Source organism: Lutjanus erythropterus, chromosome 2 (genome assembly GCF_056507025.1).
Source record: "Lutjanus erythropterus isolate fLutEry1 chromosome 2, fLutEry1.hap2, whole genome shotgun sequence".
Taxonomy (NCBI): Eukaryota; Metazoa; Chordata; class Actinopteri; order Lutjaniformes; family Lutjanidae; genus Lutjanus; species Lutjanus erythropterus.
In genome coordinates, this window is record NC_139318.1 from 25094693 (window position 1) to 25343590 (window position 248898).

The 248898-nt window shown below is 38.9% G+C and overlaps 26 protein-coding genes across 38 annotated transcripts; 14 read left to right on the forward strand and 12 right to left on the reverse strand.

Annotated features, from left to right (window-relative positions):
• Positions 1–1456: 1456 nt before the first annotated feature.
• Positions 1457–8068, reverse strand: necap2 (NECAP endocytosis associated 2). Of its 2 annotated transcripts, none has more exons than XM_084734315.1 (8): positions 7890–8068; positions 5874–5974; positions 4752–4856; positions 4270–4351; positions 3899–4007; positions 2638–2782; positions 2448–2532; positions 1457–2321 (listed from the first exon to the last, which is right to left on the reverse strand). In XM_084734315.1, exons 1-8 carry the CDS (start codon positions 7982–7984, stop codon positions 2276–2278), a joined length of 768 nt encoding a protein of 255 aa, XP_084590441.1. In that variant the 5' UTR covers positions 7985–8068; the 3' UTR covers positions 1457–2275. The 2 variants fall into 2 exon arrangements, with proteins under 2 accessions (XP_084590441.1, XP_084590448.1); XM_084734322.1 differs by lacking the exon at positions 7890–8068 and adding an exon at positions 7593–7717.
• A 2661-nt stretch (positions 8069–10729) lies between these two features.
• On the reverse strand, positions 10730–15398 carry LOC146331681 (SUZ RNA-binding domain-containing-like). Its single transcript, XM_084734333.1, has 4 exons — positions 14507–15398; positions 12801–12850; positions 12416–12685; positions 10730–11958 (listed from the first exon to the last, which is right to left on the reverse strand). The coding sequence occupies exons 1-4, from the start codon at positions 14555–14557 to the stop codon at positions 11847–11849; spliced, it is 483 nt and encodes a 160-aa protein (XP_084590459.1). The 5' UTR covers positions 14558–15398; the 3' UTR covers positions 10730–11846.
• A 1053-nt stretch (positions 15399–16451) lies between these two features.
• On the forward strand, positions 16452–26841 carry fbxo42 (F-box protein 42). Its single transcript, XM_084734345.1, has 10 exons — positions 16452–16692; positions 17694–17973; positions 19887–20003; positions 21691–21825; positions 22458–22611; positions 22737–22847; positions 23434–23530; positions 23767–23823; positions 23927–24043; positions 25135–26841. Exons 2-10 carry the CDS (start codon positions 17700–17702, stop codon positions 26197–26199), a joined length of 2127 nt encoding a protein of 708 aa, XP_084590471.1. The 5' UTR covers positions 16452–16692; positions 17694–17699; the 3' UTR covers positions 26200–26841.
• A 2646-nt stretch (positions 26842–29487) lies between these two features.
• Positions 29488–40073, forward strand: slc25a34 (solute carrier family 25 member 34). Its single transcript, XM_084734357.1, has 6 exons — positions 29488–29629; positions 31624–32361; positions 36689–36754; positions 38474–38626; positions 38742–38876; positions 39473–40073. Exons 2-6 carry the CDS (start codon positions 31861–31863, stop codon positions 39659–39661), a joined length of 1044 nt encoding a protein of 347 aa, XP_084590483.1. The 5' UTR covers positions 29488–29629; positions 31624–31860; the 3' UTR covers positions 39662–40073.
• A 2108-nt stretch (positions 40074–42181) lies between these two features.
• Positions 42182–46203, forward strand: LOC146331684 (transmembrane protein 82-like). 2 transcript variants are annotated; one of them, XM_084734368.1, is made up of 6 exons: positions 42182–42941; positions 43054–43126; positions 43642–43837; positions 44333–44750; positions 45656–45840; positions 46014–46203. In XM_084734368.1, the coding sequence occupies exons 1-6, from the start codon at positions 42875–42877 to the stop codon at positions 46095–46097; spliced, it is 1023 nt and encodes a 340-aa protein (XP_084590494.1). In that variant the 5' UTR covers positions 42182–42874; the 3' UTR covers positions 46098–46203. The 2 variants fall into 2 exon arrangements, with proteins under 2 accessions (XP_084590494.1, XP_084590502.1); XM_084734376.1 differs by having other exon boundaries at positions 42183–42941; positions 43054–43122.
• Positions 46204–49507: 3304 nt separating this feature from the next.
• Positions 49508–58255, forward strand: fblim1 (filamin binding LIM protein 1). 3 transcript variants are annotated; one of them, XM_084734396.1, is made up of 8 exons: positions 49508–49674; positions 50884–51234; positions 52266–52432; positions 54177–54270; positions 54377–54546; positions 55431–55609; positions 57029–57149; positions 57261–58255. In XM_084734396.1, exons 2-8 carry the CDS (start codon positions 50886–50888, stop codon positions 57369–57371), a joined length of 1191 nt encoding a protein of 396 aa, XP_084590522.1. In that variant the 5' UTR covers positions 49508–49674; positions 50884–50885; the 3' UTR covers positions 57372–58255. The 3 variants fall into 3 exon arrangements, with proteins under 3 accessions (XP_084590522.1, XP_084590531.1, XP_084590515.1); XM_084734405.1 differs by having other exon boundaries at positions 49509–49674; positions 50850–51225; XM_084734389.1 differs by having other exon boundaries at positions 49514–49674; positions 50850–51234.
• Positions 58256–60276: 2021 nt separating this feature from the next.
• LOC146331686 (msx2-interacting protein) lies at positions 60277–80285 on the forward strand. The gene is made up of 15 exons (XM_084734416.1): positions 60277–60541; positions 62519–62833; positions 65733–66209; positions 66396–66550; positions 67516–67716; positions 67879–68030; positions 68115–68240; positions 68339–68452; positions 68542–68655; positions 68745–68845; positions 69031–76423; positions 77582–77650; positions 77756–77950; positions 78035–78193; positions 79263–80285. The coding sequence occupies exons 1-15, from the start codon at positions 60459–60461 to the stop codon at positions 79392–79394; spliced, it is 9786 nt and encodes a 3261-aa protein (XP_084590542.1). The 5' UTR covers positions 60277–60458; the 3' UTR covers positions 79395–80285.
• Positions 80286–81509: 1224 nt separating this feature from the next.
• prkar2ab (protein kinase, cAMP-dependent, regulatory, type II, alpha, B) lies at positions 81510–89358 on the reverse strand. 2 transcript variants are annotated; one of them, XM_084734435.1, is made up of 10 exons: positions 87974–89358; positions 86735–86770; positions 86511–86650; positions 85160–85266; positions 84906–85059; positions 84703–84804; positions 84514–84588; positions 84345–84410; positions 84006–84144; positions 81510–82424 (listed from the first exon to the last, which is right to left on the reverse strand). In XM_084734435.1, the coding sequence occupies exons 1-10, from the start codon at positions 88224–88226 to the stop codon at positions 82300–82302; spliced, it is 1197 nt and encodes a 398-aa protein (XP_084590561.1). In that variant the 5' UTR covers positions 88227–89358; the 3' UTR covers positions 81510–82299. The 2 variants fall into 2 exon arrangements, with proteins under 2 accessions (XP_084590561.1, XP_084590554.1); XM_084734428.1 differs by having other exon boundaries at positions 84514–84804.
• A 411-nt stretch (positions 89359–89769) lies between these two features.
• On the reverse strand, positions 89770–96657 carry slc25a20 (solute carrier family 25 member 20). The gene is made up of 9 exons (XM_084734446.1): positions 96503–96657; positions 95127–95219; positions 94891–95018; positions 94712–94802; positions 94458–94575; positions 93140–93212; positions 92941–93050; positions 91703–91827; positions 89770–90461 (listed from the first exon to the last, which is right to left on the reverse strand). The coding sequence occupies exons 1-9, from the start codon at positions 96605–96607 to the stop codon at positions 90399–90401; spliced, it is 906 nt and encodes a 301-aa protein (XP_084590572.1). The 5' UTR covers positions 96608–96657; the 3' UTR covers positions 89770–90398.
• A 3922-nt stretch (positions 96658–100579) lies between these two features.
• Positions 100580–115779, reverse strand: nckipsd (NCK interacting protein with SH3 domain). Of its 2 annotated transcripts, none has more exons than XM_084734466.1 (13): positions 115208–115779; positions 112369–112481; positions 111626–111836; positions 109961–110036; positions 109235–109773; positions 106743–106913; positions 104995–105081; positions 104362–104500; positions 104168–104248; positions 103747–103875; positions 102623–102712; positions 102364–102536; positions 100580–101148 (listed from the first exon to the last, which is right to left on the reverse strand). In XM_084734466.1, the coding sequence occupies exons 1-13, from the start codon at positions 115376–115378 to the stop codon at positions 100924–100926; spliced, it is 2205 nt and encodes a 734-aa protein (XP_084590592.1). In that variant the 5' UTR covers positions 115379–115779; the 3' UTR covers positions 100580–100923. The 2 variants fall into 2 exon arrangements, with proteins under 2 accessions (XP_084590592.1, XP_084590584.1); XM_084734458.1 differs by having other exon boundaries at positions 109235–109776.
• A 1399-nt stretch (positions 115780–117178) lies between these two features.
• ndufaf3 (NADH:ubiquinone oxidoreductase complex assembly factor) lies at positions 117179–121530 on the forward strand. The gene is made up of 5 exons (XM_084734478.1): positions 117179–117320; positions 118482–118677; positions 118792–118858; positions 119799–119899; positions 120059–121530. Exons 1-5 carry the CDS (start codon positions 117232–117234, stop codon positions 120164–120166), a joined length of 561 nt encoding a protein of 186 aa, XP_084590604.1. The 5' UTR covers positions 117179–117231; the 3' UTR covers positions 120167–121530.
• A 987-nt stretch (positions 121531–122517) lies between these two features.
• LOC146331691 (rab GDP dissociation inhibitor beta) lies at positions 122518–127030 on the reverse strand. Its single transcript, XM_084734490.1, has 10 exons — positions 126944–127030; positions 126191–126298; positions 125963–126059; positions 125264–125398; positions 124978–125176; positions 124742–124873; positions 124261–124637; positions 122941–123085; positions 122778–122832; positions 122518–122673 (listed from the first exon to the last, which is right to left on the reverse strand). Exons 1-10 carry the CDS (start codon positions 126986–126988, stop codon positions 122530–122532), a joined length of 1437 nt encoding a protein of 478 aa, XP_084590616.1. The 5' UTR covers positions 126989–127030; the 3' UTR covers positions 122518–122529.
• Positions 127031–128952: 1922 nt separating this feature from the next.
• On the forward strand, positions 128953–133505 carry tmem43 (transmembrane protein 43). Its single transcript, XM_084734501.1, has 12 exons — positions 128953–129053; positions 130090–130230; positions 130342–130476; positions 131009–131103; positions 131221–131270; positions 131541–131610; positions 132005–132075; positions 132192–132319; positions 132415–132489; positions 132732–132833; positions 133000–133117; positions 133213–133505. Exons 1-12 carry the CDS (start codon positions 129036–129038, stop codon positions 133413–133415), a joined length of 1206 nt encoding a protein of 401 aa, XP_084590627.1. The 5' UTR covers positions 128953–129035; the 3' UTR covers positions 133416–133505.
• Positions 133506–136127: 2622 nt separating this feature from the next.
• On the reverse strand, positions 136128–144683 carry LOC146331693 (transforming protein RhoA). Its single transcript, XM_084734524.1, has 5 exons — positions 144570–144683; positions 142047–142204; positions 140347–140467; positions 138244–138374; positions 136128–136892 (listed from the first exon to the last, which is right to left on the reverse strand). The coding sequence occupies exons 2-5, from the start codon at positions 142200–142202 to the stop codon at positions 136719–136721; spliced, it is 582 nt and encodes a 193-aa protein (XP_084590650.1). The 5' UTR covers positions 142203–142204; positions 144570–144683; the 3' UTR covers positions 136128–136718.
• Positions 144684–149775: 5092 nt separating this feature from the next.
• Positions 149776–153194, reverse strand: cishb (cytokine inducible SH2-containing protein b). Its single transcript, XM_084734512.1, has 3 exons — positions 152867–153194; positions 151799–151955; positions 149776–150899 (listed from the first exon to the last, which is right to left on the reverse strand). Exons 2-3 carry the CDS (start codon positions 151935–151937, stop codon positions 150394–150396), a joined length of 645 nt encoding a protein of 214 aa, XP_084590638.1. The 5' UTR covers positions 151938–151955; positions 152867–153194; the 3' UTR covers positions 149776–150393.
• A 3420-nt stretch (positions 153195–156614) lies between these two features.
• twf2b (twinfilin actin-binding protein 2b) lies at positions 156615–164036 on the reverse strand. Its single transcript, XM_084734536.1, has 11 exons — positions 163129–164036; positions 162238–162315; positions 161972–162150; positions 160575–160670; positions 160176–160280; positions 159633–159647; positions 159500–159541; positions 159278–159403; positions 158940–159090; positions 157235–157356; positions 156615–157133 (listed from the first exon to the last, which is right to left on the reverse strand). Exons 1-11 carry the CDS (start codon positions 163151–163153, stop codon positions 156966–156968), a joined length of 1107 nt encoding a protein of 368 aa, XP_084590662.1. The 5' UTR covers positions 163154–164036; the 3' UTR covers positions 156615–156965.
• Positions 164037–165757: 1721 nt separating this feature from the next.
• Positions 165758–170451, reverse strand: LOC146331696 (WD repeat-containing protein 82-like). Its single transcript, XM_084734548.1, has 9 exons — positions 170243–170451; positions 169442–169542; positions 169250–169316; positions 168164–168263; positions 167554–167670; positions 167311–167466; positions 167137–167206; positions 166396–166538; positions 165758–166305 (listed from the first exon to the last, which is right to left on the reverse strand). The coding sequence occupies exons 1-9, from the start codon at positions 170401–170403 to the stop codon at positions 166273–166275; spliced, it is 948 nt and encodes a 315-aa protein (XP_084590674.1). The 5' UTR covers positions 170404–170451; the 3' UTR covers positions 165758–166272.
• A 1702-nt stretch (positions 170452–172153) lies between these two features.
• Positions 172154–175254, forward strand: rpusd4 (RNA pseudouridine synthase D4). The gene is made up of 6 exons (XM_084734560.1): positions 172154–172664; positions 173179–173386; positions 173496–173589; positions 173797–173947; positions 174089–174186; positions 174885–175254. Exons 1-6 carry the CDS (start codon positions 172259–172261, stop codon positions 175086–175088), a joined length of 1161 nt encoding a protein of 386 aa, XP_084590686.1. The 5' UTR covers positions 172154–172258; the 3' UTR covers positions 175089–175254.
• Positions 175255–175473: 219 nt separating this feature from the next.
• Positions 175474–183388, reverse strand: qrich1 (glutamine-rich 1). Its single transcript, XM_084734571.1, has 11 exons — positions 183120–183388; positions 182862–182936; positions 181862–181999; positions 179464–180417; positions 178844–179003; positions 178093–178247; positions 177893–178007; positions 177708–177816; positions 177468–177613; positions 177254–177344; positions 175474–176413 (listed from the first exon to the last, which is right to left on the reverse strand). The coding sequence occupies exons 1-11, from the start codon at positions 183375–183377 to the stop codon at positions 176224–176226; spliced, it is 2391 nt and encodes a 796-aa protein (XP_084590697.1). The 5' UTR covers positions 183378–183388; the 3' UTR covers positions 175474–176223.
• Positions 183389–187751: 4363 nt separating this feature from the next.
• LOC146331699 (proline-rich transmembrane protein 3) lies at positions 187752–192095 on the forward strand. The gene is made up of 2 exons (XM_084744975.1): positions 187752–188910; positions 189984–192095. The coding sequence occupies exons 1-2, from the start codon at positions 188409–188411 to the stop codon at positions 191648–191650; spliced, it is 2169 nt and encodes a 722-aa protein (XP_084601101.1). The 5' UTR covers positions 187752–188408; the 3' UTR covers positions 191651–192095.
• Positions 192096–194125: 2030 nt separating this feature from the next.
• Positions 194126–200642, forward strand: LOC146331700 (uncharacterized). Its single transcript, XM_084743089.1, is given in 8 exon segments — positions 194126–194350; positions 195648–195767; positions 195848–195966; positions 196828–196978; positions 197064–197185; positions 197259–197772; positions 198058–200315; positions 200317–200642. Coding segments are annotated over 8 exon segments (3606 nt in total). The 5' UTR covers positions 194126–194127; the 3' UTR covers positions 200416–200642.
• Positions 200643–202588: 1946 nt separating this feature from the next.
• Positions 202589–222986, forward strand: tmcc1b (transmembrane and coiled-coil domain family 1b). Of its 7 annotated transcripts, none has more exons than XM_084734583.1 (8): positions 202589–202733; positions 208446–208618; positions 211677–211720; positions 212514–213292; positions 217967–218386; positions 220301–220785; positions 221353–221488; positions 221582–222986. In XM_084734583.1, exons 4-8 carry the CDS (start codon positions 212690–212692, stop codon positions 221894–221896), a joined length of 1959 nt encoding a protein of 652 aa, XP_084590709.1. In that variant the 5' UTR covers positions 202589–202733; positions 208446–208618; positions 211677–211720; positions 212514–212689; the 3' UTR covers positions 221897–222986. The 7 variants fall into 7 exon arrangements, with proteins under 7 accessions (XP_084590709.1, XP_084590743.1, XP_084590751.1 ...); XM_084734617.1 differs by having other exon boundaries at positions 202590–202733; positions 212916–213292; XM_084734625.1 differs by having other exon boundaries at positions 202590–202733; positions 213027–213292.
• Positions 222987–225030: 2044 nt separating this feature from the next.
• On the forward strand, positions 225031–227492 carry LOC146331702 (transmembrane and coiled-coil domains protein 1-like). Its single transcript, XM_084743098.1, has 3 exons — positions 225031–225353; positions 225863–225998; positions 226092–227492. The coding sequence occupies exons 1-3, from the start codon at positions 225031–225033 to the stop codon at positions 226404–226406; spliced, it is 774 nt and encodes a 257-aa protein (XP_084599224.1). The 3' UTR covers positions 226407–227492.
• A 3893-nt stretch (positions 227493–231385) lies between these two features.
• h1m (linker histone H1M) lies at positions 231386–234165 on the reverse strand. Its single transcript, XM_084734645.1, has 5 exons — positions 234019–234165; positions 233661–233917; positions 233469–233580; positions 233353–233390; positions 231386–231701 (listed from the first exon to the last, which is right to left on the reverse strand). Exons 1-5 carry the CDS (start codon positions 234101–234103, stop codon positions 231441–231443), a joined length of 753 nt encoding a protein of 250 aa, XP_084590771.1. The 5' UTR covers positions 234104–234165; the 3' UTR covers positions 231386–231440.
• Positions 234166–241453: 7288 nt separating this feature from the next.
• LOC146331704 (uncharacterized) lies at positions 241454–246449 on the forward strand. The gene is made up of 9 exons (XM_084743111.1): positions 241454–241733; positions 241949–242242; positions 242669–242974; positions 243831–243890; positions 243984–244049; positions 244174–244221; positions 244329–244379; positions 244481–244555; positions 246343–246449. The coding sequence occupies exons 1-9, from the start codon at positions 241532–241534 to the stop codon at positions 246447–246449; spliced, it is 1209 nt and encodes a 402-aa protein (XP_084599237.1). The 5' UTR covers positions 241454–241531.
• An 86-nt stretch (positions 246450–246535) lies between these two features.
• LOC146331705 (uncharacterized) lies at positions 246536–248288 on the forward strand. The gene is made up of 6 exons (XM_084743123.1): positions 246536–246622; positions 246724–246742; positions 247214–247254; positions 247413–247479; positions 248012–248052; positions 248132–248288. Exons 1-6 carry the CDS (start codon positions 246536–246538, stop codon positions 248222–248224), a joined length of 348 nt encoding a protein of 115 aa, XP_084599249.1. The 3' UTR covers positions 248225–248288.
• The last annotated feature ends 610 nt before the right edge of the window (positions 248289–248898 follow it).

Below are 248898 nucleotides of genomic sequence, written 5' to 3' on the forward strand. Positions count from 1 at the left end.
AACCTACAGTGGATGCAAAACTCAAGATTGTATCTAGTGCCAGTGTTTGGTTTGTCTGTTCTGAGCTACTGTAGAAACATGGCAGTTCACCATGTTCACCATCTCATTCTAAGGTAAAGAAAATACAATGATACATATTTTCAGGCAGTTATACACTAATTAAAACTTTGTCAACTATTTATTAATATCATATTCTATTTCTGCCATATTCTGCCAGTAATTCCCCATAAATCTTACATACCAGACCTTTAAAGGTAAAAAATAATTATTTCAGGAACTGGGTCTGATAGAAAGTCACCACACTGGCTTGTAGTCTGGTAAACAGTGATCTAATCAAGTTCGGTTTGAAATAAAATTATTAAACAGTCAGAAAAATCAGAGAAATCCTGTTTTGCCTGTATTGCTACAGAAGGATTTGAAATACTGTTTGCTAGATCAATAAAGCCTGACCTACACATAACTACACGCATGTACAACTCATCTGTCATTTGCACAAACTTTTGTTTTTCTTTTTTGAGCAGCTGTGACCACCTTGTCTACCTCAGTCACTTTATCATTATCTTCTCTTATATATTAGTTTGTAGTATATTTTAAAATAGAATAACTTAGTGAAATTGCATTGATAACCTGTCAGTGACATTTGAATTGGATTTATTATTGGAATAGACAAACTGCAGTTTACATCAATGTCTGTCTATAATATACGTAGTGGAAGAATTTCGTTAAAAGTATTAAGTGTAATTTTTATCACAATATTGGCATTTGTGATTCCAGTGAGAAATAGAGGACTGATAGGGAGGTGAACATTATCATGTCACAGTGATGTCAACTTTTCTCTTATGGATATAAAATGTAATCACATTTTATTTTACTAGACATTTGTGTGGAATTTTGTCATAATTAATGTGTGAATTCTTGAGTTATGGGCAAAATAAAATTAATGAAAATGTTTTTCAAAAATTCTGAGTACTAAAGGTCCTCCAGGATCATGACTGTGCACAAAAAAAGTTAAGCTGACCCTGGTGTTGCCTGGTGTTGGCTGGTCCAGTAGTATTTGAGATTAGCTGCGGACAAGCTGCAGATCCAGTGATCATGCACACACTGACAGAAGTAATTATATATTTACAAAAAAAAAAAAGTTGATCCATTTGTCTTTGTACTGTATTTCAAAAATAATTTGTTTTTTTATTTACATTTTACACAACATCCCAGCTTTTTTGGAATTTGAGTTGTAAAAAAAGTGAAGTTGACAGTTATCACTATCAGCCACGAGAAGCAGGTAATTATCAGCAATCGGTATCAGCTGAAAAAATCCACATCATCCATTCTTACTGCTGACTACACTGAGGAGGAGGAGGTAACTGGTAACTCCATGTTCTGATGTCTAAGAGCAAACCACTGCTGTAAAGAACAATCTGACAAACAGGGTAGTTCACTAATAAAGATCCAAACAAGAGCCAATGAAATATATTGTTTATTTACAAGAAGACATAAATTTATACATTTTAGATCTTTTTTCAGGAAGGCACTTGATCAAATATCCGATGCAAATTAGCGAAAAGATTAAGGAAAATTCAATTTTGTAAAAGGCACATTTTAAAAAGCAACAACACATGAGGCAAAGACATATGAAGAGTGTACACAAGGACAAACATGAACACGCCAACGAAGCATGTTCAAACTTTTAACGACAGACAAAATGGTAATCATGACTTATTTCCAATGCTGTGATTTTAAAAATCTGTGTATTTTTTTCATTAAACTAAAACTAATCAAATATCAATATAGCTTTGCAAGATCTCCAAAAAAAATACTAGGAAACAGGAAAAAAACCCAAACATACTGGTATACAACTAAACAAAACATGGATACTTCAATAGGTAAACCATTTCCCAAATGGTACAAACAACCTTGAGATGAGTGGTGCTGGTGTGATGAGATAACTATATCACAGGAGGAGGAAAACATATGCTTGATGCTGTAAGGACAAGAACCAGAGGGACAATCAAATCTGGTTTCTGGACAGATGAAAAGGACAGAGAGACTGCATGAGGAGAGTGTGAAAAAAGGAGTATGATTGTAAAAAATATGTACAGTTGACTGTTTGTTCCTCCAGAGTGTGTTGGTCAGCGGGCTACGGTTTATGTGAAGAGTTGAAAGTGAATGAGCCAGCCATGTTTACTAACAGTTTCTCTCTTTTAGTTTCTCTTTTTGCCACAATCGTCCTGTCCATGGAATGTATGGAACCTGAGTGTGTGCAAGGTGTTCTCACGACTCAACTAAACTGCACCCATCCTGATTTGACAGCATCTTTACTGGAGCTGTGGAGGAGAGGGGGATGAAGACGATGATGGAGAGTGACAGAATCCAAAAACAATAATGATTATGACGGATGAACACGATGGGTCACTACAGACATAAATGCATGTGACAGTTTCTGAACTTACTTGGAGCCTGCAGATGTGAAATCTCCCCACAAGTCGGAGCTGGGCTGGGCTGCAGGGACCGGGGAGCCAAAGTCTAAAAGAGGGGCTGCACACAGAGAAAAAAAACACAATTATGGAAAACATAAATACTGTTTGAAATATGTGTGGATGTTTTAAATAATGCGATTTGAAACAAAATCACGGTGATCACCAGTGTTAGTCTGTACAGCTGGGACTGTCTGTGGTCCCCCAGGAGGTGGCATCAAACCACCAGCCTTTGCACCTGGTGGAGGTGGGAGCAGACCTCCACCCATGGGCTTCGCTTTGGCAGCACCTGCTTCCTTCTTCTTGATGTTCTGTGATAGACAGTCATGACAGTTTCTGAACGTCTTTATCGACTAATTAGTGATTCTTTTCTTAATACAAACAAACGAGTTGCAGATAGGGTCTGGCCTGGTCACTTATTCTGACACTAACAAAAATTCACTGACATCTGAAAAATGTATGAATTATTATTATTGGAAATTATCATATTATTGTAAGCTGTACAAAGTCACAATTAAAGTAATCAGTGATCAAAAAAAGTAGCGCTTAACAAAAATATGACCACACAGCTCACTCAACAGGCGCTCATATTAACTAAATATCCCTGCTCATATGTGACCCACTATCTCCTTAATTAACATGATCACAATACAAATGATAATATCATAAACATGAACAAAAAAATACCAAAATATGAATTACTACACACACCTTAATATTACTACAAAAATATATTCTTTTCTAAATTTATTCATGGCTCCCCCAATATGTGTCATTGTTCAATTTACTAATTTATCCTAGTTTTTTTTTCTTACCTCTGTGTCTATTAAGCAAACAAATACACATTCCAGTTATTACAAAATTCCTCTTTAAAAAAAAAAAAATCAAATCAACAATAGCTTTCTAACTATGTATTTTAGAGTCTTATGTATATATTAATAAGCAACATCTAAAAAATATTAGACAATAGTTTGAATCCAAATTTGAAATATTGTAGTTTAAGTTTAGCAGTTTTTTTTTTACAATTTCCTGATATTAGGTTTGAATTGGGCTTGATTATGCTTGGAGATTTATTACAAAAACATTACAAAAAAAACAATTATTTAAAAAAATCATCCACATCCACATCAGTTGTGTCACTCAAACAGGTGCAACAAAACTCCTGCGTTATCCACTCTGAGCCAACTCAACAACAGGGAACAGACTCCACTGACAAAAACAGTCATTTTACCTTGAAGAACACAGAGATTGGCTGCTGCCTCAATCTAAAGCTAGTAACATTAGTTCAGATCCAAACCAACCTTAATGAGATACTCAACTTTGATATCATGTATACATTTTTACTATTTAAAGTCACATTTCCAGAGGCTTTAGATTCTGCTAAATAGAAACTGAAAACATCTCTAATGCTGGCGCTAAATGCTCACCCCAATGCTGATCTTGATAGTTTGTCCCTCTTTGAAGCTGAGGTCCAACTTAGGTGCTGCACTCTGAGAAGCTTCCAGTTTTGCGAGTTCACCTTCTTGCTTCACCCACCTTTAGAAACAGAGTTTGAAAGCATAATTATTGTCAGATTTGTCAGTTTCATTCCTGTGGAACGACTGTGAATGTCTTTTACGATTGAACATTCAGAATTAGAACAAATGATTTGAATGAATATGCATGGCTTAGAAATGTGCACCATTGTCTACCCATAAAGCCAAACATAAATGTACCAGGATGTGTGTTGAAATATGTACCAGGTCATTAAAAACAGAGATCAGATAGTAAAAAGGCTTCATGAGAGAAGTTTACTTACTTAAAGTGATCTTGTAAAGCTACGTTGAAGTCAAATGAGTCTCCACGATCAGCAAAACCCACGCCAATAAAAGCATGACGTCCTTTATTGAAGAAATTTCAAAGATAAAAACAATTTAGGGAACCTTTTGCATCACATGACAAAACATAAAACATACATATTCCTGCAGTAAGACATATTGTATATAGTAATGGATAGTATAGCCCTATGTTAAATGAAAACTGTGGATCAATCCTACACCATATTAGACAGAATACAGGACTTTTACAAGACAATTACAAGAGTAGAGTTGTTTATAGCATTTATGTAGTCCTTAAAGAGACAGCAATAGATGGCATCTGTGTGTAAAAAAGTCCCTTTGACTTTAAAATAAATAAAATAAATCCCTAGCGCAGTATATCTGCCTACCTTCTTTTATTATAAGTGTTTCTTATTGTCAAAAAGTTTGAAGAAAAGCACAGTCTCCAATGAAAGTGTCTTACCATTTCCATCTTCTATCCGGATCACAAAATACCTGCTGGAGTCTGTGACTGCTTCAACTGCACAACCTGGATACTGTTCAACTGGAGCCTGAGCAAACAACTCTCCTGCAAAGAACAAATTTGCACCAAACGGTGCCTAAGGGTTATTTTCTGAGAGTAATACAGTAAAACGGTTGGTTGAAAAGGACAAAGAAAGATAGGAAGTTTGTTGTCAGGTGTTTTGATCACACTGTGACACAAAGGTTCTCTGTGATAAATGTGACTGGAATTGTAGAATTGGCAAACTTTTATTTGAGTTGGCTGTGCTCAGAAGGTCAGCAGGTCAGGAGAAGTATTAATGTGAAACAAGCAAGGTCAAGACTCTCCTGTGTAATTACAGATTACCATTAAAAATAATGACAACTGTAATGTAAATCTGTTGCACACTGTGTGTTTCCTCCCATAACTATTTCCATGAATCAGTGATACTGTGGGTACAGCAAGGTGCTTAATGTAATCCATCTTTGTTTTTTGGTAAAAATATGATCCTCCATTTCAATGGAAAAAACAAACCAGTATCCTTTTTTGCCTGTAAACAGTGAGATAGCGGCTTTCATTCCTGTTCATCAAGTGTCAGTGTACACTACTACAGTACCCAGTTTCTCTCAGGTTGTGAACCATATATTTCAAGTCTCAAGCACTTCTGAACCTCCATTGTGTGCTGCCTGAATGTGAAGACATTTGATCCATGTAACAATAACACATCTAACCATGGCAACTTACTACTACAGGATCTATGTACAATGCTTCTAAACAGAGCAGACAAGACAACAGAGGAAGCCTCAGTTTGTTTCATGACCAAACTGGTCAGGATTTCTTGCAGTCTTTGAACTGGTGCCTCACTTTTAACACTCAGTGCTTTATTAATACTTGGTGCTTATTTATCGTGCTTATGGGAAGTTAAGAGACTCAAATAAATGAATTAAGTCCTTATCTTGCGCAATTAGTTGCAGAGGTAAAAGAAAATAATTGTAAAGCAATTTATCTCGGTGGCATGAGTTGAGAGACAAAAAATCCATGTGGTGAATTGAGAAAACTCTGACAGACAAATACAGAAAACAGCAGAGATGCCAGTTTGTTTACCTGTGTTTTTGTCCTCTAACTTAATGAAGGCCATCTTTCCTTTAGCTGTGATTTTCATCCTGCCACTCCATGCAGGTTCATCTAGCTTCCAGTCAGCAGCACTAGAAAAAACAGGAAACACACTGAATCTCAATATGAAAGTGGTTTGCCTAATCCTCGTGCACTGGAATGGCTGACACCGTTTTAACACACGCAGCTGTAGTTTTTCACAGCAGGAGGAAGTGAAATCAAAACTTTTCAGGAAGACTAAAATGTGACCCTTGTGCCTGCAGTTATCTCTGCTATTCTGCTGCTAACTGAAGAAAAACAAATCTAAACAGCCAAAAAACTGTATTTAGTGCATTACTCTGAATAATCTGTTGGTTCCAGCCATTCGGATTTACAGTAGAGATTAGGCTCATTCAAAACATGACTACAATATAACATCTGTGGATCCTATAAAGATACAACTCACCCCTGAGATGAAACGAAGCTTCACAGACCTCAACATCAGTATTAAAATAAAAATATAGAATTTTCACCCTGCAGCAAGCAAAATAACCCAATACAATTCTATAATATTAAACAACCAAAATAGGACAAGAAAAAAAAAAATCCTCAAGGCCTACTTTTTCCAGAGCTTTCAACTGCATCTCACAATTTTCTGTTTTCTTGAAGACATCCGATCAATGAAGAAAGCCCATAGGATACAGTTGAAAGCTCCTGACAGCTAGTATCAGACCTTGAGGTTTCTTTTTGTTTTGCCTTTTTGTGGTCCAGCTGCTACTCTCAAGGTGAAGAATAAACTTCCACGATAGTTTCTTTAAACAGAAACACAATTTCTTCAACGGGCTGCTTAGGCGGCAGTGTGTACAGTCAAGCCTAGCCAATGTCAGATGTCATAAAGTTCTTCTACTCTTTTGTGTTCAAAACAAGCACATAATATACTGTACTTGCTACAGTCCATGCATTTATTGCATTTATCACACTGTTGAAAAATAAATATGTTTTGTCAAGTACTGTACTTCAATAAAAATTTTGACACCCTTGTACTGAGTATTTCCATTTTATGCTACTTTTATATTGTCACTGACTACATTTCAGAGACAAATATTGTACTTTTAGTTCCACTACATTAATTTAATACTATATGATAGTTACTCATTACTTTTCACATTTAAGGGATTATATGCAGAACTATACTAATAGTCTACCCAGTACCAGCCTATATAAAGCATCTAAACTTGTTTTTTCATTAACTACAACTTTAAAATACTCTTACATGTATCTGTGAGTGATGGAAACAGAATATTATAATATTCCAACACAGTGTGAAAGAGGCCATTCTGCATAATTAATACTTTTACTTCTGATACTTTAAGTACATTTTGTTCTGTATTTTCACCTCAGTAAAATTTGGAATTCAGGACCTTTGCTTGTAACAGAGTACTTTTCGACTACAGTATTTCTACTTTTATTCAAGTAAAAGATCTTCGCACTTCTACAACTGATAAAATCATCGAGCAAATTTACTGGCTCTTTGTGGACACTTGGTCCACGGCTAGCACCAAGTCTGGACAAGTAATGTGCACCCATTATCGGACAGATATTAGCGCTGCTGTTAAAAACTTTCCAGCGTCAGCAATGTCACCATGTCGCTGGTCTTTCACAACGAAAGTTATCTTTTTATAATGACAACAGATGGAAGCCACGAGTAACACAGAATAAATGTTAATTTACAAAGTCAGGATGATGGTGTCAGATTTCTGTGAGCTGGTACAGCAGGGAATGTGTGTTTGTACATAAAGCTGACTCCAGATGTTTCACTTAGCTTATGTCTCTTTATCTGACAGCTAACTGTCTGTCGTCGTCGACTACATTCAGCGGAGAAACAGAGAAAAGTGATAAGCACCCATAATAACAACTAGTTGTCCGATAATGGATGTGTTGCTATTACATTAGCTTTGGTAGTCGACACTTGACTCCTCACTCGTCAGTTACAGACGTTACCGTAACTTCTCTGTGACGTCTTCTTACCGATATCCACGGTTAGAAGCGCGCGGGGGGATCCGGTAAACATGGACCTCGGGCTTTACGCAGAGCATCGACTCATAACTGCTGTCTTCTGCCATTTTGTCAAGTTTCACCAACTATCAAACCCAACTTCCGACTTTCAATGGACACCTCTGGAGTTCAACCCCATCCCAGATGATCCGCCGAGCGGCTTTCAAACAGCGCCGCGTCTGGTCAGGATGGTTCACACACCTGACAGATGAAGGTACAACAGTCTCTAAAGCAGAGAGCAGTACAAGAAGTATTCAGATCCTTTAGGCTATTCTTCTCAACCAGTGTGGCAGGGCCCAACGATGGGCCTTGGGGTACCAAACTATTATTATTTTTTTTATTTTGCCTTGTTTTGTTTTGCTTTCTATTTTTTTTTTTAAACTTTATTTTACTCTCCACATGTAGAATGTAGCTAGTTATTGAAATACTTAACTTTTTGCAGTTAGTTTTATACATACTGTTAACAGGTTACCATTCACATTGTGTGTACTAGTGTGTTGTTAGTATTTTTGATAATTTACATAACATGTTCACTTTTTGAATTACCCTCGTATAAAGGCATTTATAAAATAATCATTATTCCCACTGTGACCAAGTATTTGCCGCAAAAATTACTTAGATTATTAATTACTTTTAACAGTTATCACAGTCACTTCTCCAAATGCAATGGTGGACAGTAGTGAAGTACTTGAGTACTGTACTTAAGTACATTTTTTGAGTATCTGTACTTTACTTGAGTATTTGTTTTTTTGGAAACTTATTACTTTCACTCCACTACATTTCAAAGACAAATACGAGGGTAATTCAAAAAGTTCTGATACAAATTGAAAAAAAAACTTTATTTATGAAAGATACAAAATTATTTTTCAACATAAGATCCACCTAACTCAGTACACTTCTGCAAGCGATGTTTCCACCGAGAAATTCCTTCTTGATAGAATTCTGGAGCTTGTCTAGTCAACCAGGTCACAACCTCCCTCTTTGGTTCAAGTATGGACTGAAATCTTGTTCCTTTCAAACGTTCCTTCAACTTTGGAAATACGGCTCTAGAAGGTGAGGTCTCCATAAACATTTTGCAAAGCTTCAATGATTTCTGTAGGTTTCCATTGAAGTTTTGTTAGAAATTTGATGTTTGCTCGAACTTCAAATTGGCTCATTTTGGACGGTCAAAAAAGTTGGTTTTGTAATATGTAACCTGGAACATTGAATAACAAAGTTAGAATGCTGTAACTTGTCAAATTTGTTTATAAGTCATCAGTGGTACGATTCAAGGTCATTTTGTTACACTATTTTGACTCAGTTTGAATTTATGTCATTTGTCTTAGAACTTTTTGAATGCCCCTCGTATAAGCCATGATGAGTTTTTGCCAATCTGTATCACATTAAATAGAAAAAACTGCTTCATATTCATTCAATTTTCACAAAATAAAAAGCAATACTCCAAGTTCTTTGTTTGAACTGTGTTTATTAAAGGGTATTCAAATGTCAACTGTGTTTTTCAAGTTTCAAAATAACACTGACATCAAAACTGGACAGGTGGCTGTGAATGGCTGAAACAAAGCTTTCTGGGTAGATCACATAGGTACAAGATGGGTATTTGCTTTTAATTATCAGTTTTAAAGGATTACATTTACTTCATCAAATGAACTGAACCTGATCCCTGGGAACAGTGTTGTTATCAGTATTATGGGCACACATCCTCGATGTTGCAGGTCCAAATCCAGTTTACAACCTTGCATGCTGTGATCAGTGTATACATTCTCATACAACAAAACTACTGAGATGTTAGAGCTGTAATCGACAACTTATATTGCTGTCATCATACAACAACAAAAGGTACTGTAACTTCATTTCCCAGACATTAGTGAATGATACACTCACTTTTTTTTTGCAGCAAGTGACGTTTGAATGAGTGGTGCAAATGCAGCAGTCTTGACCACACTGATAAATTTACTGCTGTGTAGAAGAGAGCTGTTCAATTTACTGTTAACCACTCTTTTAATTCATTGCAGGTCATAATCTTTCTAATCAATGGTTTCACTGACACCGGAAACTATTTGGATTAATCATAATCAAAGCACAGTCATGGAACACTTCTGTAATAAAAGCATTGTTACACCCTCACTTAGTGTGGTTTTGTATTTGCCTAAAACATTTGCTGAGTGCAGCTATAAACTGTGGATTTACAGTATTCAATGAAAGAATTAACCTCTCACAAGTGCACAAAAAAGCACAAGATTAACAAGCACTACCTACTGGAAAGTTTCTGTACGTAGCCAGGGATCATGTGTTGTTTAAGGCATACAAATGTTAAAAGGTTCAAAAATTTCTGCAGGTCCAATTTCTGTGAAACTGTCAGTATTTCTAACTCATCCGTATTTGATGAGATTTTATAATGATTTCTTTTCATTTCAATGGCAAACAATGGTGTAAAATCCTTTTGTGCGAGGAACACCACTGGAAAGACATCCATTAAAACCAGGCAGTGGGATTTGGCTTCATTCTTCTGATTAAAAAAGAGATTTCTAATATTTTTTAGATGATTTTTGTAGTTTTCATCACAAATTTCCCTGACATATTTTTCCCAAAATGAAGCTGCTGTCATGTGGGTGTATCATCCTCCACACAGGCATCAAATAGCTATTTCTGAAGAAATGGCAACCCATAATTTTAATAGCACAATCCGTCAGTGTACTACAGCCAATGCAAGTCTTCTTTTCTGGAGAGACGCAGTGCAATTGGCTGTAAGAGAAGTTCCAACATTGCTATTCTGATTAGAAACAGCGAAGCAACACACATGGACATTTATGCACAATAACTTTGGATTTTCAACTCATGAACAGGACTGACTTTTTCCATTTTGATAAATTTAATGACACTACCAATACAGTTTCCTATGCAGGCTACGTCATCTAATCTCTGGTAAACTACTGAACTCCAGGCCTAAACATATTATGTCTCAAAAAAAAGAAAGAAAAACATGAAACAATGTAAACTGTTTAAAATAAAAGATAAATTTGAAACGAAACACAGCACAGGTAATTAGGCAACATGTAAACAATAATCCAGGGAGTAGATTCATTATTATTGCTTGAATAAGCCTAGATTTTGTGACATTCTGTCCTTCTGATCTATAATCTTTGGCCACACACTGTGTGCCCACCGGGCGTTTCTTTCAGAGCCACCAGTGCCAACCAAGAGGCCTGTGGACTGTGGAAAGTTCTGGTCTTGGTCTGCCATTTCTACACCACTATAGTATTAAAACACACTCCTGTGCACTTTTACTCAAAGGCTTGGACCAGTTTGACTCTCCATCAACTTGCACTTAAGCTGCTGAACACACAGTAAACTCTCTGCACTGTCAAGCACTTGATTTCCACTGAACCCGACAAACTGGGGCCAGCCGCCCGGTGGACACCCAGACATGATCCACGCTCCATCAGTGGAAAGGCCAGCTTGCTCGTTTGCGCGTCTCCGGGGGAATGCCCACAGATTCACAAGCTCTCCTTATTCTCCCTGATGAGACAAGACACCTGATGCCCTGGCGCTCGGCCGGCCAATCATACTTAAAATCATAGGGCACCTCATGGTACATCAAAGTATCACAGTGTGTAGGGATGTGAGGCGGACGCCTGTTCACAGTGTGGAACAGAAGGGGTTTCAGATCTCTGGCTGATCTCTGCCAGGCCCTTGCAACGTTCCACAGTGGGAAAAGACAAGGTGAAAGGCAAAGACCAGGCCAGTACGCAGATTAGAGAGAGGGTGGAGCAGTTCATTTCAATCCATGCTACGTCTTCATATTTCTAATGTCTGTCAAATATATTTCTCATCCCACCACTCTGCTCTTCATACCACACAGATCCCCTTTAACTGTCGCCCTTCATGCCCTCTCAGGGAGACAGCCGAATCCTTGCAGCAGGTAGCTCTTGTTTATCTGCAGAGTCGGAAGCCTGAGGTGCCATCTGGGCCAGTGGGCTGGCGGATCACGTGATTGTTTGGACGAACTGGTTCTGATGCTTGCTGTGTGCTCATACGAGCTGGCCTAAAGATATGTGGAGAAATGAGAATTAATTACAAAACAGTGTTAAACTTATTTTTTGCTCTCAATTTTGCTACTGTTTGTAGTTACTACAAGGAGTTTTTAAATGGATATGAAAAAGTCTCCGTTCTGATGCCACTATATGACCTACATAAGCAAACAAGACCATCTGCAAGAAGACCGGCAATTTCTCTATTGTTATTCTTAATGCCTGCCACCACGTCAAATTCTCCTTGAAATCAGATGAAGCGATCCTGTGTTTGTTTTCCCAAGCAAAGTTACAGTGAATAGTACATTAGCCAGCTAAAAAGAAGCAGGAGGAGATCATTATATAGATAATTTTGTTTTTGACATTATATTTTGTGATTATTACAGTGGAAACAAGGAGGCTCCAAAACGAATAAAATTGTTAAGTTCCTTGTAGCTTCAAATGTTGTTCTTCACTGTTGTAATGTCTTACCTGTCCTGGCAGGGATTGTCCTGAGGCATGTCGTCTGAAGAAGCACTACCCAAAATCCTACGTCTGGCTTCAGCGTATTCTGCCTCTCGCTGGGCCAAAGACTTCATCTGCTGTGAGGGACGAGACGAGGACGCAGGGTTTCCAGCGGTACCATTGTTTGAAGGACGTTTCAAAATTCGAATTTGTGGTGGGGGTGCAGCAGGCAGAGAGTCATCCTGGATAACAACTGCAGTTCGAACAGGTGAGCCACCTGAACCCACACTGGATTTCCTGTACCAGGAAAAACATCACAGGAATAAAATTAAACAAAACTTTTCTTGCCATATTTTTAGCTGAATATCTCTCGCCAATTTTTAAAATTTTAATAGTTTTTGTCTTTACTTACTTTGCCTCCTGATTTATTTTCAGCTTAGCCTCAAGCCTTCTCTCAATTTCCTGAAGAGAAAGACATATTTGTTACACTTGTAGTGTCCAACAGGTTCATTATGTGCTTCACTGACCTATATAGCAAACTTGTAGCGAGATCTGGATTTATATATTGATGACTGGTTATTGGAATGTAAGAAGCCCTACTTTTGAAAATTATTGTGACATACTCTAGTTCAAGGTACAATATGTAGGATTTGTCAGGTTGTTGTTTGTAAACACACCACAATGATAGTTGAATGTCCAGTCTCATTCCCAGGACATCAAATACAGGTGTTTTGGGTTGGTAAAGATTGGTGGACGGGGTCTCTGCAGATGCAGGAACCACTGCACACTTCTAGTGGGTGATGATTGAGAGGGATTGTTTTTGTATGAGTCTATGCATTATTTTGGTGGAAGTCCTACATAGCTTGCCTTTAAGAAACTGATTTGTGTTTCATAGCAACTGTGTACTTATTTAGGCTTTTTGTTGACAGTGACTCTATGAAAAATAAAAAACAACAAACACACAATCCTGAATCCAATATTAATACTGATTAAGATCAAAATATATGAGTACAGGGAAAAAATATATAATTTATTACATGATTTTCGCATTTATACTTAGTGTTAAGCAAAGACACAGTTGACAGGGTTAGCTGTATACATGTATCAGTATCAGATAATATCAATACATTTTCAGTGGTTGTATTTCAGATCAATCATGAGTTACAAAATAACTAGAGATACACAATTATTTTATCAGCTGATAGTGGGAATGTGTTATTATTATTTATTATTCTGAATATGAAAATAAAACGGTAAATAAATAATAAATATTTATAATGATATATTAGGCTTTTAATTTAAATTTGTCAAAATGCACTATAATAGTCAAGGAATATTTGTCAAGTTTTTCCATGCACTACTAGAAAATATAAATGAACATTTGCAGAGTCGAAACAGTTTTTTGTTATTGTTGTGATGTCAGTTTTCGTTAGGTCAGAACTATGGACGGGGTGAAGAAAAAAAAAAACAGCATCAGCCACCAGCTGGCTGGCAGATTTGTTTCAATCACAAGCCCAATCATCATCAATCAACCATCATCTATCTTTGCTCAGTGCATCTTAACCGTTCTTACCTTCAACAGATAATTAAACAAAAATGTGAACTTTTCTGTTATCGAACATAGTTTGCCATAAACAAATCAGACTGGTCTAATCTACCAATACACTCTAAAGCATCTGCTAAATCTATCTGAGAAAAACCCTGAACATACCAAACTGTTATGGCAGAGTAATGATTCACCTCAGTGCAACCTGTCATTTCCGCAATGGGCGGACCTAAACAATGAAGGAAATGCGGGGGAAAAGTCGACTTTGTGTAAATGTAGGTTTTCTTTGTGGATGTTTCTCAGGTTTTCCACATATAATAAAATCATTCTGTGCTGCAAATATAATGACACGAAGCCAGACTCAGTCTCATGTCGTTGTGGGACAGCGAGGCCTGCATGACTGAGCCAGGAAACCAGGCTGCTTTCGTTGATATGAAAATAAGCCGAAATTAATAATATGTTTATGTACTCAACCACCACACACATCCAGGTGATCATGGATCTTTGCACTGTGACTTGCCGACCACCATACTAACATCTTGTCGAGCAGAATATGTTGTAATGTTTCTCACCCCGCTGTCCGCTGCCTCTTCCCAGCTCTCTGCAACCTCTTCATCCTCCATGTTTAGCTAACAGACTGCTGGCTGGTTACCTCTTCGGCTCCGCTGGCTAACTGTTTCCCATCCACGCAGAGAGCATGTGGCGGTGGGCAGCGCTCACACAGACCCGCGGGGACTTCAATATAACCAGTTTTTGTGATCAGATGAAGGCTGAATAGGAAAAGTCACAACCCTTTCCCCAGCCGCGTGTTAGCCTGCTAGCTTAATGCTCAACTAAGGGCAATCCCCCTGGCTGCTGGGCTGCCTGTTACTTTAAATTTGGCGTCACGTCCACCTCAGTAAATTAACCGGCCACTGGTGTCGTTCACACGCCGCACAGACGGAAAAAACCACCTGGCTGTAAACACAATATAGTTTGGAGTATCGATAGATATGAGCTACGGTTTAACACTCAAGCAATGCCTCTCAAGTTTAAGCGTTAAAACAGGAAGTGAACTGACGGTTTATTAACGTTTGCTCAGGTAGCGTAAACTTGCTAAGGGTTAGCCTCCAAGTAACCGGCAAAATAAAATAATTTAAACGCGGACCCTGACAAAACTAAATTAATGTTATAACGCGTTACATAACTCGGTAAGTAGTAAAAGAGGCACTCACTAACATCATTCCACCACACTGTCCTTGTTTTTTGGGGGGATATTTGTGTTTAGCATGACATGAAGGTAACTGCTGCGTTCAAGTGTTGTGTGAAGTACAGAAGCGTTCGCGTGTTCTCTGGAAAAAAAGTTATGATTTACAAAGGCACAACGTGAGAAAAGCTCATAAAATAAAATATCAACAAAGAATAATTAAATAATGCTCAAAATATGATTATATATTCTTTAACACAAATTATAAAATGTTGCTATGAAATGGTATAAATGGTCTTTAGCAGTTGAATGTGGAAATGAACGGTGGTGACATGAACGCAGCATGGCAGCCAATCATCATTTCAACTCAAAATCTTTTTTTAATATTTTTTTTTTCGGATTTTAATCATATATGGATCAGAATAGGAGTCCAGAGTACAGCAGATATAATGGGTTGCGCAGCGCTTAAAACTGAATGACTGATTAAGTTTGTGGCTTGTTTGTCAGATTTATAGATTTCCAACATCTAACTACAATATTTACAAAATCAGGACCTTCACTATCATACAAGTCTGCATCATTGGTACTTGTCAGTAAAATCGCTAATTTATTACCTGTTTTGAACAGAATATCGTGACTGCACTTGTAGTTCAAATTCATTGTTATATTGCTAATTCTCTTGTGTTGAATCACAGCCCCCTAGTTTTATGCTTACTTTTTCCTACTCCCCGTACAAACCAGGAGGAAAGTCCTGGAGGACAGAGGACACACAGTGACACTCACCTGAATAAATTCTTCACAATATTCAGCAATTATCAGTTTAAAAAAAAAGTCTTATTTTGCAGGTTTTAATAGACCATTTTCACAGCAGACATTTTGACATGTCACGGTGGGAAAACCACAGATGACTGAATTCCATTTAGTTGCTTCACTTTCAGGGCGGTGGTAGTGTGCATGCTGACTCACTGTCACACTGTCATTCACATGTAATAAATTAGTACAAGAACAAGAGAGAATAAAACAATAAGAATATTATAAACAAGAAATAGATCAGTAGTCGAGTTAACACTATTGCACATAGTTTTGAAATTTATTTAGGCCCATTGTACAGTTTAGTATGCACTGATATTGCACCTAAGAGACATATTGCACAGTACGGTAATAAACACTTATATGTCTCTTTAATTCTTTGAATGGAATGTTCATATTATACGTTGTTTTTCATTAATTATTTCATTAATATTGAAGTGTTATGTTATTATTTTTTTTATTTTATTTTATTTTATTTTTTTTTAAGTGGTCAGATGGGATAATTCCAACGTTCCCCCCGGCAACACATTTGCCCAGAGCAGCTGGGGGCGCAGTGTTTGGTCCATGGGACCCACCCTGGTACCACAGACAGACAGTGAGTGAGCGGCTGCTGGAGCGGCGCTGAGCTGCGGAGGACGCTGTTCACTGAGTGGAAGATGGCGACTGTTTGGAGGCTGCAGAGGAACCTCCGGAGCTGATACCGGGGGAAGGAGAGGAGAGATACACACTCAGAGCCCACAAAAGACCACGTCTAAAACAACGGTATTACTGATCCTGCAACAGTTTACGAGTTAAATTGACAACACGTCAGGGAGAAAGTATCTGACATCAGAGGAGCTAGCGCTAGTCAATTACAGCAGCGGCACAGAGCCTCTGCTGAAGCTAACGATAGTTAGCGAAGATTATCAGCAGCAGACAAGACTGAAGATCCTAGCTAGCTCCTTAGCTAGCTGGATATAACGTTAGCTTAGAGTGTGGGAGAGGATGTTGTGCCATTGAAATAATTCAGAAGTGGTTTGTCTAGCAGAGGTATTTAAAAGAAAACGCATTCTCTGGCGATATGCCGCTAGCTAAAGATTCATTGATGTTAGCTAACGAAAGCTCGTGATCAGTTAGCTAGCGTTAGCCAGTGCTAGCTCGTAGAATCAAACGTTAAATTCTATAACATGTAAGCTAGCTGTTACATACCGGTTTGTCAGTGAAATAGTGGTGTTTAGCATAAGTCACCCCTCGTTTATCTGTATGATATATGACACGTTTCATGTTTTTTTGTAGCTGGTTAGCTTTAAGTGGTCTAACATTAGCAATCCAGCATTTCATTTATTATGTGATGGCTAACGACAGCTAGTTGGATGTAGCTAACGATATAAGAAAGACGTGCTATGTAGAGGGGCCAGCTGCTCAAGCAAAAGAAATGGCACCACCCGTTTCAGACAATGGATTTGACAGTAAAGATTGCTGAGTACTAAATGCCACAGAAATGTAATGGTGGTTTCAGCTTTGCAGTGTCATTGGGTTTCCTGGGCAGGACCAGATCTCGTCCAGTTTCGTTGAAGGCTTCATCCAATAAATTTGAGTTGCAGAAATCAAATAAAGAATATGTAGGGCAGATGTAAAATGGACGAGTGTACAAGAAAAAAATTGGCAATTTTAATTGCTTTCATAGTGCTGATGATAAACATGCTTCTGATCATCATATCATCATAAACATTAGTTCACATTAGTGCATACATCACTAGCATGTCTGCCCCATGTCTCAACAGACAATAATGTCCCGCTCTCCTGACAATGAGGATGGATGCTTTGTTGCCATGGATACGGAGGACGATGGTGCAGAGCCTGCTGGGATAACAGAGGAGGTGGAGGCAAAGATGGGGTCTTGCCGACAAGAAGGGAACATGGACAGTGGTGCCAAAGCAGGGGGGAGAACAATGGTGGAGCTGCCAGAAGAAGTTCTCGAATACATTCTGTCCTTTCTCTCACCTTACCAGGAGCACAAGACCGCTGCACTTGTATGTAAGCAGTGGTATCGCCTCATTAAAGGTATGCCACGCATATTTATAGAAAACTGAATAAGAAGGTGGACTGTTACAGTGGGTGTGAGTGGGCATTACACTATGAGCAGAGCAGTGAAAAATGGCATAAAGATCCAGTGTGTGAGGTTTATAGGTGTTTTCTTTTTTTCAGAAATGTAATATAATGTTCATTCAGTACTCTTTCATCAGGGTATAATCACTTGAAAACAGGATAGAGGTGTTTTTGTTTCCTTCAACCTGTTTATGTCAACAGAAGGCACGGGTCCCACCATGTTGCACTGCCATGTTTCTACAGTAGCCCAGAACAGGCAAATAGTGGCTCTAGACATGGCCTTTTGTGTTTAATGCAAGTTTTGTGGCCCACTGTAGGTTCTCCTACATCAGAGATACTCAACCTGCCTTGCCTGGGGGCCACTTTTGTAAGATAACAGTAGGCCAGGGGCCAGTTTATAAACAGACAGTAATAATAATTAGGTCTGGGCAGAACGGCCTAAAATATCTGTCATGGTATTATTTAAAGCATGGATGGTAGTGGTATACATCACGATATATTTGTTTGTCTTTAAATTTCAATCTAAATTCTTTTGCAGTAAACTGTACTTTACTTTTGGGGTAAAGTTGCACAGCAGCTATTGCTGTACTCTTAACTGTATTACTAGGACATGCTTCACACAGTACAGAGGTATTTTAACAACATTTATCATGCAAAACTGGAATAATAAATTGAAAAAAAGACAAACTTTTCTCAAGTATATCAAGTATTACCACCACTTATAACCATTGTTGTTTGACATGATTTGCAGATTATCATTTTCTGCGTGTTGTCTGACTTTTTAAACCTGAGTCATGTCTATATAAAGGCAGTTGCAAAGATCTTTTTTACAACTCTTCCCCCTCTTCATTGTGTTCACTAAAGTGAGTTGTTAGAAACAAGCTAAAACCAAAGCTGTCTGCATGCAGTCTGTTTAGCTTAGTTTGCCTTATATTTTCAAATCTGGCAAAGCTGTGTATTGGTTCTTTAATCTGTGCTTTTAACATTTTGTTGTAATTGTTGTTAAGTATCATGTTTGGTTTTGGTCAAGCAAAGTGAGGGCTCTATCACGATATCACAGTATTGTGTATAGTATTTGTAATGTAGGGCAAATTCATACTTGTGTACTCTCTAAACCATTTATATCTTCCAGCCCTAATAATAACTTTATTTATCATATAAAAAGAACAAACATCAAAAAGACTATAACTGATCTTTCTTTGTAATTATTTTTTTTGTAATTTAAGTGACTTAATAACTAACTTACTTATTACTACTTACTTATTACTAACTTCATTAACTCAGGATTTAAGGATTGACAGATAAATCAGTTGTTTTTTTTTTATTATTGAATAACTGCAATTGCATTTTAGTTGTAAATTCTTAAGTAACATTTGACAGAGCTTATACAACATTTAACATAGACAAAACATAAACATAATTTTCTCCAAGTAGGGAGTATGACATACACATTAGTATGACATACACATTTATGGGATCAGAATTATCCCAAATTCTGTGTAACTTCCACTCAACTAATAGTAAATAGGACTTGCCGTCTGATCCTGCTGCCCTCTGCACAGCCTGAAAGGCCGTCACATAGAGATCAGCTTCTTTTGCCAGCTACCTTATTTATTCCATCACACAAAACCGTAATATCTGTACCTGCTTACTGGGCTGCAAGTTGAGTATCGCTGTCCTACACACTTGGAAGGGGAGAGTGAGAGGAGATGTTTGCAATCTGCAAGCTCACTGCTGGATACCACTAAATCCTACACACTGGTCCTTTAAACACCTCAAGGGGAATGATTTAAAAGTAATGACATCATCATGTCATCATTGTCCACTTAAAATTTTTTGTGTTCCTGTTGCTCATTAATATTTTATAGGTGTTGCTTATCAGTGCTACCACGGTTTCCTGAGAGCTGTCCAGGAGGGAAATATCCAGTGGGAAAGTCGCACATACCCATATCCAGGAACCCCTATTACTCAGCGCTTCTCACACAGTCAGTATCTGCTGCTTCACAACATTATGTATACAGTGTTGACCAAAGCCACTTTTTTCCAGAAGTCAAAAACACAGAATTTCAGGTTATGTATCTAACATCTCAAAATATTACAGATTATGAGTTCAGTATGCAGCAGATAAAATGGTGTCTGTCATGTGAAAGATCAGTGACTCATGAAAAGAGCAACATCAGACACTTAATCCATTTTGTCATCTGATTGACTTCAACAACACTTAAAATAGATTTGGTTTTATGGAGGCAGCACATATTCTAGTTTTCAGTTTCAAGCTCATGCAAACCTCTTATCAACAGCATAATGTTTTTTAGCAGTAAAAACAGTGATTTGTGATAAACTGCTGTAGCTACATTCACTGATATAAACGGAAACTAACCTCTATGTTTGCCTTCATATTTATGTAGAATAAAGCACCATTTTAATGATGTATGTAATAATTTGATTGTAGTGTCAGACAAGTATAACTGCGGCTTTTTAAAGGGATAGTTTGGATTATTTTAAGTATTATCTGCAGTAGATGTAGGCTGACATGCCCCTAGTTTGGGGAAGCAGAGAGGAGTACCAGCACAGAAGCTAAACCACTGTACTGCTGTAGACAGGATCAGTAGCAAAATTTTAGCTATTAAAAAAAACAAAAAATATCAATATCATTTTAAGTGTATGCCATATTGAGAATATTTTCCCTTCACCTTGATGTCAGACAGCCTTTTATAATGGGAAACTGCTTTTAATGTAAACCAGATATCACTTTCTCTCCTCAACCAAACTCCTTTGTCAAAAATGGTTATTTTACTATATAGAAGATGTGTGATGCTGGTCTAGGGCTGCCTCATTGGTTAGTTTGTTTATGTTATCAAGTGACTTTGGTGAATCCAAACTCCTTTGAAAACACCAAATTCACACAATAGCACAATAACTAACTAACAGATCAAGGCAGTGGTAGACGAGCAACTCAGGTGTTCTACAAGGTAAAATTACTTATTTTGACCATGGTGTGTGGTTGGTTTGAAGAGACTGTTATTTGATTTGTACATAATGGCATTTTCTTGTCAGAACAGTCTGTTTGACAGCAAGGTAAAGTGGTGAAAATATGCTAAATATAGCATACACTTTAACTGGTATTTGTTTGGTTTTGTTTTGATTTTTTTAAGTGGCTGAAATACATTTTGCTGTTGACCGTATCCAAAGCAGTACATTGCTTAACTTTGTGCTGGTGCTCCTTTCTGCTTCTCCAAACTGAGGGCATGTGCACTGTCATCTACTGTAGGTAATACACTGACTGTGGATAAGTACCTCATACAACCCCACATCAAATAATCCAGACTATCCCTTTAAGGTCCTCTGATCGTGAAAACTAGGCCATCTAAAAAATGGGTATTTTAAATCATGCTGTAATCTCTCAGTGCAGCTGTATACACCTATGTACAAAGATTTGGAGACATCTTCCACTTTACTGGAAACACTAGGCACTGATTTTACCATTCTTCACAGACTATATATATACATATATACATATATATATATATATATATATATATATATATATATATATATATATATATATATATATATATATATATATATATATACACACATGACACTCTTGAGCTCACTATTTGCACTCTCTATTAAGTTGTGGTTAAATTTTCTTTATTTCTTTGGTTGCAGGTGCATGTTATTATGACTCAAATCAGTCCATGTATGTGTTTGGGGGTTGTACTCAGAGTAGCTGCAATGCTGCCTTCAATGATCTATGGAGACTTGACCTCAACAGCAAGGAGTGGATCCGCCCTTTAGCCTCAGGTACGAGTCTGTTACCACAATAAAGGCCAACAGGAACCAGAGCTGTTTTTACAATATATAGCCCTGATAAAAAAGTAACTTCACATGGTGCTTATGTAAGGGGAACTGTGGGAGGGAGAACCACATTAGCGAATATAGTAGTCAGATGCTCAGCGGCTGAGTACACAGTGTTTGAGGAGATGGTGATAAAAAATAATAAAGAAGCATCGATGAAATGAGACTGTAGTGGAATTATTTTACTAGTGCACTTAACATTTTATTGCTGTAAACTTTAGTGCTCACTGTGCCTTTTATGAAACTGCATGCTAAGGATTAAGAGGCAGAGCTGTACCTGTTTAAAGAACATGTACTGAGAGATTTGGTCTATTACATCATAAAATTAATGCTCATGTGTTTTTAAACACTATTTGTTACCTTAAGGTGACGTGAAAAGAGTTACATAGTCTCACTGTGTGAGATGTTTTCAGCCATTTTCACTGAAGACATTAAGTAGGAGTGAACTTAAGTGTTATTTTCTCTCCACTAAAATATTGTTTGGTATATATGAACTTGATTATTGATCTACACATGCGTGCAACATCATGCTTATTTAGCTACATTGTAAAGCATAGCTTTGCTCTGTTCTGTTACAGGCTCTTATCCATCTCCTAAAGCTGGAGCGACTCTAGTGATGCACAAAGATCTTTTAGTATTGTTTGGGGGTTGGACTCGCCCCAGCCCTTATCCACTGCACCAACCAGAGAGGTTTTTTGATGAAATTCACACCTACTCCCCGTCAAAGAACTGGTGAGAGACCCCTCAGTATTAGGATTTAAAGGATGTAGATGTAACAAGTTGAAAGTTGGGACAGTTTTTCATCATTATTGTTTTTCTCCCTTTTTGCAATTCATTTTTTTCTTCTGTGGTCTCAGGTGGAACTGTATAGTAACAACACATGGACCTCCACCTATGGCTGGCCACTCCTCCTCTGTAATTGGAAACACCATGGTGGTGTTTGGGGGATCACTAGGAGCACGTCAAATGTATGAATGTATTCCTTATTTTTAATTACACATTATCCAAAACCAAGCTGCATAAATTAAATCTGTTACTAAATCTGTAATACAACAACGATCGGACGTTTAGTGTTCTGTTTGCAAAGCTGTTTCACCTCCTTGTCTGCAGACAATAAAAATATTATTGACTTTTAAGTGTCAGGTGACTGTGAGTATATAATTTACTGAGGTGATGGAGTTACATCACCTACAGCCCAATATACAGTCAGTGGAGTTCTGCACAAAAAACTAAGAAAAAATAGACTTATGGAAAGCACATGTGACTCAGGAGCTGTTACACAGGCTGTGTAGATGAGTTAGCTGTGTAGAAGACCTGAGCCATCTAATTTGACAAGTCTTATCGTTAGACATATACTGGCTTTCTCAGCATGTAATAAAGTCCCTAATCAATTGTAGTATTTTACTACTGTCCACCACAGACATTGATGTAACAATATTTTAATGTGAAACACATTTTTCGGCTTTAAATCTCAAACTTTATTAGTTGGAGTGTATTAGTGAATAAAATCTTTGGCTGTCTCTCACATCTGATGTCTCTGATGGTTCTGATCAGGAGTAATGAAGTCTGGGTTCTGGATCTGGAGCAGTGGTCTTGGTCCAAACCACCCATATCTGGGCCATCACCTCACCCCCGAGGAGGCCAATCACAAGTAAGAAGGCCTCAACATTAAAACTATACAAAATAATCCTTTCTTTTTTCTGACAATATTAGATAGTATTATTGCTCTTTTAAACTTTATTTACTTTATTTATTTAAGTTGCTACCTAGGTCTGACAATAAATGTGTTATTTAAATAAAGTGTTGGTTGAGTTTTAACTCTTTTAACTTAACTTCCAACTTTTTCATATGAAATGAAATGATACCTTTTAAATGTTTTCCTGTTAGATTGTGATTGACGATCAGACGTTGCTCATCTTGGGAGGCTGTGGCGGCCCTAATGCAGTAAGTTCTTTTTGTAACTTCATCCTAGTATCGGAACAACATCTATATCTCTTAAAAGTGAGTACAGTTTTGACTCATTATCCTCTTGTCTTATGTGTTAAAGCTCCTTAAAGATGCCTGGCTCCTGCACATGGATTCCCCACCATGGAGGTGGCAGCAGCTGCAGGTGGAAAATGAGGACCACGGGGCCCCAGAGCTGTGGTGTCACCCGGCATGTAGAGTGAGTGTCTGTCTTTGCTGTCAGCCTTAAAGAGCAACTCCGTCATTTTCCGATTTTTCAAATGGAAATTCCCTCTCAGCTGTTACAGAAAGCAGTGATGTAGGTTACAATGGTGCTCCCTATATGTTTGCAGTTACCTTCAACAGGTGTCCATATTTTACATGTTGCTCTGTCAACCGCTGGCGTTTACATAGCAGTGTTACCATGCAGAAACCTACGTCAGGTCAGGTGGGAAGAAGTTTGTAGAAGGGCTCAGGAAAATATTAAGTCAGCATTGACTTTGAAAGACAGACTTAAGTAACTGATATAAAAAAAAGTAACCTACATTAACACCGTCACTAGCCTCTGCTGTGCTGTTGTCTATTGTTTACAATCTAGGGCTGCCCCCTGCAAGTTGAAGATTGTTTGAAGCTGTGCTGGTGGTTAATTGATGGGAGAAGTTGAAACGAGAAGTTTTTTTACATTGTACTCAGAGCAATGAAACAGAATGTCAGGCTGTAATCTTTACAGTCTCTCTAAATAACCACAAATCCAACTGTGATGAAAGTGGAGAAGAGTGATAGAAACGGAGGGCAGATGAGACACTGCGGTGGCTGATAGCGCCGTCAGAGAGAGAGAGAGACAGACACTCTGTAATGCACTGGGATTTTTTACCCTTGTGAAAGGGAAGATGGACACTTTTCCTTTCTCTGTTGCGAACTGATGATATTTTCACATCACAGATGACTAAGAAAGCCATTAAAACATGCATTTTAATTGTAAAACCTACTCATGCAGTGTGATAAAGGGGTTTAGTGTGGTGCTGAACTGAATTGAAAAATAGAAAAAACATCAAATCTTCATATTAAACAGCCGTATTCGATTTGACTGACAAACTTCTTAATCGGATTAGAAAAAAACAGAAAGATCAACCCATCTATTGACAGTGAGAAAGGAATCGATTCACCTGCGTTTAAAAATGAAAACCTGCACATAGATGCTATTTTGGTATATATATTTGGTATGAAAACAGTATTATTCTGCATGTCTACATGTGTAATGAGGAGATTGATCAGTAATATATTTTCCTCATCTTATTTATTCACCTGTAGGTGGGCCAGTGTGTGGTGGTTTTCTCACAGGCTCCATCTGGCCGAGCACCACTCAGCCCAAGTCTTAACTCTCGGCCGTCCCCCATAAGTGCCACACCTGCCCCTCTGGGCCCCGAACCGCCTTCCCTGCGCTCTCAGTCTCCTGTGCGGAGCGGCGCTGCTGGCGTTGTCCTGGGAGCTGTTGAAGAGGCTCCTTGCGTAAACGGTCGATGGGGTACACTGAGACCTCGGCCTTCAGCGAGAGGAGGTGCCAGAGACGGGAGCCCATCCTCGTCCCAACAACAGTCTCCTTCACAAGGCCCGGACAGTCCTCCTCTCCCTCCTCTTCCCCCATTATTAAATGGATCCTCCCCGTCACCCCGGACCAGCCCTGCGCAGGCTGCGTCCCCTCCCTCTCGCCCCCACCTGCCCGCCTCCACAGACTATGACTGGGAGTCTCCCCCTTCTGCTGCGCACCACCCTGAGGTGCCCAGCACTAATGGTCTGCACACACCTCCTGCAGGCTCCCCACGCACTCCCCCAGGAGCAGTGTCCCCTGCTGCCTTACGACGAGGTCTGGAGGCAGTGAAAAACAAATCTTCCTCATCTTTGCCGTCTTCATCATCGTCGTCTTCCCTTCAGACACAGGGGGCTTCTCCTGGAGGAGGCGGAGGTGGTGGTGGAGGAGGAGCAGGTCCTCCTGGAACCCCTCCGTCATCGTCCTCCAGCCCTCCACAGGCTGCTGGAGCTGATGGACATGCTATCCCACCCATTGCACGGCGTCTGGGCCATCACCCGCCTCAGAGCCTGAACGTAGGCAAACCTCTATACCAGTCGCTCAACTGCAAGCCCATGCAGATGTACGTGTTGGATGTGTCCCGGGCCAAATCTGCCGGGGTGGTGTCCTGGAGAGTTTACGGGAACGGGACTCCTGCCGCGGTCACGGGGCCTCCTGAGACCAGCCTTCACACAGTGGTACAGGGACGGGGAGAGCTCATCATTTTCGGGGGCCTCATGGACAAAAAACAGAATGTGAAGTACTACCCTAAAACCAACGCCTTGTACTTTGTACGCGCTAAAAGGTAATGCAGCTCCAGGCCGGATTGGGAAGACAGATGCTCCGCCCTGTGAACACACAAGGGAATTGACACACAAGGCCTTTTTCCTATAGAGAGGATTATGGGAAAAGAACATAATCATTGTTAGATGTTCCACTTCAGATTCACTATTCTCCCTTCTGCCTACTGCAAGCATTCAAAGTAAAACACTTTAACTACACTTTGATAAAAACATTTGTTTGAATGAGAATCCTGATTGTGTGTGAGTGTGAGTGTGCAGTGATTAGAGAGAACAGGACATTTGTTGTTGTTCCCTAAAAGGTGATCAACCAAACAATAATATTTCTGTTTTTTCTGTGTCACCCTCCTCTGAACTCTTGACAGAGAGGAACTCTGGAAGAACGGAAGCTTTTAACAGAAATGGTTGATGACTACCTTGCTTTTTGTATCACTCTTTAAGCCTGCAATGTTTACATTGAAAACCGTGTGTGTGTGTTTGTGTGTGTGTGAGAGAGAGAGCATGTGTTATGTTTGTGTGTATGTGTGTAATGTGTGCACGGTGGCGGTTAAAAGTTGTTGACTAATGTGTGTCGGGGGCCATGGTGGGTGAGAGATGTGGCACTGTACTATAAACATAGTTAAACAATAAAGGCCTCCATGTCTGCTCTGTCATAGTCTTACAATTCCTGCTTTGTGTTTGAGTGTGTGTGATGTCTATCAAAAATTACTGCATTGACAAAGAGATGTCACCATAACAAATTGCCCTTTTTTTCTGATCATGAACTGACATTCTCAACTTGTTAGGCAAATTAATGTTAGTTTTCTAAGCAACTGAAAACCTAGATTTAATTGCTACTTAGTGCCGCAACTAATGATTATTTTCAAAATTAATCATTTGGTCTATGTAATGTCAAAAATTGTGAACAATTTCCATCTGTTTCCCAGAGCCCAAAGTGATGTTTTTGAATTGCTTCTTTTGTCCAACCAGTATCCAAAACCAAAAATCCAGAGTCCAAAGAGACTCCTCATTTACTGTTTACTGTCATTTTTAAAGAAAAGCAGTAAACCTTCACAATTGTGAGGCTGGAGTCAGCATTTTTTTTTTTTTTTTTTTGACATTTTTGCTTGAAAAATGACTGAAATGATTATCAAACTAGTTGGCAATATACTCAATATTTAGTATTACATTTAAATGCTACTGAATTCATATCATTTTAATATTTTACCTCGAAAAACCATCTCTCGATTAGTTTGGTCCATATTCCTTGTTTGACATTTTTGATTAGTTACTTCACGTGATGCAATTTAAAAAAAAAAAAAAAAAAAAAAGATATTATGTTTCTTGGCTTGTTTCTCACATATTCAGACATAAAATTAAAGAGCCCAATATAAGAACTGTATTCAAGTTCAAAGTTAATTTTCTGGATCCAGAAAATGAAGTTGAGACAAAAAATTTCTGTCTTTGAAACGGTGTCATGTTGTCACGTCAAATTCCAAATCGTGATTGACTGAGAATCTTGTTAAAAACTGATACATCTTGACACCAACACAGAGGTGCCTGAAAACCAAACAAATATGGAGGCTTTACATCAACTGAAGACTGTCACTGACTGCTACTGTCACTGCACAGTGCTTTAATGTTCACACGACCAGCTCTGTAATCAACTGTTTCTGTGACGTGAAGGCTCAAAGGTTTGCGTGGGAATCTCTCCCATTTCTACCCTCCATCCCATCCAACACGAAGGAAGTGATTTAGTCACTCATTCGAACTCTTTTTGGATCTTGTGACATACTCTGATCCATGAACTATTGTCAGTTGCCAGGATGTTCAAGTTTACTTAAATTTTTAGATCCAAAAAAGACTTTCTTTGAATTTTCAACATCTAAATTTTCTGTCTGAATATGCAATAGCAAACCAACAAACAGAAAAACTGGTTTTGCAATTTCAAATTGCAGCTCTTGAAATGAGCTGAAAATTTTTAAATATTCAGGGAAATTCAAACCATGCAAATGCAGACAGATGGTTCACATTAGTCAGGGCATTTTTAAAGTCTGAGACTGTGGGCCTGCCCTACAAAGCCTGGAAAATAAGTGACCCTCCTTAGTTTACTTGCTTAGTTTCACACTGTTCCTTGTCTATAGGATCATAATTATGTCATTTGATCCTACAGACACTCAACAATTGAGCCAAGATGGCCTAATATTGCTGTTATATGTAACTTCACACAGAAAACGTCCAAAGGCATTTATTAGTTTCTGACTCTTGGAAAAACTACTGTATCTCTGATCGATCTCTTATCAGATCACACACATTAAGGCTATTCTACGTGCTCTCCTTCGGATAACTAATGCAACAACTAGTAGTATAATATTTTCTTTTACTCCCATACTGTCTGGAGCCCCCTGGGGAGCCACAGCTCCCACTTTGGAAACCTCTGATGTAGTATTTCAAAGTTTAAAAAAAACCCTGTCTTTTACCATTTAACTTGAAGTATTCTGTGATTCTTAGATTTGACAATCAGGTACTGGGTAAATATTAAAAGATTCAAATTATTGCAACCTTTCTTTGCTTCCACAAAAAGTCTTTAAAGCGCTCAACAAAATGGAAAACTGAACATCTACAGTGACCGCTGGGCAAACTATACCTGCAGAAGAAGATCATGTAAAATGATTGAAAGGTTCTGGACAACCATTTATTGGTCTTCAGTGGTGAGCTTTTGTCCCCAGCTGTTTCTCAGATTAAGAATGAACTTTCACCCTCAGTTTTTGCACTTCATTTATTCAATCAGCAGCAGTGGAAGTCAAATCTGATGGCTTTTTGAGTACTTGTACTTTATAGAGCTGTAGAAGAGCGCCATCTAGTGGCTCTTTGACATACAGCACAAAAAGAAAAGGGCACAGATGAGTCATCTGCATCTGCAAGCAGCATCATTTGTTCCAAGTGTAATTCACAGTCAACACATTTAATAACAAATGCTCCAGAAGTAACTGATCTACCACATTGTTCTCCCTTGTTTACTAAATTATTTGTGTTAAAAATGTCTCTAAAACGACCATTCGTCTAAGAGCTAGTTTATTTACCTGACATCGTGCATTAGTAAAGCAGAGCGCGTGTTTGTTTTGTTTTGTTTGTAGGATTATCCATACTATCTTTGGCAGATTAACCTTGTTTCAGTCACCTAGCTCAGCTCCTCAGACACTCCACCCCCCCTCTCTTTGACCAACAATAACCTTTTACCCAGAGAACTCCTATAGGACCAGAGCAGGGGCAGTTTACAGCCCAGCCATCCGATTGGTGCCCACTCAGGGACATGGTGATGTGGCAGACAGGACTGGGTGATGATTGGCTCTGACTTGAGCCAGTGGGAGGAGCCTGTGACAATGAATGTGCTGAGGACACATGTTTACAATGATGGGGGAGAGAGGAAGAATGGAGCTGCATGGACGCACCAAACACTGTGAGTTTCTCAATGAAGTCACCTAATTCAAGAGATATTTTTGTAACTTTTTAAAACGCACGTGAGAGGAGTTTTATATTAGCGTGTTTGTCTCTGTTGTTTGTTGCTGTGCCTGCTTGTGTAGTTGTGTTTTGGTTTGAATGAATTTAACTGGAGTAGTTTGCCTTCATGTCAGGTGATCTTGTGTGAGTGACTGTCTGCTCTGAAGGATGCATCATTCACTGTTTGATTCAGTGTTGAATTAAGATTATCTGTGTTTGCATTTTCAGGTGCAGTATTGTTGAATTACATGCTGCAAGTTTACAGAGTTAAACAGCATGAAATATTTTCTGACAGGTTTTTAAAAAGTGTCATGTGAGCAGCTCAAACCTGAATGTCTCCATTCCAGCTGCACTCCTCCCAGTCTTTCTTTTGACTCCCATGATCTCTGATATGTCCTGATTTATATGGCTGTGTCTTTGTAAACTCACCTGAACTTTACAATTCAACAGTGGTGGAAAGTAACTGAGGATATGTACTCAAGTACAGTATAGAGGTACTTGTAATTTGCTTGAGTATTTCCATTTTATGCAGCTTTGTACTCCTGCTTCTCTACACGTTAGTGGAAAACATTTAGGACTGCAACCAAAGATTACTTTCATTGTTCATTAATCAGTCAGTTTCCTTGATGAATCGATTAGTTTTTTCCGTTGTTTCTGAGACAACAGGGACAGGGTGTTGTTTCTTTAAGTCACAGAGGACTAAAGAAACCATTAACGTTTTTTTCTTATAATTGACTCAAAATGATTGATTATCTAAATAGTCGGAGATTCATTTATCAGTTGACAATTAATCGATTTATGAATTACGTAATTTTTACTCTGCTTCATTTATTTGACAGCTTTAGTTAGCGATTACTTTTCAAATTAATATTTGACACAATGGATAATCTAATGAGTGTTTAAAATACAACACATTGTTAAAGATGAAACCAGCTGTTTCTAACCTGTCTGGGTTTGGACATCTAATGAAAAGCAGTGTGTAACTGGGTTAGGGCTCACATTTCAGGTGTCTAAGCCATGTTCATGCTCCAGGCAAAAGTGGCCCAAATCTGATCTTGTGTTGTTTTTTTTTTTGGCAGTATGATCTCAGTGTGACCATTCATATCAGATTTCATTCATTCTTTAACATCACCCACTTTCCTGAAGTGATTTGCTGAGAGACTCTTGTGGACAGACGCTGACAGATGTAGTTACACATCCTGAAATTTTGGGTGAAATCTGTTTCTGTGAATCCATTCACATCACAGTTGCACCACTCCTGGCTCGTCCACAGGAACTTCTGTACCAAAGTAGGAGCCATTGCTCCACAATGAGGCATAATTAAACATTTGTACTGTATCTCATGAGGGTCAGTTCAGGACTGTGACCAGTTCACACTGGAATCTGGTGTTGGCTGCATTTAAAAAATAATGTCAACAGCCAGCCAAACAAACAAACAAACAAACAAACAAAAGATCTGAGCAATAAATAATAATTAGACACTAAGGCTTGCATTGTGAATGAAGCCTATGAGTTGTTCACAGCTCCACCAGATCCCCTTCTAAACTTCTCACATGGTTTCATTTCTATAAATGTTTAGATTATCCATTATCTCTCCAAAAATCAATTGGTTATTTAGCTACAACAGTAAAATGCTGTTCTAACATTGATGCATCAGTATTAACACTCTAATGATGTTATATCTTACAACGATTAGTCAATTAATTAGTCAAACAAAACAAACAAAAAAATATTTTGATAATTAATTAAATATTTCAGTAATTTTCTCAAAAAATCAAACCTTGACTGGTTTCATCTTTTTTTTTACTGCTTGTCTTTGTCATGTATGATTTTAAATGAAGAGTATTTTTACATTATTGTATCTGTACTTTTACTTTAGTAATGTATTTGAATACTTCTCCCACCACTGCAGTTAAAAAGTGTTGACTTCAACCTGATTACACTCTGTTGCAGGTGGTGTCTCCTCTGAACAGCCTGGCAGTCAAGGAAGATAACAAAAGTCATCGGAGAAGGACAGCACCATCGACCCGCAGTGTCAGAGGAGAAATATGCAAACCAGATATTAAATGAGTTATCACAGAGGCTGATAACAGTTTCTGACTTGATGTTCTGTTCCCTGACAAACTGAGACACGAGGCACAGATCGTCAGGAGGACAAACAGGACGAACTGTGAGGTTCACCTCTCAGGGATGACCAGTGCTCGGCTGCTGAAAGCTTCACCAGAAGACTCTGTGTTTGGTGCCCAGCCTTCTCACAGGATGCCATCCACTGTCACCGCCGTACCCCGTGGGGTCTTTGGACCCTCGCCGCCCCCTCCAGCCGTCTGGCCTCCTCTGGACTTCGCCATGGGTGCTCTCGCATGCTGCGCTGCCTGTGTGTTCACCAACCCCCTGGAGGTAGTGAAGACCCGCCTGCAGCTTCAAGGAGAGCTGCGTGCACGGGGGTCCTACCAGAGACACTACCGAGGAGTCCTGCAGGCCCTCTGGTTGGTGGGCCGCACAGATGGACTGCGGGGCCTCCAGAAGGGGCTCTCAGTGGGGCTGATCTACCAGGGTGTGATGAACGGAGTAAGGCTGGGGTCCTACTCTTACTGTGAAGCTCTGGGGATCACCTCCTACCATGGGGGCAGTCTGCTGTCAGGGGCTGGGGCCGGGGCACTGGGTGCCTTCATTGCTTCTCCTGCTTACCTGGTGAGTTGATTTTTTTCTTGAAAGAGCAGATAACATCAACAACAACATAACAGGAATAATTTACTTTATTCATAAAGCACATTTCATACAAAACATGCAGCTCAAAGTGCTTTACATTTGAGAAGGACCAATAATGAGAAATACAGTAATTAAAAATCAGGCAAATAAATTAAAATCAGGCTGAAGAAATAGATTTGAAGGCATAATAACTGCTGAAAAGAGGAAAAAACAATAAAGGAACTAAACATCATTTAAAGTAAAAATGGCACATAAGGTCATTTAAAAGACGTAGACGGCCATTTGAAAACAGTTCAAGGGGCATTTAAAAACAGCCAGTGAAACACCAAGTAATGCCCACGCATCGTAGTGAGTAGTGCTATAGAAAGGCAAGGTTAAAAATATGTATTTTTAAGTGCTGTTAAGAGTTTTCAACAGAGACCGCCTCTCTGATATCTTTGGGTAGGCTGCTCCATACCTTGGGAGCATGACTGAAAAAAGATGCATCTCTTTTTTTTTGGGTATCTAGAAACGCAGCATTAAAGGATCTAAGAGTGTGTGAGGAAATATAAAACAACAGGAAATCTGTGATATAGGATAGTCCTAAACAGTTTTCAGTTTTGCATACACATAGAAGGACTCAAAAAAAAGGCTCTTACCTTTTGTGTTTTTTTCCCATCTAGACTGTTTTGGTGTGAGTTGCAGAGTTTTCGAGAGATTGGCTGTACTCTCTCAAATATAAGGGAACAAGGTGGCACTCGGCTTGTGGTGCTCAAAGGGTGAAAAAATGCATTGTGGGTTATCTTGAGAAACTGGGTCAGTATTTCTGGAAAGAGACTTTGCTGCTCAGTTTTTCAAATGTATTTTTGGCACTTTTGGCACCAAAAGCCGAGTGCCATCTAGTTCCAACATATTTGAGAGAAGGCAGCCAATATCTCCAAAACCACAACACTCACAACAAAACAATCTAGATGGATAAGCAGTTCCACGGGTAAGAGGACAGGTATGTATTTTGGATTTTGGGATGAAGCGATCTCTGTTTGTGACCCCTCATCAAAGGGTGGCCGTCTGTGAGCTGTGTGCAGTTCATGTAGAAAGAGATTTTTAACTTCGTTTTTTTTTTTTTTTTTTAGGCCTGAAGAAGTAAAACTATACTGCATTTGGCAAGAAAAGAGCAAAAATTAGAGAAAAGTTGGAAAAATAAACAGTTTTCTTTAGTGCAGTTTTTTATTTCTCATTTTCATTTCCTATTATCTTTTGACCTCATACATTCATCCTATGACCCCCTGAGGGAAGTATTGCTCTATAGGTCATTATAGGTCAGCAGCTCTACAGTTTTTTTTTTAATTAAATCAATATGTGTTAAAAGACATTTGTAGGTCAATTTATATTGCATCCAGTTACTGTATATAAAAAGATGAACTACATGATTTTTGTAGTTTGTTTCATAACTTAATGTGACATTAAGATAAACTGATGTTACTGAGAATAATGTTGAATTTTCCTTTCAAACATTTGACATATGTCCCTCAGATGTTGTACAAGATTTCAGCCATTATGTCCTTTTGGTGTTATCTGTTGTGTCTGTTTGTGGTCTAAAAACTAAGGTTAATAGGAAACTGAAACCCCTTGGACCTTTGAGAGTGGATCGTCCTATCAGCTTACAATCAACACACTCAGCCTCACACACACATGTTAAAGAAAACCACATAAGTTAATTAACAGTCAAACAACTGACATAAGCAAAAACAGGACAAGAGAGCTAATGTGGAAAGAGGATATGGGTAATTGTGTTTCTCCAGCGACATAATGCATATGTCAGCTTTGTTAACGGATCAGCAGGCGGGTTTGTAACGTTAGATTATATTGTTAAGCTCACTGTAAAGCATGAGGTGTTCATAGTTCACTTATGTCAGCCACTACAGGACACACTTACTTACCTTTATGTACTTCACTGAAAAAGATCCTTTTCTTTTTAAAGTTTCACCACAGCAAACACAAATGAATGAATTTTCATGGATTCGTTTATCTAAATTCTGCACCACAGATGCAACTTACATTAAAAATCACAGAGGACGCAAACACAATAAAGGCAGAGGACTTATTTCCATTGTGGTCCTCTGGTAAAACATTTAACACATCACAAAAACAACAACAGTACAGCAAGTGAACACAATACAATCAGCATTATATAGCAGGCAGTGTGTTAGCTACGTCGACATGCTCTTGATTTCTTGGCCATTCAAAGCTAAGAATTGAAATTGTCTACGTACCAGTTGAAGATTTAATAACGTTGTTATTTATTAAATCTTTTATTGCAAGTGCTGAAAACTGTGTGCAAAAGTCTCTTTTTTTTTTTAAAGAAACTAAAATAGAAAACATGTTTTCACATTTAATTTTTTATATCTGCAGTATTAATCTACAATATACAAAAATAATTAAAAAATAAAGAAAAATCACTGAATGTGAAGATGTGTCTGAACTTTTTACTGGTACTGTACGTTACATTGTGCTTTGTAACCATTTCTTTAAGGCCACTTTAGGCTATGTGAGGTACTTGGCTTCAGATTTGTGGGCAGATTATTCCACAGTACTGCTGCACTGAAATGTGTTTTTGCTCATTAGGTAATTGAATCGGAAAGGTATGAAGTCTGTCAAGCTGCCTCTTGTAAAGTAGCTTTGATTGTCTTTTAAAAGTGAGACATAATTAAGAACTTTGGTACCATATTATTAACTGTTTTCTGAGTGAGCGGCATCTAAATACAAATGATTCATTTTTCTTTTTTTGTTTCCTCAGACTGCTTCCTTTCTTAACTTTGGGAAAATAAAACAAAAATGGATTTTTGTTCTAAATATGCTGTAAATATGGATATAATTTGTGAAGTGGAATCTTTTCAAAAGCTAATATGAACAGCAACCAGTAACTCTTTTAATGTACATACAGACACATTATGGCCGGGCATGAGAAAAAAAAATAAATCAGAAGAGGAAGATTTTTTGAAAATTCTGCACTTTGAGAATAACATTGAAATGTTGAGAATAAAATCAAAATATTTAGAATAAAGTTAAATTACCATTTTTTATTCTTGAAATGGTATTTCAACTTTGTTCTTGACATTTCGAGTTAATTCTCCAAATGCAAAATAAAAAATCTTTTCCTCTGATTTCATTTTTTCATCTGCCTGGCACAAAATGTGACTCTATCCTTTGAACAATGCCTTTTTTGAGCCACTAAAGCTAAAGGTAAAGTGAAGATTACTAGAAGAAGTTTAAAGAGAAAATGATGGAAAACAACAGCAGCTTCCTAACTGTGTGAAATAAATTATGGATGTCACACACGTGGAAAAAAACATGCGAACCATCTGGGATTTGGCCTGAACAACAGTAGCATAAGTCATTACAAACAGACACATGGAAGCACACCAGCTCAGTTTCAAAGACGTCTCAAGTGTCCTCAATCTATTTTTATTCAGCACGAGTCCTTCTGAGGTGAACATGTATGGTCGAGTCAGGTTGGTCACATCATCTACTTTGAAAGAATGCGAGATAAGACAAGATGACTTAACCATATATTGATGAGTAATATATGTTTTCATTACCCATCTGTCCACACGCAGGACGCACTCAGCTTCGTTTGTGAAAATAGACACAGATTTAATGCGCATCTATAAAACCAGACAAGACTCATAAATGCTTATCTTTTTAACACATGTTTTGAATTCACACCAGTTTCAAATGTCACTTTCTCTTATTGATTTACGGCGCAATTTATGAACATCCTCTGCACGTCCTCTGTAGTGTGAGAGTAGTGGTGTTGCTTTTCTGCCCCGGCCGTCCATCAATATATTTGAAACACTCTAACCTTTGGCTCCGTCATGGAAAGACAATATTGTTAGATGACACGTTTGTCCATATCTAGGTCACTAAATATACCCTGCGCTTTGCTTCAACCTGCCCACTGGTGCCAAAAATATACAGTATCGTGTGGCTCCTTGCTGTTGGCATGAATGAAGGAAGGAGAAGTGAAGGTTATTTTATTTACTCCGTGCAGGAGTTCGACTGCTGCACAGTATGATCATCACAGTTTGGTACACATGAATCACTGAGAGATTTGTTAATCAAGTTCCGGGCAAAGAGTGTGTTATGAAACAGTTACCTGGAGACCATTGGTTACCTGTAATTGTTACATAACTCATCCTGGCATGTGACTCAGACTTTATCCAACTTAGTGACAAGACTAGTTTTGTCTGTACTCAGATTATTTTTTTGGCACAGTGTCTGGAACAGTCTGACTGCACATTAAACCTTGTGTGCTGCTCTTTCATCACAGGTGAAGACCCATCTGCAGGCTCAGGCTATGGAAACCATTGCAGTAGGCCACCAGCACAACCATCTGGTAAGACTCATAAGACACTGGAATACATTATGAGTTTATTTAAGTTCAAGTTCAATGTTAAGCTGACTTTATTTTGACAAAAAAAGGACATTTGAGTGGTGAGAAAAGCAGATAAAAAGTGTACAGTACACAGAGAAGAAAGAGGTTCCTTCCCTATTTTATCTGGAATTACCTTATTGTTTACTTAAGTAAAAATAGCACTATCACTGTGTAAATGCACATCAATATAAGTAAAAACAATCATGAAAAACTCAAAGTACATGTATGCCATAACTATGCGCAAACTATGCGGGACTTTCCCCCAAAAAACAATGCATAGACTCATAAAAACAATAATCCCTCTCAATCATTATCCACAACCTACCAGAAGTGTTGGCAGTACCTGCATCCACCTCTACCTTCTTACTTTCTTCTTACTTTCCTATGCTCTGGATGCTTTACCAACTCAAACCTTTAAAGTGTTTAAAGGGACAGTTCACCCCAGAATCAAAAACACACATTTTGCCACTGGCCTGTAGTTCTATTTATCCATCCAGATTTATTTGGTCTGAGTTGCTGAGTTTTTGAGATATCTGCCCAAGTGATGTCTGCCTTCAATCGACACTTGTGGTGTTCAATGCATAGATTAAAAATTCAAAACCAGTCTCTCTTTCCAAAAATCATGACCTGGTTACTCAAGTTAATCTACACAACTCGTTATGAGCAGTTTCATGTAGGAGCTACTTTCTTGCTAGTGGAAAGAAAGTAGTTCCGGTAGATTCTACTGCAAAAGTACTTCCTACATGAAACTGCTCACAAGAAGGTCTGTGGAGTAACAAGGTCATAATTTTTTGGAAAGAGACACTGTAATTAAGTTTTTCAGTTATATTTTTGGCGCTTTGAACCCTACAAGCTGAGTGCAATTTATTGCCATTATATTGGAGAGAAGGCAGAAGGCGATTACTCCAAAACTCAGCACTTGCACCAAACAATCTAAACAGACATATATATATATATTTAGTACTACAGGTCGGGAGCAAAATATGTATTTTTGATTTTGGGGTGAACTGTCCCTTTAACATCCTGGGCTTGAAACTCAGCAATCAATTCTCTTTTGGGAACTTGAGTAAATGGAGTTCATTACATTCCATCACTGATAGATACTGTATTTTGGAGTTAAATATTTGTACTGATGTGACGTAAACAAAAAGTTAAAGTACCACAATAAAAACTAATAAAAAAGCAAACATGTGTACAGCATTTTTTGTTCATAAAAAAGCTTTTCCTTTTAGTCACATCTATAAAATTTGACTTCATAAAATAATTAAAACAAAACGTAATCATGCAATTTTATGGTAGATTTTGTCACAGTCCAGTAAGGTATAGACATTTTTTCTCATGATATCACAATATTTGATATAATGTTACATCCCTAGTCACAGTCAGGTCAAATAGTTGTATTTAGACATTTGTGCAGGCAGTCAGCATTTACACAATGAGACTTTTCTAAAGGGGGATAAATACTGCATTGATTACAACACCCAGTGGTGATGATGCCATCATTACATGTTTTTCCACAGAGCATTAAACTTCTGTTGTAGGCTGGCTGCTTAGCACTGTTACGGTTCAAAGTTATATACATGAAAAAGGCTTTTTAATACGTCAGACACACAAGGTATCATAAAGTACTATTATCTGCTACTTCCAACACACCAGTGCCTTTGTTTTCTTCTGTTTCAGGGAGTGTCAGATGCCTTTATTACCATCTATAGAAAAGAAGGTTTAATTGGTCTGTGGAGGGGTGTGAACGGGGCCGTACCTCGAGTCATGGTGGGATCAGCTGCTCAACTGGCAACCTTCACCTCGGCCAAGGACTGGGTGTCACATTCCCAGGTAGACGTGAGAAACAGCTGACAATGTTACAGCACATGCAACCAGACAGCTGCTGTCACGCCACCAGCCAGAAGTCAGCCCTCAGTTAATAATCAATTTATTTCTTTCTTTGCAGTGGTTTAGTCCAAACAGCTGGCTCACAGCTCTGATAGCTGCTATGATTAGTGGAGTCGCCGTGGCGATCACCATGACACCATTTGACGTCATCAGCACACGGCTCTACAACCAGCCGGTGGATGAGTGTCATAGGGTGAGCTGTTTATACAACTTCTTTTCATCAAATTGGACACAGCCACAAACATTTTTCACTTAACAAAGCTGCTACAATAATCCTATATTGTATTTAGTATCACTCCATCAGAAATAGAGAAGACAGGACATAAATATTTGTATACAACAATATGCATAACTGCATGAAACCAAATCACACAGACTTAGATGGATGTTAAATCATCATCTGTAAGCACATGGAAAATAATAGTCAAAGAGATTCAAGAAAGAATCACTCATAAGTTGAGAAACAGAAAAGATGATTTCATAAGAAACTTGAGTAAATGGGTCAAGGAAACAGATGGAGTGTAATAGTAAAATTAAGAAAGTACAACAGGATTAAGCCCCCTGTTTTTTCTGTCCTTCCTTTTATTTTCTTTCTTTCTTTATATTTCTTTCATTTCTTTTGTCCTGTATGCAGTAAAACTGTATGAATGTGAAAACATGCATAATAATAAAAAAACATTCATGCACCAATAATGACAGAAAAGACAACTGTAAGATCAGACATTGTAGCTGAATGCAAACAAAAATAAAACCTCTGGAGACTTATAATTTTCCTTGTTTGTCTTTCAGGGCCGTCTGTACCATGGATTTTTAGATTGTATGCTGAAGGTGTGCCAAGCTGAGGGCCTGCTCGGGTTGTATAAAGGCATGGGCCCCGTCTTCCTGCGTTTGGCCCCACACACGGTGCTCAGCATGCTGTTCTGGGATCTGATGAGGCAGCAGGCATTGAAGAACAACTACAGTCAAGGAAGGAGCTAAAACAGCACAAACACCTGTGTATGATTGACTGGACTCTGTTACAGCTACTGAAGTGGGCCATCAATGTACGAAACACAACTTTAACCAGAAGTTCCTCATTTTGGTAAATGTGTTTGTTCACTTTCTAGCAAGGAGCTAGAAAAGGAGATTGATACCGTTTTAATGTTTGTACAATAAATATAAAGCTACAGAGAGCAACTGGTTAGTTTAGCTTAGCATAAAAACTGCAAAAAACAGGGGGAAACAGCTAGCCTAGCTCTGTCCAATCATTACACAATCCACCTAGCAGCACCTCTAAAGCTCACTGATTTACCTTTCCTAGGTCCTGACCCTTTACTCTTTGTTTCCTGTGCTTACATATGTCGCTGGTTGATAGGCTCATTTATTATAAAAAAGAAAAAAAAAAAAAGAAAATGGGTTGAAAGATGTTGCTGTAAAAGTGACCTTCATATCTTAAATTAGCTAATGTTAGTGTAGTACTTGCTCACTCCAAGCTAATCCACATCAATCATTAGCTAGCTAGTTAGCAAGCATTTTGCTAACTTAAGCTAACTTGAGAAGTGACCCTATATGGTGCTTTTACAGGAAAAGAAGAAAATTGACTGTGTACCAAGTTTGCTCAACTGTTATTGGAGCACAGAGCAAAAAGAGGCGGGACTTAGAGGGGTCAATTAACACATCTTATACCATGGTCTGAGTGAATACTCTTTTTAATGCACATGTAGTTTGGCTCAGTTTAATCACTGTTCAAAATTAATCTGCTACCCAACTTATAACCATAGCAACATTAAAGAGCACAGCTGTCAAAGCTTAATTACTCATCATCAACTGTGGCAAGCCAGCTGAGTTAGAAACTTCTTTTAATCTGTTTGGAGAGTACAGCACTTTTGAAGAGTGGGATGCAACAGAGGAGAGAGAAACAGAGAAGAAAAAAACTAAACAACTGAAAAATGGCGCAAGGAACTGACAACCGAAGAGCTTAAAATGGCAACGGAGGAGAAGGATGAAAGTAAGACGAAAAAGGCAACAAAATGGGCAGTTAGTATACTGCCCATTTGCTAAACCAAAAACAAAAGAACACAGATTTGGAAACTCTGGAAACTCATACTTAATGACACCTTACATGGATGTTATGCCTCGGTTCAGTCCATTTCAATGTAATAAGTGATGTGGAGTTCAAGTCAAGCGGTGCTGTCTTTAAAGTCCTCTCAAAACGCTATTGAATTACAGGTGTCAGTTCCTTCTGCTGTTTTTCAGTTGTTGTTTTTTTTTTCTTTCTATTTCTCTAATGTAAGGTAAGGTCTTGCTTCACAACTTCTAAAAAGTTCTGTGAATGCTTGTAACACACATTTTCTATCTCATGGTACATTTAATGCAGACCTACTTGTTGATTATCCCTTACATATCTATGTACCAAAAAAACAACCGTATTTCTTGGCCACAACAGTAATTTCATTGAGTTTCAGCTAGTTGCCAGCAAGTAGTGATTTCACGCTTAGGTTTCTGTACAAACTAAACAACATGCAACATGTTCATTAGTGAGCTTTACAGGTGCTGGTAGGTGGATTTTGTTGCCCTCTGACACCCCAAGGCTAGCTGTTTCCCCTATTTCCAGTCTTCTTGCTAAACTAAGCTGACGACTACTTGATGTAGCTTCATATTTACCATACAGACAACAGAGTGGCGTCTAAAGCTATGTATATGTCGATGCCACGTTCACCCTTGGATCATATGTCAACGTCTCTGCCATATTGGACAGGGCAAGACTGACTTGTAAACAGTGGAGCTGCGTTTTTTTCTGGATAAAAATAACTAACATTTACATTCCTCAACTGATTTCAATGAGTTGATTTTATATCCGATCTTCTCATCAACTCTGCCAAAAAGCAAATAAGTGATTTTTTTTCCAAAAATGTCAAACTATTCCTTTAAGTGAGACTTGTTTTGACTGAAGATGGACGATTTAAATACTTGATAAAGATGGACACATGTTGCACAGAATCCTATCAGATTTCTCAGATATATGAGGTTGCTGATGAACTCTCAGGTTTTACCTTAAAACCTCGTATGCATATGACTTGACATGCAGTGTCTCTGACTTTCAAAGCACAGCTGAAATGAAAGAGGTGAGAGTGCCGATGACCTGGAGAAACAGGTCTGGATTATTAGAAAATAAGCTCTGTATTCCGTGTTTATAGTCCAGTGTGGCTGCTGTAATTGATCACAGTTTGTTTTAATGGATAATTCTAGTTGCCTTGTCTGCTGTATGTAAAGAAAGACATCTGATGAGAATGTTTTTGTTTACTGACTACTCATAACTAAAGCCAAGAATGCCGTTTGATTTGAGGTTTTTATTTACAGAAATGTAACCTACGGTTACTTCAAGCCTTTGAACAGCAGTTAATAATAATAATAGTTATAATAAAAACATTTTTTTCTATGAAATGTATGGAATATATTTTGTCTTTGTATCCTGTTAAAAAGACAAATGCTGCAAGTTTTGAAATAGATGATATCTCACACCCCATTTACACCTGGTCTGTATACTGATAAGTTATCCAGATAAGCAAAAACTCATGTTCATGCAAGCTGTAAGTGCTACTTGATCTGAGTGTGATCAGATCTGCCTCACTACATCTGGAAGTAGTCTGACTTGCATTGTGTTCAGATTTTATATAGGTGTACACCCAGTCTGTATGACAATCTGGATAATATATCCAGATGCAGATCACATTTTAATATCAGGTGTAAATGGGGTTTTAGGAGCGTAGCTGGAAAAAAGTAAATTCAGTTCATCCATGTCTTTGAGATGAGGCCGAGAGTTTACTCATGTATTTTCAGATCAACTGCATTGATCAATGAGATGAAACAAGGGTTACCCACCTCTGTATTTATCGCCACACCCCTGATTGTAAGCAAAGTGTTATTTTACTTTGACCCAGTGAAAAGGCGCCTGATTGCTCTGTGAGCCTAATCATCTTTTTGAGAGGATTTTCAGTCTGTTTCATCAGGAAATGATTAAACTGACAAACACACTCATATCACATTTGACCTTTGGAACAAGCATGGAGAGCACTCGGACCTGCAGCAGGAAGAAATACAGGAAACGTGACAGTTTGGCTCACAGGACTAGTAGTTTCTGATCAGGTTCTTAAATAGAGCAATATGAGTGAGAGATCATAGCGCCCTTAATGAGCCGAGGAAAACATAAAAATGTTTTTCCCCTTTTCCTGGATCCTGGGAATTTCTGAATCAAGCCCAGTAGACGGTTTTCTTCAAGGTGAGTTGATATGTTTTTCTCCCTCATGACAATAAAATCCTAATGTACTTCTGTTTAAAGTAATTTCTTTACGTACTTGTGTTGTAGTAGTGGTGTTATTCATGTTTTAAAGGTATCGTGGGAGCATGTGGAATATCAGTGCTGTGCAATTTGACGAGAGTCCACCATTTCATTCAAACATGCAAGTGAGTTTATTCTGTAAAAAAGGAGTGAATATTTGACATACAGTGCAAAGAAAAGTGACAAAAACTTATAATTTGAAGTCGACAGTCCTCCCCAGATTTTTTAACTTTGTATTAAACTCAAACTCTTGTTTTAAGATAAACAACAACAACAAAAATTGTTGATGATTTATTTTTTCTTCTTAAAAAGACTTTCAGTTTTGGAAGCAAACAAACAAAAACATATTTCAAAAATTTGAGTAAATTAATTAAAGTAAGAAGTGAATAATGGTTAATAATTTAAATAATGACAAATTGGGTTCACATGTCATTGGGGAAATGTTTGAAATAGCCACCAGAAACCGTCCAAGATTCAAGGTTATCTATAGAAGAAAAAAATTATCTTAACAAAAGTTTACAGGTCAGCATTACGTGTTTTTGTTTATCTTTAGTTTCTTTCGATATATAAGAGTTGGAGTTTGATTCAAAACTCAAACATCTAGTGAAGGCTGTTGTCTTAAAGTTGTCTCTCCACACAGTGATTCTGAATCTGAAACTGAAAGCAAACAGAAGTCATCCTCTCCTCCTGTCAGTCTTCGGAGATGGAACTGGAGAACATCTGTCCAGTTCTGGCTCCTGGTGGTCCTCTTGTCTCTGGTGGGCTCGAGGGTCTCTGCTCTGATAGTGCTGGAGTTTTCTCTCAGAGCAGTTTCTGCCTGGATGTCAGCAGGACAGGTGAGTTCCTCAAACACACCAACATTATATCATAGCTGATAAGAGATGATCACAATTAGATTCTGATTAAATTACTAAACTAACAGTTTATTGATACACAAAGTATCATATCAAAATATGATATTTTTCTATCCTACCCAAGTAGTTTTTTGTGCCCGTACAGTTGAAAGTATAAAACAGAAAAACAAAAAAAATGTTGCCTATAAACATCACCTGGATGATTATTGTAGAGTTGCAACTGATGTTTACAATAAATGGTTCAAAAATACTGTGTAGTGCATCTATAAACATCTGGAAGACCATTATAAAGTTGCAGCTGATGTTTGCAAAACGTTTGAATTGTTTAAATGGTTATTATATTATAATATATATATATATATATATATATATATATATATATATATATATATATATATGTATTATAAAGTCTTACTGATCTCTCTAATACTAATCTGACCCATTTTCCTCCTTGCTTCTGCATCTATCTGATGTCAGGATGCTAATGGCAGAGGTCTGGACCTGCTCCTCATCCAGTGTCAGTTCTCCCTGGGCTGCGGCCTCACCTGTACTCTGGGCTTCCTCCATCAGGGGGCTCCACACAGCTCTATCAGCTTGTTCCTAGCAGCTGCTCTCAGCTGGGCACTGGCAGGCGTCAGCCACAGTCTGTGGAGCCATGTGGCCAGATTCTACCCACTACACAGCACAGAGCGTTACTGTGGGAAGTGCATCACCCTCCTGACCTCTGGACACGCCATCCTGGCTTCACTGCAAAGAGCGGTTGTCTTGGCCTTCGCTGTAGCAACTGTGGCTTCCACCACTACGGTTTATGACCACTTCCTGTCCCAGAAGGATGCTCTCAAGTTCTGGACTCCCTTGACACTCTGCTACACGATGCTGGTGGTCTATATTCAAGGTGACAGAACTGAAAAGACTAGTTTGGTTACCTTTGCACAGTGACAAATAACATAAGAGACACAAGTCAGTCAGTTCACAGCAGACGACAAATGAAAGAACACAAACTAACACGTTTTTGTTTTTTTGCAATTTTTATTTAGAGAATAATTGAAAACATTTCATCAACTACAAAGAAATAGTCTTGCAGTTACAGAGAGCAGCAGAAGTCTGCGTCAAATGAGCATTTTTAAATTGTGGGAAAAAGCCACCAACCATGTTCTTTATTCCGACAAATATTTGATCCGTTTTGTCCAGCTTACGATGTATGTGTCATTTCTTTATCTCAGAAACAAGGTCAGTCTTTCCATCTCATAAATCTCTTTGATGATTTCAAGCCAGTCATCTGTGGGTGGGTCGGTTTGTAACCATTTATGAGTAATAGCTTTTTTTTGCTGCACCAGTCAATATTTTCTGAAGGTGTTTGTTGTCTCATATTATTGCTACTGGCAGATTACACAGGTAAAGTGACGCACAAATCAGTGGGATCTGCTGCCCAAGAATACATTGTATGATTCTCCAACTACTTTCCCAAAATAGTTGTGAGATGGTTTCAAAGAGTTAAATAAATAAGTTTTAAAACAAAAATTGGTTAGGAGACCAGGCAATCTTTTCCTCAGAAAGTAGAGAAAAAAGAGGGATTGTAAAAAACAAAAACAAAAACACAAACAACATAGGATCTACCACTTTAACTCCATAAAGTTTGACCACTTTTTTCATTATGTGGACTTCATTAACTGTATCTCACAATCTAACATGTCTTAAGAAGAGATTAGTTTGATTTAGGCAGTTAATAATACACCTGAAACCAGAAGCAATAAAACATGCAATAACGCTGTTGGTAAGTTTTTGTTTTATTTTTCACAGAGGACCAGAATCGTCAGACTGGTACGGAGGCCTTGATGCACACAGTAGTTCTGAGACTGGGAGCCTTACTGGTGCTCATGCTGACTGTGGGTGACTGGTCTGATGTCCTCCACATCCTCATCACGTTCCTGGGTGAAGCCGTCTGCCTGCTGCCCTCTCAGGACTTGCTTCAAGCCGTGTTACAGGTCTGTGTCAATCATCTCTTCTGCTCACAGTGATGTTACCAAAATATCTTACAGTTCACTTTTTTTGCATTTATGCCATCACTTCTGGCACATGACTGTTTCTGTTACTTGTTTGTAATGCTGAGAACTGTGACATTGACAGGTTACATGAAATTTTCATGCTTCCTCTTTAGGGAGAAGAAGAAGACATGAGCTTGAGAAAATCCAGTAACAAATCAAGGGGAGGAACACGGACAACACAATCAGACAACAGTTGATTGATGGCGTACCTGAAATCTACCTCAAATACAAGTGTCTACCTCCAGTGTCAAGATGTGCTAATACTTGATATTAATAAGAAAATAATAAAAGGATTATTGTGCACTTACTGTTGTTAAGTCTTGTTTAACTAGAAGGAAAGCATGAGAAGTTTGCAATTTTGCACCTGCTGGATCAGGATCTTAAACTAATTTTATTATTGTGGGAAATGATGTTGCTGTAATGTTACACTTTTTCCATGCTTTATGTAATGGAAGGAAAATATGTGAAAAGGGGTTGTTAAGCTGCATCATAAATATTCTGTATTCCTGTTGATGTTTTTGTGTAGTAATACAGCATAATTTTGCCAGGCCCAAGTAATTCAGTAAAGTGATAGAGTGGATAGAAACGAGCAGAAGCTGATGAAAGTGTAAACAGATGACATTTCCACCAGCAGAGGATGAAGGTTTGTTAAATGATTCACTCAACAATATATAAAACCACCTCCTATATGGTGAGGGACCGAAAGCATCTAATTGTTCATTGTGCTTGAGAAGCATTTTGATGCACTTTTTATACATTAATTCCACAAGTTTCTGTGGCTCAGATATTCTACACAACTATTCTTGGACAAACACTTCCTTTATGAATAACATATGAAAAGGTATTGATGGATAGCAGATGAACTGGTCAGGAGGGTGTGTACATTTTACACACACAGGACACACAGGACACAAACCTTGGCCTCCTGGGTGAATGTCCTGTGTTTGTATGACCCATCCACCCCAACTCCTCCATATATATGGACTTTCTCACTTTTTATACAAAGTCACCTGACATAGATGGGTTTACATTGAAGTTAGTAGATAAGTCACTTGTGCAACTGTATTGAGCGCCGTGAGGCATGACGAAGTATTGTTAGTTGATGACCTATATCTGAAAAAACAGTTACGTATACATATTAATTATATAACTGTCATTCTGAAGGCACAAAGTTTTAAAGAAGTGGGCATGTAGGATGCAGTGAAGTTGGACATTATCCTGTTGCATTATAGAAAATGTAGGATCCAGCCTTTTTAACCTTTGACCCTTACTAAAGACCAGTGGTGCATTCCATTTGAATTGAAAAGTCAGACTTTCTGAGTTCCCAGTTGGAAATTTCATTTGGAACACCCCAGAATTCAGATTTCCAAAACTGAAAGTCAGAGGAGCCATACCGACCTCAAGATCCAAGATGGCTGCTCAATGGTTTGTGAAAGCTACAGTAATATTACCACTTCTGTCTTTTGTGTCTCATTCAGTCTGTCTGTGAAGATTCTCCAGGTCATGGTATCTCTCTGGTATCTCTATGGTATCTTTCCAGGTCACTGGACTTGTTTGAGGTTCTTGAAGATGTTTCACCTCTCATTCAAAAGAGTTCCAGGTATTTCACCTCTGATCTGGTCATTACTTTTGTTACTCTAAAGGCAAGTAGGGGGACAAATACCTGGAACTCCCCACTATTCAGAACTGAAGAAGCTTTTCAGGTGAGAGGTGAAACGTCTTCAATAACCTCAAGAAAGTCCAGTTGCCTTCAGAGCTCCCTGACATTAAATCAGTACACAGAGTGCTGTCCAACTTCTCTCTGACATGTTGCTACAGTGTTTGTTTGTGCAAAATACCACGTAAGAGCGACAGAACAAGCAAAACAAAGTTTTCCTGGAGGCGTCTATAATGGTTTTGCAACTTAAAAGAGGTTACCTCAGGTGTGACTCACTGGGTCATTCCCAGCTCCAACGTCTGACGTAAATGGAGCGCAGCATAAAACTAAGGACATCTCAACCACTGCTGCTTTGATTTTCATCCTTTTCTTTTTGATCTGTCTCTCACAGTTCTCCCAACTTCATTGCAGAACTAGTCCTTCATTCAAAGCAGTCAAGTAATCTTAACTCCCACTAGGGGAACATTTTGGTAAAATAACAGTAATTTTCCCTGGGAAGTAGTTTTTCCACCCATTCTGATGTTTACAGTTAGGAAGTCAACATTGGCTGTGATTGTGAACATGCAATTGTCACTGTTTTCCCTCTCTGCTGTGTTTCATCCTGTTCCTTTCCCTCCATTTCCCTCCATTCTCTTCCCATTGTTGCCCTGCTCGCCCAAATGAAGGATTACGGTAAAATAAATTACACTGTGATGTTGGTGAGTAAATTGAAAAGTCATGCCGCAGAGAAGCAGCAAAGAGGTTCAGAGGGTTTAATGAGGATTTTGGCTGTTCAGGGGGCGGAGCGTGGAGGTCTGCATGGGGATTGTGTCATCAGTAGGCATGCTCTCTCCTGCAACTCTGACATCACTGCAGCATTCCTTTCCATGGAGCTGGAACAACAGAGACCCCCATCACTCTCCTCATCTCCGTCTCTCGTTCACCCTTTTTCTCTCACACATTCCTGCCTCACTTTTCTTTCAGTCAGGAAAGTTTTATCCAACATTTAGCTTCTCCTCTTCTTTTACATCCTGCCTTTTAGGAGGAGGGGAGTAGACCTCACAAGGATTGGCTCCCGGAAACTAACCACAATATTTTTGCTGATCGGCAGCCCTGATATTGCTTAGACTCACTCTGGTGGAGCAAACACAACAAAGCAGCTTGTTCATGGCTCTCTCTCAGACATCAGTCACTGTTGCCCCCTCCTCCTCTCCCCCTCTTTCTCCTAAAACACCAATATCTCCTCTTGCACAATGCCCTGATTCATTGCACTGTAATGCTCCTTTGCAGCCGCTCTCAACGCAAAAAAAAAAAAAAAAAAGCCCCATCAGGAGAGTCTGACGATGACATATCATCAGATGTTGGTGAGGCACAAATGGAAGCCTTGGGACACTGATAGTGAGTCAAGGCTAAAAGTGATATAATGTAGTGGGGGGAAGGGAAGAAGGAAAGAGGGAGAAGAAAAAAGGAGGCAGACTCAATGAGGGAGGTAGGGAAAATAAAGCTGACAGAACAATGAGGCAGAGCTGCACAGGAGAGAGAAACAGGACAGTTTGAGATGAAGAGTTTGTTGGAAAAGGCAGGTACAGTCACATCCTGCTGGCATGCAAAAAAGATAAAGAAGTGGGAGGTGGCTGAGTGTCTCTGCTTGTCTATTTAAGGGCGAAAACCCTTGTGAAATACTTTATGATACTGTATATTGCTGCAAAAAATCTGCCTCTGTGCTTTTTGGTTAGATTGCACAACATGTTGCATGCCTTTCTTTGTGTGTGTGTGTGTGTGTGTGTGTGTGTGTGTGTGCGCGTCTACGTGCATGCATCCCCCTGCCAAGTTTTCATAGTGGATGAATGTGTCATGTTTTTTACTGCACTTTGCCCGAGATTAACTGTTCACCTTTTACGGTTTGGGAGGGAGGTGGTATTGTCATTCAGCCAGAGAAGGAGGAGGAGGGGTCGACGGACAAGAGAGTTTTGGGGAGGGAGGTACAGAAGGAAAAGGAGTGGCCTTCTGCTGATAGTCGCCCTCTCCACCGGAGTAAAGTCTTCTCTCAGTGGCAGCTTACAGGAGGGAAAACAAACCAGAAGTTTTGAGAGACAGAACAGGGAAGGAGAAAGAAGAAAAGACAGAGTTTCTCTCAGGTATGTAATGGCAGCTCACAGCCACAGTGAGTAGGTTTTAAAGGAAAACAGATGATTCAGATTTGGGCTTTCTGCCTCTAAAACCATTCATTATGGGTAATGAGAGCTGTGAGTGTGTGAATTTACCTCTCTGAAGTGAGAGTGAGCGCTCCCACGGAGTTGACTGAGAGGGCGTAGACACTTAGATTAAATGTGATTGAGATGATAGGGATGAAATGTTCACTGGCAGTGTGTTTTATTCTTATATTCCAGTGTTGCTTAAAAAGATAAAGTATGTTGAGCCTATGACATGTTTTTATGTTTCTTTTCTATGATTACGCAGTAAAGGTGTAGACTTGAGTAAAATGACTTGGACTTGAGTCAGACTCTAGTCAGACTTGCAACACAAATTTGATGACTTAAGACTTGACTTGACTTAGACCAACACCAATGACTCATGACTTCACTTGGACTTGCCTCTTGACTTGAAAATGCTTGGTACACTCTCAAGGGCTAAAGATTTAAAAGTATTTTTATTAGTTAGTCATTTAAAAAGAGTAACATCGATCAGTTCATTTCCTGAATCAACTAATGTTACTGCTCTTCATTCCCAGCAAGTTTACTCTTAAATCAACTTTGTTTGAACCAATCAGCATCTAACCATGTCGCAGGAGAGAACCATGAAGACTTAAGTTACCTTACTAAACTACAGCTGGAAAAATGATACCAAAGATAATTTAATTTACATATAAAAACTACATGGTGGTCAACAAAAAAGGAATTACAGTACGCAGAACGTGTGGATGGAAATTACATATGAAATGGGAAATGGAAAATTCCAACTTCTTTCTGCATTTGAAGTTGCACAAAGAACAGAAAGTCGAGTCTCTGTTGTTGAAATGGTGTTACATTTGGTGAAAAGCAGATTATGACCTGTTAAGGGCTTGAAACTCAAAGTCTGAGACTTGGGATTTGACTTGGGACTTGGCAGTCCTTACTTAGGACTTGCCTGCCTTTTGACTAAGGACTTTTCAGTCTAGGCTTGGGACTTGACTTGGGACATGTCAGTCTTGATCTAGGACTTGAGTGCAAAGATGTGAAACTTGTAAAACAGTGAGTTGGTCCCTTGTCTTTCAGCTATAAACCATTAAATGCAGTCTTGAGTCTGTGTAATGACTCTTCTGTTTTCCTGTTAGGCTGTATCACGTTGTACATGTGGGTCTTCTACAGTCATGGCATCAGCAGCTCCACCAAAAAGGATGGTGTCTTCCTTCTTCATCACTCTGGCATCTCCTCATCGAGCCACTCTGACACAGCAGCAGCCCGCCCTCCAGGCCCACAGTACCCCAGCTCGAGACAAGCAGCACACTGCTGTACGAGTCAGCCCGAGTGACAACATCCCCTCCCTCAGACAGAAGAAAGATGACCACCACTCACAGCCTGAGTCTTATGGTGGTGCAGACAGCAAAGGAAGGACTCACACAGGGGCCTTGGCCGGCGCCTCAGACCCTCAAAGCCCGAAACCTGCTCAGCCTGGACCCAACAGAGGAAAACTTCAAGAAGACAACAGAGGTGCTGCAGGTACTTGTGACAAAATATATTCAGAAACTGATCTTACATGTAACTGATGCCATCAGAGCTGGTTGACATTTGTGATGTGTTTTGGACACGTCCTTCTATAACTGCATTCGACATACTAAAACTTTTTCTGAATAGTGTGGTAGAAGGGCTATTGGAATGCATCCAGTATCTCTGGTTCTGCTGCATCAGCATTAATATATTTTTAAACTGTTCATTATGACAGTGACGGAGTTAAGACTTTCTGGATTCTGGATGTATCAGGTTGGGAGCGATAAAGTATTATCTGCGAGGAGCAGCTGCTACATTTGATCACATTTGGCTTCCTTTTTTAGGAACATGCAGAAAAGTTGTCACTTAAGTTTGACAACATGAGGAGCAAAATTTGTGCTTACAGGACATGACTGCATAATTTCTTCCCTTATTTTATTTTTGATTTTTTGGAGTCACAGTATCGGTATGTGTATGTATCAGTTTGTATGCATATGTATTTACACTGAACTAAAATATAAATACAACATTTCTGCTCCCATTTTTCAGTTGATACAAAAAACTCTAATACTTCTTGTACACAAAGGTTTTCGATCAAATCTTTTTCACAGCTTTGTTAAAATCCAGGTTAGTGAGCGCACTGGCAAGATAATCCTTTCACCTGAGAGGTGTGGGATACGGAGCAGCTGATTAAACAGCATGATTATTGCTCAGGTGTGCCTCAGACTGGTCACAATAAAAGGGCACTCATTAAAAGGTGAGCAGACCGAGGCACACCTGTGCAATAATCATGCTGTTTAATCAGCAGCAGCCAGGTGGACTGCAAAGGAGGAATGCTCATCAACATGGATTTTTACAAATTTGTGAATAAAATTTGAGAGAAATACAGCTATTGTGAGCATCGAAGAAGTCTTGTGGAATGTATTTTGTTTGATTTCATATTAATCTTACCCTGAATTTCAGGAAAATTCAGTACTTACTGGAAACATTCTGTGTGAGTTACTACAAAGTGACTTGACATAAGTCTTTTTCTTGCCAAACAGAGCTCTTCCCTCCTCCTCCTCCTCCTCCTCCTCTTGCTGCTGCTGCAGAGCCTTCATCTCTGGGAACATCGCTCTCTGAAGAACCAGCACTTCCACCACCTCCTCCTGCACAGACGCCTCTCTCCCACCCTCTGACCCCAGGCCAGCAGCCAGTTTACAATAGAGAGGTATGCAGACTTGTGTTGCTCAAAGTCACATTTGCACCACTCAAATCTTCATGTGTCATTTACCATTTTAAACACTTGATCACAATTTTCCTCAGTAAATTTGTTATGAAGCAGACAAGTCATTTTTTCCCACAGTGAAGGATTACAACTTTCCACAACTTTAACAGATAGGGTATTATGTTGTGCAGTGGTTGTAAAGAATCATCTGCAAAATGCATTATGAAGGAAAAACAGCTGTCTCTTAAATATGCCTAAATGATCAAACACACTTTATGAACTGTATATTTTTCCTTAAAAAAAAAAAAGAACAAAAAAAAGATTATTTTCCCAAACTGTTAATTCCATGTAAGAAACTTTTAGTTCCCATCATCATTACCCATCTCTTTGCAGAAATGATGAAAGTGCAAATCAGGAGAGTCTCTGATAATAAACAGACGTTCCCTTTCTCATTCATATTTTTTTTATTACAGTATGAACCCATATATATGTTATATACCTATTACATTGTTATTATAATAACATAAGAGTTTTAATGAAAATTACTTTTGTACCCATTATCTCTTAGTTACGTAATTCCCTATATATTTTTTTAAAGTTTATTTTAGGCTCAACATTGTTTTCCACTTCCTTTCCATTTTAGGAAAATGTCACATATTTTGAGCCTCAAGGGTTCAAGTCTTGCTCTGGTTTTAATTCTGACCTTGAATACAGAGAATGTAAAGATTGACATGACACTGCTTCAGCCGTGGAAATGCCTTAAGAGTTAGAAAAGCTTGAAATGCTTTTGATGTGACTTTAACAAATGTTTTAGAGGAAATAATGCCTCTGATTCCATTTTTTTTAACCTGTGACAGAAATTCAAGAACCTGCTTTAAGGTTCTCTTAAAGGTATCGTCTGCAACATTTTTCTAAAAAAACAAAATATAGACTCACGTTACATAATTCCTTTGAGTTATCACTTATGACCAAGTGAGACCAAGCTCTCTGCTTGTATTTCCTTATTTTTTCTCATTGTTTTGCTGCGCTCGGGATGTTTCACCAACCCAAAACGTTGGTATTTGACGCCAAAGCTTGGACAAATTCTACTGACCCTACCTTTAATTAAAATTAATAGAAGGATGTTGAAAAGTATAATGAGATGTAAAAAGACAACAAAAGCAGAATTTTCATTTAACAACATTTCAACCCCCTGGACACTGCGATTTACTTTTATATGAACTGTGTTTCCACTATTGCACTTGTTTTGATGCTTTTATATGCACAAAGTATAATTTAATCAAAGGCAAAAAGCACTTTAATATATTCATGCCTCAGTTTCTCTGAAGCAGGGTTTTTTGAGCCTCCAAATGGCCTTTTTTAAGAAAACACCTAGATATACCATTATAGAAATGTGTAAATGTTCATTTTCTGTGGTTTTGCTATCACATATTAACTTGGGATGAGTAAGGCTATATGCTGTATTCCCACTGTGCACAGTTAGAGTTTATCCCCAGGCATATTTTTGTGCAAAAAAATATATAAAGATGAAAATATGCTGAAATAAAAACCTCCTGCTTCAGTGTGTTCAAACTTGTATTACTCAACGTCAAACACTTACCGTGATTCTGACAACTGGGGAAAAACATCAGCATTACCTTTCAAAGTCTGTAACCTTTTACAGCTATTCTTCTCTCTTTCTCCTTCTAGTCTCTAACATGTCAGTTTAAAGTTTAGTTTTACATTAACACTGTGCTTTACATTTAAGGTGGAAACAAGCACACCATCTAGTGGGTTAAAACAAGATGAACAATCCCACGGGATCCATAAAAATGGCCAAGACGCGAGCATGGAGAGTAAAGGTAACATGATCTCTGTTTACACGTGCACCCCTCAGGCTTTAAACAGCTCCACCTTGACAACACACATATTATTATAACCCTGCTTTGATGTTTGTGTACAATGCAGAGGTGTGTGGCTTCTGTCGGAAACCTGTGGCTCTTTCTGAACCTGCAATAGAGGCCTTAAACAGGACGTACCATGACGGCTGCTTCCAGTGTAGATCTTGTCATGTTCCCCTGGCTGGGAAACATTACTACAACAAGGCAGGGATCCCGCTCTGTGAAGACTGCTACCAGGTAACTCCACTACAGGGTGTTATCAAAGCTGCAAATACAAATGGAAATCTTTGTAAAGGGCCATAAAATGTTTTTGCATGCTCTTGTGAAATCACACAGTATATGCCTTACATTAAAGCTAACTATTTCTTCCAAAGACTACTGTAACGTTTTATATTGGCAGTTCGCCTTACTTTTACTCCAGCATGGATATCAACTTGCACAGACCTTAAAACTTGATTGAAATTCATCCATCACAGTTAACACTGAGTCAGCTGTTTTTACTGTCAATGTTATGTTTTAGTTTCATGGTGTGCTCGCAACTAGAGATCAAATTCCACTCTGACTGCAAAGTAAAAATAAAGGAAGTAATGTCCATTGCAGTGGATTACCTACTGTATATCAGCCACGTTTCAGGGTTCTGTGAGTTGACACTGATGTTTTTAATGTTTCTTTTTTATTTTAATTGCCTGCTGTATGCCTTGTCCTATGTATTGGCTTTAGTTGTAAAGTGTATTGGGACCATGCCACATGGTGATTCTACACTTTAAATAAAACTGATTGATTGATTTTTATTCTTCGGAAAAATGAATGGAAGCCAATTATGTCTGACACAAACAATGACATGGGCGGTACAGTGGCTAAGTGGTTAGCACTTTGGTTTCCCCCACCATCAAAAAGATGTATGCAGTCACTAAATCTCACTGCATGTTGTACTCTCTATAATTGTATATGTGACAGTAAAGTAGACCTGACTAATGGCTGCTTGGAAAGAGGGAAAAACACCATCAAACTGAAACTACTATGCTATGTTCTGGAAAATAGCCTGCTGAGGTGTAACTGTGGTATAATGTTGGTACTGTCTTTTAATACAGCATATTTTCCTGTGTATTTCTGTCTCTCAGGCCAGTCTGGAACTTTGCTGGGCATGTGGGGAGGCTATCACAGATCACGTGATCCGTGCACTGGAGCGAGCGTACCATCCTTCCTGTTTCACGTGTACAACATGTAAACAGCAAATCGGAGAGCAAGCTTTTGCTCAGGGAGAAGTTGGTGAAGTTTATTGCCTCCAGGATTATTACAGGTATGAGAGTTAAAAATGATGGTGGACACTGCAAGAAAAACAGCTATTACACAATCCACCAAAGAGGTTTTCTTTTTTATAGTACATTTAAAAGACCAGTGTGTAGAATTCAGTGGCATCGAGCAGTGAGCTTGCAGATTGCAAATCCCTCACCTCACTCTCCCCTTCCAAGTAAGGATTCATATTTTTCCTGAAAATAAGACATTTTCTATCACAGGAAAAACACAAATTTTTAGGGTATAATTTTGGCTAGTGTGTTGCCATATTTCAGGCAACACGATAACAAGGAGAGATGTGGGTTTCAAACCTGACTGTTCTGATGTATTATCTGGTGTCAATAATAATTACTGAGGCAGAAGAACACAACACAACATGAATCATCATTGTAATGAACATAATATAAACTGAGCTTTCTGCATGCAGCTTGATCTTCACTACAGCTTTGTGGATAAAATGCCACATTTATTACCTGTGATCTGTCACTCACTGAACAGCCTCAGGGAAGTGATAATTTACAGTTCTTCATATTATAGCTAACATAATTTGTTAAAACAAGTAGTTTGGTGTTTTCCAAGTCATTCTATTTAGCTGAGACAGATTCTATATTCTGTTTGTGTTCAGATGCTACTGGTATATCTCCAGCAGAAGGCTGGCAGGGTGTGTGACGCAGTTCAGTTATACTTGGCCTCATAAAGTCAGTGATCAATCAAAGTTAGAAAGCAGCGCTCTAAAAATGCTCTCACTCACTTGGTGTGAGATTTCAGACACATTCTTCAGGAGATTTTAACCATCTTTCTTCAGTGAGAGGTGTGTTTCACCACAGCCAACTGTTGAGGGAAAATCCATCAAATGCTGCCATCTCTGCCAGTTTCTGCACACCAAAGTGTTTTGGATAAAATATAAATCCAGTGTTCTTGGATGCTTTGGTCTTTTACTGGGGAATAGGAAATGATTAGGATGCATTCCCAGGAATCCCATTTCCTGGGATTAATCCCTAGTTCCAAGCCTGAAGAAGAAACTAAGGTGGCTGCGAAAAATGTGCAAGGCCTCTTTTTAGAGTGAGTGTTTGGTTTGTCCATTCTGGGCTTCTGTATAAACATGGAGGTTTAACATGGCGGCCTCCATGGAAAAGGACCTGCACCCTCTGTATATATAAACAACTCATTCTAAGGTAAATAAAATACAATGACTCTAATTTTTTACACCAATGAAAACATACATTTGAATATTATATTCCCTTTCTGCTATATTCTGCCATAGATTCCCATAGATCTTACACACTGGACCTTTAAATGTCATTTTAATGTATGTCTTCACCTTATGTGTGTGGCTTTGACTGTCTGTTTGAAAGGTACTAAAGAAATGAAGTTATCATGCCTTGTCTATTATTTTCTTTTCTCTAAAATGTTGTCCATAAAGGAAGTATGCTCCAAAGTGTAATGCCTGCCACCAGCTAATCATTCCAAAAGAAGACGGTACTGATAGCTATAACGTTGAATGCCTGGGACGCTCCTTTCATGAGAACTGCTACAGATGTGAGGTGGGTGTTCTGTGAGCAAACAGTGAACTGTACAGACACACTGACACATATGCAAACACACAGACACGTGTTAATCACCACCAGTCAATAAGTCTTTCATACCATCTGCAGGTCTGTGCCATCCAGCTCTCTCCTGAACCAAATGAGCACGGCTGCTATCCTTTGGACGGGAAGATGCTTTGCAAATCTTGCCATCTGAGCCTGGTGTCTGGCCAGCTCTAGCACTGGACTTACAGCCCAGGATAAACTGCAGCTGAGGGAAAGGTGCCACGAGTCCAGCTTCAAACACGTGGGGGACTTTGCATGTGCATTTAAGACTCTGGATTACACATCTTTTTCCAATAGAACAATAATGAAATATGGCTTTTTTTTTTTTTTTTTTTTTTTTTACAATATATCATGCTTTCTGAAGATCCTTCTATTCTTCTTTTATACTTGATAATTTTGCACTCATAAACTCTAAAAAATGCACCAAATATATTTATGCAAGACTTTGCAAATGTGTACGCCAAACATTATTTGAATATTTGTAAATCTTAATCAGTATACTGTTTCTCAATCACATTAACCTTTTATATAAAAAAAAAAAACTCTATGTAAAAAAAAAAGTTTATATAAAAGTAAACTAATATATTTTATCTCCAACATACATAACATTTGTTAAATCTTGCATACAGGTAACAACCTTCAGCCAAACGATTCAGCTCAGCAACCAAACTTGCTCTGCTCTGTCAGTAAACCCCCACAGCTAGTGTAAAAGTGCATTTTTAGCAAAATACATAAACATTAATAACGATTACAGACATTAGAACTTTTATAAAATAGTGTGTAACGGAGCACAATAACACATCCTAAAGCACGTATTATGGACCAAAACTTGAAGGTGCTTTTGACGTGAATGTGATTACATCCATAAGATCTTCACTGGACTGCAGGGCCCATCTTGTCTTTTGCCTTTACAATAGAAATATTCATGTTGATTTGACGTTACATAATTTAGATCCCAGCTGAATTATTTTGTTATTTATGTTCTGTATTTCAGTGTTTGTGGAATTATATTTCTTTGTATCAAAAACATTTATTAAAACATTTTCTGTAAAAAGTAATTTTGTCATTTATGCTGTTATTCACCACACTATTTCTTTTATTTTACTAGGTAAATATTACAGTGGTAGTTTGCTGTTATCTGTTCTGTCTGGCAAGACTTTTGAGAGAAATGATAAGTTGAAGTCATAAAATAAATCACGGACCCTTGCTCATTTAAGACACAGTCTTACTTGGTCTAGACTATGAGTGAATGTTATCAAAGTTTAGGCAGATTATTCTGGTAACTGACATTTCACAGTAATAAGAATAATAAGGCAATATTTTTTTTTAGTGGTCAGTCTGATTCCAAGGTTGATCAGCATTTGTCCAACACTGACACATTAAAGGACCAGAGTGTAGGATTCATTGGCAACTACTGGTGAGCTTGCAGATTGCAAATGCCTTGTCTCACTCTCCCCTTTGTAGGAGAACATATGGTAACTACAACTTGAGAAAAACTAGAGCCTCGCTGATGTAATATACAGTATGAACCTATACAGGGCTTGCTGCTCAGCTTTGCTCACAATTTTTCCCAGTGGCCATCTGCTGTATTACAGCGAAAAATTCCCTTTTAGTCCAGAAACAAATTTCCCATAAGCCCTCCATAAAATTTTCCCACAGCCAAGAAAGGCAATTTATCTGCGATGTCATCACATTGTGAAGTCTATGGGCCTAGGAGCAACTCATGAGCAGGGCCAGCAGGAGAAACAGCACATCTTCATTGACCTGCATACTGCAGAAGTAAACCCAGAAGATTTTGGACTTTGCACCAGGCAAGCAATTCTCATGGGACTAAACGGGTACCATCTGTGCATCGGGTAGGCTGTCTAGTTCACTATCACACTATCATGTGTGGACCCCACGGAAAAGGACCTGTGCCCTCTGTGGATGCAGATGCAGCTCTCTGCATCAAGAGCCACTCGAGCTCGACATTATTTAGTGGTAAACCTGTATTGATTAACGACGTCAGCATCCAGGTAACATTTTGTTTTAGCTCATCTAAAACAACTGGTTCCGCATGATTTATCTTACAAAATAACATGTTAACTGATGCCGTTTTAAGCTCACTTAACAATTTAAATACTACTTTGCAGTGATGGAGTTTCATTTCAAAACTTCACATGAGTTGAGTGCAGCTTGACCTTCGCTGAGGCTGCATGCGAGCAGAAATTACCAGTTCAGCGTGTGATCTCTCACCGTTTGACTGAACATAAGTGACACTGAATTGGATATATGGAGATGGCAGGACGTCTCCAAAGCAGCTTCATGTGGAAATTTATTTTACATGAAAGTAACACAATACATGAACCACAAATGCAGATATGTAACTGGTTATGTCTTACACTGAAACACCATGAAAACTGGGGAAAAGATTGAACATAAATGTGTGCTTGGGCCACACGCCCACACCCCGATGGTAGCCAGTTAAAAACCAGAAAACTAGAAGGGATACAACACTGACATGACATGATGACCACATCCAGTCTCAGGAAAAGAAAAAATGGGAGTTTTTTTTTTTGTTTTTTTTTGTTATTCGAAATAGAAAATGAAAATCAAAGCATTTTTAAAATCTTGCTTATTCCCTTTTGACCATGACAAAGAAAAACACCTTGTATTTCAATTTAATTTTTTGTATTTTAAAACAAAAATCAAATAACCACTCGATTTTTGGTTTTGTTTCTGAATGCAAAATCCAGTTACCAAAAGATACACGAACCTTACAGACAGTCCTCAGTTTCTAGTTTTAATCTTGTCAGTTTAAACTTGAGGAATAGTTCAGCTTTTATTAAAGAATTTACTTCATTATCTATAAAATACTGGTACACTAAAAGATGATGGGATCTACTTTAATGCTACTGTAATGTTTTCCAATCAATAATCTTGATTACCTTGCAGACAACACCGCTGTAACTCTTGTATGGGCTGCACTTCGATCCGCTTGAGGAAATCGCGTGCTCATATAAAAAATACTGTCGAGCACGCGCAGCACAGGATGCCCAGGAGCGCGCAGCTCGCACCCAAGAGCAGCAGGAGCGCGGATCAAGCGCGTCCCCGTGCACGGATCGAGGACGCAGCAGCTAAAGCTAAACGGCCAGCAGGCTACCAGGCCCAGATTATTCACGGAATCTACCGTCGTTCATTTTGTTCAGGCGGACCTCCGACCGGCAGGGATTAGAAACGTGCCCGATCATATGTGTGTGAAGGGGGGAATAAGAACGCACGATGGTTCGGGAAACCAGACACCTTTGGGTGGGAAATTTACCCGAACATGTCCGAGAGGAGAAAATAGTGGAGCATTTTAAACGGTAGGTTACGCAAGAGAGGGAGCCTGTGTTGGCGAAGCAGCGCGGGCTAAGTGCTGTTCTACGTTAGCTAGCTAGCTACGTTAGCGCTGCTAGCCTGCGACTGATGCTAATGAAGCTAATGTTAGCATTTTTAAGTTTTACAAGTCAGGAGGTTTCATGTTTGCTGCAAGGCTATACTGCAGCACAGCGATACATGTTAATGTGAAATGTTCGGGATATAACCACTTGAGTGTAAATGTTAACGATTTAAGATATTTGGCTAACTTTTGCTAATGGCAGGACCCAAGTAGCTAGGTGTGCTAGCCACCGAGCTACCACCCAACCAACCAAGCAACCAACCATTTTGTGGGAAGTCAAGACGTTTTCATAATCAGTACAAGCCAAACGGCAGCTAACGTTAGCTGGACAGCGGGTCAAATAACATTACATCCCCTGTGTTATTTATAATGTTGTTTCTCTGGTCAACGGTGATGTTAGAGACATATTTAAATGAAAATAATCCAAAATCTGTGACCGATCAGTGCTCCCACCGGACTCATAATCAAATGTAAGCAAGTTGTTGAGCTGCTTGAGGTCGGTAGCCATCACTATGCTTAAACTCGGATAACATTCTCAGTGTTGCTGTCTAATTTGGCCAAGTTGCAAGTAAATTTCAAATCCGGGTTTTCTCCCGCTAACAAGCAAGAGAGCTAACAGCACAAACCTGTATGATTTCCCGTGCTCCCACAAATATTCTAAAGCCATGTAACGTTATATGTCTTTATAGTCTGCTACGTAGGTTAAGGCTACTTATCAACAAACTCATCTGCAACACAACAAACATTACATCCACTCACAGTGACTGGGAGCTATTGCGGTACCACATTACTAGAAGTCTGGTGACAGTTATGTGTTTTGAGGATATGCTTTTTATGGGTGTTAACTTGACATTTGTAATGCGTTAGGTCTTAGAAAGATGTTTGGCTAACATTAGGACTTTGAGGTTGTTTAGAAACGTCAGCACTCCCAACTAGAGTTGTCAGGATACCCGAATTTTAAACTTTCATATAATACTAGTATAAAATAATATTTGATACCTCTTTCGATGCCACAGCAAAAAGAAAATAAATTCCCAGGCACTCAAAGTAGAGTTTGCACACAATGCTGATACACTCACTGGTTGTGCTTCAAGTGAAATTTCAGGCGGGTCAATAAAACAGAACTGAGCTGAGATCTTGAATAAGCAGTGGAATAATTTTTTAATTGCTTCAATACTTTTGATACTATAATTAATGGATATTGTATTGTTTTACGCATGGTATCGAAAACAAGTATCTTAAGTATCAAATACTTTTGACAGCCTTACTCCCAATAATATTTGTAACACCAAGCTAAGTCAGCTTAATGATTACAGTGTTTAAGACAGTTCAGAAAGTTCATTATGTTGTGGTGGCCTGAAAGGAAACCTTATTGGAAACTTGTTTTAGTTTATAATTGGAGGGGAATCATCACTGTTTGTTAGTATTGGTGCCTCTTCTGTTTTATTTGCCTCACTCTGATATAGGGAGAAACATATACACTTACCTGTCATTAGCTGGTGTATATGTATGGATGAAACAGTAATGTGTATTATGATAAATTCCTAACAAGTAGTATTACCTCTTGACAGTTCAGTCATTGTTTACTGTACTGTTTTATTACCACTCTTTAAAAAAACTCACACTAAATGCTGTCCGGTATCAACCAAAGTTAACAATAGTCTCCCAGACACAGAAACAATATGCAACCTCTGTTTTTCTTTTGTTTTGTTTTGTTTTTTGTGTCAGTGAAAACATGGCAGAGGAAATGATGCTATTTCAAATCATTGAGAGATTTTCCAATGTAGGAGTTGGTGAAATGATTTCAGTGTGTGTGTCAGTACTTTCTTTTACATTTTCAGACTGTTTAATCTATGTATATGTAATTTTTTCCTCTTTTTGCATTGTAATTCCCTCTCAGGTATGGGCGTGTGGAAAGTGTTAAGGTGCTGCGGAAGCGAGGGTCAGAGGGTGGTGTTGCAGCCTTTGTGGATTTTGTGGATATCAAAAGTGCGCAGAAGGCTCACAATGCTGTCAACAAGATGGGAGACAGGGACCTTCGGACTGACTACAATGAACCAGGGTCAGTGCCTAGTGCTGTTCGGGGCCTTGAAGACAGCTCCCCCTCGAGCAGTCGAGACGTTACAGGATTCTCTAGGGGAACAGTTGGTCCAGTGTTTGGCCCACCTGTGTCCCTTCACACCAGAGAGGGACGTTATGAACGGAGAATAGATGGGTAAGTGGACACGGCCTCCCCGTAAAATCCAGAGGAATCTAGGTATTGGATAGGTGTAAAACCTAAACACATAGTGGGGTTATTCATGAGGGATATATGCCTCAAGGGGGTTACACAAAGGTAATTAGGGATCGTTCCACTTTTCATCATAATTGACTCGCCTTTCCCACGGGATCTAAGTAAATTAACTACACATTATCATTTGGTAAGGTAACTATAATTCAAGGTTTGACATCTGGTTTGGATATTACATCTGTGAGGAATATCCTGGTGAGTTTTGGATTTATTACATTTTGTGGGAAACTACCTTGGGGAGCTTTTGGATATTTTTTAATACATTTTTCTCCAAAATAACGGATCTAACCTTGATTTTTACTTGGAATCACCTGAAGCTGGAAGTAAATCCCATTATGAAGGATGTACTTTTCTTTGAAGATTATATTCAGGTAATATTTAATTACTTCATGGATCCCCCATCTCGGGTTGTCAATTGTTTTTTTTTTTTACTCTTGGCAACAGCTGATGGTTGGACTACTTTTACCATTTTTTTGCATCCATGGATACGGCCCATTCTGGAATTAAAGTTTTGAACAAGCGGATGGAAGAACTTTATATTTGTTACACATCACAGGAAAGACAGATGTAGTATATATTTCAGTCACTTTAGGATGAGATTATCTATGTATACTAAACACTTTTTGTCACAAATATGGAAGCTATACCAAGAAGACTTTGCAAGAACACTGAGGATCCAAACAACCAACAAGCAAAGTTTGTGGAGCTATTCTTGTTTTGGATTGATGGCCATGAAGACACAGGAAGACCGCATAGTTGGGATGTACCCTCCTGGATGTACACAATACCGATACACCATGTTGGATGTACTGATGTGGACCCTAGTGTGGATAGGTGTAGCTGCCATTCATTTGGATTACTCAAGAGTGGATTTAGCTGCGCGAGGTGTCAGTAAGGAGAAGAACACTCCAACTATGCTACAGAGAGCTGAAGACGACTTTCTCAAAGGAACTTGAAATGCTACTGCAGAAAGATGAAGCCTTCCCACATGTGTGCCTGATAAGATCCATGGATTGTGGAATTATGTCATGCCTGTGAGCTCATGAGGATCTTACGTGCTGTGTTCATAGTGTCTGCGAGTCTACAAGCTTGTGTGACCTTAAGCTACTTGACATTAGTGGAATAAATTTTTGGCCTTTTTTTTTTTTAAATTTACATTCAGCCTAACTTTTGGAGCATACTACTTCATACTACAGGACTGATCCAGTTGGATGTATTTTCCATTCAGGCGCCAGCTTCCTTGTATAGACCACCTGGAATGCGCTGAATTACCCTGAAGTTCATCATCTTTTTTTTTTTTTAATCCATATTTATTCATTAAAGTCTTATGTTTCTATATTTTTTAACCACATCTGAAATCCATAAAGTGGTCCATTTCTGTGATTGTTTTGTTTTTCCCTTTTTCCATCCAGTGAAGAGAATTAAGTAGCCTAACTGTGGATTATACATCAACACTCTACTGGCCTGGTGCTCCACAGTATTTGAAGATATCGTGCAGTGCGAGTCAAGAGAACCGTTTTTGCCTAATTAGATCAATTGATTTTTCCCCTTGGTTTTTCATTCGGGCTCTCACATTCTGACCACCTAGATTTTATTTGGATTAGTTTCGGTAACTTCTTTTCCAAAAGGTTGGTATTGCTCTGCCCTCTGCATATTTTCTTTCTCTAACCTTCCTTAGTGCTTTGTCTAATATTAGGTTTTGCACTGCTTTTATGGAGAAGATTAATTTGAAAAAAAAAATATTTTATAAAATGCATATATAATTTATATATGTATTATTTATTTCTTTATCTAAGTGCCTCTTTTACCAGCATCACCTAAGTACTACAAAGTATTGTATTCACATTTAATAAATTGATCAGAACTCTGCATGGCATTTTAAGTTTCAGTATCACTGAGCTTCTTGATAGGAGACTTGTCCAGTTGAATATTTAAGAGAAGTGTTTTCATTTTCTTATTTTCTGTTTCTTACCAGCAATAGTTCATGAACAGTCAGCCTCTGAAATCAGCTCCCCTGGACACCCAGAGGAGCCAAAGTGTTCAATGCTTTTGTTTTTGCAAATGAAAGTCATTGAAGACTATGAACAGCCTTACTAAATTGTGTTTGTATGAATAGTTCTACAAAATAAAACACAGAGGTTTGTAGCGACTATCAACGTCTGGGGTGGCTTTGTTTCATGTGACTGTTTATGAATTTACAGTTATAGAACATTGTGCTTGTTAGTAGTTTTGTTGCTCTCAGAAAATGAAATGTCATTACAGGTTACTGACAGTGTAGAGATCCAAGCAGCGTTCACATTAGTATTTACAGACAGTGCCAGCATTTGATAGGTTGACCCCATTATGTCATGTCCTGAAAAGTCAAATTATTTGCCTTATTTGTCCAGTTGTGAGCAATTTGGTACTGTTTTTCTAATCATTTTTAAATTGCTTCACCTTGTGAACTCCCAAATGTCACTCAGCATCTCATTATTCTTAGTTGACAAACTGGAACTCCATAGAAGAGACCAGTGTTTGATTTTGATTATAAAAAAAACTGACAGAGACAGGCAAATTAATTGTGCCAATGTAAGAATGACAAGATCTCTACATTTAAAAATGCTGGCACTGCTCTTAATACCAGTAATAAGCTACTTTAATTGACCCCACATCTTATCTGGCCTGCTGTCAGCTGTGCCTCAGCTGTGACCTTGCTGTACCAGCCATTGGGATTTTCATCTATGAATTTAGATACCAGAATAGCTTGAACAGTATTTTTTTCTGCCTTTTTTGTTTAAAACCATAGTAATTATTTGTCCTTCTCTACCCTGTTCTTATTTTACAGTAGCTCAGAAAGCCGTGAACGTGCATATGATCACAGCCCATATGGACACCATGAACGCAGCGGCACTTTCGACAGACAGCGTCACTACAACGCTGATTATTACAGAGATCGTTCTATGTTTGCTGCTGCTGGCCCAGGGAGCAGTGCTATTGGGGGAAGCTTTGAGGCATCAGACCCACATTTTGACTCTAGAATTCGAGACCCCTTTACTCTTACTAATTCTACACGACGTGACCTATACAGAGATGACAGAGGACGACGTGTTGATAGAACGTACCATCACCGTCGGAGTAGATCATCTCATTCCTCACAGTCAAGACACCCTTCCCCACAACGGACCACAGGACAAACCCCCAAAACTCCTCATTCCCCTAAAAGAGCCCCTTTGTCCCCTGGGAGAGGCCCACGATCTCGATCCCGGAGCAGATCTTCAAGCTCGGATTCTGTCAGCAGTACCAGCAGCACGGGCAGTGGCAGGTGTGACATTTGTTTTGTGGTATTAACATGGATTTGTTGACTGGAGGAATACTTTTTGTCAGTGCACAAATCATCTGTGGGTATAAGAAAGCCCTTTATTGATTCACACTGACAAGTGCCTAACCTTTTTTCTCTGGTTTTCTGTTTTTTCTTCTTTTTTGTTTATCTCTAATTTTGTGAAAACAGTGATTCCAACAGCAGCTCGAGTGATGGGTCTCGAGCACGCTCTGTTCAGTCGTCAGCAACACATGCACCAACTCAGTCTTCTATGGTGCTTGACTCAGATGAACCACGTAGGAGCTTTGGAATTAAAGTGCAAAACCTACCAGTCCGCTCCACAGGTGAGTTTCAGCATGGTTTACAGGTGTTAAGTCAGCCTCTTAAAGACTTAAATGGTTGCCAGAGGGTATTATCTAAAAGTAAGCATACAGATTCTTTATCTGGACTACTGTCGTTGTCATTTCTAATGCAGATTATACTGTATACACCAATAGTCTTCAATCTGTGTTCAAGCAGTTGATTTTAATGCAGTTTTATATTCCAGTATCATAACTTATCTATCGGGCACTTTTTCACATGCAAAGACCTGGTAAACAAAATTATACACACCAAGGATATTTTACCTGCTCAGGTAATAAATATACACACTATCAAAGTGTATTTTCCCACTCCTTTTCAATTTTATACATGCTTGGAAATGGGGACTGTATAAAATAGCAATAAAAAGGCAAAATGTGAAATGAAATGCAACTAATTATTCAGTTTTAATCAGCTTTCACTCATGATTTTTGTTTTGATCTTTACTTTGTCTTCTTGTTTCCCTTATTCTATAATCTTTACTGTTGTACTATTTGGTGGTTGGTTGCAATTCATTTTGGATGTGAGCCTACTGGTATACAGGTCACTCTGCTTCTAATATTTCCACTGATGTGCTATTGCCAGTTTACTCAAGTAATTATAGAGTATGTTCCCAGACCTCACTCTTACATTCTGTAACTTTTAGAGCATGAAACTTAAAACATCAAGATCAGGCTTGATTCACTGCTTAAAAAAAAGAAGAAAATAGTATGTTGTATAACAATTTCAATGTAAAATCAGAAATCTAGAAAAGTGGAAGTGGTGAAAGAAAACTAAGAGAGGAGAATTAAGAGAGTCAGCAATATAGAAAACATAATTTCCTTGTCCACTGGTTTATTTATGAAGTCTTACTGAAAGATACACTTAGACAGAGAGAAAACTTGTTCATTATTATGACTTTTGGTACGCTTCTGAAGACGGACATTTGTTTTTGTTTTTCTTTCAACAGACACAAGTTTAAAAGATGGACTTTTCCATGAATTCAAGAAACATGGGAAAGTGACCTCAGTGCAGATCCACGGAGCATCAGAAGACCGTTATGGTTTGGTGTTCTTTAGACAGCAAGAGGATCAAGAGAAAGCTCTCACAGTGTCCAAAGGAAAGCTGTTCTTTGGCATGCTTATTGAAGTCACTGCCTGGAATGGTCCTGGTAAGTGATGACATATATACAGAACAGTAATGTGATAAACACTTGGACACTTTAACATTATTTTCATAAAACTACATCTTTTTGTGCTGATGGTGGAGAATGTGAGCTTGACATTCCATAGTATGTCAGTAACATTAATTAAAAACCTCTCCCTTCCCTCAGAAACAGAGAGCGAAAATGAGTTCAGGCCGTTGGATGGGCGGATAGATGAGTTTCACCCAAAGGCCACAAGGACACTGTTTATAGGCAACCTTGAGAAGACCACCAGTTACCAACAACTCCTGGACATTTTTCAGCGCTTTGGAGAAATTGTGGTATGCTACCATTTGACTAGACTGCACATTGGTATATTTTACATTTCATATGAGTTTCTAATTGTTTTGTCTTTTCTCCTCAAGGACATTGACATCAAGAAAGTAAATGGAGTTCCCCAGTATGCCTTTGTGCAGTATTCTGATATTGCCAGTGTCTGTAAGGCCATTAAGAAGATGGATGGAGAATATCTGGGGAGCAACAGACTTAAGGTAGTGTTTTAACAGTAAACAAAAGAAACATCTATGATCAGATTTTCAATTTAATGTATTCTGTTTCTATAAAATGCATATTCTGTTTCTCCTTGAAGCTTGGGTTTGGGAAGAGTATGCCCACAACGTGTGTTTGGCTTGATGGTTTGGCAACCAGTATTACAGAGCAATACCTCACTCGGCACTTCTGCCGCTATGGGCATGTAGTTAAGGTAAGGCATTTCTGTTGCTTCATTAGCAGCTTTAGATTTTATTGCAGTGTAGTCTCCAACATTCTTAATGTTTTTATTTTCTTTTTTAGGTTGTGTTTGATAGGTTGAAAGGGATGGCCCTCATCTTGTATAACAACACAGATTTTGCTCAGGCAGCTGTAAGGGAGACTAAAGGCTGGAAGATTGGTGGCAATAAAATAAAGGTAAGCTAACATTTATTGGAATGATTTGTGAAAAGTGTTTTTCATGTGTGTATGTATTTGTGCTTTAACAACTTATTTATTTATGAAAGGTGGATTTTGCAAGCCAAGAGAGCCAGATGGCATTCTACCGATCTATGCAGGCATCTGGTCAAGACATTAGAGACTTCTATGAAATTCCTCCTGAACGACGGTGAGTTGCCTCTATTGTTTTTTTTGCATGCAACTGATAATGTTAACAACTAAGTATAATATTAATTTAAAATGATACAAATTTATCAGTACATGTAATTTGTAAGATGGATCTTTTGAACAGTTCTTTCTAATGACACAGAATTCATTGCTTTTCTCTAACTTCTCTCTCCATTCACTCTACAGAGAGGATCGCAGACCTCCATACCATGAATTTACAGCAGAAAGGGCTTACTATGAGAATATACGAACCCCTGGCCTCTATCCAGAGGATGCTCGAAGAGACTATGCTGCTCGCAGCAGAGACCGTTTTCCTGAACTGGAACACTATCAGGGGGACCACTTTGACCCACGATATCATGAAGACCCAAGAGACTATAGGGACTACAGAGACCCCTTTGAGCAAGACATCCGAAAATACACATATATTCAAAGGGAGCGGGAAAGGGAGCGAGAACGGTTTGAGGCTGACCGCAGCAGGTGGAGCCCTTCACATCCAAGGCGACCTGTTACTCCCACAGTATCGCCTTCACCTTCTGAACGTGCTCCCAGAGAATCTGAACGACGAGTGTACAGCCAGTCTTCAGAGCGCAGTGGCAGTGTGAGTTCAATGTCACCACCGCACTTTGACAAATCAGAAAAGACTCTGCTGGAACATGCCTCAAAGAGTGACAAGAGTGAAAAGAGCAGTCAGCCAGATCGTGTGGCAGGTGCTGAGAAAACCAAACGTGCAAAACGCAAGGAGAAAGGTGAGAAAGACAAGGCTGAGAAGATTAAATCAAGGAAAGCAAAGGGGCAGTCCCCATCCAACCCACTACCTGAATCAGAGCTTGAGACTGGTTTTGATGGAGGGTCTGGAAGAGGAAGGGGATCAGACCAAGATGCTCATGAGAGGCAGAAATGTAAGGGGGATAGTGACTCTCTTACTGGAAATCAGTTGTCAGCTGCTCATCATGATTCAGTAAAAACTGAAAGATCTGAAATGAGTAAAGGCGAGAATTCAGACTTGGATGGAAAAACTCGACTCAAGAAACATTTGAAGTCCGATACTGGAAGTGATGGGAAAGATTCATCAGTGGATTCGGATCGCCTTCTTGCAAGAAAAAGGCGTTTTGCTGATTCTGGTGGAAGGACTATTCGTCAGAAAAGAAGTAGACACGAAGAGGAGGATGGTATTCAGTCATCTGACTTTGCTAGTGCCACATATTTAAAAGAGTCAGACACTGACAAACACAAAGACTCACAACGAAGAGACTCAAGACTGAAAACTGATAAAAGTGGCACTCAGAGGGATGGTCAAGAGGACCTTAGAGGACAAAGAGAGAAGTCAGAGGGATCTTTGGACCCACTGGAGTCAAAACGACATCCAGGCCACACTTCATCCAGAAGGTTTTCACATGAGGGAATTACAGAGCAAAGCAGTATCAGAGAACAAGAACACCATGCTGCTTTCAAATTTGGTACTCAGAATGCTGACACCGACAAAAATGCGAAGAACAAGGAAGACCACGTTGACATTGATCTTTCTCAGAGTTATCGAAAGCAAATGGAGCAAAATAGGAGGTTGCACCAGCAGCAACAGCAGCGGGAGTCTGACAAACTTGACAAACCAGGAAGTCCCCAAGGAAGTGAAACGGAAGACTTGGAACATCGTAGTCTCGTGCATGAGGTTGGTAAACCACCTGAGGATGTCACTGATAATTTCCCATCTCACAAACTAAAGAAACTAGACCAATTTGACACTGACTCTGGGATTAAGAGGGAGCGTGTCTACAGGAGCTTCAGACAAAAAAGTGAAGATCCTGACTGGAACAACACCACCTCTCCAGGACATCAGCACTTCTCTCACCATGCAGATGAGGACTTTGTGGATCCTTCTCATAAGGAGTTAAGTAGAATTGAGGAAAAAATTCACCCAGATTTGGAGCTATTGGTCAAAAGAACACATAACACACAGGTTAACAAGCCAAACACTCCGTTACTCAGTGTGGAAGAAGAGCGACAAAAGAGATGGGAGAGCAGAGTTAAACAAGATTTGCTACCTGACCTGAACTTTTCTAGAAGTCTTAGTAAAAACATTCACAATCGCAAGCGTTTGGAATATGGCATTTGGCATGACTTGGAGCCTGGGGAAGTACGATCCGACCCTGAGGAGGAGAGAGAGCCCAAACCCCACTCTCCTGTCCCTTCAACATCTATGCCTTTTTCAGAGAGACCAAGGGTGGACAGGTTCTCCCAAGATCCCAAGCTAGCACACCTCGAAAGGAACAAATTCTACTCCTTTGCACTTGACCAGACCATCACACCTGATACAAAGGCTCTGCTTGAACGTGCAAAATCTCTCTCGTCTTCCAGAGAAGATAACTGGTCATTTTTAGACTATGATTCTCACTTTGCAAGTTTCCGCAACAGGAAGGATACTGAGAAGGTAGAATCGACACCTCGACCTACACCCCCCTGGTACATGAAAAAGAAAAAGATTCGAAGTGGATCTGAAGACAAACTTGATGACAGGAAGGAGGAGCCTAAGCCAGAGGAACAGGAACGCCGGGAACTATTTGCATCCCGCTTCCTTCACAGCCCTGTCTTTGAGCTAGACTCCAGACGACTTCAGCACTTGGAACGCAAACATGAAGAACCTGAGCATGCACAAAATCAACAACCTGGTCAGCAAGGGACGGTAGACGGTGAACTTGATTCAGGGCCAGTTGTCCTTTTCCATAGTCGTTTTTTGGAACTTACACGACTACAACAACAGAAGAACAAAACCCAACAGCTGCAAGAGGCAAAAGGAGACACAATGCTCATGGAAGAGAATAAAGTGGAAAAGGCACCTGTTCAAGAGCCACAACCCTCACAGTCACCTGAAACAACAGAATCTATTAGTGAGCCAGAAATTAAACCCATTAGTCCTGCTGAGGAGGTGATTTCTGAACCCAGACTCACACCTTCTTCTGTTACCCAATCTGTGGTCAAGGACTTTGCTCCACCAGAAGAGAAATCTGTTGCGTCAAATCCAGCCCCTGATCCATATTCACAGGTGTCTCTCATAAAGGAAGAGGTAAAGGAAGAGGTAAAAGATAATGAAACTGTTGTACCCGTACGCCACCCACCAATTGAGACATCATCTGATTCTGAAACTGCACCAATAGCAGCACCTGAACCCAGTTACTCGGTGGATAGATGTAAACTTTCTCCAACTGAAGGGAAACTGGATATTGTTACTGAGGATGTAAAACCTCCATCTCCAGAAAAGCCACCTCGTCGGGATTCTCATGATGAATTTGTAAGCAGTTCAGAGGCAGAGTTGGATCCTGAGAGCACACAACCAGAAGTGCCTGAAGCCACTAGCCCCGTACCACTCAGTCTTCCAGAGGAAATGGATATAGTCAAGAAAGAGACCCATTCTACTTGCAAGGCAGTAGCAGAGCCCGAGGGAGAGAAGCTTGTACAGACGCCTATTGATAATGACACAGATAATGAGCCAATCTCACCTCAGAAAGAGCATAAACCAAAAGAAATTAAAAATAAAAAGTCCAAACAATCCCCTGCTCAAGTTACTCCAGTTGCCCCCATACCTACCACTGGTTCTGAGAAACAAGCAACACGCAAGAGTGAGCGCATTGACAAAGAGAAGCTGAAACGGGGGTCATCCCCAAGAGCTGAACCCAAGTCCACAGGAAAATCTCCTATTCATGGATCAGATCCTGATCCAATGGAGCAGAGCATACCATTAAGCAGAGCAAGACGAAGAAATGTTAAATCTGTATATGCTACCCCAGTTGAAGATGATGCGCCAGTTCGTTCGGGGAAGGAAATAACAGAGTCACCACGCTCTGCACGAAAGCGAGGTACAGACAAAGATGCAACACAACAGCAAAATATCGAACATGATCCACCTGCTCCAACCCCTGCAACTAAACGGGGTCGCCCTCCCAAGAATCGCAGACAAGGTGAAGAGAATACAACAGTAAAAGTAGAAAAGTCAAAAATGGATAATAAAGACACAGATTCAAATGAATCAGAGAGTGGTGAACGAATTCCAAGAGTGTCAAAAGGTAAAACATCCCCTCATGGCACAAAGAGTTCATCAAATCAGACGTCTACAGTAATAGGATCTGGATCAACTAAGAAGGGGGAAAAAACTGAGGTGACTGAGAATGATGATCAGGAAATGGATTTAACAGATGAAGATTCTTTGGCTTTGCAAGACCCATCAAATTCATGTAAAGAAGATCCATCAATAAAAGCTGACCAGGAGAAAGACAAACAAGGAAGAGAACTTGGCAGAGATAAAGATGTTCTCCAAGAAAAGGCTTGTGAGGGTAAATCAAATGGGAAAGAGACCGATTCCCCAGTCTTAGAGGAGAAACCCACATTGGAAAAAGAAAGGATTGGTAGAGGAAAAACCAAGCTGACAAGGACTCCTAAATCTCCTGTCCTCAAGAACCTCAAAATCCGACTAAATGTCACAGAGGTGAAAGATCTCCTCCAGTTAGGGGATGATGAGCTGGGGAATCAAGAGGAATCTTCAAAAAAGTTGAGACCTGGTGAGCACAGTGAGCATGTTTCAAAGTGCACTAATGCTAACAGAGGAGGCTCCAACAATGAGGAAAAGGAAAATGACACTTTGGAAAAAAAGGAGCTCCTGGAAACACCAAAAAGCTTAATTTCACAGGAGCTGGAATTGGAGCAGGCTGTGAAGAACATTGCTGAACTTACAGATCCAGCTTTTCCAACAGAACCTCCACCGCCACCTGTTGCGCCTACAGAAGTAAAAAGTGACCCAGAGGAAGAAAAACCTTCTAACCCTGCTAGCGAGACAGAACTTATGGCGGCTATTTACTCAATAACTGCTAAGGAAGCAGCTGTACCCTTACCTCAGGCTCCTCCACCAAGTGCAGATGTAGGTTCAGAACCTGAGATGCAAGACTTCATTCAGCCTGCAAAAGAAGATGAACCTGAAACAAATACCCCTGCTATGCAGGAGGAGCCGGTCTTCCCAACCACCCCTAAAAAGGGCGCTAAGGGAAGACCTAAACGTGCAAAAGCCCAAAAGCAAGTAAGAAAAGATTCAAAGGAAGGACCTTCAATAACTGAGGAGGCAACTCCTTTAACAGATAACACAGCTTCCAGTGTAAAGATTGTTCCTGAAACAACTCCATCAGCAGCAACTGCTGCAGTCATTACTCCTACTACTTGGAAGTCAGAACCTGAGACTTCAGTTGTCAAGGCAACAGATATAAATGCAGAGTCAGAGTCATCTTCTGAAGAACACATTCAGCATCTTAAATCCGTTAACCCCCAGTCTAAAAGTCCCATATGCCAAAAGCCTCAACAGGTGCCACCTGAGTGCGCCTCCCCTTCCCTGTCTCCATTAGCCAACAGGCCTAATATCAGACCTATTCAACCGACACATCAAACAACTAGAACTCCTGTTTCTCCACCAGATTGGCGCCACCAGACTAAAGATGCAGGAGCCTCCTCTTCACCAGTCATGCCATTGGCATCCAAGGAAAACCAGCCTTTACCCTCTGAGTCTGAAAACATGGATATCGATCATGGCACAAGTGATTTGAGACAGATTCTTATGAAACACAAAAATATGTCACTGCAAGGCAGTAGTTCAGTTGCTAATAATCTGCTCACCCTGCGAGATCAGAATCCATCTGAAAGTAATACTCCATCAGCTGTTGTGCCAAATAAGTCACCACTACCTGATAGCAGAATGCCAGCTCATCCAGCTCCATCTATTGTTCGACCACCAGCCTCCCTACCATCTCCTGAGACAAAGTCTGTAATCTCTGTTATTGCCTCCACTGCAACCTCTGTCATCAGTCGTGTTTGCAACCCTCCTGAGCCTGAGGACAAAGTAAGCATTAACATTGCAAATCCCTGTGTGGACATGGCTCTGCCTAAACCACCCTATAGGCCGAGTAAAGATGACACAGGATCATACCATGGTCCACCTGTTGGTGATGAGGTGGGAAGTGCTGCACGATTCATTGTTGAAAGTCCCACTCTTGGTACAGGATCTTGCCCAGGTCTGAGAGTAAATACATCTGAAGGAGTGGTAGTATTGAGTCACTCAGGCCAGAAAACAGAGGGACCACAGAGGATTAGTGCAAAAATAAGTCAGATCCCACAAGCAACAGCAGGTGACATGGAATCCCAGCAGCTGGTATCCATGCCCCAGATAAAACAGGAAATGTATGGTCATTCCCATTCAGGACTTCAAAAGGGACCTTCATCGCAGACAGATCATGGGCATCCTGGTAAGATGCAGTCAACTTTGTCTTCTATGAAACAAGAAGGAGCTGGTTTGGAAAAGATGGAATCTCCTTACCAATCTGGACCTCAAGGTGTAGTGAAGCGTATCACACAGGGTAATCCACAAGTAATGAGTTACCATCAAGAGTACTTGCCAATAAAGAAGAAAATGGATGGTGCTGATCCTCACAGTGCAGATGGAGCTAAACCACCTTGGACCTCTACAATAAGTCCTGCAATAAGCCCCCATTTGCCTTCTCCACCTGGCAACCATGTAGGTTTTGTTACAACGGCTGGTGACAGAGCTCCATCCCATATAAGTGGAGTGAAACAAGAACCACGATCCCCTCGCAAGTCAGGTCACCCACACTCTCCATTTACTAAAGTGTCCTCACCCATAGGCTCCTCATCACCCAAGGGCATACCAGTGATGTTGCCCACTGGCCTTCCTGCCATGCAGCAGTTTATTTCTGGTGTACACCATCCAGAGCAGTCAGTTATCATGCCACCTCACAGTGTGCCTGGAGGCTTAGGACGGATGTCTCCTCACCGTGTTACCCCATCAATTCCAGTGGGTCATCTTGTCCAAGGAGATGTTCGGGTCAATACTCCACCTCTTTCTGTGATGAGCTATGGGATGCATAGTGAGCCTCTTGCCTCTCCCTGGTCTGGTCCCATGCAGCCTCGTCCCACCTCACCCCAGGCTGTTGGCAGAGACAAGGTTCTCAAGGTAAACCCTGGTTCTTTGAGGAGTCTTGAGGGGGAACAGGAAGACACTAGGCGCTTCCACCAGGCTCCAGGAAGACAATCTGCCACACAGCTAAAACCGGAGACTATGCAGTCAGATCCTCGGGGGCCATTGCGAAGCAGTGTTCCATTGGAAACATACATGGCACAAAGAGATATGCGTGTGCTCTTGCACCAACAGGGAGAGCGTTTGGCCACAGACCCTCATTCTGGACACATTCAAGAGACTCTTCCCCCATCTTCAGCACCTTCTAGTCTACCCTTATCCTTGTCTCCAAGAGCACACGTTTTGCCTAAAAGTGTGTCTGAGAAGGATCTAACAAAGCCATTAGAGGCAAAGAGGCCACACTCCCCGCTACCTAAAGATGGAATGATGGGGATCCGACAATCTGGGCAAGCAGTGGCATCTCCCCAGAGAGTTCAGCTAATAACACCAGGATCCAGTGGTTCATTCCCAGAGTACTCAGGGATGTACTCTAACCCAAGAGGCATCCATTCTCAGATACCAGAGTCATCTCCTGTTGGACTGAACCAGCCACCGCTGAGTGTCACACCAACCATGGTGAGTTCATTGCACTTGACACTAGTTCGTTAGGTACGCTTTGCCAAAACTAATGACGTCTATAAAACATTAGTCTTGCAATGAATCCTACCTTCATGAAGTTTATAATGTTCAGGTGTTTTTAAAAATTACTGTTTAAAGGAACAGTCTACCCCCAAATCAAATAAATATATTTTCCTTTCACCTGAAGTGTTGTTAATTCAACTAATAGAATTGCTGAATTTTGGAGATACCTGTCTGCATTCTCTCAAATATAATGAAAGCTGATGGATACTTCTGGTGCTCAAAATGCAAAAAAAATAAATTTTAGAAACTCAAAAGCAATCTCTCTTTCCAAAAATCATGACCTGGTTACTCGCAGACCTTGTTGTGAGTAGTTTCATGTAGGAACTATTTTCTTTCTCCCAAACAACACCTATGAACTGTATCACCATGCAGAAGGTGGTGTACATCTACTAATGGATGAGAGGTTACAGTTCAGCCAGTGAGAATGCTATTAATGTTTACAGCCTGTGCTGTCACAGACGCAAGCCTTTAATACATGAGTAGATGCACACTTCTTTCTGTGCAGTGATTTGGTTGGTGGATGGTAGAAGGAAAGTTGTTCCTACGTGAAACTGCTCACAACAAGGTCTGTGGATTATCTGGATTTCTGGAAAGAGACATTGCTGTTGAGTTTTTTTAAATGCATTTTTGGTAATTCAAGCACTACAAGCTGAGTTTGATCAAAGTTTATTTATTAGGATAAACCCCTTGAGATGTATCATCTTGTTTTCGAGGCGGCCCCAAAGTGCCATGTAGTTTCATTGTATTTAAGCAAAAGCACACATTTCTATGGCTGATATCTCCAAAGCTCAGCAACTCACCAAAAAGATCCAGATGGATAAGTGACACTAAAGGTAAGAGGAAATATGTGTAGTTTTGATTTGGGGGTGAGCTGTTCCTAAAATAGGGGTGTTGCTTTAACTTTCTGGTAATTTTAAAGGCCGTGATTTGTGATGGTGTTTAATTGTTTGGCATATAGTGAGAGGGTTTTCTAATATTCAGTCTAATCCTAACTTTCTGTAATATAAATGGGGCATTTCCTGCCCACTGGCCACTATCTTCATGTTACAGAAACTGTTCCTGACACATTACACTACTTTGTCAAATCCTTAGGGTGCAGACCTCCAGGCAAAACCAGATGGCAAGATGACGCAGCCAGTTAATATGGTGCAGTTGCTCCAGGTAAGACAAACTAATCACAACAGTTTAAATTGTCCACACCATTCTTTGAACAAGAGCTGGTTTTGTCTGACATACTTGTCTTTGTTTTGTCTCACGTTTGAACAGAAATACCCCATTGTGTGGCAAGGCCTGCTGGCACTGAAGAATGACACAGCTGCAGTCCAGTTGCACTTCGTCTGTGGCAACAAAGCTTTGGCTCATCGATCACTGCCGCTACAAGAAGGAGGCGCATTGCTTCGGATTGTCCAGAGAATGAGACTAGAGGCTTCACAATTGGAAAGTGTAGCACGAAGAATGACAGTACGTGTCTTTGGTCATAGCCCTCTGAATTATTTTGCATTGAATGCAGTTTGGTAACTACATTTGCCTTTTTTCTGTCTACAGGGGGACAGTGACTTCTGTCTTCTTCTTGCTCTGCCATGTGGACGTGATCAGGATGATGTCCTAAACCAAACTCAAGCTCTTAAGGCCGCTTTCATCAACTATTTGCAGACTAAATTGGCTGCTGGTATCATCAATATTCCCAACCCAGGTTCCAATCAGGTGAGACATGATTGATATGTGTAAAGGTGTCTCTCTGTAGGCTAATCTTTTTTTTTTTTTAATCTTTTATAATTTAAATCTTTAAACTGTTATAACTTGTATGTATCCTTCATGTGTGACCTTTACATTCTCCTTAAAACTAATATCTTGCTGTGTCATTGCACAAACAATGCGCATGAGCAGAGGATGGCTTATTGAATTAGCTTATGAAACAGAACCAGATTTAATCTGTTTCAAAAAGTGAAGTCAGAGCTGATACAAGTCAAGATGGGGTTTATTTTCATGATTTTGAAACACAGACCCGAGAATCAATTCACGGTGATTGACAGAGTGGAACAAGAGTAGTATATTTAAGTATGGATGTAGATGTAAGAAGCAACATGCCAACTTTGATGCATCGGAATTTGTCATGTATCAAGCTAAAATGTCAAACATACTGGTTCGAACTTCTCAAATGTCAGGATCTGACACTTTTCTTTGGCACATATGATAAAAACCTGCACATTTAAATTGAACATTTTTGGATTTTTGAGTATTAGCTGTATAAAACAAGCTATCAAAATAGATAAGTTTGTCATGTGGGAAATTTTAACTTGCATGTTTTGCATTTAATTGTCTGAATGTGTAATCAAGAAAATAATCGGCAGATTAATAGATAATGAATATATAAAGAGAGCGATTTATGATAAAAAGAAGTCTGCATATCATTTCATATTTTGCTCGATCATTTATTTCAATCGCCCTAGAATATATACAGTGTATCTTCATACTGCACAGCCCTATCAAGTTTGACATGAACTGTAACTGACCTAATTTTCACAGTGTAGCAGTAAGGGGAAACCTTCGAGGATGAACTTGTAACACTTGTAACACAGGTTAAGCCTGAAATGAAGCTAAAAGCTGAAATCTAACCTGACCAGTACCCGGCTAGTCTTGATGGAGAAGTTTCCATGATACTATTAAAAGTCAGACTAACTGTAATCTTGCTTTATGAAACACTCTCTGGCATCAACTCTGTTGGTTTTCTGGCACTTCTCATGACTAATTGAGGTTGTCTCTGTTTTCCCAGCCTGCCTATGTGCTACAGATTTTCCCACCGTGTGAATTTTCCGAGAGCCACTTATCCCAGCTTGCCCCCGACCTCCTCAACAGGATCTCCAGCATCTCACCACACCTCATGATTGTCATCACCTCTGTGTAACCTTCACTGCTGGGAACTGTCCAATCTATGGATGTTCTCACTGATGAGCCTCAGGAAACCAGAGGATTATGAGAATATGTTTTTTTTTTCCTGGACACAATGGGAATGTGTAGGATGTACCCTATCGACTTTTTGCTTCTTTTTTTTTCCTCCCATCAAGTCTTTTTTTTTCCTTTCGTCACTCTGGTATTTTTGTCCTTCTCAAAAGAACTCAGGGATGGACCAAACCAGAATCAGTCTTATTTGACCATTTCTCTGCTGTATTTCTATTTATTGGAGTTTTATTTTAATCTTCGGAGATGCTCGATGAACAAGAATGAGTGACTATTTGGGTGGCCTTTTTTCTTTTGTCTTTTATTGATTGTCATATTCATTTCTCCACAAGAGAGGATCATAGAAGCTGTTGTGCCACAATGGCTAAAAAAGACATTTCAACATATAATTTTAAATAATTATGTACAGACTTCCTCGCCCAGGCTTTCTTTAGACGAGGAAGAATTAACTTGTAAAACTATGGAGACCCTGTAGAGGACCACGTTCGTTTAACAGCTCCTTTAATTCCACCAGCTCTGCTCATTTTCTCACACTACTGAAGCAGTTACACCTGCCTTTGCATTGAACAAGCTACAGTATGATTTGGGAGTTTTTGAATACAGGACTTTGTAAATATTTTAAATATTTAAACTTTGACAATGGAACTCGGGACACCTCGACAGAGGCTTGAACTCTGGGACATGCCAGGACGCAGAGTGTGGAAATTTAGATGGATATCCTTGATTTTTGGGTGTAAATACTTGTAACACAAGAAGGTTGGCAAACTCTCCTGTGGAGTCTGCTGATGGCACTTCATATTTTGTAACTCCAAATAAAACAAACTCCAGAAAACTTGAATACTTAAGATATAGTCCTTTTTTTAATTTTTTTAATGATGTGTTATTTGGCAAGAATGTTCATTTTTAATGAGTTAAACTTCTGATTTCACTCACTTTTATACTCAAGACACGCCTTTAACAAACAATTTTAAACTTAAATTCCATACCATACAACAAAGGTTTTAAAAGTCCAGTGTGTCAGATTTACAGCGGTTTATTGTCAGAAATGTAATCTAATATACATAAGTATGTTTTCATTAATTTATAATCACCTGAAAATAAGAATTGTGTTTTTGTTACCATAGAGTGAGTCGTATATATCTATAGAGGGTGCAGGTTTTCTCCTGCAGAGTCTGCAAATCAAACACTGAATCTATAGAGGGCCTTTTGTGAGTTTCATGGGCACTGCAGGTTTTCCTTCACATTTGGAAAAGGAGGCTAAGGTGAGTTGGTTGCAGTCTGAAACCTCACTGCTAGATGCCACTAAATCCCACACACTGGTTCTTTATACAGGGTTCTTAAAGGGACAGTTCAGCCCCAAATCAAAAATACATATTTTTTCTTTACCTGTAGAGCTATATATCTATTTAGATTGTTTTGATGTTAGTTGTGGAGATGTGGGCCATTGAGATTTCTCCCTTCTCTCCAATAAAGAAATCAGGACTCGGTAACTCAAGATAATCCACAGACTTTGTTGTGATCTGTTTCATTTAGGAGCAATTTTCTTTTTAAAAAAATTACATTTACCAACTGTAACACTGCACAGAAAGAAGTGGGCATCTACTCATAGATGCGAAGCGCGTGCTTGTGACAGCACGGGACGTAAACGTTAATGGTGACCTCCTTGGCTGAGCTGAAATGTCATCACCACTGAGCAACATAGTGCTGTGATACAATTGGCAGATGTTATTCAGTAGAAAGAAAACAGTTCCTACATGAAACATGATTATCTTGAGTAATATATCATTTATATCATTTTCATGCCATATACCTGAAGAGAGGCCAGACGTATCTGGGACTGGTATCTCCAAAACTCAGCAACTCACACTAAAGTAATCTAGATGGATAAATAGCACTACATTGAAGTATTTTTGATTTTGGGATGAACTGTCCCGTTAACGCCAGTGTAAGACCAGACAAGCAAACACTTTGACTTGTCATAGTAAGAAAAGCATAGGTGTTACGAATAACATTATTGATGCCTCTGTTCAAGTGTCGCAGTAAGTGATGACATGACTGTTTACATGCACAATATATTCTGGGTTTTGCCCTTATTCTGAAAAAAGCCCATATTCATACTAAGGTGTTTACATGGCTAAAGAAAATGAAGATTGTTTTAATATTCCTCAGTGCATGGGGCGCACACTCCAACAACTGAGCTACAGGAGTGTCCCACCAGTGATAGACTTGTTTGACTTTGAAAACACAGCGTCTTGCTTTCATTCATTTGACCACATTATTGAAAAGGTCAGCATAGCAATATTTTTGCAAATCAAAAAATATGTTGCATGTTATGTGTGCATGTAAACAGCCAGAATGCATCAGGCACAATACCAGGACCTTGAAACTGAAGCAAAATTACGCCATTATTAATTTCATTATTTACCCCTGTGATTTCCCTACTGTGGCATGTCAAAGTATCCTGTCACACTTACAGTATAGAGAAAAGGAACAACACATGAAATTATAAATCAGAAGCTGTATAAAAGGAGACTTGACGAGTTATAGTTACAGTGGATCAAGTGAACCTCATTGGCTGTTATTTGACTGTTTTTTATCAATGAGATATTTACTGCTGTCCATATTTCCTTTGAGTCATCAGGATTGTCACGTGACATATAATGCAAATTATTATATAATGTTAATGTTAACATTTTTAAGTCATTGCAGAGTTGTACAAAGAATAGTACATTTACTATCAAATAAAAAACAGACAGCTGTGTGTTACATTTACTTCAAAGGGGAGATAATCATGTGTTACATGCACTCTCTATGTTTAACTTAAATACTACTTTATTTTAAAACTACATGCCTTAGTGTTTTAAATCAACACTGGAGCCAAACAGTGCCACCAGCTGGTCTTCATACTGGGAAATGTTCCTCTTCATGATGTCCATACAAGGTCCCAGCAAACGCTCAAAGGCCTGGATGTCAATTACTGAAAGAAAGAGAAGGTAAACTTGGATTAACATTAAAGTTCTGCCATTATTAAGGTCTTCTATAGACTCAGCAGAGGGGGTATGTTGGAGGATCAGTGAACACAACTGTATTAAATTACACTGAAATACAGGTTAATTGTATCAATTTGTCCAATGTGACCCATCACAACTTGCTCTGTAATCCTCTACAAACTTAAACAAACAGCTTTAGTCTTTGAAATTGGAAATCAAAGAAACCATCATGTTCTTCAAACTTCACTATTAATTCTCTGTGTGACAGCTTATTCTAGCTAGTTAAGATAAAAGTTTGAGTGGCCAAGTCAAAAGTCGCATTTCTATAACTGTCTACTGAGTACGAGTCCTTGGAAACATTTATGGATTTTAGTTCATGCTGACTCAACAGCATCATGTGGCTCCTACAGATTATTTTTGCAAGCATTCATGCAGTTTCTGCCAAAGAAACATCAGAGGCCTGCTTGGATGCAAAAAAGGGCAGATCCATGAACTCATGGGTCTCACTTGTTATTTGCATACTGCAACAAAAACTAAGGTTTGCAGGAAGAGTCAATGTTTGTTTACTCGTTCATTGTTCAGTTTTAGTGAATTTATATAGCACAGAGGCCTGCGACCTGAGATTTTTTTTTTTTTTTTATTTTGGCAAAGAAATGCTAATTTGAGAGTAAAAGTTGCGACCCCTGATATAGCACCAAATGATAAGTTTTCTCAAGGCACTTTTCATATAGAGCAGGTCAGACCATATTCTTTATAATATTATTTAGTGAGACCCAACAGTTGCATCTAAAGACAAACACTATGGTGACAGTATTGAAGAAAAACTTCTTTTTAACAGTGAGAAACCTCGAGCAGGAACTAGACTCTGTGGTGGGCAGCCGTCTGCACACTGTAGTGTCATCGCTCTGCTCTTGGTTAGCAGACAGCCCCTCGTATAGACAAACTCTGGACACAGTGGTGCGTGAAATTTTGTGTGACACCGACTATCAGACCACATTTGAAGTCACACACGGGTTAAATTGGAATGTGCGAGAAGGGGGGGACCTTGTTTAATGAGGTTGGACACCGTCAACTGTTTTCACAGGGAATATTTCTCCAGTAGAAAGTAGTTCCAATGAAAACTGTCGACATTGTGTTCTGTCCATGTGGATTTTCCAGAATAACAACAACACTGTTTCTGGGAAGAGACTCAGACTTTTATAAATTAGATTTTTTTTATGCTGTACCACAAACACATTTCCAGAGACTCCAGTGACAGAGTCTCTTTAGAAATGAGGTTGTGATGATGAGTGGGTTAATCACAGGATCTTCCCCTGGGAGACACAAGTTTGACTCTTGTGTGAGACTATAGCTCAACATTGACTTTTTATTTTTAAACTTAGTTTTCTTACTGTTTTCATTTTTTAAGTACTATTTTTAATTTCATGTGATATTTGGTCAGGTACTGTGTGTCTTGCATCCACATGATGAACTGGCTGTTTAAGTTAACGATGAGGTGCAGAAAGTTAAAATGACTGTGCTGTTACTCTTGAAACAAAGAAAGACAAACACTGCTGACTTTAACATACCTAATAATTTAGTTACTCCCACAGCGTAAACTGATGCAGCACGAGGTTTGTTGGTGACCAGTGCCAGCTCCCCAAAATACTGTCCTCGAGAGCAACGAGCCACTTCAACCTCTGTGTTGTCCTGCTGCCCCACCTTCGTCTGAAACACACAAATCAACTTGGGAGTCCTGCTGCTATTTAGCACATTAACAGACATTGCAAACTAAAATATAGAATTTTTCTAATAGCAAAAACTAGCAATCAAAACAAGATATAAAAGAGGAGGACTAAAAAGTTTCATTTTCTTTGTGAAGAAGCAACTAAAATAGATTGAGTGAAAATATTGGACTCTATACTTACTTTGCTTTTTATCATTATCTTCACCTCTCCTGATTCTACGATGTAGAAACAGTCGGCCTCGTCGCCCTGCAGGCACAGAGAGCAGCAGAACCACCACATTTATTAAGTCTGATTTGTTATTGATTCTTACAAAAATTCAGGCAGAGATACAAATGTCTCAGCAGTGTACCTGTGTTATTATACGCTCTCCATCTTTGAACACTCGGGCTCCCAAAACATCAACAATCTTCATCCTTTCAGAGAGCTGTGAAAAAAAAATGAGGCATGATGACACAACAAATACGAGATACAATAATGTGATTAAATATCCACCTATTCTATGATAATTTTGTTTGTATAGTTTGTTGCTAATACAAACCTCAAGAGACTTGAGAAGAGGAACACACTCAATGAAGGCCTCATACATCTTCCTCTTCTTCGCATTATTTTTAACAATCAGCCTGTGAAATGTGGCTCGATCCTGAAAGAGAAAAAAAGATTTAGCTTGTTTGTATTAAGCACGATATTTCAAACACTCCGTCAGACACTGTACTGTAGATCATCATCCTCTGTCAGACTCACCAGGCCCCACAGGGCGCCCTCCTCTGTTGCAATGATTGTGGCAGCTCGCGGCGTGTTGTACATGAGAGCCAGCTCACCAAAACTACCCTTATTGTCGTACTTTCCAACACAAATATTCACTCCATCCTTCTGCACGAGAATATCATACACACCCCTGGAAATGAAAGGACACACAGGCAGAGAGTAGAGGTCACTGTAAGACTGAGACAATGTCAGCTAGTTTAAACATAAACATTTAGAAATCTGTCATTTACTTCTCTATGACGTAGAAATTGTCTCCATCATCTCCTTGGTCTATGATGTGTTCCTGAGGTTTGACCAACACCTCGAACATGCCGTCCAACACCTCAGAGAACTGTTCCTGGAGGACATCAGGTGAGGAAAGTTTACTTGTAGAGCACAGCGCAACAAAGTACTTCACATAGAAAAACAAAGCTTTTATAACATGATTTCACAGAGATACAAGGCGATATAAAAATACACATAAATAGGTCTTTAAAAAGTGTGCGGTGAAATAGAAGATTTTTGTGTAGATGTCCAGTCAGTGTTTATAAATATAGCTGAAGCTAATACATTCCTTAGTGCTGACCAAGAAATCTGAGTTCATCTGTTCACAGAGGGACGCTGTCAGCGCCTACATGTACCAGGATGCATCCATATCCACACTCCAGCCAGTAGCTGTTACTTTGTTGAGCAAAATATAGCATTAGATGACAAAAATACTCATCGAGCACACCCCCTGGGTACCCAGAGGTGGAGTCTAGAAATGCAAGCTGAAACTCAAGCCCATAGTTCTTCTTTACATCCAATGGCATCACTGTGACATCACTGGTGCAGGAAGAACAAAAGATTTTGCAGGAGCAGCTTTTTCAGTCAATATAGCACACACTGAGGAACTTATTGCTGCAACTGACCACATGTACCATCAACACTGACTGGACATCCACATAAAAAGTGGTCAATCTTCCTTTTTAAGTAGCATAAAACCAAGTAAACAGAAGAATAAAAGTTTTAGTGCAGCTACAGTAAAGTGTAAGATGTTTCATTTAATACAAGGCAGTAGCAAACAGAATAGTCTTCAGCCTCAATTTTAAAAGAACTGAGAGCTGGAACAGATCTCAACTTTCTAATCTATGTGTTCCAGATATGTGGAGCATAAAAACTGAATGCTGCTTCCCCATGTTTTAGTTTGGAGACAGTAAGGAGAGCAACAGACCAGAAATGTATTTTGGCCTTAAATCACTCAGTGCCATGTGACAAGCCATACTTCCTCCACAAATCCCCCGAACTCTAAGTCCCAGGAACTTCTCTTCTCTTGCTGTCTGCATTTCCATCACAGTCTCCCTTGGATATTAGGTAAATGAGTTTTTACATGCCATTTTTGAGCAGGATTATACAACAACACAGATGCCATATAAAGTGATGGAGAGGCAAAGACTAATGCTCAGTACAGCCCTGGACTTTGTCATCAGTCCATCTATCATATGCTTTCTTCTGTAACTCCATGCTACCTAGAATTCATGTTCAAATTTAGTCTGAAAAAGAAAAATATCATCAAAAGGACAAACAGTTCTTTCCATTCCTGCTGTAGAAGTTCATCAGTACCTGGTCCAGAGTTTTAAACAGTAAAATGTCTCTGCAGGCGTCCTGAAGTCTGCGACGCTGTTCGTCTGTTTTGGGATGCACAACCCGAGGCTCTGAGTCATCGTCCTCATCGTCATCGGGGTTGTAGGCCTCTGCACAAACTGCAGCAGGACAAACATATTCAAATACTGAACCAAGGTAAACGTGTATTAATAATCATGACACATATTGTTCCTGTTACTGACCTGAAACTCTGCGGTTGTATTTACCAGTGGTGGACTCTGCAGAGAAAAACAGACAGCGACAAATGTATTAGAATAGATTTCATCGGCCTATTAAAGCCATAGATGCAATTAGTTGTATTCAAAACAGGTATCTAATTACTTTCAAGCATTTTGTAATTTGAACTGGACAACAATTAGTCCAATCACAGTCTGTGGTTACATTCTAGTGGATGATGTGTCACGCTAACTTGATGAAAGAATCTGATTTAGTGTTCAGTGTACATTTCTCCTCAGATAAACTAAAAGTATAAGTAATAAGGATATGATGAGATATTGCAGCTATGTTAAACTTAGTGAATGACGCTAAAATATAAGAGAAGAAAAGAAACACATGCTAATATACAAGAAACCACCCAACACGCACCACTGAACTTGTGGCCTCCACCAATCCTGATTAGCCATTTCAAATCTAAATTGTGGATGTGCCAGACACTGACACCAAATTGACATTGTGGCCAGATCGTGTAATTACAACTAATGTGATGCACGGGGCAAAAAAAAAAATTTCCTAATAAGCTTACAACGTGAATAACGCAGCTGTAAGATGGTAGATAAACCATTTTTAGTGTCACAATCCCTGCAAAAGGACTTGTTTCACTATCAGAATCTGATATTTGGAAAGTGTAGAAGAGTGACACCATTAAATCATTTTATCCCCTTTCAAGCTGTTGTTTTAACTGAATATATTTTCCACAACAGTATTTTGTATTTGTATTTTGATATGTTTGATGAGCAAGTAGTTCTAATTTGTAACAAGATCATTTTTGATGCAGTTGAGCCCATCTCTGATTAACACATAAGGAGGTCACATATGTGTGTGTTGTTCCTTCTTCTCATCTCTACTGTGCACAGTTTTTTACATGCATAGTTAATTGTTTGGGTTAATAGTGTGTGTGTTATCAGTGGGATTTTGTGTCATGTGACCTGCTAGTTATAGGTGAAGCTGTCAGTTTTTGTTGGCCTGTAAACAGTATCTAGTCTGTTTTTTTTTCCCACATGGATGTTTGCCTCACTATGACCTTGAACTTTGCATCAATAAGATATTTTTGCGAGCATGTAAATTGCAGTCAGTGCTCAGTTTCTCCTTTTTCTTTGTGAGGTGTTGAAACCATGAAGCTTTGATGTTTGAAACGTCTACAGTACAGCATTTTCTTTTAACATTTGGAGCAGAAAACAAACAGAGCAATGTTAAACACTCACTAACAGTGTCTTCTTCCTCCTCTTCTTCGTCTTTGTTGGGCTTATTTGATTTTGTTTCAAAGGTCACTCCTTTCCGTGCAGGTCTGGCACTGCGTTTCTTGGCTGTTTGCTCATTTCTTTGGTTCTCCAGAACTTTTGTGAAATGCTGCACTGCAAACTCAATCAGGTCTGGTGGCCTGTGGCGAAGCACCTCCACTGTATATCCCTGCAGCAGCTCTTTCAAACCAGCCGGTATCTCAACAGCGCTCATCATGCAGGTCAGAGGTCAAAGGTTAGCCTCAGATAGTTCACCACAAAACCCAATCTAAAAAATATAAAATATTTAGATCTGAAATGTCAAATCTCAGCATCAGCCTGTTCCATAGATTTGATGAACATAGTTCTGTCTGGACCGTCATCACAAGAGCAACCTGACTCCTCCTCCTCTCGGTCCACTCTGCGTAACATTCAGCAGCTTATTGATTTCTTCATGTAGCCCGGCCTGTCGGAAAGTATTGACCAGGACTTTTCACATCACATGTAATTAAAGGCTGTCCGATGGATTACGCCTCAGAACTTGATGATTTGGCAAAGCAACAACAAACAGATAGAGATGACAGATGTACAGAGAACCGGAGTTAGGCTGGTGTTTGTTCGACCGCTGCAGGAACAGATGGCATCTGATAGACATGTTTTAAAAAGTGTGCGGAAGACTTCTTATACGTGTGTATGTTTGTAATTTCAAACTATAAAACCATCTCTAAAACTTTATATGTGTAAAAAGAGCCAAAAATTAACTTCATGTGTATAAAACTGAAATAGGAAAGCGAGGGCAATTTAAAGGGAAAATTCAGCACTTTTCATGTCCAGTATGTGTTGGTGGTAAATCCGTCATCCAGTGATGTCACAGAACTGTAGTTGGATGCAGGAAGAACTAAAGGCTATTTCAGCTCAGATCTCTAGTCTCCTCTGGGTAACCAGGGGCCATGCTAGTATTTTTACTAGTACTGTAAAAATACTAGCATAGAAAAAATACTACCGTCATGTTCTGGCCAACAAAGTAATAGCTTTAGGCTGGGTGGGGGTACATGGTAACATGAGTATGCGTGTCAGAAGCTCATGTGCATGGCGTCCTGGAACATGTAGATGCTGCCAGCACAGCTCATGTTGACATGTCTTCACCTGGAGAGGTTGATAAATATTGTTAAAAGTAAAGACTCTGCTTATATTTGGAATTTATTCATGTCTTACTTCAAAAACAAAAGATGTATTATGGACTGAAAAGAAAATACATGTATAGATGACATATGAAAGTAAAAAATCTGCCTTTTATTTTGATATTACTTTATTCTATTTTTTTTATTCTGTGTGAATGTCTGAAGGGGACATTGTTTGTATACTGGTGTGTTTTTTTTTTTTTGGAGGGGGGTTAAGATTGCAGTGTCAATAAAAATACTGCTAAAATATAATGAATGAAGTGACATTATTTATTAAATCTTTATAATGGAAGGAATAATAACTTCATTTATATAGCACCTTTAAAAACAGAGTTTATGAGGCGGTTCTTATGTTTAAGTTACGTGTCTTTTCATTGCACATTTCAACGCTTATACTTGTAGTTTTATCATTTTTTAATTCATTTGCTTTTGTATAAATTATAATTACTCAGTTTGCTCAGTTTTCAGGTTGTTTAAATAAGCATGGACAGTTAATTTTTAATGACTAACTAAATTATTTGTATACTAACTGTAAAATACTCAGAAATAATACAAATAAAGAGAGAATTTAGGAAAAAAGTGCACAGCAAGTCTACCGTCTAAATATGGATTCTGTTTTTTATTTCTATACATGCCGACATTCACAAACTGTTCAATCAGTCTCATTATGACTATTCTCATAATTTCACATTTAAACAAACAGAAAGTGTAGTTATTGTGTCCACACAGGAAGCAGCAGACAGTCTGAAAGGCGTGTATTGCTGAGAGACTGAACACACACAGTACAACAAAATGCACCTTTTCCCTGATATGTACACCTGCTCGCAGATAACAAAAGGTAAGGCACGGCATGTTCACGTCACTCCTTTTCTTATATAAAAATAATAACACAATTTAAACAAATCAAAAAAAACGAGTAAAACAAAAAGGAGTGAGAACATTCGACTGTCTGTCTGTGTGTGTGTGTGTGTGTGTGTGTGTGTACTGGCACAGGTGCAGAGTCGTCACAACGTCTCTGCTCTGAACCCTCAGCAGGTCCGTATGATCTGCGTGCTCTACAGTACCACATCAAAGATAATCAAGTATATTATTGGAAAATTGTTAAAAATCTCTTGGTATTGTTTGATTCACCGTACGTCTGTTTTTTTTTTTTTTTACTGCTAATAACTCTTCTGTGTTAAAGAGTTTCTGTTCCTGGGATTCATGTACGAGGCGACGCTGAGCCTTCATCACAGGTCCGGTGCTAACCAGTTCAGGAACTTCATCGCACACTCAAATCCTAAGAAGCAAGCCTGAAAAAAACACGCAGACAAAACTGTTTAGTTTCTGTGTGATAATGATGGAATAAATAACTCAACATAACTTTTTATTTTCTACTGAAAATGTACAATATAATCACACTACAGATCATATGCACTCAAGAACATCTACTAACCAGTTCAAATGCATGGAGGGAATTCAAAGGGAAGGTCATAATAAGATTTTTTGGACATGAGAATATTGGCTAAAACACTCGTTGCGATGCTGTGGTACACAAATAAGGTCATAAGTTAGCTTTTGGCTTCATAAATTTCCAACTGTAAGCTGATATCAGCTTCTGAGGCGTCCTGATGTGCTCAGGGTTTAAGTCGCTGACGACATTACTGGAACATTCCCAGACTGAGTTCTTTTCTGCATGATGTCACTCCTTTCTTTATCCTCTCATTTCCTGTCACATCTCTGCTGTCCACAAGGCATGAAACTAAAACCTAAAGCACAAGTTGACGTCCTTAAATTGTTTGTTTTGTCCAAATAACAATCCAAAAACTAAAGATATTCAGCTTCTGATTACATGAGACAATAAAGGTGAGGAGCTAATTTGAATGTTTGGCTTTTGTTGCGCAACTAATGATTAATCAATTGTCTCATCAGTACTGTCCACTACAAAAACATAAAAAGGTAAAAATGCACAAAAATCTCTTAAAATCTGGTATTGTCCAATCCACTGATATTGTTGATATTGATAGTTGACTAAATGTACAATAAAATATTTTCTGACAAGCACTTGATTATGATAAAAAGATTTTTTAAAAATCTGTTCATGAAAACTGTAATTTGTTGTAACTTCCTTGGAAAAAAAGCACATCACCATGACCAGTGTGACTGCAGAAATACTGGATATCGTAACATCAAAAACCCGACTGAGTCCAGAGGTGAAGATTCACTGGTTTGGAAACTGTAAACGTTCTTTGATTTCTCCTATGTTGGTCTGTAGTGGTTTGTCACTGGTTTTATACTGACTTTGCCTTCATTGTTTCTTTTTTATCTTTCTACCATGTGAAGTATCTTTGGGTTCCTTTTAAAGCACTGTACAAACAAGATGTATTATTATTATTATTATTATTAATATTATTATTACGCTGAGTCTCCATAACACATATCTACGACCGTATCTTCTTTATTTTTTAACACTGCCTGAAGTCCAAACGTACCATCAGCTCCTCTGAGCCCCTCACAGTGTTACTGAACTGAAGAATAAGTGAAGTGCACTCACCGCGTTTGCAGGGAACGCTCTGAGCATGACGGCGTTGAAGCCCTTGTACAGGGAGCCTATGCCCTCCTCCCTGATCAGCTCCCGGAGAACGTCTCGAAAACCATTGGGATATTTTCCCTCGGGAGCTGAGGGAGAGACCCGACAGAAAACACAGTCACAGACACGTTTCTTAAAGAGATAAGATAAAGATAAAATTTTTCTTTTCAAGGCAACTTGATTTGTTGTTCTATTCTTAGAGGAACCAAAGAGTGACTGGTGCTACTGGGCATTTTAACCTCATTATTAAACCCAGCTTCCACTGATTCTGTACTTCCAGATACTAAACTACCTCAATGACGGTGAATTTCCAAGGACACTAAACACTAAAGTTTTCCGTGGATTCTTCAGTATCATACGTTTAAGTAAGAACTCTTCATTAACACATGAAATTTAATTTAAGACCAGTTTTAAAAATCAAAATACAAAAACACAGCAGACAAAAACTATGGAGGATCACAAGTGACATGAAAATTGTAATAAAGCATTTCATTATTTAAGGACAAATAAAAATGGCCTTTAATAAGTTGTTTACAAATTAATTTATAAATAAAAAGATTAAATTACAAAATGGTTCCTCATTGGATATCTTAATGGGAAGTTAAAAAAAGAGGAGTTTAGGATTTTTTTAATAGGAAAAGAAGCAGGGAAATGACAATGCAAGCTGGAAAGGAAACTGCTCATTTAGAGTTAAAACTTGTATATTTAATTCTATTTTTAAATGATGTACTTATTGACTGTTTTATGTTGTTTTTTTAAAATCCCATTTTAATTTGAACTGTGTATTGATGTATTAATTGATTAATTTCAATTGTAAATTATTTTTAGAATTTCTCCTTTTTACCCATTAATTAGCCCACAAACTAGTGTAATAAAAAAGTATTTATATAATGATAAATTAATTTGTAAACTCATTTATTTACGCCCATTTTTATTGTAGAATTCCATGATACTTGTGGCCCTCCACTGCACGAAACTTAGGTAATGAAATCTCTGAAACTATGAAGTAGCAGACTGAGGAAAAGGAAAATGATGGAATGATGACAAACAGGTAAAACACACAGGATGCTGAAGACAAACTCTGCTCTGGCTAAATGTAACGGTGATCTATGAGCCGGATGTGAGTTTTTCAGACTTGTTAAGACACTCAAGATTCAAACAGATATTTAAGACTCAACAAATTGTGGAATCTAAACACAAACCTGTCTGGAAACGAGACTTGAGTACGTCTGGTGGAATTGCGACAGCCCAGTTAAAGATCCCAGCCATCCCTCCTGCAAACAGCACGCTGGGAATGCTGAGCTCATTATGGCTGCAGGGAAAAGACAAAAACAGGTTCAACTGCTTAGACGTCTTTTTACAATCTAAAGAGAAAGTCATAAATATCTTTTAATTGAATACCTTTTTCCTGGTGGTGTGAGGAGGTTCTTCAACCACTCATAGGACGTGAAGTACATCCCACTCGCTGGAACGTCTGAGTCACAAAAGAAAGAAGAAGAGTCACTTCAGCTGCAAAATATGTGAAATATAGTTATGTTTCATTCATAAATAATTAAATTGATAAATTGAATGTTTCTATGTTATTTTATTTATATAGGAGCAGTTAAATATGAACTTTGTAACTGAACAAAATTAATCTAATCACATAACTTACATGTTCATAATGTGTTCTTGTCTTTACAAGAAGATAGAGACACTGTGATAACTACAGGAGGGTAGACAAAATAATAACAACACTTCTTGCCAATGTACTTAAACTCTAATTTAATTTAATTTTACCTTAATCACTGTTTTAGACAACAGTTATATAAGCAAGTCAACTAGCTGTGCAGTCAGCAGTGTGATATGTCCTCAAAGCACCATCATCTAAATCATCTGTGCTTTAACTGCGGCAGCACGTGTCAGGAACTAGAACTTTGCTGACATTGTTATTACACTATTCACTTTTCTCCTGCTTTCTGTGTTAATGATGAATTATGCTTTGAATTGTAACTGTTCATTTGGGGTATTTTACTTAGTATTGTGATTTTATTTGTACTGAAGGCTAAAAGACTGAAATAATGATCGAAGTGACTCCTTATATTCTTCATTTAGTTTTATGTTCCCGCCTCTTTTCCACTTGACAGGGAAACACCAGATTACATGTCAGAGAGTGAGGAAGGAATTCATAGCTCTGCCTAGCTAGCCACTCTTTTGTTTACTACTGTTTGTATTGCTCACTTGATTGAGCATGATTATTCATCGCTGTTTTCTGATCTGTTTAACAGTGAGGACAACAAGACGACTTCAACAAACTACATCTTTTGTTTGTTTTGATTGAGAACATACTGTGCATTTCAAGCTGGGGTAGGCAGTTTCTTTTTGGTGTCATTGGGCAAAAGAAACACAATAACCTTTAAGCTTAATGTAATTCAAGTGGTCTGGAGGAAAACTAGACCTCTACTCGTCCTCTTGGCTCTTTTTCTAGCCGTGTTGGGAGACTTTGGCCAATCACAGGTCAGTAGGATGGTTGATATTCGAGTCTCATTCCCAAAACTTCTGTCGACACAGAAGTGAGACTCAACAATCAACCATCCTCCAGCCACCAATCCAGAGCATTGGTAATTTGACACTGTGTGAATGAGACTCTGAGACACCTTTAAGGGTGTTTAAGTTTAAGTGTTCTGATTATTCAATCTGCTTACTGTAAAGAATCAACATCAAGTTGTCAAAGAATCACCTCTCATGAGAGTCAGAGCAGTGCCTTTGTAGATTCCTCTGATCCCAGACTGTCTGTACAGCTGTTTGACACAGTCCATGGGTCCTGCATACTTCACCTCTCCTGATGATGCCTGGATCTGCACACACACAAACACACACATTATTTTACACTTAAAAACGACTCCAGGCTTTGAAACAATAACACATTTGTGACCAAAGGGAGCCTCATCAATGATTAGATCCTATATATCTGCACAACTCATAACCTCTGACCTGTAAGAGGCATTTGATTCGCTCTCCAGGAGCCATGATGGCCGTGGTGAAAACACCAGACAACATTCCTGCAGCAAAGAGCTGTGGATACCTGCAAGACACAAAGTTATAACAGTTTATAAAGCATCTGGAACAATGAAGTGAGCAGCACCTCCACGTACGACAGAGAAGTCACCTACGTGAGGATATCATCAGGGCTTCTCTGTTGTAGTTTCTTGCCCAGTCCGAATCCAAAGAAACACACAGCAAACATGGGAGTGACTCCAATGATGGGGGCCGCCATGCCTTTATAGAGTCCCTTCAGACCCTGTGAGGGGAGAAGATGACGAGGAAACATCAACATGAGGGAGAAAAGACATTTTGGACAATCTTTTATCTGCTATATCACAATGATTACATCAGCATGAATCCTCACCTCTTTGGCTAAGGTCTTTTTAAAACAATCAATGGTTCCAGCATACAGGAGGCTCTCTCCAGGTTTGGGTTTTGGTTGAGTCTGTAAACGCACCTGAGAGAAGAAGAAGAGGATGCACTTTGTATTCACAAATAATCAAGCATCACGGTGGCAGCAGTGTGGACCTCACACCGTCCATACAGAAATGTTTTTCATTCATCAGCGGTTTGATGTGGAACAACTTGATTGGCCTGCAGAGAACTCTTACTAGGGGTGTCCCGATCCGATATTGAAATCGGATATCGGTCCGATATCAGCCAAAAAACGAGTATCGGATTTTATCGGACTGCATCTAAAATATCCGATATAAGCGCTCCGATAAGCAGTCCATTTTCCGCTCCAGCACTTCTATCCATAGGTGACTCTGGTTGCTGACTATTATTCTCTGTTTGAGTAACATCACTTGATCAAGCCTTTTCTAACATTCCACACTACAAAATAAGTAATAAAAGTATGTATGATTTGTGCTGATATCGTATCGGATCAATATCGGTATTGGCCAGGGACATCCCTAACTCTTACCTCTAACAATGACTAGAAACCAGGCAGTGAAAGAATCCAAAATTCAGAGTCAACACTGGACTTCCATTTGACTGATGACCAGAAACACAACTCCAAATGAATGCTAATGATTTCTATGCAAATAGGCAACTGTTTGTGAACTTCCTTAACAACTATGTATGGTGATAATATGTCATGTTCTCTCGGCTCTGCTCTCAACATACTTTTTGTCAAATTCAATGAATATGTCCTCACAGTCTGGGCTGTCAAACTGAATCAAGCCAAGCCAGCACATGTGTATGGAAAAGGGCTAAAATCAGAACACCGACTTCAATAAACTATGAACTGAGCAGAACAACTTTATAGTTATACAATAAACCTGATGAAACTTTGTCCAAAACTTCCTCATACATGTGTCTGGCTTTTCTGAAATGCATTTTTAAATTTTTAGCATTGCCTGGTTGGTTCTAGTTCTATTCAAATGTATGAAATACTGTAGGTCTAATGCAGTGACAGCATTCAGGTGGGATCTCGGTGTGTGTGTGTGTAAGAGGCCATAACAGCAGCAGTGAGCTGAGTCATAACACACTGAATGTGGGTCAAAGGGCTGCAGCAAGTTTAAGCTGATACCGTCAAGCTCTCTGAATACAGGGATCTCTTATATCCACACAGCCCACGATGATTCAGCCCTGGAGTAAATATCTGACAGACAGTTATGTTGTGTTTTTATCTCTGGTGGCTGGTCCTGCTGTGTGCAGTGTCCCCACATGCACTCTCACGCTTGTGTCCTAACGCAACACAGTGTACAGGTGAGACACACAGTGTGCAGTAATCACTTTAATGGTGTCCAGTGGGTGTCCGGCGAAGACGAGGCAAACTCCTCCAAACCCTCCAGCGAAGAAGTTCTTCAGCGGACTGATCGGCTGCGGCTGTTTAGACATCTTGACTTTCCGCTCTGCAGGAAAAAAAAACCCACAACAGCGGCGACTGAATGAAACCGACACCGAAAATCAGCTCAGACACACCGAGAAACGAAAAACAAAGGAACAACATGTTACCTGTTCGACTGTGTCTGTGTGAAGTGTGTTTGTGTGCTGCTGTCACTGCTGCCTGCTGCTGCTGCTGCTGGACCTTTCACCCACTTATTTACCCGGAGCCGTCTAAACTGACACACAGGTTTACTCTGGTACGTCTCTGCTTAGTGTCCGGGTGGAAACGTTCAACTCTGGTTTGAAAATGACTAAATGGAAAAAATAAATAACTAAAAAATAAATAATATAAACGTAATAAACCATGGTTTTATTGTTTTTATATTATGTATTTAATGCTATGCTAATGAAATATCAAAACTAAATTATAATTAATTTTTATTTTTCTCATGAAATTTATCATAAAGATAACATTTACATTATATTATCTATTATTATTTTGTTTTACATTATTCGTTTAATGTAATCATTTTATATAATTCCAATTATTGCGATTTTTCATCTATTTATTTTTATTTACAAAGTAAAAATTGTTCATTCTGTTTAAATAAAAAAACAAAAAACAACAACAACAACAAACCAAATAAACAAAAATATATTTCATTTTAGATTTTATACCAGTGAAGTCTTAAGAATTTTACACTGGTTTATATTTAGATGATGATGAAAAAAGGTTGTAAAATTGTTATATAATGTAAAGTTAAAATTGCAAATATCAAGCCCATTTCCTGTTTATCTACACTTTTCTGTATGTTTAAACAAGAAATCATGTCTATTATTTTTCAGCCAAGACTTGGTATATAAACATATAAATGGCTAGAAAGTCTTATTTAATAATAATACTAATGTATTATTATTAAACTGTTTTCATGTTTATTTACAAAATAAAAACTGATAATTCTGTTTATGTAAGAAACAAAAAAGTTTTTTTTTAAAATAATTTTAGCCATCAATAGGTGTATACTCATATGAAGATGAAAAACAAGTTGTAAAATTGTTTTAACAGTAACATTACAATTAACAGTTTATTACATACAGAATGTGTTACATACAAAAAATAAATAAATAAAATAGAAAAAAAATAAAAATAATATCTATTATTTATCAAGTAGATTGTATATGTCTTTAAATTTCAGCTACATACTAGTATCAGTCACTGCTCACCTGAATATTAATCTTAAATGTTTTCTTCCATTGTGATGTATAATTTTCAGTATTTTCCACAGAGGTCCAGCATTTCACTGATACGCTGATTTTGCGTAAATGTCACTCCTGTGTGTTTTGTTGTGTCCTGAGTTTAACAGAGTGACCGACAACGTATTCACAAAACTCTAAATTAAAGCTTTAGATATATAGTTTTAGATAAATATCACACAATCACCCTCTGAACAACCAATCAGACCACTTCCACTGTTAAAATATAGCTTTATTAGTTTTATTATAACACAGTCGTAGCACTTCTGCAGACAATGTTAATCATGGAAAGAAGAGACACTCACCTCTCTCTCTCACACACACACACTGTAAACAGACACACAAATAATCAACGAACGAACACTCACACATGAACTAAAAACTGATATCAATTCTGGATTGTTTCTACCTTCTCAGAAACATGATTCCAGTCTGGGACATCATGCAAGGGACAAAAACAGACAAGTCAAGGTGTAAGATGGGAGAACATCAATCACTACATCATGGTGGTGAAGAAATAAGGAAAGGAACATGATGCTGTTGAAGTACTAAAACCACAAGGAGATAAAAGAAATGCCCTGTAATTCCACTTTCTTGTCTTGATTTTCAGTAGAAGCATCAGAAAATAACAGGAAATCAACAACACCGACTAATGTATCATGTCAGATAATAAGTGTAGAACACATTCACCCTCCACGAAGCCGCACATCAGCCAAGACTCAGTATATTACAGCGATATTACAGGTTATTGCAGCACAGTTAGTTTGGATATGAATGCAGCATACTGACAAGAACCCTTCAGTCTGACAGACGTTAAACCATCAGTGACTTCTGATGCTTGAGGAAGTTTGCATATGTAAGAACAGAGTGATCATTGTGGAGGGTTTGCAAAGCAGAAAAGAGAACAAAGTACCAGACTGAGAATACTGCAGACGGAGCCACAGGAGAGACTCATTATGTAGCAGCGGAAGTTACTCAGCTAAAAGCTTAGTAATGATAACACATGAGTCAGAGTGTGCTTTTATCTCACTAGAATAGTTAACTTGTTCAACTTGACTTTTAATTATACTGAATGAAGGGGTGAAGAAGAGAGGAAGTCAGTTTTTTAAGAGCATTTAAAGAAAATAACACACGGTAGTTTGGTCCCACTGACAGGGAAGCACATAAAAGGTTTTCTCACAACGGTTCAAATAATGGCACTGTTATCTGTAACATCACTTCAAATCTGCCCCTTTTTCATTAAAAAATATTCCCATTTGTTGTAAAAAATTAATTTGGTTAAAGTTATTTTGGTTTAGTCCTGGTTATTTTAATTTGAAAATACTATGAGTACATGCAGTTAGTTTTTGTATGATTTTGAAGGTAATTATTGCTCAGAATTCACTGTGAAACAGCTTCAAGGTTTGGCCTAAATTTAGTCTTTTTTTAAACTTCATGTATGACTAAACATCACAGGTTTTGTGTACACTTCTCTAGTGTGTTCAAAAATATCAAAATAATGATATATATATATATATATTTTGAATATTTGAAATGCTTGTAGCGCTTGTTTTCCTACAGTATCGATGTGACACACACACACACGGCTGCAGGCCCTTCTTCTTCTTCTGTCTCATTTGGAACAATTGAATAGGGGTGTCAAGATCCTCCAAAATCATGCTTCAATTTGACTTTCAATTTTAAGGTCACAATTCAATTTGATTTTTTGATATAAACTTTTTTTGCATTGATGGCTACGGCATTGTTAGACCATTTTGTCTTGATTTCTAAAGATCAACAGATAATTAGTTTTATGTCCTGACAGCTGGCATTTATATTTTCAACTTCTTCAGTAACACTTTATAAATACCATCATTAATAAATGCTAACTTTTAAGTTAATTAATCTTTAGTTAATACTAATTTACCATGAACAATGATTCAAGTAATGTTTATATATCCTTTATAAACCATATATTAAGCAATTGTAAAGTTTATAAACATCGGTTGCAGCTTTACAAAAACTATCCAGATAATGCTTATAGTCCCTTCTCGTCAACTGAAGCAGCTTGGTCAGACTGTGAGGCTGCAGGCAGCATCTGTTCTGGACACGCAGAGCTCCACAGTCGAGTAAGAAATAAGAAATATGCAACATCCAGGCAAACTTTCAAATACGGGTACAAAAACTGTTTGAGAAGGCTTAAGCAAAAACCAAAACCAAAACAAAACAAGCAAAACTATTTGGTTTGATTTAGGAAAGGATCAGATGCTTTGGGTTGTTAATTTTATTATAGCATTACTAATAATTAGTAAACATAATTAGCATTTCATTGTTAACAGTGAAATAACTATTAACTAAAGCTGAATAAACCATAAATTTACCATTTATTAATTATGGTTATTATAAAGTGTTACCAATTCTTCTTTAAAAACAACAACAATTTAATGGCTGGTAAGCTACACTTTGTCGTCTTTGAAATAGTTTCTTCCGACACACATCGCAAATGGGCAAGTGTGAACAGAAAAAATACTGGGAGACTCACAGATTTTGCCTTTGATTTTGATTATTGAAATTGAAAGCTCATTTCAATCGATTTTCAATGTAATATTGAAATTGTGACACCCTTATGGCTGAATATCCATTGTCATATTATAGCCTTGTTATATTTATCTTTTTAATAAAATATCTAAATTTTTATGCCCTCAATGTTATTTTTTTCACTATGGTATTGAAAACAGTATTGAATATTGATATTTTTCAAGGTATTGTATTGAAGTTAGAAATTCCAGTATCGTGAAAACATCACATTTGTCATATTTCTTCTTGAAGAAAACCAAAGAAAAAAAAAAACTCCTACTCCTTTTTCAAGTGAAGTTCACTTGAGAAGGTAAAAGCTGTGAAAAACAGCAATATCTTTCTGAAATCAACATCATGTGCATGCTGCAGCCCCGGACTACTAACACTGGCAAGACTGACTAGCTTCTGTCATCACAGGCTGGCACAGGACTCATCAGTTCTTCCTCTTCCAGGCTTTATTGTACCTCCCTGCAGTAGATGGGAGCAGACTACAGTGTGTGAGCACGATACTGATATGGTTAGTCCTGGTTCTCACTGATCTGTGGGAACTCTTTGTAAATCTGCTGCACAATTAGCTTATCCATCTGTTTCGCTGTGGCGTTTCCCTCATCCTCTCCTGGATCTTCCTCCTCCCTGAGAATCCTCTGCAGCGCTCCCTGCAGGTCAGACAGGCGGTGCTGGTGCTCGAGGTAGTCCGTCGAGCGCATTATGGAGTGCATGAGGGAGAGATACTCCATCCGCAGCTGCACGAGGAGGGCGAGAGAGGAGATTAGAGTCAGAAAAGAGATAGTGGTACAGCTGATATCATTAAACGGATAGTTCAGATTATTTAAGGTAGGGTTGTATGAGGTATCTATCAATAGACAGTGTGTCACCTACAGTCGATGGCATACGACTTGCTCCAAGTTTGGAGAAGCAGAGAGAACAGGACCCACCGTTTTATAAGCCAAATATCTTCAAATGCCTCTCAACCAGACTATTTGCGAAATCAGGTCCGAATTAACCTTTTAAAACACCGAAGTCACACAATAACACAAACTAACTAGCCAACTGAGGAAGTGGTAGACCAGCTACTCCCAAGTTCTGTGCGGTAAAATTACTGTTTTCTGCAATAATGTCTGGTTAAGTGAGAGAGTCTGATATTTGGCTCATACAAACCCACTTCAAATAATCCAAACTGTCCCTTTAAAGGAAGAACATTTAGGAAACCTGTCAGTTAAATATGAAGCTGGAGTCTTGAGGGAGTCACTGCTCCAGGCAAAAGAAAAAGTCTTGAAAATAAAACCACATACAAGCACAACTACTGGATTTTAAACTTTGAATTAAACAACCGTGATATAATATGTTACTTAGAGAGCTAAAAGCATCCTTCGCACATAGTTCCTAGTAAATTAAAAGGATAGCCTTTCAAGCACCGCAAATGATTTTCTCTATTCATACAGGAACATTTCCAGCTCGCACCTTTTCACACATGCCATGGCAGTGCGGCAATAGATGGGGCAAGGGACAGTCCAGCAGATGGCAGTAAAGCAACACTTACGAATGCGAAGTGCCATAAAACTCAGAAGAAGATGATGGTGTGAGGTCAGATGTACGTGTACATGGCAGAAAATTATTTACAAGTGGACTGAGGAACTGTTTCTTCTAATGTATTTCATATTCAAGAAATTTGTGAGACAAGTAATGTTTTTATGAGCTACTTGAATAAGAAACAAGCATTCCATATATTAAAAGACTGTTGGATGTCTGGAGTTATTCCAACTCCAGCTTGTGATTGGTTCGCTTACTTTGTCAGACAGACGTAACCCTGTACTTGCTTGTCCCTGCAGTCTCCCTGCTTTTATTCACAACACAGTCATACCGGCATTCACCCTGAAATGCAACAAGTCTTGAGCCTACACACTGCACCTTTAAAGGCTGAGAACAAACAGTGACCGTGCAGCATGTCCAGGTCTCACCTTGTCTCCAGGTGAAAGGTCAGATATTTGTCGAACAGCGATGTCAATCATCACCATCATGTCAGTGCGGTAGAAGATGTCCGCCGTCTCCTGACTGGCAAAAACATCCTGCAGGAACTTGAGTACAGAGTGTGGTGCGGGCGGGGTGTGTTTGAACATACACACAGGGTCGTCTGGAGGGGACAGGACAAAAAGTGAGCGACGACAGAAAGCACAGATGCAGAGTGAGAAATATGACAAAGAAAAGACATATTTTTACCTGCTCTGTTCAAAAGCAGCAGCACTTTCTCTGACAGGATCTTGACATTTTTCTTCTTCAGCTCCTGCATGATCACATTGTTGCTGGGTGCTGGTGACACAGACAGAAAAGAATTTATGGTAAAACAATAAAAGCTCTTTTGCAGGTCAGCAGAAAAACAGCAGTGTAGAACTCTGTTTTTCATTACTGTTCCTATAGAGCTTTTTTAGGCAGACCGTTTGACTTATTGGACACTGCACAGCGGCTGATGGCAGACGACACGCCCCCCAGTTTGGAAAAACAAAACTGGCAGGAGTACCAGTGTAGGAAGCTAAACAATTAATGTACTGGTTAGTGCTGTTTTGATTGGTTGGTTTGTCTGTGTTATTGTGTGACCTTGGTGAGTAAGATGGTTAGTTCCGTGTGACCAAAGTCAAGGCAGCGATTGAGTGGCACCTCCTGTGTTCTGGAGGGTAAAATGAATGATTTTGCCAATGGAGTCTGGTTGAGCAAAAGAGTGATATTTGGTTTATGTAATGGCTGTTTCCCATTAAAAAAGTTTGACAGCAAGGTTAAGTGGTTTAAGTATTCAAAATGTAGCATACACTTAAACCAGCGGTCTGCAACCTTTTGGCCAAGAAAACACAAAACATCTGTCTGGAGCTGCGACTATTAAATTCTCTATTTTCCTTTGAGTCTTTTTCTTTTTTTTGGATTGAGCTTCCATAGTTAGTCAAAGGAAACTCAAGACTACTGGCCACTGGTGAGGAGAAGGTGCTAAACCATAGATGTAGGCTGTGACACACATTTTAGTTGACAACATATTAAAACATTCCTTATTATTCGCTGTATAGGCAGCGCATTTTTACTTACAAAACTTATGAAAATGATTTTAAAAAATTAAAATGTAAAAAAAAATAACTGTTGGTCATTTCCATGGCAATAGAGAGGGTCAAAAGAGCTGCAGGTTGCTGACCCCTGACTTAAACTGATATAGATTTTTTTTGGACTCGACCACCATGTATAGTAGCCAATACAATGACTAACCTTATACAACCCCACTTAAAAAAAAAAAAAATCACAACTATTCCTTTAATGTTATTATTTATACCTTTGTGTTCCCTGCCGTGAAAAGTTTTTCTCACCTGTGTGGTGCAGGTTGAAGGACAGCACGAGGTTCAGGAAGATGTCAGGCAGCTGCTCTGTGGGATCAGAGGGAAGCCCGTCCTCCACCACACCCAGCAGAAACTCAACAAAGTCAGCATTTAAGTGTTCTGAAAGCAGGGAGGGTCAGGATTATGTCTTAATTAAAGAACACTTTATCCCTTTAAGACATCTTTTATTGCATGCATTTCAAACTTTCCGGATCAGTTTAAGTTGGGAAAAGCTTTATAATCTGTCAGACAAAGAGAAAAATGCATTGTCACGATGCTGAATACGAAATTGTTTATCACTGATTTGGAAGGAATGAGCATCATATGTGATGAATGGAACATCATGGAACATCATGGAACATCATGGAACATCATGGAACATCATCTGTGACGCAGCAGCTTCGTAACATACCATAGTGATGATATGGCACCTGCTCGCCCATTGAGAAGATCATAGTGAGTACCAAAGCTGTGTAACACATCTTCTGGTGTTCTGAGAAAAGACCAACCGGCAAGAAATAGTAAATTAATATAGTGTAATAATATCAAGCCTGCGCAGTACGACTTCAGATGAAAAAGAGACAGTGAAAAGAAACTAATTTTTACCTTGTGTGTCAGTCTGGAGGTCCCTGGCCAGCTCCATGGGGAGGATGGAGTTGAGGAGGGTTGAGATGAGAGCAGCGTCCAGGCTGCACATCGCCCCGAACACTTTGAGCAGCAGCAGCCGCAGAGACACACGATGCTCCTGTACGGTCACACGATGGCAACAATGAGCCGACCAAACATACACTGATGATTACCTTACCTTACTTATGCTCACTACTACTGGAATGATGCAGGTTCAACTTCCTCTGAGGCTATCTAGACAGAGAACTGGATGAACTCAGGGTTTTGCATGATGCTTTATGCATTAAGTGGCAAAAATATAAAGAATATCATTGTTCAACACCTACATGTGCAATTCAGATACGAGGAATATAAAAAGAAAGTTTATCTTAAAATATTTAAAAAGGTATCACTCTGACATATTCTGAAAATATATTCAGTTGTAGTTCAGGGTATTTATAAAAATTAATAAACGCAATGTAATTGTCCCTAGGGGAATTTGTTTTGCACAAAGAGCATAAACATCAAGAAGAAGAACATCAACAACCACATAACAGAACATAATATAGTGTAAAACATCAGTATAAAATATTACAAAAATATAAAATAAAAAGCTCTGTTCTTATATCTTACCATCTGATAATATGAAACCAGAGAGAGCACGTTCTCATAGTGGTTGGCCTTGCACATCCTCTTACACACCTCTGGATCTGCATCAGTCTGACGAGGAAAAAAAACAGACTTTAGTTGTAACATCAATTATATAATAACATTATAACTATGTAACTTCATAATCTGTCCCACAGCAGAGGATTATGGAGCCCATTAAAGCAGCTCATGTGGACATCCCAGCCCTGATCTGAGCGCTGGTCAGGACAAACTGCCAACAAAGAATATTTGGCAGCCTGAAGAGTTTACAGATTCGGTCTTTAACCACACTGTTGGATCTGTAAAGTCGTCTAAGCCGGTCTGATCCTATCAAACATGTCTGGTATTTACAGCGCGATATCTGGACGGCTCCTGTGGGCACATCACAAATTCATCCCAATGTAAAACTTTTCACTGTATAATGATGAGTCTTGTCCTCTTCATAAAAGTGTGTTGAATTAAGGGGCCTAATATGTTTATAACTCAGTTAAAACAGTTTCTCCTCACATGACTTTACCCAGATCGTCTTTTTTATGTCATCTTTTTTCAGATCATTTATAACACTTTACCTTACTGTACATATTAATACATACTGACTGTTGGGTTAGAAGGGTTCCTCTCGACAACTTGCTTGCTTAACCTGCTTTATAAATGACATAATGTCCGTGAAATTCAGCTGAACAGATGGAACGCACTCAGTCAAGACCTTACATCCTGTTTTTAGACTTCAATCAGAAAACACACACCCTGTAGCCTGTTTTAACCTCTTTAACTCTGCAGAGACAGACACGCCCACTTCAAGAAGTTCTGGGCAAGAAACATGCAGTTTTCTGCATGTGGTATAAATTTTTAATTTCTCACTATTCTATTTGAACATTTCTTCATTCTGCAAACATTATTGAAAATTCATAAATTGGGTGTGGCTGTAAAGGTGAGACTCTTGTGAATAAATGAGCCCCATTCCATTTATGTGCGATGATGCTGACCATATAGTGTGAGACCATGTTTTGCAAGTTGACCTCACTGTATAAAGTGACCTATAGTGACCTTGATGATAATCACAGCTGTATGACACTTCACAACCACAAACTAGAGACCTGGAACATTCAGCGGATGGATTACTTTCCTTGGTATATTCATTTCTGCATAAGTGCTTACAATCCAATCTGCAATTCTTAGAGAAATCTCCAAATGTTTTTGATACCAAATCACAGAATGAACCTTTCTCTGGTGTCCCTCTGGTGTCTTAATGTATTATTTTAGAGGGATTTTTTTAAATTTTTGATCAATTCTTCAGTGTTCAAAAGTGGTTAAATTGTGCACAAAATCTGTGTAATAAATGGTATTAACTCAAAAACTGCTAAAACAACTTATAAGACACGATAGAGCATGAGAAGGGCCATCGTATACTTTACTCATAATGCTCTAACACCTTTAAACTCTAAACTTTTAAATGTAAACAGGTACCTAAAGAAAAAACAAGGTTAATTACAGATTAGGTAACAACTTGACACACAGTGCTGAGCTGCAGTGCCAAATGACGCTTCAGGTTCCCAACTTTCAGATTATGCAAAGCACTTCCATGTGACATATACTGTATTTCTGCTTTCTTCCCCTAACATTCTGCCCCCTCTATTAATGACAAAAATGAGTGTATAATGGGGGCAGTGGGGAGGACAGGTTAAACATGCATTGTTACAGGAACAAGACGTTGACGGCTCCCTGCGCCGTACCAGTATCTTCAACAACTCCTCCAGGTAACAAGCGATGAGAGCGTGGTCTTCGTGAAGCGCCCAGCTACGCTGCTGGGAGTCGTCCCGGTGTCGAGCGAGGTCACTGAAGATAACCTCCAGCCTCTGTTCGTCATGACACACCTGACCCTGCGGCAGCGCTGCACTCAAGTCCTACAGAGACATGAAACATTGTGACACACCCATTTCTGCTTCAACCTGAAACACCAGCACAGAGCGTACGGTCTATGGTGCAGAGGAACATGATATGGATTCTCTAACATGGACAGAAGCTGCTTAATTATCAAGTGGAAATATACTTTATATGCGGCAACATAGTTAAAATTTATTTCTTATAGAATTGAGAGCATCTGAAGGTAATTTCGACATTGACTTTAGTGTCTTTCAGTCATAACCGAATTGATGGCATAACACCAACAGACCCACCACGTCTAGACTTGCATGATTTATTTTGGGGGAAGTGGAGAAACACACTGAACAACACACCATTGCCAAATTACCAACTTATAACTTGATACTGTTGACAAACAGTTGCTTATTTACACAACTGTAACATACAGAGCAATATTAGCATTCATTTGAAGTTGTGTTCCTGATGGACTGTGAAGCGAGATGAATGGGTTATGAGTCTAAAGCCAGAGCTTTCAGTGCCACAAAGGTGATCACCACGGTAACCTGTGCTCTGAGCTGGCTATGTTCAGAGTTTCAAATTAAATCAGCTGTAAAAAGCACCATCTTCGATTAATTCTTTTCCTGATGGTGTTGTTTGTGAGCGATATCTTCAGCAGCACAAACTGTGCACATCATGTCGCCACAGGAACCAACGTGCATTCAGTTGTTGCAGGAAATATTTTACATATACACACTTCTAATAACACTTCTAATTTTACACAGCGGATCATCCACACACTATGAATGATGAAGGCAGAACAGCTACAGACCACTTTGAATGATGTTTTTAAGTCCGTTTTATACTGCTAATACTGCAGTTCAGAACACCGATTGCAAAATTGATTAGTCTATTGGTATTTATCCCAGATAATATTCAATCAATAAAATCTGTTTCACTTTGATTTGGCCAAAAACTGAAGTGATTTCAAAATATCCTTCATTATTGGACAGTGTCAGACCTAAATGCATGTTTTGAGTATAATGTTTAAAATTTAAAAGCTCTAATCTGAAGCTGTTAGAAATAATCGTCAGGCATTGAGAGTCAATTTAGAGAGTCAATTAGTGATTTTGTCACAGTATTCCTCTCTTGCCTTATTTGCAGCAACCATGTTCCTTTTTGCTGTAATATTTTTAAAATGTTTTTCATAGTTTTCTATTTTAACAAGCTGTTCCTCTTGACTTAAGTAAGCATCACATGATCGATCAAATTTGAGCAGGAAAAGAGTCAAGTGACACGTCAAAAGCCACTTTTATGGTCACATGCTCAGAGCCTGAAGAAGAAATAATAAAGAAAGTTTATAAATAAAGTTCATAACCACCGTTGTGATACGACGTCAGGTTTTAAGTTCTGTTGAGCAAAAACAAAGTAGGCCTGGTTATGTCCAACTTACTCTGCAGTGCACCCACCCCTCACCGTGTAAGCAGGGTACAGTGAGGTTTTTCTCTAAAAATAGCTCAACAGACGTTGATGAGACCAATAAATGTGATAAAAACAGCAACTCTGTGAACCATAAAACCAAAACAATGAGCTGGTGCTAAAAAAAACCCAAAGACCTTGCAAATAACCCTTTAAAAAATTTGCAGAGTCAGGTGATAACTTTCTGTAAGTTTGTCACAATGTCTGACCACTTTCACTGTATAAATGCTAATTTCATTCATTGACAATATAAAAATATTGATTAGAGCAGCTTCAAAAGATAATACCGGTGTTTCTTCTCTGCAGTACATTAGGATGTCTGTATTTAATTTGAAAAGTATTAAAAACAACTTGTACAGGCTTGAAAATCATCTGAGCTACAACTCTCTCTGATGATACTCTTTGTATCATCAGTGTTTTGTTAAGCCCATGTTGAGTGTTTCATATCTAAAAGCGCACCGACGAGACCTCTAATGGACCACAGAGTATTTCAGGCTTTCTAATTGGATGAGCAGGGTCAGAGTGAGCACACGTGTCACCATGTAAATACAGGCTGCAGACACACACTTTCAGCAGTTGCGGTTTGGGCTTACTGTACATCATGCACTACTGACCACCTTACACCCAGAGATAGAAACAGAAATGTCTGCCAGGAGAGAATCAGCAGCTCATTTCACGCTTGGTCTGACACTGCACAGCCTGCATTTAAAAACAGGAAATGAGTGTGTGACTCTGTGCGTGCTGTCCTCTGTGTCTCAGAACCTCCGTGAGAAATGTCAGCTAAAAGCAGACGGAGCTGTAACTCTAAACGACACCGGTATTCTCCTTTAAGCTGGCACGGCTCCGGGATGCTGAATCCACATGATGTAATGAAAACAAATCTGACCTTGCTCTCCACCAGCGAGAGGAGAACCTGCTCCAGAGCGGAGGCGGCCTGAGGTAAGGCCGTCTGCAGATGGCCGACCGTCACACCCACGGCGATCCGCGACAGCTCGTAGCTCAGGCCCGTGTTCTTCCGTACCAGCTCGATCAGCTCAGCCCCAATCGTCATGGGAACCGGCTCAGAGGTAGCGGGGCTGCCAGGAGGGCTTTCAGCGACAGACGGGGGGGCAACGGGCCATTCACTCTCCGGCTGCTCCTCCACAGCGGGCTGCGGAGGAGGGGCGGGCTGGGGAGGTTGTGGAGCCGGGCTCTTCTTCACAGGCTGAGGAGGGGAGTCCGAGGGCAGCACGTCAGGAGGTGGCGGCGCACAGGGCTTCACACGGGATGGCACAGGAGGAGGGGGGGTGCTGGAAACACTTGGCAGGCTGACCTCAGAGGAGGCCGGTGAGTGGGAGGAGCCAGATTCTAAAGAGGTGGTGCTGATTGAGAGGGAGGGAGCAGGGGACGCAGGGAGAGAGGACACTCTGGAGGGGACCTCCGGCTCTGCTGAGAAGGAGAGAGAAACAGAGCTCCAGTTACAGAGAGGAGAGCGAACAGGAATGACTGGACTAAGAATAGAGTGTGTTTGTGAAGGAGAGAGGAAACATCAGCTAACAGCAGCAGCAGATACGCTGCACTGGAACCTGTGAGGCTGTGATTAACGTCTACATAATGTTATAGTAGTTCTGACCTGGACGTCGGCTGTTTTTCTGTTTCTCCGGGGGAGGTGGGGTGATCGGAGCCGCACGTCGTGGCTGAGGAGGCACCTGAAAGACAGGATGAAGGAGATGAATTTGACTATATACAGCAGGGGTGTTCATTTCTAGACACATCAGCATTATGGTTGCAGTTAAAGGGTAAATGTAAGACTATATAAATGTATCTGCTTGTTCTCAGGGGCTAATCTAGAGGAGTGGCAGCTGCAAGGCTCAACAACAAGAATTGCCTGCTTATGCCCAGAATCAGGCACCTCGAGCGGTCGGGTTTGAGGGCTGGTTTAGGTCAGTGTTGACCTGGACTGCCACAAGGCTGCTTTGCTCCTGAAATTTAGTGCTAACTCACAACAACGGATAAGCTTTTGAAAAGAAAAAGACCTGATGAGCAGACCAACAGCCCAGCTGACAAAAGCTCAGCTGCAAAAAATCACAAGAGCTCCTGGCCAAGTAAAACTCGCAAAAATGATGCAGCATTCACAAAGTATGGATTTACTGCGGCACATAAGAATGGCTATGGGTGCCCCAAATTTGTTCTCTGCCTCGAGACCCTCTCAACTGAGTGTTTAAAACTGTCTAAACTTCAGCATCACTTGAAACAAAAGCACCCTACAGAGGCTGAAAAAGCAGGCGACTTCTTGCAAAAGGGGGCCCTGGCCATATGCTAATGCAATTTGGGGGGCCTAAGCATGGAAACGTTTGGAAAAATCTGGTGTAATGCATACTCAAGTAAGAGTAGAATTACAGACTTGAAAGAAAATACTCATAAAGGCACAAGTGCCCAGAAATTACTTAATTAAGAGTAATGTGAGTAGAAATATGTTACTGCCACCCCTGCATTTTAGGGCATACTGTATGAACATGAACATAGTGGTGATTTAATTGTCCCTGCTGTGGGAGAGGCGTTAACATTAGATAAAATTATTGACAAGTGTTCCAGGGTGATGCCAGGATGGCGTCATATCTCTCATGATCAATTCTGTAACTTCTCCTGATGCTGTTTTTATCAACAGAGGCTGAAGAGATGTTTCAATCCTAAAGATGGACTGTGATTTTGACCTGGACATGAATTAAACTTTTTCTGACTTTCAATCAGCGGCGTTTGGAATGATTATTGTTCAGTTTTATTGTAAATATTCTGCTGAGAGTTTCCACAAAAGTTTACATAACTGTGTTTGAATGTGTTTTGAAAAAAATGTGCTCCAAATAGTATAGAGTGATGTAGTTTAGAGCAGGTGGAAGAGTATGATTGAGAAAAGAGTTTGTGGATTCTGGAAAATGTGCTCACTGAAAGGGTTTTGTGTGAATGCAATGAAAAATGTGTCACAGTTTGAAAACTGTAATGTTGATTAGTGGTGTTTAATATTTAGAAACCTTAAGCATGTTCAGAAACTGATCATTAGTGGGTTACAATTGCAAACAACTGAGCAAACTTCATTAATAAAGAATTTTTAAACATAAGTTAAAAGTGCTTTAGAGGCAGAGGAACACAGAGAGAAAAGACAAAGATTGTGATTTATTTAAAAAAAAAAAATCAAATAAAAAATGATCAACAAATGTACATAATCCCTCTAAATGATTGAATCCTGTATATTTGATTAAAATAAAACATTTCAATGTGCACTGTTGTATGAGTGTGTTACCTGGTAAAAGCCCTTTTCTCCCTGCATATTGTCCATGCTTCCTGATAGTGGCATGCTCGCCTGTCGTCCATAATCTCGGTTAAGGCCATTGGGTGGAGGAGGAGTCTGACTGAGAGATATTTCACTGTTGGATGATGGGAGGCCTTGTTTATTACCGGAGGAAGAGGAACTTCGTCGTGCCAGGGTTTCCTTTCTGTGATGGATCAACTTCCTACAACAGAGGAGGAGAATAAGTTTTCATACACAGATTCAGATTTCACATTTTGTTTGCTTGTGTTAATGTGTCACTTTGGTGTTTTAAAGCGTTAGTTCAGATTCACCTCAGTCGCACAATTACATAAACAAACTGAATGATTAATGCAGCAGTAGATCTGCAAATCCTATGATCTGTGAGGTAAAATATCTCTTTTTGCCAATGGAGTCTGGTTGGGTTAAAGAGAGCAATCGTTCGCTTATATAACAGCAGTTTCCCATCAGAAAAGGCTGTCTGACTGCAAGATAAAGCTATGAAAATATTCTAAATATAGTGTACACTTAAAATGATAAGTGATTTCATATGTTGCTAAAATGCCTTTTGCTGCTGACCCTGCTTAGCATCCCACACCGGTGCTCCTGCTGCTTCTCTAAACTGGGGGCGTGTTGACCTTCATCTATTGTAGGTAAAACACTGACTATGGATAATACAACCCCACTTAAAAAAACAGAACTATCCCTTTAAGTTTACTTTGTGCATTTCGACTCACTGTAGAACATCTCTCTGTTCCAGATTGTATTTGCCTCCATTTTTTAAGGCCACATTGTGGATTCCTTCGATTGCTCTGTCAATAGACTGCAGCACCTCGTCCTGCTCTGGAGCCTGCCAGAGAAAAAGAGAGAGAGAAAAAAAAAAAATGGGATGAATAAATTAAATATTCATCAACATAATTATTAAACTTTAAACTAAAACAGAAGAGGACTGTGGCTCGGGGATAAGTGTGACTCCAGGCAGAGATAAACTGGGGCAGTTATCTAACAAAAAAAACAGCCTTTTAACAAGTGACACACGCACTCACTCACTGAGGCCTCGCATTCAGGCTCATTAAACCTCCACAGCCAATGTCATTAAGAACAGGAGAGAGCATTCCTAAACCAAGCCTGTGATTTCACTAAATACATGCTCTGACTAGTTCACTGCGAGTCTGAATCCTTGGAAAACAGAGTCTCCTCACTGGGGAGCACATGTGGGTGTGAGTGAAGGACAAACCAAAAGCTATGTGGAGGGATTAGCTACTTACTGAACAATTAGAAGGGTAGGTGAGACTGATCCTTGATAATAAAACAGAGATCGGAACAGATGTTTTTTTTCCTTGTGTGAATATATTTATCGGAAATGTACAAAGAGCAAAATACAAAAAAATGCAAATGTACTAGAAGTAGAAGTTAATTTACTTTTCCCATCACAACAACTGACAAAGAAATAATAAAAAGCATAATGTGCCCCTGTCGTCCCCTTATGGTAAATGTGTTACATCATCAAAATAGTTTCATATCAAAACAATGTCAAAATACAACAATATATGATAAACGAGAAATAAATAAGTCCAGAAATAACACCTAAATATGTAGATAGGTCAATCATTGAGGTCCAACTGTAGTAAGCTGTGGGCCTGGTTACCAGACTTCGATAAAACTATCAAATCACAAAAAATGCCTTGTTTTTTGATACTTATGGAGTTCAGACAGTTACACATTTGACAGATATCCCATCAGTTTCTTCATCTTTGTCTGGTTATCCAAATTGAGCAGAGAGCACAAAGAAAAGAGAAATTCTCCAGCTGCTCCCAGGTCTTTGAACAGCTTCGTCTTTTAAAGTGAGTAACTGTATTTCATTTTTGTTTAAACTGATTTATACATTTGTATTGAAAAAAGTGTTGTTCAGGAACTGGTATCAAAGCCAAGATGTCAGCACCGGTATCAAACATTTTTGAACGATACTCAGCCCTAGTTATTATATCAGAAAAAGTGGTCTACATACAGTCTACATATAGTTTGTGTTTTTTCTTTGACAGAATACAGTATCTTTTCAGATCTATTATAGGATTTAAATTCACTGATGCAGTTCGCTGACATCATCCAGTATCCAAACTTTAGGATCAAAGTCAAAGAAGAGGAGTGACGGAGATTCTTGACAGACTCTTCATCTCTGACACATGACAGAAATCCCATCATTAAACTTATTTAGTCTACAAAGAGTATAATATTTTCTGTGTGAGATGTTATATTGAATTTGTCCGTGTTTGGTGGACATCATGTTTGCTATATTGAAGATCTATCTATCACAAAAAGATGGAGAGAGAGCAAGAGGAGGAGGAGGAGGAGGAGGAGGAGGAGGAGGAGGAGGAGGAGGAGGAGGAGGAGGAAGGCGAACCAATATTTCTATTTCTATTAGTCTCAACATTTTCTTACTGTGGTGTTTCTCATTTTACTTTTCAGTGCAATCACTGTGAATTTGGCCAAAATAACATAACAAAATAACAGTCTTTATACTCTATGTTTAAAACTGCAACCTTTTTGGGACCTAAACCCTTAAACCTCACGGGAAAAAAAGGAGAAAAGGCAACAACTTCTCCACAATTTCACACATTTTAATACTTAACATGGCCAGTCTACTCACCCCTGTACAAAGTGTTTCATTTATTAGCAGTTATCAAATAAAACCAAAAACATAAGTTGTTTGTCATGTTTAATCTTGGGCTGTAATGTCTATAAAACGTCAGTAAAGTAGTGACAAAATGTCCATTCTAGCTTTTCAAAGTCCAAAACAACTGAGTAAAACTGTCATGACAGTGTTATTATATATGGAAGATATTCCATCAATAACAAATCTGGTATCAAGCAAACAAATTTCTAATGGAGATTCCTCAGGAATGATTTTGACAAGTGACTCCTAATAAACATCATGCCTTGGAAAATCAAATTAATTCAGATAAAATCTTTTTGATACCTTTCTTAATACAGCTTTGCAGAATGCTGTCAGTAATAGTACATGGGATGTTAGAATTATAATTAAGAGATGTGCTCACAAGTACCAATGTAATTTAACCTAAGAGAGTATGAGAGTCCTGTCAGGAGCAGATGATTTTAGTTTGAGAAAAAAAAAAAAAAACAATGGCTCTCTGTCGTTGTGTCCTTGCTGTTCTTGTCTTCTTATCTCTCATATCCTATTCTGTATCATCTCATCCTGTCACATCCCATCCTATCCTCCCCTATAGCTCCACTGTGTCGCAGTGAGCAGCTGCAGTGCAGAAGGCCATGTCCCTACATCATGCAACCTTTCCAATTATTTATGGGCTCTTCTGCAACCATGCATGTTCTTATTCTTTCTCCTCAATAATCAGCAGTCAGCTCCAGCACGGCCTGCAGTGCAGTACACAGAGTACACTTAACATGGTATCTGTCTCTCACGATCCCATCAATTCAACCCTGAATACGCATTCACTAGATTTCACTTCACCTCGGGGTGTGACATGGTCACCGCTTACATTCACTGAGACAAAAACAGAGAAATAAAACCACCAGGTCATAAAGGAAGTGGCGTTTTACCTGTATTTTCTCGATGTATGAGGCTGGGATGTAGCCGGTTTCCCCCGAGCTGCAGCGGGACCCCAGCCACCAGTGTTTGTTGCTCCTCTCCAGGATTAGGAAGCTTTCTCCGGCCGCGAAGTGCAGCGAGTTGGGCTCGGCGGATCGAAAGGCGTACAGAGACCGGTACATACTTTATTATCAACACTTTAACACGGCGAAAGGAGCCAAAACAAAAATATAACCGGTGCCAGAAGATAGGGCGTCTCCGAGTGGACACTATCTGCTCTGTTGGAGGTTGATTTAAAGCGGCTGATCTGCAGGCATGGCCACGGAGGATCGCTGCTGTCTATTTACAATGTAGCTCTCGGATCATCTGACCTGTGACTGATGCCAGTAAACGCCGCAGGGGGCGCTGTTGCTCCATGAACACGCCCCCCAGACATTTTAATCAAACACAGAGCTGATACTGATGAGACTTAATAAAATATTTCATGAAAAATATGACTTTAAACAACTTCAGCTTTGAGTTGAATACTGTACAATTTTACTGCTACCAAATATATTGTCTTTTAATGTCTTTTTTGTTTCCCCTCCCCCTTTAAAGGTAATATTTATTTATTTATTATTATTATTGTTATTATTATTATTAACACAATTTACAATCTCTACAGTGTATGTACAACACCCCGGTCCTTAGGTAAGGATAACCTCCCCCGAAAAAAACAAATTGAATTATTTTTTGTAGATTGGTGTACTATGACTTTTCTTGATAAATGTTAACTTTGACTTCTGAAGATTTATTATCAATTCCATAGACAACACTTGTATTTATACCTCTATAATATAAAGTACAAACTTGTCTGGTTATGGTGTTATATAGGTTATATACAAGTTTTTTTGTTTTTTTTTGGGCAATATACTTTATGTCGATTTTTTCTAACTTATTCTGTCTACTTTCTGATGCTGATAAGTTAAAGCATAATACTGATATTTTAATATTTTTTTTCCACCTAATTGCTGAGAACAACATGCCTCTCTTACAGTGGAATTAACATATAATTATGCCCTTATTATTATGCCTAAAATGGGAAAATGAAATGTGAACAGATGTGATTTGGCTCCTCCTCACATGACAGATGCTGAGCAATCATTGCAAAAAGCAGCTTTACTGTGTGGGACACTTCAAAAACCTTCACACTGCAGGCACACCGACGTGAGGCGTGGGTAGAATTAATGCAACAGCTTATCGGCCTGTTATATCAGCCAATACTGACATTTCATTTTACTGTCTTTATCTACCATTACAGATGCCGATATTATCATGCATCCATAATATATTACAAATTATTAACGTATTATCTGTGCCAAAATTAACAACTCTTTAAGCAGGAATTCAATATTATAATTTTTACTGTGCTGAGGTTAACTGAACATGTGGAGGGTCACAGCACAGATAACAGTTTTCCTGTTATACCGTTTAAGTTAAAGAAACAAAATGTCAGGGGAGTATACTGACAAAGCCAGGGCGCATTTAAACAAATTAAAGGACATTAAAGGAGGTGTACAAACTTTTTCTTGTCTTAATAGCCTTCTTGTTTTTGAATGAAAAAAAAAAAAGTTCGATCAGGGTTTAGACTTGGATTTGAAATTTGTCTAAAAGCATGAGTAGGTTAAATCATAAAATATTCTTTGGTTTTATTACCATTACATTTATTGATGTCAAATTGGGGAGGAGAATGACTCATACCTATTAATGTAGGACATCAGTTGCTCTAGTAGTAGCTTAGCATTTAGCTAGCGTTAGCTGCTAATAACAAATACACTTACTTGTTTTTTGCTTAACACCATATAATGCATATTTCTATGAGAAATACGGATGTCAAAAATGAAATAAAATAAACGGTTTAATATAAAACGACCACCTTGTAAATCCTGTTCAGTTTTGGATAAGATATGTTCGATTTTGCCTTACACAACACCGGAAACAGGCGGCTGGTGTTACACAGAATTCTGTCCCCCGTGTCTGTCGCCGGTCAGTCAACATGGTCGGTGTGATGTGCGCGAGATTCCTCCTTCAGAGATCAACACAGGGCTTTCTTTTCTCCTCCAGGGCAGCACCCGCTTTTTCAAGGTATGACAATATTTTTTTTTTAGGTATGTGATTCATGTAAGATGAAGGTTTAAACATTATGTGGTTGCTTAGGCAACTGTCCTCAATTTTGACTTCCCTCCCCTCTGTGTGGAGCCAGGGAGACGAGGACGTTGATTCATGTCATACCAAGACCATCACACGAGTTTGAGATTGTCGGTTACAAGTTTATTAAACAGAGGCATTATTTTCACTCCATTTATCACAATTACCCCCCAAATACATTAGTATTACCACTGTCATGCTCTGTATGGTTTTATAATAATAATAATAATAAATCAGTTTGAGTATTACAAAATTCTCTTATTCAGGTTTTTTTTTTATGTGAATATTTTCTGGTTTCCTTACTCTGCTATGACAGTTGGGATGTGGACAAAACAAGACACTTCAGGACATCGTCTTGGGCTTTGAGAAACAACGATTGACATTTTTCATATTTTTTTGATATTTCAGAGACCAAATAACGAATAGATTAATTGAGAGAATAATCAACAGATTAATCTATTCTGAAAATAATGGTCAGGTGAGTGTTTTAGTGGAGTTTAGTTTTTTTTTTAATATATTTGTTTTCTTAATGTGAATAAAAAACAAGCTAGAAGCTTGTTTGCCCGTCAAACAGCATCTTTGGCACCATCTGGTGGAGCCATTACATTCACACTGTCTACAGGCCAGGTCCCCCCTGAGTCCTCAGCTGTGCTGCTTTGAAAACCAGCTGGCGAGACAACAGTTGACCAGAAAGTGCAGTGTTTCACATTTCAAAAACAAAAGATTGCTTAATGTGGTCAGATTTTTGTAGCAGTCAGGAAGAAAAAGTGTGAGAACAGGATGAACTAGGCTGCAGCTCCTTACACCAGCAGAAATGTTTGTTTCTTGGCTGCCCGTTTTCTGCAGAAACAGCCCTAAAGCTTTTGGCTGTCAGCCCTGTCAGTAAGTTGGCATTAGATTTTTGGCCTTTAAAGTGGGCCACATGGCAACGGCTCTGCAGTGCAGTCTGTTTTTTTTTTTTTTGTGAAATGTAAAGCGATGCAGAAGATGACTTCTCACAGTTTTTCAGACTACAAGCTCTCATTGCAGTATAAATGCTCAACAAAAAATTATACTAAGGTTTTGGTTCTAATTTTGTTTGCCTGTCTTTTGTTCCAGCCCATTCCTGTCTCGTGCACATAGATTAGGTCCCAGTGATGATGAAATGTACCAGCGCACCACGGTGTCCGTCATGCAGAAAGAGCCGGGCAGTGGGGTCATGATCCACAGCTACAGTTCTCAAGGATTCAACATTGACGGCAACAGGGTGTTCGGGCCCTGCGCTGTGCTGCCTCCTGCCATCCTCCAGTGGAACGTGAGATCATTATCTAAGATACCTTCACAGCTCTTAGTTTGGTGAGCGTGTTCTGTGGTAAAGTTAAGCTTTTATCTTTGTCTGTTTTTGATTGATTTAAGTCTCTCTCTTCAGATTGGCAGTTATAAAGACATCACAGAGGAAAGTGTCTCACTTTTCCACATGCTTGAACCAAGAATAGGTAAGAAAAAAAAAGCACTGATATACAGAGGAGTGACAAATTAAAAGAAAAGAAAATATATGTTAAAGGGGACCTATTATGGACATATCCAGCACTATAGTTTTGTTCTGGGAGTCCTCTAGAGTAGTTTTCCATGATTCACAGTTCGAGAAAATCCATATTTATCTTATACTGGCCCATTATACTGCTGCTCAGCTCATCCCCTGTCTAAACCAAGCTGCTTTAGCACCCTAAAGCCCAGTTGATTTGCCAACTTCTAGAACCATACTGGCACCCAGTGCTTGTGAACACTGGGATGAGGTTTTTCAGGCTCAGGGGTGGGAGAACTCAGCAGGGAGAGTCAGATAATGCTAACTGCAGGGCTAACTGAGTTAGCTAGCTAAGTTATAGTTAATGTTTAGCTGTTATCTGTCCATCAAGAAACTCTGTAAATCATAGAGTGTTCAGGCAGAGCAGCCATAACAGATGATGCAGATCAGAGTTGCTGTAAATCACCTTGGTAGGAAGAGACAGACTGAGCACATAGATGGGCGTGTCCCTGTACTTTGCTGAGCCTGGACCAGATGACCAGAATAAAGATATGTGATAGAAAATATGCAGTGCTTTTGGCCATGTTTAATATGAACATCCAACATTGTAATATTTTATAAAAAGTATATCAGACACAAGGGAAAGCACAATAGGTCCCCTTTAAATTGGGCTGAGATCTGGTGACTGTGAAGGCCATGACGCACATGATTTACAATATTTTCATGCTCATCAAACTGTTCAGTGAGCCCTTGTGCCCTGTATGGAAGAATCTGCATTGATTTTTTTTTTGCTATGCAGTTACTCAGGTTTTCTTTTGATTTTGTCACTCATCTAGGTTTATATATGGTGCATTTAACAAAAATAAACTACTTTCTGATGAATGTGACTTATTGTTTTGTTGTTTATGCAGAGATTCTTGTGCTGGGCACCGGTGCACGGCTTGAACGAATTAACCCCTCAGTCCTTGCTTTACTCAAGAAAAAAGGCATCGCTGTGGAGGTGCAAGACACGGTAAAGTATGCCCAGTGTGTCAGTGTAGTAAAGTCAATATGTTCTTCCTGACAGAATGACAGACTTTCGCAAAGGCAGGAGGAGTTTCTGACTGTCTGGTCTGTAGAGCTGCACTGATTTACCTTTCTGTCTCTCTTCTTCATCTCTGCTATGTTGCAGCCAAATGCATGTGCAACCTTTAACTTCCTGACTAATGAGAGACGAGTTGCAGCCGCTGGCCTGATCCCTCCCTCCGTCAGTACGGCACTCGATGTGACACAGGGATAAGTGTTGTGGTGACAACAGAAACTGTGACTGATTTCTGCAGATGGAGGCCAGATGAATGATCTCAGGCCTGTGGGAGGGTTGTTCTACTTCTGCCCAAAGCTTGACCACTAGCTCGGAAGAAACCATCACTGTATTTGATTAAAATGTTAAAAGCAGCCGTCATCACCCTCTGATTTGAACAGGGAGCTGATGTACTGCTGATGTTGGGTTTTCTGTCAGCATATTTATGGGATAGGTAGGAATATTTGAAGTAGGATCGTATGTGGTACTTTTGGTAGTGAGTGTATCACATACAGTAGATGCCAGTTGACATGCAAGCAGGTTCAGAGGAGCAGCAGTGGTACTGGTGTTAGACGCTATGCAATGTACTGCTGGGGACAGGGTCAGCAGCAAAATGTATTTTACCCACTCAATGAAGATCCACCTAAAAACAAATCTAAATCAGTTGAAGTGTATGTTATATTTAGAATATTTTCACCACTTTACATATACGTCAGACAGCCTTTTCTGACAGGAAACAGCTGTTATATCAACCAAATATTGCTCTCTGGAAACCAACTGGACTCTATTCACAAAATCAGTCATTTTACCTCTCAGAACACAGGAGTTGCTGGTCTACTGCTGCCACGATCGCTTGTTTGTTTGTGTCATTGTGTGATTTTGGTGTTTTAAAAGGATAGTTTGGATTCACTGAAGTCACACAATAACACAAACAAACTAACCGACTGACGCAGTGGTAGACCAATAACTCCTGTGCTCTGTGAGGTAAAATGTTTTTGCAAAAGGACTCTGGTTGAGCAAGAGATGATGGCTTATATAACAACAGTTTCCTTCAGAACAGGCTGTTGGATGATAAGGTAAAGTTGTTGAAATATTTTAAATATAGCGTACACTTAAAACTGACATACTCTTTTAGGTGGCTAAAATGCATTTTGCTGCTGACCCTGTCTACAGCAGTACAGTTCTTAGCTTCCGTGCTGTTAATCCTCTGTGCTTCTCCAAACTGGCAGCATGTCGACTGTCATCTACTGTAGTCAATACACTGACTATATCTCACACAACCCCGCTTAAAATAATCCAAACTATCCCTTTAAGTGTGTACAGGTTCTCAGGTGAATATAGTGAGGTCAGCCATGATGTAGAATTACAGGTGTATCAGTGTTCTTCTGTAGAAATACTGCGTTATGTGTATAAAATGTATATTTAAAAGTTTTACATGCAGCTAACAATAACTGTAATGAATTTAATGTGTGTTCATTTGTAACATACAGTAAATACTGTATAATAATACCTGGATTGAATAAGTATTATTTTAAAAGACCCCTGTATATATAAAAGGGATCTGTGTGTAGAAAAAGTAAGAATTGTTTGTGTGTGAATATGTTCCAGCCCTCCAGCCGAGGTGTTGGTGGTGACTGCCCTTCATTTCATTAAGCCTCTTTACTCAGCGTGTCTGTCCGTCCTCTGTCTCCAGCAGCGCTGCTCCCGCCAGCAAGCTGCCTGTGTGCAGCACATGACATAATTCAGTGGCTTTGTCCTTCTCACACATAAGCTCCATAGATAAGAGAATCCACAAATCCTCTGCACATCACTGTGATTCATCTCTAATCGTCTGCCTCTGTGCCATATACCCAGTGCTGCTCTGAATGTTTAAATCCCTGTCGTTCACATGCCGGGTGCTGCATGATTACTTTTACCTGCTGCTGCTAAAAATTTGTGGTACCGATTTGTTCTTAAAGAGAAAAAAAAAGGTAACATTTCCAATCAAACTGGTTCCATTTAGATCACATTTGTCCATATGTAGAAATAATGTGTTCAGTAATGTAAAGGACCAGTGAGTAGTATTTAGGGGTGAGCGTGCAGATTATGTACGGCAGTGTCTAAAGCCAGTGTTTGGTTTGTCCATTGTAGGCTACTGTAGAAACGTGGCAGTGCGACATGGCTGCCTCTGTGTAAGAGGATCTGGCCAAAAAAAGATTTCAAAGATTTTGATTTCAGTCAGTTTCAGCTGATGTGTCTGTTAAAAGTGCACAAAACAATAAAACTTTAGAACTGTAGACAAAAAGTTGTATTGATGTTTTCAGAGTATTGCTTTTTCTCGTACCAAAACATTGCAAATGCAAAAGAATGGAACTTAACAGGGGCAGCAACAACAAAGATGTTTTTGAAAACTGTTCCACAACAATGTTTTTCACACTTTACAGAACTTCAAAAAAGGGAGAAATTATAGCAAACAAATTAGAGGAAATAAAAGACACCCAACATTTACATTGTACACTCAGGCTCCAGTCTACATGCTACAAAACACACTCTGTTGTGCAGCTGTGCAGTGGTATAATGTAATATAATGTTGACAGTGTCCCTCAGTCGTCATCAGAGTTGTGAGACTGGTGTCTTGATCCTCCAAAGCGGAGCTCTGCTCCCGTGATCCGCTGGTACATGTCTTTAATATCCTCACACTCACTCACAAAGTGGTTTGTTGCATCATAAGAGCGGGACACAAATATCTAGTGAGGACAGAGAAGACAGAAGTCTGACCCGTCACACTTCACCCCATTATATATTAGTTATTTATTGCACAGAAAGTCTCTTGGAGGAATCTCCTCATTACCTGACTCTTTCTTCCATCTTCATTGGGAACTAGCAGGTTTTGGACTGAAACAAATCTAGGTTCAAGGTGGCGATAGGACACAACAGAAATTAATAAGTGTTGTTTAAAATGCAATTTTATGTTTTGCAAACTGTAAGATTAAAAACTTGAAAGTGTCACTCACTTTTGCATGATTGGCTCGAGAAGCTCCAGCCCTGGCTGCACCTCTTTCTCCGGGTTGGTGGTTTCTACAGTTGTGCTCACTGTGGCGATGTACTCCCCATCTGAGGCCACATTGTGTGTAAAGGACACTACAGATATGTAAATATCTGCATGGACAAGAGAAAAGAGTTTTTTTTTCCATAAATTATACTATTTAACTCACTTTAGTTCATGGGCTGCACACTGCCCAATTTCAATTTCAAGTTGGTTAGCAGTAAAGCAGCAATACCACTGCATAATAATCTATAAATGACAACACTTCCAAATATTTTCTTTTTTGTGTAAAGAAGTACAAGTACATTCTGAACAGTTTTACACATTCAGTCTACATGTGCATTACAACATATAGATCACAATGGCTCTACAAATGTACACAACATTTATGTATTTTGGAACTCCAAAACAATATAGTATTTTGCTTGTGTGTGATTCAAGCAACCTGTTGAAATCTAGGAATTGTTTTAGTTTTCCAAACATTTCCACTCCTTTGTAGTAATGCTGCATCACCACACACCAACTAAAGAGGAAGCTAATGAAGGTTAAAGGTGACGGTTTTAACAGAGCCCTGGCATCAGGGTTACCTACCTATATAATTTTAAGTCTGATACAGATTATTTTGTACCGAAGCTGCTGATTGACAGTATTTTCAACAATGTTCATTATCTTAAATTATTTCACGGCTTTGTTAAATACTTAATTCTGTAGGTTAATTATGCAATTCAAAGGTCTGTTATTTCTGAGTAACAGATTGTTGCTATGGACACAGTTCTGATCATGGACTCTGAAGTGACTTATCTTTACATATGACCACAATAAGTATTCATTGTTTTTTTTTTTCAGGGAACTGTATTCTGGGTGATATTCAGTCCGTACTAAACATGGCAAAACATTTATTTAAACAGAAGGGTGGCAAATTGAACACCACATTGTAATTAAAGTGCGCTGCACTGCAAAACATTTTTAAATTGGTGATGTATATACAAACATCACTGCTGACTAAATGAGAGAAAATGCTCTTCAAACCCGTTGCACATCATCTTAAGGAAATCTATCGTTCAACCCGGAAACTGTAGGAAAGCGGTGCACACGGTTTTCAGAATTAATCAATGGAATCAATGACTGCCTCGCAATTTTTTAACACTTTGTAGGCCGGATTGGTCCCTTTGGTGGGCACGTTCTAACCCCTGGGCCATATGTTTGACAGCCCTGTTTAAATCACTGTGAATGAAATGTTGAATTATTTCTCCATACTTTGGCAGGGAAAAAAAACCTGACAAAATACCTGACTTCCTGTTGAGCTGTGCTTGAGGGATGATGATGTGACAGGAGTTGGCCTCATGGGTGTTTTTAACTGGATGATTTAATAAACAGATGACTCTGATCACACGCCCCACTTTCCTCACTCGGTTAGGAACGTAGCTGGGATCACAGATGAGCTGTTTACAGTGGAACAGCTGTTGAAGAGACACAATGACAAAATCACCGAGTGTACAACTGTGCTGCTGGGAATTTTCCAACATCTTTTGCGATTTCTCTTCACTTCCTCGATAAAACCTTGCCTTCCCCTCAGATTTCACAGCCTGCACTTTGCCGTTGTCCATCACAATCTCATCCACTGCTCTGTTCAACAGGAAAGTTCCTCCATACTCAGCACTCAGTCTGAAACACACATAAGCTGCGTCAACATTGATCTCATTTCACTACATGTAACAAGAAGACAAACTGGAACTTTTCTTGAGAAATCTGAGAAGTTATTTCGTAACCTGGCAAACCCCTGCGGTAATTCCCCCAGCCCGTACACAGGGTAGATATATGGACTGGTGTTGTGGCGGGACAGACACTCAGAGTACACCTTGATCCGCCTGATGGTTTCCAAACACGGCTGATCCAAGTAACTACAGTGTAACCAGGAGACAGTGAATGAGACCAGGCATGCTTTAAGTTAAAGGATCATCTGTCATCATTTGTTATCTGGTTTATGACAGCGCCTGTGACTGACCTGTCACTGCTGTGTAAGGCTATGGCGTGACCTGTGAACTCCATAACATCTTGTCCCAGGTCAAAGCGGCAGAACAGGTCCCGCGTGGTTGTTTTTTTAGGATCCATGTCCTGGTAGGTCCGAGGGTTTCTCTCGTCAAAGTTGAGGACAAAGAGCAGCAGCTTCCTGAACCTCCTCTTGTCAAACATGCCCAACAGATCTGAAACATAAAAGTTTTTTTGAATATTATCAAATGGAGCTAGAAATGGAGCCCAAAAAAAACATTGCAGCAATTTTTGCTCATCACCTGAAGCGTGGGCTTCTTCCTCTGTGCCAGGGACTTTGTGCACTTTGCCTGCTTTGTATACAAAGCTGCCTTCAATGACTTTGAAGTCCAGATACCGAGTGACCTCAGTGTGCACCAAGATTTTCACCAACTCATCTGATGCAAACACAGCAGAGAGCACAAAAAATGACCAATTTGCACTCATTATGATTTTTGTAGTTTTTTGTGTGTGAGAATTGTAGTTTTTTGTTGTTTTGTCTCCTTAGCCTTGGATTTTTAAAACTGTTTCACATCATGATGTAATATTTACTTTTGTGGACCCCAAGAAGAGTAGTTTCTACCTTGGTGGTGGCTAATGGGGATCTAAACAAATAAATAGATTCACAAATTTATTTATTTATTCTTTATATAAACAGGAAGGTCCCACTGAGATATAATATCTCTCCTGCCAGATGGCAGCAAAGAGTCATTTTAGTTATATTAATTTTCTGGACATGTAGATCTTATGGTAATAATGTTTTCCGTATTTAATGGTGTGTGATTTTGTCAACACAATGATCCAAACAATAACTATCTGCACTTAAAAGAAAGTAAAAGGAACATGATCTTGTTTATTGCATGTTGGTTTTTTCTTTTTAAATTATGTTTAAAACATAAGTTATAATAACGCAAACAAAATACATAAATGAAAAGTCCAGACTAATAGCATCAGGCTCTCACCATTGGTAAGAAAGAATTTGGGGATAAGGTCGATATTCCACTCTTTTCCACGGCCTGTAGGCTTGGCAGGGTGTGGAACCTTAAACTTCTTGTACAGCTGTAAATGTAGAAAAGAAATTGAGAATTAACACACAAAAAAAATCTACAATGTAGCAGCAGGTTTGTAACATGGAGGATTAGCTCAGGCACGTGTGTGTGGTTGTGTTGTTTGTATTTATGTGAACACACCTGCTCGAGAGGAGAAATGGACGCACTCTCTCCTCCATAGTACGGATTCTTGTCAATGTGAAGAACCTTTTTCCCACTTTGAGAAAGTAAACCAGACAGGATACACTCCTGAAACAGTAAAGTGCACTGTCAGGACAAGGATCAACACCACCATAATGATGCTATCTAATTATTATAAATCCCTTAATGAGCCACCATGCAGGAGCTCAGAAGGTCTGCATGTGAATGATCGTTTTACTCGTGAACAAACCTGACTTATAATATGAACTATTAAAGAGTAGCACAGGGAGAAAAAACGAAACCACAGATTATTCTGTATATTTACTATATTAGTTACTGCACTGATCCATTCTTTGGTCAAGAAAAATGCTCAGGCATCTGTGACAATACAAGTTGTGGTAAAAATCTAAACTCTTAATTGATTAATTGTCAACTATTAAAATAATCACCAGCTATTTTGATAAACTATTATTTTTTATAAAGAAAAAATATCTAAGTTCTCTTATTCCAGCTTTCCCAAAAGAAACATTTTCTGACATTTTAGGATGTCACCCTGGGAACCCTCTGGGAAACAGTGATCAACACGTTTCACCATTTTCTGACAATTTATGAACCAAACAATTAATTGATTTATTGAGAAACTGACTGACAGATTAATCGATGAGAAAATAATTGTTAGTTGCAGCCTTGTAATTTTCCCATGTGTCTTGTACAGTGGGCCACATATTTTACAATAAAGAGACGTTTTCTTACCTTAAATCCAGTTCCAAGCACAATGATATCATATTCCTGCATCATAACAGTCTCTCCACTTGTTTCTCAATGCCTCACTGAGTCTCAGTGCTGCAGAGTGTAGCCTGATGAATGTGTGTGTGTGTGTGTGTGTGTGTGTGTGTGTGTTTGGGTGGGGCGTGCATATGTGTATACAGAGAGGGACACAGGTATGATGATGATAAGTGACAGTAATTGCTTTGTGCCATAATCCTCTTAAGACTGGAACGTGTGTGTGTGTGTGTGTATGTGTCTGTGTAAGAGAGAGAGAGAGAGAGAGAGAAAGAGAGAGAGAGACAAGGAAACACTTCCTCGCTTCCTCTTCCATTCTGAGAAATTCTCTTCACTAAATGACACCATGGAGAAATAACAAAGATTAAATCCGACTTTCAAAGGTTAAACCCTGAAACTGTCTGTTCTAAATATGTATCTGGCTGCTGCAGCCTGAGAGTCTCACAACCATTATGAGTTAAATTGCAATATATATTGCATCATATTGTAGAATATATAACTCACATGCATGCAGATGACACCTATGTGATGAATATGTATACTCTGTGAATTTTCTGTAAACTTCTTTGGCAATATTTTGGCAACATATTTCTGTTCATGCCAATAAATCTATTTGAATTTAAAAATTTGAGACAGAGACAGAGAGAGACTGTATGTACTGCTGTCATACTGCTGTGTTCCAGGTTGCAAGTTGTGTGAACATAGAGAATCTGATAAATCATTATCATTGATCAGCAACTGACAAAACAATGGATAGTGAAAATCTATTCATTTCCAGCTAAAATAGCATGTTTGACAACCCTTTAGTTACCATGAGACAACAGTTAATGTTAGCATTAACCACCTCCTAGCTAACATAACCATTTGATAGTGTCACATTGGAAAGGCGTGATTTATTTATTTATTTATTTATTTATTTATTGACATGTCATGTTACTGTCTTGCTGTTTCTTGTCCAAGTATGGAAGCTTAGCAGCTAAAACAGGGTTAGGTGAGAACAAAATAACAGTTTGGTCCTATGTTTTTCTTAATTACAACACTTTTGTGTTGGATGTCATCTGTATGAACAGAAATATGTGTTCCAGGGAGCATAATAACGTTACTGACTGAACCAGAACATTTCTGTGGCCATGTAAAGAGACAGCAGGACAGTTAACGTTAACATTAGCCGACATTGCTAGCTTGATTATATTTTTTATTTTTTAATTTATTGTTAAATATTTTATTAAATTATTTAATTTATGGTAAAATCTGTCATCTCCCCTCTTCATCCCCTTGTACCAGAGAGAGAGTAGAGTTAATTCTTTCTGCTGTCACAGACAGACCTGTGCCAAATGTCCTTTTTAGTTTTTAATTGGGGGTGTGAATCAGGGCTGATATATTATCAGATGATATTTCCTGTCACAGCTATATCAGTATCTGCATATAGCAGATGATATATTGGCTCTAATAAAATCTGATTTGACAGATTATGTCAAAGCATTTAATTTGCAAAATGCTCCATAGAAACCAAAGTTTTTTTGATTAATGTTACTAGAAAGCCTAAATGAATATGTGAAGAGTCAGAACTGTTGGCCCAGCTTGGAAAATGTCATTGTTTACAAGGAAAAGTCAGATCTCCAGTAGCAGAAAGAGTGGACAGAATAACATAGGGGCAGACATTATTTTTCTCTGCAGCCTTCAGCTAATATGCGGTTGATAAAATCTGAGAGAAGGGATGATGCTGTCATAACCAGGCTGAGACGAGGCATTGTGATCTGGCCAGTTATCTGGAAATCACAGGCAAACATCCAAACTGACACGATTTTCATGGACATTTAGAAACAGTCCAGAGTAATCCTAAAATTTCTCCACTCAACTGGCGCTGTATGTAAGACAGCAACCCTTTGTCCTGCGGAGGGCAGCAGTACACTCTTCAGTATGCAGCCTGCTGGAAATTGATTAGAAGAAGAAGAAGAAAGTTTTTTTTAAAAAAAAAAAAAACGTTGACGCGTGAACTTCCTGTCTTCGGGCATCTCCGCCAGCTGAGCTGTTTGACTGTGGAGTTGAACAGGTCAGAGACATGTCTTCAGCACAGACAGTAAGTGATCAAGTTAACGTGCTTTACGTGGTAAATAATGTCTGTTTCCGGATTTCTGCGTGGAATTAACGATACTGCAACGTTAGCAGCTGAATTACCGACTTTTTTCAGTTTCATTTTACCCTCAGAGTCAACCGAGCTTAACTACAACTAACACACACTAATTTATAGCGGCATGACATTAGTCAGCATTAGCTAATTAGGTTACTTCATATTCTTTAATTATTTCAGTTTTATGAATAACATGTAAGAAACAATAGACGTTAAAGCATGTAAATAAAGTTAGGAAGTAAAATTAGTCAGAGAAAAAAAGAGGTGTGTCAGTTGTTCACGCCTAGGTCTGTGATATGAGACACATAGTTTATGACTTAGCTAAATACTTTCACTAATCTAAGCCAGAAATGATTCTGTTCAGTGCACATAAATAAAGAAATTGATCTTAATGTTCGCTGACAGTAGATCTGCTAATCTGTCTGGGACTAATGTCCACTATCACTATTACTATTTTTATTCATCTAGATTGTTTTGGTGTGAGTTTCTGAATTTTAGAGATATTAGCCACAGGGATGTCTGCCTTCTCCATCCATCCATCCATCCATCCATCCATCCTAGAGCTGGGCTGTATGGCTTATAAATAATATCACAGATTTTTAGGCTATTTTGTGATAAATTATATATTTAAGACATATTTTTGACCAAATAGCACAATATTGATTTGCATCTGTGTTGTAGGAATTTGTATTGGTGCATTCTCAAAATATAAACAATCATATTTTTGACAAATAACAGTAATGTGGGATTAATGACTAAGTGGGTAAAGGCAAATAATAAAACAGTGAGAATAGTCTGGTGTGTTCTGTAAATTACATCAGTTGTGAACAAGACCCCGAGATACATAAAATCCTTTCCTTAGGGCACCACCTCCTGGGGCAATTCATTGAGTGTTCTTAAATAATGTTGTCACTGTTTCATCAGGATAGTTTGCTGTCATCATTGTTTACATTCAACCTTTGTTGTTCTTGCATGTTTGTCTCAGTTTTCAGATCCAAACCAACACAAGCGTGTATCTGTTCAGTCCAAGCCTGGATTCCTGGAGCGATTAAGTGAAACTACAGGAGGAACACTTGTTGGTATCGGACTGTTTTTCCTCTCAATTTATCTGCTCTTCACCAATGAGGTAGGAAACACTCACACAGAGGAAAACAGCTGCATTTGTGAATATCAAAGTCAAATTGCTGTGTTGCGGACTAACACACCTTATCCTCTCTGTAACTGTTTCCTTGCTCAGGGTCGGGCTCTGCAAACAGCATCTTCCCTGGATGAGGGTCTTTCTCAGGTTGTGTCGCTGGAGCCTTTCTCCAGCTTTGAACTGCAGAACAACAACCGTTTAGTTCATCTGTCTGCACAGCTCCAAACCTCACAGGTAGACTGTATTTTTGTTTTCAGTTTTAACTCTGTTGTGTCAAGCTTCTCTCTGCATTCACACATTCATGACAATGATATTAGACCTCTATTCAAAAACTACAAATTCGTCCCTTATGTGCTTTGGATTAATCTTAATGGACTATGTATTTGGAGACACTGTCTCCGTTACACACACCGCACATCCACCTGAAAGCACTGACTGTAAAAATTTCCCATTATAGTCACAATTCTTTAATAATCAAATTTAAGAGATCCTTAAAATGTTTTTTATTTGTTAATGTGGAAAAGTGTTTGTAAATCTGTATTCCAAAAATCTTGTATTGGTCAGTCAGCATCCTGTGTTTTCTTACTCTCAGTCTGATAATACTGATATGTGTTTTTGTAACAAACTTAGCGTGGATTAGGGGGTCAAACAGGTTATTATTTTAAAACATTTCAGTTTGTTTTGACCATGTTTTGGTTTGTGTTTTATTCTGCTGCTGATTTGACTGTTTTCCCTGAAGTAAATTTTACTGTCTGTGTCCGTGCAGCCTCTGTATGACCCCAACTACAGAGTGGTGGTGCACGCGGTGAAGCTGCAGAGGCAGGTGGAGATGTATCAGTGGGTGGAGTACCGGGAGAGCAAGTGAGTCTGTTGTCGGCATATGTCAACATTCAGGGTGGAGTCAGGTACAAAAATGTTGACCTGAGTACAGAGCATTGTTAGTCTGAAGTCAGTTTGTCACTGTGCGATTAATTTCAGGGACTACCAAGAGAATGGTGAGACCAAAACTGAGACCACGTACACCTACAGTGAGTTTTTTGGGGGGTTTTTTTTATCAATACTGTTATTTTATCATAACAGCATGACATGTTTGAGTCTGCCTGAAAGCCATTTAGCTCAAACAGAGTCAGGGTCCTGATATTGTGCATGTTGGCTCACTGGAAAGGTTCTGCTACACTAAATGGAACACGACCTTAATTAGTGTAATTGGTAATATCTTCAGTTACTCTACTATTTCACTAGTGTCAAAATTGCTGCTGTGAAAAAGGTCTTTTGTTTTGATTCCTTTTCTTTTTCAGACACAGAGTGGAAATCAGAGTTGATCAACAGTCGAAATTTTGATAAAGAAATCGGTCACCAGAACCCGAGGTACTCAGTACACCTGCAATAACTGTGCAATAAATTTACTATTAAATGAATTTCCAACTATTTTGATTATAGGTTAATTGTCATTTCTTTTAAAGAAAAAAATTGAAAAATAGATCGAAAATCTCATATTACAGCTTCTCAAATGTGAATATTTCTGATTTCTTTAGTCCTCTAGGACAATACATTGAATATCTTTGGATTGTGGACAAAACAAGACATTTTAGGACCATTGTGGGCTTTGGGAAACAGTGATCAACATTTGCATAATATTGCATAAATTGTGTTTTTCTATTGTGACACAACATATATCTCCATATTTCACAGCCGTATTCTGTGACATTAGAAATAACATTTTTGTGTGCAGCTCATTTATAATTTAATCTATGAATCGTAGTGCCATGGCAGTGGAAAGTGTGACAGTGGTGGCACCAGAAGTTCGAGTTGGACCTCTCATTCTGTCTAAAGGTAACTGATATAAACAAGCCATTTACAGAAATTAAACTGATATTGTGTTGTGTCACAGTGTTTAGATTTTACTTACAATTCATCAATTGATTATTTGATTGTTTGGTCACCCTCAGGCCTGGTGGAGCAGATTAATAACTTCCAGACACTGAGTTTGAGGAACTTTAATGCCCTGAACTTGGACCCTTTTCTCAGCGTTGATGACGATTATTTCTATCACACTCAGTACCCACGCAGGCCAGAGGTGAGCATCAAACTTCTGGAAGCCGATGGAGTCTGTACTCTGCATTGGTGAAGTTATTGAGATCAGTGTTTATTTGTTTGATTATTTTTCACAAGGTCGGGGATGTGCGTGTAAGATTCTCCTATGCCGGACTGAGCGGTGAGACGTCTCAGCTCGGCCCGGCTCAAACTGTAAGTGATGCAGACCAATTACAATATTTATATCACTCATGATGATCATGATTTTAAACCATCTCCAAATGTAGCTTGGATCTGATTTGCAAAAATCACGTCATGTGGGCTTTTGCTATGTAAAGTAGACATTCTAAAATGAATCTGGATATACCAAAAAACAACAAGGCCTTAGTTTCTACAGTGCACATGCTTTTTAGCGTCCCCTTCAGATGCTGGTAAAAATAACAACTGTTTTTCAGGTCAGTATCGTGGCCATGCAGAGAGGGGAGCAGTTGATGCCTTTTAAAACCAAGTCAGGAGACACTCTGGAGATCCTGTACCTGGAGGAGCTCTCTGCAGAGGTCAGCGTGGATTTTGGTTAATTTCTTGGACATTGCATTTGTTTTTTGTCAATTTAAAAAAGAAGTATGTAGTAATTTAGAAAATGGTCTGATGTGTCTGATTAATGCCTATTTTCCTCTTGGTCCTTAGTTCTGGTGGTTGACGTAGTTGTCTTGTTTTCCGTAGGAGGTTTTTGCCAGAGAACACCAGTACAACCGTATGAAGACATGGGGACTCAGGGCTGCAGGCTGGGCCCTCATGTTCCTCAGCATTCAGCTCACCATGCGCATCATCTACACACTGGGTAAACAAACCAACATTGCTGCTGTATATCCACATCATACATGTATTTCTTTCCCTGCAGCTCATGTTCATATTAACTTTCTTGTGTTCCTACAGTTGATTGGGTTCCTGTTCTCAGAGAGCTTGTGTCTGTGGGGCTGAAGATCTTCGCTTTGTGCGTCTCCTGCTCTGTGTCTCTTCTCACCATCGGAGTAGGTTGGCTTTTTTACAGACCGTTAGTGGCTGCGGCTCTGGGAGCAGTCGCTCTGCTTCCACTGTTTCTTGCCCGCTCAGGACTTCCAGCCAAGAAGAATGAATGACTGGTGAAGTGATGATTATCAAAGTGACTCCTGACGCCAGGCTGCAGCCGTCCATCACAGGAGAAGGACAGTATTGTCTGCAGTGTTTTTTTTTTTCCATAGCAGGGTTACAAACAGCACATGGCTTTCTTAGCTAGAACGGGAAGTCTAAGCTAGTAAGTATGTTTTCTGATAGGTACAATAATTGGTTTAATCTAAAATCAGTTTCAGTGTTTCAGTGAGCTTGAATATAAGCATTTTTAATAATAGTTTGCAGTGGGCCATACTTTATCACTCTGGAAATATATTTATGGATGAAAAATAAGTTACACATCAACCACTCCTGGTGTCCTATCAGACACAGCTGGAGGCTGTTGTTGCCTTCAGATTTTAAATGTAATCAGCAGGTTTATCTACCCTTACACCTCACTGTATTCTCATTTGATATTTTGTTGCTGAAAGATGCACATAGAACCCTTTTTCATCTTGGTATTTTGTTGTTTACAATGAGCAACATGCACAGGATCGCTATTGTGTCATTTTAACTGTAAATTTAGCTCACCAAAGACTTCATGCTCGATTGATTGAACTTCATGTTCATTTTTGGAGTCTAGTTCTGTTGAATTGTTTTGTGTTATACAGGGGGCTGATTCTAATATTTAGTCATTGATGTAAATGGGTTGACCAACATAAAGTTCAAACAAATTCTGAACATTATAACCTTCATGAGGGCAAGATTTATTGCAAGGGTGTTTTTTTTGAGTGCATTAGTTGTAGGTATGTGTGCCTAATAAACTGCCAAGTGAACTGATGAGGTGATGAGAATTAAATTTGGTTTTCATTTGGAATATGATGGAAGTCTGTGCTTTGTAACCTGAAAAAAAATACCAATGTTCTCAAAAAATACCAAAGACCTGTGGATTTGCAATTTTGTTGTATTGTTTGTATGCATTTTGTGTTAAATAAAGCACTTTTCTGTGTATCCACTAATCTAAAAGACTGCTGGCTCATGTTTCCAAACAGGTTTCAAGTCAGGAAGGCTTGTAAGTACAGAGGCGGACAAGCTGAGCCTGACCTGTATGCTTAACAAATATATCACAGTTAACCAGCAGTAGGAAGAGCTGCACTCAGTGCTCATCCAGGCTCAGAAAACACTGGCGTGATAGCTGACAAATTAACTGTTTACATTAAAATGCTGTTGTTTTATAATCTTTTTTGAGTTCAAAATAAGGCTTTAATTTATTGATATCAACCAAACACTAAGTAAAGTTTGAGCTACAGAAATACCAAAATTATGGCAATGTAGAAACTGTCACTATTACAGTTTGTCCACTAGAGGGCACTGACAAGCTTGTTTTTCACCAGGAAAGAAACCAGCTCAGTATACAGTAGAACTCTGACTTCATTTATCAACCAATGTGAAGGATCCTTACCAAAAATATTGATTTTTGCACTTTAAAATGGCAACATAAGTTTAAAGAATCCTGTCTCTGTCAGCCTGTAGTGATGAGATAAACAACTAGTGTCTTATATTAATCTATAATATCCACTATATCTGCGGAGTGCATTTTGGCTTGTAAAGGTGCTAAAAGGGCTGGGTATCATTTAAAAATGTACAATACCCGTACCCTTAAACTACAAAACCTTATGTAAACCTTTTTTCTTTTAAAAGGTTTACATAAGCATGCACATTCAAACGTGATAAATTCTGTGGAGTGCTGGACAGAGGGACATGTCAAAAAAGGAAAATGCACACTAGATAATGCTCTCATGATGAACATTAAATAAATAGTGGGCAAATCACACGTTGCATTACATCAGTGAACACTTGTAATGTTTGCCTGTGAGCAAAACCAAACAAACAGTCATTTATTTTTTTTCTGGATCTGGGTACAAAAAAAATCTAATGAAAGCTTCTTTTGACTGGAGAAGTTTTGATACTTGGTACTGGGTGAACAGTCTTTGCCTTAATGGTGTCGAATATCGATACTGGCTGAGCCAGGATCCTGACCACAACTCTGAAATGCACATGTAGTGATTTATACCATTTTTACACCAAAATTAGTGTGTATATGTGGGTTTTTTAAGCATGGGTAAACCCACTAAGAATAGGTGATTAACCCTTTTCTCATTGCAGTAGATAGGTTTGCCTTTTTTTCTGATGTGTGATGAGACTGAACTGAAAAAAAGTCAACTCTCAGGACTTTTGTAGCTTCTAACTGAATCTCTGTGGTTTCAAGTTAAGTTTCTTTCCCATTTCTGCGTTCAGGTTTTTCATTTTAGTGTTTGCTTTCAGCTGAATAGACTGGTCATTAAATTACTGCTGATAAAAACCCAACATCTCCTGATTTTGAGAGGTGACAAACCTTCATTTCACGCACCAAAATGAAGCAATAGCGTGTCCACCCAGGTTTCATGTTTTTATAACTGCTGATCAGAGCTGGAGCCGATAAATACTCAACTCCTGTTATTTGACCTGGGGGTGAATACCAGTCGTACCCTTTCCCAATGAAGAAAAATGGCAGATGTTTGCAAGTGTTAGTGTTTTTTTTTGTCGTGTGTAAAAGGGGCTTTAGATGCATATACAAAGGGACAGATGCCAGATTGGCTGTGTGTGCGCTGAAAAAGTTGTATCCTCTGAATGTTTTGAGGGAACCCTGCTTAAAACCTGTATTCTGTATCCAAGCTGGACTAAAACTCATTCAGCGTTTATCAAGCAAGTGATACAAATGATCAAGATTCTTACAAAGTAATTTATTACACAAAACACTAAATTTCCATTTGTGTTTTTAACAAAATGAGTTTCCAGTCTCATATTGTGCATGTGATCATAATGCACATAGGATTTGTATATGAAGCAAACAAACAAATTTCGACTTCATGTGTGCATCTGCTTGTTGAAATAATTAAAGGACTATGGGTCACAGTGTACAGGTACTTCACCCTAGTTGGCTGTGGAGACATTCCTCAGATCAGCAGGCAGGGCTTAAGCACTTAACTGTAGTTGGCAGGTACGACACAGGTACGTCCCCTGGCTGACCACTTGGATTACATAGTACATGTTGATAAAGGAGGTTTCATTATGGCAAATTTACTCATGTTAAAGTACAAAAAAGTATTTTCCATAACCTCAAAATTGAATACTGACAGAACCTGACTACTTTTGCTTAAGACAAAAAAAGTAAAAGCATTACACCTTTAGTAAAAACTGGGGAGAACAGTCTTTTGTGTGGGTGTGTTTTGGGGGTAGGTTTGACCTAATGCTCCTTTTTCTTCTTCTTCTTCTTCTTTCCCCCCTGTAGGAAGCAGTCCTTGTGCCCCCGCTTACAGTAGGACACATTTACTGCTCTTCTTTCCCCGCCTGGCCTGTAGTGCAGCCCTGGTAGCCATCTCGAACACTTCCCTCACACCATCCTTTGTTTTTGCGGAGCACTCCATGTATCCAAAGGCACCAATCCTGTTAGCCATGTCGCGTCCATCCTCTGGTTTCACAGGTTCCTGAAGAAAAGGTTGGGAGGAGTTTTGGAAAAGCACATTCATCACTGGGATCGTATTTACACATCATATTGGAATTTCTAACTTCAACAGTTCCTTGTAAAATATTGATATTTGATACCGTGAGAGAAAAACAGACACAAGATTTTTGTTAAAAGATAAATTCAGTGTTGCACCTACCGTCGCAAAAAAAAATATTTTATTCATGTTATGTTGTGAATTCTTCATGTTAAGAAATTACTGGTTTGTTTCCGCTCTCCTTTCTTTCCGCACATCAGCTGTGAGTTGTCTCACTAACTACATATAAAGATTAGGGATGTTAATGGCTAACTGGTAATCAGTTAACTGCTGTGAATGTTTTGGATTGTTAGGCATGGGGTTTATTTGCGTGTACACACACTTGGCTTTTGTCTAGAAGAGAACCCTAGATTTGAGAATTTGTGGCACCTCATTCCTTAATTGTGCACAGCTTAACAACAAATAGGATTAGGCACAGTTATAGCCTGATCTACTTCATTTAAAGCTCTTAGAAATCAGCTCCTTATGCATTTTAAATTGGACAATTCAGAAGTGTTTTGTTATATGCTGCAAATCATAGTGATGTGGAAGCTAACCCATAGGTCGGAGGGTGACCATCGACTTATTAGAAACTACCATAGGTTGTTACGATATGAAGGGGAAAAAAGAGGAGAGAACGAGAAGGAGACAAAGTGACACCCAGAGTTCATGTCTTTGATGAAGGCTTATTTGTTTTGCTGCTATTTAACAAAGAAGAATACATTAGCATGATTTGCCTGTTTATTTAATATCAACTCTAAAAGGACAGCGCTTTGACAAACATTCCATAGCTCACTGAAGTAATGACAGGTATTTCACATTTTGCATTTTTTTTTAACCAGTTAGTTGCCAGTTGATGGGTGTCAGCTATTGATGGTAAAATTAACCAAAAATTACATCCCTAATAAAGATCATTGGTGCAGCAGTCACTGATGCTGTGAACTGTATTACAGCTGTAAAGGTTCATGTAACACTGTCTGAGTGATTCAAGTATATTCACTGTACTGCTGTAATGTTGATTAAGCCTTGTTTCAGTAAGCTAACTCGCTAGCCTAACTAGCTTGCCCTGCATCACTGTGAGCACACAGTTAATGTGGCTTCAGTGTGATATTATAGCAACAGTTGATGTATTCACACAGTCACACAGAGAGTATGGCGATCTCATTTTACAGTCCTTAAATATATATATATTTTATATATATATATATTTAATATAATTATTTAATGCTACCTATCAACTGGCTTTCCAGCACTCTGCCTCTCTTTTTTAATAATGTGTTTGTTTTGAAATTTCTACCTGCTTCATTTTGGCAAGCTCCCTCCTGGTGTGCTCATCATTACGCAGGTCCTTTTTATTTCCCACCAGGATAATGGGAACATTGGGGCAGAAGTGTTTCACCTCAGGAGTCCACTTTTCGGGGATGTTCTCTAAACAAAGGGACAAAGGACACCATCAGTCAAAACAGAGACACAGCTACAGGCTACATGTACGTGAGATGAATCAAACAGAGTAAGAAAATTACTGTTATCTTAGATGGTGAAATTTATTGATGCACAGGTTCCTCAGCAATTTCATGCGTTTGTGTGTGCAGCTGTAATGTACAGGAAAACTCACTAGAGGAGTGTGCACATGTGCTTCCTCATGTCCAACAGACGTCCCTGTTTGTTCAACTGTTTTTTTGTGGCTGGTACTTAACATGACATTACTGGAGCTTTTTTTTTAAAATCCCCAATTGGTTTGTCTACCTCCCTCTAGGCCAGGGCGATAAAATGACAACAATATCTATCAGCGAAAGCCACATTATCAATAACAATAAAGTAGTTTGATAGTTTCACTTAAATGCATTGAATACAAACCACCACGAGAGCATGAAACGAATGAACCCAGCTCATGACATTATTATCATATGCCTTCATAATGGAGCTATGAATGGTGCTGAGTGACACTCAAACAGCCAATCATTTAACAGGTGTGGTGTTCAGTTGCCCCATGGAGCTGCACGGAAGACAACAGTGTTAGTGACATGTGGGACAACAGTGTGCTAAATGAGCGCAGATTAAACAGGATGGTTCAGCTTGGATGTGTGGCAGTTTTCAGGATTGCCAGGTCAGACAACAACTACCAGAGGTTAAAAGGCTCAGACATTTGGAGAGAGACTGGAATAGAACCACTGTTCCTTTGCACAGTAGGACATCATGCTCAGTCTGCTGTCACTGTGACTGCCACCCCGGATACAAATGGGTGGACAACTATCAGACCACCGGTGTGTAAACTGCAGGAACAGCTTCCTGACCAAGACCCATAATACAACAACCTTATTATTATTGCCTTGGACACTTCCACCCGTTGAAGAACACAACATGTCGTCAGTCACAGGCTACATGATCAGTAATTATTGTTATCTACCGATATGTAACTTCACTATCGTCATTGATGATAGTGCCCAAGCAACTTCCCTCATATTTATTTAACAAGTAAGGCTGAAACTACTGATTATTTTCATTATTGATTAATCTGTCGATTATTTTCTCGGTTCACTGACGTGTTGTTAAGTAAATCAAATGTCAGAAAATGGTGAAAAATGTTGATCACTGTTTTCCAAAGCACAAGCTGACATCCTCAAACACAAAGATATTCTGTTTACTGTCATAAAGTACTAAAGAAACCAGAATATATTCACATTTAAGAATTTGAAATCACAGAATTTGGACATTTAAAAATGATTAACTGACTACCAAAACAGTTGGCGATTCATTTAATAGTTGATTACTAATCGATTAATTGTTGCAGCTCTATTAAGATACCAGTGAATTTAAACTACATATGAACTGTGTTTGCACTGGGCTCTCTAAATCATCCTGTGTCACAGGGTTATTCAGATTCTTGAGGACATTTTATGTTATAAGATTTGCAGGGACTTCCAGATTGTGTACCTGGGACTGATATTTGTTGACATAATTCAAAAGAGGGACATCTGTCTCTTCACCGTCCTGATACTTGCATATAAAAAGATTATCACGAGGAGCTTGTTGAAATGTGACCCTCCCACCTGAGAACAGTGGCAGGACATTGTAGAGGAAATATATTCCATGGAAAAACTGACTCACTAAGAACTAAAACAGTGACCCATGAAAAATGCTGAGGTAAATGCACTAATGCAAGAAAAAAGAGGGTTGTGTTCTCAGCTGATATGACTGGAATAGATCAAAGGTTCTAAAGAGTGAGTAGTACCCACCCCCCAATTTATTTTTTTAATTATATTTTTATTTTTATCATTAATGTTGTTTTGTTGTGCATTTTGTTCAATGAAATGTTGACTGAAAAATGAATAACAAAAACCCCAACCCTCCTAACCACAAACATTTGCACATTTGCTGTCAGCTCTCTGTGTCAACTTACCAAGACTGTCAGGGCTGTCGATGGAGAAGCACATGAGAATGACATCAGTATCTGGATAGGAGAGCGGGCGCAGTCTGTCATAGTCTTCTTGACCTGCTGTATCCCAGAGTGCTAACTCGACCTGCCAGAAGAGTTCACAAGTTATCAACCACATGAAGCCAAACCACATTTGGGGTTCATCAGGTCTACAAGTTAGGCGTTATAATCGCCTAATGAGTGCATACAAGCCAGTAACCTGTATTAAGAAATACTCATGTATCAAACTACTACCGATTTGGTGTGCATAAAACACATCCCTGTTTCAATTAGTAAAATTAACCATTTACACATGATCTATAAAGTTTGGGACCGTTCCTTAAAACACATCCGACCCACACTCTCACCCTTTTCAGTACAAGGGCTTATTAAACCGGCCTAGCCTGTCTCTGCACCATGTCTATTGTATTATTGTATGACCAGCATGACCTTGCTATTTGTTGTCTGTCTCTGCAGCAGAGGGTGTGGAAGGTAGGGGTTGGATATAATGCCCTTTTATTTTATTTATGTTTTTCATTATTTTTCCTGTCGTGTAATCTCTGAGCTAATTTGTTCTGTGTTACATATGGAAAAAAATGTGATAAAGATATTACAAAAAATAAATAAAACATTTACATACGAAACAATTATTTTAGCAAGACCCCCGTGTTCACTACATACTGCTGCTAGCAATCACAGTCTATGCAACCTTTTTAAATACAGACTCTCCTGATAATCAGGGCATGGAGATGAACAGTTTCCAGACTAACGTTTATATAATTCTGGAAAAATGTTAAAAATGTTCTTGTTCTTGAAGTTCTCCTTGTTTTTTCATTCACTTCACTGAATATAATAGATACACAGTAGTTTCCTCTATAGTGAGCATAAATTAAATGTTATACATGTGAATCATTGTTATTTTGTAAAATCACTGACTACTTTTTGCATTAGGGATGTTATTGATTAATCAATTAATAGCCATAAAGAATTTAACCAATATGAAATTTATTAACTGACAATGTATGTTTTGAATACACAAAAAGTGGTATGTTTTGAATTCTTGAGGTTATCAGATCTAAGGGTGCTTAGAAAACAGCAGACAAGCAAAATCATGTGTTGACCAATGTGTCATGTCACGCCTCTTTTGATTCTGCAATGGCAGAATGCTGAATAAAATTGCATGCTGGGGCGGCTTTACGCCAGTGCTGCTTGGTTCAGAGGCATTGTAGAGGTGAGCCTTCGTTGCAGTGCTATGGTGGAATATGTGTGGAAAGGGCTTATCTTTGTCCAAAGTCACTTACTGCACCTTTAAGTTGTAGTGATTTCAGACCCAGCCAAAGAGAGCAGAGCAGAGCCATTTGTGTGACTCAAACTTATTTTATATTTCTTTAAACACATACCAAGGAATATTATTATTTAATAGTTTGTACAATGTAAGAACCTAACTCGAGTAAGAGCTCTTATTAAGATTAATACGTGCTTTGTTAAATACTCAAGTCTTTCATCAACCCAAACACTCAAAATGAATAAACTGCATTCATCTTAATCAACATATCAAATCACATATGCAACCCATAACACTGCTGGTGAGCAGGAGAGTACAACCAGCATTCAGTTGAAACAGATGAAAAGTTACATAATGCTGATTCTGGCCTGAAATGTGAGAGGAGCAAATGTATCCGTACCTGTTTGCTATCAACTTCAATGTCAGCAACGTAGTTCTCAAACACTGTGGGCACATAGACCTCTGGAAACTGGTCCTTGCTGAACACAATGAGCAGGCAGGTCTTCCCACAGGCTCCATCTCCCACTATGACCAGCTTTTTCCTGATCGCTGCCATAGCTGCAGACAAGACACAGGTTAGAGAAAACAGCAACGGTTACAACACGAGAACACTTAATCTATAACAACAGGGAGGGTCATTTTATTGCATTCAGGCATTGTGCAACTTCTACGACTATGCCTGTGAGAAACAGTGTTGCCAGACTGGACAGTTTTCTGCCCAACTGGGCTGTTCTGGGTTGCACTGTACTGGGTAAAATCGGCTTGGGCTGGTATTTAAAAAAAGACAGAAAATATGTTTGCAAATATGCGTGTCACTATCTCAAAAATCAAAATCAAAGGCAGGATCAATGATTCTCCCACTGTTTGTTTTTTTTTCTCTACATCTCTACCTCTTTGAGAATATGTCAAGACTTGACAGTCTAACAACTGCATAGTTGTCAGTGAAAAAAAAGAAGGAGAAGAAGAAGAAAAAACCCAATTGTGACCTTAAAATCAAAAGTCAAATCAAACTATAAATTGAACTATGGATTTATAGAATTGTGACACAGCTATTTGCAACATTATATTATTATTTGTTTGGCTTTTTTACTTATACTCTCTTCTTTCTTTTCTCTTTCTCCTTATCTCTCACTCTCTCCCTCATCATTCACACTTTTGGTTGGCATACTGTCAAGGCTTGTTACCAAGTTGGATAAAACCTATTAGTTTTGTTATCTCAGCTGTCCTTTTGTTTTTTTCTACACTTGTGAACACCTAAAATTAAGGCTGCACATTATGGGAAAAAAAATCCTATTGTGTTTATTTTGACAGATATTGTGATTGTGATATAATTCACGCTTGAGAATGACCATTTTAAATCACAATTTTCATTTTCACTGGAAATAGAAAATAAAAATAAGAATAATGTAACATTTGTTGAGGTCTGTAAAGGTGGTGGACACTTTGATAGAAAAAAAACATACTTTGATTAGTTTAAATTGTGATATGATTTTTGCAATACAGTTTTCATTTTTACTTGAAAAAAACCCTACTAAAATCGTGATGATGTGACATTTGTTGGGCTTTGTGCCATCTGGAGAACAAGATTGTTAGGTCAGACCATCTTTGCAGCATTACACTAACTGATTAAAATGCTGTTTTCTCACATTTTGTCTGTCTCAAAAACTTGTGATTTGGTTCTGGTTCTGGTATTTCGCAACTGTACTTGGCAATATTGCGATTTCAATAATATTGCAATTAATTGTGCAGCCCTGGACCAAACAAACATGTTTCCTTACATCTAGAGAACAAGATTTCTAGGCAATTGCATCTCTATAGCACTATAGTACTTAATTATAATGCTATTTTGTAATACATTTTTCATTCATCAAACTAAAAATAAAAATGTTAAGAACCACAACACCATTCCTATTGCTTATGAATACATGTGAATTGTTTAGTATAGATCATATTTAAGCTGTTTTATTAAATTAATTTGGGCGGATTTTGGACTGGAAGTCATTAAGCCAATCTGGCAACTCTGATGAGAAAGGATGAGCAGCCAATAACCTTCAGCTGTGTTGACACAACGCCAAACCCGTCTGAAACCAACACCCGAGGCTAAACATTTAGCTCTCTGTAGCAACATCAACATCACAGCTGTTTACAGTCACACAGTCAACTAAGCAGTAGGTTTTATATAAGGAACGACAGATGAACAGCATGAAAAGCTGCGAGCCCACGACTCTTATTGATTGTTGTTGACTTTGGCTTGAAACTGAAGTCAGACTGGGAACCTTCTTCTTCTTCTTCCATGATGATACATTTCCGCTCCAGTGTTTCTGACCCATCCCCGGCGACAAGTCTGACAAATTATTCATTTACATGTTTGTCCAGATCACCATTAAGACATTGACAAAACTAATACAAACGCTAACGTATCGATACCTGGTATCAACATATAATAGAGAATCACTGCAGTGTAAGCTGACCTAGATTGTAGTTAGCTGAGATGTTCTGTTTACAAAAGACTTGACGCTAGTTAGCTACTGCAGCTAACCAGCTAGCGTTAGCCGGAGATGTGGCTAATGCGTTAGATTGACATCTTTACGGTATTATTCAAAATGAGTGTCGGTTACATGTGCGAGATTTATTATATAAATCAACCAGGGCCACAGCAGGGTTTGTGTTTCCCTTCTAAATGCTCAACCAAACCTCGCCTTTTCCTTTGAGTCACAAACCGGTCCGACTAGCTTGCTACCTAACTTAGCTTAGCTTAACGGAAGTCAACGCGTCTTTATCGTTCCGTTAGCTAGCTGGCTAGCGCAAGCAAAATATCTGAAGAAAATACAGGTTTACAAAAAATATATAACAATATCATTGCCAATAGGCATACTGACAAGGTGCTGTAACTTCACCTTGCTTGTAGATATCACATGCTTACCAAATGATTGGTTTAAAATCTATCCAAATGATGTTCAAGTAGTGCTTTGTTGGCCTCCGTCGCTGCTCCCTGACTGCGCTGCTGCTGCTGGAGGATTAACAGGAGGGAAGTGAGGGGGTGGGGAGACACAAGATAACAATACACTATTATACAAACATTAAAAAATTATACTTTATACATTATTATTATTATTATTGTTATTATTATTATTATTATTAGTAGTAGTAGTAGTAATAGTAAATTTGCTTCATATTTTGCAAATATTCATGTGAATATTTCATATTATTCAATAGTCAATATTTCATTCATGAGAAAATAAATTAATATGTATATACATACATATATATATATATATATATATATATATATATATATATATATATATATACATATATAAGTAGAGTAAAATATATGTATTTAGTGATTAAGAAAAGGTATCATATACACAATATGCTGACAGGACAACATACAGATACTGATATAGACATCTGCCAATATCAGGCCAATACATTATACAGTGGTGGACTATCTGAAGGGCAGGGGCAAAAAAAAAAAAAAATATATCATCAAAATAATACACAGGGAAATATTAACTATTTAACCATTTAGAGCAGTAGTTCTTTTTCTTGTATACCCCACTTCAGAAGTTGGCAAAAATATACTCCTCTCATCCCACACATTCTTTGACAATCATTAACAATGATAGGAGAAACAACTCATTAAAAAGGTTGCAAGCTGAAATCTATTTAGAAATAAAAGTCAACATGAGCAAACTCTTGTTTGTTCATTTTGTCTACTTAAATCATATTTTCATCAATTCATCAACTGTCATTCTTCTCCAGAAATACTCCAAAAATATAGTGTTACCAACTATTTTACTGTTGACATTCAATGCATTATCAGTAGCAGGAAAATTACTTCAATTTCAAAAATACTAATAAAAGTGCAAGTACCTAGAAATATGACTTAATTACAGTAATTTGGGTATTTGTAATTTGTTACTTTCACCATAGATTCAATGTAGCACATGGTTTTAATTTGGGCGGACCGGATATAAATTACACTGGTCTGCGGTGAAACGTAACATTTTAACACCAGGCCATTAGGCTTCTCATCTCATTAACCCAAATACTCCTCATCACATTATCTGCTCAGCCACTGTCTGAAAAATGCTCTTCTAACCAAGACTGCTCCTGTTAACCAGGACTGATACAGTGTCAATGAGCAATATGTCTGTATACACTTGTCACTTTATTTTTACTCTCTCACACAATCCTATTAGTGTATTGTTGTATTTTATTTACCTAATTCCATTTATTTAAATTATAAAATATATTATATATTGTATTTATCTCTATCTGACTACTGTTATTTTGACTTGTGTTCTTACTACTGAACAGACCTTGGAATTGGCACAATATGACCTTTTTCACAACAGCCAGACTAACATGAAATAGCAAGATAAACACACTTGTTACCAATGATATTAATTAAGGTACCATTCCATTCAGTGTAGCAGAGCCTTTCCAGTGATCCAACATGCACAATATAAGCACTGACTGACTCAGTTTGATTGTAACAGAACCTTAAATAGTATCATTAAAACACTTGTGTTTACCTCAGTGTTTCAGGTTGATATGGCTGCTGTGAAAAGGATCTCAATTCATTTTCACAGCAGACATGATTTGTCATTGCAGGAAAAGAACAGGTGTTGCTAATAATATTAACTGTTTGAGTTCAACAGTTGAAGCATCTCAGTACAGCATGTACATGACAAGGACCCTAAACCTGAAGCTGCTAAATGCAATTCAGCCATCATTAGTTTTATTATTTACATCTGTGCTTTTCCTACTGTGACATGTTAAAAATGTCTGCTTTTAAAAAGCACTATATAAGCTAAAATAATGAACATCTTTAAAAAAGATTTTGTCACAGGGTTTCAAGGTCAAGTAATAAAGCAAGAGCACCTTAATGATGTTATGATTTCAGTGCATTTGAGAGAAATTTGTCGTAGGGACTCACCTTTGAGTACTTTTTTTTAGGTTTGAAGATTCAAAAAAAGTCTTCATAGTCACTAAATGGTCAATCTAGGACTCCATTGTAAAAAAAAAAAAAATCAACCAAACTTTTCTCATGAACTTAACAAAAATATATGAATATTATTTGTTCAAGTTATTTAAACTTAAAATATCCAGTATTTATTTTCAGTACACTTGAGAACTTATAAACATAAGTCTTTTGGCTTGAAATAATGAGTTGAATGAATATAAAACACACACGATGAAAACTTGCTGTGTGTTTCTAATGCACTTTAAGATAAAGCATAGTTACTATTGCATTCATTGTCTACCCCCTCACATTTAAAATTTAATAAATTAATTTGGAGCAGTCTCGCATATTATCTTTGTGCAAATGCTGGAACAAACTGGCTCCAACAGGAGCAGCTGCAGCTTTTCAAGCTGAGACATATAGAAAGAAATCATATTTATTTGTAAAGTTCATCAGTGTGACTGAACAGTTGTTAGTTCAGCTTCATATCTTAAGCTTATTGAACATGTTTCTCAAGTACAACCGAATTAATATCAAGTTAATTTGACTTGAAAAGTTTATTTGTTTTGAATCTTTACAAAATTACCTCAACTTGTTCTTTAAATTTTCAGATTCAGTGAACTTAATATTAGGCAGCCCGAACACCAACTTTTTTAAAAGTTAAAACAAATGTTTTTTGTTTGTTTGTTTGTTTGTTTGTTTGTTTTGTTTTTTACAGTGCACAGTAGATCATAATCAATCAAACCGACAACCTTATTTCTTCCCTTGCTTCAGTTCCCAAAAATTTGCTAAAAGTTAAAATATTCTATTCCTCCTTTTGCAAGGGACCCACTATGACCCACTCAAGGACTTTTGTTGGTGCTCAGACCCCAGTTTGAAAACCACTGGATACCCAGCAGTTGTAAATAAGTTAAAATTAGCTCTCCCTCAAGCTCATTAAAATATTGTTTACACATCGATGCATCTATAATTATAATCAAATAGTATCAAATAATACTATAACACTCTGGAAGAGGCTATTGGATTCTGAGTATTTGTACGGTTAATACAGCACACTTTGCTGACAAGACTTTACATGATGGTATTTATTTCTACATAAGTAAAGGATCTGGGCACTTTTTCCATGACCGTGATACAAATCTGACATATGCATTTAGTTTAATGCTGCATTAAATCTGCATGTAAGAGAGACCATAATCATGTGAGACAAATTACATGTACATTATACCTTCTGTCAGCTGTTCAGTTAGACCTACAGGTAAAAAACAACTGTGCTTTTATGATCCTGATCCTGAGAGTGTTTTGATGATGCTGATTATTCTAATATGGAATTAAAAAAAAAAAAACAATTTAAACATTTCAGAGTGACACGCTGAGGCAGAAACAGACAGTCTGTTCTCACTTGGTGCAGCAGTGTATTAATAACTGCAGCTCTTCCTCTAATCCTGATAAGAGGCTTTCTCAGCACTGCTCAGTTCCACCTCGCGGAAACCAACTCAGGCGTGTTTCCGTGAAAACAGTAATACTAATACCTCTGCATGTTCAAGTGGCCAGTCATTCAACAAGGAAAAAAAAAAATAAACCACTTTGGAAAAAAGAGAAAACATTTCTGAGGTTTATTTCTCTGAAAACCCACAGGCGTGTATGATCCTCTTCTGAGAATAAGACCAGTTTGTAAACAGATGTCCTTTAATAGCTAACAACAGTTGCCCACAAACAGCCGCATGGTGTCCATGTTGGTAATAATTATGTAACAGGGTGTACTTTACCTCTTCAAGTGGAAGATGTCTGATCTAATTTTCTGCACATAAAGGAAATACAAAATACACACTGTCCTCTGTCTTTAAAAATAAGGACTTGCCAACCACCTCTGGTGCTCCATTCTGCATGTAATAGAGAGTAACAGCAACAGCGTGCCTGATCAATATACCCTGTGATGATTTTCAATATTATTTATAATGTGATTTGGCAAATAAAACCCAGACATGTAGAAAGAATACAAGAGTCATTACAGTGATGCCTGACAGAGAACAAACCTCTTCTTTGGCCCCAAATTCTGTTGAATTTTGTGCAAGATAATGATCAAAACACATGCTGCATCAAGATAGCCACAAATAGGATGCAAAAACATGTTTAAGAGAGTTTGTGATGATCGGACTAAATAAATAAATAAACTTTGGCTTGCAATCATAGGGGAACTGCTTTTGGTGCTATACACAGAGCCATTAGATGTACCATATAGTACTATATTGCTTTAACAAAAGTGGTGCTAAACAGTGCCCAGCAGTGGTTCTGTGGCTCATAATCACAGCCTCTTTTGGTAGTTTATACTATATATAATCTACAACCAATCACCATGTCTTATCTTTCCCTCATCTTCCAATTGTATCCCTCCTGCACAATTTTAACTGCAGTTCACAGCTCTCCAGGGGTGTGAGTAATTTGGATTGCCATCTCAGAAAGAAGTCCCCAAACTCATGTTTTATTAAAAATTGTGGCATTTGCTATATATGCCCTTGAAAAGGCAAACCAATTTTCATCATGGCTTACTCTATTTCTTTTGTTGAGGATGTATAATAGTCAGTTGCAGACCTTTGCTTCTGATAGCTTTCTCTTTGACCTCTCTGCATTCCCAGCACAATAGTTTGACAGAGAAATCTGTGATATATTTATTAGAATAAATCATAACATGATCATGATATGTCATGAGAGATTAAGGAAATGTGTGAAATTCTCCGACAACAATGCTTTAAAATTTCTATTCCAGCCCCTAACTTGTGTTATTGTTTGTCTGTTTCATGTTATTGGAGTTCAGTTTAATACAAAATATTCACCAAATGAGTGAGTGGCTGATTATGAGTCATTGCTTGTTATTACAATGTTGTGCTTGTCTTGCGCTCCTGCAGTGTTCCTGCCTGAGCTTCCTCTAGACTGGGGAGGAAGAGGTGGGGCAAAACAAATTGCTTCAATCCTACACTGCATGTTAAATAGGCTTGCAACCTATTTAATATACTGTCTGGACATTAACTTTAAGTAACTTATTTGACTATAAAATCCAGCACATTGTTGGTTAAATATATAGACACCTTATGTTGGAATATTTTTCTTTTTCCACCCAAAAGAACCACTGAAGAACCACCTTTTTTTGTGTGTGTAAGTGTGTAACATTGACCCAAAGTTGCAAGTGTTGCATGAGATCGCTGTTGGCTCAGCCATAGTTCATTAGGTTCACTGATTTCATAGAGAGTGAATAAACATTGCTTTGTTTAACACACTTTGCAAACCTCAGGTTTTTTGGTGACTGCACAATGACCTCATACGCAGTGAAAACAGGAATCATAAGATGAAAATCCAAACGATTCCTTATGTTATCTGTGCTGGGACAACAAAGCAAACAGTAGCTACTTTTTTTTTTTAATAATTTGGGGCTGGCTGCATACAAAAAAAAGACTCTTCTTACTTTTAGGAAATGGTCCAAATAAAGAGAAAAACAGATGCATTGACAATGTAGAAATAAAATCAATTTACAGTAGCTGAAACAGACATAAAACAGTAAAAATATTATTCTGGAGAACAACAGTGTAGCGCTACAGTGAGACTGAGCTCATTCACGAGCAGTGAGGTGACACTGAGGTTTATTGTGTTTGAAACATTTCAATATTCTCCCTCTGGGCTGTCGACTGTAGCCTGTGGTGTCAAACTGTCCCAGATTCACAGCGAGTGTTCATGGAGTGTGACCCTGTCTCTGTGTCCTGCACTGGAGGGACAGAGTCCCTCACATGTGGAACGGGTAGTCCTGCAGGTAGTGCAGTAGAGGCCTCGGGAGTGGTAGGTGCTCGGGGCAGTTAGTGTGTCTATTGATGGTGAGGCGCGTCAAGTGCTGCAAAGAGGGGAAGGCCTCTGGTTTGTGCAGTGGGTGCGTCAGCTTCAGAGGCACTCCGCTGTCCTTCGCTGTGTGCTTGGCAGGGTCAGGCTTTGTTTTAGGGTGGATGTCATTAGATGTCTGGCCCTGCGGAGCCTGACCCAAGCCCATGTAGTGCTGTATGAGGCTGAGAACGTCTGGGAAGGACAGCAGGTGAGGCAGGCTGGGCGAAATTGAGTCCAGCCAGAAAGAGCCCCTGCTGTACTCTATGCGCACACTGGTAGGTCCACAGCGGGTCTTCACCGACAAGGCCAGCATGTACTGAGGATGACTACTGTCCCGCATGAGAAACGTGCCTTCAGGCTTTTTTAGGAGAGCTTCCCGAGCTTCACTCGCTGAGATGGAACCCCAGTACCAGCCTGTGACCAGACAGATGGTTTGGATATCAGTTTTTATTTTGGCATGATTATAGCTTAGATAATTCCCATGTGACTGCTGTTACTGGAAGTGTTGGGGTTATGTTTGATTCATAAACTCCAGTGGACCCTGCCTAAGTCCTGTTCCTTTTTGAACCTCAACCATCTTTCTCACTTCCTGTTTCCTGTACTTCGCTACAGTATGTGCTGGGCTCATCTGTGAAGATCTTTAAAAGATGTTGCTAGGGAGTTGTTGAAGGGACATATATCACATTTTAATTTAGCTAATGTTAAAAAAAATAGCTAACACCTACATCAAACATTAGCTAATTAGTTTCATCTGATAGCCTGTGTTAGCAAAAAAAAACCTCTTGCCACCTAGCTAACTAATCTACATCAATTGCTAGATAGCCAGTTACACTTCATATCCAATATTAGCAGAAAGGTAGGTCACTAGCTAGTTAATCTACATCAATTATCAGCTACCTTGTTAGCTAGTGTTTCACTCTATATCAAAATCTACATCAATTGTTAGCTAGCTAGTTAGTGAGCATTTTGCTAACATTAGCTAATTTAAGATGTGAATGTCGGTTTCACAGTTCTCCTTGCAGCATCTTTTGACCATCTTCTTTTCAGCATAGACGAGCCAACACTTAGCACATTTAAGTACAGTAAAAAGTAAAGGACAAAGTTGATCAGGTCTCTGCTAGGTACCAAGCTTGTCCAATTGTTATTGGAGCACAGAGAAAAAAGGGGTGGGACTTAGGAGGGGTCAGTTTCATTCCATAATGTGATCTACCATATCAAATAAATGATCATATATGAGATGGACTCAAATAGTCATATGTTGTACTTTAATGAAAAACAATGTGAAGTCAAAATCAGTGAGTGTGTTGGTGTACCTGAGGTCTGTAGATACTGGAGGGTGGTAGTGATGCAGCGGAGGTCCTCTGCTGGGTCCCAGGGTGGAGGTGAGGGATGTGGGCAGCATGAACCTTCACGGTTCTCATGATGGGAGATGGTCACAGACCGGGCAACCATTTCTGACTGACTGCAGCCCTGTTCAAATAATGATCATGTTAGAGCATCAACAAAATAAGAATTTCCACGGTAGGTATCAAATAAGATTCTTTGTGCTGGCTTGTATTGTGTTCTGCTCCAAAAACGTTCTCAAGTACAGTAAGTACACATTGTTGCCCAATTGAAAAATGTATGTCTTGGTTGTTTAATTTTATTTGAGATATCCTCACAATTATTATCAACCATCATCCAAAATGAGCTGATAGGCACAAAACCAACCAACCAAACTAACAAATGAAAACAATGCAAAAATCTAAGAGGGGGAATTCAGGTGTTGCAACAGCACCAAGACAGAATTAGGTACAGGGTTTCATGATATATCAGATGTTTGGTTTGTGTTTATGTGTTCAAACCCTAATAAAAATAAACTACTGTAAACAAACATAACAAAAACAGACAAATCAGAAAAATAAGGACCACACAGAATAAGACAATCTTTTATTAATTTATGGACAGATAAAAGTGCATGTAAATAGATGAATAAAGTAAAGAAAGTGATAATTAGGAGAATATATATTAAAAAGAAGAAATATAAATCGAAACTGTTCAAGAGAAATTACACTAGAACGAAAGCCACGAACATTGTTGTAAAACTAGTAGTGCAGTGCCGTTCAAGCAAAGTGAGTCGTTAACTACGCTGTAAAAATAACATTAATATCATTAGTAGATCTTATAGGCTGAATATATCTAATAATAAATAAATAAATAAATAAATAAATAAATAAATAAATAAAAACGTATATGGGCTGTGTATATAAAGTCCGGGGTTTCAATCTCATAATCATTCAGGCCTTGGGAAATCACATTATTTATAGGTCTATTAATAAGAAAATACCAGAGTGAAACAGACTTTAACATAAAAAATTTAAAAATATTTGAAACGATCTTACCTTAAATCAAAGATAATCATAAGAATCGCGACCAGTTCCGAAAAAACACAGGACTAATCCAGCAGTTTCTCACAGTAAACAGTTGATGATCATAGTCGAAAAGTCTCTGACGGTGTCGATACAGAAATCATTCCTTGAAACTGTGTTGTTGTGATAAAAAGAAATATCCGCGCGCGTGTGTGTGTGTGTGTGTCAGCTGTGGTCTGCCGTGTGAGGCTGAGGCGGAGTGTGTAGCTCTTTATTCAGTAAACTGCCGGACAGAAAACAGCTCAGTTCACTCTGGACTGACGGAGGTTCAAGGAATCTGTTTCCAAGAAAGGTTTTGTGTTTCAGCGCCCGCAGTGACAGACAAGCTGCTGCCAGCAGCCTCACTGCACACACACACACACACACACACACACACACACACACACACACACACACACACACACACACACACACACAGTCAACACACACACACACTGCTTCCTGGACCGATTTCAAAATACAGTGACTTTATTATAATTGCGAAAATCAGTACTCATAAAATTAAATCAACAGAGAGGAAGCTGTTCTATGATGCCTTCAGGTAAGAATTCAAGCAATAAATTTATTCAATTCGACACTCTGAAGCAAAAAGCAAATAAAACCACAACAACAAACTAACTATTGCAATTCAAAACTATATAATTCGTGATATGTTGAAACATTTTACACGTTTAATCACGACTAAAAATAAAAATATAAACTACTACAGTGAATTAAAAACTAACTTGTAATAAGCTTGGTTGTTGTCAAAAGAAACAGGACGAAGCTTTTCACCATAATGGTTCTTTTTTCAAACTTTTGTGGCTTATTTCACAAATATATGTGATTATCCGCAGTGTTTGTTCATGATTATTTTTTTTCATGATAAAATATTTATTCCCTGGTAAATACTTTGCACATTCCTGAACAAAATCAGTACAGTTCTTTCGTTTACCCAACATATTGTCTTTTTTCATATTTTATAGTAAATTCTTTCTTCCGCTTATGGTCCTTGCAGTACATGCTTTTTATCTTTCATTATATTTTTCTACTTAATTTATATGCACCAAAACCACCGAGGCAAATCTCTTCCGAAAATTCAACAATGAACCTGATTCTGATTTAATATTGAATACTTTGACTCAAAGGGTGTATAAGTTTCTGTAAATCTGACTTATAGCTTTTAATTCAGCTGCAGATTGTGTTGATATTTTCAAACGCAAACTCAGGGCCTACTCATTTAATCTAGCTTTTAACTGAACTCAATTTATTTATTTATTTATTTATTATCTAATTATTTATACATTTTAATCCATTTTATTAGTCGGTATATCCTTTCATTTGATCTATTTATGGTTGTTTTAACACGCTAAATTTTATCTTTGGTTTTACTCTTTTATCTTAATTGGTTATATATTTTTTCTCTGCCGCTGGTGTTTCCTCACATGACAGTGTTTTTAAAAGGCTGCTGTTCATATTTTAATGCTTTATTAATTACAAAATCATTTATGTATGTTGTGCGTATGTGTGTTTTATTGTGTACAGCACTTTGTTACATTTTGTTTGTATGAAAAAGCTATAAAATAAAATCTGATTGATTGATAGTGCTTTAAACATAATTTTGTTGTTTTGTCACTCATGGTTTCCAACCTTTTATTTTGTAGGGAAATAGCAGTACTTCCGGTAATGTTTGGCGTGCCTCTGTCTGTCTTGATGCAGCTGCCGGCAATAACGTGTTTAACGCTGCATTTGCATGCAAGGGAAATACCATTTTTCAGCCTTTATAAATCTGTATTGCACGCTTGTATGGTTTCAGTACCGTCATGTCTGACTTTATATTTATAGGTTACTTTCAGCAAAATTAATGTCACTTAATAATATTGTTCAGTAAACCAAACACTGTTGTATATTAACATCCAAATGCTCGTTTAATTCCTTTAAAGTGTCTTTGTCTCCCTTCTCCCCTTCATTCTCTGAAAAATATTTTTTCAGCCTGTGATTATTTCTTGTTATGTAACCATGAAGAAAATCACCTGTGTCGTGCAAACCAGTTGGTTTGTTTTCCTGGAATTTAACTGAACTGGGTCGTGTCAGAAGTCAGTGTGTCTTCACAAAGTCAAGGTTCATCATCACCCACCCAACAGTTCCCATGCACACAGATAATGACCACTTGAAAGCTGCTATTCAGCCCTGAACTGTGTTTCCAAGAAAAAATGTTCACATCAACGGTCTTTCCCGTGAGGTATGAAAGCAGCAGAACTGCACAGCTGAAGGCTTCTGGGTAGAGAGCTTTCCTGGAAAACACACACACACACACACACACACACACACACACACAACAAACTGACCTCTACTGCTGTGCTGTGATCCCTGCTGTTGCTGCTGCTGCTGACCTGCATGACTATAGGATATCAAACATGCATGTACACACACACACAAATGAGGGCACAGACACTAAAAAAATAAAGAAAATATTTTATTGTAGGACCATGTAAAACAACAGCCTTCAGTTGAGTGTAGTCAAACCTTGCTCAGGTGGACTGACGAAGGCAACTGTAAATGTGACGTGGATGAATTTGCATGTGGCTAAGAGTGAACAATGGACACAGTATAAGCCTGGGCCTAGGCGATATAAAGGGTAATCCACCTTAAAGCAGAAATTTCATAGTCGTTTCCCAATGATTGTGAGTGGCTGAATCAATGGTGAAATGGTAAAAAAAGTGGAATAATTCCCTAACATAGAGAGCAGTGACAGAAAGCAAATCAGATGGGAAATAATGCCTTAAATTTGTACAGTAATTGGCAAATGTAAGTGAATTAATATAGCTTTCATATATAAAATAGCACTTTATATATATATTTTATACATGTCTTTCATCCAGTTTTTATCTGAAGGCATTGGTAGGCAGATTTTGTTATCTTTGGACAAAGCCAGACTCCCCTCTGTTACCGGTCTTTGTGCTAAAGGTACCCACACTTGATCAGAGGTAAATAAGCTGCAAAGCTTTGGATCTCTGCTACAACTCAATATAAAGTTATTTAGGTTTGAAAAAAAGGTTTGACTGCACTATATACTGTCATCAATGACACACGGGTGGATATGAAGGGTTTAAGAAGAATTAAAACTTTGTACATTCATTATTACATTATAAGAATCTACCTCAAAATACTGACATGTAATCATTACTTTGACATGTTGTCATTTATGATGAAATTTAAATAAATTTTCATAAACCAAAAGATGGGTCTTCCATTTTGTTTCCGTGCGTCCGTGCTGATAGATGTTGTCAACAACACTTTGAAGATGACAACAAGTGCAGCTATAGCGACAGCTCTGCCTCTATTTAACCAAAGGAAAGGCAGAAGAACTAGTGAATGGAAGTACTTTGCATTTGAGGAAGATCATTAGGGATTGATAACAAATTTGCAAAAACGAGTATGCAAATAGTGCCATTGAACTTTTCAGACAGAAAGAGGAAGTGGTTGCATCATAGTGTGAGTGAGTGAGTTTCACTTCATGTTAATATCAAATTCATTACGTATCTTAAAATATATGTTACTAAGCTGCCATTGCTGTGTTCTCCACTATGTTCTATGATGTTTGCTGTGGTTAAATGCTAAAGGCTACCGTGTTTTGGCTGATGTAGTGAAACCATAGCTTTTAGTGGTGGGCTACTGTCATCCTTACCATTCAATTTGTGTCATCTGTGATCAGAATATGTACACAGGATTTATTATTCTGTTTTTGTTTTTTAGCTTGCTGTCGAATGATTGAGAATTATGTAACTTCACGGGTATTGGTATCAACTCCTAAATTTAGGGTTTCGTGATATCCCGAGTCCACATATCAGCCAACCAGCCCAGTCAGGCTCGAATACAAACGGTCCCGTTGTTCACATCTTTCATTCTATGAATTCTGCTTCATGGTGGATCTGTTTTGTCCTGTTTTCAGTGTGAAATCTGTGTCCGCAAGTAAAAAGAAGAAATAGCTAGAAGCTAAGCAGTCAAATAACAAGTAAATTCATAGATATTGTGTTGTTTTGCCTGTGTGCTTGTGTGTATAATGTGCTATGTGCATGTGTGTGTATAATGTCTAACTTTCTTCCCCATTCTCCCCTGCACCCTTGATGATGCGTTTGTTGCCCCTCTTGCCTCCTGGTCCACGGGGCTTGGAAAAGGCCTGCTTCAGGGTGTGCTCCATTGGGTGGACCTCCTCGTACAGGAAGTCTTCTGTCAGGCCGTCACCACTGTCTATCTCCATCTACACACACACACACACACAATAATACATAAAATAATGGATACGATGACCTTAGAACTAAAGCATTTATTGTCATCACAACAGATTTGGGTGACCTGTACCTTTTTGGTGACCTCCAGCTGGTAGTCTCTCTCCACCTCATCCAGTAGCCTGTTCTTACAACTGGAATACAACATCCGTTCTTTGATGCTACAGGTGTACCCTGGCATCGAGTATATGAACACTGGAAGAAACACACAGTAGTCAATAAAACAGCTGATTCATATATAAAGCTGTTTGACTTATGACACATAAACCTGTTTCAGACACTTAAGGGCCCCCCACACATGATCAGCAAAAAAACCGCTCTGTGCTGGTGCACCACTGAGGGGCAAATCTGCAGTGAACTTTGACCTCATTTGCCTCTGACTTTTCAAAGCACAACCGATGGGATTGGTTGCATGTGATGATGTAGCAAGAAGCAACCATAGATTAATGGAAGCAGCACAAGCAAAGGAGGGAGAAAGTGGTTAAGGGACCCCCAGACCTGCAAAAGACCTTATGAGAGTGATAATTTTAATGTTCGGACAATGTGCACAATGAAAAAACAATGTGTGCAAATCTCGCGAGAGTTTCGCAAATCAAGGGTTCCCTTCTAGAGATGTCTGAGAGTGATGGAAGAAACGTGTTTCAGAGTTCCACAAAACTCTATAACACAACATTAAAAGCCACAATCTCAGTAATAAATGTAATGCATAGCAAATATATGATAAAGTATCAAAAGCCGGATCATGCTACAAAATTTGTGAATCATACAGTTTACGACCTGAGCTAAATCCAGTGCTAAAGTTAGCTTAGCTGTTTGTATACCTGGCAGACATGGCATGTACAAGCTGATCTACTTATGGTGTGTACTGAGGATAGCGTTTTTCAAATGTGCAAGACAACACACACTGTCTGTTTAGTACGTTTGCCATAATAAATATGCAATATGGGGCATTTCTCCCCTGTAGGTTACTTTAGCACACACACTGTGATTTACCAAGCTTGAAAATAATTTTGGTGACTGTGACTGCATCTGTATATAATATATTTGAAAGGAAGGTGCCAATCAGCCCAGTGTTGTGCACAGAGGGCTGCTGTTACTGTGGTGAGGAGGAAACAATCTCATTTAATGTAATTTCTCATGAGCTGTTTGGGGAATGCATTTCTTTTTATTTTCATTCAATAATCCTGGATGCAGAAAAACACTGTGATTAAACATAAATTTATTGTAGCCTTGTTGCAGCCAAATGAAAGTGAACATTCACAGCCGCTGTAGCCTAAAGAAAATTAACATTGATATTTATTATCCCATTTCCTTCTTTTCACCAACAATACATTTTTAACTGGAGTTTTCCTTTTTCATAGGTTGTGCATCTCTTGCCAGGGCATTTATGGCCATTATCAGACCAGATACAGTACTGACCTAGTGTGTGTGACAATTAGCCTGAGCGCTCGTGCCACAGAGGATGCCGCTCATATCTCCTGCACAATGGATTTATTATTATTATTTAAAATTATTTATTTACTTATTGAAGATAGTTGAAGACATTTTATTCTTCAGCCTACTGATGAATAAATGTTGGGTTTTGGGCTGTTGGTTGGATAAAAGAAACAATTTGAAGATGTTATTTGGATTTTCAGAAAATGTGATGAACATTTTTCACTTTTTTTTGACATTTTATAGACTAAACGATTACATGTGAAAATTTTGGGTAAATAATCACTAATTGCAGCCCTGATATCATCTTTAACTACAGCGAGTGAGCTTGTGTAGTGACTGACCCAGCGCCTCCTGTAACTGTCCTTGGTGGGAATGTTTGAAGATGAAGAAGTGGTATCTGGGTGAATCTGTGGGAATCCTGTAGGGAAGTTCCTGGGTCTCTGTAGGTTTGGTGTGAACCAGCTCAATGGTCTCTTTCTCTACATCCAGCCTCTGCGACACAACATACACAAACAGGCTTTGTTCAGGGGTCAGGTCATGCACAACCAATTTCACTGACAAACACTGATAGACAGTCTGTTTCAAAAATAGATCCCGACAGCTTGTTTTTGTTTACAGGAAAAATGTCACATTTTGCAAGCTGTGTAATTAATGATAAAGCTTTTCTGTCCAGGCTCACCAACTGTATGTAGTTGATGCGTCTCTGCTTGAGTTGCTGCAGAGCTCGTTTGGCCTCTTCTTGTAACGGGAATGCAAGACCTTGAAGAGTCTGTGCCCTTTTGTCTAAGCCAAACTCCATTGTAACCTGCAGGATAAGAATAAAAACACAGAAAACTCAGTGCCGATGTGTTATAACACGTGACAGAAAATGAAACAGTGACTAAAACAGATCATCACAAACCCTCGCTCGTGCTGTTGGAGTTCCAATTCGTCTACGTTCATCCTGTGGACATAAGAGACGGTTTTAAAATCTCTCCTCCTCTCTCTTCTACATGCACACAGATGGTTTTGTATCATGAAAAAATTCTACTTACCCATACAACTTTGTCCTGTAGGAAAAGAGTAGAAATACACAGGGTGAGTACAAATAACAAACAAAACACATTAAGTATTAACGGTGTGAGGAAAAAAATGATACAGCATGGTATGGCAATATCCTATTCATACGCCAATATGCTGGGTATCAATATTCATTATACAAATTATTAATATTGCAAACGAGGATTAAACTTTTTGATACTAAAACAGTAAAATCTATTGTTTTTTCAGCCCACTAGATGGTGCAGTTTTGAGTTCACAGTCAGTGGGGTTGGTAGATTTTTATGAATGTCTTAGTCTATCTAATTGTTAAATCCCATTCTGTTACAATAAAAGTTATTGAAGTGCTATGAACAGATTGAAAACTTTATCTTATTAGAAAAAAAACAGAGGTTAATAAACTACATTATATTGCAATGCATGTTATTGCAATACTCTGCATATCGCAAAATGTTTGAAATGATAATATTATCGTATTGTGGGGCCTCTGGTGATCTAAAGTGGGTTATATTATACTCAGCCAGCTTATTAAATTCTACCTCTGTTACTTTAATTCGTTGTAGTTCCTGCTCGGCTGCTGTGAGCGGAGCCGGGGAGGAGCAGGAGGACATGTGTCGCAGGTATCCCTGGAAGCACACATCTTCCTGCAAAACAAACACACGCACATACACACACAAACAGGGTGGTTCTCAATCACCAGCAGCTAAAGGTTCACTGATCAGTCTGTTTGTTGTCTTTAGTGTTCTTGGCAATAAAGAGTATGTCTGACATAATTAGATATATTCTTTGTCTTAAAGCAATGTACAATTATCAATGTCATGGAAGAAATGTTTGTCACAAGGTTATTTGAACAACAAACTATTAAGGCTAATGTATGTATGTCCTTTTTGTGATCACTGATCACTGATCAGTCGTCATGCTGGAGGGTCTTTACTCACCTCGACTGTGCCAAACATTTCATCTTTAATGTGACCTCCTCCAAACTCTTTCTTCAGCGTGGCACGAGTGGCTGCATACACCATCTTCTGCCTCACCTAATGGGTGCCGGGACAGACAGGAGGATGTAATGAACATGAACTACGCTTGTTATGGTTTCTTATAGTCGTCAAATGCATTTCTGGTTTTAGCATTTTTGTGACCTGTGTTTAGTGAGGGTCTGGTAGTTTTTAATGAACCAATGAACTCAAAGCTTTGCTTATTGTTTGGATATTTGAGCTTCACCATGCAGAGTGATGTTTGTGTAAAGTTTGACACTAAAAGGCTGTTTTCTCAGTTTCACAAAGTTTTTCTGTGCTCACCTTATATCGAAGTTTGACATGCTCATGTACAAAATGATCTTTATTCGGTTTGTGATCTGTTTTAATATTTTTTGTGGTATTAATTGTAATTTAAAAGTAGAATGATACAACCACAGAACACACAGGCTGAATGTGTTTATGCCAGGTGTGTAATAGCATATAAATAATAACTCATCAAGAACGTTTCTTATGCTTAACTTTTCTTTAAAGGTGGAATGATGTAGCTGCAGAACATATATTTTGAATATGTTTAAGGCAGATGTTGTGAATACCATATTAACAAAAATAAAAATGTTTTTTTAAAAAAATGTAAGTATGGATCTTTGATGTCATGGAAAAATCGAACACTATACCTGTGTGTTGTAAGTTTGTATTTGCACATTGCCATTTGTAATGTTTTTGTTTTTGTTACCTGCCTAGGAACTACAGATGCATGTACTTTTAGAGATAAAGTAAAAGAAGCAGTTTTCTGCAGAGGTGGAAGAAATTGTTGGAATTTCTAAGAGTTAACCTGGATAACAACTGTGGACAAATGACTGAACTGGGGACATGAATGTTGATATGAATTGGATCCATGTTTACAATAATTATCATTTAATTTAAACATATCGTGTATCTCATTGTATTATGTAAGTGTTTTACCTTTAAAGGAGCAGATCTACACAGTATGTTTTGGTGTCTTTTCTTGAGAAAATTTTAATAGAATAAAAAAAGTTAAATTGTAAATATGTTTTTAATTGAGGTCATTGGTACTATTTTTCTTAAATGACAATTACAATCTAAGTGTGAACATCTGTTTTAATGCCTGCCTATGGAAAATATTGTTAAAATGTTACCTTTAGTTTAGTTTTACAGAAAAATTTAATTTTGTTTGGTTTAATTTTTTTCATGGTATCCTGCTTATATTGTTTTTTTAAGCACAGAATAGTCAGTTCAGACATATTTTGTTTTGTTTTTAATCATAATACTTTTAGCTATAGACTTAAAATGACTAAATTTTAAACCGTGGCTGATTGACATAGCCTCTTCAGACTTACTGGTGATTGGTCAGGTGACCAGGCGATGAAGATCCACTCGTATCCCTGTGCATTCTGGGAGTCCAGGCGGTAGAGGATGTAGCAGGGCTCCTGAGGCGTGAGCAGAGGGAGCACGAACTGATCGTAATCCTTGTCCCAGCTCTGTGCCGGCTCTCTGAACCAATCTAACACCAATTCCTCTGCAGACAAACAAAAACGTGGATCAGTTCAGCTGAAAGCTCTCATGCGTCCTGTCACTCCAAACACAAGGAACATGTCATGTTTACCGTTTCTGATGACAATCTTCATTATTCTGATGGCACCTCCCCTCGCTCGGGCCAGAAACTCTTTCAGCTCAGATGTTGCTACAGTAACCAGATATAAGGCAGACAAGTCAAAACTGAAGATGGGGGGTTGAAAGCAAGTGAGACACAGAATTGGGTAGGTAAGAACCTGAGACTCCACTTCAGGGAGAAAATTTGATCCACTGCCAAATAGTCACGCCATCACCTACAGAGACTCAGACTGGGGACCAAACATGCACCAAAGAACCTCTGAGAAAGTTGGGTCTGAGGGATGAAACAACCCCATAAGTCCCTACATTTTCAAACCCATGAGCGGTAGTTTGATACCGAAAACTAGATTCAGCTATTTATTGAACTCCCTCCCCCTCCCTTGCCATGGTTACCAAACACAGCGGCCTCATAAATGATGTAAGAGCAGGTGAGAAAGGTGAGAGAGGTACGCTTCTGCCAACCTGTCCCCCTACGCTCCAATTACCAAATGCCATAACACACGTATATAGGTATCTCTTGAAGTATCTATAAATTCCTGTAGGTGTTAAACATACTGATTTCTGTAGTCACACAGAAGACAGACATTTAACTGTGAATTAGTCATTTAGAGGCTTAAATTTTTCAGATGTGTTGCCTTTACAGTCCACAATCATTTATATAAAGTCAGTGAAGTTAAAGGACCACTTCAAGAAGATCGTAAGTCTTTTTTTTAAGGATATCAGAGAAGATTATTAGTGAAGTTGCAAAGATGTTTTACATGTCATGGAAGAGCTCAAAAGGGTACAAGAAAATTTAGAAAGCACCTAAATTGAATATGGAGACTATTTCACAAAAACACTCTGCTTTAATCTAGAGTTTTCCTTTTTTAAAAAAAGAGCTTACCGTTAATTCCAGTTTGGTGTGACATCTTTTGGCAGTCGCTTCACTCTCCTCTCATGCAAGAAGGACCAGGTCCAGGTCTCTGTGTCCTCGCTCTTCTTGCTCAGCGGGTAGGCTGCCTCTACACTGATGGCAGACAGATGGACCCACGCGCACCAGTGACATAAACGCCTCGAGGGTGACTCGGGAGATTCCTCTAACACTTGAAACACAATCTGCGGAACTGTGGCTGATGAGTAATAACAGGCCTGTCAGTGGATATGCCACCCTAACCACTGATCTAAAACTCCCCGCGTATCGATGACCACAACTTTAAAAGTCTTGGTGGGGGAGCGTCTCCCAGGTCACATACTGTCCTGTTCTGTACTGGTCTGCACTGTGTGGGAGGGGGACACCTGGCTATATAGAAACCCAGTGCTCCCGACATCAGTGGTCAGTACAGTGTTTTCAGATGCTGTCAGGGCACCACATGTAACGACATTTATTCACTCATTCACAGAGTGACTGATCAGCTCAGGCATCATCTCAAATTCCAGCCACCTGCTCACAGAAATGTGACACCAATCAAGAATCTGACTACTTCATTTCAACATTGATCAATGGACCAATAAGGGGGAGGTTTCAAGTATTTGTGATCAGTACCTTTGTGCGTTTTGATCGCCAACGTTACCATTAATATTTAATGACAAGGTTAGAATAGGATGGACCCGATACCCAATATTGCCGATCCCTACACCGGTACGAGGACATATTTTCATTATCAAGTCTCTATTGGAATTAAATGATTAATTTGTCTAGTCTTATCACGATGGGCCACTGGCAGATGCACACATAAAAGACGATGCTTTGCAAAATAAAACACAATTATCAGAATAGAATGCAGCACTTTCCAAAATAAAATACAACACTTTACCAAACTGACACATTCACTGGGGAAAATAGGAAAACTGAAGCTGAGAGGTTTTCTTTTCGCTTTCTGTTCATCAAATAATCGGAATGACTGTTCTTAAGATGGGCAACATGACAGACCATGAGCAATCATAACAGCAACTTTGATATCTGCTTAAGACACTTCAAAAAAACCTCCACATTGCAGACTGATTCCTGTCATGTGAGCATAAATAAAGCATCATCTTAGAGGCAGAAATATTGACATTTTGAGCCAATATGATCTCATTTTAAAGCCTTTATCTGCTGATACTGATGATGTGCCAAGAAATGTAGATATACCACTGCACACTATTAAAATATGAGAATATGAGGTTTCTCATGCCACGATATAAACACCTTTTATCACAAAGCGTGAGGTAAAAAGCTCCAAATGACTTGTGTGTACACTAGTAGAGTTGGCTGCTGCAGTCAGTACTAATGGGGCCATTACTGGACACTGATGAAAACAAACTCATCAGCACAGTGTATACAGTGGGTATAGTAGGCAGGAGTGAGCGAGGGTGAAAAAAGTGCCAAATCCTTGAACTATCACCTGTTATTCCTTCATCTCTCCTTCCACGCATCCTTTGCTGCCCACACACCCACACGGAGGTAGGTGAGAGAAAGATAAGTGTGTACCTGTGAGGTTACCTGTGATGGGATCATCCATTATTCACTCAGTGGTGAGTACACAACCCAAGCGTCTATACATTATTCAACAGAACCTCCCACCCCCCTCCTCCACTTCAGGAAGACACACTTTATGTGCACAGAAGAAAAAAAAAAAAGAAGCACACGCAATCATCAATTAGATTAAAACTGTCTGTGTTTCTCTCACGCTCGCTTGTGTGTGTTCACAGATTGGTTTACTGACTGAGTGAACTTCTGTTAAGTGAGCTCATGTAAGTGTCATTGTTGAGAGATCCACCGATACACTAATCCTATAATTATCTATTAAAGACACATCTATAAAGACTCTATTCACCATGTTTAAGGCTGTACTTATTCATATACAATGAGGGACTTGTAGTTGTACTAATGTCAATTATTGGCTGTTTCATATTGTAGAAATAGGGAAAAACTTAAATTTTCAAAGTAAATGTGCCCACTGTGGTACTGTATGGTTGCATTTTCACCACAGGGACCAGAGTCTAAATTAAGTCTTGGGAACTTTATTTTGCCCCCCATTAAGTCCCTGCTCAGGGGGAATGTCCTTACAAAAAGTGCAAGAACCCAATCTTCAAGGTGGAAACACAGACAAGAACAGACAGGAGAAAACTTTCAGTGCCTTGAAATGTAGTTCGTGGGAGTTAAAATTTCCAGGTACTTTGAGAGGAAACATGGCTCATACACCTGATTAGTCAATCAATAGAAAAACAAGAAAAGGCATCTAACTTTACCAAGTTTCATCTTCTCAGTTGTGAAGATTTTTTGCTTTTGTTTTTCTTATGTGATAGTAAACTAAATGTCTTTTGGATTTTGGACTGTTGGACAAAAAAATGCAAAGGGAAGAAGTCACCTTGGGTTTTAGGAAATTCTCTGACATGTTATAGATGAAACAGTTAGTAAAAAAAAACTGTGATTTATTGATAACCACAACAATCATTAGTAAAAGCCCTCATGCTGTATATCAAGGTTTATCTGATGATAAATGTATGTCAAAAAAGGAAGTAAATCTTATTTAATGTGAAACTGTTTATTTCCAAATATCTGAACAGTGAAAACAGTGATAATAAAATGATACATGAAATATCTAAAGTAATATAAATAAAATTAGCCTAGATGTGGGTTAGATTTTAATGGAATGGAATGTACCTGAATTGCGTAAAAATTTGGGGATTTTGAAACTGCTGAACAGTCTTTTAAAACTTTAAAAACACTGATAATCGGTAAAATTATAGATTAAATATCAAGGTACAGGATAAAAATATTAACAGAATGTAATGCACCTGAATTGTGTTAAAAACAAAACTATTTTTAACACAAGGTATGTGCGATTAAATCACAGCTGCACAGCCTTCCATAAGTTCTAAAATACTGGAAGTAAAAAGTGCAACTGTAAGTATAAAAAAAAGCTTTTTTTTTCTCTTAAAAAAAACTATGAGGCCATGAAGTTTGTATCAGGCCAGAAAAGGCAGTCTAACACATGGAGGTATCCAACAACACTGCATGATCGTGATGTGTTTGACAACGTGGACTCACTTTGGCAACGTCCCTCTATAAGTCATCAACACATGGCAGCCAAAATGTCTGTTAAGAGAAGAAAACGATTACAAATGAGCAGTTTGTCCAGCAGCTGCTACTGTACATGAGTCACTGATGTGATGTGTTTGATCTCACCATGTTAGTGCAGGCACTAGCAAACGTCATGTATCTGGGGTTAAACTGCAGAGTGTTGATGGGTCCTGGATGTTTCCCGTCCAGCACAGCCACCTTCATCCCGCTCTCAGTGCTCCAGACATGGACTCTCCCATCCTCTGACCCTGCAACAAGACACACTTTAACACAGATCGCACAGGAAGAAACCAAAACATAAAATACAGGTGGACAGAACTCCCCATGCAGAGCCAGTAAAAATCCAAGAGGGGGTTACTTGAATAACCAGCTCTTAAGAAGAGAGGCACTTTAGATTTATGAAAGAAATTGAACCCCATGGACTTAATGAAGCAAAGGATTTGAGTTCTATTCAGTGACATGAAAATATTAACTTATATCTCTCTGCGCGGGTAATGTGGGGTCGCAGGGAGAGATATTAATTAGTTTCCTGATTAAGTTAAAATTATGTAAAATGGTGTAACTTTTGTGTAATATTAACCACACTGTGTATTTTAAAATCTTAAATTTTGTGTAACATTATTATCATGTTTTTGATAAATGTTCAGCTTTAAAGAAACACTGGAACACTTGTAATAATTAGTTATGTGACCCGTATGTATGTATCACACCTGTGAGTTTTCATATAATTTAGTCGAGTGAACTAGAAGAGGCTACAGGCAAAACACATTGTCACTCTTTTAAATTAAATCAGAGAAAAGTCTTTTAAATTTTGATCTTCATGTAAAAATAGGTGTTTAGACTCACCAATCATGACGAACTGCGAGTCAGGAGTGAAGCACGCCTCCAGGGAGATGCCTTTACTGTTGTTATAGCCCTCAAAATCAGCAAAGACAGGAAACACCTTCAGCTACTTAAAAACAATCATATTAATACAAGACAGATGCAATTCAGTTTTCTGGCAATGTTTATGTCTCTTACAGAAAAAGTGTGCAGCACCGATCCATTAAAAGCATTCAGGATGCGAATCATCCCTCCATTGGTGGAGATGAGAATCTGTTTCCCATCGTTGCTGAATTTCAGTCCAGTCCAGTCACAGACGCGATTAAACCTCGTCTCAAACGAGGCAAAGGGACCCTTTTCACAGAGAGATTATATACATTATGAGTAGGTGTGTGAAGATCTACTCCCCCACGCACACCCGCGCAACTAATTTGCATTTACCTTGTCAAAAGCACGAAGGTCGTATAATTTAATGGCTTGCGATTCCACCCCTGCAGCAAATATCAGCCCTTCAGGGTCAAAGGAACACACAGGTTTGCCCAGTGGATTAGTCAAACCCTGAAACACACACACACATACACAAATAAGTCCAAAGACAAAGAGTGAGATGTTGAAATCAGAAGTGTGGATTTTACCACCATATTTCAGCCTTCCTAATCAATGACTGGTCTTTGTGTCATGCATTGTTTATCATAATGTCTCTCCTTCCATGTAGTCTTTGTTTATATTATAATATTGTGCAATATTGTTTGCAACTACTGTTTGTTGGTCCAGTTTTACATCTGAAAGAGAAGATCCATGTGTAGCAGTGGTTCATAAAGCAGGTCTGGAGACACCCAGTGGTCACAAGACAAATGCTTATTATGAAAAAAATTACAAAACAGGGGTTTGGTAACAGCTGATACCTTGATGTGCAGTTATCTGGAAAGTCTTGATCTAAAGTGTTAACAGTTGTAGCAGCAGCAGGTGTAATCACACATTTGAGTAAGTGCCCACAGACAACAGAGAACAGAGGAAGTGTCATTTTCCAGCCTGTTTGCGGACGACTCACTTGACAGTTTGGAGATCGCAGGTCCCAGATCCGGATCGTCTTATCCAACGAGCCCGAGATAAACGTATCATCCACTGGTGACATGGAGAGAGCAATAACTCTGAGGAAAAGAAAATGTCACAGAAGAAACAAAGTCACTGATGAGATGTAAATGGTGCCTGATGGCAGAAATAACTACATAGGGAATGTGAGGCTTACAGTGAACCAATCGAAATGTGGATGGTGTCATTACTCGATAGCTATTACACTCCACAATCAACATCCACTTCATAAGAATAAGTTAAAGAAAAAAGCTGTCTATTTACACTTGAAACATTAAGGAATAAACTAGCATTTTACAGGTAAAACATGACATGAAAAGACCAGATAAGACAAAGTGAAACTTAATGGTGCCTATAAAGAACTGGTGGCTGTGAAAGAGGTAAGTATTCCATCTTTATGCTGTTCAGTAATGCATTTTAAGAATACAACTTTCACATTTATCAGTGTAAAAGTATTTGTTTCCATATCTGTAATCACCAAAAAATAGGATAACACATATAATGGATAGATTAGTACCTCATTTCACAGAAGAAGGTGAAATTATAAAACTGTAGGCCTACTTTTTGTGACAATTTGGATGGAATTTAATCTAATAGAAAAAACAAAAACAAAAAACAAATTGTAACTTCTTGGTTTTAATGGATTAAAGGGAAAAAAGTAAATAAGTGTCACAGAACAAATGGCTGGTATAAATTTAACATTTCTCCATCCAACAAGCATTTAGAAGGAGTTGTGTATATTTTATTCCCAACATAGCTTCTTGGGTACAAACAGCCCATTTTTAAGGTTTATTTGAATACTTTTCTGCTTTAATTAGTCCTCTATGACGGCAAACAGGATATTATCGGCTGTGGACAAAACAAGACATTTGAAGATGTCACTTTGGGCTTTGAGAAACAATGATCAAGATCTTTCCCCATTTTCTGAGATTTTATTTACCAAACAAATAATTGATTAATCAAGAAAATAATCCACAGATTAATCAACAATGAGAATAATTGTTAGTTGCTGTCCTATCCACTACACTGATCTGCTTTCACTCACCTTGCAGTGTGACCTGGAAAATATCTGATGTACTTGTTGTCAGTGAGTGACAGGTATCGGATGGTATCTACAAGACACAAAACCGCATTCTAGTTACAAAAATTGAGTAGAACACATGTATTTAACTTTTGTTTAACATTTTGTTTGGATTTTTTGGTCCATAGCTGACAGCTGGTAGTACTGAGTTCTTACCATCCAGTTTATTGGAGCTGTAGACCACCGTCTGTGTGTCTCCATGTGTGTAGCGGATGATGTCTACTCCATACTTCTTACTGTACAGGGTCCTTTTAGGTCTGAGAAAGGACAGAATGACTGATCACACGATGAACCAGAGTGAACCAAGGAAACTAACTTTTTAGTTTCCCTGAGGTGAACATGCCGGGTTGTCATGGTCCACACAGCTTCTTTCAAAGACATATGAACATGTAAAAAAAAGGACCGAACCAATACCGGACTTCTGGGGCAATGCCAATACTGACATTAAAGAGTAACAAAACTGCAGATATCGATGTATGGCTGATACTCTTTAATATGTATAATATAAAATATATACATGAACACACATTTTTTTGCACAGTTTCGTCAAAAATGGTTATCTAACACTTGATGGATGCAGGTATTTTAAAGTTTAACAATAAATGTTATAGTCCCAAAATATGTCAGGGCAGTGAAACAAACTTTTATTGACATTTTTTATTAATTTTAAATTTAAAAAAAACAATAGACACATACTGCCTATGCACCTAACAAATAACAACAATCTGCATTGTGCTCTGAAGAAACAAATAAGCAAAAAAAGATACTGATATAGCTGCGATAGGCTAATATCGGGCCATAATATCGGTCGACAGCTGTTGGACACTAATATAAATGTATTTAAACAGTTTAGATATGTAAATTGGTCGGGTTTTTTTTTGAGAAGGGATGGTGGTGGTTTTAAAGTTAATCACACAGTTACTGCTTGTTTTTTAATGTAATAATCTTAACACTTACTTTCCTTCCTGGATGTCATATAACACAATGCAGTCATCGTCGCTGCTTGATATCGCATTTTCACCGTTTGGGCTGAAATCCACGCAGTTGACTTTCTGTGAATTTTCTCTGTAAATCCTGGCGACCCTGAAACTTCGTAACACACTGTCTGTGATCTTCATGCCTGCAGCGACATGAGTTTTATACAAATAATATGCTATGAAACCCAAAACTCATCAGCTCCGTCTGTCCCTGGTTTAATGAAGCCTGCGATTTATTTGGCCGACCAGTGCACGAGCATTTATGACCCCTGACGCAAAATAAATGTACACATTTTCGGAAAATCGACAATAAAAATAAAAACCTTATGTTATTTACAACATGCAGCCACCGGGCAACTTAGAATAAGGACGATACACTCGGTTTGTATCTCATTATTTACCAGTCGGGCGGCGTAACCCGATCACAATGACAATCAGTGGCTTCAACACACAAGGCAGTGGAGGAGTTAGAAACAAGCGTACCTATTGTGAGAAAAAGGAAATTGCGACACACCATCACAGGAAGTTGTTGAAGCAATAGTATCAGATGTGCAAAAAACTGGAATTTTTATTTGTTCAAACTTGAAACGCTTAGAAAACTCAAACTCTTGGACTTAAAATTCACTTAAAATTCTGATAAAAAAAACAAACAAACAAAAAAATCTCTCTCCATCATTCTGCTGGTTTCAGATGTTTGTCAAATATTTTGGTGACATTTTTTATTTTTTATTTTATTTTACTTTTTTTATTTGCACACATATTAAGATACATTAATGAAGAAAAGAAAGAAAATTAATATATGACTGCTGTCAGGAGAGGTCAGGAAGCCACAGGCTTCTACTAGGGACCTCCCCTCCTTTTAAGAAAAAACAAATCAAAACAAACAAATGAACACCATAATACTAATCAAAACAACACTCACATAATTTAAGAAAAACAATAACTACCAGAACTACATACAATGAGCAAAGAAAAAGAGAAAAAAAGAGAAAAGAAGAAAGAAAAAAGAAAAGAAAAGAAAGAAAGAAATCCAGAAAACAGTAAGTACACAAATAATCCAGTGACAACAAAACAAAACACAAAATATTAAAAAACAAAACAAAACAAAACACTATGTTACAAAAAGAAGGAAAAAAGATCAAATTTAAACATCATGAATTAAATGCATTGCCAATTTCCTTTTAAAAATCTCTAAAGTAGATGAGCTCTTAATAACATGTAGTTTTGTATTCCATTATCTGCAGTCCACAATGTATGAGAGAAAACTGCTCCTGTTTCGTTTTGTAAAAAGGAAGATGAAAATGATCAACCTGTCTAGTGTTGTATGAGATAACTTGAGAATTAAATGTAAAGAAGTTACAAAAGGATAAATAACGGTAAAGAAAAGAGCAAAAACAAATATTTGTATATAAACACACATAACTGATTAATATTTATATCATATACTGAAAGAATATTTAGTTTTCTGAACAGAGGAGCCGAGGCCTCTGCAGAGTCTGAAAAAGTGAGTTTTTGCTGCACAAACAGTTTTAATGCAGAAAAAATAAGAATAAGAAAGAAAGAAAGAAAGAAAGAAAGAAAGAAAAAGAAAGAAAGAAAGAAAGAAAGAAAGAACAAAACAAAAAAAAAAAAAATGTTTTTTTTTTCTTGCTTTTTTCTTCTTAGTTGTGTAATTAACGTTTGTACGCTGGCTGCAAAAAGAAGTTTGTACACTTTTATTTTGAAAGGTACGGCCCGGAAGATGTTTGATGCCAAGGTCGTATCTAAAACGGTGTGAAGGGAACCCCAGACCCACGGAAGATCTCGCGATAGTAGTTGTTTTGACTCAAACACAGTATAAAACAAAATTAGTTCGTACAATGAAGGGACAACCCATACATATCTCGCGAGAGTTTTGCAAATCAAGGGTTCCCCTTTAGACACGCCCGCGAACATGCTTCCTCTGGAGTTTGTTTTTCTAACTTCAAGCTAATGTGAGCTATCCAACTGCTTCACAATGAACAGTTGTAGAAGAATAGCGTGTAGTGACTGGAAATCTGGCCTGAACACCGTCTTTTCTCGTATCATACCGCCGGAAAACTGCCGCCGGTATCCGGGGGCAGCAGCATCCTTCAGCCAGGCCGCCGCCGCTAAACACGCTCGGGACTCCGACACGGGAGAGAAGCCCCGGCTGAGGGCGATCGACCTGGCAAGGAAGGTCCAGCAGGAGAGGAAGAAGACACCCGCGGCAGCAGAGGCTCCGGTTTCGGCTCAACAGAAGAGGGTGACGGAGCTGAAACGGTTCAGTCTGCAGCTACAAAACGTCCATCCTAACGTGCTGGCCAAACACCTTCACAGAAGCGTGCTGTACCAGGATAAAGATGTAGTCATCATCAACAAACCTTATGGTATTCCTGTCAGAGGTAAACCAACAACAGCTAACAAGTTCACTGAAGACAATTTATATTATTTACTAGGGCTGTACAGTTAATCGCAATAAAATCGCAGTGTGGCCAAGTGCAATATCCAAATCGCAGGGCCAGAATTAAATCGTAATTTTTTGAAAAAGAAAAGAAAAATGTATGAGAAAACAGGATTATAATGAAGTACTGTTGTGCCGCATAGAAAACCTGCCCCAAAAAATATTGTTCTCGAGATGAAAGAAAACATGTTTGTTTTGGTATAGACCTCGGTGTTTATCACATAATCACGATTACCACCGATTACTGATGATAAACCAAAATGGCCAATAAAATTGACCTGCTGATACACTAGTTGGGCTCTATTCCAATGATGGCATCTACATACATTTTAGTATTGCTGAATAGGCTGTACAACAGAGATTATTAGATATAAACAAAAATGTCAAATCATGCTGGAGTTGGAGTACCTGGACCTAAAGGCATGTACATTTGTGTTGTTGTTGTCGTCTCTCAGATGACTCTGGGGTCACCTCCATCTCCTCTGTGCTTCCTGTTCTCTCTAAAATGATGGATGGGATGAAGATCAAGTCTGACTCTCAGCTGATCCCCTGTCTGGCTCTGGAGAAAGAAACAACTGGAGCTCTCCTGCTGGCCAGGAGGGAAGAAGTGGTGGAGCAAATACTCAACCTCAACAGACACAACAAAGTGCACAGAAAATACTGGTAAGATACAGTGCAATAGGAGTAAAAAAAAAAAAAAAGGACTTATAGGTTGCGTTCTTTATTGTGACATCGTGATACCAATGTGTATGTATGAACCTTTCCTACTCAGGGTCATCACAGTCGGTGTGCCTGTGCCATCTGAAGGAGTGATCGACATTCCCATCATACAGAGAGAGGTCACAGGCTCTCAGCCACACTACAAGGTGTCTCTTCTGTGGTGTAGATACTTTAATAATAAGCTGTTAGTCAATTAAATTATAAATAAAAGTAGTGAACACAGTTGTTTTAGCTTCACACATGCAAAGAGTTGCTTTCCTTTCTGTACCCTTGTGTCAGTGATTGATTTTGGTGTTATTGTAGGACTGTTAATGAAGTTTCTCCAATCTCATAACTCCCATTTTTAATTTCAGATGGCTCTAAGTCCTCTTTTCAGAATGAATGATGCTGGTGATGGTGTGACCAAAGTCCGCGCCCATCGGCAGGCCCATCCTGCAATGACCAAATATAAAGTCTTGGACAGCAAGAGTGGCTGCAGCCTGGTGGAGCTTCAGCCTTTTACTGGTGACAAACTGTGCTTTTTTGACTTTCCACAAGAAAAACCTAAATAATAAATTAGTAATTTATGAATAAAAAATAAAATAATAAATTTCTTTTAAGAAGACTGAATAGATTTTTGAATTGTCTGCTTTCTTGTGTCCACAGGAGTGAAGCACCAGATGAGGGTTCACATGGCATTTGCTCTCACATGTCCCATTCTTGGTGACCACAAATATTCCCACTGGAGCAAACTGGCACCCCAGGTAAAATATCTTCACAAGATATTCCCTGGTGTTAAAGATGTTCTTAGATAGGAGAAAATAATTCCTGAGGATTACTGCACTGCATGATAGCAAAGAATAAACATAATCTGTCCTCTAGAGATCACTGTTAAGGTATGCTTTGCATTAAGGTTTAGAGCTGCAGGTATTACTTGTCCCCAGTGTTAAATATCCCCCTGCTGGCCTGTGACGATAGTTACATTACCTCAAGTTGTATCAGACACATCTATTCTACAGTTGATGGCGAAACAAAGATTCATCAGACTTCAGCTGCTGTGTGTGGTTTTGTGCTGTTAACACCTCAAATCAGCAGATGACAGTGTGATGCAGCGTGTTCCAAATTTAAGTGTTTTGTATTATTTCCTGTCACACTATTGGCTGAGGAGTACTTGTTACTGCCTGAGCCAATGAGAATCTTGCACTTTCCCTCCCCCATGACAATTATTGATTAAGTGTCTTATTATATGACTGAAAGGTTGTGGCAACTCTCCTGCATCCTCAAACCTACCCTATAGGCATCCCAGACAGTGCCTTTATAAATCTGCTTCAAGTCATTAACATAAATTGACTTTTTGTTGCTTACACTCAGGTATATCAAACAAATTAGATAGGAGAATCTGCAAGAGCTCAGTTTTTTTGTCTTCTCCAAAAATAAAAAGTTTGTTGTTTTTGCTGCACAGAAATTACCAGAACGGGTGCTGGAAAAACTTGGACTGGAACAGAGCAAGATCCGGCATCTTCCTCTTCACATGCTTGCCCGGCAGGTGACACTCCCGGGAACCAGTCAAAAAGACATCAGCGTGACCTGCCCCCTGCCCAAATACTTCAAGCAAACACTGAACAGACTGCAGTTAACCCTTCCTGATAGAAATGACCATAAATAATAATCTCATGTGAACAGTGCAAGTTAAATAGGAAAATTATATCCAGCTGGGTTACTGTGAGGTTGTTGTGTGAAATGATCAAACTCAGAAGAAGAGACTGTGTGGAAAATGACTGTACAGTGCTTTACAACTCATTTTAGTAATAAACAAATGAAGCAGAACTGTATCACAACTATTTCTGTCATTGCAGTCCATCCAAATGTACATGTCAGTTCAAGGGAGGCACCACTAGGCTATAGCATGGATGCTGTGACAAGGCCCACAACTAATCCTTATTTCAAATGTCAACATTTCCACAGACAGCACGGCGCTAAATACTTCTCATTTTTGAATTGCTTGACATGACTTTTGATACAAGGATTAATCCTGTGTTATCTAAACAAAAGATGTTTCCATGTCCTGTTTATTCACCTACTATACACACAGAAGTACATTGGCAAATATTCTTGATGGGTGTTTCAATCACTGGCTTTGACCTGAGAAAAATGTTTCCAATCTCCTGAACGACTACAATATAGCACTTGACCTTGTGAATGTCTGAGCGAGGTTCAGCTCGCGCAGTGATACACAAGCATAAATTATGACGTCGTTTTTGAAAAAACAGGCACAAGTTCTTCAGCTTTGAACGTATCGATACATGTTCCAAAATGCATTCAGTATACAAAACATTTGAGGGAAGTGGTCCCTGTAATTGTCCAGTAATCTGTCATGTATCATAGTGGGACTCTGAAGAGAAGTAAGACGTGGTTGAAGGGCTGTGAGGTTAAGTAGTGAAGGGTTAAATATCCTCCTATCAATATTGGTAAGACCAACTTTTACAGGAACACTTACCACCTCTGCTGAGCTCATTCATAGTCCAGCAGTGGTGAGACCAAAGCCTCCCTCTCTTGCCAGTTCAAAGGTTACAGAGGCAATGGCTTACAAAGAGAAAGAACAGTCCACTGCATCAGCCAAAAACAGAAAATTTAAGAAGAGAAAAAAAAATCTTTGCTGTCATGAGACGCTCCTCAGAGAGGTGATGATTGTTTCAAAAGTTGCTCCATTTGATTTGAGATGGTTGTTGAGGTTTATGAAGTCAGGATGGACACTGCATAGTCAACAGTCAGTTTCCATGAGTCCAGTCAGTCCTCCCAGTTTAGCTCATGTTGTCTGGACTGGTGGCGATGATCTCCTGGATCTCCCGGACCACGATGATGCGGGCCAGCATGTGTTCAACTTGCTGACTTGTGAGGGGCTGAGACGAGTACCACATCGGGCTGTTGGGTGCGACAACTGGCTCCGGAGTCATGTAGTATGCATCGTTGCGTCCCTTGACACTTTGAGGGCTGGAGGAGGAAAAGAGAGTTGAGTTTTTTGTGGAGATCTACTAGGGGCCGTAATTTTGGGCTGCCTCTTGTTCTTTTATTCAAGTGCTAATTCAGGCATCATTTAGGCACCAATACTATTTTAAAAGTAATGTTTAGCACCAGTACTGGAAAAACCCAAACGATGCCCAACTTTACCTGTGACCACAAACTGTCTAAATTGTCCATTTACATCTGCTACTCGCAAACGTGGAATAAGAATCTTATAACACAAGTTTTATCCTGAATGTTGTATTTAGTGCACCAGTTGTTGTGTATCAGCTGTAGCATGCTAGTTGTCGTAACGAGGCTAGTCAAGCTCATGTAATGTCATTGCTCCTGGTTGGTTACAGTGAAAACGGACAAAGATTAGTGAGCATTTATCTCTGTGGATCTTGACTGTATTCAAAGAATACAGGTCTGGTCAAAGAGCCTTCACATGTGCAAGTTAGCCAGTCTGATGTGCTGCTCTGTATAAAGGAGCAGAAGTTGTGGACGAATTATTTACAGGTCAGGGTCTTATTATAGCACATTACTGACATTTGTTATTTATTTTTATTTTATTTTTTTTCTTATTGACCATATAACAGTATTTAAGTGCCTGGTTACAGTAAGAATTATGGACAATGACCAAACATTAAATTTTTAACGTTTTCAAGATAAATGACATTTTCTACATTTTTGTTTGTTTTCCCCACTGTACTGAAAACATGCTTAACTGTGACCCTAAAACTGAGGTATGTAGTGAACAGTGATTATTATTATTATGTCATGAAGAATTATGGAGTTCACCAGGAATCCTGTGATGGAGTATCAACTCACCATTTGAAGAGATAAAAATCATAAAGTTTGATGGGGCAGCGAAGAGGATTCTCAGCATCCTCAGCCTGCTCTTCGTACATTTCATCTGTTCCTGAAACAGACGTCACACACACACACACACACACACACACAGAGCAGGTCAGCAACAGCCAAGTCTGCTGTCAGAGACTGTGATTCATAGCGAGACTTAAACGTGAAGCTAACTGATGAGCACCTTTCTGTCCTTGTGGACCTTGTCCTTTGAGAAGGCGGATACTGGTTGCTTTGTCCTTGGCATTAGCGGGGTTCTTCCTCGTGTGTCTTAGGACCTTTGAGAAAGCTACTTTCAGGTGCTGTTCAGGTGTCGTCAGGTGGAAATGCCTGTGACAAAGATATATAATAACCACACAGTAATTATATCTAAAATACATGTCTTGTGTCAAAGAGAACAGATTCAGGTCAAGTGGTTACTCACTTAGTGTTGAAATACATTAGAGTTGTGAGCAACGTGGCTGGTGAATGTGCACCGAGCTGTTTACACTCCCACAGCATCTCCTCTGTCACATGACTTGGAATGACATAACCTAAGATGATGACACGATAAGTTAATTCTTCTTATTAAACAATTGAATTAAACTGTAAATATTGGTTTTATCTTACCTAAAGGATGGACACTGGGTTTCCAACCATCCAGGATTTTGTGTAAACTCCCACAAAAACGTGTGTAATACGGGTCAGAGAAAATATCATCCACACGTCCATTTTCAAAGAGATACTACAAAAAGAAATATATAGGTTGTAACTTACTAACTTTGAAAGCATTTTGGTGTGATGCACAATTAAAGCATGAGAATACTAACCTTTTGTATACACAGGAAAACATAATATAGAACATCGGCTGCAAACTGTTCTTCGTCTGATCCTCGTGCCTCCTGTGTCATCAAGGAAAGACCCAGGTTTAGCTCAGCTACAGCGCTGGACACCAAGTCCTCTTGAAAACGCAGGGGCTGACGACCTGGAACAGTCCACAGAGAGATGAGCATAAGTTTTTATTAGGGGGTTCTTACACCTTTTCCAAATTCAGATTCAAGCATTTTTAAGCCTTTTCAAGCTTTTCCAGCGCCCTACAGCTGTGGTTAATTACACACACACACACATATATAGATATAGATATAGTTACACACACACTCTCAATTCAATTCAAGTACTCAATTATTATTACTTCACTTCCTCATCTCTGACTTTTTTATTTCCCTATTGAACTAAGCGGATTATTCAGTCAGAAAGCTACTTAATATAAAACTAATTTAATTACAAGTTCAAGCCGTTTCAAGCACTTTTCAAACTTGAAAAACACTTCATTAAAATTCAAGTGCTTTAAAGGATTTCCAGCACCCATACGAACCCTGTTATTAGTGCTGTAAAGTTTACTTACTTATTTCTCAGTTTTAAGCAGAATATAAGTTATTTGGTAGTACTACATGAACTGCTACCATCAGGAAAACTGAACTTTTGTTGCTTTTAGTGGTTTAAGTAAGTATTTATGATGATATTGTTGTTTGACAAATGTCGCATATGAATGTGTATTCAAGTAATAATTATTTGACTTACGTCCTATTGGTGCAAGTTTTGTCTTTTCCTGTTTGTTCAGCTCTGCATTTTTCCGTTGCGCCCAAAGGCGCCAGACCTCGAGGCCTTCCTCTGGTTTCAGACAGACAGGAACCAGAATCTCTGTCGGCGGCTCGGCATGATCCTCTGTCTCTATGTGACCCTGAACAACAAAATACAAATGTCAATGCTTTGTGGGAAAGATGACAGCAAGGATTAAGACTTAAATATCACATGACATGATAATTCAGCAGGATATTAGTACAATAAATTCACAACCAATCTTTCTTCTTCTTTTTTTTTTTTTGACGGACAAAAAATGGGGAATTTCAGTAGTGATATTTCAAAACTAGTAAACACAAATAGGTCTAACATCAAGACATATTTGCAAGATTTCAGGCAATGTCAACCTTGAACCAGTAGATTTCAGGTATTGTTCTAAGTATTTCCTGACTATGAAGGATACATGCCAGTTTTTCATTGTTCTTACTGCATTAACGTTAATTTTGAGAATAAATGTTTATCAATTTCATGCATCCAGCTACAGGAAAACAGGGTGCAAAAACAAATTCAGTTCCAGCCTTATTGTTGAAGGTCTACTGTAAGGAAAAGTTTGTTCAAACCTGCAGATGGAGCTGCTGTCCTTGCCCCTCTTCTTCTTGTCCCTGCTGTTGATTCGGGTCCCATATGTGCACTGACTGCGTCGTGTTGTAAGTCCCTCCAACAGTCTGCACCGCCACAGGGATGTGAATGTTCCCGTTCATGAACTGTGCCGGAAACAGGGTCTGTACTATTTCTTCCTGTGTCCCAGCAGAGACCGACTGGACATCTGCAGACCTTGATGAAGAAGTTGGGGACAGTTTGTCCTTGCCGTTGGTGGTGGTAACCTGCACTGTGCTGTATGTCTCCTGTGGTATGGCGATGTGAGTTACACCACCCTGCTGCTGCGGAGTGGAGTACACAGGGATGGTCCAGGTCTCACCTGTGGGACCTGTGATTGTTCCTGTAGTGCTGTACAGCTGAGCGCTGTCGACAGTGAGCAGATCTGGTCGTAGGGACACGTAGCTCTGCTGCTGCCCTTGAGGGATGGCTAGAACTGTGGCTACCTGCTGGCCCTGTGGAACAGCATACGATACTGCTAGAGGAACATCCACCTTACGCTTCTTGGCAGGCTGGAGAACAGTGGAGACAGTGGCGGACCTCCTCTCTGCCTCCCTGAGAGAGTCCTGTTGCTGCGACGGAGACATGGTCTCGATGGTCTGGATCTGGATCTGTTGGCCACCCTGTAGCTGAATCTGTTGGCCACCTGGCAGCTGTATTTGTTGGCCACCCTGTAGTTGAATCTGTTGGCCACCCTGTAGTTGAATTTGTTGGCCACCCTGTAGTTGAATTTGTTGGCCACCTTGCAGGTGAATCTGCTGGCCATCTGGTAGCTGAATCTGTTGGCCAGCCTGAAGTTGAATTTGCTGGCCCCCTGGCAGCTGGATATGCTGCGTTCCTTGCAACTGGATTTGTTGGCCGCTTGACAACTGGATTTGTTGTCCTCCAGCTACAGCTGCAACCAACTGCGCCTGAATCTGTGGAACACAGTCAACAGAGTCACAAACCAGCAACAATGCATCATGTGGATGCACTTGATACATGTTAAGGTGCATTCACACCTAACTTATTTGCTTCAGTTACAACGGACCCTGGTCCATTTGTGTGGTTCATTTGCGCTGGTGTGAAATCTGTCAATCAAACCCTGGTGCAAACCAAACAACCAGACTAAGACCACTTGAAGAGGTAGGACTTGGTCCGGTTCCGAGAGAACAGTTTGTTTAGTGCGGATATGTGATTTTAAAGGCTTACATGCTGATACATCATCTACCTGTTGTGAAATCAGTTCAGAAAGTGATCTTATAATTGATCTGAATAATATTTATACAAATGTAGTAACATGTATGCATGTCAGCATGAATATTTTCCCGGATTAACAAGTCAAATGCGGTTAAACCTACTGTGCTTGTATCCTACTCTGTGTACTTAACAGTTCATTAAGTTTATTGAAAGTGTGACAGTAATCCCACAGGACAGAGTCCAATGTTAATGTTTTTTTTTGCACTTGCCCAGTTGGGCAATTTGGTCAGAAATCTATTTGCCAAAAGTCAATTTTGACAACAAAAAAATGTTTTATCAGCAGTTATTAAATAACAACCAAGAGTAAAGTTGATTGTCATGTTTAATCTAATGCTGCAATGTCTGTAAAATGTCACTATTTTCTATATCCAGGGTGATGTATTTTGTCAGTCTAAATCCAAAGATAATCAGGATAATATAATCATAAATGATAAAGCAGGAAATCTCCATCTATTTGAGAGGCTTAAAGCAGAATTTTGCATGAAACATTACTTTAACGATGAATCACTTATCAAAATAGTTTGATGGTTTAATTCTTAATCATTTGCCCAGCTGGGCTACTAAAATTGCAATTTGGGGTCTGGGGACAAACAGGGGCCCAAGAATTTTTCTTCTTTAACTTATATTAAATTTTGTAACATTTTTGTTAAGTTGGAACAACATAGTACAAGAAGGAGGGTTGGCCATTTTTGGGGGGCTTTTATGCCCTTATTTGATAAGACAGCTGAAGTGAGGACAGGAAAGGGGGAGAGAGACGCAGACGGAGACTGAGGTGCAGCAGAGGTCTGCAGGCAGAAGTCTAACCCACAACTGCTGCAGAGGACTCACTGCCTCAGTACATGGGGACCAACCCTCCAACCCTGACCACCAGGATTGCAAGGTGCTGCATAAACTTCTGTCTGTCACTGGACTTTGATTTCCTCTCATGGTTCTTGATGATGCAGGACGACAATTGCTAAAACCGTCTTATCAAGGAGTTACCTTTCAGTCTGTATAACATTTCCTCTTGGTTTGTTTGGAAAAAAGCCAGTGTGAAAAGGAACCTGACCAGAACTAAAATCCAGGCCAAATTAGCTAGAATACAAGTGTGAAACACCTCAACTCTGTAAATAAATCCTGTACCTGTTGCTGCTGCTCCTCGGTGAGCTCTCCCTGCTGGACAAGCTGGGCTGCTGAGATTCCCTGCAGGTCCTGCTGAGAAGGCGAGGCCACCTGAAGAACCTGGCTGACTGCTTGGCCCTGCTGTTCCTGAATTTGAACCTGGCAAAGATGGAGAGTTTTAAAAGTAAATATGTCACAGTGTAACAGGGAATATTATGGAAAAATAACAAATAAAGTTATAAGTCGTATTTATAAATTTAAGGACATGTGCAGAAGTGTGCAGGCGAATGTTTGATCTTGCAGTGAGGCCAATAACCTCCAGATAATGAATAAAGGCTTGAGTGAGTGTGTTACTCAATGGATTCATATGAAATAATGCATTTATTTATCATTAAAATTTGCAGATATGGAGTTACCTAATGGCCCAACTGCCAGTACATCAGAACTGACAAAGCAAAGTTATTTAACAACCACAACAAACTGCAAGAATTTAACTTATCTACTCAATTACCACACTGTCTTCTCATTTTTCCTCTTGACAGTGGGTCTCAGCTGTCTCAGCCAGCGCATATGCTGGGTGCCCCCCCTCAATTCAAGCTGTGAAAGCAGCATGTACGCCTACCTTGACCACATGGCTGATACAAACAAGTGAAGGCAGATTGATAAGACAGAGAACTGATGAATGTTGAGCCTGATGAATTCAGGCTTACATGACATCAGATTATGAACATTACTGTCCATGCTGACAATTATTTACCAACTGTCTTCCGACATTGTGTGTTTTGTCAATTCACAATTATGTGGTTGTTGCTACCCACGCTGGCTGACAGATTACACTTCATTTAAACAGTTTTCCTGGTCTTTGCAATTATGCACTTAAGCAGTGCATCAGCGCATGGAAATAGAGTGAAGCCACTGCGTAATGACAGCATTTTTGTCCAGGTCAACCCCATCTGTCTTGTGCAATTTTAACATAATATACGTCACAGAACAAGAAACTGACACTGGCTTACACACCAACCTGCACTTGGAGCTGCTGTTCAGATTCTTGATTCACAGACAGATGTGGTGAGATGTCTGTCGAGGTCACCTGTACCTGCCACAAAGCATGTACGTGTATGAAGTGTAGCATTCATTAATGCAAATAGGGTAAATGTCCAGATAAAAAACATAACATATAATAAAAGAACATACAACTATAAATTGCACAACACTGAAAAATAACCTAAAAATAACATTCAACATCAACAGCCAAAATAAAAATGGGTCCTACTCTTACCGGACAAGCCAGCTCTAGGAGTGAGCCAGCCACCTCTGTGCTGTCTGTGTAGATGCAGTTGGTGCCCTGCTGCTGATACACCATGGCTGTGGTGGTGGTGGCGGCCGCCCCTCCCTGCTGCTGGCTGAACTCCTGCAGCACCTCTGGGCCCTTGGCAAGAGACTCCAGGAACTCCTTCATCCTGTGCTGAGGCACAGTGCGGGCCTTCTGCCGCACATATTCATCAAAGGAGACCACACCACTCTCTTGCTCATTCATCCTCAATTGACCTGGAAACATGGGGAATTGTTATTTTTCAAACATATGAGAATGTAATCAAAACTTAACCAGCTCACATTTACGCTGGAGAATAGTGAAAGCACAAATAATGAAGAATATAATGTGAAGACGGGGTAGTATTTTACACTTGAATCTGTAATTATACATAAGCACCACATAATTAGTTAAATAATGTAATTTACATCATGCTAGTTAACTAGAGGGACGCTGGAGTAACACACTAAGCACACGGGACAAAGTGCATTTTGGCTCGTAATACAAAGACTGTGCTACGTTTCAATCAACTTTTTCCAACATATTAAACATTGGGCTTAGTCTAAATCGTTTTATTATGAAAGATAATTTTGGTATAATTCTCACAAAGCCCCCAATCAAGACACTAACAATATGTTTGTCTGACTTTGTGAACTGACTATCTAATGTCTACGTGATTAGCATGCTAGCTTCACAATGTTAGCAACGATCTGTGTTGCGGTGATGTCCAAAAGGGAACCTCAGACCCGTGAAAAGATCTCGCGGGTGTGTTAATTTTTAACTCAAACCATTACCTTTCACTGATCATAATCTCGTGTTTTTTCCCTCTAAACCTACATAGGTCTTAACTACACCAATATCACATTTTGGAACATTAGTTTGTACAAAATCGACAATGTAAAAAGAAGGCGCACACATCCCGCGAGATTTTCGCAAATCAACGGTTCCCTTTTAGGCGTGACCCTGTGTTTGCTATAGCCCATATGGATAGTTAGCTGGCTAGCAACCGTTAATCGTATTCAACATCATCGAATACCAAAATGATATCAACTGTAAATTCTGCAGTTGGGCTAAATATTTTGCTCATAGGATAACAAACATTAAATCAACAATCCGTCAATTGATATCACATGATGCTAACGCTAGCTAACCATTGTGCTAATGTTAGCTAGCTAGCTTGATGGCTCTGGATCCTGTCATGCTACCTTAAATAAAACGAAATCCTCTCCTTTCCGCCAAGGCACGGTGTTTAAAACTAAAAAGCCGATAAACGTCTAACAGCTACGGCCAGCATGCCATTCACTTGGCTACATAATGCACGCAGCAGCAGTGTTTTATCCTGCAAACAATGCTGAGATTAGATTGCGATAAAAATTTAACAGCAGCAACGAGCAGGCGAGGTCTGTCTGACGTCTGAGATCCAGGCAGGCAGGTTCGGTGTAAAACAAGTTTCCCAGCTCCAGAAAAGCACTGATTTATTTATCCAGTTCAATCCCGAATGATATTACTACAGCTTGCACCACGCAACTACTTGTAAAAATGCCCTCCTCCACTATGTTTTTCCAGTGAGGTAAAAAAAATGACGGAAGTATAGGCCCCGAAAACAACGCGACTCCTCTGCAGACTGCTCTGTCAGGACACGGCCTGCCCGCCAGCCTGCAGCGGTGTCCTGTTAACAAGAGCTCCCATCCTGTAACACCAAGACCTGCACTATAGGATTGTATAATGAGCTCTGTATGACTGTGAAATGAAAACTGAAATGACATTCAGACAAGACATGCAGGCACAGGTCTATAGTTTAATGTACAATATGTCTCAAGCTGTAATTTGTCTGTTCTTTGGACTGAAGACCCACCTAAATCCCACAAATGAACACAGTCATATGGAGACATGTTATTTGTTCACATAATATTATTTATTAACTTCTGTTTTCTTTACTATCTGGCACTGAAAAGCAGAGAGGAGAAATAACAGAGGGAAAATTTGCACTCATATATGCTGTCTCAATAAAAAGATATATTAGGGATGTAACAATGTACTGACTTTTGCAATAAAAAAAGTCACAAAACTATCAGCCTGTGAAGATATTATATGGTTAATTACTTTATTTTATATTTTATTGAATAAAAGGGACTGCTACTGATTGCTGCATTGTTTTTGTTTTGCAATTGTACCTACCTTATTCAAGACAACTCATGCCATTTTTTTACACATACTTAGGTCATGGCTGGCTACTTGTATTTAATTTAATTGAAAGAAGAAAAAGCAGAAGCCCTTTAAATGAAAATGAAAAAACAAATTTCATACACACATCAGATTTATTATTTAGTAGATGATATTTTCACTTTGTTTTTAAAAATATTTTATCGTTAACATTTTATTGCGATATCAACATACCTTGAGATTTTGGTGTATATATAGATATATATAAATCTTATAAATCTGAAGATATATAGATTAAATCTGAATGAAAAGCATTCATGTGTCATGTACAGGAAGAAGAACCCAAAGTTTCATACCACGTATAAATGCAATTATTTCCTTATTATTATTATTATTATTTATTATTATTATTATTATTATTATTGTTATTATTTGATTTAAGCTATATTTAGTTTTTTACACAATGATCTCTGCCAGTCAGATATGGTTAAAGCTCTGGAAAAAGCTAGTAAATGGACCTCATTTTGGCAGATCACCTCCTCTTTATACAACCATAGAACTATACAATACTCCATACTCAAGGTGTAAAATAGACACATACATGTAGGATATCAAGTCAGTTTTATTTATATATCTCTAAATCATAACAGATTGTACCTCAGGGCACTTTTCATATAGAGCAGGTCTGTACTGCACTCTGTATCTACACTGAAGCACGACCCAAATCCTTCTCAGGATGTTCTGATGCTGTGTGGTACACATTTGAATGCATGTGCCTTTAACAAAATCTAACTTCCCCAGTCTGCCTTAAAGAGCCAGGCATGTGCTACTGAGGGCCTCCCCCTGTTCTCTCCACAACAAACTGCCTCTCACCCATCTTAAGGTGGACCAGCACAGATGTACTGTGTGCATAGGCTACGTCCTCTACACACTGGATAGGAAAGAGTTAATTCCCACACTCACCGCAGACTCTGCAAGAGCTCTCTGGTGGAATTGGTGGTCTATTATACATGTATATTAATGTTTTATTTCTTTGATAATATTTAATTAAACACTGATAGAGAAAACATCTTAAGATACAGATCACACAGTATGCATAACATCTACTGTTCATATGTCATGTCATGTTTGGTATAAGCCCTCACATAAGCCAGTGAGTTGGCATGAAACATTACTAGAGCCCTCGTGTCTAGTTGGCTTCACATTATCAGTTGTGACTTTGTGTAAGAATCTTAATGTAATCCTTTAGAGAAGGGATTTACCTTAACACAACTGTTGTAGAATGAGGCAGATGAGGCGTGTGGGCTTTGATTAATAGTCCATTAAGTGCAATTGTTGGTATTTTTAGGCCACATATTTGAAGACGGTAGCTGGAAGGTGTTTATTAAAGCATTTTTTCTTTCAAAATTGGCCTCTGATGTTGTGGTTTTGCAGCTATTTCTGCTGGGGAAAATTGAGGATGGACAGCTGCCAAGTAACCAGCCGGTGCAGTAATAGGAATAAGACGGCAGCTTGAAGGCTGGTTGGCCGTCATGGCCTTCTGACATGTGAACCTGTTAGTAAATCCAATGTGTTCAACCCTCACTGTGATGCTCTTCACGCACCCACATCAGAAATCAAATGTTACACAGGCTTGTTCTGCAGATAGAGACGGAGTGATATCCCTGATTCACTAAAACGAGGCAGAGCACAAGGAACCAGGTAAATATGAAATATTGAACATTTAAAAAAGTTTGCAGTAGGTTATAGGACAGATTGTTTTGGCAGTGTTGTGAAACAAGTGTTAACAGTCAGTGCAAAATTCAGTGCATGTTTTAAAGACTGCAAATAGGCTTGCACATAAAACTTTTACAATCTTTTTTTATGTAAAATTTCTCTACTCAGGTCACAAGACATTAAACTTTTGATTTATGTTCTGTGCAGAGTTTAAATCAACAAATAGAAATAATGTTCATTTATCATCTAAACACACCTGAGGTTGCATTTAGGAAATCAGGTCACCTGTGAGAAATATTCATTTCATGCTGAAAATAATATCATTATACATAAAACCTCTGTTCTATTTTGGTCATTTTAGTAATTTATGATCCACAGTTTTTCATATTGTGTACTTTGCCTATCAGTTGAAGTGGCAGCTTGACATTTGTGACCCTAAGGTCACAGACAGATCAGACTGGCTCATGCTGTGCCATGTTTCTGCCAAGCTGTTTCGTATTTTTGCTGGGACAAGCCATCCACAGTTGCAGTGTGCAAACTCTCTGGATTACACAGGGGAATTTTTGTCCTTTATAGGACAGTTTGAATGCGAGATTAATTATCTTGCAAGCTGCATGACTCTTTACCTCTACCCAACCACTAAAGTCTTTCTACTATCAATTCTTTCACAATTAGACAAAATAGGGGTGGGGGAAATAATCAGTTCATAGATGCATTTCAGTTCTTTTTTGAAAGGTTATAAACCAATGCAGAAAAGTCAGTAATCAGAAATTTAAAGTCCAATGCTTGACATAATAACTTTAACAATTTAATTAGATGGGGCTGTACAATGCTTATGGCTTTAGTGTAACAGACGTAAAACATACATTGAGTTCATGTTCCAAACTAGGCTTCTTGAGTTTTGTGAGGACGGCTAAGCATGAACCACTGCAGATGGATACAATCCAACAGTACAATCCATCATGATGCATCGATGATTATTTTATAACTGCATTAATTCCCTCTGAATCGGAATTTAATCAAACTGAATCAAATTGAATCATGAATTACAAAAAGATTGCCGCCTCTATCCATTTGTGTGTTTATACACTGCAATATGTAATTTTAACAACTGCTTGAACTATTGATGACCATCGAGGAACTGTTTTTGGAAAATGACTTTTGGTATAAACATGGATACAGTACATTGGACATCGCTTATGCAATTGTCAATATTTTTTTGTTCTTTTCCTTGACAAATATACTAAACTAAACTAAACTAAACTATAGCCAATGTCAGTCTGATGTGCAAACCTCAAAATATTTTCATTAAGATGTGGAAATGTTTTTCTTTGTTGTTCTTTCTTTGTTATTCTAGATCTTGGGATTTCAACAAAAATGTGGCGTTCATCTTTACTCGTCATTACTCTGACCATGTCTCTGTCTTCACTTGGAAGCTTGATTCAAACCTCACGTTCTCTGGAAAAATCTGATTCAGTCCGACTGACCCGAAGCACAAGCAGAAACAACAACGTCCCGGACAGCTTGTCCAGTAAAGTAATTGTCCAATCAGGCAGCAGCAGTGACTCTGTGGAGGGCAGTGGACAGATTGTCAACAGTACGGCAACACAAAAAATCATCAATCAGACTGTCTTTCCAAAGGAGCCTGAGCGAGCTGGCAATGAAAAGCGTTCTGGGTCTGGAATCACATTAACTACAACACCAGCACTTACTCCACACCACTCAGGGGCTCACGACCAAGGAGCTGACAGAGCCAATACATCAATTAGAGGATACACTCACTCCAGTGTGCACATTAACTTGGAGAAAGCACTCAGCCACAGAACAGCTGAGGAACAAGAGAGTCATACATCCAAAGTTAATGATGATTTTCTGGATGGTAAGTGAACGTGATAGTTAATTGAAGTCAAAACATATGTCATAGATATCTATAATAAATGTTCTTTAAAGTCCAGATGAAACAACATTTCAAGTATCAAGCTAATTGGTTCCCAAATGGTGTGCTGAAACACACTGATGTGTTAGGAGGCAAGTCCAGGTGTGTGTTGGGATTCTGTGACAACCATACCAACCATTATTATTCAACATACAACTAATAATAATAATAATTCATTATACTTATATAGCGCTTTTTAGGCTATTTTGCATGGATATGAATACAGGTATGCCTAGAGATTTTGGCTCGCCCTTTGGTGTGTCTTGGGTGCAAAAAGTTTGAAAAACACTGATCTAACTTCTAGCTTCCATATAGACCCTTTTATGGTTTGTAAACAATGATAGAGCTGAGCATGCATTTTGGCAACAGAAGTACGGTGGACCACAACAGTTTGGCAATGAGCTGCTGCAAACATGATCAGTTTTGATCGTGCCCTTAGACTGGTGGACACATTTAATAGCTTGCAGCCATGCGCACAACCGATTGCTCTGAAATGGTCGTGATCCTGTTGGAATTCTGAAAGATTTTAGTTGACCAGTGGAATATTAATTCTGACATATCATATATGCAACAAACATACATTTAGGTGATTTGGGTGCTGGCAAAATGTTTATTTCAACATTTGAAGCTTGATAACTTGTCAGGATGACTGGGTTAAAAAGCTACTTCTGCTGCCAAAATGTGTGCACAGCTTTTCAATGACGTTGGCTATACAAGTGTCTATTGTACCTTTACACTGTTTGATGAGACTGCTCTAGATAGACAGGAAATAGGGGAGAGAGGGGAGGAACACACATCTACGCCACAGAATCCTAATAAGTTTTCTTTAAGTGGATATGAAGATAAAATCTTACAAAATAAAAATATTGCTAGTTCTTAATCTGTGGGTCCTCACAATCTAATGTATTATGAACATACTCTCCATTAGCTACAATGTCACCCGTGAATTATCTTGCATCAAAAATGCATGAGTTTTCCTCTTTCTCCTCCTCTCTGTCTCTCAGGTCTGTCTTCAGGTGTGGACAGCCCTAAACTTCACATCCAAAATGTGTTTACTTCCATGATGAACCAGAACCAGTCAGGACCTGGAGATCCCTGTGTGCTCGGTCTTAGTCCTTGTGTTGTTCTTCCAAACTTTAATGGCACCAATCTGCTCTGGGAAGACATGAGGCGCACGCTGGCATTTGCCTGGGAACTACACGTCTTTGGATCCGCCAGCCTTTTCATACTGCTGGCAGTCCTGGCAGTGTTGGGGATGGCTGGTGCCTGCACGCTTCCTCATCCCGTCTGTGAAGCCCTAATACTGGCAAACAGCCTCCTGATCCTAAGTGGTACTCTGCGTGGTGTCCTCCTTCTACTTGATCCTTATGGTACCCGTCAGATCCTGTCTCGTGCCACTCTGGCAGCGCTCCATAATGTTCCCCTGCAGCTCTTTCTGTGGGCACAGGTTGCCCTTACTCTGGTCACATTCAGAGGGTTGAATTTATTGCTTCTCCCACTAAAGCTGCAGAACCCATGGGTGGTTGGAGTACTGGCTATATCACATTGCACTCCATTACTTGTAGCAGACTTTTTCTCTCCAATTTTATCCCCTGCCATTCCTCTGTTGCTACAGACCCTCTCCCTCTGCTGGGGCCTCCCGTTCTGCATGGGAATCATCCCGAAGGCTTGTTCACATTTACATCCCTTCCTCAGGTCGTCTATACCTCAGTGGGTTCCCTCACAGAGGATTGAGAAGCGTGCAAAGCAGGTAACAGCGGTGTGCGCCTTCCTCGGGGTTCTCTGCTGCAGCCTGCAGATGTACAGTATCCTCTGGCTTTATGGCTTACTGGGGAACTGGAGGCGTTTTGGTTGGGGCTGGTGGCTCAGTCAGTTTTGGGCCAGAATTCTTGAGTTAGCTTGGGGATTCTCTTTGCTCGTCCTGGGATCCTGGATCTTCTGGATGCCATCCAGAGGTCATTCAAGAGGTGATCTAGGACAGAGCAGAAGTGATTTGTCTAAAGGGGTGGAGGAGAAAAGCATGTGGGGTAATGTCTTGGCCAGCATATGGAGAGGGCCCCTAAGAAAATCAGAGAAATCATGGGAGGACCTGATGCCAAGGAACTGGGCAAAGTACAACCTGTCTAAAACAGGTTTCATCAACAATGTAATGTGTCCGTATGATGATCCACCATCAGCCATTATACCAGAGTACAAGCCTGATCCTGTTAGCAACAGCAGCTCTGACTCTCAGGCTGCAGTTCTGTGGCAAAAAGTTGGGGAACGTGAATGTGTTCTTTCACTTATAGAATTCGACATGCGGCCACCATCTCCGATTAACCTCAGACGCAGCATTGACTATGCCCTTCATCATGGACAGCTTGTATCAGGAGGTCTGTTCACACCTCCACCTCTCTCATGGACTCACTCTCTGGGCACAGACACCACTGACAGGGATGGTGGTACAACCACATTCCCTCCGGCTTATGCTGGCTACGGCTGGATGTTGGATACGGAGTCTATTTCTCCATCTCTGGATCATTTCCAAGCCAAAGAGCCGATACAGTCACCCAGTGCTACTTCAGATTATAGTGGTGGTGATGGGTCTGTAGCGACATCACATCACGAAGAACAACTAAATTCAGCGGGCTCAGCAGGGATGCAGCATCACGACTGGTCTGATGATGATGTCACAGACCTCTAAATGGTCTACTAACTTGAGTGCTGCAGGAATGAGTCATAAAACTCAGAAATGAGTTAGCATTTTTACACCTCTGGTTCCCTCCTCTTGTAGTCAGTGGGTTTTTTGAAGGGGTTTTAGATGCTTGAAATAAAGTCTGTGTTTAACAAGATAAGGAATTTTCATGTATTGTTCTGTGACATAAAATACATCAGTAAACACCCCACTCATAAATGTAGAAGGTTGTTTGTGTCCTATAAAAGGCTGTTGTTAACGAGTGCTGAAATGAAACTAGGGGACAGGTTGTTGGTGACATCAAACGTCACTATGTCACCTACTTACAAGTCTGGCGTTGCAGTTATTTTTATACTCGCACCCTTGCAAACTATTCCAACTCAAACTTTCAAACTAGTTCTATCAATTTATAGCGTGTAGAATCAAATTACAATTTGGAAGCTTAGTAACGGTGACACTAAAAATCATACGACTGTGATGTAGTTAATTTATATCCTGACATAAATTTTGTATTTAAAAAATCATAAAAGCGGTGTTCATTTGTGAAGATAATTGGAACAAACCATATTAGCATCATTAACTTTTGTTTGCCACAAACTTATTTTCTGCAATAAAACAAAATTCAGTGAAACGATCCCAGTGGCATTTTGTGAAAGGAATCAAGGAAAGGACTCATCCCTGCAGCACTCAGTTCTCCGTCATCTAGCCTTTATGAAATGGCAAAATCATGAAATGTGGACAGTAATGGCCCCTTCACACATAAGTGTATTAAGGGGAGTGGTTGTGAATTTGGATTCTTTTTTCTTGTCAGGTTTAACTTTGGTGGCCAGGTCTTAATATTGGTGAGAGCCATGGCTTCATCTACATAAAAGCTACTTTACTTGTTTATATAAACTTGAAAGTAATTAAATTACAAATATTCAGCATAAGACCCCACAGAGAAGTCAGATTCACACAAAAATCCTTGTTATTTTGTAAAACACTTATAGTTTGGAAAAGATAAGTGTGTAGCCAATTTATTGATCTATTTGTTGCAATTTGAATTGAGCTGGGTCTTCGTAATGTTTTAATTTATGTGTGATTTCAAGTGATTATTATGAGCATTTGAGTTTTATATTCATTTATATGCCAGTCTTATTTGTGTTTGCAGGATAGACCACTTTTCAACGAGGAAGTATAAAATTCATATCATCTGAATCATCACCTCTCTGCTTCAAATTACTGTTGAAACTTCACTGGTTAAAAGTCATGTGAGCGTTTGTTTAGCTTATCTTTGATAATATGTGAAGCTGAACTATTTCCCTTGTAAAATATTAATGATTGATTGTTTTCTTAATGTTATTTGTAAATAAAGACGCTGCATATGAATCATCTGTAACTTTGATGACGGATCTGCAGAAATGTTGCATTTAACCATTAGAAATGAAGCTGGACTCTATTTATGGATTGATTCTTATGGCTTTATATGTAGCAAAGCTTGCAAAGCACAGATGCATTTATATTGTTTTACTGATGTTTGATTTGTCCTTTATACCAACATTATTCATATCAATTGAACTGAAATGTTTTTTTTTAAAGTGACTGACTAGCTGAGTTTAAGAGGAATGCAAAATATGGATTTTGATACCCATAAACATATACTGTATACAGCGGACAGAGCATTGGATCATATGTCAGTGTCGCTGCCATATTGAAACAGTCAGGACATGTTTTACCCATACATTAAAACATTAAAACTTTATTGAGCATTGTGCCTACGAATTCAAATTAAATACTTAGACATAATTTGTCACATCAGGTAATATTATCTGCTATATTTTAATTTACAGCTGCATTTTTTTTCATTATCAATTAATACAGATTATTTTCATAATCAATCAGTTACTTGTTTAGTCTAAGGAATGTTAAAAGGCAGAGCCGATACTGACGTCTTCACATTACTTATTTTGTCCAACCAACAGTCCAAAACCCAAAGACTCTTCATTAACTATCATAGATGAACAAGAAAAGCAGTAAATCCTCACATTTAAGAAGGTGGAACCAGCAAACAGAATGTCCAGAATGTCCTTAGCATTGATCTCAGCTGTCTATCCAGATTACCTGTTGAAACAGGTTCACACAGACATCAGCCTTTGTCAAGATAAGAAAGGTGACTCTTCATGACGACTCTGAAAAGCAACTATTATCTCATTCTGATATGTTTAGAAAACCTATTGTCTTATTTTCTCTAAATTAACATGCAGTTACTCTACGTGCAGCTACATGCAGTTCTTTCATTTCCCTTATACCAACTACTCCTTCAGTGGAAGCTTGGTCACCTGTCTGTCCAGCAAACAGGTGTTTTACCAAACTGGCCTCTGATTGGTTAATCAATTAAGTAGCACTGAACGCTATATGTATGGCTGATCGACACAGTGAGTGTTTTGGTCATTATCTCAGCAACTGTTTTGCAGACACACGCGCCTAACCGGATCATCGGAGCTGTGATGCCTTGGAAAAATTACATATTATGTCTCGTGTTGGCGGCGACTCTAACGTCTTTGCAGCTCTGTGACGGACACGCTGTTGATTCAGAGGCTGCTGTGCAGAGGCCTTCATCATCAGGCCGCGTTCACTTCAGGAGTGTGAATAATGAATCTGTGGCTCCAACACGACACGGTTCACTCTCCTTCAGATTTGACGAACACGGTGAACAAAAAACGACTCCTGGTAAGTTAAATACCCGCTCACATCTCTGATAATGAAATAATCAAATGATCCACGGATTTTACCACTGTGACTTGTCTAGTGCATATGATTTACAATTAAAGTGAGGCTACAATATATGAGAGATCAGTCGTATAAACCGTTCCTAATTTGCATGATGCATGGTTTGTAGTTTCTTGTCCAACGACGGTAATGCATTTTAAATGAATATGGCACATTGGCCATTACAACAAGACAGAATATACCCCTCCTCCCCTTATTTCAAGGCTAAGGTACAGGATTTAATTAATCTATCTGCTAAGGTTTCCCAGATCAAAATTTAATAGTATATTTAGGCTAAAGTAATTCATATTCTAACATCTAAATAAACCAGGACCATATTTTATTCATTGGCTAGTCTATATATTTCAGGTATGTGCTTCTATGGCTGCTCCTGTTGATTGCTGGAATATCATAATCATGTATGTTTTACTGGATATGTTAAATGTTATGCTAAATGTTCTTGAATACTGTTTGCATGAAAACAAAATGAGGACAAGAATCCCTTTTACTTCATGATCATGTCGGCAACATCAGAGCTGATCAGAGATAGAAATAACACTAGAAATAAATGTTTGTGCTGCATATGAGAAATAAGGTACCACCTGCAAACCACAACCCTTCCCTCTTTACACATCTGAAAACATGATTAAGAGTGAGCCTATGATCCTCAAATGTGTTTTGTGCTTGGTTATTATAGTTTGAAAAGTCAGATTAATCCATGAATCCCAATATTTGTCCCTTAAGACCTGAACAACTGGAAGCTTCCCATATGTTTATGCTTCTTGACTATTAGCAATAAAAGCTAATGTAACTCAGTTAATACTATTTGTGCATTTAGACTACTTTAAATTACTATACTATAAGGTTTATTCATTAAAAAACTGCAAGAATGGGGGTATCTGATTTCTGAAACATTTCTGTTAAAAATAATTCTTGCTTAAGTGACTTTGTATTTAAAGACAATGTCATCTACTAGCATTGCACATGTGGACACATGCAAACCACAAGCATGCAGGTGATAGAAGATGCATTCAATCCCACTGAGTACCCTGGGACTTCATATATAGCAATATGACCCTCTACAAAATGTGTATTATGTCGCTGACGTGGTCATAGGCTGACCACAACACACACAATATTGATCTAAAGCAGTCAAACTGGTAAAATTCCTACCGTATCATGACAGGAGCTGTCTTGCAGCTGATGGTGTGTTTTGAATTCCTAAATCAACAAATTGAATTTGTCCCTGTGTTTCCAGTGTTGCACAATTTGATGGATGCAAAACTGAAGCGCATGGATCCATCAGTGCAATGTAGTGACAACCTGATGACTCTGAAGGTCAATGGGGTCCGAACTCCTCACTTTCTCGTGGATAGTGGTAGGTTCCATATCAGGAGTTTTGATTTTTGGCCAACACACATTACAGAGTTTAAACTTTTTTTCTTTAATGTCAAACAGGCGAAGGACCTCTTACTCCTTTGTCTCAAATGCCTTCTAAATGTGGCTTCTCTGTGAAGAGGTCCCGTAGAGATGTGCACTTTGCTGTACCTTACCAGGGCTGCCACGTTACCCAGCAGGTGGGGTTAATTTCCATTTATCTGACAGTTTACATGCACACTCATTTTCCACCATCATTCAGAACATAACAATATTTTGGGACATACTTACATACATTCAGACATAATGTTTGGATATGCTGAATTAGGCGCTATTCTGAATGTAGGATTTCCAATTAAAACATGGGATATGTCTATATCCAGGTTTTAGAAACTTTCTTTGGACATGTATACAGTGCAACTTAATGTGGGTTTCAATTTATTTTTTTCCACAGTTTGTGACATGGCCTCTTGTCTGTTGGCTGACTGTTGATTGGTTTGTTTACAATGCACAGAGCTGACGGCAAACAGTTTGCCTGACTGGGGTAGGGAAGGAATGCATAAATGAAAAACCCACATTTTGGCTGAAAGCAGAAACACGACTACTTTTAAATTTTATGAAAGACTTGGGTATCAAAAGGTTTTTGATTTGTGCAAATATTGAAATGCCAACCTTTTCAAGAACATGGTTGAATTAATCAAAGGGGGAGGCTGTGTTCAGACATGGCTGCTACCAGGGGGAAAAACCTATAGTGGAGGTGAGCTATTTTGATGCAGAGAGGCAAAATAGCTCAGTAGTGGCATATAAAGGAATACTGGAATATTCATTTTGATTAGTTTTGTAAACAGCTAAGCTGGAATATTGTCTTTTTTGGAATAATGGCAAAAGCTGAATATTATGTGCATGTAAATGTAGTCACTGATGTTTTTAAAATGGTTGCAAATGTGCATATATGTAAATCAATGAACTTAATTATGTTTTGAAAAGTGTTGCCTTCAGTCTTCAGCTGGGCCTTAACTTGAACATAATTGTGCTCTTCTCTCCACCGTTTTACACTGCAGGGTGGCGATTATGTCTTACCCTTGCGTTTATGGGGGTCACCACTATCCATGTCTTGCCCAGTTGTCTCACCACCACCCTCTGTTTCCTGCTTCCCATCTGGGATGGTGGTGAACATAAGTGGTATTACAGCAAATGCACTCAAAGTTAAGGGTAGGTGACTTCACATTTTGACATTTTCCTAGCTCTAGAAAATGGCTTCAGTTTAATTTCTCATCTGATATTAAAACTTCATCAGTGTCTGGCAAGTGGAAGCCTCTTCCATCAGTTTGTAGCAGTTGTGGAATTGCTGTTGAAGTGGTCTCTGGAGGACTGACACTCACTGCACCCTACAACAGAGGCTTGTGTGTGGAGATCAAGGTATGGTGGGCCCTCTTGTGGTTAAAGCTTAAGTGTGCACATGCTTTGGATTTACTCGGTGTGTCTCTTGCAGGATGAACAGTATTTACTCTCTCTTCTGTTGGCGGATGTTGAGGTTTTAGCCACATGCCCTTCACTACCGGACAGTAAGCCTACTACCACCACCACCACAACAACCACCCCACCCAATGATGGTGGCAAAGTCCTGCTGTATCCTCAGATCCCGCAGTTCCCAATGTTTCCTCAATACCCAGTGTTTCCTGCCCCCACCACAGCTACAGTGCCACCACAACATCCACAGATTCCCTCAGGTACAGCTACAGACTCTAAAGAAGTGTCTGCACCCCAGAGGCCTGTGTTTCCATTCATGCCACAGTTCCCAGTGTTTCCCCAGTACCCAGTATTTCCTGGGCCTGCTCCTCCAGCCCAGACTCCTGCCCCTACTAAAACTACAGTGGCACCACAACGTCCACAGCTTCCTTCAGGTGCAGACATGGACTCTGAAGAAGCACCTGCAGCTCAGCGCCCCATATTTCCATTCATGCCACAGTTCCCAGTGTTTCCCCAGTACCCAGTATTTCCTGGGCCTACTCCTCCAGCCCAGACTCCTGCCCCTACTAAAACTATGGTGGCACCACAACGTCCACAGCTTCCTTCAGGTGCAGACATGGACTCTGAAGAAGCACCTGCAGCTCAGCGCCCCATGTTTCCATTCATGCCACAGTTCCCACAGTTCCTTCAGTTCCCATACTTCCCTCCATTTCCTACACCTGTACCACCAACACAACCTACTTCCAAGGAAAATACTGCAGCTCCTCCAGCCAAACAACCTCCGATGCCACAGTTCCCACAGTTCCCTGCATTTCCCACATCTGTACCCCCAACACAACCTACTTCCAGGAAAAATACTGCAGCTCCTCCGGCCCAAGAACCTCAGGTGCCGCAGTTCCCACAGTTCCCCCAGTTCCCTCAGTTCCCATACTTCCCTCCATTTCCCACACCTGAACCACCAACACAACCTACTTCCAAGGAAAATACTGCAGCTCCTCCGGCCCAAGAACCTCAGGTGCCGCAGTTCCCACAGTTCCCCCAGTTCCCTCAGTTCCCATACTTCCCTCCATTTCCCACACCTGTACCACCAACACAACCTACTTCCAAGGAAAATACTGCAGCTCCTCCAGCCCAACAACCTCTGATGCCACAGTTCTCACAGTTTCCACAGTTCCGTCCATTTCCCACATCTGTACCCCCAACACAACCTACTTCCAGGAAAAATACAGCAGCTCCTCCGGCCCAAGAACCTCAGGTGCCGAAGTTCCCACAGTTCCCCCAGTTCCCTCAGTTCCCATACTTCCCTCCATTTCCCACACCTTTACCACCAACACAACCTACTTCCAAGGAAAATACTGCAGCTCCTCCGGCCCAAGAGCCTCAAGTCCCAGAGTTCCCACAGTTCCCTCAGTTCCCACAGTTCCCTCAGTTTCCCACACCTGTACGCCCAACACAACCTACTTCGAATAAAAATACAGCAGCTCCTCCGGCCCAAGAACCTCAGATGTCACAGTTCCCCCAGTTCCCCCAGTTCCCTCAGTTCCCATACTTCCCTCCATTTCCCACACCTGTACCACCAACACAACCTACTTCCAAGGAAAACACTGCAGCTCCTCCGGCCCAAGAACCTCAATTCCCAGAGTTCCCTCAGTTCCCACAGTTCCCTCAGTTTCCCACACCTGTACCCCCAACACAACCTACTTCGAATAAAAATACAGCAGCTCCTCCGGCCCAAGAACCTCAGATGCCGCAGTTCCCCCAGTTCCCTCAGTTCCCATACTTCCCTCCATTTCCCACACCTGTACCACCAACACAACCTACTTCCAAGGAAAACACTGCAGCTCCTCCGGCCCAAGAACCTCAATTCCCACAGTTCCTTCAGTTCCCACAGTTCCCTCAGTTTCCCACACCTGTACGCCCAACACAACCTACTTCGAATAAAAATACAGCAGCTCCTCCGGCCCAAGAACCTCAGATGTCACAGTTCCCCCAGTTCCCCCAGTTCCCTCAGTTCCCATACTTCCCTCCATTTCCCACACGTGTACCACCAACACAACCTACTTCCAAGGAAAACACTGCAGCTCCTCCGGCTCAAGAACCTCAAGTCCCAGAGTTCCCACAGTTCCCTCAGTTCCCACAGTTTCCACAGTTTCCCACACCTGTACCATCAACACAACCTTCTTCGAATAAAAATACAGCAGCTCCTCCGGCCCAAGAACCTCAGATGCCGCAGTTCCCCCAGTTCCCCCAGTTCCCATACTTCCCTCCATTTCCCACACCTGTACCATCAACACAACCTACTTCGAATAAAAATACAGCAGCTCCTCCGGCCCAAGAACCTCAGATGCCGCAGTTCCCACAGTTCCCCCAGTTCCCATACTTCCCTCCATTTCCCACACCTGTACCACCAACACAACCTACTTCCAAGGAAAACACTGCAGCTCCTCCGGCCCAAGAACCTCAATTCCCAGAGTTCCCCCAGTTCCCTCAGTTCCCATACTTCCCTCCATTTCCCACACCTGTACCACCAACACAACCTACTTCCAAGGAAAATACTGCAGCTCCTCCGGCCCAAGAACCTCAGTTCCCAGAGTTCCCTCAGTTCCCACAGTTCCCTCAGTTCCCACAGTTCCCTCAGTTTCCCACACCTGTACCATCAACACAACCTCCTTCCAAGAAAAATACTGCAGCTCCTCCGGCCCAAGAACCTCAGAATCTACAGTTCCCTCAGTTCCCTCAGTTCCCTCAGTTTCCCACACCTGTCCCCACTGCTAAGCATGACGAGAAGCCTCATGTTCCCCAGCAGCCACTGTTTCCAGTGATGCCTCAATATACTTTCCCACCATTCCCTAAACTTCCACTGCCTCCTTTAGAAACTTTTCTGGACCCCCAGCAGATAATTGAGCAGCAGCCCAGATCGCGTATTGTGTATCCTCGGACCTACCAGATCCCTGTGCTGTATCCTCCCCCCAAGTATCCTCCTAAAAAACAAAATACTTAAACCGCTGCTCCTGCCACTACCTCAACAACCAGTGCAGCTACCACCCTGAAGCCTGCTGCTCAAAAGCCATTTTATTACCCCACACCCTTACATACCATCATATTATGTTCCTCAGCAGCCAGTATTTCCTGATTCTCCACCCATGTCTCCTGCAAACCCAGCTCCATCTGAGGTTTGAAGCTATCAGGGCTCTACTGATGGTCACCCCCAAACATCCCGATCTCAGCTACATGCGTTGGAATTAACGTCACAGATTTGGTCAGCAAAGCTCTAACAAACTCTCAAAGGACCTGCTCCTGCTAAAGAGAAATTGACTAAATGTTAAAGGCAAGAGGCAGCTGAGAAAGAAGGTTTTCAAAATGTAAATTTTCTAAAGGAAAATAAAGTGCAAGGTTAGCCTCACAATTACTGTTTGGACTTGTTTTCTTTGTTTGAGGTAATGATGGTTGGTGACATTCAGCTGTAGCCTGGATTTTAAAATCACAGGTTGGGAATCAGTGCCCATCCTGTTTTCTTGTTTGTCTCCGTTTTAATTAAAAGTCCATAGTGTAGGATTTGGTGGCATCTAATTGTCAGCTTGCAGGCTGCCGACACCTCGTACCTCGTCTCTCCTTTCTCTTCCAGGCATGTAAGCGAGACTACAGTGGCCACAAAACTCATGCAAAATGTGGAAGGCTGTATCTAGAGCAATTGTTTGGTTTGCCTGTTCTGGGCTACTGTAGAAACATGGCAGTGCAACATGGTGGCCTCCAAGGAAGAGGATTATATACTAAAGGCAACATACATGCTTATAAATACGTTTATTTCTTAACATATTGTGCCAATAAATTGCACACTGCACCTTGAATATATGAGTCTGGTAAAGTTCATTCCTTATTTATTTATTTATTTATTTATTTATTTATTTATTTTTTAAGCCTAAATGTCATTTCCCAGGATGCCATTTCTAGTGCTGCAGCTAACACTCATTTCCATTATTGACCGACCTGCCAGTTATTTTCTTGATTAATTGTTTGGGATTTTTCAATAGTTTGACATTTTGTGTAGAGCAGAGTCTGAGGTGACCTCTTCAAATTGTTTTGTGTGACCAAAACCCAAAGATATCAGGTTTACTCTGATGGAAGGATTAAAAAAAGGCAAATATTCTTACTTACATTTCAGAGGCTGCAACTTTTTGTAATATTTACTTTATGACTCAGTGACTTGAATAATTATCAAATTTGCTGCTGATTAACTTTCTGTCAAATCACCAATCAATTATTTTATCTGTACCTACTTCAAACTCTTCATTGCTTGGAATAACATTCTGGTTATATACAGGGACATGACAATACCAAAAACACAAGGTAATTGCAAACTCTGTACAGACTCTAACATAGTCCCTTTCAATCATCACTTATTACCTACTAGAAGCATGTGGTGGTCTCCGTATCTGAAGAGACTATGTCCTGTTTGATTTCATAATTGTCTCATTATTTTTTTGTGCTGGGGACACTTTAGCAACTCAAAACATTGGTATTTGATGTCCTGTCATCTTGGTGCGTTCACAAACAACTTGGACAAATCCTGCAGATTCTATCATTTAAGTGCTTCTGCTTTACTTGTATAATAAAAGTAGCCAGCCAAGCATGGACATAAAATTGACATGAATTGTCTTCAGCAATCAATGCTTAAATTATGTATGAACAATTGCAAAAAAAAAAAAAAAAAAAGAAAAGAAAAAAAAACAAAAACAATGCAGCAGTTGTTTTATAAAATGAAATACAAGGATGCAAGATAAATATCAAGCCTGATAAATTATTGGCCCATATTGACCTATCACAGCAATATTGGTGTATATTGATATTGGAGTATATTAGCCAATAGACATTACTATAATAATATCTGATTTGACAGATTATGTCAAAGCATTTAATTTGGATTCTAAGGCAAAATAATATAATAAAAGTTAAGGTATGTTTATGAAGTGTTTTTATGTACTTGATGTACTAGAAAAAATATTTGAAGAGTCAGAACTGTTGTTTTTGTTGTAACAGTGATGCCCATTAGATTTATTTTGGTGCATTTCTAATAAAATTAAAAGAATAAAATAAAATAGAATAGTCATGTAATATTGTGTTATTTTAATGGCAGTATTAAATATATTGTTACATCCCTAGAAAAATACCAAGTAGGCTTATATACTGTTTTTTTAATTGTACAGTGCAACACCTCCATATCCCAGAAAGAAAAAAAAAAATACTGACATGACTTAGTGCCCTCAAAGGTGGCTACACCCTGAAGTCACTTTCTCAATACATGGTCATGTAAATAGATAAAATAGTCATACAGACCAACGTGAGTGGACCACTCGCATGGGTCAGATGGGATGGTTAGCTGTCTGTCAGCCCGCTACTCAGCTGTTCTGACGTCGAGCACGCTATTTGACGTCACCGTGGGAGTGTTCCACCATCGGGAGAAATGAATGGTCATCAACACAATCCTCTCAGCGCCCATGTAAGTTGAAGCCAGCAAAAACACACATTTTTGCGAAATGGTGTGTGATAAAAATGTGTGTCCGCGTGCTGTTATCTGATCTGCACAGGGGTTACGGTTGATTAACGTTGTTTATCCTATTGTCGCTGCCGCTTGGCGATGTGCCCGGTCCGCCTGTAGCTAACCATGGCTGAAGCTGGAGCGATGTTTTTCTGCTACAGTCTAGCCAGCCTGCTAACTGACAGCCTGCTGAGTGGCCAGGCGGCGAGTAAGCGCCTGTTTCACCACCCAGGATAGTCGGGACGGGCGATGTTAAGTACGTTTACATGTGAGTAATTACGAAAGGCGAGCTAATGCTTGTAGGCTGGAGGGACATTTGTAAAGGTTTAACTTTGGAGACAACACCCAGTCCGGCTGCGGTGATATTTTCACAGCGGTCAGATCAGGATATTTAACCAGCGTTACTTAACTGACTGAACAATTTTGGCTATAAGCTCTGGTTGCAAATGCAAAGCGGGGACTAATGCAGCAGCACTAAGGCTAATGAAAACCTACCCTGTAAGAAATGTAGGACTGAATACCACCATGAAATACTAGACTCCAAGGTGTGATTAAGAAAGCCTTGTGGGAGTATGTGACAGATGGCTACCCAATACCTCCAATCTAAATTCACCCGGTGTGCTTCAGCTTTTCACACCTGAGAGGACCGTTTATGATGCTGTGGACAGGATTCTGTGAAATGGACTTAAAGTTTCTAATGGTTAATACCATATTTGATAGAGATGATACGGATGCCACAGTGTTTACTACTAATATCCTTATCTATAATGTGACCTGAGCTGCAATTAATCAATGAATCAATTATTAAATTAGTTGGCAACTATTGTGATAATCGATTAATGGGGTTGAGTTATATTTTAAGAAAGAAAGTAAAAATTCTCTGATTTTAGCTTCTTAAATATAAATATTTTCTGGTTATTCCTCTGTGACAGTAAACTGATTGTCTTTGGGTTGTGGACAAAACAGGACATTTGATTATGTTGTCTTGAAGTAAGGATTGTGATCTTATCTTTTGTGATATTGTACCGATTCTCAGAAACATTGTACCATGATATTGTGATACATGGAATGATTCATGACCGTGGTTAATTTTGTGTTGTGTTAGATAGTAGTGTTGCTATCTGTCTTCACTGATAGCATCAAAAAGTAACAGCTTTTGCAGATTTTTGCTAAGATTGTAGAAATTTTGCAGATTTTATGCATATGATAATGTTATTTATACTATTAGTTTTCCTAAAATTATAATGAAAACAGCTATATATCACCTCGTGTAAAGTATTGCAATATATTGCAAGATGTTGAATTGTAACCCCTGTATCATGATAGATATCATATTCTGTGATTCCTGCCAATACACAGCCCTAATAGTTATGATTCAATATCTTAATCAATGATGTGACATTTGGTTATTACGGTTGGTACATTATTGCAAAATTCAGTTTTAGGTATGTGAGTTTCATGGTCAGGCAGGTAGAAGGATTAATTGTATCACTACACTGTGAAGACATTTATGGCTATGTGATGACTGACAACCAAAATCCCACAACTAGGTCTGCACCTTATGGTTATTTTCATTATCAATTAATCTGTCTGTCATTTTCTTGATATGGCTTATAAATAATATGTCTTGGTTTTAGGCTATGCCAAGATATATGATATATATTTTGATATAAAGATTTTATCTGAAATAATATGCCATCAATTCTCAAATTGTGGAAACATTTGATGATCCTATAGAAAATGATGCATTGATGTAGATTTAACTACGCAACAACAGGGCTAAGCTGGTGTTTTCACCAAATATTAACACGATAAGATTTTTGATAAATAATCATCAGTAATGTGGACATGATGACTAAGTGAGTAACGTGAAATAATAGAACAGCTAGAACAGCCTGGTAAGTTCATAAAATTGCATGTAATTTAGCTTTTAAAACCAGAGAAAGACAAGACTTATATCCTATCATGGTATATCAATTTACACAATCCAAGATGATATTTAGTCTCTTATCACAATATCAATATAATAAACATACATTTCTGTTTGGCCAATGAAAAGGTAAAAATGGTGAAAAGTGTTGATCACTGTTTCCCAAAGCCCAAGATGACATCTTCAAATGTCTTGTTTTGTACACAACCAAAATAAATTCAGTCTACTGTCACAGAGAACTTCAGAAACAACAAAATATTCACATTTAAGAAGCTAAAATGATAGAATTTGGACTCAAAAAGAAAAAAGCTCAAATTTATTAATCACCTGTCAAAATAGATAGCAATTAATTTATTATTGATTAATCATAAAGTAAAGGATTAAAGGATTTAAATTGATTAATTACTAATTGTGGCAGCTCTACCCAGGAGTATTCAAATATGCCTTGATTTTTTTTTTTTGCTTTCAAGACAGGTGAGATTTAAAGAATTAATCTGGATTGTAATGGATGGCTCATCACTCCACTCATCTCATTACATGGTGGCCACCATCTGATTTATGCATTCAAATCAGTCATGTTGGGGTCGGCCACTTAAGTTGAATGTGAAAACAAATGAGCAGAGCCTGTTTATTAGCAGGGATGGGAGGTACTTTCTTTTGGTAGTCAAAGACCTCTATTCTCTGGCCTCGCAGCATACATTATTTTAAACACATGGCTTGGTTGCCATTTATCGAAACGTTTTATTATGCTTCAGTGTCAATTGTAAAAGAAATTATCTCACCAGCTTGACATTTTCAGGACCTCAGGCGGGGACAGTAATGCACATTTTGAAGTTTTTAGTCTGGGGTGTGAGAAAGACAGCTGTTAGATACACTGTAACGTCTGGTGGTTGTTATAAATTCTAAATATCCAATGTAAAGCGGCATAAAAATATGACCTCGCCCCGCACAGCAGCACCGGTGTGCACCGTGAAGCAAAATGAACGCCCTCCGGTGCACCACATTAGCATGTAGCGCTAGCTACAAGAGGACCAGACAAGCCATCAAAACTGGGACAAGGATGGATTCTGACTTTATCTACAGCAACGGTTAGCACCACCCGGAGATGAAACGATAACCTACATTTACGTTTTCAGTAAATATATTCAGCAGTTGAGGGTTTTAAAGGCCAGGCCTGCGACCGTTGGCTAGCGAGCTGCTAATTCCATCCTCTTCTTATCCCTAGCTAACGTTAAACCGCTGGGCTCGGACTATGTGCAGTAACTTAATAACCGCTACTCATAAATGAAACACGGTATTTGTGTACATGATTTACTTTATCTCACCATCGGCTGTTGAATTTTTAAGCACACGCGTTACTACTGTTACCCTACATGTAATGACACCGAATGCACCTGTAACCTATTGACTGATTTAATTAAGTAACATAAGCGGGATGCTGGAAGTAAGCTCTCCGACTATATTGTTTTATTTCAATGAAAGTTTTCTTTTGTCTCATGTAATGGTCTGATCAAAAGGAAACTTTATTGTCAGGCCATTAGATGTGGAGCTAATAATTGAAGGGCTGGTGATGATCTCATCGGAATGCACGTATGACTGTATCCGCGTATCCGTGCTGGGAGCCATGTTTGTATTACATACTTCACATTGTTGTGTTTACCGTCTGTTTTTTTATTTGTGATGTTGAATTATTTTAAATCAGTTGTGGCTCTATAAGACAGGCAAATGGCTTATGTCCTGCAGATATTCCCTGGTGGCTATTCGGCACTAGTAATTACCATTACACAATTAATTAAGCTAAAAGGCCTTGGAGGCCTGTGCTGTACAGAATCAGAACACGTGTTTTCATTTTCCCTTTTAATTTATAACATCAGACTTGTAGGCTATGGGTCTCTTGAAAAATATGCCTGTACCCGTATGTTTGGGTGGAGTAATCGCTGTAAATGTAATTATCCATACATATCTGATGTTACACTGGGCTGCATTTCAGTTACAGTCTGTGGCTTTATCCATTTGAAAGCAGGATGGACATTTAACACTGTGGTATGTAAACATCCTCAATCTAAAGTAGAGATCAAACCCTATCCCATATGGGGGAAATAGATTTGGTTCTTTAACTTATCTCAGGGTAGGACCTACCCTGTGGGGTTTTAACTGGTAACCCTGATTTGTTTCCACTAGGTGGCAAAATAAAAATACAAGTATTTCATTGCTTTATTGAATGAGAAATATGTAAATTCATTTACTGTACTAAATCATAAAATGACCATGAAATGTTTTTAGAGATTAAGCTGAAGTATTGGCTTCTCTTACAACAATGCTGCAGCCGGCATGTTCTTTGATTTATTCTGGTGCAGTACATCTGTTTTTTATGTGGCCTGCGTGATTTCTCAAGCTGCCTGTTTTTCACGTTTATTCACTTTTTTTTTTTTTTGAGCTAAAATTAATACCAAATGTTTGACAAATGAATTAGCAAATGTTTAGTTTAGAGTCATAATAAATCATTAATTATATTGTGCAAGGAGGAGATGTTTATAACAGTTAAATTGAGCAACATGTTAACAGAGTCTGGCAGGTAGTAAGGCATGCAGTCCCTGAACTCCAACTCCAGTGTGTGTGTTATCAGAGCAGTGGGCTTTTGTTTTTGGGCTAATGGTTTTAGCTTTATGTTGTCATACAGCTGACAGAGACCGACAGTGACTGATCAGCTTAGAATGTAGGACTTGTTGCTTGTCATGGTCAAAGTATAATGTTGCATTCTACTGGTGCTCATGTTGGTTCAGTGTCCTTGGAACCGGCAAGCAACCTGGCCGAGTTTCGAGTCTCATGGAGGGAGGGAGGAGGGGGTGGGGGAAACAACTTACTCCAGTACTTTGAATTTTGACTGCAATATCAGCCCTGCGATGAACTGGCGACTTGTCCAGGGTGTACCCCGCCTCTCGCCCAATGTCAGCTGGGATAGGCTCCAGACCCCCGCGACCCTTCGGGAATAAGCGGTTACAGAAAATCGATGGATGGACTGCAGTATCCATTTTTAATGCTATGGTGTTACATATTTCACGTTTAAATTGTTACATATCCATCAGATGTAAATAAACTTTATATATAAGCAAATATTTTTTGTTTTAGTGGAGCTTTTAATTTTATTAGTTGGATGTTCCAAGTGTGATTGATGGTGACTTTTATCAGTTAGAGAAGCTGAAATACATTCAGCATACCTTACAGATACGTTGTTCTCATAGAATGCACACAGTCTATAATAATTCCAGTTTACAATATGAATTCCTTAAATATCGTGAAGCCAAAACCACATAAGGATTCTTAAAATAACATCTAATGAGAAGCCCAGACAGTCTAAATATCTGGCAGATTAGTGAAAACTTGTGTCCTTTTTTCTACTTTCCTCTGTCTCTGTGTTTTGATTAATGACTCATGTTTTGAAATGATTTAGGTTGAGGGGTGCAGGCCCAGCAAGCAAGACTGGGCTGCTGATATATGCAGCAGCAAACTCATATGATGGTTGCCTTATATAAGATGTATTGCCCATCTAAATTTTAATGTAAAATGCTGGATTAATACTAGATTGCTGGATTAATAGGTGATACAAAAGTCTACAAGATGAAAAGATTGATCTTTATTGTTGTTTTTTCAGTCCCCATTATCTGTCAGCTGTATGTTGGAAGGTGTCTTCATGTCCAAACCCTTTCTCATGCTGTCTTGCCTCTGTTTTTTTTTCTTGGCAGCATGTGATTTTTCTAAATGTCCATGGAAACAGCTGACTTAAGTTTGACAGCTATCGCACCAGATATCCATTTGCAACAGTTACCCAGAGGAAGCAGTGCTGGAAAATTGCTTGGATTAAGCCTTTTCTTGTGTTGATAGATCACAAATCATCTGCTAATGACCACATCTGAAGGTATGTTGATCTGCACTTGGACTCTTACTGAGTTGTGTGTACCTCAAATGCAAATAAATTTGTGTTTGTTACAGATTTTTTAATACTATAATTCATGTTACTAAATATGTATGATTTTAAAAGAGGAGTATCAGTATAAATTACGGTAATTTCTCCTGCATGTTTATGCAATAACATTAGTAGTACAGTGTAAGCCTGCTGCAAGAAGACATTATTGACTCCAGTTTTCAGAATACAAATGGGACCAGTAATAGGAAGTGAACAGAAAAATTGAAAGAAAATGCCACTGAGCTGCTGAATATATGTAATTTCCATCCCATTTTTAATATTCAAAATAACCGTGACTGCCATTTGTTTGTAAATACAGTCTGATATTAATGAGTGCCAATCATGTGTAATTTGTGCAGATGTAGAAATACTGGAATAATTCATAGAGGCCTAATGCTGTAGCAATGACCCAAAGAGACACACTGCATCTGCATCAAAACTGGACCTGCTGCCATTCTCCAGGAATGTTTCTTTAATTAAAGTAAAAGCTTAAATGCTGCTAGACATGCACAGCGCTCTGTAGATGGTGTGACCTTGGAGCACTGCATGCACAGAGAGTGATAGGCGAGCGTTGGCTGACCCATTTCAAAGAGAACACTTTGCCCTCAGCCTAGAGGAGTCGGGTGCCAGTGTATTTTCATTGTAGATGAAGGATTTAGTTCCATGTCTGTGTGGGAGTTTTGCTCCTATGTCTTGTCTTGAGTTTCCAGCCAACAAAGCAATACATTGCACTGAATTGCTGAGTGGCTGAGTCTCTGTTTGTGATCAGTGATTCAGGATGAGGAAATGTGGCAGAAGAGAACGTTTGTCACATGATCAGAGGCATCCATAGATGAAGTTTAATGTTAAATCAGTTAGATATGTATCATGTGAGCTATACATGTATAATAATTGATAGGTCATAATTGCATGTATATCCAAGTGCCATTAAGAGGGAGGGATGCTGCATGCAAATCATCTGTTGATGTTTTCATTTGTTTTACGTAATGAGTGAAATGACAGACAGCAGTAAGTGAACACTAATACCATTTAAACATGAGACTGCCTTTGTTCAAGCACATGTATAAGCAAGAATTGTTGAGGATACTCTTTTCATTATTGCACTATTCACTACCACCTACCCTTTAACAAAGTGCTTTCTTATCCAACACTGCAGATGTAACAGCAGGACCAGCAGAAATGAGTCACTGTGTATCACTAATGGAGCATTTCATAGGGTTTTTGGTGCTAGATTGTGCTGCTGGCTTGTTAAGTGATACTTTGTAGCTCTGCTGACTCTAGGAATCATTTTTCTGTTCGTCTGCAAAATAATCCATGTACTACATAGTCAGACCCATCACTTTACGCTGTGGATATTTCCTTTAGAGAAACATGCTTCTCAGTATGCCTTCTAAAACAGCCTCTCTGATTGATTGAAGACCAAAGAGCTTTACATTTGATAGTGTACTGTAGACATTTTGGTTTTCAAGCGTAGTATTTATTTAGGTTTTGGTTATTTTAGCAATATATGAATGCCATTTAAAATGCATGCCGTTAGCTAAAGTAGACTTTTCAATTTCTGTTTTGCTGTTCAAGACAGCCAGTGTTTTGGGTTTTATTTCATGTGATTCAAGCATGCAGAGGCATAGCAGAACCTGATGAGCCATGTCTGTTTCTGGCATTAGAAATGAGTGAGCTTGAACACTGAAGCTGATTTAAGTGATCAGTTTCAATCAGTGTAAATTTTGTACAAAAATGAATCCCTTTAATAATAAATATGCAATCTGTTAAAGGGATAGTTCAGAATATTTGAAGTGGGGTAGTATGAGGTATTTATTGATAGTCAGTGTATTACTTGTTATAGATGGAGGTCAGCATGCCCCCAGTTGGAGAAGCAGCAGGAGTAACAGCATGGAAGCATAGAATAAAAATCAAAATCAGTTTAAGTGTAAGCTATATTTAGAATATTTACACCGCTCTACCTTGTTGTCAGACACCTTCTGTTGGGAAGTCACCATTCTATAAGCCAGATATTGCTCTCTCCAAAGCCACCAGACTCCTTTGACAAAACCAGTAATGCCTAACAGAACATGGGAGTTGCTGGACTACCACTGCCTTGATCGGTTGGTTTGTTTGTATTATGGTTTGACTTAGGTGTATCTGAAGTAACCTTGTAAAACTAAGAAGTCACATAATAACACAAGCAAACTAACTGATTGGTGATTCTTCTTCTTCACTTTGTTGCTGACCCAGCAGCATATTATTTAGGTTCTGTGTTGGTACGTTGTCTGATTCTCCAAACTGGGGACATGCCAGCCGCCATCTCCTGTAGTTATTACACTGATTATCGACAAGTACCTCATACAGCCCCACTTCAGATAATATACTTTTAATGTAAACAGACCAGTTTGCAGTACAAAGCCTGTCATCTGGGTTTTTGGATGATTTAGTTGTAAACTAGATATTGTTAAATACCAACAGGTACTGTATTTTTTCCATTGGATAATGTTTGAAATAATAAAAAAATAAAAAGACTTTTCTTTTCAAAGCTAGTGTACACATTTGTTGGCCTGTTGGTTGAGGAGAAAAGGAGGACAGGAGGAATCTTTGGCTATTGTCCTCCTCCCCCCTTGTATGTGCTACAGATGAGTTGTGCAATGACCGCTATTTTGAGCCGTACTCATGCCATGTTTTGCTTTTGTATGTAAAACCAGTATTATTGTATATAAAACTAGTATTTTTGCTTGAACCATGTCTACAGCTGCTGTCATGTTAATGTTGTCATGTAGGGTGTAATGTACAGGTCCATTAGGTCCATTAGGCCGTTTCTTACAGTCAGCATGTTAGATGCTTTCAAGTTTCATCTATGTAGCATTCCTTTACACATCCATTATTAGCTGTTACTACTGAGTGGAAAGTTTGTGTTCAACCCTGTTTATTTCTGTGTGATGCTGCAGTTTTGAACTCTTTTCTTCTCTTGTATGGAGCATATTATTTATATTATTTTTGTTTATATTTCTGCTTCATTTAGCCAATCCTGAGTTGTGAGTCAGTAGAGGAGAAGCGGGGCTGATGGTAAGCTCTCTGTCACACTCTATGTCACCTCTTTTCTCATTTTCTTTCTCACTGTCTCATTACATGCTGGTAAAAAGGCTTTTATATAACCTGTCATCTGAGAACCAAAGACCTGGGTCGGTCGTTTACATTGCAGGATTTAGCTTTGTTATAAAATGAGATGCAAGAGAGAGGAGGCCGTCGTGGATCGCTGAACACCTTAATCAGTTGAGAATTAGATCACACAATCACTGTCCATTTAGAATTTCATTTACATTTTTCACACTCTGCAGTCTCTTTGTTAGCATCATCCAAACACTCTCAATTATGTTGATTATTGATTTCCATAATGAATACTTTCTGAAATGTAATTATTCAGCTATCTTTTGTACAGTTGGGCACGAGTGCCCAGAAATAAACAATGGAGAGTAATTTCAGAAACAGCCAAAGGCATCAACCTTCAGCATGAGCTGTTTAACAGACTTTGACATTTCAGAAACTGTTCTTAACGCTTGTTTATTTTGTAGACTTTGTGTTTTTACTGGTTTGGCACTGTCAGACATGCCACATGCTGTTAAGCTGAAATGGATACCTGCAGAGAGAAAATATACTCCCTTTTTCAGTCTTGAATTTTTTACAAAAATTTGATTTTTGGACAAAATGAACAATAAATCTGCTTGTACTGAACTCAAAAAAAGTGGTCATGTCTGTGTCAACCCAGTTTATGTTGCTTGGTGTTGTTTTATATTCTGCTTATTATGTTCATCAGTCACTGCTGCATGTCATAATCCATTTTATTTTCCTTTTGTGGTAGACAAGCATGACATTGAGCCAAGCCACAGATGCATGCGCACTCAAAAGGCCCAACTGAGCGCCGTCCCCTCTGCTTCCCGGCTTTCAACCATTCGCTCAGAGGGGGGGGTGTCGACGGGGCGTAGCTAGTCCCCTGCACCCCCTAGTAGAACCTCACTGTGAAACTGGAGGTCTCTGATGGATCAGGGTAGTAGTGAGCAGAGTCCAGAGGAGCCGGACGCAGGAAGCCGAGCGGAGCCGGAGGTCGGCAGGAGGGCGTCGGAGTCAGAGCATGGCTTGTCCAAAATCACCCATAATGCCCTGGAGAACATGGGAGCGTTGGGCCATGGCCTGAAGCACTTCTTCCAGCCACAGCGCCGACGCTCCTCCGTTTCCCCACATGACTCCGTCTCGTCCTGTACAGGCGCCCCTCCCTCCGAACCCACCGATGTAGGGTCAGAAGTAGGGGACGCTCCTGCCTCCTCGGCCCTCCCTTTGGATTCTGACAACCTTGCTGCTTCCGCCCCTCCTGCAGCTCTGAGCCGTGTTCTGCAGCAGATCCGAGGTGCTCCACCGATGATGAAGCGAGGCACCAGCCTGCAGAGCCGCCGCAGCAAGGTGGGGGGCACTGGGGATCCTCCCCAGAAAGGTAGCCCACAGATCCACCGGCGCAGCACCCATGAGGCCCTGCTGCAGGCTGGACGCCCACGCTCCTCCTCGACCACAGATACACCCAGCAGCCCAGCTCTGGCTGACATGCTACTGACCTCTGGGTATCACTCAACTGAAGAGCCTGACAAGGTGAGCGTCTCATGCAACAGTACGTTAGTTACACAGCAAGAAGAAAATCCTGTCTAGATGCAAGTCATACTGGGAGATCTGGGAGGTTTTTCATATATGCAGTGTCATGTACGCAGCAGACCTTTTTCACAGCAGCCATGTTGATATAAAACACAAGGGTAACCACAGGTGTTACCAATAAATCTAATTAAGGACCCATTCCATTTAGTGTGGCAGAGCCTTTCCAGTGAGCCAACATGCACAGTAGCAGCACTGACTCTGTTTGACCTGAATGGAACAGAACCATGATTAGTATCATTGGTAGCACCTGTATTTGTCCTGCTGTTTCATGTCAAAATGGATGTAATGGAAGAAAACAGTCTATTGCCTACCGTGCCACTGGGGGGGAGAAAAAAAAATCACTCAGCTCTTCCTTCACACTCCTCTAACAAGTCAAATCTGAAAATTCAGACATGATAACACTCCAGGAATTGACGTGAGTCGCACTTTACAGGGATAGTGGTATCTCTAGTGACGGTCACAAGTTGCCTTCTCTTAGAAATCACATGTGGTTTTTTTTTTATAACTTGCCATGTATTCATCACATTTTTCTCCGTGTCAAAAGTAATTCAGTATTTGTGTCTGTACAGTGAGTGTTCAGGAACTGCTAATAGCTAATGCAGTATCACTTTCCAAGATGCAAATTTGCCAAACTTTAAACAAATGTAGGCAAAACAGGGCTCAAGCTGCAGTCAACAGTTAACTCACTGACTCCATGGCAACATATATCTTGCTGAGGGTGTGAATTGAGTTATGGCCAAAAATGTGTTTTGTGAGGTCACTGAGCTTTAATCACCAAAATTTAATTAGTTCCCTCTTAAGACCAAGTGAACTTTTGTACCAAATTTGAAGAAATTCCCACCAAGTGTTAAGGAGATACCACGTTCACAATAGTGGGGTGAACATGGTGACCTTCCAAAAAACATAAAACTTCTGGCCACAGTTGTTGACATGGAGGCATAAAAAAGTTTATTTTCAAGGTTTTTCAAGATTTGTGAATCCCAGAGGTCCTTCCACAACCAGTGAATGCGCACCAAAAAAGGCTGATGGGTCCAGTAGTATGCAAGATTAGCTGCCCATCCGTTGATCACGTGTACACACAGATACACACACACAGGATTCCCACTAAGGCTTATGCTTGGGAGAGGTAATAACAGTGATAAAATCCATGAATTTTAGCTTTCTTCCTGTTATACTTCATTTGTATACATTATTCATAATGTCCCACCAACATACTCTATTCTATACTTTTTTAAAAATTCATAAATCTTCTTTTCATAAAATCTGTCCTTGAACATGGGTAGTAAAATTCATATAACAAAGCATTATTCGGCATTATTTCACTGAATTATTTCCTAAAAGTTTTTATTCATAGAAACGTTGGCTTTAGGACATGAAACATTCAGATTCAGATCATAATATAAAGAGACACTGTGCACTCATGTAGAAACAAATGCTTTGCATTTGTTTGCAACCCAGTTATAAAAATAAAAGATTAAACAGAGTCATGCACTTACATCTGTGAGAGAATGCAAAAACTAAGTGAATTGTGTAAACGTGTTAAAAGGCTGTTAATGGTTTAGCTGTGCCTGGATGAACCGGTGAATGGGGAGATGAGCTGTCAGCGGTGGAAGGTCAGAGATTGCCTTGGAGTGGTTGGTCACTATGTGCTTTAAGCCTTTCTAAATTTAGCTTTCGCAGTCTCTGAGAGTACTTCAGGTCAGAAGGCTTGCAGGGCAAAACAAACTCAAACTTGTGGGATGATTGTTTTTTTGTTTTGTTTTTTGACATTGAATCAATGTTGGACACAATCTTATTAGCAGTGAAACTTAGGCTATAGGGCTATATTTGTATGACATACTAGATTAAAAGACAGGAAAAAAACATTTGAAACAGGGCTTTTTTTCCCTTTTTTTTAAACAAAGAAGCTTAATTTAATAAACAAAAGTACAAGATTTTTTTCACACACCATACACACTGAAGAAGGGAGCTTGTTGTCAGCAGTACGACAACACACTCTCCAGAATAACAAATCAGTAGAAAGCAGACGTGGTGAAATGAGGGGCCACGTCAAACTGTTTTGCAGCTCTTGGCAGCTCAGTAGAAGCTGGAAATAAGTTTATCAACAGATGTCATTAGCAAGTTGGAAACATTTCACCTGCTGTTACTGCTCACCTTCTAAAACTAGTTGTCTCTTTGTTGCTTTCCCACCACTCTTGTTTAGCCTGTTCAACAAATACAGATAAAAAATAAATTATCCAAGAAACTGTTTGCACTGCAGTTGTTTCCATTAGTGCCAGACACCTTCAGTTAAAGTAAAAATGCATGTAATCAGATAAGATAAGATGAAAATAAAGAGAGCAGGAAAATTCATTCATCACAGCAGCTCAAGGATCTAAAGAAGAAGAGGTAGAAAAAGAGTGAGTAATGAATAAAAAATGCAAATAAAATAAAATATAACATTTAAATCACTATGTACACAAACCATATTCACTTGTCACTTATGCATAATTGTATGGATGATTGTACAAGATAATTGCACACAAGTTGCAGCACACAATTGCTTTGTAGCATTATACAAAAACATAAAGATATAATAAATATTGCACAGAGATATGCTTTTTATTGGTAATAGTGGCACATAACTAAACAAACTTTAGAAAGTTATTCAGCAGCAGCTCTTTGTAATTGCATGACAGTGTTGCAGTCTCTTCTGCCTTGTTATCATTTTTGACTGTTCCACCAGGCCTTCAGTGCTGTTGTAAAACAGTTGCTAAAACTGTAAAGGAAAAATGAGCAGGGCTCAACAATAAGGATTGCCCATTTGCCAGGGCAGGTAATATGTTGGGCAATTAAATCAGGCAAGACACTTGCCAGCCCAGGTATGTGGTAAAATGTAATGCAGACTATTTTGATATTTGATTAATCATATAAATAATTTTTCATACCACAATGACAGGCTGCTGGTTTCAGCCTTTTAAATATGAAGATTTCTAGCTTTTCTCAAATTATTATCATATTAAACTGAATGTCTTTGGGTTTTAGATGGAAAAAACAAGACATTGCCTTGGACTTTGAAAAACTGGGATGGACATGTATCACAATCATTCAGTCATCAGTCATTTTATAAACTTTGCAGCCCTAGATTAAACGCGACAATTCATTTTTGTCTCTGCTCGATAACCTGTAATACATAAAACAGTTTGTGTAGGGTCAAGTAAAACGAGACTTCAGGTAAGTGGATCTCTGACCCAGCTGCCCAACTGGGCAAGTGAAAAAAACAAACAAAAAAACAACAGTAACACTGAACCCAGATGAGCATTAAATAGATCTGAAAGCTGCAGTAACATGACCACAAACCCTAAGGTATTAGTTGTTTCAGGTACCACAAGTCTCTAGATTGGACATTTTTCCAATTCTGTTATGTGCTTGTCCTTTGACGCAACCTTATTGTTTCCAACATTGAGTATCCCAATTCCTGACATTATCGTAGTGGGTATTTAGAATTGGTTAGTTAAAATTTTAACTAAATCCTCCTGTAAGTGCACTCAGTTCCTCAGAGTACAAGGAGCTCAACAGCTTGCACATCTTGATGAGGAGCTGGTATTCTTCATGATGGGGCTAAATTCAGTTTGTGTTAATTAGTAAGTTTTAATATTTACCTCTCCTCTTGTTGACTCAGTTTGAGCCTCTAAGTTCTGATGACTGTTTATGGCTCCAGGTCATTTGCACATAGCTTTTACACAAAGCTACCTCCTGAAGGGTAAAATTAAAATCCAGTGTGGTAACTCCTTCTCAAGCCTCATTTAACTTGGCCTCTTTTTGAGCTGTTGTTCGCCGCTGCAGTCACCTGCTGTCTCCACCTTTGGCTGCTTGAACTGGAGCTGGGAGGTGGCAGTCAAAAAGGAACTTTTGTTTTAGAGGTGCCACCTGCTGTTGTGAACAAGTAACAACAGATTTATCTTCATTAAGTGGAAGTAATTGCAATTTTTCAAATGTCTTGACTGTCTTATATTGAAGCAAATACATCATAGTATTTTTTTCAGTGGTCACATCTATACTGTGAGGCTTCTCATTTAGACAAAACCTTAAACTACACGATAAAATACATTTTTATATTGATTTTAGGTTGCCAACTTTACATGTGGACAGGGACTACAGATGAAAACTAGCCTTCAGGATAATTCTGGCATATTTTCAGAACTGTTTATTATTTGCAATTAGCATTGTCCATGCAAAATAAATACATAAATAAATACTATTAGTTTGCTTCTATCAGTACAACTGACAAGGATATACAATACCCTCCCTGACCCCTCTCCACTTTACTGGAGACATCCCAATTACACAAAAATAAAACATTAACAATACAGATAACATGTAACTAACAAAAGATAAATGTATGACATAAACCTATAAAAACAGCAACAACACAACAGTACCATAATAAAGACACAAACAAAAAAATAAATAAAAGTTACATGAAAATTTGTTTGGTAGAACTCAATGCCCTTCCTGGCCAAAAGGTGATTGTATAAAACATTTGATAAGAAAATATAAATATTTGCCTTACATTAGGTTATTTCAAAGATAAACACCATTTTTACTCTTCTTCTGTTCACTCTTTTTGAACAGCTGGATCGTTATGATGGATCGGGCCCTGCTGTGTCACCCAACGCCCTCCCCTATGGTGCAGATGGATATGATGTAGTCGACAGCACCCCGGACCCTCAGCGAACTAAGCAGGCCATTGCTCAACTGCAACAGAAGATCCTCAAGCTCACGGAACAAATCAAAATTGAACAAACCGCACGTGATGACAACGTGGCCGAATACCTGAAACTCGCTAACAATGCAGACAAACAGCAGAGTGCACGCATCAAACAGGTGTTTGAGAAAAAGAACCAAAAGTCAGCTCAGACGATCCAGCAGCTGCAGAGGAAGTTGGAGCATTACCGCCGCAAGCTTCGAGAGGTGGAGCACAACGGCATCCCTCGCCAGCCCAAAGATGTTTTCCGAGACATGCATCAGGGGCTGAAAGACGTTGGAGCCAAGGTGTGTGCTTTCCTGATGCCTTTAATGTTCTTTTGTTGCCAACACCTACACTTATTTAAAGAACATTATATTATTTTATTGACTTAACCATCATGTTATTATGCTTAAAATTGTTCAGAGGAAAAAAACATCAAAAATATGTTCAGTCTCTTTTCATAATGCTGTGTGACTTATAAATCATTCTGATTAAATCCTGTATTCGCTCAGTTTGTTACGAGTGAATCCTGTTGACACTGCAGTCATCTAATATTAATTTTTAAACTAATACATTGTGTGTGGTATATTCTGATAAAAAAACAACAGGATTTTTATACACGCTAATGCTACGAATGACTGCGCCACTCTGCCCCCCGTGTGCTGCAGTGAAACAGCAGGAATTTCATGCTGTTATACATGCTAATGGAATTAATTAATGAAGTAAATCAATTTAAATGAACAACAACAACAAAAAAAAAAACAATTGGACTTGCTGCTCTTGTCTGCCTGTCCTCGTCCGTCCAACAAATGGCTCCACCAAACAAAACAAAGTGTAGAAATGACCACAGTTTACTTATGTGACAAGACCAAACGGTGAGAAAGCCTGTGAGCCCCACAGAACTCACAAAACATACTTTGGTCAATGAATTTTTAAGTGAGCCACCTTCTGAGGTGTAGAATTAAAATCAGTGTTGTAACTCAATCCTCAGTTAACTTGGCCTATTTTCAAGTTCCCCACAACAGACATTGTATCTTCCCACCAATGACTCCTTGAACTGAACACCATTTTTAGACACTGCTTATCAGTTTTCTTCTATCAGTACATGACAGGGATGACATGACAAGGAATTTTTTAATCGGTTGAATTCTTAGTAAGTCATTTATTGACTAATCATTAACATCCCCAGTGTGTAGTCTTTGTTAGCATTATCACTGCTATTAGCTGCCTTTTCTCATTTGGAATATGGGCCATGTAAGCCAGTCAGAGCTAACAGACATCTATCAAAGGTGACATATTGTCAAAAAACAAACAAACAAACAAACAAAACAACAAGGTTTTGCTAATACCAGGATTGAAGTGCTACACACATTTACCAGAAAATATCTGCATATAAGCTATGATGACATTGTGATGATGAGTTTGCTTGCCCTGACTGCAGTGCATGCATCCTTGATTGAGTGTAAACAGAAAATCCATCTATAGAGTACTACAGACAGATTTTTTTTTTTTTTTTTAGTAAACTTACACTCACACGTTTTGTGTGTTATTCATATTTTATTGAGCACCTGTGCTTGTTGTGATGGGTATGCTAAAAACCACAGGCCTATAGTTTTTAGGGTGATAGCGCTAAATGTTATTGGCAGCACAAGTGGTTGTTGTGGTGGAGGTAATTAAAAATGAACTGCGCAGAGTTTCGTCGTAACGGCCATATAAGCTTTTGATATGATGGATCTCTATCATAGCTTAACAGAACACTGTTTTAGATCAGCCAGTTTCAGTTCACCCAACACCTGACAACACCCTGCAGTGTCCACACAAATCACATTTGTGGCCTCATGCTCAAATCACACCACACCCAGTGGAAGAGGAGAAATGTAAGTTTGTTTGTACAGTTGTGTGTTCTTCTGGTAACTATGTGCTTTCTATACATAAGTTATTCACATCAGTGGAAATAGATTTTTGCTAATTGACCATTAGAGATGGGGCTACAGTTTCAAACCTGTCACCTGAAAATTGCCGGAGCCACACCTGTTGAAACAATAAAACACAATGCCTCTTGCATATTTCCACCTAACTGAATACATTCTACAATGACAGTATCTGTCCAGTACACTTAGGTGCACTGAGGTTAAACCAGATGTCATATAGACATAGTTTTTATATTTCAACAGCAATTTTATGTATCCGGTGTAATGACCAGATGTCTCTCATTACAGGTGACAGGTGGTCTCTCCAGCTTTTCTCAAGCCACTCACTCTGCAGCTGGAGCTGTTGTGTCTAAGCCGAGAGAAATCGCCTCCCTCATCCGGAACAAGTTTGGCAGTGCTGACAACATTGCAGCCCTGAAAGACTCCTTGGATGAAACCCAGGGAGATGAAGGTGTCGGTCCTGGGGGGACAAGAGCCCTTGGGACAGGACAGTTGCAGTCCAGCCCAAAGTACGGCAGTGATGATGACTGTTCTAGCGCTACTTCTGGCTCTGCAGGAGCCAACAGCACGACTGGAGCCCCTGGAGGACCCCCTAGCTCCAAGGGCAATACCCTTGATCATGCCCAGGCCTCAGGCTTTGATGCTATACTCCATGAGATCCAAGAGCTCCGGGAAAACCAAGGTCGACTGGAAGAGTCCTTTGAAAGCTTGAAAGCCCATTATCAGCGGGATTACACAATGATCATGGAGGCCCTGCAAGAGGAACGATACAGGTATCATATTGTATACATCAGTGGTTCCCAGCCTTTTTCTTTTATGGACCCGTTTTCTTTCATTGAGTAACTGACGACCTCCGAATAAGTGACACTTTATGGATATTTCATATTACATTACATATTATATGGTGTGGGTGGTATCTGTTTTTTCATGCCTTCTTACCTTCTTGACATTTCACTGCAGTTTATGTAATATGATGGTATTTTTGCAAAAAAGACAACAAACAAGTCTTTGTAGCTTGTGTCAGAATGTCAAGCCCAAAATCCTAATGTGTGCCTAATTTTGGCTTGCTAAACTTTGGCATTGGGACAGCATTAATTAATATTGGGACTAAACCCAAAATATTTCCAAACAGGGACAAAGGCATTTCAGTATCATGTTTTTGTTCTTTATTTTTAACAATCAATCATCAACTGCGCCCCTCGTGAAGCTTTGGTGACCTTTAGTTGGGGCTGGGACAACCAGGTTGGGAACCGGTGATATACACGGTAGTGCAATAGGTGTGTATGGGTGGGAAGAAAATGTCCTGTTTGTAATTTTGTGTTGTTGTCACTATTATGCAGGTGTGAACGTTTAGAAGAACAGCTCAATGACTTGACAGAGCTGCACCAGAATGAAATTCTGAACTTGAAACAGGAACTAGCCAGCATGGAGGAGAAGATTGCTTACCAGTCTTATGAAAGAGCGAGGGACATTCAGGTAAACTTAAACAAAAAAAAAAAAAAAAAAGAAGAAAGCTTTCTGCTTTGTCGTCTGGGCTATCTCACCAACAGTTTTATCTCTGACCTGTAGGAGGCACTGGAGGCGTGTCAGACGCGAATCTCGAAGATGGAGTTGCAGCAGCAGCAACAGCAGGTGGTGCAGCTCGAGGGTTTGGAGAACGCCACGGCACGAACTCTACTTGGAAAACTAATCAATGTGCTGCTAGCTGTCATGGCAGTCCTTTTGGTGTTTGTGTCCACGGTGGCTAACTGTGTCGTCCCCTTGATGAAAACACGCAGCCGCACGCTTTCTACGCTGCTCCTCGTGATCCTCCTCGCCTTCCTCTGGAGGCACTGGGATGCTATTTCAGAGTATCTGCATCACTTTCTTCTGCACTCCAGATGACCAGCTTAAAGAGGTGTTATTTAAATGATGAAGGGACAGAGGGTTTGGAGCTGATGTGTAAAGGGAGGACTCGTACTACAGGGAGTTGAATCTCAATAGTCCTACCTTTTTGTCCTCTTTTAGCAGCTTCTCAAAACATTCAGGAGGATTGCATCAGAGGTTTGTCACTTTATCACTTTCTTAAATATGTTTTGAGAAGAATGAAACGGAGAGTAAGGTGGAGAAAAGGCTGGATGTTTGGTATCGACTTGCTGTCATTGGTGCAATTGTGGCACAAGCACACACTGTAAAAGGGTGAATGAGGGCATAGTTGAAGGAGGGGCTGAGAGAACTGCACACTTGATTTCTCTCTTCTGAGTGAATTTGTTTACATGTGGAAAACTTTGCATTGTTTCCCCACAGAAGAAATTGTAATTCAGAGTTTTATTACTTTTGAGCTGATTCGAGTGGTATTGTTTTGAAGTCACTGCTATTTTTAATACAACTGATTGATGGCTTTTTATTTTCTTTTTAACTGTAATGAGCTGACAGTGTTCTGCTGATTAAGTTGTCCATACACTGTTTTTGTAAGTTCTCTCTCTTCTGGTCTTGCCATTCTGGTTCTGGTTTTTCAGTCTGCTCTTTCTTTCCTCTTTTACTCGGTCTTTTTAAATTTCAGCTTGTGTGACCAACTCTTCCTCTTCCTGCTCACGACACTCTGAAGAATGGGGTGCTTGCACATCAGCTACATTGCTCTGGAAACAGACTTGTCACTGGATCAAACAGTAGTGGGTTCTTGACTTTCGTTTCTTTTGGACGTGTGAAGTCAAATAACACTGGTTCTGCTACAACTAGGATACTACTGTCAAGAACTTTTTATTTGGAGTCGCAACCCTGCCCTCTGGGCCAACTGGATCCTGCTGTCCTGGTGGCTTTTCCCCTGCAGAAGAATAATCTATGAACTTAATTAACATACTTGAAGAGCAGTTAAAGTGCTCAAAGACTCAGTGCTTCCGTACTGTTTCTATTAGTGACAATGAAATAGTAATACTTTTTAGTTGATTTTTTTATTTTTTAAAAACAAATAAATTTGCTGTTTTAAAAGGTGAAAGTCTGACTTTGTCTTCACTGTCATTTAGGCATTTTGGTTAACTTTGTAGGCCATATGTTTGTAATACACTGTATTTAAGAGTGTAGTAGTCATGTTTTTACATTCAGGTTTTCCCAGTGGGATGCCTTAACTCATAAAAGATCCCAAATGTAGGACTCATTAGGACTAGATATTACAATATACTCCAGATATTCATTTTTTGCTGTTTTATAAAGCTTAGTACCAAAAATTTTTACATCAACATCTTGAAATATGTTAGTAAGAGAGGCGACTATGATACCTTAAGCCTTTTCCCAGCAGACATTTTGACACGTTAGTAGGAAAGACACATACCAGCAGGTCCTGTTATGGTGTTGACTGACTGAAATACCTTTATGGGCCACTTATGGGAATTTAATCATCAGTATTATTTATTACATCTGTGCCTTTCTTGCTATGACTGGCCAAAACGTGCCTTTGAAGCGTGTGTTGTGGGAAATGGGGGCAGAAGAGAGGTCTAATTATGCACCACAATTAAAATAACCTGTTTTTCTTGATTACATGCTTTTTAAATTGCATTTTAAAGACTATTTCTGTGTACTGTGCACCTTGGAGGTAGGTGAATTTGTGCTAGAAACCCCTTCTCTGCTTCAGAATTCTTTGAATTAACCCAACTTTAACAGTGAATGAACCTGACTACACTTTTCCCCATGTTGTTCATTACTTTGACAACTGTGATGCCAACCTCAGAGGCTCCCAACCTCGATAACCTTCGCAGTAAGTATTCATCCGTGTCATATATGTAGCTAGCTAACTGTTAGCAAACTCACTTTTCTGTACATTTTACCGTTGCTAAGCAACATGATAGTCTGTAAACGGTCGGCGTTTTTTTCAGTCGTGTCAGGTTGGAAGTCATTGAAGCAGACAACTTAATTTTAGACCAGGTAAGTTAAAGATTAAGTATCTACAAGTATAATGAATAAAATTAAAAACATACTCTGTCATGTAGCTAGCTAACTATTTCTAGAGGTCTCTTAAAAATGTCCCTCCACTCCAGTTCAGTGGACATGAATTGAACGTTGGTGATGCTCACAGTTGAAATAACATTAGACTAGTTAATGGTATTTGACATCAAACCAGTGCTCTGTTAAAACACTGCCAACAGTGGGCTAAATTGTTCCAATGAAACAGTATACATTCAGGTAACAGCTTCCCTCGGGTGTAAAGACATGCACCAGGGCTTGAAAGACAGAATTTCTTTTGCCAAAACATAAATTTCCAGCATTTTATGGACAAAAAGGCCACATGTAGCGTAATGTTTTTTTGTTCACAGGTGTTAGAAGTGGCAGCTGGGCCTCCCCAGGAGGGTCCAAACAGGGGAGACTCAGTGAATGGAAATGGAAAAATATGACTTCTTTTATGATATTAGTTGTCAGATGGAGATGGCACTGAATAACCTAATGTGTGTCAGAAACTAATAAATACATTTGCACGTACCTTTAATTTTTTTGTTTTATTACTGTAGTCTTAAATTATGTAAAACGGCAATAGTGACCATGTGATCAAATAACATAATCATGATCCCAATGGCATCCAGGCTGAAACAGAGCAAGTAAACTAAGGGGCGGGGGGGGGGTGCGGGGGGTGTTTTTCCAAGCTTTGTCTAAGAGAAGGCCCACAGTCTCAGACTTTAAAAACCTATGCTATTCAACAAAACATAACCATCTAATTTACATGGAGTCACTGGATGAAGGTGTCAAGATAGTAGTGGTCTCATGATGAGATTCTCACCTTGAAGAAATCTGAATTAAATCTTTAATCTTTTTCATATATTGTGTCTCTGTGTCTTTAACTTTATTTTAGCACCCCCAAAAACATAGTGCTGATTTTCATATTACAAGAGCAGTGTGATTCAGTTGCCTGAGTAGCAGCCTACAAACCCAATCCTTCTCATTTCAGGTGACACTTAGTCTGCTGCTGGAGCTGTGTTGTCCACGCTGAGCCAAATGTCCTCCCTCATCTGCAAAAGTCTGGCACCACTGATAACATCACAGCCCTGAAAATAATGGATGACACCCAGGGAGATGAGGGTGATGTTCCTAGGGGAGCAAAGACCCTTTGGACAAGGCCGTCACAATCCAGCCCAAAGACTGGCAGTCACGATGACTGTGCTTCTGCTGCTTCTGGCTTTGCGGGCGCAGGAACTCCTGACTCCAGGGACAATAGCACCGACCATACCCAGCCCTCCAACTTTGATGCTATACTCAATGAGATCCAAGAGCTCCAGGAAATCCAAGGCCAACTTCAGGAATGCTTTGAAAACTTTAAAGCCCACCAACAACGAGAGCTCACAGTGATTGTGGAGGCCCTACAAGAGGAACAATACAGGTAGCATGTGCTTACTATACATAAGATAAAATAAGATAGACTTTATTGATCCCACACCAGGAAAATTAACACAACTCAAGAAATGACAAAAAAAAATAAGTACAGAACATAAAAGCAGAATAAAAATATACAACTATAAAATATTAACAAACCATACACACTGTATACACAATAAATATGGTTGATTGCACAAATGTAAACACACAGTGGTGTGTAGCATTGTAGTAGGAGGAAACAGAAATTTGGATTGCATAATAGAATGCAAACTACAAACATTCACAGTATAAAGATACTATGCACAGAATGATTCAACTGCAAAATATGAATACAGTATATGAAATTAATGATGATTGCACATTAGAATATGATATGTATGTATGTAAAATAAAATATAAGGATATATTATATATAGTGATTGGGGTATATTGTATGGGATATGATATAAACATACATGTGGGACCGAAAGGAATCTGATGTATTTGTGAAACACTGTCCTCACTGTTTTGCAGGTGTGAACATTTAGAAGAACAGCTCAATGACTTGACAGAGCTGCACCAGAATGAAATTCTGAACTTGAAACAGGAACTAGCCAGCATGGAGGAGAAGATTGCTTACCAGTCTTATGAAAGAGCGAGGGACATTCAGGTAAACTTAAACAAAATTAAAAAAAAAAAAACTGAAAGCTTTCTGCTTTGTCGTCTGGGCTATCTCACCAACAGTTTTATCTCTGACCTGTAGGAGGCACTGGAGGCGTGTCAGACGCGAATCTCGAAGATGGAGTTGCAGCAGCAGCAACAGCAGGTGGTGCAGCTCGAGGGTTTGGAGAACGCCACGGCACGAACTCTACTTGGAAAACTAATCAATGTGCTGCTAGCTGTCATGGCAGTCCTTTTGGTGTTTGTGTCCACGGTGGCTAACTGTGTCGTCCCCTTGATGAAAACACGCAGCCGCACGCTTTCTACGCTGCTCCTCGTGATCCTCCTCGCCTTCCTCTTGAGGCACTGGGATGCTATTTCAGAGTATCTGCATCACTTTCTTCTGCACTCCAGATGACCAGCTTAAAGAGGTGTTATTTAAATGATGAAGGGACAGAGGGTTTGGAGCTGATGTGTAAAGGGAGGACTCGTACTACAGGGAGTTGAATCTCAATAGTCCTACCTTTTTGTCCTCTTTTAGCAGCTTCTCAAAACATTCAGGAGGATTGCATCAGAGGTTTGTCACTTTATCACTTTCTTAAATATGTTTTGAGAAGAATGAAACAGAGTAAGGTGGAGAAAAGGCTGGATGTTTGGTATCGACTTGCTGTCATTGGTGCAATTGTGGCACAAGCACACACTGTAAAAGGGTGAATGAGGGCATAGTTGAAGGAGGGGCTGAGAGAACTGCACACTTGATTTCTCTCTTCTGAGTGAATTTGTTTACATGTGGAAAACTTTGCATTGTTTCCCCACAGAAGAAATTGTAATTCAGAGTTTTATTACTTTTGAGCTGATTCGAGTGGTATTGTTTTGAAGTCACTGCTATTTTTAATACAACTGATTGATGGCTTTTTATTTTCTTTTAACTGTAATGAGCTGACAGTGTTCTGCTGATTAAGTTGTCCATACACTGTTTTTGTAAGTTCTCTCTCTTCTGGTCTTGCCATTCTGGTTCTGGTTTTTCAGTCTGCTCTTTCTTTCCTCTTTTACTCTGTCTTTTTAAATTTCAGCTTGTGTGACCAACTCTTCCTCTTCCTGCTCACGACACTCTGAAGAATGGGGTGCTTGCACATCAGCTACATTGCTCTGGAAACAGACTTGTCACTGGATCAAACAGTAGTGGGTTCTTGACTTTCGTTTCTTTTGGACGTGTGAAGTCAATAACACTGGTTCTGCTACAACTAGGATACTACTGTCAAGAACTTTTTATTTGGAGTCGCAACCCTGCCCTCTGGGCCAACTGGATCCTGCTGTCCTGGTGGCTTTTCCCCTGCAGAAGAATAATCTATGAACTTAATTAACATACTTGAAGAGCAGTTAAAGTGCTCAAAGACTCAGTGCTTCCGTACTGTTTCTATTAGTGACAATGAAATAGTAATACTTTTTAGTTGATTTTTTTATTTTTTAAAAACAAATAAATTTGCTGTTTTAAAAGGTGAAAGTCTGACTTTATTTGTCTTCACTGTCATTTAGGCATTTTGGTTAACTTTGTAGGCCATATGTTTGTAATACACTTTATTTAAGAGTGTAGTAGTCATGTTTTTACATTCAGGTTTTCCCAGTGGGATGCCTTAACTCATAAAAGATCCCAAATGTAGGACTCATTAGGACTAGATATTACAATATACTCCAGATATTCATTTTTTGCTGTTTTATAAAGCTTAGTACCAAAAATTTGACATCAACATCTTGAAATATGTTAGTAAGAGAGGCAACTATGATACCTTAAGCCTTTTCCCAGCAGACATTTTGACACGTTAGTAGGAAAGACACACACCAGCAGGTCCTGTTATTGTGTTGACTGACTGAAATACCTTTATGGGCCACTTAGGGGAATTTAATCATCAGTATTATTAATTACATCTGTGCCTTTCTTGCTATGACTGGCCAAAACGTGCCTTTGAAGCATGTGTTGTGGGAAATGGGGGCAGAAGAGAGGTCTAATTATGCATAACCTGTTTTTCTTGATTACATGCCTTTTAAATTGCATTTTAAAGAGTATTTCTCTGTACTGTGCACCTTGGAGGTAGGTGAAGTTGTGCTAGAAACCCCTTCTCTGCTTCAGAATTCTTTGAATTAACCCAACTTTAACAGTGAATGAACCTGACTACACTTTTCCCCATGTTGTTCATTACTTTGACAACTGTGATGCCAACATCAGAGACTCCCGACTTCGTTAACCTTCGCGGTAAGTATTCATCCGTGTCATATATGTAGCTAGCTAACTGTTAGCAAACTCACTTTTCTGTACATTTTACCGTTGCTAAGCAACATGATAGTCTGTAAACGGTCGGCGTTTTTTTCAGTCGTGTCAGGTTGGAAGTCATTGAAGCAGACAACTTAATTTTAGACCAGGTAAGTTAAAGATTAAGTATCTACAAGTATAATGAATAAAATTAAAAACATACTCTGTCATGTAGCTAGCTAACTATTTCTAGAGGTCTCTTAAAAATGTCCCTCCACTCCAGTTCAGTGGACATGAATTGAACGTTGGTGATGCTCACAGTTGAAATAACATAGACTAGTTAACGGTATTTGACATCAAACCAGTGCTCTGTTAAAACACTGCCAACAGTGGGCTAAATTGTTCAAATGAAACAGTATACATTCAGGTAACAGCTTCCCTCGGGTGTAAAGACATGCACCAGGGCTTGAAAGACAGAATTTCTTTTGCCAAAACGTAAATTTCCAGCATTTTATGGACAAAAAGGCCACATGTAGCGTAATGTTTTTTTGTTGAGAGGTGTTAGAAGTGGCAGCTGGGCCTCCCCAGGAGGGTCCAAACAGGGGAGACTCAGTGAATGGAAATGGAAAAATATGACTTCTTTTATGATATTAATTGTCAGATGGAGATGGCACTGAATAACCTAATGTGTGTCAGAAACTAATAAATACATTTGCACGTACCTTTAATTTTTTTGTTTTATTACTGTAGTCTTAAGTTATGTAAAACGGCAATAGTGACCATGTGATCAAATAACATAATCATGATCCCAATGGCATCCAGGCTGAAACAGAGCAAGTAAACTAAGGGGGGGGGGGGGGGGGGGGGGGGGGTGTCTTTTTCCAAGCTTTGTCTAAGAGAAGGCCCACAGTCTCAGACTTTAAAAACTTATGTTATTCAACAAAACATAACCATCTAATTTACATGGAATCACTGGATGAAGGTGTCAAGATAGTAGTGGTCTCATGATGAGATTCTCACCTTGAAGAAATCTGAATTAAATCTTTAATCTTTTTCATATATTGTGTCTCTGTGTCTTTAACTTTATTTTAGCACCCCCAAAAACATAATGCTGATTTTCATATTACAAGAGCAGTGTGATTCAGTTGCCTGAGTAGCAGCCTACAAACCCAATCCTTCTCATTTCAGGTGACACTTAGTCTGCTGCTGGAGCTGTGTTGTCCAAGCTGAGCCAAATGTCCTCCCTCATCTGCAAAAGTCTGGCACCACTGATAACATCACAGCCCTGAAAATAATGGATGACACCCAGGGAGATGAGGGTGTTGTCCCTAGGGGAGCAAAGACCCTTTGGACAAGGCCGTCACAATCCAGCCCAAAGACTGGCAGTCATGATGACTGTGCTTCTGCTGCTTCTGGCTTTGCGGGCGCAGGAACTCCTGACTCCAGGGACAATAGCACCGACCATACCCAGCCCTCCGACTTTGATGCTATACTCAATGAGATCCAAGAGCTCCAGGAAACCCAAGGCCAACTTCAGGAATGCTTTGAAAACTTTAAAGCCCACCAACAACGAGAGCTCACAGTGATTGTGGAGGCCCTACAAGAGGAACAATACAGGTAGCATGTGCTTACTATACATAAGATAAAATAAGATAGACTTTATTGATCCCACACCAGGAAAATTAACACAACTCAAGAAATGAAGAAAAAAATAAGTACAGAACATAAAAGCAGAATAAAAATATACAACTATAAAATATTAACAAACCATACACACTGTATACACAATAAATATGGTTGATTGCACAAATGTAAACACACAGTGGTGTGTAGCATTGTAGTAGGAGGAAACAGAAATTTGGATTGCATAATAGAATGCAAACTACAAACATTCACAGTATAAAGATACTATGCACAGAATGATTCAACTGCAAAATATGAATACAGTATATGAAATTAATGATGATTGCACATTAGAATATGATATGTATGTATGTAAAATAAAATATAAGGATATATTATATGTAGTGATTGGTGTATATTGTATGGGATATGATATAAACATACATGTGGGACCGAAAGGAATCTGATGTATTTGTGAAACACTGTCCTCACTGTTTGCAGGTGTGAACATTTAGAAGAACAGCTAAATGACTTGACAGAACTGCACCAGAATGAATTGTTCAACATTAAAGAAGAACTAGCCAGCCTTGAGGAGATGATTGCTTACCAGTCTCATGATGGAGAAATGGATATTTATGTAAGTTTAAGTAGTACAAGTCTTTTTCACAGCAGACATTTTTACTAGAAAAGCACACACACTGCTAATAACATTTGAAATAAAATATTTGCTACATAAAAGATCTGTAAATACAAGTGGTGCTGTGTATGTTCAGTTCCAAGAGCACCTTCACTGACAGTTTTGTCTGTAACCTGTAGGAGGCACTGCAGGCATGTCAGAGACGTCTCTTCAAGATGGAGCAGCTTGAAAGTTCAGAGAATGTTAAAGCACAGGCTCAGCTTGGAAAAGTTGACAACATGCTGCTAGCTGTTCTGGCAGTCCTTGTATCTGTATCCACAGCAGCTAACTATGTTGTTGCCTTGATGAAAACATACAGCCACACTCTTTCTACCCTGCTTTTTGCTGTCCTCTTGTCCTTCCTCTGGAGACAGTGGGATGCTTTTTCAGAGTATTTGCAGCACTTTTTCTGCACTCAGTACTGTGAAAAGGGAGACAAATAAAACTCAGTCACTGGCATCTTTATCAGGAATCAAATGGAAAGCCGTACTAGAGCATTAAGGTCCCATGTTTCACCACATTATCCTTAGAGATACTGCATCCTTTCCAATAAGCTAATGTTTCCTTTAAGTTTCATGTAAAATTTAATGGCTCTATACACTATTCATCTTATAGTGTCTGTTGCACTGATTTGTTCCTGTTAATTTTTCTGGTTTATTTGTAACTGTCAAAACAAATGACTGATTAATTCTATAATTGGTACCTTGCTAGTCACCCATATATTTGTGCTGCTGTAGTTAAAGGATTGGTTCAAGTTGGAGCACAAGTTCAATTTTAAGTACCAATCCCATACATCAACAAGCAGAATCAAAACACTCAAAATGCAGAGACTTTAAAGGCACAGAAGAGCTCAAAAAATAAATTTTTTATTGCAAAACAGTATAAAACAGTTAAGAATTATAATTTTACTCTGCAGTCTTCTTTCCTCGTTTCCCAGTTGCTTTAGCAGCAGGGGCATCGCCATCTGCTTTAGCAGTTTTGCCCTCAGACGCCTTTCCTGCCTTTGCCTCCTTGGTGGTTTTTGCCGCTTTAGTTTTGTCAGAAGCCGAGGCTCCCTCGCCGTCCCCTTTCTCTGCAGCTTTTTTAGCTTTTGGCTTCTTTGCTGGAGCAACTTTTGAGGGAGCTGCCTCTTCATCCTTCTTTGGCTTTTTGGGTGGCTTGGAGTCCTATAATTGGTATGGGGTTGGACCCACCCAGGGAAAAATAAAGGTTAAGTCAGAAAACCCATTTTGAGTTAGCCATTTACATTGAAATAACTCACCATATTCACATTGTGACCATTTTCCTCTGACACCACACTCAATGATGGAAGCTCATTGCTACATTGATCTGGACATTCAATATTATTGATGAAATTTGAAAATGAAATCTTTATTATACACCTTTATTTTGAAATTTGCATGGCCAGTCACATGTGGAAGAGTTCAGTCATAACTGTCAGATCATAATTTAGTTGCTTTTTGAGTTCACATAAATGTAATTGATAGTCTTAAATAAACATCGATCGCAGACCCCTGAATTATGGCATGATTTTATATTAGCAAATATTCTGTTGCCCTGAGAATTCATATATTGTATCAAGAAACTTGATTTACACTGCTAGTTACAAGTTGTTTAAAGAGTCACAAATCATTATTTCACTTCCTGATTGATCAGCAACAGAAAAGACAATGAAGAGTGAAGCTTAAAAAAGTGATAACCTCTCATACAGCTAATGTTAGCATTTAACCACTTCCTAATTAACAGGACCATTCAGTAGTGTTACACAACTGAAGTTAATTCTGAAATTAACATACAAGATGTAATTCAGCTTGCAATGTAGGCCAACTGTCCTGCAGTCTCTTCACCTGACCTAAAAAATGTTATGGTTCAATCATGTGACATTATGCTCACTGGAACACAAATCTATTATGTTCATACAGAGCATAGTTACCATGTTGGAAGTAAAGAAGAATGTAAGATCAGACAGTTATTTTGTCTTAATCTAACATAACCTAAAGTGACCCTGGTTTAGCTGCTTAGCCTACATACTTTGTGTCAGCAAGACAGTAAACATCACATTACAAGCTTGATTACATCCAGTGCATCTTACCTCCAGGTTTAAGTGTGTCCAAGATGTACCTTGATTTTCAGAATTTACACCTTTCCCATTTCATATTGTACAACACTATGAAACTGCACTGTTAGCTAGGAAATGGTTGAAAGCTAATGTTAGCTGTTGTGTAACACAGCTAATGGGTTATATGTTAGTTTAAAATATGAACCCATGTCCCCCCCAGAGTTTCACTTTCCATTGTCTTTTCAGTTGCTCATCAACCAGGAAGTAATGAAATGATAATTTGTCAGATTCTCAAAGTTTATACACCTTCCAACCTGAAACACTGACATTTGGATAATACAACTAACTAGCCATTTTCAATATGCAAGTAGCTCAGTTTCGTTGAGTGCTGCCCTGATTTAGTAGGTTAGCTAGTTTACATGATTGCACAAGGATTCATGGTCACTCGGTTATGTAATGAGTAGCCCATGTTGTGAAAATTAAATATTTTGGATTTTATTGCCAATAGGACAATTTATCATGGCCGGTATGTTCCTCAACACCCTGTTGAAGACCCCTGCTCTGGATGATAGCCAAAAAGTGGGTTTCTAGGTTTCATATCTGTGTGCAATAAATTCTGATGGTGAAAAGTTAATTTGTGAATTTCTCTTTGCAAAAAATGTCAAAAGACAGGTCAAAATGTTATAGTTGTCCACATTTTAAAATCATGTAGTGCAACTTAAAATCATGAAATTTCTCTGCATACACATTTTTCTTACCTCTTTTGTCTTGGTCTGTTCCTTCTTCTTTGCTGCCCCTTAAAGAGTTGAGTTTTAAAAACACACACACCAATAGCTGATAGACCATAAATAGTTATAATTTTCTTCAAACCTACCTGCTTTTTTGGGCTTCTTTGCTCCATCCTTTGCAGCTTTGGGCTTTTTCTGCACATTGGGATCCGTATTCTCAGTGGATTTTGGCTTTGCATCTTTAACTTTTGGTGCAAGCTGAAGAAAGAGGACAAAAGAGGACCGGATTAATCACATTATCTGAGCCGCTTTGACGAAGCCGTAAATTGACATCCTACCCTGAATTTTCCCGTCGCGCCTGTAGTCACATTGGCGTTTGCAGGCCGCACCAGCGTGCCAGTCTCGATCCCCTTTTTCAGGTATCTGCGGACCAAGTGCTTCAACCTCACTAAATCCACCGAGGGGTATTTCTGTTTGATATAATTCTGGATCGCCTGGGATGAAACGCCTTTACGGGAGTCCAGCTCTTTCAGTGCTTCTTTCACCATGATCGCCGTGGTGGGATGAGCCGCAAGTTTGCGCAGCGCGGCAGCATCTAGAGAGCAAACACGCATATTTGTATATATACCCATTTATACACTTGTGCAAAATTTCGGAAACTTTGATAGTTGTCAGAATGTTTTCTGATGTACTGACCTGTTTTTTTCTCCTCCACCGGGGCATCGCTTGAGGACGGCGCAGGAGGATCAGCAGAGTCCGCTGTTGGCTTTTTAGGAGGCATTTCTGAAAAACGGATATAAAAAAACAGAAAAGCGAGACAAATAGCAACGGGTTTTGTGAGGTCTAAAAGCACGCTACATCTGCACGCTCAGCGCCTCTGACTTTATGCGACTGCTTCCTCTAAAGTGAGAGCAGGTGAATCAGATTTCGACAGGTGCAGCCTGTTAGGGTTCGTTAGAGCCGTCAGGACCGTGATGACAGGCTGCGTCCCCATCTACTTCAGCTACCTGAATTTGTTTTTCCCTCTTAGCTCACAAAATCCAGTGAATCTTTTATTTCAGAGCAGTGCCCCTCATTTGAAAACGTGCATTTGTGTAAAATCATACGTCTAGTTTTGAAAGTCGAACTGCAAAAACTACAACAGGGGATTAAAATAACTAAGTGTACAAACTGAACCTCTCGGTTTCAGATCGTTTTCTATTCTTTGCAGATAGCAAGAGCACAGATGTGGTTTTCTATATTTTTGCAGCCGTCATAGTTGCTTCAGTGCCCTTGTGTGGTGAGAAATGTTGAACTGAACGTGTAAAATTGTCACCCCTGCAAACGGATGATCACATCAATGATAGCAGCCCTATAGTATATGTTCACAGAAAAGACAAGGACATGTTGGCCTGCTTTCATTTAATGAATACAGTGGGTAGTTAATAATAAATCAAGAGAAGTAATAATAGAATGTGCATTCAATGGTTTTGTCAATTAAATGTGTAGGAGTGTAATACTGCACTGTTTGAATGACTTTGACTTTATATTTATTTTGGGCTTTATAAATATGGATAAGAGACACACTGGTATGTAATTAATGGGTCACTATGACACCAGTTTGCATGGGGTTTACCTCATGGCTCATTTGCGACATTGTGCAACATCTTTGTGATGCAGAAACTTTGAACGCTGATAACATGCACTGTAAATACTAACATCAAGTTTAATTACAAACACTGAGTTCACCTAACTCAGTTTTTATCAACTTGTTATTAATACACATTTTAAATTATTGTACTTTGAGGTGGAAAAAGCTGCCAAACTCAGTGTGCTTGACTTGGTTCACTTACACAAACTCAGTATTTAGATGTTATGCTTTTTTCAGTGATGTAACTAAGTACATTACTCTTGTACTTAAGTATCCCACAAATTAGAGGCACTTTACATAAGTGAGAATGAAAAATTCCTCTAAAATAAATTGTCTCAAACCATCCAGTTATTGAAAGTAAAAAACAGACTCATCTGTCCTCTGTAGAGCCTGTTAGTCTTTATTTAGATCAGGGCTGCCTAAACTGGGGCGCCCAGACCAAAGTTGGCTAACCATAATGTTTGATTCAGCCCATGAATATATGAATATATGAATTGTCATTTATGGTGTTTTATTTTTGTCTGTCATCTCCTTTGTCTCTCACACCTTCCCAGTCTACCTTCACTTGTCTTGTTCAATAGAGGCAAGAGTCCGCATAATAATATAAAAACTCTTTAAATATGATTCTTTATTATTAATTACTTTTCATAATCTGAGCAGATGGATAGAGCGACTCTTTTCACAGGAAGTTAATGGAACTTGGGATCTTAGTATCATTTTGTATCTGTACAACACATCGGGTGTGTGCTTTTGGCTCATGGCCCAACAGTAAGTTTTCAGTTTTGGATCTCGAAGGGAAAAAGTTTGTCCACCCCTGATTTAGATATTACAAACAGCCAAAGAGCAGCTCTAATCCTCCATCTTACAATCCAGAAATATGAATATTGTAAAATAAAACTATGCAAGTCATTTTGAATTAAAACAGTTTAAAACAGTGTTTTAGTTTAGAACTAGTTGTGGGCCTGTTAATGTTTACTTATTTTCCTTGTAAATAAAGTTATTAGTAAAGTTATTATTAATGCTTGTTTATTGACTGGCTGCTAAAATATGAAAATAAAAGATTTACAAGTGAAGAAGAACAATATAGAGTAAAATAATACAACAGAATGATTAAGAAATGAAATAAAGAAATAAAGAAGAATAAAATATTACTAAAATTGAAGAAACTCAGATATGTGGTGCCCCTATAGCTCAGTTGATAAGGCCTGCGATCCATGTATTGTGGCTGTCAGTCCTCTGCAGCAGCTGCTGGTTTGATTCTGGCCTGCAGTCCATGTATTGTGTGTCATCCACTCTCTCTCTCTCTGCCCTCTTTCCTGTCATACCTTCAGCTGTATAACAATGAAGGCAAAATGCCCAAAAAATAGTTGTTAAAAAAAAAAAAAAGGAACTCAGATATGTGATATCTGATGTTTGCGTTATTTAAATTTTTATGAAGAAATGTACTGACGTTTTATTAATTTTCAGTTAATGAGTTCATGAAATTTCTATGAATTATAAACATATTCTTGTCCAGTTTTCTCATCTTTTCATTTCTTCTTAATGCCTCTGTAAAGTTGCTGATATTGAGCTTGGCATGTGACGCAAAGGTCCACATTTCAAAGTGACCTGTCCCAGATTATCAGGCAGATTTCTTTAATTAATTTTTAATTTTCATATTGATTTTAGGTTGCCAAGTTTACATCTGGTCAATAAAAACTAGCCCTTTGGCTAATTCGGGTATATTTATAGTAATGTTTAATAATATGTACTGTAACCGGAATATTAATGAATTTTAATTAATGAAGCCCACACCTCTGTCACCTGTCCATCCTGACAACCAATCACTTACCGTTTTTCGAGTAGTCGGCCCACGTCTCCTCCTTTATAATGGAGGTAAAAGGGAAGTGATGTTCTCTGAAAGACGACGTGGGAAAAACACCACGTGAGTCCTCCGAAAAGACCAAATATCTCCGGAACCAGCCGATCAATAATCTCCCTTCATGGCAGGTGAGTTGGCGAGCGCCAGGTCTTCATTTCCCATTTTTCCCGTTTATTTTCTTCTTTCACAAACCTTTGGTGTTTGATTTTCTGTTTGAGCATGAACCACACAACTGACACCTGTCCACAGATCACTATTTAACTTTGTTGGCGAGTTGTTTTACTCTTTTTATTCTTTACTAAACTGAACCACTAAAACTTTCCCAAAGATCCTAATTTGATTTGTTTCGGTGAAGAGGGTTTACTCGGGTCAAATTCTGAGATCCTGAACTGAACAAACTGAGTTCTTTTTGCTGTTTATTGCCTGAAAAGTTTTATTTTTATGTTGAACTCTGAAGAGTTTCAGGGAATATTTATTTTGGACTTGATTGAAAATGACTCTCTCTCTCTTTTCTCTTCTGTCTCTCTGGTTAAATGTGTTTTTTCATTTTCTCATCAATGCACTGATTTATATTGAACTGACTTGTGCTGCATTGTCACCATGATTATTGTGTGCTGTTGTTCATTTATATGAAAAGTGGGTTTATGGCAGAGTGTATTCATGCATCCATGTCGGGGAATGACCTTTCAAACAGGAAATTGTGAGATGAACTCTGGCTGACACCCAGTCATGGACAAAGTACTCAACCCCAGTACTTGAGTCAAAGTATAGATACTCCTGGTCAAATATTACTCAACTACAAGTGAAAGTTGCTCAGTCACAATTTTACTTGAGTTAAAGTACTAGAGTATTTGGTTTTAAAAATACTTAAGTATTCAAAAGTACAAATTACAAAGTACATTTTCTAATATCAATACATGCTGTATTGTTTTCATGATGCATTTACAGAAGCTTGTAACTCTCTGAAACCATCTAATGATGCACTGACTTGCTTGCAGAACCACTCTGCTACACAAAGTCTATAGAAACACCTATAAAAACTTCAGCATAGAAATACAATCAAAAACAAAAAGGACAGTTATTGTCATTTTCTGATGTAACTATATTAAAATCACATCATAACATTAGATTGAAGATAACTGTAAGGAGTTCACCAAGTCTGTTAAATAACTGAGATTTCTTTCTGTCTTCAGAGGCAGTATATACATGAATTATGCTGTATTTTTCACCCCGATTAAAAACAATCCAACTTTAAAAGCTACCTGGAATAATGAATAATTATAATAACATCTTGAGATTTAATTTAGCCCTTCTCCTGCCGTCACCATTACTGCTTTTTGTTTGAATGAAAGAGGGAGAGCTTGCTTGTGCTTGTGCGTATTTCTGCTTTTACATCAGTCCCATTTGAGAGGAGCTACTGTGATTGGTTTCCTAGTGGTAGTGGTTCTATTAAATTCCTTCAAAGTCTTCGCTACATTACGAGTCTGAACAGACATGGATGTAAAATGTAACATTCATATTCTCAAGGGAACAGGTTCATTTGATTTTAAGGACGCTGCCTTCTTTCTGTTCCCACCTCCACCAAACTGACATGTGTTGATGGTATCTGTTCAGACAATAAGGTGTGGAACTGGATGATAATTGTGACTGGTTGTGGCGTATCCCTGGGGATCATCTTTGTAGGAACTGCAATTCTGTATACACTAAAAAGGACAGATGAGAACGTCTGAACTTCAATAAAGTTGAAATGAGTTGAAATCCAGTAAAGGTCAAACAATCACATGTACAGGCCACACAGATGTTGGCAAAGTTGTGCATTCACACGGTGAAAAGAAAAAAAATGCAAAAGTACAAAAAGTACTAGAATGAACTACACTGAACACATGTTTTATTCTTATAGTGAAATGCAGCTGAACTTGTAGTGAGACAGTCAGACCGCTGGTTACTAGTCAATACAAATATGTAAATCAAATGCCTTAAAGGAAGTGTAGAAATGGGAGTATTCCTCACTCAGAGGTGTACAGTGTATGAGTACCACTGTCAAACTTTTATTAACAGGACAGTATAACTAGGCATATACACATAAGTGTTTGACTGCAACTCTAAATTTATGTGCTAATATTAAACTGTGGGAAATTATATTTATGGTGAGGCTTAGCTAAAGAGCTTAGTGCCAATTGTATAAAAACTCAGAGCCTAGATGCAAATTTACAAATGATGAAGGCATTACCCACCCTACTCTACTTCTGACTGACTTACCCTGACATTCTTACAAAACTTCAGAGGATCAAAAACTATATTTTATGACACATAAAATAAGCTAGATCAAAAGTAGTTGTGTATGTTAAATAATGACTGACTACTTTTAATTTGACAATTGGTGGCATTTTGTTGGAAAATGGACATTGCATAAGCAAGAAAATACAAGAAAACCACCCTCAGCTTCTTAACTCCCACCTGTCATCTGTAACAATCATGCAAAGTACAACTTCCTGGTTCTTGTCCCTACATGAGAAGAGGCAGCTTTCTAATAAGAGAAGCATTATGTGCGTTACGACGCACGTAGCGCTACGAAGGCTCTGGCAAACGGGGCCCAGATTAGCTGTTGGTGGTGCAAATTCATTTATGTCTTAAAGTGGGTAGAATCTGAGCATACTTTTTGTGCTACTTCGGGTACAGTGATGAAAATGTACATTCCTTCATGTGTTGGCAGTGTGGCATGACAGAAATTAAATATGTGCAACTGGTATGTTCTGACACCTGCACAATGCAGGAAAGGACTTAAAAATGCCACCAAGTCATGTCTGTTTCTTTTTTCTCACTTAGAGTGACAAACAACAGCAGCAGAGGAACCACCTGCATCAGACCAGAGATTTTCCATTCACAGCACTAAAAAAGCATTTTGAAGTTGCACAGTGGTGTTTCCCGCAGCTTTCTCTTTTCAGTCAGTTGTTACCACAGGAAACTATTTTTTTTCAGAATCTTGTAGTGGCTTTATTGGACTTTGAATTCTGAACTGATAGCATGAGAGGATGATATGTAATACATGTTGTAATGCTTTATAGAATAAGAAATTACAAAACTTAAAAAACAAAACATTAGTTATGGGGGAAAAAAAACTTGATTATCCCTTAAACAACAACATTTGGATTGGCAAAGTTACGTCCATTTTAAATGACATGAGAGAGGGAAACAAATATATTTCTGCTAAGACCAAACAGTATCTCAGGTCAGCAATCTGTTGAAATTGGTGAGTAAGCTTTGGCCCATAAACATGTGGAATTTGCATATTTAAGAATATGAAAGAATATTCATGCAGAAAACAGTTTATACAAACATACCATAGTAACTGGGACATTAGCAATATATATAGTAAACATTTTAGCCTCAATATTTTGGTGAAATTGTTAACCTTGTGCTCTCAGGTATGTTTCTGAAACTTCTTTCAGTAAAGCGAAAGGGAACAATGCAGAGGTGATAAGTGAAAGTTTCATTTTGGTTGCAACGTAAACTGTCCCTCTCCTTGACAGTCCTGGTGACAGGTGGGCTATTAATATCAGTTCTGTGTTTTAGTTAAAGCTTTCCTCAGTGCAAATCACGTCAAACAGTCCATAGACAACACAGGGACACTGACTTAAATTCCTAGAGTAAAAAAGACCACAAGCCTCTGCAGCATAATTCTGTAAATATGAAGTGAACTGCAAATTTGAAGGGTCAGGACATGGTCATTTTATAATGTGGTAGATATAAGCTGAATATATTACATGTTCTAAGCTTTTGTCTTGAGTGTGCTGAAAATAAATAGATGTAGTGTTTGTGTTTCTGTGGCCTGATAGTATGATTAACTTCTGAACCTATCTGTGGTTTTCCTGCGAGCCTGTTCCGCAAAATGGTGCGTAAACATGTCAGAGTCTGAGCAGATAGACACGTATCTTCTTTGAAGGAACAGTCTCAGTATTCAGCTTCATCATGGCTGGACGCCTGTTGGTTTTCATCCTCATGTGTAAGTTTGACCTCTTATGGATTTTTTCATTATTAATGTAGGATATTGCAGACCAATGCAGGTTCACGCTTACATGCAAACACAACATTTAAACCATTATGTATCAACAGCACACTCACACTTTGTCTTTTTTATGGTTGGTGATTTTATGTTATATGTGTTGTTTCTCTGTTTTATATTTGTAAACTTACTTGGAAACCAGTTTCTTCATTGAGACAAATAAAATATCTTGATCTTGACTCCTACCTCTGATTGACAGAATTAAACATGGGATGTATTTTTAGTTTTTCTGCATTGTGTCGAAGCTGGTAATGAGTTATTATCACATCTATTTACCTTGTTAACATATTGTATTTTCAACAGATTCCTTTCACAAAATTCAAGCACAAGGTCAGTCTGATGTGTTATCTTTCATGTTATCTTTCATGTACAGCTATGCCGTCATCACTGTGTTGAAATTTATGACAGTCTGTTATTAATTTGACTCTTTTTATTTGTTTGACTCTACAGTAATATTTTCTTTACTTCCTATACATTGAATTACAATTTCTCATTAGGAGTATTATATTGATATGTCTATTAAATACATTTTATAACAAATGTTTATATGTTTAAATCTAAATTTTCAGATCTTCTTCCACCTAAACTGACAGTGAGTTCAGCAGTGATCACAGCGACAGACTCAGTCGTGTTGAACTGTCAGACTCCATCATTTATGTCTGAGTGTCATTTCCGCTTCACAAGAGGACCAGCCCAAACCTTCTCTTGTCTGAAGACACTGACAGCAACTGAGCTGCTGAAAATGTCACATCAGAGTTCATCTGCTGAGGTTGAAGTGATTTGTTTTTACATTATAAAGAGTGGAGCGACATATTCTGCATCTCCACCGAGTGAGACGTTCTCCATCACCATAAAGAGTGAGTGAACACTGCTGCTATGGACTCATTTTCACAACATGTTACAATATGAGCACAAACCACAAAGTGACTCTCAGCATGGCAGTCAGGTCTTCAGAGGAAGTGCTTAAAAATTTTAATTTTGGGCATCATCTGCTGTTAAAAATGTATCATAAGAAATATTTTAAATTTAATTAAATTCTGTTATTTAAACCTATATATGCTTAAATTTTCAGCCCTTCCTCCACCTAAACTGACAGTGAATCCAGCAGTGATCACAGAAACAGACTCAGTCACACTGAACTGTCAGCCTCCATCATCTGTTTCTGTGTATCAGTGTTATTTCCACACAGTAAGTGGGAAACATGTCAGAGGCTTCTCTTGTCTGAGGACACTGACAGGAACTGAGCTGCTGTTGATCTCAAGTCAAAGTTCACCAGCTGAGGTTAAAGTTAAATGTTCTTATTCAGTAAAGATTGGACAGGCAAATTCTCCATCTCCACACAGTGAGACATCCATCATCATACAGAGTGAGTGGCAGCTTTTTTTTGTTCTTTCATGTTATCATACAGTGTCAGTTCAAGATACCTCAGTGACATGGTTTTATATTTCAGCTGTTTTTGAAAGAACTGAAAAAAAACAAAACAATGATTGGTCAACATCTATTCCAATATAGCATTTTTACATGTTTGTCCAGTTAACATTACTTTTTTGTTGTCAGATTCTGCTTTATTCAGAGTAATAAAGTATTTTTATTGCAGCGTAATTCACAGTCACCTAAGATAATTTGAAGAATTGTCATTATGAATCATTAAGTTGAATGTTACAACATGATGACTGAGGTGTGACACAAAGACTTCTGTGAATCTGAAATTTCCACACTGCTACAACTTACAGCATACTTGATAGCAGAATAGTGCTTTGTCTTTAATGACTTTTCATTAATCTCTTTGTAGGTCAGAAACCACAGATGAGTGTTCATCATGAAGATGATCCAGTTATTTTTATGTGCTCTCTGCCTGGATCTGCAAGTCATGACACAAAGTGTAACCTGTACTTTGGAGAAGACAGTCGTCCAGTTCAAACAACAACCATCAGGAGGAAAACAAAAAACAATCAGAGGACCTGCCAGTTTTATGTCAAACGTGATGATTTTCTGAGTCATCTACGTTCAGTTCAACAACATGATGCCAGCTGTGATTACAGTTCAGGAAGTGAACCCGACTCTTTGTCTCCTCGTAGTGATGGAAGAAGCTTGACTGGTAAGTCAGATGACATGAGTACACATTCAACACTGGCTTTAATCTGTGAAATAACACTTACTTTGAAATTAATTGATATATTCAAGTCACCACAGAATGTGTACATTCAAACACCACTAAGTATGTCTCCTCATTTGAGTCTGTCTTTTATTACACACACTGTTGTCAAAACAAAATAGGCTTTTAAAGCTATAACAACCAGAAAAAGCCTAAACTTTGTTTGGAGCTTGCCTATAGTCTCCTCATAACATGACATCAGTTCCATCAATGTTTGACCCAAGTTTGCGCCAATGATTGTGTCATTTGAAATTTTAGAATATGATGCTCTGATATCAGAATCAAGTTAATCGAGTACAGTGATGGCAGTGACAGAGTTTGACCAAGTCATGGTCTGCCTGGTCTGACTAATTATATTGCAGAATAATTTGGTTGCATATATAATTTCTCAAAGGTGAAAAAGCTTAAGTGATATAGATATTTCACAGGATAAACTGACGCTGTAAAACTGCTGATAGCGTTACATGAAAAGCCCAGAGACCACTAAAGTCAGTGGGTTTCATCCTAGTAATCTAGCCAATGTTTTGTTTTTAAAAAAATCAGTTAAACCCAAGAATATCAACCTCATGGTGGTGCTAGACCAAAAGTCAGGGGATCACCAATGTCATTTGGATTCATCCTCTTGAGACCTCGACTGTCTGTACAATATTTAAGTTTAGACCAAAGTGGACCAACTGACCGACTGACTGACCAAGCTTGTGTTTAAGTGGTTGCACACACAAGAGAAACAGCAGAAATGTTAATTTATTTGTACACATGAAACTGACAGAAATCAGAAATCCCTTTCCTTTTACTATAGATATTGTGGAAAAAGAATTGCATGCGGCCCCAACACAATCAGCGTTCACTACGACCAAAGGTGGGACATGCTCTACATCTGTGACCATCCAGAATATCATCAAATGTCATGGCTATTAAAGATTTTAAAACTTTTTTGTCTGTTTTTCACTAGATTTGACTGATACTTTGACAGAAGTTACAAAAACTGAAGCACCAGGACTCACTCCTCCAATATCAGGTAGCAAAATTTGTTTGATTTTTTTTTTATTTATTTATTGCTGCCTGCTAAAGTGATTGCACACAAACTGTCCCACACAGTTCTCTATTCATGAAACTTACAACTTCATCTTCTTATGTTGTAGATGTTGTGGAACGCAGCACACAGACTAAGTCAACAATGCCGGCCTCAGGTAGGACATGATACACATTTTAATAGAAAAATCACTAACTATTTATTATTTTGAAATTTTCTGACCTCTTGTTTTTTTTTTTTTTTTTTTTTGACCATGTCCAATAGTTGCTTCAACTCATGCTTCAGCTTCTGCAACTCCTGCAAAACAAACATCAGGTAACATAATCATTGACGTATTAAACTAATTAACTAGCTAAGACTAATTAATAAATGAAGATTATGACGATTTTGAGGTGTTTTTTTTCTGCATTTACTAGGTGTGACTGTTGGTAGTTCACGCAGCACTGATAGTTTTATCTCTACTTCCCTAACACCAGTGAAAACAGCATCAGGTGACACAACTCTCAGTTTTGCAATAATTCACACTGAACTTCCCTTGTTTTCTTGGCCAGGTTGTGCCTTTACTAGACAGTGATAGATTAATAGGTAAAATGACAGGATATTAGGCAGCCACAGATGCAACAAATATTTTCTTAGAAACTTTTATGAAAATGTTGAAATATTTTGAAATACACTTTGATTTTAACATTTATTTAATATTTTCACAGTCAGTACCTCCATGAAGGTGTCATCAGGATACACTACTACGAGTGAGTTTCTCATGAATGCATCTAAATACCAAGATACATTGCTGTGTATGATTTGAATGTTTCTGACCATTTATATCCTACTGTAGATCCAACACTTGAGCCCATCAGTAAAGAAGCAAGTAAGCAAGAAGCATAGTTACTTGCTCATACTGCTTGCTATATTTAGAAATAAGTTGCTTTTGATTTTAGTAAAGTAGCAACTTAGTTTGAGCTATGCAAACATGTCCTTTGCATGTACTTTCAAAATTCAGTGTTTGAAAATTACAGTCTTTCTGCATTTATGTGAGAAGTGGAAGTGACACTTGTTTGTGGCCTTCAAAACAGGACTTTTGATATGGAAGTTGATGGTACTTGCGGCTGGTTTTGGCGTCACCGTGGGCGTTCTCTCACTGGGACTGGCACTTCTCTGTAACAGAAGAACCGGTGAGAACTCAATTTATGTGTCCAGTAAAGCTTGAATGTATTTTGTCTCCATCATGACTGAGGGAGCTCTCCAAGAATCTGAACATAAGAGTAGGCTGAGAGACCTAATGCCCATTATGAATATATGTACACAAACATAAGTCTTAGCTAAATCAACAACATGAATTATTGAGGAAGGATGAAGGATGATGAAGAGAGTAGCAGCACCACACAGCGTTGACATGAGTCGATCAGCAGAGTGCTAATGACAAATGTAAGTTAATAAGGTCTAGCCTTTGGTGGTGTCTACTTTTCATATGTTCCTGATATTTTATCGGGGGATGGTAGTCAACTTTAACGGCTTAACTCAGCTGTACTGGACTGTGGTACTCCACAGCTGGTAAACAACACACACACACAGGATCTCTACTTTGGTGTTGAGGAGCTGCAGCCTTTATTCGCTGACGAACTCAACCCTACACTGTATATTTACTTACCTTGCAAGGTAGCTGAATTCACAAGATGATGCAAAAATCCATCATGCCAGGCAGGTTAGCTTAGATACCGCGATAGCATAAGTTAAACCAGAACTGGAGAGTATTTCTACCTTGAAATAAGAGCAAAGAACAGCGCTGAACGCTTCTCTTGATGGAAAACATGTTCTCTTGACTGGCTTCAGCAAGAGTATGATCTGATTAGCTGAAATTAGCCTGTGTTACATGTGAGACAGATGCTTCAACCAATCACCTGCCAAGTGTTTTTTGAAAGTGCCTGCCATTTTCCAAGCAGTTTCTAAGGATGGCTTCCCGGATGATTCTGCGTAACAACCCATCTGGTTTGTCAGGTTATACATTTACTGCCAAACTTTTAACTTCACTGCTCACCTTTTCCTCCGCTCAGTGCACATTCACCATCACTCTCTGCCACCATAGACAGTAATTAGTCACTCGCGCTCTCTCACATTCATTAAAGTTACATGCTTACTACAATACGCCACTTTGACTAATCACTAGTCTGCAGTGTTTGTTGGTTTACTTCTATCATCAGGACTAAATACAAAATACACAGGGGTGAGGCATTTTTCTACATTTTTACTTGCTAGTCCTGTAACTCCTGTAATCCCTCAGACACCATGACTCTCAGCTCAGCAGCACTTTGTTTACCAGCACAGAGGCTGACCCCTGGTGGTGTGTGCTGCACACTACAATACAGCATCTCCCTATCAGTTACATAGAGAGAAGAGCATCTATATTTAGGATAGCATTGAAAATTATATCACCAGGATTTTTTTTAAACCCTGTATACTGCCTGAGCCTAATAATGTTTGCTCTGTGCACCTGCACACCACCACTATCACTGGACATTGCTAACCACACAGCTGTGAATGAGTCAGTTCTTCTGAGGCATGTTAGAAACAGATGCATACCAGCGAGTAGAGGTGCAACTTCAGATCTCTGCATCTTCAACGTAGTGCTTATCACTCTTTTTTAATTTTTTGTATTTTTCAGGAAGACATTCCAACAAGAGGTAAGAAATTTTTCAGCAAAAGCTGAGTGACTAAGTCTATTCTATCACCTCTTTTTAATGCACGTTCAACTTGAAGTAGCTGGCCAGTGCAGCTTTACCTCACATTCAGACATTGAACCAAACCACTAGAATAATAGATTATATAATATTTTTTTCAAATTAAGTTTAATTTCCCAGTAAACCAAGTAAATTAAAAGTACATATACTGTAAATCAGAGGTGTTTGAGGCAAGAAATGTATCCCCCTGGAAAAAAAGTTTATTTTTCTACAGTGTTTTCTTGTATAGTGAGGGCACACTCTTTAGTAAAACTTTCTTTTCCTGTACTTCTGTGTAGGACAAAAGCCAATGTCACAGGTAATGTACACATTTAGTAATCAGACAACCTCACTGTGTTATTCATACATATGCAGTATGTATTTCATTTATACTTCGATCTGGTGTATTGAGGTGTGTTTTATCTTCTGTTGCAGGTGACTGTGTGCGCATGACAAATCTTGACAATGGAAAATTGGTAATTAATAAACTTGTTTTTCTCCCTGTTTAATGAAACATTTGCATCACCTGAAATGATCAAACATTTAAATAGCTAGGCTCCTCAACGTGAATTTATGCGTAAAGTTATTCATTAATTCCTCTCACTTCCTCTCTCATCTTTCCTGTTTTCTTAAGTTACCTGCAGGTAATGATGAAGCCTACAGTGTGATCACTTCACTACCTGGTGTTGACTGTCCTTCTGGTAAGCTACATTTTGCGTTACACCTACCTGAATGTAGTGTAAAGCACTTGTACAAGACGGAGAACAGGTTTCGTACTGTACAAACTATACACATAAAATTCCATGTGTATAAAATGACTTCCTCAATCTATTTGCAGTGTTATTTATGAGATTTCTTTTTAAACATATAACAGATATATCCTATATTATGGTTAATAGTTCATTTTATATGCTTTTAAAACTGTTAATACATAGTCAATACATAGTATGTAAATAAGCATCACAACATCAGACATTTTTAGTTCATAACATTATCACTTGACCTAAAAAGGGTGATAAAGGCGGCTTTGTAATTACTGAACACATGTATCTATGTCACAGATGTCTTTTTAAAGGAGCATAATGAATGAATCCAGTGGACTAAGTGTAGGTTTTTTATTTACAGAATCCCGACACAACTCACTCCATGTCTCCTATTTTATAATATGATGTAATAAAATGCTAAACTTCACTGAAACAGTCATCTTAGTGTTTGGTTGTCTCTTACTTGCAGGTTCTGAGAAACTGAACAGGAAAGAGCCTCAAAATGCGGACGTAAGTGAAACATGTGGCACAGCATTGAATGTGTTTGCTGTTGATTTAAAGATCTCTTACAGATGTCTGTCTTTTCTAGACTGCCATATATCATGTGTACGCCACCATGTCTGAGGAACCACCTCCACCAGCCCAGGCGGACATGGTGTACAGCACAGTGCAACCACACTGAAACACTCTTTTATAATGTACAGAGAAACCAAAGGAGAGAACGTAAAGAACATAAACCTTGTGGGATTTTTGCGGTCTTATGTGTTGTCTGGATTAAGTTTTTTATCTGACAAACAGGGACCAGCAGTTCTAGGTTGCTTTTGTCCATAACTTGTAGAGTACCACAAGGCACAGGTTCAGGTTCTCTGAATGGGTTCTCTGTTCCTATATGCACATGATTTAGCTTAAAGAAACAGTGGATATTATTTGATCAGTTGTATACATTATGGATTTCATTGTCAGGCAGTCTTGTTCAGATCAGTTAGGCTAAGAAAGAAATCTGACTGGGACCTTAAGGTTGCTTTACTGGTTTCCAGTGGTGGGCTGAGCATGTCATACTTATTTATATATAGTTTATACATTTTAATGGAATCCTCAGCTACTTTTTATTTAATTTTAAATGTTATTATTTTGAGAACTTGGAGGAGGTATATATCAAACTTCAGTTTTAATTATTCAAGTCTAAGGGGGGTAAGGACTCTTATGGTATGCTGTTGGCATAGAATAGCATAAAGCGTCCTTCTTTAGTAAAGGAGGACCAAACTATCCTAAACTATTCTAAACAATGACTGCTAATTATTGCCTAAAATAATGTGGGCATCTAAATATGTTTGCTTTTTAATTCACTTATTGTAT

What these genes read in the sequence shown, in the direction of transcription:
- slc25a20 (XM_084734446.1), bottom strand. Translation starts at nt 96,607, where the DNA reads ATGTCTAAACAGCCGCAGCCGATCAGTCCGCTGAAGAACTTCTTCGCT. An exon ending in AAAAGACCTTAGCCAAAGAG is followed by an intron (nt 95,019 to 95,126) that starts GTGAGGATTCAT and finishes CTCCCCTCACAG; the next exon opens with GGTCTGAAGGGACTCTATAA. An exon ending in CTCACACCACCAGGAAAAAG is followed by an intron (nt 93,051 to 93,139) that starts GTATTCAATTAA and finishes TTTTCCCTGCAG; the next exon opens with CCATAATGAGCTCAGCATTC.
- LOC146331704 (XM_084743111.1), top strand. Translation starts at nt 241,532, where the DNA reads ATGTCTGAGTGTCATTTCCGCTTCACAAGAGGACCAGCCCAAACCTTC. An exon ending in ACTCACTCCTCCAATATCAG is followed by an intron (nt 244,050 to 244,173) that starts GTAGCAAAATTT and finishes CTTATGTTGTAG; the next exon opens with ATGTTGTGGAACGCAGCACA. An exon ending in TCCTGCAAAACAAACATCAG is followed by an intron (nt 244,380 to 244,480) that starts GTAACATAATCA and finishes TGCATTTACTAG; the next exon opens with GTGTGACTGTTGGTAGTTCA.
- prkar2ab (XM_084734428.1), bottom strand. Translation starts at nt 88,226, where the DNA reads ATGATGAGCGCTGTTGAGATACCGGCTGGTTTGAAAGAGCTGCTGCAG. An exon ending in ATACAACCGCAGAGTTTCAG is followed by an intron (nt 86,651 to 86,734) that starts GTCAGTAACAGG and finishes GTCCTGCTGCAG; the next exon opens with TTTGTGCAGAGGCCTACAAC. An exon ending in AGATAATGATAAAAAGCAAA is followed by an intron (nt 84,145 to 84,344) that starts GTAAGTATAGAG and finishes TGTGTGTTTCAG; the next exon opens with ACGAAGGTGGGGCAGCAGGA.
- h1m (XM_084734645.1), bottom strand. Translation starts at nt 234,103, where the DNA reads ATGCCTCCTAAAAAGCCAACAGCGGACTCTGCTGATCCTCCTGCGCCG. An exon ending in GGTGGAGGAGAAAAAAACAG is followed by an intron (nt 233,918 to 234,018) that starts GTCAGTACATCA and finishes TTTGCTCTCTAG; the next exon opens with ATGCTGCCGCGCTGCGCAAA. An exon ending in AACAGACCAAGACAAAAGAG is followed by an intron (nt 231,702 to 233,352) that starts GTAAGAAAAATG and finishes TACCAATTATAG; the next exon opens with GACTCCAAGCCACCCAAAAA.
- cishb (XM_084734512.1), bottom strand. Translation starts at nt 151,937, where the DNA reads ATGGTTGCCCGGTCTGTGACCATCTCCCATCATGAGAACCGTGAAGGT. An exon ending in CCAGTATCTACAGACCTCAG is followed by an intron (nt 150,900 to 151,798) that starts GTACACCAACAC and finishes GTCTGGTCACAG; the next exon opens with GCTGGTACTGGGGTTCCATC.
- LOC146331705 (XM_084743123.1), top strand. Translation starts at nt 246,536, where the DNA reads ATGTTTGCTCTGTGCACCTGCACACCACCACTATCACTGGACATTGCT. An exon ending in TGGTGTTGACTGTCCTTCTG is followed by an intron (nt 247,480 to 248,011) that starts GTAAGCTACATT and finishes TCTTACTTGCAG; the next exon opens with GTTCTGAGAAACTGAACAGG. An exon ending in AAGAGCCTCAAAATGCGGAC is followed by an intron (nt 248,053 to 248,131) that starts GTAAGTGAAACA and finishes TGTCTTTTCTAG; the next exon opens with ACTGCCATATATCATGTGTA.
- tmem43 (XM_084734501.1), top strand. An exon ending in TGGAGGAGCTCTCTGCAGAG is followed by an intron (nt 132,834 to 132,999) that starts GTCAGCGTGGAT and finishes TGTTTTCCGTAG; the next exon opens with GAGGTTTTTGCCAGAGAACA. An exon ending in GCGCATCATCTACACACTGG is followed by an intron (nt 133,118 to 133,212) that starts GTAAACAAACCA and finishes GTGTTCCTACAG; the next exon opens with TTGATTGGGTTCCTGTTCTC.
- LOC146331686 (XM_084734416.1), top strand. Translation starts at nt 60,459, where the DNA reads ATGGTTCGGGAAACCAGACACCTTTGGGTGGGAAATTTACCCGAACAT. An exon ending in AGCAGCACGGGCAGTGGCAG is followed by an intron (nt 66,210 to 66,395) that starts GTGTGACATTTG and finishes TTGTGAAAACAG; the next exon opens with TGATTCCAACAGCAGCTCGA. An exon ending in CACTGCCTGGAATGGTCCTG is followed by an intron (nt 67,717 to 67,878) that starts GTAAGTGATGAC and finishes CCCTTCCCTCAG; the next exon opens with AAACAGAGAGCGAAAATGAG.
- tmcc1b (XM_084734583.1), top strand. Translation starts at nt 212,690, where the DNA reads ATGGATCAGGGTAGTAGTGAGCAGAGTCCAGAGGAGCCGGACGCAGGA. An exon ending in CAACTGAAGAGCCTGACAAG is followed by an intron (nt 213,293 to 217,966) that starts GTGAGCGTCTCA and finishes CTTTTTGAACAG; the next exon opens with CTGGATCGTTATGATGGATC. An exon ending in CTGCAAGAGGAACGATACAG is followed by an intron (nt 220,786 to 221,352) that starts GTATCATATTGT and finishes ACTATTATGCAG; the next exon opens with GTGTGAACGTTTAGAAGAAC.
- fbxo42 (XM_084734345.1), top strand. Translation starts at nt 17,700, where the DNA reads ATGTCCCGCTCTCCTGACAATGAGGATGGATGCTTTGTTGCCATGGAT. An exon ending in CCCGAGGAGGCCAATCACAA is followed by an intron (nt 23,531 to 23,766) that starts GTAAGAAGGCCT and finishes TTTTCCTGTTAG; the next exon opens with ATTGTGATTGACGATCAGAC. An exon ending in GGTGTCACCCGGCATGTAGA is followed by an intron (nt 24,044 to 25,134) that starts GTGAGTGTCTGT and finishes ATTCACCTGTAG; the next exon opens with GTGGGCCAGTGTGTGGTGGT.
- LOC146331699 (XM_084744975.1), top strand. Translation starts at nt 188,409, where the DNA reads ATGTGGCGTTCATCTTTACTCGTCATTACTCTGACCATGTCTCTGTCT. An exon ending in TAATGATGATTTTCTGGATG is followed by an intron (nt 188,911 to 189,983) that starts GTAAGTGAACGT and finishes GTCTGTCTTCAG; the next exon opens with GTGTGGACAGCCCTAAACTT.
- twf2b (XM_084734536.1), bottom strand. Translation starts at nt 163,153, where the DNA reads ATGTCACACCAAACTGGAATTAACG. An exon ending in ACAGTTACAGGAGGCGCTGG is followed by an intron (nt 157,357 to 158,939) that starts GTCAGTCACTAC and finishes TGTTTCTTCCAG; the next exon opens with TGTTCATATACTCGATGCCA. An exon ending in AGCTGGAGGTCACCAAAAAG is followed by an intron (nt 157,134 to 157,234) that starts GTACAGGTCACC and finishes GTGTGTGTGTAG; the next exon opens with ATGGAGATAGACAGTGGTGA.
- rpusd4 (XM_084734560.1), top strand. Translation starts at nt 172,259, where the DNA reads ATGAACAGTTGTAGAAGAATAGCGTGTAGTGACTGGAAATCTGGCCTG. An exon ending in AAAGTGCACAGAAAATACTG is followed by an intron (nt 173,387 to 173,495) that starts GTAAGATACAGT and finishes TTTCCTACTCAG; the next exon opens with GGTCATCACAGTCGGTGTGC. An exon ending in GGAGCAAACTGGCACCCCAG is followed by an intron (nt 174,187 to 174,884) that starts GTAAAATATCTT and finishes TTTGCTGCACAG; the next exon opens with AAATTACCAGAACGGGTGCT.
- necap2 (XM_084734315.1), bottom strand. Translation starts at nt 7,984, where the DNA reads ATGGCAGAAGACAGCAGTTATGAGTCGATGCTCTGCGTAAAGCCCGAG. An exon ending in GCTTCTAACCGTGGATATCG is followed by an intron (nt 5,975 to 7,889) that starts GTAAGAAGACGT and finishes TGTTTTTTCTAG; the next exon opens with TGCTGCTGACTGGAAGCTAG. An exon ending in GCTTTACAAGATCACTTTAA is followed by an intron (nt 4,008 to 4,269) that starts GTAAGTAAACTT and finishes CTGTTTCTAAAG; the next exon opens with GTGGGTGAAGCAAGAAGGTG.
- qrich1 (XM_084734571.1), bottom strand. Translation starts at nt 183,377, where the DNA reads ATGAATGAGCAAGAGAGTGGTGTGGTCTCCTTTGATGAATATGTGCGG. An exon ending in GACAGCAGCTCCATCTGCAG is followed by an intron (nt 179,004 to 179,463) that starts GTTTGAACAAAC and finishes TTTGTTGTTCAG; the next exon opens with GGTCACATAGAGACAGAGGA. An exon ending in ACCCAGTGTCCATCCTTTAG is followed by an intron (nt 177,817 to 177,892) that starts GTAAGATAAAAC and finishes TCATCATCTTAG; the next exon opens with GTTATGTCATTCCAAGTCAT.
- LOC146331693 (XM_084734524.1), bottom strand. Translation starts at nt 142,202, where the DNA reads ATGGCAGCGATCAGGAAAAAGCTGGTCATAGTGGGAGATGGAGCCTGT. An exon ending in TTGAAGTTGATAGCAAACAG is followed by an intron (nt 140,468 to 142,046) that starts GTACGGATACAT and finishes CTCTTCTGGCAG; the next exon opens with GTCGAGTTAGCACTCTGGGA. An exon ending in CGACAGCCCTGACAGTCTTG is followed by an intron (nt 138,375 to 140,346) that starts GTAAGTTGACAC and finishes CCCTTTGTTTAG; the next exon opens with AGAACATCCCCGAAAAGTGG.
- fblim1 (XM_084734396.1), top strand. Translation starts at nt 50,886, where the DNA reads ATGGCATCAGCAGCTCCACCAAAAAGGATGGTGTCTTCCTTCTTCATC. An exon ending in TCTGTGAAGACTGCTACCAG is followed by an intron (nt 54,547 to 55,430) that starts GTAACTCCACTA and finishes TCTGTCTCTCAG; the next exon opens with GCCAGTCTGGAACTTTGCTG. An exon ending in TGCCTCCAGGATTATTACAG is followed by an intron (nt 55,610 to 57,028) that starts GTATGAGAGTTA and finishes TTGTCCATAAAG; the next exon opens with GAAGTATGCTCCAAAGTGTA.
- LOC146331702 (XM_084743098.1), top strand. Translation starts at nt 225,031, where the DNA reads ATGGATGACACCCAGGGAGATGAGGGTGATGTTCCTAGGGGAGCAAAG. An exon ending in CTACAAGAGGAACAATACAG is followed by an intron (nt 225,354 to 225,862) that starts GTAGCATGTGCT and finishes ACTGTTTTGCAG; the next exon opens with GTGTGAACATTTAGAAGAAC. An exon ending in AAAGAGCGAGGGACATTCAG is followed by an intron (nt 225,999 to 226,091) that starts GTAAACTTAAAC and finishes TCTGACCTGTAG; the next exon opens with GAGGCACTGGAGGCGTGTCA.
- slc25a34 (XM_084734357.1), top strand. Translation starts at nt 31,861, where the DNA reads ATGACCAGTGCTCGGCTGCTGAAAGCTTCACCAGAAGACTCTGTGTTT. An exon ending in TTGCTTCTCCTGCTTACCTG is followed by an intron (nt 32,362 to 36,688) that starts GTGAGTTGATTT and finishes CTTTCATCACAG; the next exon opens with GTGAAGACCCATCTGCAGGC. An exon ending in GCCACCAGCACAACCATCTG is followed by an intron (nt 36,755 to 38,473) that starts GTAAGACTCATA and finishes CTTCTGTTTCAG; the next exon opens with GGAGTGTCAGATGCCTTTAT.
- LOC146331681 (XM_084734333.1), bottom strand. Translation starts at nt 14,557, where the DNA reads ATGGAGGATGAAGAGGTTGCAGAGAGCTGGGAAGAGGCAGCGGACAGC. An exon ending in AAAATAAATCAGGAGGCAAA is followed by an intron (nt 12,686 to 12,800) that starts GTAAGTAAAGAC and finishes TTCCTGGTACAG; the next exon opens with GAAATCCAGTGTGGGTTCAG. An exon ending in GACAATCCCTGCCAGGACAG is followed by an intron (nt 11,959 to 12,415) that starts GTAAGACATTAC and finishes ACATATCTTTAG; the next exon opens with GCCAGCTCGTATGAGCACAC.
- LOC146331691 (XM_084734490.1), bottom strand. Translation starts at nt 126,988, where the DNA reads ATGATGCAGGAATATGATATCATTGTGCTTGGAACTGGATTTAAG. An exon ending in CAAATTCTTTCTTACCAATG is followed by an intron (nt 125,399 to 125,962) that starts GTGAGAGCCTGA and finishes TGTTTGCATCAG; the next exon opens with ATGAGTTGGTGAAAATCTTG. An exon ending in ACAGCTCAACAGGAAGTCAG is followed by an intron (nt 123,086 to 124,260) that starts GTATTTTGTCAG and finishes TTGTCCATGCAG; the next exon opens with ATATTTACATATCTGTAGTG.
- LOC146331684 (XM_084734368.1), top strand. Translation starts at nt 42,875, where the DNA reads ATGTTTTTCCCCTTTTCCTGGATCCTGGGAATTTCTGAATCAAGCCCA. An exon ending in CATTTCATTCAAACATGCAA is followed by an intron (nt 43,127 to 43,641) that starts GTGAGTTTATTC and finishes CTCTCCACACAG; the next exon opens with TGATTCTGAATCTGAAACTG. An exon ending in TGCTTCAAGCCGTGTTACAG is followed by an intron (nt 45,841 to 46,013) that starts GTCTGTGTCAAT and finishes CTTCCTCTTTAG; the next exon opens with GGAGAAGAAGAAGACATGAG.
- ndufaf3 (XM_084734478.1), top strand. Translation starts at nt 117,232, where the DNA reads ATGGTCGGTGTGATGTGCGCGAGATTCCTCCTTCAGAGATCAACACAG. An exon ending in GCAGCACCCGCTTTTTCAAG is followed by an intron (nt 117,321 to 118,481) that starts GTATGACAATAT and finishes CTTTTGTTCCAG; the next exon opens with CCCATTCCTGTCTCGTGCAC. An exon ending in CTGCCATCCTCCAGTGGAAC is followed by an intron (nt 118,678 to 118,791) that starts GTGAGATCATTA and finishes CTCTCTCTTCAG; the next exon opens with ATTGGCAGTTATAAAGACAT.
- LOC146331696 (XM_084734548.1), bottom strand. Translation starts at nt 170,403, where the DNA reads ATGAAGATCACAGACAGTGTGTTACGAAGTTTCAGGGTCGCCAGGATT. An exon ending in CAGCTCCAATAAACTGGATG is followed by an intron (nt 169,317 to 169,441) that starts GTAAGAACTCAG and finishes TGTGTCTTGTAG; the next exon opens with ATACCATCCGATACCTGTCA. An exon ending in CTAGTGCCTGCACTAACATG is followed by an intron (nt 166,306 to 166,395) that starts GTGAGATCAAAC and finishes TTCTCTTAACAG; the next exon opens with ACATTTTGGCTGCCATGTGT.
- nckipsd (XM_084734458.1), bottom strand. Translation starts at nt 115,378, where the DNA reads ATGTACCGGTCTCTGTACGCCTTTCGATCCGCCGAGCCCAACTCGCTG. An exon ending in GGTGCCATATCATCACTATG is followed by an intron (nt 103,876 to 104,167) that starts GTATGTTACGAA and finishes CCCTGCTTTCAG; the next exon opens with AACACTTAAATGCTGACTTT. An exon ending in GCTGCTTTTGAACAGAGCAG is followed by an intron (nt 102,537 to 102,622) that starts GTAAAAATATGT and finishes TGTCCCCTCCAG; the next exon opens with ACGACCCTGTGTGTATGTTC.